The 284251-nt window shown below is 41.2% G+C and overlaps 1 protein-coding gene across 9 annotated transcripts; it reads left to right on the top strand.

Annotated features, from left to right (window-relative positions):
- The first annotated feature begins 53564 nt into the window (after positions 1-53564).
- On the top strand, positions 53565-243321 carry ADAMTS6 (ADAM metallopeptidase with thrombospondin type 1 motif 6). 9 transcript variants are annotated; one of them, XM_074568626.1, is made up of 25 exons: positions 53565-54055; positions 58845-59236; positions 60011-60375; positions 67996-68164; positions 87038-87255; positions 87783-87866; positions 88350-88495; positions 134802-134845; positions 139131-139236; positions 147010-147156; positions 159979-160120; positions 175212-175319; positions 181489-181634; positions 184097-184160; positions 195653-195755; positions 196905-197038; positions 198821-198944; positions 200198-200278; positions 204433-204596; positions 206271-206409; positions 218705-218834; positions 222247-222451; positions 231796-231972; positions 233207-233363; positions 239203-243320. In XM_074568626.1, the coding sequence occupies exons 2-25, from the start codon at positions 59140-59142 to the stop codon at positions 239310-239312; spliced, it is 3360 nt and encodes a 1119-aa protein (XP_074424727.1). In that variant the 5' UTR covers positions 53565-54055; positions 58845-59139; the 3' UTR covers positions 239313-243320. The 9 variants fall into 9 exon arrangements, 8 of the variants coding, with proteins under 8 accessions (XP_074424727.1, XP_074424726.1, XP_074424728.1 ...); XM_074568625.1 differs by having other exon boundaries at positions 54297-59236; XM_074568627.1 differs by having other exon boundaries at positions 53565-59236; positions 87041-87255.
- The last annotated feature ends 40930 nt before the right edge of the window (positions 243322-284251 follow it).

The raw sequence follows: 284251 nt of genomic DNA, 5'->3' as shown, positions 1-284251 counted from the left end.
TAGCCACGTATATACTCACACTGTTTCACATAAACCCCAGAATACAGCCGTATTTTTTCTTCAAATATTTCAACCCCCTTGGTATGTTATTGAAAATGCTATTAACTGTAAGGTAGTAATGTACAAATATGTTTGAAAAGTAGCCAATGGGTTTATTGTAGGTCACATGACTTCAATAGTCATGTTTGTTAGATCTCAACAGTACATTGATGGATGTCCTGGTTTGAGGTAAAACAGAACCAATTTCCTGTTCAGTAACTTTAGTTTTTAGCTAAACCTCTTCTAACTAACTGAATTCTCAGAAATTAACAGCATACTTTGGAGACACTGTTCGCTCTCAGAGTGATAAGACCTGATTATTTGTAATTTATGCTAAGGAACGGTATGCAGAGAGGCTCTTGCTTAGACTTATTGCTATAACAACCAAGGTCAGCTAATTTCATTATTTGCCCCGTTGGAGGGTCGGAAGCGGAAAAGCGTAGAGGGGTCCCACCTGCAGGGAGGAGAGGACAGGACAGGTGACCCAAAACTGACCAACAGGGTATTCCATCCCATCTGCCCCATGCTCAGTATAAAAGCTGAGGGATCAAAGGGTCAGCCCTCTTTCTTCAATGGCTGGTGTCTGAGGAGGATTCTGTCTGTTCATCTGCCTTTGATCCTGATCTGTGCATTCCGGAATCCAGTTCCCATCCGTCACTGAGTCCAGTCTAGGACTTTTCCCATGCCTGCTGGTGATCATCATCCTGGGAGCTTGATGCGGTTTTGTATATATTGTATATATTTCATTATTTTCTCTTTTTTGTATTATTTTATTAATTTATTAATATTTTCATTAAAATAGTTTAATTTCTAAACTCATAAGTCTCTTTATCTCTCCTCCTCCTCTCCTTGGAGCGAGAACTGGGGGAGAGCATCTGTCGTTCACTTCAGTGGCCAGTCCAGCCCAAACCACGACAATGGAAATGTTTTTCTGTTTAATTTACTTGTTTGTTTGAAATAGGTATTTGATAACCTATTGTGTATGCAATATGCCATTTTAACAGTCCTGCAGCCTGAAGTTCTGCTCAGCCACAAAACAGTGCCCAAAGCTGACAGCAGGGTGGATTTGCACGTGCTGCTCACCTTATGCTCCTTAATCGTGTTCTGCAGAGACCTCGTCTAAGGACAGAGGTAGTTTTGTTTTCATGCCCGTTTAATCCCTGGCTTCTCTACTGGAACTCCACCAACTAAACCAGGATCATGTTTTATTGTGATAATCTGTTTACTGAGCAATGGACAAAATGATAAAAAATGCCATTTTACATGAGCCACTGAACGGCAACAGAAAATGGTATGTCAGGTTAGTAATGACCTGCCCCTGATTTTAGCATACAGCTAGAAGTGAAAAGTCCTTTAAACCCTCACCAGTCCCTGAAAGTAACTCCAATTGATATCTCCTGTTCAGGATCATTAGTTGCTTTGTTCAGTTTCTTATGGGGCTTTGGATTAAGATAGTTTAATCTTTAGGAACAAAATATAAAGTTCATCACATTTATAAAAGTCCACTATGCTTAACAATACTGTTATTTATTTAAAAATTCTTGTCTGTGTATGGGCATTGTATGTTTGAGTATCCAATTTGTATCCAGAAATAGAAAATAAGCATGCATTTCTACTAGGGTAATAATATTCATTTATTGTTTCTTTACTTTTCTATGAATCCTCTCTCCATCTTTATAGAGCATACAGTCCTCTGGGGATTACATCTGTAAGAAAGGCAGGTATTGTTTTTGCAATGGAGAAAAGCCATTTTTCCATCAGAGGTGACACGATAAGGGAATGACTAAGACAAAGAGGCTCCAGCAAAGGCTTGTAGAACATCTCTTATCCCACAGACAAAAGGACAAACTGATTCCTACTGGATTAGTGTCTAGAAGGGGAGTCAAACGTTTAACCAGGGCTAATGACATTGAGCAATTTTTTTTACCAAAAAGGAAAGAAAGAAACTAGTCAGATAATCCCTTTAGGTGTAGCATAAGGAGAAGTAAACAGAGGCAGGACATCCGGGAAGGATTTTAGGCGCCTCGGACAGACTGTGAACCAATGGGAAACAGGGGAGGGAAAATTCAGCCGGGGATTAGGAAATAAAAAGGTGTGTTTCAAGAACCGAAAGTGTGCCTACTTGCTAGGTCACCCGCTCTTGCAAGAATGTTCAAATAAAATGTACTTCGTATCGTTCACTGCCTGAGCCGTTGTTATTGGATAAGGAGCGTTTCTCACAATTTGGGGGCTCGTCCGGGATGCGAAGTCATCCCCTCTGGGGTTCCTTGTCGCCGAAGGACGGGAAGACGCGTCCCGTTGATTTCAATGGTCTCGTGTATTGTTGCCTGGGGCTCCGAAGGGAATCGACTAGGATCCCGAGACTTCGTTAAGTGGCAGACCATATGAACCACAAAGGGAGAAAAATGAACTTAATGCAGTAGGCACAGAGATTACGACCAGGCAACTCCGTGCACAGACCAAGGTAAGAAAGTTGGATTGTCTGAGTATTACCTTGGTGGTCGGGGACATTCTAAGGGACTTGGTGTGTGTGAGTGACTGAGACGTACTGCGGTACAAAGCGAGTGTGGAGTCTGAATCCGCGGTTCTGTAGTCCCGCGAGGGGCGCAGCCGGAGAAGGACGAAGCGAAAGGAAGGGGTGTAAAAAGTCTCTATTTAGAATGGGAAATAAGGATTCTAGGCCTAGGGATGAGAAAGGGGATAATAAGAAAGACCCCGGGAACATTTCCCCAGACAGTCCTTTAGGGGAGAATGTTGAGGTTTCAGAATGATTCTTCTTGTACAAGGGATAAAGATAAAAAGAAAATGATTTGTTTTGTTCGGACCGCGTCCCGGAGGGGCTGGGGGTGGGGGCCCGTGGACATCCTGGGGGGGGGTCTCAGGGGTGTCCTAGGGGGTCCTGTGTCTGTCTTAGAGGATCCCAGGGGTGTCTGGGGGGGGCATCCTGGGGACATCCCTGGGGGTCCCGTGTCCGTCACGGGAGATCTTTGGGGTGTCCCAGGGGGGACATGTTTGCATTTGCATTTGTTTGGACCAAAGAACCCATAAGACCTCCTAGTGTATTTTGGCCCAAATTTGGATCTGATGAAGACCGGGTCTGTCAGACTTTAAACATGTCTGTGAATAATAAGGAATAATAAGGAATTAGAAGAAGGTGAATGAATATGCTTTTTGCTGGGTCAAGAGGAATAGATTCAGGATTCGGGGACGCCCAAATCCATTTTATATGTTCCCAGCCCAGACTGTCGGTGATGTTTCAATCGACAAAGAAATTGAATCCCCGAAGTGGGACCCCTTAGACTGTTACTTGGGGGCGAGGAAGAGGGGTGAATAACAGGGGACGAGGACGGGGAAGAGGACTGCCCCGACCACTCCTACCAGCAGCTCAAGGTTCACCGGTAGGGTGTTATCATTGTGGGATTTACAGAATCCCCTAATTTGTTTGGGCAAGCGTTAGAACAAGTGCTTGAACAATTCAGCCCTCCATTGGGAGTAGCCCTGCTTCAGTATGTGGATGATTATTGGTATCTGGGGAGGAAGAAGGCAGGGTCAAAGAAGCCACGAATGAGTTACTGAACTTTTTGGGACAGCAAGGTTTGAGGGTCTCAAAAAAAAAAACCAACAAAAAAAGCCCCATAAAATTGCAATATGTGGAAACAGAAGTGAAGTGCTTGGGACATCTAGTCAGTGAAGGGAGTAGAAAAATAAATCCTATAAATCCTGAGAGGATCAAAGGAATAGCAGACTTACCTCTGCCAAGGACCAAGAGGGAACTGAGAAAATTTTGGGGGCTGACTGGGGACTGTAGACTGTGGATAGAGGGGTATGCTCAGAAGACTAAAGGACTATATTCCAAACTGTTAGCTGAAGAACCAAATGTATTGGTTTGGACAGAAGAAGAGGAGGATTTAGTGGAAGATTTAAAACAGCGCCTAATCAGAGCTCCAGTTTTAGCCTTACCTTCTTTGGAGAAACCTTTTCAACTATTTGTAACTGTAGACAAAGGGGCTGCATTAGGAACTCAAGAGTGGGGGGGATAAGCGGCAGCCAGTGGCCTATTATCTAAACTCTTAGATCTGGTCTCCCGAGGGTGGCCAGGGGAATGATAGAAGTTAGCACCCCTCACCAAGTAAAAACCATTTTAGCCCAAACCATGGGAAAACGGCTAACCAATTCAAGAATACTGAAGTATGAAGGAATTTTAATTGAAAAGGATGATTTGATTTTAACTACCAGCTCTTGCCTTAACCCAGCGAGCTTTTTGTGGAAAAATGGAGGCAAAGGACAAAGAACTTACTTACACACGAATGCTTAGATGTAATTGAATACCAGACTAAGATATGACGTGACTTAAGGGAAGGGAAAATTCAGCCGGGGATTAGGAAATAAAAAGGTGCGTTTCAAGAACCAAAAGGGTGCTGTCCTGGTTCCGGCGGGGACAGGGTTAATTCTCCCCAGGACACAGGTATTCCATGCCATGGGAGCCATGCCCACCCTGAGCTGCTGGGGGAGGGGGGCAGGAAGTCACCCGATTGGAGCCTTGGAGCCGGCTGGGGCGTCTCTGGGTCCGTGAGCGGCGGTTCCGGTTCTGTAATTGTGTTTGTATATTCCTCTGTCCGTGTTACTGTTGTTGTTCCCTTGTTCCCTTTGCTGTTCTATTAAACTGCCTTTGTCTCAACCCAAGAGTTTTGCCTCCTCCTTCTGATTCTTCCTGTATTGGGAAGGCCCAAGCGAGCGGCAGGTGGTCCTTTGTTGCCGTCTGAGGCCAAACCACGACAGTCCTTTTTGGCGCCCAACGTGGGGCACGGAGGGTTGAGATAACGACAGAATCCAACTAGAGCTGGGAAAAAAGAATTTGTTGTATGCATTTATTTCATTAGGTAAATAGTCGCTGGTCACCATGTTGCTTGGTTTGTTCTCATGGCTGTGTTATGTAAATTCCTATATGGCTTATGTACTCCCTGCAATGCTGTTTGTTACTTCTGGGAGAGGGACGAGGATTATCATTCTGCTGTCCTGTGCGATATCGGTTTATGATATGATAACATCACTGTTCAGACAGTTACTTTGGGGCGTTTATGTGGTATTGCTGTCCTGCCCGTACCTTGGGCACCGTCTCTCAGAATTTATTAATAATTACACCCAGTCTGTGGGGGAAACAGGGGGGGACACTTTCCCCAGCTCTTTTGCCTCCCTTTTCTCCTTCGGGTCAGGTATGACAGCTTTTGAGAATTTTGAATATCCTTGGGATGTTCAACTCAGCCTGGTCCTATTGTTATGTCTCCTGAATGTGTTCCAGGTCCTGTTTAGGGTTAAGCAGCTATTTAAGACTACCACCCGGAGATCTGCTCCGAGGCTGGATAGTCAGGGGTGGCAGGGCATGTGGGAGAACATGGGCAGGTACCTAGAGAGCTTCTCACCTCCAATGGTCTGGAAAGGTGAAGAGGGACCAACGGTGGATGAGGTGGCTGGCCGGCTCCGGAGATATGAAGAAAGTCTCTCTTCCCCCCTTGTCTCAGCTGTGGAGAAACTGTCCCGGAAGGTCCAGCAACTCGAAGAGAATATGTCCTACTCCCCACCTGTACGGGCCAGCGTCTCAGCTATTAGGAGCAGGCATTTCCCCACTCGAGAGAGAGAGTACAGAGGGTACACACCACGAGGCACCCTGTGGTTCTACCTGCGTGACCACAGGGAGGACATGAGGAAGTGGGATGGACAACCTACTTGGATCCTGCGGACACTGGTACACAGGAGTTGCAAGGAAGGACAACCACAAAAGGGGATCCCTCCAGGAAAAGTGCCACCCCAGTTTCCAGTGGGCAGTTCCCCAGACAGAGCAGAAGGCCTGATCTTGCTTCTGATCCTCTTGAAGGGACTTCCAAGTCATTTCTGCAAGAAGTGAGTAACGGATACTCTGACCAGTATTAGAGGGGCCCTGCCTCCGGCCAGGTGGAGGAAAGGGACAACCGGGTTTATTGGACGGTGTGGATTCGATGGCCTGGCACATCAGACCCACAGGAGTATAAGGCTCTAGTGGACACGGGTGCACAGTGTACTGTAATACCATCAAGCTATAGAGGGGCAGAACCCATTTGTATTTCTGGGGTGACAGGGGGGTCCCAAGAGTTGACTGTACTGGAGGCGGAAGTGAGCCTAACTGGGAATGAGTGGCAAAAGCATCCCGTTGTGACTGGCCCAGAGGCTCCATGCATCCTTGGTATAGATTACCTCAGGAGAGGGTATTTTAAGGACCCAAAAGGGTACTGGTGGGCCTTTGGCATAGCTGTCTTGGAGATGGAGGAAGTTAAACAGCTGTCTACTTTGCCTGGTCTCTCGGAAGACCCTTCTGTTGTGGGGTTGTTGAGGGTCGAAGAACAGCAGGTGCCAATTGCTACCACAACGGTGCATCGGCGGCAATATCGCACTAACCGAGACTCTCTGATTCCCATCCATAAGCTGATTCGTCAACTAGAGGTTCAAGGAGTGATCAGCAAGACTCACTCATGTCACAACTGACATTGCTAATGCATTCTTCTCAATCCCTTTGGCAGCAGAGTGCAGGCCACAGTTTGCTTTCACTTGGAGGGGCGTCCAGTACACCTGGAATCGACTGCCCCAGGGGTGGAAACACAGCCCCACCATTTGCCATGGACTGGTCCAGACTGCACTGGAACAGGGTGAAGCTCCAGAACATCTGCAGTACATTCATGACATCATTGTATGGGGAAACACAGCAGAAGAAGTTTTTGAGAAAGGGAGTAAAATAGTCCGAATCCTTCTGAAAGCTGGTTCTGCCATAAAACGAGGTAAGGTCAAGGGACCTGCGCAGGAGATCCAGTTTTTAGGAATAAAATGGCAAGATGGATGCCATCAAATCCCAATGGATGTGATCAACAAAATAGCAGCTATGTCTCCACCAACTAGTAAAAAGGAAACACAAGCTTTCTTAGGCATTGTGGGATTTTGGAGAATGCATATCCCAGATTACAGTCTAGTTGTAAGCCCTCTGTATCAAGTGACCCGGAAGAAGAATGACTTTAAATGGGGTCCTGAGCAACGACAAGCTTTTGAACAAATCAAACAGGAAATAGTCCGTGCAGTGGCCCTGGGGCCAGTCCGGGCAGGACAAGACGTTAAAAACGTGCTCTACACCGCAGCCAGGGAGAACGGCCCTACCTGGAGCCTCTGGCAGAAAGCACCAGGGGAGACTCAAGGTCGACCCCCAGGGTTTTGGAGTCGGGGATACAGAGGAGCCGAAGCCCGCTACACTCCAACAGAAAAAGAGATATTGGCAGCATATGAAGGGGTTCGAGCTGCTTCGGAAGTGGTTGGCACAGAAGCACAGCTCCTCTTAGCACCTCGACTGCCGGTGCTGGGTTGGATGTTCAAAGAAAGGGTCCCCACCACACATCATGCAACTGATGCTACGTGGAGTAAGTGGATTGCACTGATCACACAGCGAACTCGAATGGGAAACCCCAGTCGCCCAGGAATTCTGGAAGTGATCATGGACTGGCCAGAAAGCAAGGATTTCGGAATGTCACCAGAGGAGGAGGTGACACGTGCAGAAGAGGCCCCACCATATAATAAACTGCCAGAAAATGAGAAGAAATATGCCCTGTTCACTGATGGGTCCTGCCGGATTGTGGGAAAGCATCGAAAGTGGAAGGCTGCTGTGTGGAGTCCTACACGACGGGTTGCAGAAGCCAGTGAGGGACTGGGTGAATCGAGCCAGTTTGCAGAGGTGAAGGCTATTCAGCTGGCTTTGGACATTGCCAAGCGAGAAAAATGGCCAGTACTTGACCTCTACACTGACTCATGGATGGTGGCAAATGCTCTGTGGGGGTGGTTACAGCAGTGGAAGCAGGGCAACTGGCAGCGCAGGGGCAAACCCATCTGGGCTGCTGACCTATGGCAAGATATTGCTGCCCGGATAGAGAATCTGGTTGTGAAAGTACGCCATGTAGATGCCCACATACCAAAGAATCGGGCCACGGAGGAACATCAGAACAACCAGCAGGTGGATCGGGCTGCTAGGATTGAAGTGGCTCAGGTGGATCTGGACTGGCAACATAAGGGTGAACTATTCATAGCTCGGTGGGCCCATGACTCCTCAGGCCATCAAGGAAGAGATGCGACATTGTCCTGGTTCCGGTGGGGATAGGGTTAATTTTTCCTGGTATTCCATGCCATGTGAGCCACGCCCACCCTGAGCTGCCAGGGGAGGGGGCAGGAAGTTGCTGCTTAAAAGCGGGCTGGGGCGTCCTGGGTCCGGCCGGTCGGCGAGCGGCGGGGAGCGGCGGTTCCGTAATCGCGTTTGTATATTCCCCTATCCGTGTTGTTGTTGTTGTTGTTTGCCTGTTCCCTTTGCTGTTCTGTTAAACTGCCTTTGTCCCAACCCAAGAGTCTTGCCTTTTCTTACGATCCTTCCTGTATTAGGAAGGCACGTGCGAGCGGCACGTGGTTCTTTGTTGCCATCTGAGGCTAAACCACGACAGACATATAGATGGGCTCGTGACCGAGGGGTGGACTTGACCATGGACACTATTGCACAGGTCATCCATGAATGTGAGACATGCGCTGCGATCAAACAAGCCAAGCAGTTAAAGCCTCTTTGGTATGGAGGGCGATGGCTGAAATATAAACATGGGGAGGCCTGGCAGATTGATTATATCACACTGCCACAAACCCGTCAAGGCAAGCGCTATGTGCTCACAATGGTGGAAGCAACCACTGGATGGCTGGAAACATACCCTGTGCCCCATGCCACCACCCAGAGCGCTATCCTGGGCCTTGAAAAGCAAGTCCTGTGGTGACATGGTACCCCAGAGAGAATTGAGTCGGACAACGGGACTCATTTCCGAAACAGCCTCATAGACACCTGGGCCAAAGATCATGGCATTGAGTGGGTGTATCACATCCCCTATCACGCACCAGCCTCTGGAAAAACAGAAGGATACAATGGACTGTTAAAAACTACACTGAGAGCAACGGGTGGTGGGAGTTTAAAACATTGGGATGCACATCTAGCAAAAGCTACCTGGCTAGTTAACACCAGGGGATCTACCAATCAGGCTGGCCCTGCCCCATCAAAACTTGCACGTACCGTAGAAGGGGATAAAGTCCCCGTAGTGCACATGAAGAATATGTCAGGGAAGACGGTCTGGGTTAGTCCTGCCTCAGGCAAAGGCAAACCCATCCGTGGGATTGCTTTTGCCCAAGGACCTGGGTGCACTTGGTGGGTGATGCGGAAGGATGGGGAGGTCCGATGTGTACCTCATGGGGACCTGATTTTGGGTGAGAATAGCCAATGAATCAAATTGTGTGTTGTTGATTGCTAAGTAGCACTGCCACTGTATGTCCTCGTTACTCTAATTGCTATCAGCTGTACTACAGTAAGAATCACCCAAATTAAGGACAGATGGACTTTGATGAAAAATTGAGTAAAGCACAGGGGTGGTGGGATCAGAACTTACCTCAGCAGCTGGCGCCCAGCAATTTCCTCAAGATCTACATCTTCAGCCCACGGACTGTGTGCATGAGCCACACCGGGTGCACCAGTCACAAGCTCCAAAAATACAGCATGCAACAGGCCAGCACCACCCAGCATCTCACCTGCCCTGAGAGACTGTTCTAACAGATGGAGCCCAAAGCCATGGATTACAAGAACTCAACAGACACTTTGGAGGGATGGCCCATAAACTAAGGGCATTGTATCTGCATGAATATATATGTGTGTGTATAGATAGATGACAGGGGAAAGTGGTGGCAATTCATTGGAACCTGTAAGATCTGGGCATGGCATAGATGGTATGGGACTTTACCCCTGAACAATTACAGGACCCTGATAAAGCGGTAGAATATCTGAAGGGAAAATGCTGTGGCTATTCCAGAGAGGCACAACTCACCGCACTGTGCTGGGCCCTGGCCAGTATCTACCAGGCACTGCTCAGTGTTATGCAGCACCCTCAGGGGGAAGAGATGGAGACCAGACCGGCAGGCACTGCAGCTACTGCAACCCCTGCGACGGGCACTGCGGCTACTGCAACCCCTGCGATGGTGTCGCGGGCGGAGTGAATAACTTCACTTGTAAGAGAGTAGTGAAATGTTTATTAACATAAAACAGTGATTTATCAAAGTTAGTAGTGAATGCGATAGTGTTTTACGAGATTCGATGCCAGGGTACACTTGATTATTTACTGCATAGAGGCCAGGGTCAGACAAGCTCTCAGGGAGACCCTCCCGTTGAGTCACGAGGTTCAGAAAGGACCCCCTGGCTTTCTAAACTCCTTCTCAGAGAGGAGTCGAGGTGCGGCTGGATCCAATCCTAGTCCCAGACTTGGTCAACGGTTTATGTCTAAAGGATTATATATGCGCAATCAATCCTTTATATCACTTAGCTAAGATTTCAGAGTTTAGCATGCTCTCAGTCACTTACCGAGAATCTGTTGCGGCAAGGAATCTCTCAACCTCGAGGAGAAGTACCTTAAGCGAGCGTCCCCACTCAAGGGGAGATCCTGGCATGCAGCCCGCTGCCGTGCAGGAGAGCTCAAAGGGCTCTTGGGCTGTCCACTATTCATGGAGTAAGATAATTGACCTATAGTCATATTCGCATGGGAGCAAGATACCTAGGCCCCCACTCCAGACGGTGTTTTGGTTATGTTGCCAGCCATCTCCCACAGTTCAAGTGCAACTCATCACAACTCCCGCTGATGGCCATGGCTTGAGCAGGAGCCGGGGGGGTGGGAAAAGGGGAGAGCACACCGCCACAGACGGGCACTGCCGCTGAACCAGGGAACCAACCACTGCCAGTATCGGTTGCCCCCATACAGAAGAAGAAGTACATGAAGAAATCAGTTCGCTCAGTAAGAGATGATGATGAACCAGGGCCATCACGAGAGCAGGAGGAAGAGGCAGATCCAGAGATAATTACTCGATCCCTATCCTTGAGTGAGCTGCGGGATATGCGAAAAGATTTTAGCCGACTTTCAGGTGAGCACATTGTCACCTGGCTGCTCCGGTGCTGGGATAATGGGGCCAGTAGCCTGGAATTAGAGGGTAGAGAAGCCAGGCAGCTGGGATCCCTGTCTAGGGAAGGGAGCATTGACAAGGCAATTGGGAAGAAGACCCAAGCCCTCAGCCTCTGGAAACGACTCCTGTTAGGCGTGAGGGAGAGGTACCCCTTCAGTGAGGATGTTGTATGTCACCCAAGTAAGTGGACTACCATGGAAAGAGGTATCCAGTACCTGAGAGAATTAGCCGTGTGGGAGATGATTTATTATGACCTGGACAATGCAGACTTGCCCACAGACCCTGATGAGGTGCAGTGCACAAGGCCCATGTGGCGGAAGTTTGTACGGAGCACACCATCGTCATATGCCAACTCAACGGCAGTAATGGAAGTATTGGGAAGGCCCGAGCGAGCGGCACATGGTTCTTTGTTGCTGTCTGAGGCTAAACCACGACAGGTGCCTACTTGCTAGGTCACCCATTCTTGCAAGAATGTTCAAATAATATGTACTTAGTATCGTTCACTGCCTGAGCCGTTGTTATTGGATAAGGAGCGTTTCTCACACATCTATGCCTAAATTTAAATAATTAAACTAAATTAAATATAACCATCAGAGTTTGTAAAAAGTAAAAGTATATATATTTTTTTTTTCCAAAACATTAAATCACCTCCATTTTTTTCTTTTTCAGATAAACCATTTTCTTCAAATGACTCACCTTTGGACTAAGGCCAAGTCTGAGAACTTCAGCCCCTCAAGTTAAAAGCACTGACAACAGATTTAGAATTTCTCACTATAGTGCACTACACCGGTGCTATAATAAAATTACTAATATTTTATCTCATGAGAACAATTGATTATTCCTGTCTAATATCCAGTAATGTATCTTTATCATAATTAATAGGAATGCCTCTGTGTTATGATGTCCTCCATCATGAACTCTTCAAGGCACCTGTTTTATGCATGAATTATAACTTTTTTAATGTGAAAATGTTTACTGCAAATTGCTCAAGACATTTATTAATGCAGTGAGGAAATAGATGGGTGTGGGAAATTTATAGCAACTGTTGCTCCCGTGGTGAATCTACCATAGTTGTAACGTTAGTTTCAGTGTAAGATAATATTTCACTTATGGTTTTAGACATCCAAAATAAAAGCCTATCAAAAGTCTGCTGAAACTATGGATAGCTAGACCCCAGCTACTACTGTGAACAGTGTCTGAACAATATGCTGTTAATTTCAGAGTTCAGTCAGTTAGAAGAGGCCCAGCTAAAAAGTAAAATTACAAATCAGAAAATTGGTTCTGTTTTACCTCAATCCAGGACATTCCAAAAAATGGGCCACAGGTGCCCGCGGGATTGAACCCCTCACGGGGTGAGACACAACAAGCATGTGAAACACCAAAGTAACCGCTGGGCTATAGCCAGCCCACTACTACATTTTACATAGACAAGATACAAATATTTATACAAATTAAGAAAATACCAGGAGTTATCTCAGGGATGTAAAAGTGCTATAAATATAAAGACAGTATTTAGTTTACAACTTCAACAGAGTCCCCAGCAACATTAATTCCCAGAGTTGGTATCCCAGTTACCATATAATTACAGATTAAGTGCACAAAGTACAAAAAAACATAGTTACCTAATGAGTCTTTCAAGTGAGACTATGCAAGTGATCCCACTGAAAGTTTAAACAAGTTCTTTACTAAAGATTTCAAAGTAGACACCAAGCCCAACCTTCTCTCATTCAAATCTCTGTTTTTACATTTGAACAGCAACATTAGTAAATACTGCAACAACATGCAGCTAAACTAAAAGAACAATTGGTGAGTGAGCCACCTCTATGTTTGTCCCTTTCAAGAGTTCAATAGTCTGAACAATGTATACATAGTTTTTCAGAGTAACAAGGTTTTATTGCTGCTTTTTCCTATTCTTACTACTGCTGTTTGTTATGTTCATGTGTTTCCACTTTTCAAAGAGCTAGATTGAAAGGCCTTGATGCTTCTTCTCATTAAGTGCTGGGGTAGTGACTTGAACAGTGGATTTTAATGTGATTTGGTACTTATGGATGTCATTGCAATATAAATATTAAATAATAATTTCTGGAAGTAGTCCACTGTCGTGGTTTAACCCCAGCCGGCAATTAGAACCATGCAGCTCACCCCCCTCTTCCACCCCTCCAAGAAGGGTGGGGGGAAGAGGGGAAAAAAAAAGGGGGGAAATGGAGGGAAAACCCTCATGGGTTGAGATAAAGACAGTTTAATAGAAACAATAACAGAAAAGGAAAAATAACAATAATAATAACAATAATAATAATAATCCTCGGTACCAGGAAAGATCATGGAGAGGATCATCTTGAGTGAGCTCTCAAGGCAAGTGCAGGGCAGCCAAGGGATCAGGGCCAGCCAGCATGGGTTTAGGAAAGAGAGGTCCTGCTTAACCAACCTGATCTCTTTCTATGACCATGTGACCCGCTTTCTGGATGCGGGGGAGGCTGTGGACGCTGTCTATCTGGACTTCGGTAAGGCCTTTGACACCGTCCCCCACGGCATTCTCCTGGAGAAGCTGGCAAATCATGGCATAGACAAGTGTCCTCTTCACTGGGTTAAAAACTGGCTGGATGGCTGTGCCCAGAGAGTTGGGATTAATGGGGTGAAATCCTCTTGGCGGCCGGTCACCAGTGGTGTCCCTCAGGGCTCAGTTTTGGGGCTGGTTTTGTTGAATATCTTTGTCAATGATCTGGATGAGGGGATTGAGTGCACCCTCAGTAAGTTTGCAGACGACACCAAACTAGGTGGGAGTGTTGATCTGCTTGAGGGCAGGAAGGCTCTACAGAGGGACCTGGACAGGCTGGATCGATGGGCCAAGGCCAACTGTGTGAGGTTTAATAAGGCCAAGTGCCGGGTCCTGCATTTTGGTCACAACAACCCCGGGCAACGCTACAGGCTTGGGGAAGAGTGGCTGGAAAGCTGCCCGGCAGAAAAGGACCTGGGGGTGCTGGTGGACGGCCAGCTTAACATGAGCCAGCAGTGTGCCCAGGGGGCCAAGAAGGCCAACAGCATTCTGGCTTGTATCAGGAATAGCGTGGCCAGCAGGAGTAGGGAAGTGATGGTGCCTCTGTACTTGGCACTGGTGAGGCCTCACCTCGAGTACTGTGTTCAGTTCTGGGCCCCTCTGTACAGGAGGGACATTGAGGTGCTGGAGCGTGTCCAGAGGAGAGCTACCAGGCTGGAGAGGGGTCTGGAGACCAGGTCATATGAGGAGAGGCTGAGGGAGCTGGGCATGTTTAGCCTGGAGAACAGGAGGCTGAGGGGAGACCTCATTGCCCTCTACAACTACCTGAAAGGAGGTTGGAGAGAGGTGGGTGTTGGCCTCTTCTCCCAGGTGAATAATGACAGGACCAGAGGAAATGGTCTGAAGCTGCAGCAGGGGAGGTTTAGATTAGATATTAGGAAGAATTACTTTACTGAAAGAGTGGTCAGGCACTGGAACAGCCTGCCCAGGGAGGTGGTTGAGTCACCATCCCTAGAGGTGTTTAAGAAACGTCTAGATGTGGCACTTCAGGGCATGCTCTAGTGGCAGAGATTGTAGGTTGGTTGGTTGGACTCGGTGATCTTAAGGGTCCTTTCCAACCATGAAGATTCTGTGATAATGATGACATGGGTCATTCTCACCACCCAGTGAATTGGCACCATCCTGAGCAGTGATCGTGGATTCCTGCCCCCTGCCTAACCCCCATTTATATACTGAGCATGATATATATGGCATGGAATTTCCACCCCTTATTCCATACCATTTGCGTCATGCTCAGATCACTAATACTTTATCTATCAAATCTATACATACACCATATATATATATAGAAATAGGTATATGGAGGTTACTCAGTTATGATTTTATCTACAAAAGTCCACTAAGTCCATTTAGTTCATAACTGTAGGATTTCATCTCTCTCAGCAGATTCTCAGGGTAGGAAAGATGAATGAAGTTCTCAGGGATGAATGAAATTCAGTGTGGTTCGTGCCCATAGGTATCATATCCATCTCAAAGAGTTGTGCTGGACGTCACTTGATGAAGCTGGTTCAGGTTTCATCACCACTATGTTATCCTGAAAAACACTTCTAGAACACTGTTAGTATCCGAGAACAATTAATATCATACAACTCAGAATTAAGTCTTCTCACCCAAGGTCAAATTTCCTTTGGGTACACATTGAGTTTCTCCATTCTCCAGCTTCACCCACCAAGTACATCTGGGTCCTTGAGCAAAAACAGTCCCACGAATGGGTTTGCCTTTGCCTGAGGCAGGAAAAACCCACTTTTCCCTAGCATATTCCTTCCATGCACCACAGGGACTTTATCCCCTTCTACAGTATGTAAAAGGCCTGATTGAGCAGGACCAGCTCGATTGATGGATCCCCTGGTGTTAACTAACCAGGTAGCTTGTGCTAAATGCTTGTCCCAATTTTTAAAGGATCCACCACCCATTGCTTTCAGGGTAGTTTTTAACAATCCATTGTATCCCTCAATTTTCCCAGAAGCCGGTGCATGATAGGGGATGTGATATACCCACTCAATGCCATGCTCTTTTGCCCAATTACTTAGAAGACTGTTTTTGAAATGAGTCCCACTGTCTGACTCAATTCTTTCTGGAGTACCATGTTGACACAAGACTTGCTTTTCAAGGCCCAGGATGGTATTCTGGGTAGTAGCATGGAGTACGGCATAGGATTCCAACCATCCGGTGCTTCCTTCCACCACTGTAAGCACGTAATGCTTACCCTGACATGTTTGAGGGAGTGTGATATAGTCAATTTGCCAGGCCTCCCCATACTTATATTTCAGTCATCATCCCCCATACCACAAAGGTTTTAACCTTTTAGCTTGCTTGATTTCTGCGCATGTTTCACAGTCGTGGATAACCTGTGCAATAGCATCCATGGTTAAATCCACCCCTCGCTCACGAGTCCGTTTATATGCTGCATTTTTCCTTGATGACCTAAAGTGTCATGGGCCCACTGAGCTAAAAATAGTTCACCTTTATGTTCCCAGTCCAAATCTGTCTGGAAAATCTTAGCAGCCTGATCCACTTGCTGAGTGTTTCAATGTTCCTCAGTAGCTCGACTCATGGGTATGCGGGCATCTACATGGCGTACTTTCATGACTATTTTTCCTAGATGATCAGCAATATCTCACCATAATTCAGCAGCCCAGATGGGTTTACCTTTGCGCTGCCAGTTGCTCTGCTTCCACTGCTTTAACTACCCCCACAGAGCATTGGCCGCCATCCATGAGTCAGTGTAGAGATACTGGACACTTTTCTCATTCAGCAATGTCTAGGGCCAGCTGGATGGCTTTTACCTCTGCAAATTGACTCAATTCACCTTCTCCTTCACTGGCTTCTGCAATTTGTTGTGTAGGACGCAACACAGCAGCTTTCCACCTTTGATGCTTTCCTACAATCCAACAAGATCCATCAGTGAACAGAGCATACTGTTTCTCATTATCTGAGAGTTCATTATATGGTGGGGCTTCCTCAGCAGGAGTCACCACCTCCTCTGGTGGCATTGTGAAGTCTTTGCCTTCTGGCCAGTTTGTGATCACTTCTACAATTCCTGGACAACTGAGGTTTCCTATTCGAGCTCGCTGAGTCATTAAGGCAACCCACTTAATCCAGGTAGCATTGGTGGCATGATGAGTAGAAGGAACTTTACCCTTGAACATCCAGCCCAGCACTGGTAATCGGGACACCAGGAGGAGCTGTGCTTCAGTACCAATTACCTCTGAAGCAGCTCTGACTCCTTCATATGCTGCCAAGATTTCTTTCTCAGTTGGGGTATAGTTGGCTTCAGATCCTCTGTATCCCTGACTCCAGAATCCTAGGGGTCGACCTCGAGTCTCCCCTAGTGCTCTCTGCCAGAGGCTCCAGGTAGGGCCATTGTCCCCAGCTGAGGTGTAGAACACATTTTTAACATCCCATCCTGTTCTGACTGGTCCAAGGGCTACTGCATGCACAATCTCTTGTTTAATTTTCTCAAAGGCCTGTCGTTGCTCAGGACCCCACATAAAATTATTTTTCTTTTGAGTCACTTCATAAAGAGGTTTCACAATCTGACTATAGCCTGGAATACGCAGTCTCCAGAAACCCACAATGCCTAAACACGCTTGTGTTTCCTTCTTGTTAGTAGGTGGGGATGTAGCTGTTGTTTTGTTAATCCCACCCATTGGGATCTGGTGACGACCATCTTGCCATTTAATTCCCAAGAACTGGATGTCTTGTGCAGGTCCCTTGACCTTACCTGTTTTTACAGCAAAACCTGCTTTCAGAAGAATCTTAATTATTTTCTCACCTTTCTTGAAAACTCCTTCTGCTGTATTACCCCCCACAATGATGTCATCAATGTATTGCAGGTGTTCTGGAGCTCCACCCTTCTGCAGTGCAGTCTGGATCAGTCCATGGCAAATGGTGGGGCTGTGTTTCCACCCCTGGGGCAGTCAATTCCAGGTGTACTGGATGCCTCTCCAGGTGACAGCAAACTGTGGCCTGCACTCTGCTGCTAAAGGAATAGAGAAAAAGGCATGAGCAATGTCAGTTGTGGCATACCACTGGGCTGCCTTTGACTCCAGTTCATGCTGCAGTTCTAGCATGTCTGGCACAGCAGCACTCAGTGGTGGTGTGACTTCATTCAGGCCACCAGAGTCTACTGTTAATGTCCAGTCTCCATCAGACTTTCGCACTGGCCATATAGGACTGTTAATGGGTGAGGGAGTCTTTCTGATCACTCCTTGGGTCTCCAGCTGACGAATCAGGTTCTGGATGGGAACCAGGGGGTCTCAGTTGGTGCGATACTGTCATTGATGCACTGTGGCAGTAGCAATTGGCACCTGCTGTTCTTTAACCTTCAGCAGTCCCACCACAGAAGGGTCATCTGAAAGGCCAGGTAAGGCAGACAGCTGTGTAATGTCCTCAGTCTCTCCAGCTGCTATACCAAAAGCCCACCCATACCCTTTCAGGTCTTTGAAATACCCTCTCTTGAGGTAGTCTATGCCAAGGATGCATGGAGCATCTGGGCCAGTGATAATGAGGTGCTTCTCCCATTTATTCCCAGTAAGGGTCACTTCAGCCTCCAATACAGTCAGTTCTTGAGACCCCCCTGTCACTCCGGAAATAGTAACAGATTCTGTCCCTTTATGATTCGATGGCAATAGGGTACACTGTGCACCGGTGTCCACTAGGGCTCTATACTTCTGTGGCTCTAATGTACCAGGCCATGGAATCCACACAGTCCAATAAACTCGGTTATCCCTCTCCTCCTCCTGGTTGGAGGCAGGGCAACCCTAATGTTGAGAACAACATCTACAATTAGAAGATGAGTTCCTGCAAGTACTGGAGCATCGCTTACCATGGACTGGAGCAGCCCTCCTCCTGCAGAAATTCTCCCATCTGCTTTACCTTGCAACTCAAGCACTCGAACCTGCAGGGCCGGAGTAGGTTTTTATCCCACTTATTCATGTCCTCTCTGTAGTTGCAGAGGCAAAGCCACAGGAAATCTCAGAGTTGATCCTGTTTCCCTTGAGTTGGTTTCGTAGGAGGGCGTTTTTTTATTAATGACTGCAACCTGGCTCTGTTCAGGGGAAGAGTGGGATTCTTTCCCCTTCTTAGACAGTTTTTCAAGCAGTTCATGCAAAATTTTATCATTTTTCTCATTTTGCTCAGCTATTGTCTTAGTCATTTTCTCCACTGTCTCAGCAATGGTCTTAGTTTGCTCGGCCATTTTCTCCATGGCTGCTATATGAAGGGGACGGGAGAGACTGTCTTCATACTGTCATACCGTGTTAGCCACCTCATTTACAGTTGGTGCATCAGTATCAGATCCTCCCCAGACCATTGTTGACAGTGTATGGGAATAATATGATGGTGCACTCTGCACAAACTTCCTCAACAAAGATCATTTGCATGGCATTTCATCGGGGTCTACATTCACTTGCCAGTTGCTATAAATCACCTCTCACACAGCCAGTTCCCTCATGTACTTAATACCTTTCTCCATGCTGGTCCATTTGCTTGGACAGCATTCGATATCATCCTTAAAGGGATACCTGCCCTTCACAGCTGATAGCAGTCGCCTCCAGAGACTGAGAGTGTTTGTCTTCTTCCCAATCACTTTATCAATCCCTCCATCTCTGGCCAGGTTTCCCAACTGCTTAGCTTCTCTGCCATCTAAATCTATGCTGTCAGCGCCATTGTCCCAGCATCAGAGCAACCAGGAGACAAGTGTCTCCCCTTCTTGATGACTACAGTCCTTCCTCATATTTCTCAAATCCTTCATAGAGAAGGATTTAATGATTATCTCTGCATCTGAGTCCTCATCCTGTGTTAATGCTGGCTGAGAAGGACCCTCTCCTGGATCTTCCTCAGAGGAACCCTCTCCTGTGCTGTCTGGCTTGGGCTGGTCTCTGTCGTCAGAGGCAGGGGAACGAGCCGACTTTTTCTGTTTCCTGGTCACCGGGGCAACCTGTGCTGGTTCTGCTGGAGTTTGAGTAGCAGCAGCGCTGGTTGTCGGAGCAGCCGGAGCAGTGACCGTGCTCCTTGTCGGGGCTGGAGCAGCCGGTGCCGCTGCGGGCGGGGCTGGCGATACAGGCGTGGGGGGGAGGGGGGGCAGGCGGCGGAGTGACCGGGGCCGGCATGGGCCGAGGCCGGTGTTGGGGCCAGTGCCGTGGCTTTTGCCGGTGCCGATGGCGGGGGCAGCCGCTGGCGCCGGAGACCTGGCTTTCGCCTGTGCGGGCGGAGGCGTGGCTTTCCCCGGAGCCGGTGGGGGGCAGCCGCTGTGGGCCTGGCCGATGTCGGGTCCTGTGGAGGGGCAGCCGATGTCGCTGGGGCTGCTATCGGGGCCGGTGGCGTTGTTTGTGTCTGTGCTGTGGCTTGGGCAGTGATCTGAGTTGTTTGAGTTCCTGCTGTAGCTTTCAGTGGGGGGGTTGTCTGAATTCCTACTGCAGCTTTCGGTGGGGGGGTTGTCTGAGTTTCTGCTGCAGCTTTCGGTGGCGGGATTGTCTGAATTTCTGCTATCTTTGACTCTGGCCATTGGGTTTGAGTAGCAATACCACATGTCACATAATACTCACTCCTGCACTGATATTTAACAATAAACCACCCCTGCAACACATTCAGGAAACCCAACAACAAAATCACGTAGGAATGAAAGCAGCATTCACTCTCTAAACAGCCCGAAGGTTTTCCATCCCCTAATTCTGTTAGTGTCACTTTGGCATAATCATCCAAGGGCAAAGTAAACTTTCCTCATGTAAGACCAAGAGTGTAATTAGTAAAAGAATCCATCACGTGATGCCCAAGATATGCAGGTAGAACCATTATCCAAGCAATTATTTTATACATCTGAAGGCAAATCCACACCAACATAGCACACAACCCACTGCATCCAAACACAAGAAATAAACCATGCAATATGTTCGACCAGTTAATCCCCACTGCATCAATTAACTTCATACAAAGCTCTCTAAAGGCACGATATAACATTTCACATCAGAACAACATGATGTGAACTGTCCGTTCTCCCTGAGCAAGCTGGAATTCAAACTATTCAGGCAATCTATCAGAGCTCTGTTTGTGCCCCATGTTGGGCACCAATAAATCTGTCGTGGTTTTGGCCAAATTGGCCAATGGCCGGCGACAGATGCTCCCCTCCCAGCCTCTTGTACACGGAGAGGAGGAGGAGAGATAAAGAGAGATTTATGAGTTTAGAAGAAACTAAACTAATGAAATATTAATAGTAAAATAAAAAGGAAACTAATGAAATAGATACAGTATATACAAAACCACATTAAGATCCCAGGATGACGTCACTGGCAGGCACTGGGGAAGTCCCAGACTGGACTCAGCAACAGGTGGGAACTGGATTCCGAATTTGGATTCAGGAGCCTATAGATCGGGATCAAAGGCAGATGAACAGACAGGGTCCTCCTCAGACGTCAGCCATTGAAGGAAGAGCGTTGACCCTTTGCTCCCTCAGCTTTTATACTGAGCATGGGGCAGATGGGATGGAATACCCTGTTGGTCAGTTTTGGGTCACCTGTCCTGTCCATTCCTCCCTGCAGGTGGGACCCCTCTACACTTTTCCGCTTTCTGACCCTCCAATGGGGCAACTAATGAAATTAGCTGACCTTGGTTGTTATAGCAATAAGTATAAGCAAGAGCTTCTCTGCATACCATTCCTTGGCACAAACTGTCTTATCACTCTGAATGAACCATTTTAGACACAACATGCTGTTAATTTCAGAGTTAGAGGAGGCCTAGCTAAGAAGTAAAATTACTGAACAGAAAGTTGGTTCTGTTTTACCTCAAACCAGGATACAGTTGCAGATGGTGTATATCCCATAAAAATGTCATACCAGTGATGTCCAGCAGTTTGTTCAATTTTTGTTGCATTTATGACAATTTGGCAGGTATTGTGTTTGATAGCAATAGTCACTTGTTTTTAGTATGTAATAGCTTTTTCATAGCTGGTGATTAAGGACTCCAGTTCTTCAATTTGAGATTGTACTGTATGTCCTATATTGATCTGGACCAAGTTTAGGCCAGAATTCCACCAGAGCTGATCTGAGGTGTTGGATATGTTGGGCCTCGCTGTTATAGAGGAGGTTACCAGCTTCTTGGTTTGTTTGATTATTGCATAGTACGACATTTATGTAATAGAATGCCAGATGTCCTAATGTGAGGATTAGAACTGTCCAATGCATGAAGGCTATTGTGTTTTTATATGTTGTCAACACCTCACCATAGTGAGTATTAACAAAGTTTCAGGAAACGCTTAGTGTACTTTTAGATACTTTCCATAGTATGCAGGTCAAATGACAGATTTTTCATGTATTTGTCCAGAAGTTCAACAGTTCCTAGGGAGAGAGAAAGATGACCTAGGTCTTAGATCGTATCCAAGCCTCAGTAATGATTAATTTCACTCCAACAGCATCCAGTTTCCCATATTCTTTTCCCTCGAAAGTGCCGCAAAGTGACCCAGTGTTTTCTGAATGATGGGTGTTGAATTCTCACCTGATCTCCTGGGTGCCACACAGAGGTATTCAAAGCATCCTGCTGGTGTTGGTTCAACACGGGAGATTGTTCATAACCTCTATATAGTGGACTTCCAATAGGAGTCTGCTGTGAGTTCAATGCTCATACGGCTTCCCATAAGTTCCTCCCCCAATTAGCATTACCATTTCGCCATTTGAGCTGTTGTTTATGCAACCCATTCCATCTTTCTACTATACCATTACTCTGAGGTTGATAGGGTAAGTGGCAAGTCCACTCAACTCCATGCTTAAGACACCATTCACGTACTGTTTTATTTTTAAAAGATGAACCATTATCTGACTGTATCTCTTGTGGCATTGGGTGCATGGCAAACCATTGGTTTAATCCTGCTACAGTTGCCAACCCAGATGCAATGCATGTAGGGTAAACATCACCCAAACCACTTACTATTTCAACTCCAGTCATAATAAATTTCCATCCTTCAGAGATATGTGTCATGGGTCTAATATAGTCAACTTGCCAATTACCCCAAAGGACTTTCCCTTCTCTAAGGTTTGCCTGTTGTTAACTTTTGACAAGATAATCCCTCATATCATTACAAAATCCGCAAGTGGTCACTAGTTGAAATGCTTGTTGTTTAGAAATTGGACAGCCTTGTTTTGCTGCATACTGATAGGTCATATGCACCAGTGTGTCCCAACCATTCATGTAGCCATTTACCTAACCATTCAATACACAAGGTAGAGGAAAATCCTGCCACATTTATACTGGCTAGGTGGTCAGCCATTGTGTGAGCCAACACAGGCAGGACGCAGGAACAACCACAAAACCACAGATGAAAGGCAAAGAACAAATTTAATCTTGATACCTCGTGGATTGGGGAATCTCCGAAGCAGCACCCAGTCAGAGGCATGCAAGCAGAGGATGCAGGCACCGCAGAGTGAGAGAGTCCTGATTAGAGGGAGAGTGAGAGAGCTAGAGCTCAGACTTGCTGTTCTTGCCTGTATTTCAAGGGTTCAAACAGGCATAGTTTTTCACTGTGCTTTGATCTTCTTCAACAGCAGGGCAGGAATCTCAGGCATGTTAGATAAGGTGTCCCTGAGTCCATCGCCGGCCTATGTTATCTAAGTGCAGATGTTCTATTTGTCAAGCACATAAGACTAAGCAACAATTAGTGTGATATATGTGTTTTATAGCACCCCACATGCGAGTCACTTGAGCATGTTTACAATCCTCCTCGCCGATCTTCCATTACTTTTCCACAGCCATATTGTTCTATTTAGCCACCTGAATAGTATTTTTCTAATGTGTAGCTACATGCCCTATAGCAATAGGACGGGATTTGGCAATTTGGTATATTTGTTCCCAATATTTTCTTCCCCATACATCTCAATTCCCTATCTGACAATTGCGTTTTGCCCAATTTCCTAGCCATTGTGTAGCACCAGCTCATACAACATAGGAATCAGTGTATATGGTCCGTGTGGCATTTCTAAGAGCTAGTCTTATGGCACAGAGCTCTGCTAATTGAACAGAACCTTCTACTCATTCAGTTACTGCAAGTTTATTGGCTACGGATACAGCAGTAGCCATTCCTTGCCATTTACTCTGTATTTTACAAGCACTCCCATCAGTAAACCAGACACCATCTGGCTGATGCAAATTGAATTCAGGAGCATCCTGGATAGGAGAGCATGGAGATTCTGAGTATTCAGTAGGCATTCCTTTATGTTCCACTACTTCAGTAACTTTCTTCTTAGTCAGGCCATCTGCAGTTACATGATGGTGGATATACAGTGCTCACCTTTGTACAGTGATCTTATGTGCTACACCTAAAGGCACTGAGAATAGGTTTAAGAATAGGTATGTAATTTTATGCTTCTTCCCTGAGTCAAAGGTTTGGTTGCTACTAGACCTTCATAAGCTGCTAATAGCACCTTTTCAAAAGTCAAGTAGTTGTGCTGAGCATTCTGCCATAATTTGGAGCCAAAAGTAATAGGGAGTTCCTTGGAACCAGTAGGCCCTTGTTGCCATAGTCCCCACCAATATCCCTTCTCTCCAACCTGGATATGTAGTGAGAGGGGCCACATAGGGTGGATGAGTCCCAATGATTGATACACATTCACATTTTCCTTTAGAAGCTTCAGGGCCTCTTCATGTTGTGGAGTCCATTCCCAGACTGCATTTTTCTTTAGTAAGTTATAGAGTGGTCATGCTATTATACTAAAATCTGGAATATGTGCCCTCCAAAATCCTAAAGTCCCTAGCATACAACTCCTTTTTATTCTCAGAGATGGATAAATGTTGGATTTCTTGTAGGAACTCAGCAGGAACTGTTCTTCCACCTATCCATCTGACTCCCAAAAAGGTTACTTCCTGTCTGGGTCCTTGTTTCTTTTCTTCCAGTACCTCTATCCCAATTGACTGTGTGTTATAATAATGTCCATAGCCTGTTTCACGGGTTTTGTTGAGTGTCCACTGATTAGGACATCATCTATATACTGCACCACAGTAACCTCTAGTGGTAATTTTAATGTTTCTAGCTCTTCAGCCAGAGTAGAATGAGCAATGGTAGGGCTATGTTTAAAACCCTGTGGTAAGCAAGTAAATGTATATTGGAGTCCCTGCCAGGTAAAAGCAAATCTCTCCCTATCTGTCTCTGATATTGGGATCATGAAAAACATATCCTTCACATCCACTGTTGCCATCCATGGAAAGGCTTGCTTGTTAAGAAAATTGATTATATCACTTATACTGGGAACAGCTGCAGTGAGCAGTTCAGTGGCAGCATTCAAGGCTTTGTAATATACTGTTAGTCGCCACTTGCATCAGGTTTCTTTACTGGCCACACAGGACAATTGTAGGAAGAATGAGACTTGACAATGATTCCCCATTCTTCCAGCTTTATCAATTCAGTAACAGGACGAATAGCATCATAAGGCAATTTGTATTGTGGAATATTAACTAGCTTGCTATCGGGTAAAGGAGCAGCTGTTTGCTAGTTGTTATCCCTTTAAATCTTACTGTGTCACCCCCATCTCCTGATATAGGTCACAGAGGGCTATCACAAGAAGTTAATGAGGGAAACCTGGCCAGTTGCCTGTAGGACAGGAGCTGGCAGCCCATTTAACTGACTCAGAGAGAGCCCCTTATCTAAACATCTTCCATAATCTCTTAGGATCAGTAGTAACTGAGGGCGTTTCCCAATTTCCCCTTTTTGCTTTTGTCTTTTGTGTGGAGACAGCTGTCTCTTTTCTATTACATTTACTTTAACTGAGGTTCTCCCCTGGTTTTTATCTTGTGGGGCATATAGTGGTAAATCTGCTAGCATACGTTGAAGGACCTCTTGGAAAGTAATGCCATTTAAGCCTGTCTTAATGGCTAAAGCTAAAGATTTCAACACTTCCTCAACTCCCTTTATTATAGGTCAGAAGTGTACAGGTTCACAAGTCACCTCCCAGGATTCAGTTCTGCAGGAGGGGGTTGTCCGGCACCCAGGGAAACAGGTGCTGGTCCTTCTAATTCAGCTAAAATAGCGGTTTTCAGCAGGGCAGTTTGCAGGCTGGCTGCTGAGTTCCAGGGTCATGCACCTTTTCCCCCACAGTCAGTGGGATGGATAATGCATCCCCAGCACAAAGTGCAAGTCCATAAGGGACTGGTTATATTGGGTTTGCATGGCAGGTAGCAGGGGGGGCTACGGGGTGGTTTCTGTGAGAAGCTGCTATGTCAGATAGCCAATGCCAGCCGGCTCCAAGATGGACTCGCTACTGGCCAAGGAGGAGCCAATCAACGACAGTGGTAGTGCCTCTGTGATAACATATTTAAGAAGGGGGGAGGTCAGTGACAAGTGGTGTCCTCCAGGGGTCAGTACTGGGCCCAGTCCTGTTCAATATACTCATCAATGACCTGGATGAGGGGATAGAGGGCACCCTCAGCAAGTTTGCTGATGACACAAAGCTGGGAGGGGTGGCTGACACACCAGAAGGCTGTGCCGCCATACAGAGAGACCTGGACAGGCTGGAGAGTTGGGCAGAGAGGAACCTTATGAAATTCAACAAGGGCAAGTGTAGGGTGCTGCACCTGGGGAGGAATAACCCCATGCACCAGGACAGGTTGGGGGCTGACCTGCTGGAGCGCAGCTCTGTGGAAAGAGACCTGGGAGTCCTGGTGGACAACAGGATGACCATGAGCCAGCAATGTGCCCTTGTGGCCAAGAAGGCCAATGGCATCCTGGGCTGCATCAAGAAGAGTGTGGCCAGCAGGTGGAGGGAGGTCATCCTCCCCCTCTACTCTGCCCTGGTGAGGCCGCACCTGGAGTACTGTGTCCAGTTCTGGGCTCCCCGGTTCAAGAAGGACAGGGAGCTGCTGGAGAGGGTACAGCAAAGGGCTACCAAGATGATTAGGGGACTGGAACACCTCTCCTATGAAGAAAGGCTGAGGGACTTGGGTCTCTTCAGTCTGGAAAAAAGACGGCTGAGGGGGGATCTTATCAATGCTTATAAATACTTAAAGGGTGGGTGTCAGGAGGATGGGGCCAGGCTGTTTTCAGTGGTGCCCAGTGACAGGACAAGGGGTAATGGGCACAAACTTGGACATAGGGAGTTCCACCTAAACGTGAGGAGGAACTTCTTTACTTTGAGGGTGGCAGAGCACTGGCACAGGCTGCCCAGAGAGGTGGTGGAGTCCCCGACTCTGGAGACATTCAAAACCCGCCTGGATGCATTCCTGTGCAACCTGCTCTAGGTGACCCTGCTCTGGCAGGGGGGTTGGACTAGATGATCTCCAGAGGTCCCTTCCAACCCCTATCATTCTGTGATTCTGTGAAACAAAACCAAAACCTGCACAATACTAGTAGCAGCCAGAAGAGAGAGGAGTGAGATTATGTGAGAGAAACAACTCTGCAGACACCAAGGTCAGTGAAGAAGGAGGGGGAGGTGTTCCAGGCGACAGAGCAGAGATTCCCCTGCAGCCCATGGTGAAGACCATGGTGAGGCAGGTTATCCCCCTGACAGCCCATGGAGGTTAACAGTGTAGCAGATATCCACCTGCACTCTATGGAGGACCCCACTCGGAACAGGGGAAAAGTGTGAGGAGTCCTCCCCCTGAGGAGGAAGGAGGGGTAGAGTCAGTGTGATGAACTAACTACAACCCCAATTCCCCATCCCCCTGCACTGCTTGGGGAGGAGGAGGTAGAGAATTTGGGAGTAAAGTTAAGCCCAGGAAGAAGGGAGGGGTGGGGAGAAGATGTTTTAAGATTTGGTTTTATTTTCTCATTACCCTACTTTTTTGGTTGGTAATAAATCCATCTATCTGGACTTTTGCAAGGCCTTTGACACGGTCCCCCACAACATCCTTCTCTCTAAGTTGGAGAGATATGGATTTGATGGGTGGACTGTTCGGCGGATAAGGAACTGGCTGGATGGTCGCATCCAGAGAGCGGTGGTCAATGGTTCGATGTCCAGATGGAGAAGGGTTACAAGTGGTGTCCCTCAGGGATTCGTACTGGGACCGGTGCTGTTCAATATCTTCATCAATGATATAGACAGTGGGACATGGACCTGTTGGAGTGGGTCCAGAGGAGGGCCACAAAGATGATCAGAGGGCTGAAGCACCTATGCTATGAGGACAGGCTGAGAGAGTTGGGGTTGTTCAGCCTGGAGAAGAGAAGGCTCTGGGGAGACCTTATAGCGGCCTTCCAGTACCTGAAGGGGGCCTGCAAGAAAGCTGGGGAGGGGCTGTTTGCACGGGCATGTAGCGATAGGACAAGGGGCAATGGTTTTAAACTAGGGCAGGGCAGGTTTAGATTAGACATTAGGAAGAAGTTCTTTACAATGAGGGTGGTGAGACACTGGAACAGGTTGCCCAGAGAGGTGGTGGAGGCCCCATCCCTGGAGACATTCAAGGCCAGGCTTGATGAGGCTCTGAGCAACCTGATCTAGTTGAAGATGTCCCTCCTTACTGCAGGGGGAGTTGGACTAGATGACCTTTAAAGGTCCCTTCCAACCCAACACATTCTATGATTCTATGAAATTAAATTACTTTTCTCCAAGTCTAGTGTGTTCTGCCCATGATGGTAATTGCTGAGCGATCTCCCTGTCCTTATCTCAACCCATGAGTCTTTTGCTCTCTTTTCTCTCCCCTTGTCCAGCTGAGGAGGGGAGTGATAGAGTGGCTTAGTGGGAACCTGGCATCCAGCCAGGGTCAACCCACCACACTGGTAATATTTGGTCCAGTGGTATCTAACAATATTCCCGGACCTAATGCCAACGATCCAGCTTCAGCTGGGGCAAGGTGGATCTGGTTGGCTCCGGCTGTCCAGATCTGTGCCAGCCAGTCCACGTGTGTTTCCCCTGGGTTAGCTCTGTATCTCTCCTCCAGATCTCTTAACTCTAGTTGTTGTGGAGGGAGTTGGGCAGCGGGTGTGCTCTGTTATGCAGTCTTGATTACTGGTAGCAAGAGGGCAGGGAATCATTCACATTAACACCTTGCCCTGAGGGGAGGTTATGCGAGTGTTTAAAGAAATGTAGTTTCGATATTTGTCTGTCAGAGTCCCAGGACTTTCACTGATTTGTCTATCAGAGTCCCAGCAAAGGACTTTCACTGAGCCAGATTCACAAATATCTTAATTAGTTATTTTATTGAGAGTGACAGAACAGATTCGAGATTGATGTTGATAAATTCACTAACTACAATAGCGCTACTAATTAAGGTTAATATTGCTAGCAAAAATAATAATAATACAACAACCTGGGGATACCGTTCAGCAGAGGGTGAAAGGCACAGCACTTACCCAGAAAGGCGTCCCTGTCTGGGGTGGAGGAAGAGAATGCAACCCGTCGACTGGTCCGTCAGATATCAAGGTTCTTCTCTCCCAATTTAACAGTCATTCTCTCCATCCTTTTATCCCCAAAATTACAAGGTTTCCCTCCCCTAGGCGACGTGTAGTATGATTTGGGTGGAGTGCTATAGTCATATATGTTTAGCATGATGTCTATAATCTTCATTAGCGTATGCAGAGTGTGTCAATTTTAATATGCATTTCACAGGTAATGAGGCAAAGGTCAGTCATCGGGCATGGTAGCCTTTCCAAGAAACAAAGAACTACACAAGTTCCTGTTATCTCGATTTTACTGTCTTTTCTGATGAAAAGCAGGTCTGTCCTGGCTCCACAGGGCTCCCTCCTTATCTGCATCCTGTGATAGCCAGAGTTTCCACTCCCCCCCCCCCAGGTTGCACAAGAGATCGCAAGGCCAGTCTTAATTGTTCTTTGAGTGCAGAGACTTCACCTCATTATCCAAGTTCCACAGCGGGTCTGCTTGTTTCCAGATATCCCTATCCCAATCATCATCATATATGGCACGATAGACTTTAAACAGGTCTACCGTAGTAGCTTCCAACAAACTCCTGCGATTATCTGGGGCTGAAGTTTTGACTCAGTTTCTTTCATAAAGATTTTTTTTCTGGGTATTGTAGACCCTTCCTCCCCCAAATAAGTTAGAAAACACTCAGGAATAGATACAGATCTTCCCCCTCCCCCCCCCCCCTTTTAGCTATTGATAATGACTGAAATTAGTCTGTTCTAACTGTTTCACATCATTAATCAACAAACATAGCAGATAAATCTTCTGCCCAAAGAGAAGAGACATCCCTGACAAATGCTACAGCCATTGGTCTTGTTCTCTTTCATCCTGCACCTGAATACTCAGATACAGCACTTAAGCTACTCTTATCTGTTACTGTCCTTCAGACAAAATTTAGGAAACTTTAACAGTGTTATGGTTTGAGAAAACCCATCATTTATTGTCATTTAGACAATTATTCAATCACCTGATGACCCCTCCTCACCCAGAAAGGGTAATCGGGGAAAGCAAGGAATCACAAGGGTTGAAATATAAATAGGTTTAATAGGATAAGACTAAATAATTAACAATAGTACTAAAGAGCCAGTATTCATCCTGATACTAATATAAGATATACAAGAATTATACTCAGCCAATTATATCAGTAGGAAGCTGTGCACTCCCAGCAGTGGACAGGAAATGTCGGACACTGCAAGCGCAATGGCTTCGGGAGGAAGGGAAGGCCTCAGGGGTCCCGGACTAAGTTTTCTGGACTGCTGCCATCAAGGGAGGGAGAAACTATGCAGCAAACTTTCTAATTTATATCGAATGTGACGTTCATGGTATGAAATAATCCTGTTGGCCAGCCTGGGTCAAGTGCTCAGGCCTCGCTCCTCCTCATCCCTGCACCTGGCAAGGCTTGTAAACACCGAGACCTTGAATCCCACATAGCCTAGCTGGCTATAAAGTAAATATTTTCATGAATCCAGACACTAGAGTCTTCTAAAAGTGGAGTTTTCCCCAGCATTAGAAGAGAAATTAGTCCTGTGTTGCTCAACCCAGGACAAACAGTTACCCTTACTTCAAAGTAAGACATCTGTAATTCCAAGGCAAAGAAATATAAAAAGCATTGTGACCACTGATACCAACATGTTTATAATTAGATGCACTTTGGAGTCTATGACTTTGACATTAATTTCATCAGCATCAGCTTTGTGACCAGGAGATCACATTTTCAGTTTCATATGCCTAGTGCCATATTGATAAATTAGTACAAATGCATCCAACTTATAAAGAAAAAAGTCAAGCAAAGCCAATTCATTAAAACATTTGTGGAACAAGAACAAAAGGCAGTGATAATAACACTGTTGAAACCCAAGTATACCAGCCTAGACAAGCAAGTTCTTCCTGGTACCAAAATAAGTCTTTGAAAACACTTTGTCCATCTTGACATATCAGATATGGCAGTAGTAATCACAAGCAAAACTAAAATTGGGAAAGCATCCTGTAGTGAGGTCCAACACATGAATGATGGCAAACAGACCACCTGTGTATTGCTGTAACTGTTGTCATCTTTGAGATCCTTTTTTTATGTCCTGAACTGAAGTTCTGTCACACATCTTGGAAAAAAACGTGTCTCCTACCACCTACAGGTGATGTTTATTCAGATAGTTCTTATTGTATTTAGAGGAATCTCTTGATGGAGTGTAGTATGGCCCATGAGAAAATTAATTCCTTCACATATTTTTAGGAAATCTTCCATTTTTCAGATGCATGCATTCTCTTAGTCTGTCAGGTTGTCGATAACCTACAGGTCTTCTAAAAGCATCTCTTGTAAATAATTTGGAGCTTAAAATTAAGGCAACAGTGATCCAAGAGAATGTACCCAGCTCTTTAGTGTTCATATGAATCGTCTGTGTAAAAAGAGTTTTTTAGCATGCTTGAACCATGGCCGCAGGAGTCACAATTCAGACACCTATTTAAAGGTGTCTGGGATTCTAGCTGAGGACAGTATCTCATCTGTCTGTTATTAAAAGAATTGATTGCCTAGTCTGCAGTTTCATGACATGAGCATGAATCACATTAGAACCATCCTGGAGCTGACTTTTGGAAACCCGGTTTCCACTGGACATGGTCAGTTGATACTTGAACAGTAGACGTTGTCAGCAATGGCAAACATATCTCATTTTATGCTCATATGGGAATTTTTGCACCTCACTCTTCAATAATTCTTTTCAAGAAGTTTATCATAAAAAGAAGTGGTTGCTTTGATTTACTTAGTTGTAGGAGAGATTATGCATAAGTGTAAGCAGATATTTTTCTTATTTCCTTATTCTGAAGAAGAGGAAACTTCATAAGCAGATATTTTTCTTATTTCCTTATTCTGAAGAAGAGGAAACTTCATAATATCTCAGATCAGAGGAAACCAAACACTACATATGTTATCATGGCTTCTGAATGGCGATACTTATTTCTATTACTTCAGAGTCGTGGTTTTTACTTAGAGGTTGTTTACGTCATATTGCTATCCATCTGAGCTATGAGAAGTGTACCTGAGATTCGCAGCTGAGCCAATCTTACTAACACACAGAACTGTCCTTGGACTCTGAGATCTTAATTAAAACTTTGTCTGTCAATTCATATTTAGACAACTGGCTGATCATAACAGGACAATCTTGAGAAGTGTCAACCAGGCTTCTTGGTTAGCCACAATGAATCTTTGTGTTCTCTATAGAAACCAATAGCAATCGACATAGATGCCATGATAGCAATGAGCAGTAAGGACAGATTTTTTTTTACTTTGATCCTTACTGAATAAGGTAGTGTTGTACTTGGCTGGGTTTATTTGATTAGGCCCATATCTCTGGAGTATTGATGCTGCTTAAAATCCCTCACAACGCTGACTCTGATTAGCGTCAGATTAAGCGGGAAGCTTCTCCATCTAACCCATATCATAGAATCATAGAATCATAGAATTGTTAGGGTTGGAAGGGACCTTAAAGATCATCTAGTTCCAAGCCCCCTGCCAAGGGCAGGGACACCTCCCACTAGATCAGGTTGCTCAGAGCCCCATCCAGCCTGGCCTTAAAAACTTCCAGGGATGGGGCTTCCACCACCTCTCTGGGCAACCTGTTCCAGTGTCTCACCACCCTCATGGTGAAGAACTTCTTCCTAACGTCCAGTCTGAATCGTCCCATCTCTAGTTTTAATCCATTCCCTCTAGTCCTACCATTACGCGACATCCTAAAAAGTCCCTCCCCAGCTTTCTTGTAGGCCCCCTTTAGGTACTGGTAGGCCACTATAAGGTCTCCTCGGAGCCTTCTTTTCTCCAGACTGAACAACCCCAACTCTCTCACTCTGTCCTCATAGGAGAGGTGCTCCAGCCCTCTGATCATCCTCGTGGCCCTTCTCTGGACACGTTCCAGCACGTCCATATCTTTCTTGTAGTAGGGGCTCCAGAATTGGACGCAGTACTCCAGGTGGGGTCTCACGAGAGCAGAGTAGAGGGGGAGAATCACCTCCCTCGACCTGCTGGCCACGCTTCTCCCAATGCAGCCCAGGATACGATTGGCTTTCTTGGCTGCTAGTGCGCACTGACGGCCCATGTTGAGCCTCTCGTCCACCAGCACCCCCAAGTCCTTTTCTTCAGGGCTGCTCTCAAGCCAGTCACTGCCCAGCCTATATCGGTGCTTGGGATTGCCCCGACCCAGATGGAGGACCTTGCACTTGGTCTTGTTGAACTTCATGAGGTTGGCATGGGCCCACCTCTCCAGCCTGTCAAGGTCCCTCTGCATGGCATCTCTTCCCTCCAGCGTGTCAGCCATCCCACACAGCTTGGTGTCGTTGGCAAACTTGCTGAGGGTGCACTCAATCTCACTGTCCATGTCGCTGACAAAGATGTTAAACAAGACCGTTGTTCTCCCAGTATTGAGCCACTGGCTGCACCTTTAATATGGTCAAGAAAAATATGTCAGTCACAACCCTGTCACCATCCAGGACATAATTCATGGATAAATGATCACCTGCTGAATCATAGGCCAAATCTGGGAGAATGATGCTTTAGGTTGTGACTGATTCAGTAGAAAATCTCAACCTAAGGGAGCACTACTTGCCGTTCAGCTTTTATGTATGTGATCCAAATTGGCACGTACGTGAACAGGAAAAAAATTATGTATTCTACAGTAATGATTCTTCTGGACTGTGCATACAGTGTAGAGCCCCTGACTTCTTACTTTTCAGAATACATAGTTACAGCAAACTTCATGTTGCAAAGAAATTGATTTAGCCACAAGAACACCTTCTTGCACGTAGTATTACAAGATTACAAGGAAGTGCAGACCACATCTGCCCTCACAAACTCAACTCTGCAAAGGATTATGATTGGTACAAACTTACCGTTGTCACTTCCTAGTGAATTAACTAAATTGTTCTGGGTGTTTTTTCAACTTTTGATGGTGACATTAAAATTAACTGTTGTATTTGTCTGCATTTTGCTGCAGGAAAAATAATCGTGATTTTGAAAGACTGGCATGAAAATTTCTGGATATAAAGTTTTGGCAGAAATATAGATGAGCTTTTTGCTTGTGTTTTTGAGAGAGAACATGTAATGCTAATGAAGACTGCTATGGCTAGTTACAGGCATATAACATTAGAAAAATAAGTGCACCTTGAAACCTAGAATAATCTTTAGTATTTTGATACAACAGCACTACATTTTCTGTATCTTATATTGTATTTGAAACTTATAAAAAAAAAAGGAATTGTCAAATAAATGGCATATAAAACTTAGTCTGGGAAGGTATTGCTACCTTGCACCTGTTTAAGTCTCCAATACATCCTTTGTGAGTTAGTTATTCATAAAAGATAGCAAATCCATGTACTTTCTGAGAGAAAGTTTTGTGGGTTTTTTTTCAGTTTTTGGTTTGGTCTACTGAGTTTGGTCTACTATTTTTTTCTTGTTGGATTTTTATTTTATTTGCTTGTTTATTTATTTTGCTTCAAACTAGCAACTTTCTGATCACAATACTTATTCTCAAAGGTGAAATTTTAGTGATTAAACCAGTGAGACTCTTTTTTCATGCATATTCTCAGTGTCCTGGTTCCAGCAGGGATAGGGTTAATTCTCCCCAGACTCTGGCAGGGACACAGGTATTCCATCCCATGTGAGCCGTGCCCACCCTGAGCTGCCGGGGGAGGGGGCAGGAAGTCGGGGCTGGGAGCAGGGCTGGGGGCTCCTGGGTCCAGTTGGTGAGCGGTGGTTCCGTAATCGTGTTTGTATATGCCTCTATCCATGTTATGGTTGTTGTTTGCTTGTTCCCTTTGCTGTTCTGTTAAACTGCCTTTGTCTCAACCCAAGAGTTTTGCCTTTTTCTTCTGATTCTTCCCTGGGGGGGGGGAAGCTCGAGAGAGCGGCACGTGGTTCTTTGTTGTCATCTGAGGCCAAACCGACACTCAGGCAATAACAACACTGTTTTAGTTCAGATAGATTGTTTCCAGGTTAAACAACATGCATTTCAAGGTACATCAGCAGTGCTGAACTACTCATAATTATGATCAGTTATGGTTACAAAACATTCATTGTTCTGCAAGTTTTAAATTCTGTACTTTACAAAATTTATTGTGTCAAATGAAACATAATCTTGCCTTTTCTACTTGGCAACAAATGCTGCTTGCAGGTGCTTCTAAATGAGCTTTTGGGTTATAGTTAGCCAAGAAAAATGTAATTTTGGTGGTATTCCTATTGTAATTGTAATTTAAGTTGCATTTAAATAAGTTGCTGAAGACTGTTTCAGGCAGAAAGACTTAAAATACAAATTAAAATAGATTATTGTTGCAGTTCACTTGATTGTTGTGGTTTAGCTCCATCTGGCACCAAAGAACGATGGGGCCGCTCACTCACACACACACCCCAGCTGTGGGATGGGGAGGGGGGGGAAGAATCATAAGAAAAAGGCTAAACTCATGGTTGAGGTAAAGGCAGTTTAACAGAACAGTGAAGGAAAGAGGAAAACAACAACAATAATACTGATAGAGTAATGTACAAAACACAATTAATGTACCACCGCTCACTGAGGGACGGGGAAGCCCCCAGCCCGCTCCCAAGCAGCGATTTCCTGCTCCCTGCCCTTGCCAGCTCACTTGGCTATGTACTGGGCGTGGCTTCACATGGTATCTAATACCTGTGTCTGTCCCAGCTCCTTGTGAAAATTAACCCTATCCCGGAACCAGGACATTGATAAATAACTATAATAAATCATTTCCCTGACAATCAATTGCTCAAGTTTCCTTAACATTATAAAGTGCTTTTCTTTTGTGTAATAGAACACTGGGGAATTTTGATTGGTGATGAGACAAGTCATTATTCTTGCTGTCATCATCTTCTAGAAACATATTTGCCAGGATACTAAATTATCCACAGTGTATTGGCTTTACGTAGCAAGGTTTTGGTAGCGGGGAGGGGGGAGGGTTCAGGGGTGGCTTCTGTGAGAGGCTGCTAGAAGCTTCCCCCATGTCCAATAGAGCCAATGCCAGGAGGCTCCAAGATGGACCCACTGCTAGCCAAGGCTGAGCCAATCAGCAGTTGCATCTAGTTTTTTATTTGAATGTGCAGCATGCTTTTATTTTAGTGTGATTCATTTTTGGACTTATGTCTATTTCACTATTAGAGGGGTTTGTTTTGTGAAAGTCATTGCATTGAGAGTTGTATTTTGATTAGGTCCAGGAACATGTTGGTTATAGTCCTGCAACACTAAACTGCAACACTGGAAAACTAGGTAACTGCTTTGTTGTATTGTCCTGGTTTGGGGTGGAGCAGAGCCAACCGTCTGTTCAGTGAGAGAGGCTCTTGCTCACACTTGTTGTTGTGGCAACCAGGGTCAGATGACTGGGTTGCTTACCCTGTGGAGGGGTCGCACCTGTGGGGAGGAGTGGACAGGTCAGGTGACCCAAACTGACCAACAGGGTATTCCAGCCCATCTGCCATGCTCAGCATAAAAGCTGAGGGAGCAAAGGCTTTGGGGTTGCTTCTTTAGCGGTTTGGTTTCTTAAATGGCTGTCTTTCATCAGTGATTGACATTTGAGGAGGACCTTGTCAGTTTGTCTGCTTTTGATCCCAGTCTATGCATTCTTGAAAGTAGATCCAGAATCTAGTTCCAATTTGTCACTGAGTCCAGTCTGGAACTTCCCTAGTGCATGCTGGTGATATCTCTCTGGAAGCTTGATATGGTTTCGTATCTTCTTTGGTATTTCCTTTTTATGTTATTATTAATATTTCGTTGAAGTAGTTTAGTTTTTTCTAAACTCATAAGTCTCTCTATTTCTCTTCTTCCTCTCCTTAGAGCAAGAGGTGGGGGAGAGCATCTGTTGTCTTGTCATTGGCCAACCCAGCCCAAACCATGATATGTATTTAAGAGAAGAATCTGAAGGCTGAGGTCAACATGAATGAAGGGAATGGATCTACATTTCATCATAGAAAGGTGAAACTGTTCAACTGAGCTGAATTTTAAGTTAGATAGTCTGTTCAGAACAGTCCTTCTACCTCTTTTGCAAATTAAAAATTCAATTAGACTTTATGAGGTAGTTCCCAGATGGCTCTAACCTTGCAGGGTGACCCCTGCAAACAAGAGCTTAGTTTTGATGCTCTTTGCCCGTGAAGGCTAATGCTGTGCAGTCAATACATTCTTTGACTGAGTGCAAGCTTGATAAAAATAGCGTAACCTGATCAAAGTCTCTTGTATATGACAGGATTCTGGCAACATTGCATGTAGTCTATGATTTGCGAAGATGAAATATTGAAAAGCTTGCAAAGGTATAAAAATAATACCATAACTGCATATGTGAGAGTCAGCAGAATTCTGCTAAGAACAACATACAAATTCCTCCTACAGCTAGGACTGAAGTGGGCAGTAACAACAAAGCTGATTTTAAAAAACATTTGCAAGTCTCTTGACTGCTAACTTTGAGATCATTAACTCAGAAAGAAAGCTCTCACATGGGTTACAATTCAAGAACACTGAAGTTGACCTTGAGAATAACAATTGTCTTGACTGAATTTGTCAAACAGTGACTGTTTTATGTCAAGAAAAGTGTAGCTGCAGCAATGTTAAAATTTTATAATGTAACACAGATACTAATTTTATGAAATACTACACCTCTACATCAACTGTGAATTACCACAAGCAGTGTTACAAAGAAGCATTGTTGTGATTGTTTAACAAAGTTATCTTTGCAACATTGTTGTTTTCAAGCTGCTATCATTCAAAAATGCAATCTGTGAGGTAGTCAGAATGCACTTAATTCTGTGAGGGGTCACAAACCCACTGCCAATTTTAAAAAGCAGTAGTACTTAGAAAAAACGAGAGACTGAAATGATCAAACTGAAGTTGATATGTTTCGCTTTCAAACATTTGATTTGTGATAGCAGTTCAGAACTCAATTTAAGAAGTAATTTATATTGAAGTAATATTACCATGTGGTTTTCCAATAAACATGCATATGTATGGCAGGGATTAGGCTTATGTGAAAAAAACATTATCAGATAGGGGAGTTTAGCAAATTATTAGCAAACTACACAATTGTCCATAAGTGACAAATCAGTCTGAATCAGACCAAATGGAATATTTTTAGTATATTAATTAAAATGTTATATTTTCCCATTGCAATGTTTTATTTCAAAGATTTATGCCTGCTTTTTGGATGGTTAAGGAAATCCTTTGCATAAATTTACTGACAGTAGTAGAGTCATAGAATCGTAGAATAGTTTGGGTTGGAAGGGACCTTTAAAGGTCATCTAGTCCAGCCTCTCCTGCAATGGCTTTAAACTAAAAGAGGGAAGATTCAGACTAGATACAAGGAAGAAATTTTTTTATGGTGAAGGTGCTGAAACACTGGCCCAGGTTGCCCAGAGAGGTGGTAGATGCCCCATCCCTGGAAACATTCAAGGTCAGGTTGGACGAGGCTCTGAGCAACCTGATCTAGTTGAAGATGTCCCTGCACATTACAGGGGGGGTGGACTAGATGACCTTTAAAGGTCCCTTTGAACCCAAACTATTCTATGATTCTATTTCCCAATAACACAAGTGTGAGTTAACCCATTATGTTGTAAAACTGTGAAAAAAATTGCAGAATCTCACTGAATCATGTTAAAAGGAAAAGCCCCTGTATGAAAAATAAAAACAAAAAGTCTGTATCCCTCCCAACGTGTTAGAAGGTATATGGGAAGAGCATCCTCCTCCAGCAGCTCATTATGTCATGTTGTCATGGTTTCAGCTGGGATGGAGTTGACTTTCTTATTGGCAGCAGTTGTAGTGCTATGTTTTGGATCTGGGATGAAAATAGCGTTGGGAAAACATTGATGGTTTTAGTTGTTGTCAAGGCCTTTTCTGCTCCTCATACTGCCCCATCAGTGAGTAGGCTGGGAGTGCACAAAAAGTTGGGAGAAGATACAGCCAAGACAGCTGACCCCAACTGACCAAAGGAATATTCCATGCCACATGACATCATGCTCAGTATATAAAGCTGCGTGAAGAAGGAAGGGGGGATGTTTGGAGTTATGGCATTTGTCTTCCCAAGTAACTGTTATGCGTGATGGAGCCCTGCTTTCCTGAAGATGGCTGAACACCTGCATGCTGATGGGAAGTAGTGAATTCCTTGTTTTGCTTTGCTTGTGTGCGTGGCTTTTGCTCTACCTATTAAACTGTCTTTATCTCAGTCCATGAGTATTTTCTCACTTTTACTCTTCTGATTCTTTCCCCCATCTGAACTGGGGGACTGAGCAAGCAGCTGCATGGTCCTAGCTGCTGGCTGTGGTTAAACCATGACGCATGTCTTAACCAGTGGAAAAAGAGTCAGCCTTGTAACAGACCATCAGCTATTTGGAATCATCTTGGATCTTCATCTGCCTTCTTGTTCTGGTCAGTCAGCCTTCATCTGATCAGGATGCTGCTGCAAAGAACAAGGAGATAAATACATTCAGAGAAGGTTAGATGCATCTCCCTTCCATTTCCAGCTTCCAGGAAATCCAGAGGACCACACAACTACAAAGCCTGTAAAATTTTTGATCTAGATACCATACCAATATTTCCTGGGGAGATAATTCTTTGTCTGCCACTTGTTGCTGACTCCAAAGAAGCAAGTCATCAGCACAAATATCAAACTCTCTGAGGGGTGCGCACCTGAGCTGCTAAAACAACAAAGAAGAGCTGCAGATGGAGGCAAGATGCAGATAGTTCATTTAGCTCTGTGAATCATTCAGTTGTCCCTCTCCTATCTTCAGTGGAATGCTTGTCAGATTAGCATATGAAACCGATAAGCCAGAAGATATTTAATATTGCACAGAAAAACTGCCTCGGGTTCCAATATAAACATGGAAAAAAGATGAGGGACAACTGATCCTGGTAATTGCGTACCTGCACAGAGACTGAAATCTGGACCCTGTAGGGGAAGTCTGAAAGCATCGTGAGTGAACCTGCATGCTAGGTCCATCTGGAAAATGCTAAAATACTACAAAAATGATTCCCACAGATGAAAGCTGTGGACCTCCCTTTTAGGTGCCCTCAGACTCTATTATGCTTTCCTTCCTACTAGCCTACTGCTTGATGACAAGCCACTGATAGTGAAAATATAAAAAAAAAAAAAAAAGAAAAATATTGCGCAACAGGCCATAGGGATCCAGGTCATAGCTTTTGTTGCACCTTCCAGTCCTTTGTTCCTAGAACATAAGAATGTCTTTCCATCAGAAAAGGACATAATTTTCTCAACAGTAAATTTTGGTACGAGGCAAACTCTGCCACACGCAAAACTGGGAAGGTGAAAAAAGGAATTACAATCGCAAAAACAAATAGCAGTTTGTTGGAAGAGGTTCATGAACAGCATTTTAGATGCAAATTATAAATTGGTGCTGCACACTTAGCTCTGTATTTAGTCTCTAGCTTAAGTGACCAGATTTTTAAGCATGTTGAGTGTCTGGAGCTTCCATTACACTTTCTATATCAGGAAAACTGTGGGTCAAAGATCAAGCATGTGCTATGTACTACATTTGTATTTGCTGTTTATTTATTACTGTTACCCATCCTTACTTATTTTTAAGAAAAACAGTTACCTGTTAAGAGTTTGCAAGGGAGCATCTTTTCTTTACAAAGGTTTTGTACTTTGACTGATGATTACTGACATTCTTCAGTCCTGGCAGATCAATTTCTAGGAGCATAGTCCAAATTGTACTCCCTCTCTTAAGCTTTATGAAAAGTAAGAAAAGTGTGGAAAATAACTCTTCAAAAAGTTGAATTTAGAACAAGTTTCTGTAAATGTAGTGATAGAATAGTTGGAATTCTTTCAGTGTAAGGTGTGCCATTTAGTTGACTATTTTTTTCTCTCCTTGTAATAGTTATACGCCATTGTAGGTGGAACCAATAAGTACCTTTTTATTTTTCTTCAGTTTTATGGAAGTTAAAATCTAGGCCATAGACTATGGTTTTTGTATTCTTTTTATGGAAAGGTTTCTCAGCTCTACAAAGGCCAAAACCAAACCAAACCAAACCAAAAAAAAAAGAAAGATCCCCTCCTCCAAACAATCTATTAATAAGGGCTCCCAGATAGGATGGGTAAAACCTTGGCTTTAAGCAAAAATGTGAACCTTGATTTGTGTTACTGAATACCAGGATAACAAACCTATTTACCAGTCAAGCATAAACCTCTCCCTGTTTTTATGTTAAATAAATTCCAGTTACTCTAAATAATATTGACTTATTTGAAGCAGGGTCATGAAACTGGGTCTCTTGCATCTCAGCTAAGTGCTCTGGCTGTACAGTTTAGCAGAAGACTGTATTGTGTCTCATTGTTAAATGAGAAGATGCATGATTTTTTTTTTAATCAGATAAACCACTTACTTTTCAACTTCACCATCACTATTCCTAAACTCTCAAATTCAAAGAAAGGACATGAAAACTGTGACCCATTGTAAGAGACTAATCACTGTTAGATATAAGCCCAAATATATGTTCTCTATTTTTTTCTGTGTTTTTTCTACAAACAAATTCTACAAATTTGAGGGGTCTTTATGGCTCCAAACACAAATGATGTATCAGCAAGGAGTGAAACAGAAGTGGAGGCAGTGCAACCTGAAAAGTATTTGGCTCAGATAAAGACTGTTTTCTGGTAAACCATTATTTTATTCAGGAAATATTGTGAGCAATATTAACTCTGTTGCTTCATTATATTTAGACTTAATATGGGGTAGACATTAGCATATGAATGTCACACAGAAAAAAATACCAAAGTTCTCAGTCTAAAAACACAATGGAAAAATCTCTATTTTTCTATTTAATTTAAGGGATATGCATAAAAATTCTGAACACCTGACAATCATTTTCTTTTTCTGTCAAGTTAGTATACATTCATCTCAATGTTAGTATACATGCTAAGGGTGGCTGTAGGATGTTTTAATGGGTTGTTCCATCTTGCCTCCACATAAAAAGGGTTTGTAGGAATAATGGAAACTGGAGACACAGTCCTGCGCGTTAAAATTAGATTAGTAAAAATAAAGAAACCAATCCTACTTTCATTGAAACCAAACACGATTACCTTGATTTCATTGTTTACAAAATCAGAGAATCATGCTTCTGCTTCTATAATAGTTATATTTTATTATTGATCTCTTAAGCTAGTTCTTCATGTTTATTCATCTCCTATCTAGTATCCATCAGGTTTACAACATACATGGATAGTTTTAACATAATCTAATTTGAGATAAAGATATTAATTCTGCAATTAAGTTTTCTCTAGAATAAATGGACATCAGAGAACTCATAAACATCTGGGTTAAATTAATGTCTGCCGAGTCACACAGCCAACATTTGTTCAGTTTAATGGCACTTATTTTAAACAAACAGAAGAGTGTGATACAATGATTCTTCCATATGATGTTGGACGAATCTCATTAGAAGTCCCACAAACAGTTGAGAATCCTAAGTAAAATTTGTTTTCATTAAGTAAAAGTGACTATTCAGACTATTTTCCTCTTCCATTCCTTTCTAGAAAAACTGCATTCGGTTCAGATTTGCTAGTTAAACACGCATAGTGCTACAGACAACAGTAATTCATGAGAGAAATGAAGCAGTGCAATTGGATGTGGACTGGCACAGGTAATAGAGCCAAAATTATTGTCAATGGCATGTTAGGTTGTCTGTATCTGCCACATTTTCCATCTCCCTGAAACTTCCTTTTAGTACTATGAAGGAAAGGAAAGCAAAGCATCGTTTTCACTACATTTATTGATAGCTAAGATTCCTTTCTGAATCCAAGCTGGCCAAATCATAGGAGTTCATTGTTGAACCAGATAGAAAGCTTAGTATATAGGGGTGGGAGGAATTTAAATTTAGTAGCTGTTGTGTGCCAAGTATATAGACATTTTTCTTCAGGGAATTGGTTGAGTACAGCACATTGGCAATGGGTAAGGGGAAACCTATTCTGCTTCCAGCTGGTCACTCTATAGCTCGGGGGTTTAAAGTATTATGCTGCCTGATGTGGGATGATTGATGATCAAGTGTGAAGTTGGGAAATACAAATTACCTACTCTGACAGAGCTGTAATATTTGTAGGGAGATTATGATCTTTTTACCAGTATTATGTAAAAAAAAAATTAAGTATGTTTAGTTTGGTAAAATAACAGGAAGAAAGATGGATAAGAAGTATATCCAAAATAAACTGTATTTTTAAAGGGGAGTTCCTTTTAATTACTTTTTTTTTCCCAAAGGGTAAAAGGCAGTGTTTGTTAATCATGCAAATTACCCTCTAACTATACAGTTAATTAGTCCAAGTTAAATTTGACTGTGTTTAAAAAAAATGATTTGGGTAATCTAGAGTACTTTTATTCAACCTCAAAAGCAGAACTACTTGTTGCAAGGGCTTGTACACCTGTCTGAAAAACTGAACCTAAAATAGAGTATCAACAACAGGAGAGCCCTTTCTTTCCCCTTAGCTAATTCTCACAACCTAAAGTCTCGAATCTTCACCTGTCATTAAGCTTTATACTCAGCTTGTGAAGAAAAATATAGTCGTGAGTATTAAGAACGTCTTAATTGTAAATCTACAGTGCTTATAAATTCACTATTATCAAACCATCTGAATGTTTCAGAAAACGCTTATTCAAAAACAAAGATGAGAAAAGCTAGGAATTTGAGTTTAAACACAGTACTCCAACCAGAAGACAAGATGAGCTTGTTTTTTTAATAGCAAAGCACTATTTTATGGAAATTATAAAGAATTAATTAAAATAGTAGCCTTGCCTACCCTCCCAATACTAGCATATGCTCATTTTACATTTATACATACATATTGTTTTTATATATATGAAACAAATCTATATTTACATAGACCTGAATAGTTTAATTTTTTTTATATGCATTTAAGTCACTAAGCTTGTGTGACCTTGCCAACTAATATACAGTAATATGTTTCTCATTTAAGAAAAGATGTTCAATAAGCTAAGAGGGAATGACCTGCCGGATTGCATATACTTACCATTAATATTCTTAATGCATCTCAGAGGTTAGGGGGAGAATTCATATTCTCTCTAAATAGGATCAGAGAAGGAGACAGAAATAGGATAGCCCTAATATATTGTTGATTCCACTGCTGATGGTAGTTCATTGTTGATGGACAAAGTACAGCATTCATTATTGTTGATTTCAGCGTCACTGTCTCGCCTGAAAACACTGTAAGATTCAATGAGTGTATATTGCATACTTAAGTGCTTCATAATTGATAAAACACAAAAAGTAGCAGTGGACATCTTTTTCTACAGCTTTTTCATATTGAATCATATAAGATTTATTCCTGTGTTCCATGTAAAATACATACATGAAACAACTGGAAGAACTTCTGAGATGTTTAAAGGCCTAAATGTTAGCAAGGGGCAGAAGACACTTTGGTAGCAACACATCCACCCAGGCAGATTTACTTTGACATAAGTGATGTTTAATAACACAAGCATAATGAGGTTCGTTCTTTGAGAAAAACAATCGTAGTATATAATCATACTCTACACAGTGTGGGCATTTTGTCACACAGAGTTCTGTTCTCAAGATGAAAAAATCCTTTTCTGCACATCATATTTTGTTAAACTCCCCAAGTTATTGAACTAAAAATAATAAAAAGAAAGCACCTAGCCTCTGTCCTTCTTAGAGAGCAGTGATTAAACAAACAAGTGCAAAACTTTTAATCTTCAAAACTACAGTTGGACTTCAAAGGAATTATAGTAACGTATTTTCCACTCCATCTTTGGTAAGAAACCATGTAGTTGGTAAGAGATTTGTGTGTAGTTTTATTGTAGAACAGTGCGTGAGGAATGCTGGGCTGCCCTGCCTATACTGAAAGTTTTGCATCAGGCATTTCAAGCTTCTGAATTTCTTTTTTCCATGGAATCTCAGAAAAAACCTTTGCAGAGATAGTACGCAAAGTGAATTCCCTGGTATTCTTTTGCAGTCAATTTGTTTTGTCCCCCAAAAGAAAGACCTCAATAGAAGAGTATCCATTCATGTGCAAAGCCGAGAATCTGGGGCAAAACTAGAGCAAAAGTTAGCCCTGCATCCTCCCCCAAGCCTATTCAGAGAGAATCCCAATTCTGTTTCGCACCTCTGAAAGTCAGACATTGTATCTGGGGGCAGAGAAAGAGAATGACTCAGGGACAGCTATTCGAAAATGAGAAATAAAAATGCTCTATGTGTAGGCTTAAAATAGAAATGACAGGCTATACCCACAGGTGATGCATAAAATTAACAATACTTTAAAAGATGTATGAGCCTTGGCTAGGGAAATAACCAGTCTTGCAGGGGTGGAAGTAGCTGTAAATGACCTCATTTTTATAATTACTAAAATGTACTTGGGCCTGATCTAAAATTTGTATCAGCTGAACTAAAGGTGTGATGTTGCATAAATTTAATTAAACTATTTGAGATATGCAGATCCTTGAATTGTAAAGTAATTAATGTTTAATTACACCTAGATCCTTTGTAGTCCCATTTGATCTCTTGGCAAACGCCAACCATATCTGATAAAACACAAACCTAAACTTTCAACTTCTGCATTACTCAGGATGATCTTTAACTGGCTTAGGAAATGGGAAAACCTTCCTCTTTAAGTCCTTGTTTTAAAGACAGCAGGAAAAATTCACCCTAGATACACGTTTGCAGGTGGGATATCTCTGTCTGTTTGTACTCCTTATGAGTGTACCTGATTGCCTTTGTAAATACACTGTTAAATAATGATAGCTGCAGGTACTTACCATTAGCCGAACTTTATACAGACTGGCAGTACTGGAAGAGTTGTGTTATGTTTATAACTAAATCTATGCAGAAAACTGTTCATGTAATAATTTATATAAGAGCTTACTCTATTTATTGACAGATAACCTAATCTGTGGATGAAATTGTGTAGTTTATAGATGGCAGGAATTGTGAATGCAATGAACTAAAAATAAATGTCCATAATTTTCTTCAAGTATGTAGATTTCTTTAGCTGTTACTCCATTTGCTTTGAGTACTTTTATTTTGTCTGACAAATCTCTTGGTATACTATTAATTACAAAGTTTACAAAAATAATACATAGAAGTTATTAACACTAATTGAGTTTCAGGCATGGTGGGAATACAGAGAATGTTAAGAAAAAAAAAAGAAAAAGAGAATTTAGGAGAAATGAGTCTTTCAGGAGCTCAGAAGGTTGCTGCTAGAATCAGCTTGAATCCTTATCAGAGTTTTCAGAGATGACCAACCACATGGAGGATGAGGCCTCTTTTGATCTTGGCTCATCATGTAAGTACAAACACAGTGTAAGAAAGGCAGGTATTGCTTTTGCAGAGGAGAAAAGCCGTTTCCATCAGAGGTGACACGATAAGGGAATGACTAAGACAAAGAGGCTCCAGCAGAGGCTTGTAGAACATCTCTTATCCCACAGACAAAAGGACAAACTGATTCCTACTGGATTAGTGTCTAGAAGGGGAGTCAAACATTTAACCAGGGCTAATGACATGGAGCAATTTTTTTACCAAAAAGGAAGGAAATAAACTAGTCAGATAATCCCTTTAGGTGTAGCATAAAGAGAAGTAAACAGAGGCAGGACATCCGGGAAGGATTTTAGGTGCCTCGGGCAGACTGTGAACCCTGGAGTACCCAGCCAATGGGAAACAGGGGAGGGAAAAATTCAGCCGGGATTAGGGAATAAAAAGGTGTGTTTCAAGAACTGGAAGTGTGCCTACTTGCTAGGTCACCCGCTCTTGCAAGAACGTGAATAAAAATGTGCTTCACAGAGGATTCTGCCTGAGCCTATTTCATTTGGACCGGAACTTATTTCTCACAACAGGAAGTTTTTCCCTCCTCCTCTACCCTCAGACATCTGTGAACAGTCACACACCACCATCTTCATATCTCTGGATAGTTTTATGGTCATTTCATGTTATAATGCAAAACTGATAGCATATACTGTACAAGCCTGCTGAACCATAATATTAAGCTTCCTGAAAGTTTTTGATAAAAATTAAATCCTATCCTTTTTCAGTATAACTTGCCTATTGATGCCAATAATCACTTAATGGCTATAGCAGGAACAGAAGTACGCTAAACCCAGTTCATATTTCAGTTCACAGATTGTGCCCACAATATAGGCCTGTATCTAAGAAATGTACTCTTTTGACTCCTTAGAAACAAAAAGTTGTTTGTGATTTTTAAAGCATAGCTGATTTTTTCAGCAAAATGTGAAAAAGACATTTTTGATGCTGGAAAACTTATCTCTGATCTTTTATTGGAAGTCCTTTATTTTAGTTTTATCTTTAGAATATAACAGTATCCTTTTACCAAATAATAACCAAAGATAAGTGCAAGACTGAACTTATTTCAAGAATATTTAGTGGAATATCAGAAGATTCATAGGATTAAGTCCTATCAAAGGATTACATAAATTTCAACCATCATGGTATTTGCTCTTGCTCCCAGGCTTTGTATAAGTGGCAGAGGGCTCCGAGAGGTTCATTTGACAAATAGCTGTGCTCATTACCAGAGGAACAGAAACTGTTCTTTTTTGGGACTTCTTTTTATTCCTTTTCTTTCTTGGGAGATCGCTGCTCTCACAGCAGAGTGCAAAATGCAATATATGGATACTCCTCAGCTGCCTCACTGTGAAATCCAACAGCGTAGTGGACTCTAGTGGGAAGTGCTTTTAAGTTAAGCCACTTACAATTTGTATTGAAGAAGTTGAAGAGTGCTCTTAACATAAAAACAGCTGCTGGGTCATACCAAAAGATTTGTCTGGCCCCGGATCTTGTCTCCAAGAGTGGCTATAAGGGGATAACTGGGCAAAGAACAGAGCAAGCATATATGGCAGTTCCCCTTTCTACTCTCCAGTGCCTAACCAGTTCCAGGTTAGGGACATATATGAAGGTCAGAGTCCTTACTGCCACACAGACCATCTTCACGCAAAACCAGACAATCCTAAATAAGCTGTAAAAGGGAAATGCTGGACTTTTTAAAGGGGCATTGAAAAAAAAACAAACCTCAAGCAGAACACTGTCTTCCCTAAACAAAGAGCTGTTAGTGCTGTGATAATCCTGTAAGAAAATGAACAATGAAGTTACTTGTGAGATAAGAGGAAAGAAATGTATTTACTAACTGCATTCACATAATACCTTTACTGCATTTACAATAAGTCTTTGCATTTTGTGGGGATACCCAAAAGTTACAAGGGGAGAGGTGAGCATTATAAATTTTTTTCCCAATTCTTCTTTGAACCATTGGCTTAACAGCTTTTATTAAAGATAGTTCAATTTATAAACTGTTACAAGACACTGTGGTAGAAAATACCAGAAAAACATTTAAATTAGACAAAGTTGTAATCTGTGTCCAAAGCAGTATGCACTGTATGCTCTAGAGTCTTTAATAAATCTTTTCCAGCTGTACAGTCCAGGAATATGGAAAGGGAAGTACAATTCTTTCCATTCAAAATAAATCCGTGCTCATTTCATGATCCAATTTTACAATCTCTGACATTAATGTATGTGTTCATGCTTTTATATAAAGCATACCAAGAAATGGGGAATCAGCACATATTTCAGCAGATGTACTGTAATTCTCCTTCAATTCAGAAACTAAACAAGTCACTTTTAAGTTCTTAGATGGAGGTGCCTAATTCTGCACTGGGAGTGTCATTCCTAGAGCTGAGCACCAGACTGCAGAATGCTGCAGTGCTCTGCATGGTAATAGCCAAGTCTTCTTGTGAGTTAATTCCAGATTTTTCATTCTAAAATCAAAATAACCGAATTCTTATGTATTTGCTAAGATTTTCTATGTAGCTTATATATGTTTCTGTGTACACTAATCTTTGAGGAATACCATTTGCCAATTTTTTCCATAGAGATTTTCCATATACATTTTCCACAAATTGTACAATTTGTCTCAACTTTGTTCTCCATAACCCTTACAGATTGTTCAGATCTTATGAACAACTTCATCTGGAAATAGGAAAATAACAAAACAAGAATACATAGAAAAACTATAATAAATATAGCTGGGAAATGATCCCTTCAAACAGTTATGCCTACTGAGCTAATCTTCTTTCTGGTATCTACCTCTTGACTTGGAAAGTTGGAACTAAACAAAGCAGGGAAAAAATACTCTGTTTTTTAAATAAAACAACTCCCTCAGATGTTTTCTGCTTAGTACTATTCCTGTTCTTGTGTGGAACTGTATTATTTTTTCTATACTTTCTACTTTAATCTTAATGAGGATAGGGATCAGCTCCATCGATTTGTCTGGAAAATTTGAGGCCAATATCCATTCTGCTATAGGGATTCCCCAATCAGCTTGAGTGGTGTAAGATTCTTCATTTCAGGTTTACTAGAAAGATATTTAATCTTACCCCTACCACATTTTGAGCAAGCTCAGAGTGTTACTCTCACCATATCCATATTCTCTGATCTTCTCTCTGCCCTGCCTCATCTGTGTTCCACCAGGGAGGAAACTGGCTAGGACATGCTGGAGGATGCCAAGCTTACATGACCTGAGTTTTCCAGTTTTATTTCCAAATCTTATACTAAAATAATTGGGTTGGACGGGTTCACAGGGTCTTGCAGAAACAAGGAGGCTCAAGTGACTATAAGGCCCATATCAGCATAACATACACAGCCGATCACAGGGAGCATCTTGGCGATATCCATATTTCTGGGCAGAAGTAGCCTCAAGACCATACTTGAAGACAAATGCATCACTGTGAATTTTGTTTTAGAGGGCCATCAAGGGCAGTTCAACTCAAAAGGGGTGCATTTTTCCAATTGAAAGTACACTTTGATATGCATTCTCTCTCTGAAATACAATGTGCCAGACACAATAGCTCCTACTTCTCTCATTAGCCTTTGAGATGATGGTAAGTGGTTGGTATTAGTGGCCTAGGGTCATTTCTAGGCATGTTTTTATATCACTTCCTGCAAGGGGAGATGAGACAAGGAAATGTCAGTGAAAAAGACTGGATCTCTGTAGTGCCATTACCTTCAAGCACCCCTAGAATCTTTTAGTTCAGGGGACTAAAAATGAAGCCCTTATGCACATCAAGAGCTTTTCTCCCTATAAGCACAGATAAAGCACAGAACCTATAGCACACATAAATGCAAGGTTATCATGTATTATTTTTTTTCCACTATATGGTCAATCAAAATATTTTAGCAAGTATATTTTTGTCATTTATAACATCATTTTATATTTAAAACATTATTATTCTCTCCCCAAACACTGCTGGGATATTTCTAAATATGATAGGCTATTATCCTCAAGTCTTCACTAACCAGATCAAGATATATCTTGGGAAAATAAAACCCCCACACTTTCAAGCATGTCTATCCAAATATGTAGGTAACAAGAATCTCATCTTACAGCAATGCACTGCTCACCAAAGACCTGTAACTATCTTTTCTATATTTATTCCAGTTAATAGCAAGATTCCTGGAATCAATCCCAAATACCTTTGAATATATCTAGCAATGTTAAATTGAAGTTTAATATAAATGTTTATTTAAACAAAAAAGTGTCTTTGACAATCCTATCAGTTGTTGACTGACATACTAAACGATTCAACAGCCTAAAGTCAAGAGAGCTTAATGCTTTAGCTAACTACTTCCATGTTCAGCAAAGACTAACAAACTGGTTAAGACATGGAGTAACATGCTCTGTGCTCAATAAATGTGTGATCCTGTCCAGAGCTTCTGAAACACAGTTGCCCAAATGGGTTATATATATTATCAGAATTCACAGTAGAATTCCTGTCTCTGCTAGAAAGACTTCTACTTGCAGCAAAGAAATATTTATGCTAAGAATCTGCATGCTACTTTCCATGCAAGTTTATTTTCTAAAAAGTTGCAGATCATCAAAAACATATATAGATATTATTTGGACTGATGAAAGAAAAGTCATCAAATAAGTTCACTATTTTTATTTGAATGAGGTTCACTGAAAATTTATTTTATGTAATAAAGCAAAACAGGTAAGTTAAACTGTATTGGGAATTCTGTCAGAAATTCTAATCACAGATGGTCAGGAATTTTTTAACTGGAGCCAAAGCATTTCCTAGTAATATACCAGTTTTGACAAAATTATTATTGGAAACATTTTCTCAGCTTCAGCAGCAGGTGTAGGCAAGAAAATGTAGTTGTCTGGGAGAGGGAATAACTAACTTGTTGGTCTGAGCAAGCAGCTAGGTTTTGCAGGGCCCATATATCTTTGCTTTGCTTGATTTAGAGCAGGGAGTTGAACCCATGTGAGGGCCCTAACCAGACAGTGATAAGCTGCCTTTCTTTTTAGCTTGATGAGTATTTAATCAGTTATACACAGTGGAGCAACTCCAGCCACAGAGAGGCTGGTCTTCTACACCAGAATAGTCCCCAGCCTAGCCATGAGACAGCAATGTGAGCATTCCCAAGTCTGATTCAGGCAGGATCTGATTTGAAGGCAGGTCTTCCAAATCCCATGAGGATACCATGAGCATGAGGCAATTGGCTATGATATGTGTCTGTCTGTTCAAAAGGTTATTTTTGGTCCTGATGCAGAATGGGGAAAAAACTCTCTCTTCACAATCTGTCCTTTCAAAAGGATAGATTCTCCCTGTTCTCCATACTACTGCATTTGCAGAAAAGGTTGAGCAGAACCTGTCACAGTGTCTATCCATGGAGACAGATGATGTGGCTAAGGTACACCTGGCTGCATCTGCTGCAGCTTTCTTAGTGACTGTGGTTTATTCATCTTATAAATGAATTTGCTGCAGAAGCAGGAACTTTGGAATAGTAATAAAAATTACTCATCCATGCTCAACATTACAAATATCTGTTTTAATTAAGTAGACATACCCAGAAATACACACCAAAGCAACAATTACCCACGTGCGTATATGATGAAGAGGAAATGGAGGAACTCGCTCCCTGCGTCACATGGCAGTGAGCAGCGCTGCACCGCCCAGGGCACTCTCCCGCGCTCCTTCCCCGCTTGCCGACGCAGGATGGCGCTCTCGGTACGAGCAATTAAACCGGGGGGGAGGTTGACAATGTATTTTGAGAATAAAGCGTTTCTCTCTCTGAATGCCTATATTCCTAAGGAGCGTTGGTTTTACAGCTCCGGTTTTCAATACGCTGATTATATTCTGCTACTCCCCGAACCACTGTAACGTTCATTTGCCCAAAGACTGTAAAAGGATCTCACAAATATTTATTGTATTTAGTGGGAAGTTTCAGTATGACTGATGACAAATGTGACTCCCTTTTTAAGGGGTTGTGCTTATTTTGTCATAACTACTGTTAAAAGAAATTTCACATACTTAAACGCAGAAATCTAATTCCACTATAGCAGTGCTTCATATTAAAAAATATGTGCAGCATTTATTTGAAATGGTGAATGCCAGCCACAGGTCTGACTTCTCCATCTCACATGGCATGCTGACAGCCCTAAGTGACCATTACTATCAGGACTGTTGACTCTGCAGGCTGATCCTGTTCTTTCAATCCTCGGACAAGTCCCAGAGTAGCTGTACTCTTTGACCTTTCACTGTGAATCATTTCACAGTTCAGCCAACTATTACAGATTCACCAGAAGAAATACATCTACTACCTCCAGCTCAGGAGGAAAACGTGCACATGCACACACACCACTTGGAAAATACTAATAGCAGAAGCTTGAAACCTTAGAACCTAGATTCAGGAAGGATTTTTTTTCCTTTTTTTTTGGCTATTGGAAATTAACTTGGTGGTTACAAGAGCAAGTCTCAGATCCCACCCTTTCCCTCCCTCAGCAGCTTCTATCCCCGCACTACTGTTAGCTTCACTGAACACAAACGACCCCGCAGATCGCCGAGCTACTCTGTACCACTTGCACCTTTCTCCTGCTTCCGACGCGTACGCCAGATTGATCCCGCGACACGACGACCGCATCCGGATCGCCCCGCCCAGTGCCACCAGGTTCCTCGCTGCAAATGAAAGCGAAAGCGCTACGTGTGCGCGGGTAGGGCAGGGGCCCACGCGGGACTCCCGGCCAGGTCTCGGCCCCGCTGCGCTGCAGTCTCGGTCCGGCCGCGCTGCAGTCTCGGTCCGGCCGCGCTGCGGTGGTTACTCAGCTTGCCGCTCGCTGCGCGGGCTTCAGAAACCGCCTCCCCAGCACCAGCCGCTCGCCTCCTCTCAGCTGGAAATTATGGCGTTTTATTATTTTTCTTTTAATAAAGCTCGTTATGGAACGCGAGCTGGGCTGCCGGCGAGGAGGAGGCCGTCTCGACCCGCCGACCGCCGGCAGCGCCTGCCCAGCACCAACCGACTGCACACCAAAGATACAGCAGCTGTAGCACAGCCACCTCAGCACCTCCCTGCGGCGAGACTAGGCTCTTCGCTAGCGACACTGCTCCCGCCTCACCCCGCGACACCGGGCGGGGGTCGCGCCGGGGACACTGCCCCCACCCCCTCCCCCTCAAGGTGCCCGCAACCTCCCCCCCCCGCTGTTTTTCGCTACCCCGACTGTACCCCTGCCCCTCCGCCGCCACGTGACGCGGCGCGCATGCGTGGCCATGCCGCTGTCCCGGGGCACATCTGCAGACTGACGTCAGTGTGCTCTGTGCCTTCGGGCGAGGTTGCAAGGTTCCCTGTTGCTGCTGCGCTCGGCTTGGCCGGGAGCCGGCAGGAAGAGGAGGTCTGGGGCTACTTCGACTAAGCTTTCCTGAGTCCTTCTTGCTCTGTCTGCCCCCTCCTCCTCACTCAGCTGATATTCATATGGTATTTTGCACAGAGGAGGCTGTTCTAGAGGAGGGCACCTACTCCAATATAAGCCTGTTTTTTCTTTCTTCCTCCCTCCCCCTCCCTCCCCCTCCCCCTCTTTTTGTCGGAAAGACGAAATGCGCAGGATGATAGGTTGGGTGAATTGATGGCATCCTTCCTCCTGCCAAGATAGACCGTTTTCTAAAAACCCCTTTTAGGAAGGCTAGAGAATTTTATTCTGTTGGAGAATATAACCCTGGTGGTTGCTTGCACAGAGAGGAAAAGCAGAGAGGAATACGTGAATCGTCCTGTGCAATCTCTATTGTTTGAAACTTACTTTATATCAGAAATTGAAGATGAAAACGGTAAGGAAGATTTCACGCTATTCAATGAAACTTTTGCTTTTCTTGTGTCCCGAATAATGGTGCGTGCAGGGCTTTGGGGAGTAGGGGGAGGTTTATATTGCATTAGGCGAGGTGGATTTGGAGTAATTTCAGAGAAACCTTTGAGGATGGAGGAAGGGGGTGCGAGGATTTTCAACCTAAAAGAGTAGCGATTTATGAAATACGGTCTCAAATAGTGATTTTTTTTTTTTTTTGTTTTTAGATTTCTTTTCATACTTTAATACTAAATCGTTGGTAGAGGAAGGAGAAAAAAAAATAAAGCCAACCCCAACGACAACCCACAGCTAATCCGCATTGTTTTAAGTTAAAAAAAAGCCAGCGTTTTGTCGTGCCGTGTCCGGTGTCCGCTTTAGCGGTCAGACAAGTGTATATTTCGTACCGGAGCTCAGAAGGTCGGCGCGGTCGCGGTCCTACAGCCCGATGCTGGCGGAGATGTCGGGCTCTCGCCGGGCTCATCAGAAAGATGGAAGCGTGTGGTTTTGATTTACCTTGAGCCGCTTGGGATTTGCCAGGCTCTTAACCCCGCGGAGCCGTATTTATCGGTGTGTGCCTGTCTCGGTTGCGGCCTGGGACTTTGGTGGGGGGAGGGTAAGTGAGCTCTACTTTTCTGGCGATGTGTATGCGGATTTTGTCTTCGCTAATTTCTTTCATTGTTGTACAAGAGGGGAGGGAGAGAGACAGACAGATTGACTCTTGTTTTTGTTTGGGCTGCCGGTGCAACGTGTTTGGGCCAAATGCCAAGTGTCTGGGTCACACGCGTTTTATCCAAATAGATTCAGTGCTGCTGTCTGGAAATGGGCTGTTGAAAGTTAACTTTAGGATCAACTCCACCAGAGCAACCAGACTATTCCCTTCAGTCTCTCTAGGGAGGAGGGCGTGGTTTGCTTTTTTTTTTTCTTCTCCCTTCCCTTCTGAATTTTCTTTATAGGATGCGTCTGGTGACCTTCAACTTACTTCAATACTAGTATTTCCTGCTAAGTTTGTGTGTTTGGTTTTTTTTAAAACTTTTTGTGTGCAGACGTGTGTTTTGTGTGTATATAACGTGCATGTGTATACGTGTTGGGCTGTGTGTGTAGACGTTTTTCTAGCCTGTTTTGGGGACTTTATTTTTTTTTTGTTTACTTTCTCGTTCCCCCCCCCCCCCCGAAATACAATGACAGCTGATCCCTCGGCAGGGGCAGAGGGGAGGTGTGGAGAAGGCGGAGGGGAGAGGCTGTTCAGACAACAGCAGCCCCGGCCCCTCCAGGGGCTGGCCAGATGCGCCGTACATCGGGGCACACACAGCAGCACTTCTATTCCTCATGCCTCAGTTTCTGATTAGTACCCGTGGAGGAAACATCCGTCCTTTCCCTTTGAACGTACCCCCCGCTTTCCCCAGCCTCCTCCCCGTCACCCCCCGGGCCCCGTTTCTTTTTACCAAGCCCTTCCAAGCGCGGTCTATGCGTCGCTATTTACGCCTGGGGAGCTCCCAAGGGCACAGCTAATCCCCGGCTTTTAAAGCCCTATAACACTTTTCACGGCCAGCCCTGATACCTGTAATTGAATTTGTGTGATTGATACCCGCATTCCCTATTTCCTTAGCAACCACTCGTAGTGCCGGTGCGGCCGGCCGCGCCTTGAGGCGGCGCTCTCTGCCGTCCGCCCTGATTGGGCCCCCCCTTCCCGCGGGTAGGCGCGGCGTGGTGATCCATCCCCACCCCCCCCCCCCTCCAGGGAGCGGCGGAGTCGTTTCCCGCTCGACGCGTTTGTCGGTTCCGCTCCGAAGCGTGGTCTGTGTGATCCGGAGCTGCTGTTTCGTGTTGTTTCGGTACCTCGGCTGCTACCACGAAACTTCGTCGCCGGCAAGCGCGCGAGAGCCTGGCGGTTCTGTGGTGGACGCTCCTGGGGCGGTAGGGCCGTGGCTGTCCCTAGGAGGGGGAGGCGGCACGTGTTCTGCCCGGCTCTGGGGATAGTGGTCTCTTAGCTGATTCACTGTCCTAAAACTTCAGCTATCTTCAGTTTGAAGGACGCTTTAGTTGCTCAAGGTGCCTTAACTATATCTCTTTGTTTAGATGGAGGCTCCCAAGGTGACTGGTCTGAGCAGTTTGTCTAGCCCCACCCCAAAGTAGTCTTCCTGTGTGTGTTCATGGCCTCTTTTCCTTGTGTAGTTTCGATGGGTAGGAAGCTCATGGTACCAGTGACAGGATTGCCACTCTGTCATCAGTACCTCTGCAGAAATGCCAGCTTTGTCATCAGCATTCTGGATTTTTGAAAAATGTCTTGTACTTTTTCTTTACTTGGCAGAACTTCTATAATTAGTCAGGAACTGTGGTTTTAGGTAAATGTTCAGGAAATGGAACCATACCTGTCTTCCCTTACTGTGGATGAACATGTAGCTCATCCATGAGGCAGAAGAAACGTGTTTGGTTTTTTTTTTTGTAAGCTTAATGTTGACAAAATGTGTTATCTTCACCACAATCAAAAGTGGAATGCTGAATATGTGCTATCTAGGCAGATAAAAAGAAAAAGGGTATAGACAGTGGATACTTTGAGGTTCCTACCTAGCTTCATACTGGAAGTACTATATCTGGAGTTACCGGAGTGCTTTATCCTTCGTGTCCATTACTACTACTTAATTCAGAGCATTAATACAGATATGTGTGGTCTATTTGTATCAGTGCTCAAGATGGATATAGTACTTCCGGAAAGGAGGCTAAAAATGCTTCTGAAACTTTCAGCAAGCTTAATGTGAAAAGGAGATTTTTCTTGTGCAAAGCTTAGAATGAGGGAGGCTGTTTTGCACAGACCCCTGAAAAGATACTTAGACATGGGTCACTTGGATGCTCTTGATCAAGGCTTAACATGGGCCAGTGGTGTCTAAATAATGGACACTGTAGTTTACTTTCAGTATTCTGAGCTACCTAGCACCTTAGGTGCTGTAGTTCACAGAATCACAGGAGTTGCAGGATATCTTAATGTTAGGGTAAGTTATGATCAGCCTAACAGGCTCAACGTGAGCTCCCTGTTATGATTTTTTTGGCTAAATAAAAGCTGTGAGGCAATGTTGTCTTTATATATGGCAATAATAAGCTGTTACTGGACTACAGTGTCCCATTCTGATGTCTGTGCATGAAAAGGGATGCTGACAAATTGGAAAGGGTTCAGAAAAAAGTTGCAGAAATAATTAGACATCTGGAAACTGGATTGTATGGAGTGAGGTAAACCAAATAGGTTGAGCTGCTTATCAGGAAGTGTCAAGAGGTGCTTGTATTGGATTATAACTATCCACACAAGGAGAACAAAGCAGATCATTAGCAGACAGGGGTAAAGCAAGATTCAGTGATTGGAATTTGAAACTGGATGTTCTCAGATTGGAAATAAGGCACATTCTTTAGTATACAAATGTAGCTGAAGAATATGGGATTGATTATGTCTCTTCAAAACTTGTAAAACTCTAAAATCTGTAATTAAATATTAGATAGGAAATAAAGGTTTTACATGGAAGGCCAGACCAGAGATTTTATTAATATCCTTTGAGGCCACACGTGAATGGTATCGCTAAATCCTTACGCTTCTTCAGAGAAAAAAAACCAACAAAGTCCAAGCTATGCTTGCAAAGTATCTTTTATTCCCTCTACAAACCTGATTAAATCCTGTGTGCTGTCTTGAAAGATATTTAAAAAGTAGGTATTGATATGATCAGATTAACCTCACTTACATGGTAATAATTAGATGAATTTCAATTTGGCTAAATTTGTTAGTAAATAGGATTTGCATGATGTTGATTTCTTCTTGAGATGACGTGTTATGATTCTTTAACCTTTACAAATAATTAACTGGCTGCAGGGGTATTATCCATCTGAATGAATGTTGTAAATCACTCACAGAATTTTAGAAAGGCAAATTTATCTGGTGCATGTATAAATGACTATATGCTTTTGGAAATTTGTTTTTAAACAGTTTTCCTTTCTTGGGTGTCTGTTTCTCCATTGTTTGCCTCTGTAGAGTTTGCTCTATGCACAGGTGTGCTGAGAGTGCTTAGGAGGACTGATTAGTACCAGCTGACACAACACATGGTTTGGTATCCCATGATGCTGGCTGTGTAGACCTTCCATTTAATCCCTGGCCACAGCTAAAGCTGCTTTTTAGTATTACTGCAATAGTGTTTTAAATGGGATGTGTGTGTGTGTAACATGTTATTTGCTCAATCTTGTGACCTGCAAAATGAAAATAAAAATATATTCTACTACATCAAATTGTAGTTAATATTCTAAACTTTCAAATGTTTGTCATATACCTGTGTATGATAAATAGTTTCAAATACAAAAATTTGTTCTTTGGTAAATAATAAAATACATGCTGCAGAAAGATCAGATAACTGTACTCTGGATTTTTTCACAGGTTCTTCCTACCAGTGTATTGGGTCTAGTTATTCACTGTTAAAATCAATGAGTGTATAGCATTGATTATAGCTGGAATAAGTCTGAACACAGTATTTGAGTAACAAGAAACCTTAATTTTATGAATTCTTATGCCTATTTAATGTAAAGCAGATATGTGCGTCTCAAGTTGTATGGAACTAGTAGTTCAAGGTTAATGGTAATTTATGCATTTTGTAAGGTTGTGAGCTTGGACCATGGAAGTGATAAGGGTTGAATATTATTTCAAAATGTTATATTGCATAGTTCACTAAGATGGCTTAGTGTTTTGCAGTATAGATCTGTTTTAATAGAAAGAATTTGCCTTGACTCATTTTTCTTTTGTTTTTCAGGAAAAGAAATGGAGCAAGTTCAGTTAACTATCCAGTCTAATGTCTTACTGATATCTTAAGGAGTCTTACAGATACTTATTTTGAATTGAGAAAATGACTGCAGATATAGAAGAAAATACAGGTTGTTGGAAAAGAATACCTGTCAAAAAGTGAAACATCCAATAGTTAATTTGGAAGTAGTATAAAATACATATACTTATTATGGTGCAATTTTGGAGTGGAGTTAACTCTATAGCACATAGGTAGCCCTCCAAGGAGGGGGGGGGGGGGGAACAGCTTTCTATTTTTCTAAATTATGGATTTTTTTTGGAAGATGTGGACATGGATTTTGAGCCTTGTCATGGTTTCATCGGAATTTCACAGTGACAACAGGCTTTCATATAGTTCTCAAGGTAGGGGTCAGACCTCAGTAGCTGACAAGAAGCATCAATTTTTACATTGCATTTGGGTAATATTTTGTAAACCACATTTATGTAATTCATGAGATTGTATGGGCTCTGCTCTTATTTCTATCATGATTCATTGTTATAGAAGTTTAAATACAGCAAATCTGATTAAATTGTTTTAATTTGTTTTTATCTACTTTTAACTGTAGGAAAGCCTTGCAAATTAAACCTAGTAAAATGTTGTACTTGATAATAGTTTAGAGACTTGCCATAACATGGCATGTTTTTAAACTAGGAAGTAAGGATCTAATCTTACTTTGATCCATTAACATTTATAGGTTTTTGATGAAATGAAGAGCAGTTTACATATTTTTACAATATAATACTTTTCATTACTATTATTTTTATTCTTGCAGGTGGATCTAATAGCTTTTATCTTTGAATGGTATCACTGGGAAGAATATGTCCTTCTTAGGTAGAATTTAGCCCCAAATGTTTACATGTTTTGGGTAAATAGGAAAAAGATATGTAATGAAAAACTTTTGTATTTCCAGTGACATCAGGTTAATAGGAAACTGAATGTGTTTTCTTGACTTAAAAAGAAAACATTTTACTTAGTAAAACTCTTCATCTTGCCTTTACCTGAAAATGACTTACTCATGAGGGCGATGAGATTTAGCCAAATATGGTTTATGTTTATACTACTACTTGCTGTTTCCTGTTATATTTTCTTCTCTTCTATGCCCGCTCCCTGGATTGTCTTACCTTGTGATTACAAAGAGGAATTCCTGTCTTACCTTGAACACTACCAACTAACAATCCCAATAAGGGTTGATCAAGATGGAGCCTTCCTCAGCTTTACTGTGAAAAATGCTAAACCCTCAAGAAGGAGGAGGAGTACAGACCCTTATAACAAAGAACTGGCAGCATCTAAATTATTTTTTAAACTTTCTGCCTATGGCAAGCACTTTCATTTAAACCTGACTCTCAACACAGATTTGGTGTCAAGACATTTCACAGTAGAATATTGGGGGAAAGATGGACCTCAATGGAAGCACAATTTTTTAGACCACTGTCATTACACAGGATATTTGCAAGACCAACACAGTACAACTAAAGTGGCCTTAAGCAACTGCAATGGTCTGGTAAGTGCACATTACATGTTTTAGTATAACAGTGTACTTGTCCCTTTTAAATTACAGAAGAACTACTTAATTGGCACATCTTTCAGTCTTTTGAGTCCCTGCGAGAAGCAAGCAGACAGGAAGGTGCAAAAACCCCCTAAAACATGGGCTGGGTCCTGGGGAAAAGTTTTTTTCAAGATTATTGTAAGTACTAGGACCTAATTCTGTAGTCCTTTAGCAGGCAACATTTTCAGTGTTTACAGTGTCCGCACTAAGGCTGCTAGATTAGGTCTGTGTGGAGATCATTACAGATTATAAAAATGTTACGAACTCAAGGAGGGACAGGAAAACAGTGGGTCCTTTATGATGCTGAATCTCTCCAGTGAGACATTGATTGAACTGAACACCCACTTGTCAGTTTTGAGAATCTGGGTTTAGAAACTGAGTAAATAACAGAAGAGGAATTGCTTCATGTAGAAGTTGTCATTGCCATAAATTCAAAGAGTGAAGAGGAGAGTAGATCCTTTGCAAGTACCAGCATCAGAAAGTAATTATTTACCTTATTTTAGAAATATCTTGTTTACAAATCATGAACAGTTGCATTTAAAAGTAGGATTAGAAATTCTTATCTCTTATTTTACTGTTGATCTGTTGATCACATGACAGTAGTACTTCCATGGGGAAAAAACTGCTTTTATTCTCAACAGAAATTAGAGAACAAATAAATAAAACCCCCAAAATGTAAAACCCAAACTATTGAGTAACAAAATACTAAAATAGAAGGGCATGACTAGAAAATACTAAATCAAGAGCCTAGTAACTTATCTAGTAAAAATATAGGTATATATCATGGTTATTCGTTCTGGTTTTAATTATAGTAGAATGCTTTTCAGTTGTCTTGTTAGGAGTAGACAGATCTAACTAATTGCTAAAGGGGGGAGAAAAAATTACACAGACTTGCTAAACTAATTCCTATTTATCCTTGGAAGTGCTATTGAATAATGCATCTTGGGATATTATTTACAAACAAGAGCTTGCTGCTTCAGACCTAGATAGGATGCATTATACCCAGCTATTTGAGGTGTCCCTGATACAGTCTAGGTTAATGTTTTGGAGTACTCTTGAGGAAAAAGAATTTAATAGGGATTTCCAGGGCTAAGTGACATTGAAGAAATGTAGTTAAAATGGTGTTCCATTGAGTGTGGTATCACAGTTTGGTTAATGCAGACGTGCAGCTGATAGGTCTGATATTTTGGTTTTGCGCTTCCTATGTAATAACATTTTTGTTACAGTTATTTAAGTTCTTTAATATACTAGATCATTTTGCTTTAGAGTTCTCTTCAGCTAAAAATACTATGGAGAGCAAATCCCCACTTTTAGGACTCACCTCTTTAAAAGAGACTGTGTACCTCTATATCTCCAGAGTTTCTGCCAGTTGAGGCACAGACCTTTTGGCCCCCTTGGAGCTTGCAGTCCATGCCACAGTGCTCCTGTTCTGGTTCTTCTCTGACCTTGGCCAGGGAGCGAGCCAAGAACAGCTGCTCTTGCCTTATCCGACTCTTGTTTTCCTTTCATGTTAGGAAAACAAGAGTGGGATGAAGCAGGAAAAAGTCCATGACTTCCTGTCGGCTTTCCCCATCTCTCACTCCTCATGGCGCTTGTTTTCTTCAAAGAATTTAGCAACGTGGTAGGTGTCACTTCTAAATGAAGCCGCCTTGAGGTGAAGCAGAATCTTTTTTTTTGATGTGTATGGGTTTTTGCTTCTGTGCCTCAGGCTCCGAGGTGACTTTTAGCACTCCTATTGCTGTGTGTTTTCCCTCTGCTTCACTGTTTTGCTGGAGTGAAGCTGTCTGGTGTTCTGTGCTTCAAGGCGTCAGTACATTAACTTAGTCTGTAAGTTAACTTTAGTGTGGAATGCTTCCCAGTTAAATAGTCATCTTTGGTGCTTTTAGCTGTTGTCAGCTCTTCGGTATTTCTTCCAGGTATTCCTGGTCTGGATTAAGGCAGCCTCAGTTCTCTAGGCACACCATGACTGGCACTCTCAAGTTTTTCTTGGTCATGCCTCTTATTTGGGACTACAAGTGTCAGGTGTCTGCTGCATCTCCTAGAAAGGCCAAGTCACAAGTATGTGAGGCTTCTGTCATGCTCCGAAAGCAGCAGCAGGGGTGACACAAGGCACTCTCTCAGGCAGGGATTCTGTGAAGGAGTGCAGTGGTAGACTGTACTCAATATCATCCTCTACTGTACAGAAATTCCTCTGTTATGCAGTGTTGGCAGGGTCTTCCAGAGCACTGAGTATAGAAGTTACCACTCCATTCAGATAGGTCCATCACAGAGTTATTTTTAAATGATGATTCCTGCTGACAAATGTTTTGTTATATAGCTGCTGGTTAGAGAACATGTTTAATAAAGCAATTGGCAGTGAATATTGAAGACACTATTATTGTTTTAGAAATAGTGATAGTTCAGTATGTCATGCTCGAGACATTTCTATTTTCCAGTCTGATTGTTGGTCTATAAGAGACTGCCAGTCGTATTCTGCATAGTCCTTGATTAACATCTGTCTCAGAGCCAGTCATTTTAAGTTGTCAGTAACTCTAAAACAAGTAGTAGCCTTTAGCATGAGTGTTGCTCACAAGCAAAATTCTAAGTATTCCATTTATACCAGTTGTCCTATTAGACTTTACTATTGCCAAATTTCTTCCCCTTAGTGAATATTTCGAGTTATTCTGTTTAGTTTATTCAGGGTGGGCAGGTGAGACCATGGTTTAATTAACATAAGTTAATTAAAGATTTTACATAATCTTTAACATAAGACTTTAAAGAACACTCGTAGTGTAGAGTTCTAGTGCAAGAAGAGCTTTCTCTCAGTTTCATTATAAGTGACCAGCAGTCAGTTCATTTCCCTGTCACTATTTCCTGTTTCAGCCTCTCCCTCTATATTTCTCATTACCAAGTGCCCCAGAATTACAGGCTGCTACTTACTGAAGCTTCATTCCAGCGGTTTCCATATGCTGGGCCCTGATTATGCTATATAAATTGTCTGAAGTTATGAAGTCTATAATCCAGTGACCAGTCACGTGAGGAAATTGAAGGTCTTGTCCAGCAGGCTTCCAAACTCATATTTACCTTAGCGGATGTTAAATCTGTGGATGGATTGCAGGTTTTGCCATCTCATAAAAGAGCCTTCATAAGAACAGTATTTTGGGGCCTTTGAATGTTGGATGTAAGGCGCAACAAAGCTGAAGCAGAAGTAGCTGAGGCATTGTCTCAGCTGAGCATGTCATACTGAAGGAAGGAAGAAAAGAAACAGTTGTAGACTGTCTGAAGAAATTAATTCACCTCAAAGGAAAGAAGCTTGTTTAATTCTGAGGGGAGCAAGTCTTAAAGAAGAAAAGTTTTGGGGCTCATAGTAGTGGAATTGAGCAGAAACCAAACTTTTTGCGTTTAGACCCACCTCTGTCATCTGCCAGGTATCCAAGCTCTTAACTGAGTGCTCAAACAAGTTTTCCACGGTAGCAGATTTTCTCATCTTGAGCTGAAAAGCCCAGTAATGGGAAACACTTTAAAACGTGTAGAAAGTGATTATTATTAGGAAAGTGAATCAGAGGTTAAATTGTATTTTGGGGCTACTATGGTTCCGAGGCAATGTTTAATGTAAAATGCCAAGTATTTCCATGTCGTGTGAAGTTCCATGCACTGAATAACATTTGTGCTGGGTAGCACAGGTGTTTCCATCCAAACAGAAATGATAAAGAAAGCCAGAGAAGTACACTTTGGATAAAAGCATTACCGTACTTGGTTAAAGGAAGAATTATTTTGCTGGAAGACTTCATGTTTGTTTCATGTATTTCTAAATTCATATGTGTATAAATTATTCATTTGAAAGCTGATTCTACCATAAAGACTGTATCTACTTCTGTAGGTCATAAATTGCATGTAGTATGGTATTTCTGAATCATATGAAAAATAATGTAGAATTTATAAAATAACTTATAAAGATTAGAAACTATATTGAAAGAGATTTAGTATTCTAGATCGGTGCTTTTGGCGTTCTTTGTTACTAATATGTATTTGCAGTATAGACTTAGTATTCATAAAATTACATATAAAGCTGTCCCTGTTCTAGTTTTAAGATGTCTTGTCAGATTCCATGATGTACTGTCCCATGCCAGATCATTATTTTTTTTTTTAATCTTTGAGAACACTAAGCTAATTCAGTCTGTTTCCTCGGTCATAAAACCACACTGAAGTGTAGAGCCAGCTGTAGACATACTGAACAAGACTGACATGTTTTCAGAAGTTTCCAGTACTACTACTTTATATTAAAAATGGATAAAGTGTAAAGTCTAGAAAGGTTCAAGGCAGGGAGAAATTGGAAAACAGTAGTACTGTGTGGAAAAGGCACCTACTTGTCCTCCATAATTCAACTTGCTTCTGTGACTGACTGACATCCCCTATCTGAAGTAGGGTAAGGCCCCAGCTAGACAGCCTGACACAAAAAGATTCCCTTTCACAAATTCAGGGGAACTCCATGTGGATTCACAGATTTGTCTGAGCATGTCAAACTGCTGGATCCAGGACCTTATATGTGTTAGCAGGAGTTGACAGACTGTAGTGGGGTTGGATAACACAGGACCTCAAACAATCTGTTTTAGGCAACAATCTCGTGAATGTTGCTTGTAATAACCTACTTGGGGCATTAAGCTTGTTTCTTAAATTCATGGTATTTTGTCAAAATCTTTTGCTGGTCACTCTTATGTCTTAATGATATTTCTTATACTTTGGAGCAGAAGTTTAATGTTCAAACTGTTTAAGTTCAAATACAATGGCAAAACTTAAAAATATTCATTTTAATGCTTCAAAAAGGCATTATTTCAGTCTCCTTTTGCAACTGAAACTGTGTTGTGCTCAAATAATAGATAAGTCAAAAGTGTGTTTTAGAAAGTCAGTTTGGATATAGTAGCATAATTCCCACTATTAATCAGGCATTGATGAATGCACATACAATGGAAGCATCTCTAGCCACATTAATTTTCTACAAGAAGGGCCAGAAGAAGGATCCAGGGAACTACAGGCCTGTCAGTCTGACCTCGGTGCCTGGGAAGGTCATGGAACAGATCATCCTGAGTGCCATTATGTGGCACATGAAGAACAACCAGGTGATCAGGCCCAGTCAGCATGGGTTCATGAAAGGCAGGTCCTGCTTGACAAACCTGATCTCCTTCTATGACAGGGTGACCTGCTTGGTGGATGAGGGAAAGGCTGTGGATGTTGTCTACATAGACTTCAGTAAAGCCTTTGCCACCATTTCCACAGCACCCTCCTGGAGAAACTGGCTGCTCATGGCTTGGATGGGAGTACTCTTCGCTGGGTAAAAAAACTGCCCTGGAGTAATCACCTTTAGGTTAAGGACCCTCTGTTGCAGAGACAGGGCCACGGTTTGGATGATACTTCTGTCTCCTCAGGCTTGGCACGAAGCAGACAGCCTGATGGTGTTGGCCAGAACCACACTGCAGGATGCTCTTCCTGTGGGAATATAATAGAGTTTATAATGGTTTAGGATTTGCTTGAACCCAGATGTCTGATACCCATACTGTCAGGGTTCTTTCTGTGTATCTGGCAAACCTGGTTACAATTTGGTTTATATTTTCAAGACTGTTTAAGCAGCAGTGTATCAGTAAATGATTTATTTTCTAGTAAAGTCTTAGATTACAAGTAACAAGAAGGTACCAGCATCTTCCATGTGAATATAGACCCTGATGTTACCTTCTTGAGTAAATAGAGTTCATAATTAAAAATACCACTGGAGAGAAGACTTACTGTTATAGTCCCTATGTAAGGAAAGTGTAATTGAAAGCTGAAGTGTATTCATACATATATTTTCAAAATATATAATAGGGTTATATTTGGAAAAGTACTGTTCTTTCTGAAATGTTATACAGGCTTTTTTATTTTATAAGTTGTATGTTGTTACTATTGATTCTATGTCACACCCAAGTAACAAGTGATAGGATAAGAGGAAAAAGGCCTCAAGCTGTGCCGGGGAGGTTTAGATTGCATATTAGGAAAAATTCCTTCACCAAAAGGGTTGTCAAGCATTGGAACTGGCTCCCCAGGGAAGCGGTTGAGTCACCATCCCTGGAGGTATTTAAAAGACATGTAGGCGTGGTGTTTAGGGACATGGTTTAGTGGTGGACTTGGCAGTATTAGGTTTATGGTTGGACTTGATGATCTTAAGGGTCTTTTCCAACCTAGACGATTCTACAGTTCTACTGAAATTTGGTTATTTCGGGAGTGAAGAATAGCAGACAGTTGATGTACAAAACAGCAGCAGGAGGAGGGCTTTGACCAAGAGTACAATGGCAAGCCCTGATCTCAGAAACAGCTTTGGGATATTTAGAGCAAATGTGGAGCAAGTGGTCTTATGGCTAATCGTAGAGGTCTTATTGGAGTAGTAAAAAACAAAATAAAACCCAAACCAAACAGAAACATTTAAAAAAAAAAAAAAAAAGCTTGTGCATAGTACTTGCTTTACAGATCAAAGGTGTGGTAGAAATTTATGATTCATCAAATTACAATACGAATGCAGAAGTTCCTGCTTCCAGTCTTTTACCTGATCAGTAGCTCTTTTTCCTGGTACAGAAAACTTATATAGTCAGAGTTTTCTAGATACAGATACTAGAATTTTTTATTTAGTAAATATAGGTGTTGGTGAATAAACCCAGACAAACTCCAATATTTCTATATCTGAAAGGATCCCAAAACTGGATTATTTGCTAAAGTTCAGTTTCAATTACTGAATGTTCAGGAGACTGTATAGTTAGCCTGAAATGTCTCCTTTCTTCTGTAAACTACTTCCTGATTGGAAGAAGCTGAGTTCACAAATGTGAAACTTATGAGAATAGAATATCTACTACTCTGCACTGCAGTATGGGGGGGGGGGGGAAATATGTTCATCTGTTATGGAGGATGAAGTCTAGTCCACAGTCTGCAACAACTTGGATTTGCTGAAGATTTGTGGTGAGACCTTTTAAGGAATAAATGCTTTGTAGATAGTGTAGCCTAAGTTAATATCAATAATTTGATTTTAATAACTAGCTCAGTTTTGGAATTAAGCATCTGGATGTAAAATGCTGAATGGTATCCCTGAATATATTTTCTAGAATTAATCCTTCATGTGGTTTTTCTTTGATGCAGTATGTGGTATTAAGCATCTACTGGTATGGCATCACAGAGGGATATAGGGCTCACCCTTTGAGCAAGGCCATTTTGGCTTGGTGTCACTTTTAATGGATAGGAATCGCATAGTTTTGGAACATCTCTGTGAACAGATTGTCACATACCAAGAATATATCTTGCTTTCTTACCACATCTACCAAAGATGATAGGAAAGAACTCCAGAAATAGGGCAACGATATTTTAATTCTTTTCTCATTGTGTTGCTTATAGACATTACTCCTGCTCCCACTAAAGTCAGTGGAGGAGAGCTGGCTCATGCACTGTTTTCTGTGTTGGTTTATTGTTGTGGATTTCTTCACAGAAATAAATGATAATCAAATATTGTTTAAAATTAAGCTTTTTAATAGGAGTTTTATATTGTCTTTTGCAAGTTTTTATTTTCTTATCTTCTCCTTTAAGCATGGAGTCATTGCTACAGAAGATGAAGAGTATTTTATTGAGCCTTTAAGGAATATAACAAAAAATTCCAGTAACTTTAATTATGAGAGTGGTCATCCTCATGTTATATACAAAAAGTCCACCATGCAGCAGCAACATCTCTATGATCATGGTCACTGTGGAGTCTCAGGTGAGTATGAGTGTCATTACTTTAAAAAAAAAAACAACCAAACAAGACTTACTTTAAAGTATCTTGCTTGGTTCACATGTAAGGGACAGTGGAGAATGTAGCAGTAGGAATCCTCCTTTTGGGTGATGCAGTGACTACTGTAAAAAAAAAAAAAGTAGTTTTTGCTTTGTTTTTTTTCAGATTCAGATCAAGAGTGTAGTGTCTTTCAAAAACTAAGATACTGGGAGTAAGTCTTGTTTTATTCCTGTTGTGTACAGTGGTAATGATGAGCACAGGCTTCCTCAAAATGTGCTATAAATGTACTTCATTCTCTGACTGGAAGGTGTGATTGAGTGACTAAGTATTACAGCTCAATGTTTAGGAAGTGTTCCATCTCATTTGAGGAACCTTGATGTGTATTAAATGTGTGTTAGTAGTATGATTAGTAATACGTTTGTGACTGGAGTCCACATTTTTCTCATTTATGGAGGTTTATGGTGTTTTGATACTGGCTTTTGGTTCAGTGGGTTAATGTTATTCCATGATAGTTGAATATGTGATTTACAGGTGCCTTACAGGAAGGATTATATAGTTTTGATTGAGACATTTTCCTCGTAAAGGAGTTCTAACTTCCACAAAAACATTTTTCAAGTACTCTGACATGATTTTTACTTGCTTAAACCAAAGCTGAAAACCAATTTCTTGAAAGCAGCTTGGAGTAAATCTGACATTATTTTAGAGTACTAAAATATAATGGTTTTTTACATAATAGAAAAATGTTCTAACCTTGTTTGTTTATATCTCAGAAATAGCTTGTTCTTAAAAGCTCAGTCGTGGATAGTTGTATTCCATAAGATTCAGTGCACAGGACAGGCTGACAAATACTAATCTTAAAATAAAACAGTATCATTGTTCATTGATGTAACTTATTTCAGCTTCTTTTGGAGGTTGTAACTTTTACTGGCACCAGCTGACTAAACTTACAGTGCAGATTGTCTATGCTTGGGAGACAGTTTTCCCCAGGTGGTTCAGTTAACTGTGTTTAGATTCTACTTGTAGTGAATGTCAAACTTTATGTATGTAAGTTTGTAAGTGTTGTTCCATCTGTGTGCTTTTAATGATTGCAAAACAAGTCTCCTAACTACTACTGCCTGCTAACTGGTTGTAAAATAAGAATACTAATGTATGTGGATGCTCCAATTCATGCATTTTATAACAGACATAGGCGAAGCGTTCATCTCTCTCGTAGGGAATGCTGTCACTTAAGCCTCTTAAAACTAGTGGAAGGGTCATGAAATGCAGGCCAATGCTACTTTTACCATAATAATACTACTAGAAAAAGTATTGGTCTATGTCAGATGTTGTTTTTTAGATTAATGCTAAGGAAGTCACTCTCATCCAAGTGAGGATGAAGAAGTGGCAGCTAGTTTGATCATATCACACACAACTGTTCTGGTTGTATGTGTCGTATGGATCATAGGTAGATTCGAGCTATGCATCTTGTGTACATTTTTTGTGAAATGTGCAGTAATCTTAGCAGTTATTTCTTTGTATATTTGATGCTGCCTTTATCCTTGGAAGCTCCTGTGCATTTCCTGAGCTTTCACACCTGTCATATCCTGAAGTCCTAAATTACCGAAATACAAAAGCACTATTTCTTACAAGCCTGAGGCTGCTCTTGCATTTAGTCATGTCAGTTTCTCCTTTTTCTGTTGTTTTGTGTACTAATTCCACTCTATGAAAATTTCTGAAAAACTTTGCTCTCTCCCAAAAGTTCAAGGTCTTACTTTGCCAGATGATGTGCTATTTTAATGCTCTCCTCCTGGGTACCAAAACCTTTTAAATGTGTCTTCTGAGTGCTGTTTCATCTATATCCCTGTTGTGGTTTGGGACAGGTTGGCCAATGACAAGATGACAGATGCTCTCCCCTACCTCTTGCTCCAAAGAGCGTTGCTCAGGATACCATGTAAACTCATTTTTCTTTTGAGTCACTTCTTCATAGAGAGGTTTCACAATCTGACTATAACCTGGAATATGCATTCTCCAGAAACCCACAACACCTAAGAAGGCTTGTGGTTCCTTTCTGTTTGTAGGTGGGGACATAAATGTTGTTATTGTTAATCATATCCATTGGAATCTAGCAACAACCATCTTGCCACTTAATTCCCAAGAACTGGATGTCTCGTGCAGGTCCCTTGATCTTACCTCTTTTTACAGCAAAATGTGCTTCCAAAACAATCTTGATTATTTCCTTACCTTTCTTGAAAACTTCCTGTGCTGTATTACCCCACACAATGATGTCATCAGTGTATTGCAGGTGTTCTGGAGCTCCACCCTTCTGCAGTGCAGTCTGGATCAGTCCATGGCAAATGGTGGGGCTGTGCTTCCACCCCTGGGGCAGTCGATTCCAGGTGTACTGGATGCCTCTCCAGGTGACAGCAAACTGTGGCCTGCACTCTGCTGCCAAAGGGATTGAGAAGAATGCATTAGTCGAATCATAGGGTTGGAAGGGACCTCTGGAGATCATCTAGTCCAACCCCCCTGCCAGAGCAGGGTCACCTAGAGCAGGCTGGACAGGAACGCGTCCAGGCGGGTTTTGAATGTCTCCAGAAACGGAGACTCCACAACCTCTCTGGGCAGCCTGTTCCAGTGCTCTGCCACCCTCAAAGTAAAGAAGTTCCTCCTCATGTTTAGGTGGAACTCCCTATGTTCAAGTTTGTGCCCATTATCTCTTGTCCTGTCCCCGGGCACCACTGAAAAGAGCCTGGCCCCATCCTCCTGACACCCACCCTTTAGATATTTATAAGCATTGATAAGGTCCCCCCTCAGCCGTCTTTTTTCCAGACTGAAGAGACCCAAATCCCTCAGCCTTTCTTCATAAGAGAGGTGTTCCAGTCCCCTCATCATCTTGGTAGCCCTTTGCTGCAGCCTCTCCAGCAGTTCCCTGTCCTTCTTGAACCGGGGAGCCCAGAACTGGACACAGTACTCTAGATGCGGCCTCACCAGGGCAGAGTAGAGGGGGAGGATGACCTCCCTCGACCTGCTGGCCACACTCTTCTTGATGCACCCCAGGATGCCATTGGCCTTCTTGGCCACAAGGGCACATTGCTGGCTCATGGTCATCCTGTTGTCCACCAGGACTCCCAGGTCTCTTTCCACAGAGCTGCTCTCCAGCAGGTCAGCCCCCAACCTGTCCTGGTGCAGGGGGTTATTCCTCCCCAGGTGCAGCACCCTACACTTGCCCTTGTTGAACTTCATAAGGTTCCTCTCTGGCCAACTCTCCAGCCTGTCCAGGTCTCTCTGTATGGCGGCACAGCCTTCTGGTGTGTCAGCCACCCCTCCCAGCTTTGTGTCATCAGCAAACTTGCTGAGGGTGCCCTCTATCCCCTCATCCAGGTCATTGATGAATATATTGAAGAGGACTGGACCCAGTACTGACCCCTGGGGAACACCACTTGTCACTGACCTCCAACTAGACTCTGTGCCCCTAATCACGACCCTCTGAGCTCTGTCTTTCAACCAGTTATCTATCCACCTTACTGTCCGTTCATCTAGCCCACTCTTCCTAAGCTTCCCTATGAGGATGCTGTGGGAGACCGTGTCAAAAGCCTTGCTGAAGTCAAGGTAGACCACATCTACCGCCCTCCCCTCATCTCTCCATCCAGTCATGCCATCATAGAAGGCTATCAGATTAGTCAGTCATGATTTCCCTTTGGTGAATCCATGTTGAGTACTCCTGATAGTTTTCTTTTCCTCCACATGCCTTGAGATGATGCCCAGAACGAGATGTTCCATCATCTTTCCAGGGATGGAGGTGAGGCTGACTGGCCTGTAGTTCCCTGGGTCCTCCTTCTTGCCCTTTTTGAAGACTGGAGTGACATTGGCTTTCCTCCAGTCCTCAGGCACCTCGCCTGTTCTCCAGGACCTTTCAAAGATGATGGAGAGCAGCCCAGCAATGACTTCTGCCAGCTCCCTCTGCACTCTCATGTGCTTTAGTCTAATTTAGTCTAATTCTTCCTACCATTGTTTATTTTCTGTTCTCTTCTGTTGCTGACACGTTGACTTATTATCAGGTGAAACTATAGCACATGGGAATATTCCAAACGGGAACATACTCAGCAAATGTAAAAACCTCTTCTTTTTTTGTGCTTTTTCTTTTACTTTTTTCTTCTGTTCTTCATCTTTCTGTATCTTCATGATTCTTCCCATACCTCTCTCTTCTCTTTCTATTGATTCACTTGCTATAGCCTAGATAATGTACATTCAGCCTGAGCCTCTGTAATACTAAGGCTGTTTTGCACTGCTCTGATATTGGTGAAATCCAGAGGTCATATTAAATTGAATTGATATAAATTGAAGCTTTTGGAGGCGGGAGTTATACATTCTTAAGGAACAGGAATTTAAAGAAAACTGTGCAATTAAAATCAGAAATTAGACAGTTTTCTGGGGGTAATATTTTAGTCTTCAGGTGCAGTTTTATGTGCTAAATATTTTGACATGCTCAGAAGTGAGGGGGTTAATTGCCTGAGGGAATCTTAATTGCTTTGGTTGGATAGCTGAGTGTCTTTAGATCTTGTTGCTCAATGTCTGAAGTTCCATATGTGCTTTGAAAACTTTTTTTTTTTTTAAATCTTGTAGTAGAAATTCTGTGACTACTTCTGAGAAATTCTATAATGCTACTTTTGTTCTGAAGAAAATATGGAACTAAAACAGTAGCCTTAAAAAAAGCCTTAGCTTTTTCTTACAATTTTCATATTGTATTTAATTGATTTGGTTGTCTCTTATTGCTGATGTTTAACTGATCTTAGGTTGTCATTAAGCAGAGCTGCTTAAGGGGGAAAAGAGCTGTGATAGAGCTGGGAAGGAAGCTGAAGATAAATTGCTGCGCTGCAAAAGCCTGTTAGGGCTGTCAGCATTGAAGTTGAAGAGGTGGGCAAAAATAGGGAGTGATATGATACCTAGAAAATTGGAGGAAGAATGATGTGTAAATCAGAGTAGTTGGATAACTGCTCCAAAACGTGGGGTTCCAGACTTAACTAGTCTGATTTAAACCTAAGCAACCAACAGAAACAACTTTGTCCGCCCCACAAGCAACATCCTGAAGTCTGTACTGCGGATGCCAAGATGCCAAAGCAGATTGTCCACCCCAGCCTAAAGCAGATGGATCTATGAGGGGGTCACACAAGTTGGCTGTCTACGTGTCTGTTTAAGGTGAGACAGAGGTTAGCTGCACATGCAAGGCACTGTACCTTATGCAGTAACTTCAAAGACCTTTCAAAGATGATGGAGAGTGGCCCAGCAATGTCTTCTGCCAGCTCCCTCAGCACTCTCGGGTGCATCCCATCGGGGCCCATGGACTTGTGAATATCTAACTGATCCCTCACTTCATCCTCCTTAACCAAGGGGAAGTCGTCGTCTTTCCCCATTACTTTCTCCAAAGTCTGGGACTCCTGAGGGCTGGCCTGAGCAGTAAAGACCAAAGCAAAGAAGGCATTCAGTAGCTCCACCTTCTCCGCATCCTCCGTCACCATGGCTCCTGTCTCATTCAACAGTGGGCCCACAACTTCTCTGGTCTTCCTTTTGCCTCCAATATACTTGTAGAAGCCCTTCCTGTTGAGCTTGACATCCCTAGCCAGGTTTAATTCCAAGGAGGCCTTGGCTTTCCTCGTTTCATCCCTGCACGCTCTGGTGGCATTCTTGTACTCCTCCCAAGGGGTCAGTCCCTTCTTCCACTTATTGTAAACTTCCTTCTTCCACTTGAGCTTTTTCAGAAGCTCCCTGCTCAACCACGTAGGTCTCCTGCGTCCCTTGGCTGATTTCTTTCTCTTAGGGATGCACCGATCCTGAGCTTGGAGGAAGTGGTCTTTGAATACCAACCAGCTCCCTTGAGCCCCCTTGCCTTCCAGAGCCCTAGCCCACGGGATCTCTCCAAGCAGTAGTAATGTCAGTTGTGGCATACCACTTGGTTGCCTTTGACTCCAGTTCATGCTGCAGTTCTAGCATGTCTGGCACAGCAGCACTCAGTGGTGGTGTGACTTCATTCAGGCCACAACTGTCTACTGTCAGCCACCACTCTCCATCAGACTTTCGCACTGGCCATATCAGGCTGTTAAAGGGCGAGGGAGTCTTGCTGATCACTCCTTGGGTCTCTAGCCAACAAATCAGGTTCTGGATGGGAATCAGGGAGTCTTGTTTGGTGCAATACTGTTGTCGATGCACTGTGGCAGTAGCAATTGGCACCTGCTGTTCTTAAACCTTCAGCAGTCCCACCACAGAAGGGTCATCTGAAAGGCCCAGTAAGGTAGACAGCTGTGTAATGTCCTACAGGTCTCTCCAGCTGCTATACCGAAAGCCCACTGATACCCTTTCGGGTCTTTGAAATACCCTCTCTTGAGGTAGTCTATGCCAAGGATGCATGGAGCATCTGGGCCAGTCACAATGGGGTGCTTCTCCCATTTATTCCCATTCAGGCTCACTTCGGCCTCCAGTACAGTCAGTTCTTGAGACCCCCCTGTCACTCCGGAAATAGTAACAGATTCTGTCCCTTTATGATTTGATGGCAATAGGGTACACTGTGCACCGGTGTCCACTAGGGCTGTATGTTTTTGCGGCTCTAATGTACCAGGCCATGGAATCCACACAGTCCAATAAACTCTGTTGTCCCTCTCCTCCTCCTGGCTGGAGGCAGGGCACCTCTAATGTTGAGAACAACATCTATGATTAGCAGATGAGTTCCTATCCAGACTGGATAACCGCTTACTGTAGACTGGAGCAGCCACCCTCCTACAAGAATTCTTTTTGCCATCTGCTTTATCTTGCAACTCAAGCACTTGTGCTTGTAGGACCAGAGTAGGTTTTTTTTTCCCCGCTTATTCATGTCCTCTCTATAGTTGCAGAGGCAAAGCCATAGGAAATCTCAGTGGATCTTGTTTCCCTTGAGTTGATTTCGCAAGAGGGTGTTTTTTATTAATGACTGAGACTTGGGTTCCTTCAGGGGAAGAGTGGGATTCTTTCTCCAGTCCGGGACAGTTTTTCAAACCGTTTATCATTTTGCTTAGAGGAAATGACCAAGATAATAGCTATTTTCTTAGTCATCTTTTCCACGGCTGCCACAGTGAAGGGGATGAGAGAGACTGTCTTCATACTGTCGTACCCTGTTAGCCACCTCATTTACAGTTGGTGCATTAGCATTGGATCCTCCCCAAACCATTGTTGGCAATATGTTGGAATACACTGATGGTGCACTCTGCACAAACTTCCTCAGCCAAGATTGTTTGCATGGCATTTCATCAGGGTCTACATTCACTTGCCAGTCACCGTAAATCACCTCTCGCACAGCCAGTTCCCTCAGGTACTTAATACCTTTCTCCATGCTGGTCCATTTGCTTGGACAGCATTCGATATCATCCTTAAAGGGATACCTGCCCTTCACAGCTGATAGCAGTCGCCTCCAGAGACTGAGAGTGTTTGTCTTCTTCCCAATCACTTTATCAATCCCTCCATCTCTGGCCAGGTTTCCCAACTGCCTAGCTTCTCTGCCTTCTAAGTCTATGGTATCAGCTCCATTGTCCCAGCATCAGAGCAACCAGATGAGTGTCTCCCCTTCACGACTACTAAAGTCCTTCCTCATATTTTACAAATCCTTCATAGAGAAGGATTTAACGATTATCTCTGCATCTGAGTCCTCATCCTGTGTTAATGCTGCCTGAGAAGGACCCTCTCCTTTATCTGATTTAGAAGGACCCTTTCCTTTTTCTGCTTCCTGGTCACCAGGGCAACTTGTACCGGTTCTATGGGAGTTTGTGTAGCAGCATTTCTTGTTGTTGAGGCTGGAGCAACTGGTGTCGGTGCAGGTGGTAGAGTAACTTTTACTACACACTGCTGTGTGACTGGTGTCAGGATGTGCTGGAGCATGGCCTGAGTTGGTGGGGGGGTAGCTGGCATGGCTGATGCCGCTGGGGCTGATGCTGTGGCTTTCCCTGGTACAGGCAGGGGCAGAGGCGTGGCCTGTGTTGATGGGGGGGGAACTGGGGGAGTGGTTTGTGTCTGTGCCAGCTGTGAATTGGCCTGTGGGATATGAGTAGCAGCAACACATCACACAATATCCACTCCTGTACCATTTTTTAAACACAAAACCACCCCTGCAGCATGTTCAGAACCAGTAAGAAAATCACAATCCTTTGAAAGTAATGTTCATTTTCTAAGCAGCCCAAAAGGTTTCCATCCCCTAGCTCTTTAACATAAGCATTAAAGGGCAAGATAAACCTTTCCCAGGTGAAACCAAAAGTGTAATTAGTAATAAAATCCATCATGTGATACCCGAAATATGCAAGCATAGCCATTATCCAACTAACAATATTATACATTTGGGACATCCTGGGACAAGAATTAGCAGGGCTCATTCATAGGGCTCTAAACTAGGTTTGAAGGGGGATGGGGATGAAACCAGGACTGCAAAAGTGGTGCCCGGGAGCAGCATACCAGTGCTTCTGGGTAAAAGTGTTAGCATTAGGGCTTGTCCCCAAGGAAGTAGCAGGACAGTTAGCCCAGCTGAAGTGCATCTACACTAATGCACGCAGCATGGGGAATAAACAGGAGGAGCTGGAGGCCATTGTTCAGCAAGGAAACTATGATATAGTTGCCATCACAGAAACGTGGTGGGAAGACACACACAAGTGGAGTGCGGTAATCGATGGCTACCAACTTTTCAGAAGGGATAGGCAAGGAAGGAGAGGTGGCGGGGTGGCCCTCTATGTTAGGGGCAGTTTTGAATGTCTGGAACTTAACGGTGTGAATGACAGTGTTGAGTGTGTATGGATAAGAATCAAGGGGAAGGCCAACAAGGCAGACATCGTGATGGGAGTTTGTTATAGACCCCCTAATCAGGATGTAGAATCTGATGAAGTATTCTATAAGCGGCTGGCAGAGGTCTCACGATCATTTGCCCTTGTTCTTGTGGGGGGCTTCAACTTCCCAGACGTCTGCTGGAAATATAATACAGCAGAGAGGGAACAGTCCCGGAGGTTCCTGGAGTGTGTGGAAGACAACTTCCTAACACAGCTGGTGAAGGAACCAACTAGGGGAAGTGCCCTACTGGACCTACTGTTTGTTAACAGAGAAGGTCTTGTGGGTGATGTAAAGGTTGGAGGTCGTCTTGGGCACAGTGACCATGAAATGGTAGAATTTTCAATTCTTGTTGAGGCAAGGCAGGGAGCCAGCAGAACTGCCACCTTGGATTTCTGAAGGGCAGACTTTAGCCTGCTTAGGAGCATGGTCGAGAGTGTCCCTTGGGAGGCAGTGTTGAAGAGCAAAGGTGCCCAGGAAGGCTGGTCATACTTCAAGCAGGTGCTCTTAGAAGCACAGGAGAAGGCCATCCCCATGTCTCGAAAAACGGGCCGACGGGGAAGAAGGCCAGCCTGGCTAAATAGAGAGCTTTGGCTGGACCTCAGGAAAAAAAGGAAAGCTTACATTCTCTGGAAAAAGGGATTGGCAACTTATGAGGATTATCAAGATATAACAAAGCTATGTAGGGGGAAAATTAGAAGGGCCGAAGCTCAATCAGAACTCAGCTTGGCCACTGCAGTTAAAGACAATAAGAAGAGACTCTTTCAGTATATCAATAGAAAAAGGAAGACTAGGGAAAATGTAGGCCCACTGATGAATGAGACGGGTGCCCTAGTGGTGGAAGACGCAGAGAAGGCAGAGTTACTGAATGCCTTCTTTTCTTTGGTCTTCACTGCTAAAGCTGCCTCTCGCGAATCCCATACCCTGGAGGCAAGGGGGAAGGTCTGGAGAGAGGAAGATTTTCCCTTAGTTGAGGAGGACCGGGTCAGAGACCACTTGGCCAATCTGGACATTCATAAGTCCATGGGCCCTGACGGGATGCACCCGCGAGTGCTGAGAGAGCTGGCAGATGTTATTGCTAGACCACTCTCCATCGTCTTTGAAAGGTCATGGGGAACAGGAGAGGTGCCTGAGGACTGGAGGAAGGCTGACATCACTCCAATCTTTAAAAAAGGCAAGAAGGAGGACCCAGGGAACTACAGGCCGGTTAGTCTCACCTCTGTCCCTGGGAAGGTAATGGAGCGACTCATTCTGGATGTCATCTCCAAACACGTAGAGGAACAGGAAGTCATTGGAAGTGGTCAACATGGATTTACCAAGGGTAAATCATGCTTGACCAATCTGATGATAGCTTTCTATGATGTTATAACTGGTTGGCTGGATGAGGGGAGAGCCGTAGGTGTCATCTACCTTGACCTTAGCAAGGCTTTTGACACTGTCTCCCATAACATCCTCATTAGGAAGCTGAGGAAGTATGGGCTAGATGAGGTGACAGTGAGGTGGATCGAGAGCTGGCTGTGTGACAGAACTCAGAGGGTTGTGATCAGCGGCGCAGAGTCCAGTTGGAGGCCTGTAACCAGTGGTGTCCCCCAGGGGTCAATACTCGGTCCAATTTTGTTCCGTATATTCATTAATGACCTGGACGATGGGACAGAGTGTATCCTCAGCAAGTTTGCTGATGATACCAAACTGGGAGGGGTGGCTGACACTCCGGAGGGCCATGCTGCCATCCAGCGTGACCTGGACAGGCTGGAGAGCTGGGCAGAGAAGACCCTAATGAGGTTCAACAAAAGCAAGTGCAAGGTCCTCCACCTGGGGAGGAAGAATGTCAGGCACCGGTATAGGTTAGGGGTGGACCTGCTGGGAAGTAGTTCTGAGGAGAAGGATCTGGGGGTTCTGGTAGACAGTAAATTATCCATGAGCCAGCAGTGTGCCCTTGTCGCCAAGAAGGCCAATGGAATCCTGGGTTGCATAGGGAAGAGTGTGGCCAGTAGGTCAAGGGAGGTCATTCTCCCCCTCTACTCTGCACTGGTGAGGCCACAACTGGAATACTGCATCCAGTTTTGGGCTCCCCAGTTCAAGAGGGACAGGGAACTGCTGGAGAGAGTCCAGCGTAGGGCAACTACAATGACTGAGGGATTGGAGCATCTCCCTTATGAGGAAAGGCTGAGAGAGCTGGGACTCTTTGGCCTGGAGAAGTGAAGGCTGAGGGGAGACCTTATTATGGCATACAAGTACCTAAAGGGTGGGTTGAAGGAGGATGGTGCCAGACTCTTTTCATTGGTTCCCAGTGACAGGATGAGGGGCAACGGGCACAAGCTAGAACATAGGAAGTTCCGTTCAAATACATGGAAAAACTTCTTTACGGTGAGGGTGACTGCACTGGAACAGGCTGCCCAGGGAGGGTGTGGAGTCCCCTTCTCTGGAGACTTTCAAGACCCGCCTGGATGCAGCCCTGAGGGATGTGCTTTAGGCAATCCTGCTTTAGCAGGGGAGTTGGACTAGATGATCTCTAGAGGTCCCTTCCAACTCTGAAGTTTCTGTGATTCTGTGAATGCCATACCATACAAAAATAGGACATTAACCACTGCATACAAATACAAAGAGTAAACTGTGGAACATATACAGTGAGTTCAACATCTATCTATCTATTGTTGTTTGGGCAGATACTCTTCCCCCACCTCTCACTCCAAGGAGAAGAAAGAGAGTTGAGGAGATTTATGAGTTTAGAAAAAAAACTAAACTACTTTAATGAAATACTAATAATAAAATAAAAAGAAATTAATGAAATAGTTTTGTATCTGTTGTATCTATATCAGGCTCCCAGGGAGATGTCACTGGCAGGCACTGGGGAAGTTCTAGATTGGACTCAGTGACAGCAGCTGTAATAAAACTGTAACTGCATGTTTGCCAGTATATAATTTATTTTGTCTGAGAGACCGATTTTTTTTTTTTTTTTTTTTTTTTTTGTGCTCTACCTTCAGAACACTTTTGCTAGTACAACATGCTGGGAGGAATCTGCTTGTGTAACTGTGCTACTATTCACACATTCTGGCAACTTTCCCCTACTGTAATCTAGACCTCAATTTATCATGTACCTGTTCTGTACCAGGGAAGTGGTCAGGATTTTTAAGTGTTGATAGAGATAAGGGGAGTGTTATTTCTGACCTTTCTGAGAAAAATGGCAATAATTGACAGGAAGTGGTGTAGGGCGTTTGGAAAAAGGATGATCAGAATTGGTTGGTATGAGCAAGTGATGGACTACTTCATAGTAATAGTAGAATTACAGTGGCAAATACAAGAGAAGAATTGGAGAGGCAGAGATAAAAATATTTCTCTATTTGCCGGATAGTGTAGATTCAGATAAGAATGTGGGATAGAATTGTGGCTGGTTTTCATAACCTAAATTAGATTTTTAAGCAGTTAGACATAAGAATACTTTAAAAATAAAATATGTTAAAATTAATAGTTCATGTATATATTGTCATCAAGCTTACTATGTTTTGTGAAATATAGTTGAAATCATTAAGGCCTTACTAAGAAGTTGAGCACCTTCAAATTCCTTCAATGGGATTTGATGCCCCTGGGTTATCTTGCAGAATGCTTTGTAGGATCAGCCTCTAGAAGAGTTAGATTTTATTCATTTATATTCTGTGAAAAATTGTAGCAACATCTAGGTGGTTTTACAGAGAAAGGATGTCTCTAAGCCATGGAGTAGGCAGGTAAAACTGAGATGCCAAATGGAATTTGGTTTATCGCTTATAACTTTAATATTAAATATTTAGAGATGGCATGTTAAAATCCTCCATTTTGCATCAAAAATTTTATATTAGTAGATGAAATATTCTACAAGCAGCTGGGAGAAATCTCAAGATCACTGGCCCTTGTCCTGGTGGGAGACTTCAACCTACCAGATATCAGCTGGGAACACAATAGAGCTGAGAGAGAACAGTCTAGGAGGTTCCTGAAGTGTGTTGGGGATAACTTCCTGACACAGCTGATGAGGGAGCCGACTAGGGAAGGAGCCCTGCTGGACCTGCTGTTTGTGAACAGAGAAGGACTTGTGGGGGATGTGACAGCTGGAGGCTGTCTTGGGCACAGCGATCATGAAATGATAGAGTTCTTGATTCTCAGGGAAGCAAGGAGGGAGGTCAGCAGAACAGCCACCATGGACTTCCGGAGGGCAGACTTTGGTCTTTTCAAGAGCCTGCTTGACAGAGTCCCTTGGGAGGCAGTCCTGAAGGGTGAAGGAGTCCAGGAAGGCTGGACATTTTTCAAGAAGGAAGTCTTAAAGGTGTAGGAGCAGGCTGTCCCCATGTGCAGTAAAATGAGCCATTGGGGGAAAAGACTGGCTTGGTTGAACAGAGAGCTATGGGTACAACTCAGGGGGGAAAAAAGGAGAGTTTATGGCCTTTGGAAGAAGGGGCAGGCCACTCAGGAAGGCTACAAAGATGTTGTAAGGCTATGTAGGGAGAAAATTAGAAAGGCCAAAGCCCAACTAGAAGTTAACCTGGCTTTGGATGTTAAGAACAATAAAAAGGGTTTCTATAAACACATTAGTAACAAAAGGGGGACTCAGGAGAATCTCCATCCTTTATTAGATGAAGGAGGTAACATCATGACAAAGGATGAGGAGAAGGCTGAGGTACTTAATGCCTTCTTTGCCCCAGTCTTTAGTAGTAGAGTCGGTTGTTCCCTGAGTACCCAGACCCCGGAGCTAGTAGATAGGGGCGGGGAGCAGAACGAAGCCCCCGTAATCCAAAGGGAGATGGTGAGGGACCTGCTCCAACACCTGGACATGCACAAGTCTATGGGGCCAGATGGGATCCACCCGAGGGTACTGAGGGAGCTGGTGGAAGTGCTCACCAAGCCACTTTCCATCGTTTACCAGCAGTCCTGGCTAACCATGGAAGTCCCAGTTGACTGGTGTCTAGCAAATGTGACGCCCATCCACAAGAAGGGCCGGAAGGAGGATCCAGGGAACTACAGGCCTGTCAGTCTGACTTTGGTGCCTGGGAAGGTCATGGAACAGATCATCCTGAGTGCCATTATGTGGCACATGAAGGACAACCAGGTGATCAGGCCCGGTCAGCATGGGTTCGTGAAAGGCAGGTCCCGCTTGACAAACCTGATCTCCTGTGACGAGGTGACCTGCTTGGTGGATGAGGGGAAAGGCTGTGGATGTTGTTTACCTGGACTTCAGTAAGGCCTTTGATGCGGTTTCCCACAGCATTCTCCTGGAGAAACTGGCTGCTCATGGCTTGGATGGGAGTGCTCTTGGCTGGGTTAAAAACTGGCTGGAGGGCGGGGCCCAGAGAGTGGTGGTGAATGGAGTTAAATCCAGTTGGCAGCCGATCACAAGTGGTGTTCCCCAGGGCTCGGTATTGGGGCCCAGTTTTGTTGAATATCTTTATCAATGATCTGGATGAGGGGATAGAGTGCACCCTCAGTAAGTTTACAGATGACACCAAACTAGGTGGGAGTGTTGACCTGCTTGAGGGTAGAAAGGATCTGAAAGAGGGAACTGGACAAGGCTGGATCGATGGGCCGAGGCCAGTGGTATGAGGTTCAACAAGGCCAAGTGCCAGGTCCTGCACTTGGGTCACAACAACCCCATGCAGCGCTACAGGCTTGGGGAAGAGTGGCTCGAAAGCTGCCTGGCAGAAAAGGACCTGGGGGTGCTGGTCGACTGCTGGCTGAATATGAGCCAGCAGTGTGCCCAGGTGGCCAAGAAGGCCAACAGCATCCTGGCCTGTGTAAGGAACAGTGTGGTGAGTAGGACTAGGGAAGTGATCATCCCCCTGTACTCGGTACTGGTGAGGCCCCACCTTGAATACTGTGTCCAGTTTTGGACCCCTCACCACAAATAAGACACTGAGGTGCTGGAGGGGGTCCAGAGAAGGGCAACAAAGCTGGTGAGGGGTCTGGAGCACAAGTCTTATGAGGAGCGGCTGAGGGAACTGGGCTTGTTTAGCCTGGAGAAAAGGAGGCTGAGGGGAGACCCTATCACTCTCTACAACTACCTGAGAGGAGGTTGTAGAGAGGTGGGGGTCAGTCTCTTCTCCCAAGTAACAGGTGATAGGACAAGAGGAAATGGCCTCAAGCTGCTCCAGGGGAGGTTTAGACTGGATATTAGGAAAAATTTTTACACTGAAAGGGTTATTAAGCATTGGCACAGGCTGCCCAGGGAAGCGGTTGAGGCACCATCCCTGGAGGTAATTAAAAGATGGGTGGATATAGTGCTTAGAGATATAGTTTAGATTAGTGATGGTTTTTGTCAGAGTTAGGTTGATGGTTGGACTCAATGATCTTAAAGGTCCCTTCCAACCTAGGCAGTTCTATGATTCCGTGATTATGGACTGCTTTTACTGATTATGAAACGCTTATTTGCCTGATGCCTAATAGCATGCACTACATTAAGGTTGCAAAATAATTTTTATGATCCATTATTTTTGCCTTTACACTGTTTAAAGAAATATGCTGTTCTTCTGAAAAGCTGTATGCTTCTATTTGTGTCTAAAGTTGAAATTCTGTTTTGTTGGAAGTATGAATAAAATTTCTTTACTTTCTTTGGAGTTGCAAGAATTTAAAAAACCACCCTCTCAAAACAAAGCACCCATACCTTCTTAGAAATATACAGACTGTGTTTGGATAGGATTGAGAAACAACAAAATTTGACATATGAAAAGCTGCAAAGTGGCCGATTTAGGGTTGGCTCTACTACATGCTGCCTCACGTAGTGGTTTTACTTGTGCCAGACTTCACAGTCGGTGTATTCTAATATGAAAAAAATGCTTGTATATACATTAAATGGTGTCTTTAATAGTAAGAAAAAGCACCACATAGTCCTTCACTCTAAAAATATTCTCACAGTTGCATCTTACATAACTACTTTTCTGTTGGGTTTTGAGATCTCTTTTTGTTTGTGTGCTCTCTTCTCTCTCCACCTTCCATCCCCACCTGGGATCTTGAGAGGACTGACTTAGGAAAACTTGGGTACCATAGTTGTGAACTCCATGTCTATACACATTTGGATTTCTTTTCAGATGCAATTTAAAACCTAATTTCCTGCTTTTGTAAGTGTTACTTTGGGGTTAATTACAGTGTTTGTCTGACTTTTCTTCATTGTTGCTTTCTTTTACTTTCTGATAGCTATATTCAATGTTAATGCAAGTTTAAGGGTTTTTTAAATCTAGGAATATGGTGGAAAAATTATATAACTTGCCACAGAACTATATTTGTTAAATATATTGTAAACTTTTATTGACATTTTTTAGTTTTTTTTTTTAAAAAAATTGTCATCATCATTTAGTGTTTTTGAAGTAAAACAGCATAAGCATTGATAGATCCTGGAATGTGAGCCTATGTACTCAGGATTGTTTTCAACTCATTAGTGACAAGCTGAAGCTTCTCATCTGATAAGAAAAGGAGAAATGTTTGTTTTTGTGAAGTCTTTTGAGACCTTTATTTGAAAGACGCTATCAAGATGAGTCCAACAGAGTCTTGTCTTATCTTTTTTCCTGAAAGTTTTCTGCATGAGCTCATCAGTTTTCAAAGGTTTAGAGTAGTTTTGCATATTTTAGTGAAAAATTATGAATGAGTGTTGAAGCAGTGATGCGTTTCTAAAGTACTCTTGGCACTCTAAGAGCATGAGAAACCCTCAGACGACATCATTTGCCATTTGGCAATGAACACCAGACTTGTAAAAAAATTTTACTATAGAAGTTGTCAGAAGTTGCGCACTTGCCGAGACAAACAGCTCCGGTGCTGGCACGTCGGCAGCGGAGCCGAGCGATCGCGGCGAAAAGGGGCTTTCCCTGAGCTTTTCTGAGGCCGGGACAAGCCCGGGCAGCCGCAGGGAGCTCGCGCGAGAGCGGCTGACGAGGCAGTGGCGGAGCCAGCAGCAGCCAGCTCCCATCCCCTTAAAAGGCGGCCCCAGGGAGCGGCACGGCAGCTCGCGCGGAAGGGCGCGCGAGAAGCTCAGTCATGATCTCTCCCTCAAGGATGCAGCTTCCTGCGTCTTCTGCACTTGCCGGAGCAGACGTGGCCATACAAACTGAGTTTCCGTGGAAGCACGTAGCCACCCAGGTCTCTGACTGCAGGGAGTGCCTTAACCTGTCACAGCTAGTGGATGGTAGAAGAGGTGACAGCTACGTGAGATTTGACCAGGTAGATGATCTTCTCAGCCTGGTAGCAGAGCTAAAAGAGGAAGTAGAAAGGCTGAGGAGCATCAGGGAGAGTGAGAAAGAAATAGACTGGTGGAATCAGGCTCTGACCTCCCTGAGGAAAAAAAAAAAAAGAGCCACCAAAAAAACCCTGAGCTGAAGGAGATCTGGTACCTTCCCCCTGCCAGACTGAAGGCAGTGGCCAAAAGGAGGCTAGTGAGCGGAGGCTAGTCCGCACTAGGGGAGGCAAGCAAACTCCCTCCTTGCCCACATCCCCTAACCAGGTGCCTCTGTACAATAGGTATGAGGCTCTCAAGGAGGTAGGCCAGCCCATGGATGGCATGGAAGATGGTTTGGCTACACCAAAATTCCAGATATTCCTAAATCACTAATTGTGAGATGAAAATCTTTGAGCAATTAAAGCAACTTTGAATTTCCTAGAATAGAGATGAAAAACAGGAAAAAGCTTGGTATTGATTATAGAATCTTCAACAGGCTTTATTACTTGGTACTGTTTTTTTAGAATGAGTGTAATCTTATACCCTTTGCAGAATGAGGATTATTTCGTTACTGACATTTTGTCAACTACCAAGTTTATTTTCTAAAATATTTACCTTTTAAAGCCAACACTGTGGACTCAACAATTATGAAACGCTGCAACAGTGGGAATGCAGAAGCTTTGTATTCCTGGTTTTGACCTGAACATACGTTCTTTGTGGTGTAGTTATTGCCCTTTGAAAACAGTGTGCTTAGTTGAATTGTATAAAGCATTGTTTTTTCATAGAAGGTACTGGTCCTATCTCAACTCATCCTTAGCTGAACCCATTTTAGTAGAGGTAAGGATGCATCTCAGGAATTGCTCACTTGAGCAGTCCTATTCAGTCAATTACAAATGTATCTAAATGTTAATGTTCTTATGTTCATTCATAACTAGCAAGAATACCTTAAAATTTTTGAAAGCCTACTTAGGTAAAGCAAGCCTAATTATATACAACAATAAATTTAAGATTGAGATTGTGTGAGTCTTTGTGGAGAAGGGATACTTAATACACACAAAAATGTCAGTTTTGCAGGGAAGGGTGGGTTCAATTTTGCCCCAAGGACAGGAATTAAAATTCAAAATAGGTTTGTAGTGTTTGTTTTGCAGATAATTACAGCTGTTTGAATTTTAAATAATCAATCTGTTGCATGCAAAAAATATTTTTTCTATATGTTTCATGAAACAAGTACAAGAATTAACATATTTGAATTAAAATTAGTGTTAAAAATAACTATAGAAATTATTCCATGTCAGGCCATTTTAAACTTCCCATTACAGTTAATTCACGAGGTAGATAAAATATATAATCCGATAGCTTTCTGAAGAGAAAAGTAATTTATTTGGCCCCAAAACTATTAGGCATGTAAGCATAATTGCTTAATAATTACAGAGTTTCACAGGAGGGGGAAAAGCTTTTTTTGGTGCCTTTATCAGCATGTTTCTTAGTATATTTTGATACCTTTTATCTTAATTTTGATTTTTTTGTTTCCAGTTTGTTTATTTCCAAATATTATAGCTGTCTTGTTCTTATCCTTAAAATTCTAAAATGTGCTTGTAGTTAACTAATCTTTAGTATTAATGTAGATATGCAGATTCAGATCTGTTAAGAGAAGATGATAATTTATTATCCTAAGTCAAGTTAAGGAGAGTTGAGAATATTAGAACTCAAAGTTGTTTTTCCATTATATAAGGTATTTTAAAATAAAATTTAGACAAATTTAATTTTCCTTTGCCTCAAGAAAGACTTTTTAGAAGCTTAAAGATTATAATCTCGACATAAACAGCTGCATTTGTATGAGTTTTACTAGTGACCCCTCTGAAATGTTTCATTATTTTGGTTCCTAGAAGACCTCACAAGAAGTGGTAAACCTTGGTGGATGAGTGATGCATCTGCTTTTCCAACTTCACTTCCAGTCAATGACACATTAAGTAGTCATAGTCGACAGAAGAGATCAGTAAGCCTTGAACGGTTTGTGGAAACACTGGTAGTAGCAGACAAAATGATGGTGGGATACCATGGTCGCAAAGACATTGAGCACTATGTTTTGAGTGTAATGAATATTGTAAGTTTCATCCCTCTCTGTGTTCATATCAATATGCATGTTCTGAAACAATAAAGCAACTGTAAAGTATTTCTTTATTGGCATGAATAATGCCTTAATTCCTGTGAGCTGATACACATCTTAATAGTTGAAACATGGCAAATGTTAGCATCGTGGGAAAAATGCAGTACTGTTTCTGTCAAGAAATACACTGTGATCACTTTTAAATTGTTTGTCTTTGATTTTATGTTCATATCATTACATTTAGAATATACAGTTTTATTCTAAGTTGATCGTCCAAATGCTCCTTATGCTGGATGGATTATGAAACAAGGTATAAACGGTTTTGACTGAAACGTATGACTTGGAGAAGTTTAATTTTTACTGAATGGTCATTTGTTGGTCCAAAAATAACTCTTACTCATGTGATAATGATGATTAACATTATGAAAATACATTGATCAGGAAAATAGGTTAATTTTTAACCATTTAGGAAACAAGTAGTGTTTCTTGTCTGACTTTGTCTTTTCTTATTTTCTGGAGGTCAGGTTGCCAAACTTTATCGTGATTCCAGTCTTGGAAACGTTGTGAATATTATAGTGACGCGTTTAATTGTCCTCACTGAAGATCAGGTAAGAGCTGTTGCACTTAAGTTTTATATCCCTAAAATACAAGTTATGCTACTGTGTAACATAGGTTTAATTTAATTGTTGCTTGAAATGGCTGCATCTGAGTACAAAACCTATCTTGTAATCTCTCACTACTTTAATCAAGATGAAACAGTTCAAATGAATATTCCTTATTATATCATCTCAAAGATATGTGTTTGTTACTTCAGATGGATATTAAATACACCTTTGGGGATGTCAGTTTTATTTTTAGATCTATATTTTGATATTCTGATTTATTTTTTTTTGTATTGACGTAATCGTTATTAAAGTTGGAGCAGAAAGAATGCCTGTTCAGCTGAACTTGGGGTCAGATAAAACTTGACAAGAGTTTATTCCTAGAAACCACAGCTTCTAATTATAGTCCCATTTTTAGTCTTCAAAAGGCTTAACAACTGACCTTAGTAACTTGTTTGGAACACTTCTGGTATGCATGTTGTATTGCAGCCAAACTTGGAGATAAACCACCATGCAGACAAGTCCCTCGATAGCTTCTGTAAGTGGCAGAAATCCATTCTCTCTCACCAAAGTGATGGAAACACCATTCCAGAAAATGGGATTGCCCACCATGATAATGCAGTTCTTATTACTAGGTATGGTCATGAAAACTATTGTGTTTATTTCTGTAGCTTTCTTGTTCTTACTATGCGTATATATATGCATGCTAATTTTAAAGTAATATAATTGGTAGGTAATCTTAAGAGGAGGAAAAATAATAGATGGCTTGTCTTAAACTATTAAACTATAGATTAAGATTTTTGAAAAGTAAGATCTACAAATTACTTGCTTCTGCTGTTATTTTCACTTCATAATTGCCAATGCGAAGTATTCCAGTAGAACAGATGGATCCTGTTGAACATTTTATACTTTTATAATTGAAAAGAATTCATAAGATTATGGAGAATAAAAGTGTGGGAAACATTTTGTTAACTACATATAATGCTTTTATAAGAATTACAAGCCAGAACCTCAACTACTGTAACGGTATTTTCCTGCCGAACCAACAGGTTCATGCAGATTCAGGCAATGTGAGAATCTTTCTAGCTGTTTTGACTTATTATGCTTAGTTAAGATGAGAACTGTCAGTTTTAATAGATAATTTCAAAGCCTGCATATGTGCACATTTGTTTGCTTCTATTACACCCTTACTGTGATACAGCACAAGCTTTGTTTAATCTAATCTTGCAATCCTGGTAAACCTATTTGTTTGTCCTCTGCAGTTATGGGTAGGCAACTGTACTTTATTAAGAGATCGCTTTCCCTGTTGTTTAAGGACAGTATTTATTCTTTTCTATTTTGTTTAAATAGCAGCAGGTGCAGCAGCACTAATTTGGATTAGGATCTTTGTATTATAACTTCTGCTTTCCAGGACAAATTCTGTACTGCTCTGTATGTGACCTATTTGTGGAATCATTGTGTTCACTGCAGAAATTTTGAAGATAGTGATTATAATAATTGATCTTTCCTGGAATTTTGCATAAAAAGTGTAATAGTAATGACCACCCATGTATTTTTTGCATTCATGTTTAAAATATAATTGTTTTGGGTGGTCATTAATACTACATAATAACAATTTGAATGATCAAATGCCAAAGTGATTTAGAGAGCAGTTATGGTCTAGGAAGTTTTATAAAAAAAGAAAAAAGCTTCTAATATTCAAACCCAAAAATTAGATGAAATTCAAAATAGAAGTTACATTCTAAGATCCTGATTTATTTTTTTTTTTCTTCTTCCAACAAAGGCCTTCATTTATGCTCAATTTCTTGCATACAAGTAGTTCCTTCGCTAGGGCTGCTCACATGTGAAATTAAATCTTTACAGCTATGCTACACATCAAGCTTTTACTAGCATAAATTAGGCAGTGAGTGAAAAAGTATAATCCATAGGTGGAATGGATGTGTCAGTCAAAGCTCCCCAGTATGTATGTATAAGCTGCATTGGCAACACTACTTTTTTTTTTTTTTAACTGTTATGTCTGAATAACTTGATATTTTGTCAGTGTTATTCTGGCTCTGTTCCATGTCAAACCAGGACAACTGTTGTGCTTTAATACATTTTATTACTGAATATTCTGTACCAGCTTCCCTGTTCTGGTAGGATGTTCCCAGCATAGTTATGAACAGTTCTGTGTTCCAGATGAAGGCTTAAGCCAATGCTAACTTGCAGGCCTTTAACTGCAAAAGGAGCAAGTTTCCAAAGAACATGAATAATACCTGTTGAAAATTAAGACTTTCAGCAAGAAGTAGTAAATATTAAGGACTTATTTTTTTCTTCATTATGGGGGCTTAGTAATTATATAAGTATGCTGCAGAGTTTCTTTAGGACTTGTGTATGCTGTCTTTTAAAAAGGACATAAGAGTTATAAAAATAACTTCCAAGTTTACTTTTAAGAAGTTTACACTTCTAAGTATATACCTATATTTTAAATTAACAAAGTGCCTCAATGTAGTATCAACAGGCTAGTAATATCTACCTTTAAAGCATTGCTGAACTTTTAAGTTCAGTTATATATGCTTTCATGATAGAATATTTGTATTCATTTATTTACTATAATAATATAAATTTCTAAAAATAATCACAAATGCTACACTAATGAATTTGAATGGATCAATCAGGCTTTTACTGAAACTGCTAGCTATCCTGGCTCTTACTAATAAGATGTATCAGCATATGTGAAAATTTTTCTTTTTTTGGGGTGGGGTCGGAATGAGTAAAGATAAATTTATATTAATATAAACATGTAAATACATTAATTCTAAATAATTCTAAATTACTTACTGAAATGGTAACATGCTTGTTTTCATTCTGTTCTGGATATCTTGCATGATGAACCGGGTTAATGCATTACATGTAAAAGAGAAGGGTGTAGCTACTGTGCTTTAGACTTCTAAAGTGTTGGAGAGCTCTTTAGTAACCTCTTCTACCTGAAGGAATTTGAACCTGTACTACCAAACTTGAGGTAATTTTTTTTAGCTCCTGTAATAGTGTTTTGAAAGCAGTTTCCTGAATCTCTCCCACTGATGCTGCTCTGCTTTGTATGGGATAATTACATTGTCATTTGATTTGACACTGGAACCATTTTTGGTCATTGTGTGTATTACTATTTTATGGAAAGTAGGAAAGCTTTAGTTCACCATTTTGAATAGTTCTGCATTGATCAAAACCTGATTTTTCAGTAATTATATAAAGAAAATATATCAGTATAATATAAAGAAAATATTACCTAGTCCTAGCTGAGTACTTTTTTTTTCTTCTTAGAAACAGATAGCTTTCCTCCATGATACTTTCAAAGACAGCATGCTCTTATCTGGAAGAAAAACAAACCAGTATTATGGGTGCTGATTCCCTAGGGGTGTCTGCTTGACCAACATAGACAGATTTTTGTACTCTAAACTAGCTGTGTGCTAAAACCAGGTAGCCTCACTGGCATGGAGGTGTGCCCAGGCTAACCTACTGAGTCCCATGGAGATGATGTTACTGTGCCTGCTAAGCCATTGGTCTTTGGACAAGAGTCTACCTATGTTCAGTGTGCCTGTTTTAGCAACAATCTATTTGGCAGCCTCACTGAACTGATGTACTCTGTTGTTGGAGGAATCTTTATTTGCTTGAATAAAGAATCAGGGCCATAAGATGTTTTTATTGACTAAGCCAAATATACGTTGATTTGTAGGTTAGACCAGCATCAAAAAAAATATTCAATACCACAGATGGTATAACTTTTCAATTTCTATAGGTTTTAAATGAGCTTGTACATGTTAATTTTTGAGACAGTGAATGAGTACTCTCAATACAGACTCTTGCATTTTTGCTGGCTACCACTGTACTTGTAATTCAGTAAGTGTATTGCTAAGCAGTGTGGTATGGCTGCTGTTAGCATTAACCCCTATGCAAATGGTATTAATATGCAACATGTGTCTAGCAGCACTGTTGAAGCCCATTGGGAGGCATTAGCATTATTACACAATTGGTGATTTTTTCAAATCTTTAAAGGAGAAAAAATTTACAGAACTGGTTTATGTTTATTGTATATGTACAAAACTAACTTCATGATGCTTCAGTTAGTCATTCCTTTATTTGCATGCCCTCATGGGCAAGCTATACTCTCTCACTTATCTGAGAGAGATGCATCCCCATGGCAGTACTGGCCTGCACGTTTTTCTAAGGGGGCAGAAGGTATATGTATGTGGCAGCAATCCTAAACTCTTGTAAATCTTATGGCTCATAATCTAAAAAACTGCAATGTTTCTGGCATTGTTGTAGATTCTTGAGAGGGGCAAAAGGTTTCTTCTTTCATTTTGCATACCTGTGTAGAGTTGACCACAGTCATGCTTTTAATTTTTTTAAATTTTTTTTTTTTAAATAGCATTAAGGGGTTTTAGGCAGCTGGGGATGATTTGGAAGCTGCATTGTCCCAATAGCAGTCCTAAAAGGAAATGTATTTTATGGGCCCTTTTGCATGTCAGTTGCTTATAGGTTAGTAATATATTTTTATTCTGAAAGAACAAGTAACACTTCCCTATCAGATTCTGTACTAGTTAAGACATTTGGTAGTGGTGTAGGGCTAGCCAGGACTCTGCACGTTCCTTTCCTCCTGCAGGTCCAAGATTGTTATGCTGCTTTTCTGAGGCACTTTTCCACTTTTTTCCGCACTTAATTTGTTGCTAAGATTTCTTTTCTATACAAAGCAGTTTCGCGTTGATATCTCAGGACAATTTCCTAGCCTTGTCCAATAAATCTGAACACCAAAAGTGTTTCTGTTCCCATGAAGCCCTGTCTCTGATACTCATCCTGCAGTTTCTTTCTCCATTAATGAGAAAGGCTCTGATTTCAAGAATTCCGATGTCAGCTGTATCTGTTTGCTTCTTTCTTCCTTGATTCTTAATCCATTAAGTGGTTTTCACCCTGGTTTGTTATGCAGCCTTTCAGATTGTTCTACTGGAGTTCCTTACAGTGAATTTAAGCCCCTGACAGGAGGCTGTTTTTCCTTAGTTATTTTTTGTGCAAAAATCATAAGATAGTCCATTGACTTGGTGTTCTGGAGATCGTGTGTGTAAGACTACTCCTCAGAGACTTGAAAAGCTGAGATGTATCTGTGGCTCTTAATTTCTACCTCTGCAGATATTTAAAATGTGAGGAACCCACTTTCCAAATAATAACACTAAATTCCCCATGCCTCTCAGTTCTCAGGGAATTGCAGGAGAATAAGTGAAAATGTATCTGCATATTTAAAATTATATATTTGGGGAAAACCCACCCCAAAACAACAAACTAAGTTGAAATGTACTACGGCTCTGCTACAGCAGATTGAAGAAAGTAAGGTATTTGATCTTGTTTGCATGGTACTTTGACTAATAGGAATATTTGTACCAGGGTTTCTGTACATGACTTGTTCCTTATACTCCTTTTTAGATACCTGCTACTGACAGAGTCAGTATGTTGAACTAGCGTCCTGGTTTGAGGTAAAACAGAACCAAGTTTCTGTTCAGTAATTTTATTTCTTAGCTAGGCCTCTTCTAACTCTCTGAAATTAACAGTATGTTGTGCTGAAAACAGTTTGTTCTCAGAGTGATAAGACCTGGTAATGCCAAGGAATGGTATGCAGAGAGGCTCTTGCTTATACTTATTGCTATAACAACCAAGGTCAGCTAATTTCATTATTTGCCCTGTTGGAGGGTCGGAAATGGAAAAGCCAGAGGGGTTCCACCTGCAGGGAGGAGCGGACAGGACAGGTGACCCAAAACTGACCAACGGGATATTCCATCCCATCTGCCCCATGCTCAGTATAAAAGCTAAGGGAGCAAAGGGTCAGCCTCTTTTTTTTTTTTTTTTCTTCAATGGCCGGTGTCCGAGGAGGACCCTGTCTGTTCATTTGCCTTTGATCCCAATCTGTGGGCTCCTGACTCCAGCTCCGGAATCCAGTTCCTGTCCCTTGCTGAGTCCAGTCTGGGACTTCCCCAGTGCCTGCTGGTGACGTCATCCTGGGAGCCTGATACAGTTTTGTATATACTGTATCTATTTCATTGTTTTCTTTTTTATTTTATTATTAATATTTCATTAAAGTAGTTTAATTCCTTCTAAACTCATAAATCTCTTTCTCTCTCTCTCACTCCTCTCCTTGGAGTGAGAGGTGGGGGGGAGCATCTGTTGTCTCATCATTGGCCAATCCAGCCCAAACCACAATAGATTTATTGGCACCCAACGTGGGGTCTGAGTGGGGCTTGACCAGAGCTCTGATAGATTGCCTGAATAGTTTGAATTCCAGCTTGCTCAGGGAGAACGGACAGTTCACATCATGTTGTTCTCATGTGAAATGTTATATTGTGCCTTTAGAGAGCTTTGTTTGAAGTTAATTGATGCAATGCTGCTTAACCTGCCGAATATATTGCATGGTTTATGTGCTCTTTGTGTTTGTATGCGGTGGTTTAAGTGTGCTATTTTGGTGTGGATTGGCATTCAGATGTATAAAATCATTACTTGGTTAATGGTTCTAGTTGGATTCTTCTACTAAGTACACTTTTGGTTTTACCTGGGGAAGTTTTACTTCACCCTTTAATGTTTATGCCAAAGTGACACCATCAGAGCTAGGGGATGGAAACCCTTTTGGGCTGCTTAGAAAAGGAATGTTACTTTCATAAAATCGTGATTTTGTTGTTGGTTTTCCTGAATTTGTTGCAGGGGTGGTTATTTGTTAAACATCGGTGCAGGAGGGGGTATTGTGTGTGACTTGCTGCTGCTACTGCACAGCCCGTATAGGCATAAGCCACTCCCCAAGGTACTCCACTGTCCGTATCTGCACTGGCCACGCCTCCACCCGTACCGGTGAAAGCCCCCACCCAGCAATGGCAATATAGAAAAATGTGAGATAGTTGGAAATTAATAAAATCAGTTGGCATATTACATAATTTCCCTTTATGTGATAGTTATACACTTCTTGGGTGGGGTTTTTGTTCCCCCACCCCAAATTAACAGAATAAGGCCTGAAGTGTAATTCAGGTTTCCATTCTTGGGTGTGAATTTCTTTGGATTTTGGAAGGGAGGAGGTTAGTGTAAATTGCATCTTTAAAATTTATGCCTAGATTTTGTAGCTGAATGGAATCATAGACTCTGTGAGGCTGACCGGCCTGTAGTTCCCTGGGTCCTCCTTCTTGCCCTTTTTGAAGACTGGAGTGACATTGGCTTTCCTCCAGTCCTCAGGCACCTCGCCTGTTCTCCAGGACCTTTCAAAGATGATGGAGAGCAGCCCAGCAATGACTTCTGCCAGCTCCCTCTGCACTCTCATGTGCTTTAGTCTAATTTAGTCTAATTCTTCCTACCATTGTTTATTTTCTGTTCTCTTCTGTTGCTGACACGTTGACTTATTATCAGGTGAAACTATAGCACATGGGAATATTCCAAACGGGAACATACTCAGCAAATGTAAAAACCTCTTCTTTTTTTGTGCTTTTTCTTTTACTTTTTTCTTCTGTTCTTCATCTTTCTGTATCTTCATGATTCTTCCCATACCTCTCTCTTCTCTTTCTATTGATTCACTTGCTATAGCCTAGATAATGTACATTCAGCCTGAGCCTCTGTAATACTAAGGCTGTTTTGCACTGCTCTGATATTGGTGAAATCCAGAGGTCATATTAAATTGAATTGATATAAATTGAAGCTTTTGGAGGCGGGAGTTATACATTCTTAAGGAACAGGAATTTAAAGAAAACTGTGCAATTAAAATCAGAAATTAGACAGTTTTCTGGGGGTAATATTTTAGTCTTCAGGTGCAGTTTTATGTGCTAAATATTTTGACATGCTCAGAAGTGAGGGGGTTAATTGCCTGAGGGAATCTTAATTGCTTTGGTTGGATAGCTGAGTGTCTTTAGATCTTGTTGCTCAATGTCTGAAGTTCCATATGTGCTTTGAAAACTTTTTTTTTTTTTAAATCTTGTAGTAGAAATTCTGTGACTACTTCTGAGAAATTCTATAATGCTACTTTTGTTCTGAAGAAAATATGGAACTAAAACAGTAGCCTTAAAAAAAGCCTTAGCTTTTTCTTACAATTTTCATATTGTATTTAATTGATTTGGTTGTCTCTTATTGCTGATGTTTAACTGATCTTAGGTTGTCATTAAGCAGAGCTGCTTAAGGGGGAAAAGAGCTGTGATAGAGCTGGGAAGGAAGCTGAAGATAAATTGCTGCGCTGCAAAAGCCTGTTAGGGCTGTCAGCATTGAAGTTGAAGAGGTGGGCAAAAATAGGGAGTGATATGATACCTAGAAAATTGGAGGAAGAATGATGTGTAAATCAGAGTAGTTGGATAACTGCTCCAAAACGTGGGGTTCCAGACTTAACTAGTCTGATTTAAACCTAAGCAACCAACAGAAACAACTTTGTCCGCCCCACAAGCAACATCCTGAAGTCTGTACTGCGGATGCCAAGATGCCAAAGCAGATTGTCCACCCCAGCCTAAAGCAGATGGATCTATGAGGGGGTCACACAAGTTGGCTGTCTACGTGTCTGTTTAAGGTGAGACAGAGGTTAGCTGCACATGCAAGGCACTGTACCTTATGCAGTAACTTCAAAGACCTTTCAAAGATGATGGAGAGTGGCCCAGCAATGTCTTCTGCCAGCTCCCTCAGCACTCTCGGGTGCATCCCATCGGGGCCCATGGACTTGTGAATATCTAACTGATCCCTCACTTCATCCTCCTTAACCAAGGGGAAGTCGTCGTCTTTCCCCATTACTTTCTCCAAAGTCTGGGACTCCTGAGGGCTGGCCTGAGCAGTAAAGACCAAAGCAAAGAAGGCATTCAGTAGCTCCACCTTCTCCGCATCCTCCGTCACCATGGCTCCTGTCTCATTCAACAGTGGGCCCACAACTTCTCTGGTCTTCCTTTTGCCTCCAATATACTTGTAGAAGCCCTTCCTGTTGAGCTTGACATCCCTAGCCAGGTTTAATTCCAAGGAGGCCTTGGCTTTCCTCGTTTCATCCCTGCACGCTCTGGTGGCATTCTTGTACTCCTCCCAAGGGGTCAGTCCCTTCTTCCACTTATTGTAAACTTCCTTCTTCCACTTGAGCTTTTTCAGAAGCTCCCTGCTCAACCACGTAGGTCTCCTGCGTCCCTTGGCTGATTTCTTTCTCTTAGGGATGCACCGATCCTGAGCTTGGAGGAAGTGGTCTTTGAATACCAACCAGCTCTCTTGAGCCCCCTTGCCTTCCAGAGCCCTAGCCCACGGGATCTCTCCAAGCAGTAGTAATGTCAGTTGTGGCATACCACTTGGTTGCCTTTGACTCCAGTTCATGCTGCAGTTCTAGCATGTCTGGCACAGCAGCACTCAGTGGTGGTGTGACTTCATTCAGGCCACAACTGTCTACTGTCAGCCACCACTCTCCATCAGACTTTCGCACTGGCCATATCAGGCTGTTAAAGGGCGAGGGAGTCTTGCTGATCACTCCTTGGGTCTCTAGCCAACAAATCAGGTTCTGGATGGGAATCAGGGAGTCTTGTTTGGTGCAATACTGTTGTCGATGCACTGTGGCAGTAGCAATTGGCACCTGCTGTTCTTAAACCTTCAGCAGTCCCACCACAGAAGGGTCATCTGAAAGGCCCAGTAAGGTAGACAGCTGTGTAATGTCCTACAGGTCTCTCCAGCTGCTATACCGAAAGCCCACTGATACCCTTTCGGGTCTTTGAAATACCCTCTCTTGAGGTAGTCTATGCCAAGGATGCATGGAGCATCTGGGCCAGTCACAATGGGGTGCTTCTCCCATTTATTCCCATTCAGGCTCACTTCGGCCTCCAGTACAGTCAGTTCTTGAGACCCCCCTGTCACTCCGGAAATAGTAACAGATTCTGTCCCTTTATGATTTGATGGCAATAGGGTACACTGTGCACCGGTGTCCACTAGGGCTGTATGTTTTTGCGGCTCTAATGTACCAGGCCATGGAATCCACACAGTCCAATAAACTCTGTTGTCCCTCTCCTCCTCCTGGCTGGAGGCAGGGCACCTCTAATGTTGAGAACAACATCTATGATTAGCAGATGAGTTCCTATCCAGACTGGATAACCGCTTACTGTAGACTGGAGCAGCCACCCTCCTACAAGAATTCTTTTTGCCATCTGCTTTATCTTGCAACTCAAGCACTTGTGCTTGTAGGACCAGAGTAGGTTTTTTTTTCCCCGCTTATTCATGTCCTCTCTATAGTTGCAGAGGCAAAGCCATAGGAAATCTCAGTGGATCTTGTTTCCCTTGAGTTGATTTCGCAAGAGGGTGTTTTTTATTAATGACTGAGACTTGGGTTCCTTCAGGGGAAGAGTGGGATTCTTTCTCCAGTCCGGGACAGTTTTTCAAACCGTTTATCATTTTGCTTAGAGGAAATGACCAAGATAATAGCTATTTTCTTAGTCATCTTTTCCACGGCTGCCACAGTGAAGGGGATGAGAGAGACTGTCTTCATACTGTCGTACCCTGTTAGCCACCTCATTTACAGTTGGTGCATTAGCATTGGATCCTCCCCAAACCATTGTTGGCAATATGTTGGAATACACTGATGGTGCACTCTGCACAAACTTCCTCAGCCAAGATTGTTTGCATGGCATTTCATCAGGGTCTACATTCACTTGCCAGTCACCGTAAATCACCTCTCGCACAGCCAGTTCCCTCAGGTACTTAATACCTTTCTCCATGCTGGTCCATTTGCTTGGACAGCATTCGATATCATCCTTAAAGGGATACCTGCCCTTCACAGCTGATAGCAGTCGCCTCCAGAGACTGAGAGTGTTTGTCTTCTTCCCAATCACTTTATCAATCCCTCCATCTCTGGCCAGGTTTCCCAACTGCCTAGCTTCTCTGCCTTCTAAGTCTATGGTATCAGCTCCATTGTCCCAGCATCAGAGCAACCAGATGAGTGTCTCCCCTTCACGACTACTAAAGTCCTTCCTCATATTTTACAAATCCTTCATAGAGAAGGATTTAACGATTATCTCTGCATCTGAGTCCTCATCCTGTGTTAATGCTGCCTGAGAAGGACCCTCTCCTTTATCTGATTTAGAAGGACCCTTTCCTTTTTCTGCTTCCTGGTCACCAGGGCAACTTGTACCGGTTCTATGGGAGTTTGTGTAGCAGCATTTCTTGTTGTTGAGGCTGGAGCAACTGGTGTCGGTGCAGGTGGTAGAGTAACTTTTACTACACACTGCTGTGTGACTGGTGTCAGGATGTGCTGGAGCATGGCCTGAGTTGGTGGGGGGGTAGCTGGCATGGCTGATGCCGCTGGGGCTGATGCTGTGGCTTTCCCTGGTACAGGCAGGGGCAGAGGCGTGGCCTGTGTTGATGGGGGGGGAACTGGGGGAGTGGTTTGTGTCTGTGCCAGCTGTGAATTGGCCTGTGGGATATGAGTAGCAGCAACACATCACACAATATCCACTCCTGTACCATTTTTTAAACACAAAACCACCCCTGCAGCATGTTCAGAACCAGTAAGAAAATCACAATCCTTTGAAAGTAATGTTCATTTTCTAAGCAGCCCAAAAGGTTTCCATCCCCTAGCTCTTTAACATAAGCATTAAAGGGCAAGATAAACCTTTCCCAGGTGAAACCAAAAGTGTAATTAGTAATAAAATCCATCATGTGATACCCGAAATATGCAAGCATAGCCATTATCCAACTAACAATATTATACATTTGGGACATCCTGGGACAAGAATTAGCAGGGCTCATTCATAGGGCTCTAAACTAGGTTTGAAGGGGGATGGGGATGAAACCAGGACTGCAAAAGTGGTGCCCGGGAGCAGCATACCAGTGCTTCTGGGTAAAAGTGTTAGCATTAGGGCTTGTCCCCAAGGAAGTAGCAGGACAGTTAGCCCAGCTGAAGTGCATCTACACTAATGCACGCAGCATGGGGAATAAACAGGAGGAGCTGGAGGCCATTGTTCAGCAAGGAAACTATGATATAGTTGCCATCACAGAAACGTGGTGGGAAGACACACACAAGTGGAGTGCGGTAATCGATGGCTACCAACTTTTCAGAAGGGATAGGCAAGGAAGGAGAGGTGGCGGGGTGGCCCTCTATGTTAGGGGCAGTTTTGAATGTCTGGAACTTAACGGTGTGAATGACAGTGTTGAGTGTGTATGGATAAGAATCAAGGGGAAGGCCAACAAGGCAGACATCGTGATGGGAGTTTGTTATAGACCCCCTAATCAGGATGTAGAATCTGATGAAGTATTCTATAAGCGGCTGGCAGAGGTCTCACGATCATTTGCCCTTGTTCTTGTGGGGGGCTTCAACTTCCCAGACGTCTGCTGGAAATATAACACAGCAGAGAGGGAACAGTCCCGGAGGTTCCTGGAGTGTGTGGAAGACAACTTCCTAACACAGCTGGTGAAGGAACCAACTAGGGGAAGTGCCCTACTGGACCTACTGTTTGTTAACAGAGAAGGTCTTGTGGGTGATGTAAAGGTTGGAGGTCGTCTTGGGCACAGTGACCATGAAATGGTAGAATTTTCAATTCTTGTTGAGGCAAGGCAGGGAGCCAGCAGAACTGCCACCTTGGATTTCTGAAGGGCAGACTTTAGCCTGCTTAGGAGCATGGTCGAGAGTGTCCCTTGGGAGGCAGTGTTGAAGAGCAAAGGTGCCCAGGAAGGCTGGTCATACTTCAAGCAGGTGCTCTTAGAAGCACAGGAGAAGGCCATCCCCATGTCTCGAAAAACGGGCCGACGGGGAAGAAGGCCAGCCTGGCTAAATAGAGAGCTTTGGCTGGACCTCAGGAAAAAAAGGAAAGCTTACATTCTCTGGAAAAAGGGATTGGCAACTTATGAGGATTATCAAGATATAACAAAGCTATGTAGGGGGAAAATTAGAAGGGCCGAAGCTCAATCAGAACTCAGCTTGGCCACTGCAGTTAAAGACAATAAGAAGAGACTCTTTCAGTATATCAATAGAAAAAGGAAGACTAGGGAAAATGTAGGCCCACTGATGAATGAGACGGGTGCCCTAGTGGTGGAAGACGCAGAGAAGGCAGAGTTACTGAATGCCTTCTTTTCTTTGGTCTTCACTGCTAAAGCTGCCTCTCGCGAATCCCATACCCTGGAGGCAAGGGGGAAGGTCTGGAGAGAGGAAGATTTTCCCTTAGTTGAGGAGGACCGGGTCAGAGACCACTTGGCCAATCTGGACATTCATAAGTCCATGGGCCCTGACGGGATGCACCCGCGAGTGCTGAGAGAGCTGGCAGATGTTATTGCTAGACCACTCTCCATCGTCTTTGAAAGGTCATGGGGAACAGGAGAGGTGCCTGAGGACTGGAGGAAGGCTGACATCACTCCAATCTTTAAAAAAGGCAAGAAGGAGGACCCAGGGAACTACAGGCCGGTTAGTCTCACCTCTGTCCCTGGGAAGGTAATGGAGCGACTCATTCTGGATGTCATCTCCAAACACGTAGAGGAACAGGAAGTCATTGGAAGTGGTCAACATGGATTTACCAAGGGTAAATCATGCTTGACCAATCTGATGATAGCTTTCTATGATGTTATAACTGGTTGGCTGGATGAGGGGAGAGCCGTAGGTGTCATCTACCTTGACCTTAGCAAGGCTTTTGACACTGTCTCCCATAACATCCTCATTAGGAAGCTGAGGAAGTATGGGCTAGATGAGGTGACAGTGAGGTGGATCGAGAGCTGGCTGTGTGACAGAACTCAGAGGGTTGTGATCAGCGGCGCAGAGTCCAGTTGGAGGCCTGTAACCAGTGGTGTCCCCCAGGGGTCAATACTCGGTCCAATTTTGTTCAATATATTCATTAATGACCTGGACGATGGGACAGAGTGTATCCTCAGCAAGTTTGCTGATGATACCAAACTGGGAGGGGTGGCCGACACTCCGGAGGGCCATGCTGCCATCCAGCGTGACCTGGACAGGCTGGAGAGCTGGGCAGAGAAGACCCTAATGAGGTTCAACAAAAGCAAGTGCAAGGTCCTCCACCTGGGGAGGAAGAATGTCAGGCACCGGTATAGGTTAGGGGTGGACCTGCTGGGAAGTAGTTCTGAGGAGAAGGATCTGGGGGTCCTGGTAGACAGTAAATTATCCATGAGCCAGCAATGGCAAGGGGCAAGGAGTTTCTCTGGACTGCCACCATCAAGGGAGAGAGAGACTACGCAGCAAACTTTCTAATTGATATTGAATGTGACGTTCATGGTATGAAATAATCCTCAATGTATTTGCCCGCCTTAAGATCTTGATTTCCTTTAATACTCGTTATACCACAGTATGAAATGTTTTTCGTGGTAGCACAATGCAGTGAAATATGCTGTATTCTAATTGCAGGAAAGTCACTATTTGTTACATGTAGCAGTTTTATTTCCATAAATTGGATACGTTTGTTCATGTGTAATGAAGGAATTACAATTGTTCTGACCATTAGAAAAATCCAGAATATAATCCAAAACCACTTAGCTGTTAAATATCAGATGTATTATACAATGTGGCTTCTTTGGCTGTAAAAGACTTTGATCTTCCTCAGCCAAAAGACCTTTTTGTCATCAGAATAACATAATTTTATCTTCCTTTGCCTATGATCTCCATACATTTAACTTCTCTTCAGATGGTTCTGTTTAGTGAGTTATCGGGAAGAGTATTTACCATGGCTGCAGTTCTGCATTTTGATCTGTAAATCAAACTCTCATGCTTATGCCAAGTGCTTTAAATGTTAACTTGGCTCTGCACAATTATTAAAAAAAAAAAAAAAAAAAAACCCCACCAAACCCCCAAAAACAAAAACCAAAAGCAAACAACCCCCCCAAAACCCCCAAACCCTGCACCGAGTATATCATATTGAAGGTTTTAGGCCATATAGAGGGCAGAGTACTTTCTTATTCTCGTTCACTGGTGATAACATCTAGATTTAGCATGTGGGAGGGAGGGGAAGGAACACATGGACATTTTGTGTGCACGTGTGTGGGGGGAACAACACCTAAAGCCTCTTTCCACACTTTAAAACAAAATAAACAAACCCCTATGGATTCCTTAGCCTGAAACACCAGTGTCACTTTTAAAAAACAGTAGTACTTAGGACTTCTTTTACATTGTAATAGTGTTATTTTTAAAAGGCATTTGTTCTGACTTTAGTTGCTTGCTTTTCCTGTCATGCTTATGTATGTATGTTATGTAAAGTTAAAGTAATATGACTTTTGTAGAACTAAGAAGGAAAATAAAAATGGTAACTGTATTTTCTTTAAGCCTGCAAAACTATTTTTATTACTGCAGTAAACCAACTCCAAGCTATGCCTTCTGGTAAAGGTCACTGTCACTGATCTACTTATATGTTTCAAATGATGCGTGCCATAAGCTTTTCTGTTATTCTTGAGGTTCAGGTGCATCCTTTGCTCCCCTGCTGCATGCTAAAGAGATTCTTCTTCGACACAGATCTTGTATCGCTTGTTCCCCAAGTGTCTGGTGTAGCTGTACGGAAGTATTTTCTGTAAGGTGGTCTGGAGCAATGTTTTGTGGTACTGGTGATACAGATGTATTTTAGTGTCTTATTTCTAAAATTTACCTCATCTGTAGAAATAGAATGCTCTATTGTTAAACAGTTATTTGGAATCACAGACCCATAGCAGCATAAAATAAATGTGTACTTTAGAAATACTTGTATTTTTTTAAACTGTAAGAGAATAGATATATAATAAGTAGTACTTCATGTATGTCAGTCTGACTAGAGCTGAAAGGTCCATCAAGGTCATTTGTCTGAGAGCTTAATTCCTGTGCTATTCTTTCTTGTGGAAGATTTTGCAATGGGGACCCATGCTCTGTTGTAAAGGATTTTTCTCATTTGAAATTCTTTCTGTCCCCATAGGGTATTTTATTAAGGAATTTCAACCTTTCTGCTTCTAGACCACTATCTTCACCTTTGGAAATGCTGATTTCCCTTGACTGGATGTAATTAGAAAGTGTGCTGTCTGTAAAGCATGTTCAAAGGCTCAGAGGGAAAACATTTTCATATTTAGTAAGACAATATACAGTCCTCAGTGTGAACCTTCTTCATATAAGTATGTGAATTTTCTATTTTGTACACAGTTGTAAATTTATTTGATGCTTGTAAATGGCAAGCATGTGATGGAATTTATCTTTGTGTGTTTTCAGAGACAAGACACTTCGATATGATAATAAGTTTGAGATGAGCTGTTCCCCAAGTTGTCTTTTAGCATTACTGTGTCAGCGTGTAGTTTCTTCTAGCTTACAACAAATTACTTAATTTCTGGAATTAGTGTTTCCATTCTGTAAAATACTGTGATTTTTGTAGATAAAGTACTTCATAAGATGCTAGATTAAAAACTAAATATAAATTAAGGAACAAAGTATAATAAAAATAATTTATTTTGTATCTGATATCACAATATCAAAGATACTTGTATATGTGAAGTGATGGTTTAGTGTAATACTTGGAGGGGAGTGGGTTATAAAGACATAACGGAGCAAAGGCTGTGATTACATCATACATTGAAGGCTGGTGCAACTCTGCAAAATCAGGAGGGAAATGGGATTGAAACCTTGACTTTAGTAGAAATCCTTACATAAGCATCTGATCTTGTAAGCCATAATTTTATTTGTGGGTGTTTTTTGGCTGTTAAGCACATAAGCTTGAACTAAGTGGAGAGAGAAGAGAATGCTTCTTCCTAAATCACTCATCTGGGATACATTCACTTCTGCTTTTCTGTTGAACATTATACTAATACAATATTTTAAAATATTTGTTTCTTGCAGGTCTGTTTTTTTGGGGCAGTGCTGTTCTAGTTTCATGCTGATTTTTTTTTCTTTTTTATGCTGTGACCACAGAAAACTCCAAGTCATATTGATCCAAGTCTTTTTCCAATCTTAAGGAAAATTATTTTAGATCAGAAGATGGAGAATGACTTTTATTTTTTTTTAGCTTGCATTTCTCTAAATGCAGCTTAAGGAACTATATGTAATGTAAAAAGATTGCAATGCTTCTGTGAACCTTTCAAATGTAATCTGCCTCTTTCTAATTTAATTATTATCAAATAGGAGTGCTCAATCTGTTATGATCAGCTCACAGTAATATAAATTGAAAGCGACAGGCCTAGCGAATTATTCTTGCCTATGCATGTTTACATAACATGTAGATATTTTAAGCACTCCAGTTCTAGACTTTTTGCCTTGTGCATATCTGTATTGTATGTCTGTGACCTCCCCATTCATAAAGAAACCAGTTGACGTAGACCATTTTCTTCTTGCAGTAGGTCAAACCTCCCTTCTCCTAGCTTGCTAGCTATTTTGCTATAATCTCTTCCACTTAGTGTAAAGAGATTGACTTGCATATGACTAAACTTCTTATTAAAAACAAAAAAAACCTTCTCACTGCTACTTGCCTCTATAGCTGAAAGATCTGAAGTAGCAGCAGTTTAGTAAAAATTACCAAATGGATAACGGTATATTAAGGAAGTCCTTGCCTTAATCTTCAGAGCCCATTCTACCATACTTGCTGTGGTAGCTTTGTTGAAAAATATTTCTAGACCTGACCTCTTTAAGGCAGGCATCAGAGTTCACTGCAAGCACTGGATAATTGCTTGGGATTGATTGGGATGAATGCTGCACTGGATAGAGGTACACAGTCGCTGTTGCCCTGGATCCCAGGAACAGTCTCCAGCAATTTAGTGCTACATTGAAGTCTTCTATAATAAAGATGATGTGAATTGATGTCACTAGAAGAAAGAAGTACAATTACTACTGGTGTCTGCTGTGTGTCAGAATTTATTATCTTGATATACCATGTGGAGGGGGGGAAATCATACTATGGTCAGCGCAGACTGAGAGAGTAAGGGTTGTCTATCAATACTATGGCAAAAAAAGTCCATGATCATATTGGTTAATGTTTTTTATGTAAATGTGTATTTGGACAATGTATCTTGAAGAACTGAATCTGATAACTTTTTTTTATTCATGCGATCCACCAAAATATCTTGGGGTTTTTTAATGTTACTTTTGCCCTTAAGGCTGTCACTGCATGTATTGTTCTTGGGAATTATTTCAGTTTTATATGCTGAAACTAAGCTTGAGAAACTCTCATTTTTCAATAGTATAGATTCCCTGAATACTATGAGACGTAATTCTATAGTTGCTCTCAAAACAAAATCTTTATGGTCTCCTGTTCCACGCATCTATATCTTTTTCCCAAATAGTTACCAAGTAATTTCCTGTTACATGTGGTGAAGTCAAATCCAAGACTGCCAGCTCATGATTGCTTCATATTTTCAAATACAGCTTTTTGGAGGAAATCTTAGAAACGAGATCAGATGTCTCTGAAGTTTTGCTTTCCACAGATGAAATCTATCTTTTTTTTTTTTTTTTAAATAGCCATCATAAAACTGCCATTGATTATACTTGTGCAAACTGTCAGCTGTATGTATTTGAATGTTTTTTCCCACTAAGTTAGTAAAGCACAAGTGAGGCTGAGCTATTTGGTTGAAAAATATAATGGGAGAGCTGAAGGACTGGAAAGGGAATGCTATACAAGTACTGTAATAGTCTTTGCACAGTTAAGTTCTGCATGGGTTCCAGTAAGGCAGTTTTCTATTGTTTTTACTACACTATCTTTGTAGTAAATGTATGAAAGTTTCTTAGCCAAGCTTTTAAAAACAAAGGATCTCTATACCATACTGTTTTGTAAAATTTTTTTAGCATTTTCACCTCTGCTGAACTTAAAGAAAACCTCTTAGGGCTAAGCACTTCTGAAACATCTTTCTGCTTTTTAAATTGACAATGTGGAAAGTTTTGTTGTTTTGTTTTTTTTTTTTTTTAAATTTTATTTATTTTGAGTTCCTTATTCTCAGAAACAATATTGGGAAATAGGCAAGTAAGATTGTGATTCTGTCAAATATGCAGTAATTAAAATTTTCAAATCCAAAAGGAGCTTTTCATGAGCAATTAGGGCACGTCAGAGGTACTAATGTGGGACTATATCTAAGCTCCATATCCAGATGATTGGTCAGATCCTTCAATTACTGTAACATGAGTACTTTGTGGAAGGCAGACTGTCTACAAGGAAGGACAGTCCATATGAAATAGCTGGGTTTTAATGTCTAGAAGCTTGCAGAATCCAAATTATGACTGAGTTTCTACTCCCCCTCCCTTTCTTTTTTTCTTCCCTGTATTGCTTGTTCACTGCTGAGCGTTGTGTGGAAATAAAGGTTTGATTTTGTGCAATATAGCAGCTTGAGACAGTTGACAAAATCATTTTATGTGTATCCTCTTAAATGTTTCAGAATAGGGAACTGTTATATCAGTTCACTCCCTGTAAATATTGCATTTACAAACATCATGGAGAAAGAAATGTTTTCTTCTTAGAGCTTGTATGATAGGATGATTTTCTGTTTTTAATTAATCTCTTTACTGAAATAGCCTTTGTGTATTGATGAATATTTTTTTAGAGGAGGTAATTTCTGAGAGTAAATATAAAACAAAATTCAAGATATATATATGCCTTTCAAAGAGACATTGGCAGTGCAGGTTATGCTCCATTTCTAGTAATTTTCATTGATTAGATTTCAGATGTGTATTGTACACTGTGCAAATGTATAAAGGGCACAGCAGGAATTGGTTCACAAACATCCAGAACTAATCATTTGCGTTCTGCAATTAAGGTAAAGAATTTTGAATCTATAGATAAATAATATTGTTCTGTATTTGGCAAAGAGACCCATAACCACTTAAGGGTTTTGTGCTTTCCCTTTGACCACTGTACATACTTCTAGAAGGAGTTATTTTTTTCTGCAAAGGTATGCTTTCATATCTTGCAGGGTTGATTATCAACAAGTTTGTTAACCCAAAGGTCAAGTAAAATAAGAACATTTTCAGTAACTGACTCTTCATGTTTTTCTTTTTTAGTATTTTGTCCTCCAATATAGTTGAACCCATATTCCAGAATCTTTTAAAAAGAAAAGGAGTAAAGGCCTACTTTCCCAAACATAATTTGATGTGTAATTTTGAGCATCTTCATGTTTCTGTGCCCAACTGTGAGGGATTTTAAAGAGACAGAATATTCAGAAATTGACATCTTCCCTTTGTAAACTAAAGCTCTTTCAATTATTTAGAAATAGAGGCATCAGAAGCCTTTCAGAAATATTTGAAGTGTAAGTATTAATTTGGCTAAAACACTAGCTCACTTTTATAGAAACATAGAATCACTATCATATAAATTGCAGTAACATTTCAAAATAAAAAAGCTTTAGATTTTTCAATAGGGACTAGAAAACTCTTTAAATACCACTTAAAACTTCCTTTTCTGTTTCATCACAAATATGTGATTTGTTGGTTTTAATTATAGTTAAGTTGTTGACTCAGTAGGTGGCACTCTTCCCTCTGAGTCACCAAGCTGCCTAGGTCATCTGTATTTCAGGTTCCCTTTTCAAAATACAGTATAGAATAGATCCTTACTCCTCCTGCTCATTAGAATAAGAACATCAGTTATGATATTCTGACAAAATTTCTGTTTAAACATTATATTCTTGCTTGTCTGAATCTTGGTTATTACTGTTGCTGGATAACAATTTTTTTTCCTCTGAACTGTTGCGTGTGTGTTAGTGTTAAAATGGTTTGGCTTGTAACACACCCTCATACACACATTCCTCCACCCCACACTCCTCAATTTCCACCTAACATTTGGCAGTTGCAAACCATACTGAAAGCTACAAATGATCTCAGGGCCTGACTGTCAAATACTCACATAATTAAGTCTTATGACTTCAGCGGGGTTATTTTCATATTAAGATGATAATTCCCTGTCTAAAACTTATACATCAGTTAACTTTCAGTAAATTTTATGTGAGACGTTGAAGCATGCGGTTGTGCTGATATTCCATGCTTGTACTATCAAAACAGGATCTCCTGCTGCGGCTTCTTATCTGCTTAAAGGTCTGATTCTGCTGCTATGGACATAAATGCAAATCACTAGTAGACTACTTTAACTTTAAAATACAGTCTTTAAATACATGCTCTTCACGTGTATGTTATTGCAGTTCATTTGAAAAATTGAATCTTACTGCCAAGGTGATTGGGTCATATAAGGTTACAATCTTAAAATTTTGTTTGTCAGTACCTTTGGCCATGCCGTGCTGTGGTTGTCTATGTCCCCTGAACCCATGGCAACAAGGGAAATTGGGCTTCAGTATCTGTTTCATTATTCTTACTACTTATGCTAGCAGCACAGAACTTCTATATGATCCATAGATTTGCACTATGTGCTTTTTATTTTAGCCTTTTATATAGCAGATTTGGGTAGTCTAGCTTTTTATGGTTTTATGCAGCGTGGTCGCTGAGAAACAAAACCACACAATCTTCATACCTCTTCTCAAGTTTCTACGGTAAGAGGATTTAGCAAGTTTGGATGGAAATAAGTTCCAGGGTTTGAAATCCACCTTTCTTGTAACACGGTTCATTCTGTTTAATGATATGGATTTGAAATGGCATTTTTGGACACATACTAAATATTATTTTGCTTTTTTTAAGACAGAAAAAAATAGAAGTCAATCTTAGGCTTTTTATACTATTCAGTGAGAGCTTCCTTAAAGCAGAAAATAATACTAGCTTATGCTGAACAGGCATCTTCTGCTATTTCTCCTACAGTTGGTTTGTTCTTTAAAGAAGGAACTTTATTCACAGAGTGTGAGGCTTTTCTTTTTCCTCGGGATCTGGTAAAATTAAAAGATAAATCCTACTCAGCTTCCCAGATAGAATGCAGTTTAAAATTTGGATGTGTCCCTCTGATGGTTTGTGGCAATTCGGTTGTGATACAGTCTCAACCAGCGACCCATAGCTGGTTTAGTAAAAGCCATCAATTATCAGTGCCCTCAGGGCTGGTGATGCCTGATCTGTGGTATGGTGATGAGCACTGAGGAGTAGATCCTCTCAGAATCAGGTTTCTTTCTGTGGTGACTTTGGAAGCAGAATCATTGGTTTGTGTCCTCTGCTGTTGTAATGCCCTTTTAATGCACTACTAGTCCCAACATTTGATCTCCAGATTGGATAGTAGAAAACCCATCTTTCTCTAGATATTTTTTTAAGTTCTATTTCTAGATTTTTATATTTTTAGATTATTTTTTCCTCTAGAAGAAAACTGCTTGTTTTCTTTATTTCTTCTAAGCTTCTTAAAAGAATCTTTATGTGACTTGAAATAAATAATAGTTAATTACTTGCTCTTTTGCAAAAGCCTTACTCATCTAACAGATTATTCTGAAAATGCCCCCGCAGCTTAAGCCCATAATCATTTTGAATGGATGCCTACAGGAGTACTTGAAGTTTTGACAGTTTACTGCTACTCTGAGTATTTGTCCATGTGGTATGTATCTTGCTAGGAAGGTACAGTGTGTTCTAGAAACATGTGCACTCATCACTCTTTTTTTTTTTTTTTAAAAATCTATGAGCAATCATTATGACATTTTTTTTGGAATTGAAAGTTTTTGTATTTTCTCTCAGAACATAGTTACCATTCAGGACAATTCTCTGTGGCTTGCTTGAACTTTATCATTAGTGTCTTTCCAGGTAGAGGAAGATATATATGTCTGTATTACAAAAGTTGTCAGAGTGACTGGCGTTGTTTTTAGCAAACAGACTGCACAAACATATTAATGATCCTGAGTCTTGTATCAGTTCTGGAAGGCTTCATCCAGACCCATGGCAAATCTCTCATTTATTACTCTTGGCAGCTTGAAAAAGGGGGAGTGCTACGTGATTGGATAAATGGGGAAAAAGAGGTACAAGCAGTTCTTTAGCTTGCACATTAATTTAGTTGTAATGAAAGTTATTTGCTTATATTGTAATTTTAGGATACTTAATTGTTCTTCAAAACTGAAGCAAATTCATTCTTGAAATTCTTTCACAAGAAATGTCAACCCTATGACCTCTCTCAACCACCTGCCAAAGTGGAGTGAGATATATTAAGCAATCCTGAAAAATATGTTTGGAAACACTAAAGAACAAGAAATTGTACTCCAAACACTAGCAAAACCAAGGAATTCTTCCAATGTGTGAAATCACAGAATGCTAGGGGCTGGAAGGGACCTTTGGAGATCATCTAGTCCGACCAACTTGGACAAGAAGTTGACCATGAGGCAGCAATGTGCCCTTGTGGCCAAGAAGGCTAATGGTATCCTGGGGTGCATTAAAAAGAGCATGGCCAGCAGGTTGAGGGAGGTCATCATCCCCCTCTACTCTGCCTTGGTGAGGCCGCATTTGGAGTACTGTGTCCAGTTCTGCCCCCCCCCAGTTCAAGAAGGACAGGGAGAGAGTCCAGCGGAGGGCTACAAAGATGATCAAGGGACTGGAGCACCTCTCTTATGAGGAAAGGCTGAGACCTGGGTCTGTTTAGCCTGGAGAGAAGACTGAGAGGGGATCTTATTAATGCTTATAAATATCTAAAGGGCAGGCGTCAAGAAGATGGGGTCAGACTCTTCTCAGTGGTGCCTGGTGACAGGACAAGGGGCAACGGACACAAGCTAGAACACAGGAAATTCCATCTCAACATGAGGAGGAACTTCTTTACTTTGAGGGTGGCAGAGCACTGGCACAGGCTGCCCAGAGAGGTGGTGGAGTCTCCATCTCTGGAGATATTCAAAACCCACCTGGATGCATTCCTGTCCAGCCTGCTCCAGGTGACCCTGCTCTGGCAGGGGGGTTGGACTAGATGATCTCCGAAGGTCCCTTCCAGCCCCTAGCATTCTGTAAGGTATGCCTTGCATTACTTAGCAACAGATATACAACAAATTGTGGCAAGCAGTACTTAACAAAAGATATACAATCAATTATGGCGAGTGGTAAGGTATGCCTTGTGTTACTTACTTAACAATTTTAAAAGAAAAGAGAAAAGAAAGAGAAACAGAGGGATAGAGAAGGAGAGAGAGCGAGAGAGAGAGATAGCCCCAGCATTGGTCCTGCCAATGGGGGGGTAAAATTGGTCTTCTGTGTATCCCCCCCCCAGTGGCACTTATTTTCCCCTTTTATGTTCGCTGTATCAGTATGACCTGCCCCACTGCTATGGGGCAGTTTTGTGTCAGGTTTCTCCCCCCTCCCCCCCAGGTGGTGTGTAGCATGATTTCAGTGGAGAGACGAGAGCTATAGTCATATGTTTAGCGTGATCTCAATAGCCTTCATTAGTATATACTGGGGTGTCAACTTTAATATGCATTTTGTGGATAATGAGGCAAAGGCCATTCATCAGGCACAGTAGCCTTTTGAAGAAACAAAGAACTACACGGATTCCTGTTATCTTGTCTTTGCTGCCGAAAAGCAGGGCTGTCCTGTCTCCATAGGACTTCCTCCTCTAGATGCCCTCAGATGAGTTTTCTCTTGCATGAATCGCACAAGAGATAAGCAGGTGTTAGCCTCATCAGTTCTTTGACCAGAAGGCCTGCATTATCCATAAGGTACTTGCGAGTGTTTGAGACATTCCTCAGAAAGGCTCGGAGGGCCTCATCCCCCTCCCTTTCATCTCTCACCATTTGTCTCAGGGAATTTACAAGTTGTCTCTTACAACTGCTAGTTACAGGCCTCCAACTAGACCCTGTGCCGCTGATCACAACCCTCTGAGCTCTGCCATTTAGCCAGTTCTCAATCCATCTCACTGTCCACTCATCTAACCCACGCTTTCTAAGCTTACCTATGAGGATGTTATGTCAAAAGTGTAAAAAAACCTTGCTGAAATCAAGGTAGACAACATCCACTGCTCTCCCCTTATCTACCCAGCCAGTCATTCCATCATAGAAAGTTATCAGAGTAGTCAAGCATGATTTCCCCTTGGTGAATCCATGCTGACCACTCCCAATGACCTTCTTTTCTTCTAGATGCTTAGAGATGACATCCAGGATGAGCTGTTCCATCACCTTTCCAGGGATGGAGGTGAGGCTGACTGGCCTGTAGTTCCCTGGGTCTTCCTTCTTGCCCTTTTTGAAGACTGGCTTTCCTCCAGTCCTCTGGCACCTCTCCTGTTCTCCATGACCTTTTAAAGATGATGGAAAGTGGCTTCGCAATAACATCTGCCAGCTCCCTCAGCATTTGTGGGTGCATCCCATCAGGGCCCATGGATTTGTGGGTGTCAAGTTTGCCCAAATGATCTCTAACCCATTCCTCCTCAACCAAGGGAAAGTCTTCCTTTCTCCAGTCTCTCTCTCTTGCCTCCAGGGTCTGGGATTCCTGAGGGCTGGCCTTAGGAGTAAAGACTGAAGCAAAGGTGGCATTCAGTAACTCCGCCTTCTCTGCATCCTCCATCACCAGGGCACCCACCTCATTCAGCAGTGGGCCCACATTTTCCCTAGTCTTCCTTTTACTGCTGGTGTACGTGAAGAAGCCTTGTTCTTATTGGCCTTGACATCCCTTGCCAGGTTTAATTCCGAGTGGGCTCTAGCCTTCCTTGTTGCATTCCTGAATACTCTGACAATGCTCCTATACTTCTCACAAGTGGCCAGTCCCTTTTTCCACATTCTGTAAACTTCCTTTTTCCGTCTGAGTTTTTCCAGAAGCTCCTTGCTCATCCATGCAGGTTTCTTGCCTCCTTTGCCTGGTTTCTTGCTCCTAGGGATGCACCAATCTTGAGCTTGGAGGAAATGGTGCTTAAACATTAACCGGCTCTCTTGCACCCCCCTTTCTTCTAGGGCCTTAGCCCATGGGATTCCTCCAAGTAGGTCTTTGAAGAGGCCAGAGTCAGCTCTCCTGAAGTCCAGGGTTGTAATTCTACTTTTTGCCCTGCTTCTTCCACACAGGATCCTGAATTCCACCGTCTCGTGGTTACTGCAGCCAAGGCTACCCATGATCTTCACACCCCCAACCAGTCCTCCTTTGTTCGTCAGCACAAGGTCCAGCAGCGCACCTCTCCTCCTTGGTTCCTCCACTGCCTCTGTCAAGATGTTAACGTCAATGCTCTGCAGAAACCTCCTGGACTGTGTGTGCCTGGCTGTGTTGTCTTTCCAGCAGATGTCAGGGCAGTTGAAGTCCCCCATGAGGATCAGGGCCTGTGATCGTGAGGCTATTTCCAGCTGTCTGTAGAAGGCCTCATCGACTTCCTTTTCCTGATCCGGTGGTCTGTAGTAAACACCCACAACAGTGTCTCCCATATTAGCCTGCCCCTTAATTCTTATCCATAAGCTCTCAACACATTCTTCATCCACTGCTTGGCAGAGCTCCCTGCATTCCAGTTGTTCTCTCACATAGAGAACAACTCCACCACCATGCCCTGCTGGCCTGTCTTTCCTAAAAAGTACGTAGCCATCCATGACAGCATTCCGGTCATGCGAGCTATCCCACCATGTCTCTGTAATTGCAATGAAATCATGGCCCTGTGGTTGCACACAGGTCTCTAGTTCCTCCTGCTTATTCCCTATGCCGTGTGCGTTGGTGTACAGGCAATTCAGAGAGGCAGTCGAGCACAAGGGTTTCCCTGTAGGGGAGCAAGAGGATCCACCACAGCCATTCACACCCTTGAGGTGGTTGGCCTTCTGGATCTCATCTTGGGAGTCAGCTAAGGAACATTCGCCACTGCTCTGGTTGGCCTGGCTTATGCCCCAGTTGGCTAAGTTGGCGTGAGCATTGCCACCCTGGATCCCACCCCCCCAAGTCCTTCAGTTTAAGGCCCGCTTCCCCAAGTTGGCCAGCCTGCTGCCAAAGATTCCCTTGCCCCTTCTAGACAGGTGGATCCCATCCCTCTCGAAAAGGCCGTAATCATCAAAGAATGTCCCATTGTCATAAAAGCCAAAACCCTCACGATGGCACCAGCCACATAGCCAGGAGTTGATATGCATTATCCGCCCATTTCTGGCTGCTCCCTTTCCTCTGACTGGTAAAATGGAGAAAAAGATGACTTGGGCACCAATGTTTTTCACTTGCACCCCTGGGGCTTTATAGTCTTCCTTGATTCTGCCCAGGTTCCGGCTTGCAGTGTCCTTCATGCCCACATGAAAGAGTAGCAGTGGTTAGTAGTCTGTGCTCTTGACAAGTTGTGACACACTCTCAGCAACATCTCAAACCTTAGCTCCTGGGAGGCAGCATACCTCACGTGATTCCTTGTCGGGATGGCAGATGGGCGCCTTGGTGCCCTTTAACAGGGAGTCGCCCACTACTAGCATTCGTCGTTGTTTTTTTCCATGTCTACTGTGTGCTGCCGGTGCAGGTCCTTCTGGCAGACCTTGCTGTTAAAGCTTCATATCTGTTTTTTGTTTTGATGCCAGAGGGTGGGGGCTGAAGCATAGTCCTGCTTTTGCGGGTCACCAGGGCCCAAGGTGCCGCATTCTCAGTAGTATCCAGTGCAGGAACGTGGTTCTGAAACCACCTATGTATCTCTGTCTCAGCTCCTCTGATACTACGCAACCTTTTAATCGTTTCTTGCAACTCAGCCACCTGATGTAACAGATCATTGACCTGTGCACACCGTGTGCAAGTACTTACCTTTCTGCCAGGAGAAGTAGAAGGGTCTGGGCACTCACTGCAACCTACCACCTGTACTGAAGTCTCCCTCCTTACCAGTTCCATCTGGGTGGATGCATCACACACCCAAGGGGCCTTCTCTGCAGGAGCACTGGTTTTAGCTCTGAGGCGAGTGGCAACCATTTTGTCAGAGACCTTGAGCACTTCCCTGGGCTGTGGGCTAACAAGCAGGGTGCAAGGTCCTTCCTGGGTGAACTGCCATGCCACACCCTGGTCGCTAGTGCTCCCTAGGGCCATTTAAATCTCCCGCGGTTGCTTCTGGCAACACCCCCTCTTCCACATCAACCTCTCTTGGAAGAGCTGCCGGCTTCTGGTGGGGTTGTCTGCTCTTCCTTGGGTTTCCCTTGCTGCGGCAACCCCACCCTTTATAAGCTCTTCCAAGCAAAAGCAGGAATTTGATTAAAATATTTACATTTCTAAATTATTTTTATTTATTGAATAAAACCACACTTCACATTAATAGAAACACCAAATTAACTAAAACTGAAAGAATTAAGAACCAGACTATTTTGCACAACAGAAATTAAAGTTAATACATTGAGGGGGGGGGGAAAAATCAAATACCAGTATCTTCTTCATGTTATCCAACCTCTTTCTAAGCATCCTTACTTTATTAAACTTCTATATTGAGTCTATATTGAGTCTTATTTCTGTATGATTTGGGTGGAAGTTAAAGTGTTTTGATTCACTAACTCTGGTCTATGTTAAGTAATAAGATAATTTTGTGATTTAGGAACAATAAAATTCTTTGTCTTTTTCAGCCACAATGGAGAGTAGAAATGTTTTATTGGACATTAACATTTCTTGTTTGCAGATCTTATGGTAGTTCATTAATTGCCCAAACTTACCGAGCTGGAAAAAGTAAGGCATATTTATTTCTTCTTTCAACTTGAAGAACTTCTTGGATTTCTTACAGTTAGTATTTTAGGCAGTTGTGATAGCATTGCAGAAGAGAATGCTTTTTACAGGAAAATGTCAGGCACTTTAAATCTTAATAGTCAATGAATTGGGGGATGTGGTCCAAGAGGTTTCATGTGGAGTTGTTAGTAAGATGTACAACTGTTCCAACTCAGTGTGATGGGTCAGGGAGACTCTTTTTTCCTGTTTTCTATATAGATAAAATATGTAGACTACGATAACTATGGCTGTAATGAAGCTTCTATTTTGGGTATACGTTTTACTTTTCAACGAATATTCTGAACAGTTGTATTAACAGCTCTTCAATGAGTATTGAAGAATGAATATTTCAAAGAGTTGTATTGCCAACACAGCATGGGCAGCAAACAAGAGGAGTTGGAAGCCACCATGCTGCTAGAAAGCTACGACCTAGTTACCATTACTGAAACCTGGTGGGACAAATCCCGTGACTGGAGCGTGGCTATCAATGGCTACAGGCTGTTCAGAAGGGACAGGCAAGGAAGGAGGGACAGAGGCTCCTCTACATCAAGAAATGGATAGATTGTGAAGAGCTGTCTCTGAAGAATAGCTATGAGCAGGCTGAAAGCTTATGGGTAAGAATTAGAGACTGAGCCAACAAAAGGAACCTTGTGGTTAGTGTCTACTACAGGCCACCTGATAAAGGGGAGCCTATTGACAAAACCTTCTTACGCCAGCTACAGGAGGCATTGCACTCACAGGCTCTCATCCTGCTGGGGGACTTCAACCATCCTGACATGTGCTGGAAAAGTAGCACAGCGAGCTGTAGGCAACCCAGGAGACTCCTGGAGTGCACTGAGGATAACTTAAGCCAGATAATGGACAGCCCCACTAGATGGGATGTGATACCAGACCTGATGGTCACCAATGCAAGCAAGCTCATTGGCAACATCAAGATTGGAGGCAGCCTGGTCTGCAGTGATGATGCATTGGTGAAGTTTGCAGTCCTGAGGGACCCTGAATTTTAGGAAAGCAAACTTCCAGCTCTTCAAGGGGTTAGTCAACGGGACCCCCTGGGAAACTGCCCTCAGGGACAAGGGGGCAGAACAGAGCTGGCAGATCTTTAAGGATGCTTTCCTTAGAGAGCAAGAGCTCTCAGTCCCCAGGTGTAAGAAATCAGGAAAAGGGGGCAAGAGACCAGTATGGCTGAGTCGAGACCTGCTGGTCAAACTAAAGGGCAAGAAGGAAATGCCCAGGCAGTGGGAGCAGGGACAGGTATCCTGGGAAGGGTATAGGGATGCTGCCCGGGTATGTAGGGATGGGGTTAGGAAGGCCAAGGCGTGGCTGGAGCTGAACTTGGCAAGGGATGTAAAGAATAATAAGAAGGGCTTCTTCAGGTATGTCATCCAGAAGAGGACAGTCAAAGAAAGCGTCACCCCCCTGATGAACACAACTGGCAAACTGGTAACAAGGGGCAAGGAGGAGGCTGAGGTACTCAACAACTATTTTGCTTCAGTCTTCACTGGCAACCTTTCTCCCCACACTTCTCGAGTGGATGGACCTCAAGGCAGGGAATGGGGGAGCAAAGTCCCTCCCACTGTAAGAGATCAGGTTCATGACCACCTGAGGAACCTGAACACACAGAAGTCTATGGGACCTGATGAGATGCATGCCAGAGTCCTGAGGGAATTGGCTGATGTAGTTGCCAAGCCACTCTCCATGATACCTGAAAAGTCATGGCAGTCAGGTGAAGTCCCTGGTGACTGGAAGAAGGGAAACATTGCACCCATTTTTAAAAAGGGTAGAAAGGAGGACCCTGGGAACTACCGCCCTGTCAGCCTCACCTCTGTGCCTGGGAAGATCATGGAACAGATCCTCCTAGAAGCTATGCTAAGGCACATGGAGGACAGGGAGGCGATTCGAGACAGCCAGCATGGCTTCACCAGGGGCAAGTCCTGCCTGACCAACCTAGTGGCTTTCTGCAATGGAGTGACTGCATCAGTGGACAAGGGCAGAGCTATTGATGTCGCCTCTCTGGACTTCTGCAAGGCCTTTGACACGGTCCCCCTCAACATCCTTCTCTCTAAGTTGGAGAGATATGGATTTGATGGGAGGACTGTTCGGTGGATAAGGAACTGGCTGGATGGTCGCATCCAGAGTGTAGTGGTCAACGGCTCAATGTCCAGATGGAGAGGGGTGACGAGTGGTGTCCCTCAGGGATCCGTATTGTGACCAGTACTGTTCAATATCTTCATCAACCATATAGTGGGATCAAGTGCACCCTCAGCAAGTTTGCAGATGACACCAAGCTGCGTGATGCAGTTGACACGCCTGAGGGACGGGATGTCATCCAGAGGGATCTGGACAGGCTTGAGAAGTGGACTCATGTGAACCTCATGAGTTGGGGTTATTCAGTCTGGAGAAGAGAAGGTTCTGGGGAGACCTTATTGTATCCTTTAAAGATACAATTGTACAATCCCTTAAAGAGGGCTTATAAGTAAGATACGGACAGACTTTTTAGCAGGGCCTGTTGTGATAGGACAAGGGGTAATGGCTTTAAACTAAAAGAGGGAAGATTTAGACTACATATAAGGAAGAAAGTTTTTACAGTGAAAGTGGTGAAACACTGGAACATTTTGCCCAGAGAGGTGGTAGATGTGCCGTCCCTGGAAACATTCAAGGTCAGGTTGGATGGGCTCTGAGCAACCTGATCTAGTTGAAGATGTCCCTGCTCATTGCAGGGGTGGTCGGACTAGATAATCTTTAAAGGTCCCTTCCAACACACACTATCCTATGATTTTATGATTAAAATAATAATTGAAGAAAAAGCGAGCCAGAGCAGCCTTGCCCCTTTGATCCCTTAGCTTTTATACTGAGCGTGATGCAGATGGGATGGAATACCCCTGTTGGTCAGTTTTTGGTCACCTGTCCCGTCTGCTCCTCCCTGCAGGTGGGACCCCTCTACGCTTCTCCGCTTCCGACCCTCTAACAGGGCAAATAATAGCGAAGTGAGCTGACCTTGGTTGTTATAGCAATAAGTCTAAGCAAGAGCCTCTGTGCATACCATTCCTTGGTATAATCAGGTCTTATCCCTCTGAGAGTGAACAGTGTCTGAACAATATGCTGTTAATTTCAGACTTCAGTCAGTTAGAAGAGGCCCAGCTAAAAAGTAAAATTACAAAACAGAAAATTGGTTCTGTTTTACCTCAAACGAAGACACTCTTGTAGACTTATTCTCTGTTCACATCTTTTAAGCTTATCTTTGTTACAACAGTCATTTCTTCTGCCTCTGTTTCATTCTGTCACTGTGCATTTCTCTTCCTCTCAGTTCGCAGGCAGTCGACAAAATTAGTTAGCTTCAAAATTTGTTAGCTGTTGAACACAGCAGCCTGTTTAATAGAGTTTATGCAGGTCATCTGGAGTACTACTACAGATGTCCAGCACTTGCTTGGCTTTTTATTGTCCTTTAAGCACTGACAATCAAATTAGTTGCTGTTATTTCTTGAAGAGGAGAAATCTTTTATTTTAATTTATTGTAATACATGCTTATAGAAACAACCGCTGAACTTGTAAAATAGATTGTTTTGAGTTTACTGTTAAAGCAAGAATTCCTTTTGATACTAGTCAGGGTTAAAATCATTTGAATGGAGTGATGATTGTCTTTCCTTTCTACCTTAAAAAGAAGTCAGCGAATAGATTTTATTCCATTGACTGAAGAAGTTTTTAAATACCGTGTTAAGCTACTTAAGTTTAGCTCTCTATGTAAATACAACTTTCTTATAAGACTACATGATTAAGAGTTTCAGTCCTTTTTCCAGGATTTTTTGTAAAAATATCAACCAGAAGTAACAGGAAAAATAAAATCACTGCTTTTCTTTTCTCTTTTAATTCTTTGTCTTGGTTTCAGCTGGGAAAGAGTTAATTTTCTTTCTAGTGATTGCTGTGAAAGGAATGCCAATAATGCATATTGTTTTAGTTGTTGCTAAGTGATGTTTATACTTTTCAAGGACTCTTTTCAGCTTCCCATAGAAGCTGAGGAGCATAGACAGAACAATGGAATGGCCAATGGAATGTTCCATACTATAGATGTCATGTTCAGTATATAAATGGGGGTTGGCCCAGAGGGTGGGAATCCATGATCACTGCTCGAGAAGGTACCAGTTCACCAGGCGGTGAGAGTGACTTGTGTCATTATTATTGTTATTTTCATTTTCTGTTATTGTTCTGTTAAATTGTCTTTATCTCAACCCATAAGGTTTTTTCTTTCCCTTTCCCCTCCTTTTCTTCCTCTTCTCCCTGCCTCTCTGAGGGGAAGGTGGAGAACTTCACAAGTGGTTACGTGGTCCTAGCTGCCGGCTGGGGTTAAACCATGACATCCTTTCTGCATTAGCACTAACACGAAGCTCCTACAAAAATCCAAAATAATATTATGATTTTACTGAAAAGATTTGGGCTATATCTAAAACATGTTGTTAATCCAGAAAATTAAACATCAACAATTATTGGGAAAAGAATAAAGAACCTTATGCCAGTGAGTAAACTAGGCATGATATGCCTACAGTTTGAATAGTTTGTGTCATTCTGACCCTCTTATCTGAAAAGGTTTTAGGAGAATGGGAAAAGATTTGGAAAAGAGAAGCAAGGAGGATCAAAAAAATACAGGACCGTCTTCACAAGGAATGACTAAGTTGAGGACTCTCTTACTTGGAGGAGTCAAGTTTTGGAAAAGTGTTATGGTTTGAGAAAACCCATAACAATTTATTGTTATTCAGACAATTATTCTATCACCCGATGACCCCTTCCCACCCAGAAAGGGTAATCGGGGAAAGCAAGGAATCACAAGGGTTGAAATATAAATAGGTTTAATAGGATAAGACTAAATAATTAACAATAGTACTAAAGAGCCAGTATTCATCTTGATACTAATATAAGATATACAAGAATTATACTCAGCCAATTATATCAGTAGGAAGCTGTGCACTCCCAGCAGTGGACAGGAAATGTCGGACACTGCGAGCGCAATGGCTTCGGGAGGAAGGGAAGGCCTCAGGGGTCTGGCACCAGGGCAAGAAGTTCTCTGGACTGCTGCCATCAAGGGAGGGAGAAACTATGCAGCAAACTTTCTAATTTATATCGAATGTGATGTTCATGGTATGAAATAATCCTGTTGGCCAGCCTGGGTCAAGTGCTCAGGCCTCACTCCTCCTCATCCCTGCACCTGGCAAGGCTCGAAAACACCTTGAATCCCATATAGCCTAGCTGGCTATAAAGTAAATATCTTAACGAATTCAGACACTAGAGTCTTCTAAAAGTGGAGTTTTCCCCAGCATTAGAAGAGAAATTAGTCCTGTGTTGCTCAACCCAGGACAAAAAGTCAAATTTGGGAGAATATTCTAGTGGTCTACAAAGTTACAGATGGTATGGAGGACGTGAATAAGGAACAGTTGTTCATTGTCTCTTTCAGTACAAGAACTAGGGACTGCCCAATAAACTTAACAGAAGAGAGGCTCAAAACAAGGAGAAAGGAGCCAGCAACTTATGCATGAGTTAGTTGATATTGAAACTCCTTGGCAGGTCACTTCATAAAGCTTGACATTTGCATAGGTTGAAAGGTTGGCTGGGCAAGTTCACAGAAGAAAAATTAATTGAGAGTTACTAAATACCCAGAAGCACATCAGTCTCAAAAAAAAAAAATCTGAGCTCAAAATAGTTGAAGTGTAGGAGAGTATTGGGGTAATTGCCACTTTATGCTTGCACTAGCATTATTCTTTCTCGGGCATTCTCTTAGACTGTTGTGAAGGCAGGGTACTGGAATAGCGGAACCTTTGGTCCAGCCCATGTTGCACTTCTTATGGTCTTCCTTTTGTACCAGGTGTGGTCTGTCATACTAATGAACTGCTGTGCTTTGTTCTTTACAAATTACCTTTAGTACTAAGCCTTTTATCTGCCCTTACTCATGCTGTATATGGGATAAAACGCATGTGATCTTCTCAGACTTGTAAAATAATAATTTAAAATATACAGAAATTTAGAAAAGAAAGAAAGACTATATCCACAACAAAACTTATAAATGTATTTGCAATCTGTTATTGCTATAATTTATCTCACCTATTTCTGTACAACAGAACTAAAACTTGGTTAGTAATTGTAGCTGCTAGCTGTGTTTTCCTCCTGCCAAGGGTCTAGACTAGTGGCTTCCTATAAATGGTTTAGCATAATATATTTTCTGTTGTGTGGCAGGATGCCCCCAACCATGCCTATGTAATTAGTTTTGCTTAGGCTTCCTTTTTTCCCTAGACTCTCTTGCATTAGAACATTCCAAAACGCATTACCCTACAAGCTGCTCGAGCTGCTCTGAGTGGATGTCCTTTGAACAAAGGCTTTATGTATTAGTTGCCAGACTTTTCCTGAATGCACTTGATACAAAAATTATTGGCAGTGTACTTGGAGTAGATATGCAGAAATTTCTGTTCTGGTCTCTAGGCCAGCTTTAGCTAATCACATCCATGTACCTCCATCTAAATTTTGGCTAGGTACTGAGAATGCAATAAAACTACGGAACCCCTTTTGAGGAACAGAATACAGCAAGTTAAGTATTACCTACATCCTGGTGACAATGCAAATCCTCAATTTTCTCTGGTTATGAAGTCATGATTGTCACTCAGGTGGGTAGCTCTACATTTCTAATGCGCTAGTATAAATAATTTTACTGTGGATCAGGAGATGTCCCATGGAAAGAAAATTAGATATGCCACAGAAAAGCTTTGAAACACTCTTTGTAGTTCATCTAGATTTAAACTCTGATTATTTTTATGGGTTCACAGTCTCCAGCTTGCAAGTCTTGTGCCTTACTATCGTAATTTTCAAAATTCTACAATTTTGACTTCCACATAGGGTTTATTCTGAGAAAGGATTTTTTAATGATTTTGGTGAAAGATGCCTGGTTGAGGAGTCTCAGTGTTGAAGGGGACCTAAAACCTAGCTTGAAATAGAATTAACATCATCTGAAGAAGAAGGATGGATTCATCTAAGATTGGGCTAAAACTGCTAGAAGGCCTGGAGCTCCTTCTGTATGATGTCTCATGCTATCTGTACTGCTATCAGTAAAGTGATTTCAATATACTGACGACATACTCAAACCTCTACCTAGCTTGGGTGCTGACACTAAATGCAGGAGCACAGAACTTGGTGCAGGGTGTAAAAATGGAAAGAAGCAAGATGGGTCTTTGGGTAGCTAGTCTAGGCTGAACCTGTTGATGCTGCTATGACTGCTGTGTTGATATCCCTCAAAATTATTTTTATAGTAGGATAGGCCTATTTGTAGAAGCTAGTTGATGATAGCTTGAGCCATCAATCAATCTCTGGTAATTTTAAAGCTATGGAGAGAGAACTCTGCTGGAATTTCACAAAATCCACAAAAGAAAATACGTGGAGGGGAGGAATGAGTTAAAGCAGCAAGCCTGTACATTTTGGATACAGAATAGAAAAAAGGAAGAAATAACTTCTAATGACAGAGAAATCAAGGCAGAACAGAGCGTTAAGTGACACTGCTAGTCTGAAGCCTGCAAGAGAACTACAAGTGCCTGGCTGTTTCTTTAGTGCTAGAGTTTGCTTATAAAGCTGTCTCTAGAGTAATTGTATAGTCTACATTGTCAACTAGAATAGTCTAATGAGTTTGTAGAATGTTTGTTTGCCTTCGTGATATTGTGGTTGAGCTGATTCTTTCTTTGTAGTCATGTATGGTCTGCAGAAAGGTTCTGATTAGAAGAAGAGCACAGGGAAGGGAAGTATTCTGTCTTTTCCAGAGTTTCAAATGATGTTAATGATATGTCAGCAGACAGCAAGGAATTGTCTATATTTTTACGCTACCTAATTTTAATTCATGAAATACTATTTTTAAAGGAATGAAGGCAGCTCAGTGATGTCGTATCTGAACCAGTCAGCAGTATTGGTGTTGTTAGAGTATTTTTTTATATACTAGCAGAACACTGATGTTATCCTGTTAAGCTTCTGAAGGTGTCTGTCCTGGATACTTAACTAGATCGCAGTCTAACAGTTTGTAGCACTTGTTATCCTGTACTTTCCATTCTTTTATTATCTTCGCATTATATTTGCTGTAGCTGGTAAGGACATGTCGCTATATCATGGCTTACATTGGAAAAGGAAGCTTTTAGTCTGGATGACTCTAGAGTAAATCTTGAAAAGTGCCAAAAATTTACATAAATACAGATAGTCTTAGAAAGCAGAAAATGATTAAAAAATCTAAATGTATTCCTTAAAATCACAAGACTTTAAAGCTAGTCCTCGATTTTTGGAATGATTATTTTTTAACAGTGATTTGAAATGGTGTATCATGGGCTAGGGTGCATCTCAAGCTGTCTCAGGTTCTTCATCTTGTCTTTAGAACTATTTTTCTTTATAAACTCATTTAGCTCTATAACTCATATAGCTCTACTATATGCTCACATGACACATCAAGATAGTGTTGAAGAAAAACCTCTGTTGATATATTTTTCATTAACTTAGGTAAAATTTTTTTTAGATACTGTAGGGGTGGAATTTGTGTTGAGACAATATTTTATGAAATCAAAATCTCAAAATCAGCTTTGTACATATGTCCTAGATGCACCGATAATACTACTGATTATGGTAAACTTGCAACTGCTATTCTAATGTTACATTGTCAAAATTGATGAGGATAAATGACAGGATTAAAAAAAATTTGTTTCAGAACAGAATTTATTTTTAGTGTTCTGACTTCATTTGCAGTTTAGAGAGTAGTATTGAAATGTTTCATCTACAGTACAATTATTTAAAATATTTCTTTTCATATAAATTGGGAGAATTAGAACTAGAATTAGAGAGAATTAGAATTAGTAATAGTTTTTCTAGCTATAACTCAATTTCATTTATCCTCCACCCAAGTTAAGTATCAGAAGAAAGTCCAATAGAGCCAGACTTTGGTTGTCTGTGGCAGTTTTAATTACATGGAAAACTAATAATAAAAAAAGCTATTTCTGTTGAGTGATGTGTAACATGTATATTACACTTTTCCTTCCTTGGTTTAAATAGTTCTTTTTGGTTTGAAGTTTTTGAGGAAGCAACCAAATAAGATGTGTACTTTATTTTAAGGCAAATTGCTGTTGTGGTGTACCGCTTTCTGTAAGGCTAAGAATATGCTGTAAAGCTTTTAGAAAGACATCAAAAAGTATTGTTATAAAGAGTACTGTGCAAATCTAATGAATGACCAAATAATCTTAAAAGTGGTGAACTGTTGAAGAATCATGATAAAAAGTTTTTTATAAAAATAGACCAAAAGTCAGTATTTGTTTTATAACTATTTTTTTCCACACAGTTTTCTATCATTAGTGACATTGTCTGCACTTGCAAAATAACCACTTTTTTTATCATAGCCAAGTATATATATTCAATATGGTGAAACTACAAGCTACTGACTGTTTTTTTCATTTTTATTTTCCACAATTTAGAAATAGAAGTTGGAATTGTCAGATAGTTTGAGGTTTTTTATTCTTTTAAGGGAAGTCTGAAATTTGTTTGATTTAGCAGTAGTTCAGTTTATAGTTCTAGGTGTTAGAACTAGGTTAACTTAATTTTTTAAAATAGTTTTTTTCTGACTGGCCTTTTAACACTTATTCAAATATAAGATATATATGGTTGGGTGCCTATGTAAATCATGTTGCATAGCATGAAGAATTAAAAAAAAAGTAAAAAAAAGATCAAATTCTGATGAACCAGTTATGTTTATCTTTGAGCAAGGGTGTATGAAAGGGACAGTCCTCATTTGAATAGCTTACTGTCAAAGCATATGATAATAAAAAGCAAGTGTCAAAAAGTAAGATTTAGTTTCAAACAAGTGAAAAATAAAATCTTCCTTTCAGGGATAATATATTTGTAAATGTTTTCTAAAAATGAACTCCTAATAATTTGTAGTAGTTAGCTCTGTTTCCTCTTGGTCAGGACAGAACCAGTTCTTAGTCTTTATTTTGTTTTCTAACAACCTTTTAAAGTAGGTTTATTGGTAAATCCTGTAGTATTTTATATATTTATATATATATATATGAAGTATGTGTTCAACCATCTCAAAGTTATGAAGAGCTTTATGTCCAGTTGTAGCTATTTATTGGTTTTGTCTAGCCTGAATTTTCTTACATTCATGTACTTTTTACGTTTATATTCCATCCACCTTGGTAGGTTTTTCCACATCAATTTGCTGTGATTATGTATTTTTTTTTTTGTTTCCTAAAAATTAAAAAATATTCCTTCAAAAGCTTTGGTAATTTCTGTCTACATCTATCTGAAATTTTACTCAGGCATATTGGAGAGGTAGCTTTCAGATGATTTTTATAGTAGGTTTATGTGTTTATAAGTAGCTTGTGTTTCATACTGGTTTTGAATAGTTTGCATTTCTAAAGAGTTTTTATGCTTTCTTCATTTCACAGAATCACAGAATGATAGGGGTTGGAATGGACCTCTGGAGATCATCTAGTCTAACCCCCCTGCCAGAGCAGGGTCACCTAGAGCAGGTTGCACAGGAAAATCATACTTGATTATCATACTTGAATAATCCACACCATATATTTTATTTCTGTTGATTAGTTAAATTCATTAAAGTGTATCCAATGCTAGTATTTGTGTATGTTTCCAATCCTGTTACAGGTATATTGCTATCTCAGTGTTAATTCGATGCAGATAGTCCTCCTTTCTGGCACAGTGGACATTTCCAGTCACACATAGCTAGTAATAACAATGCTTTATAGAGACTCTTTTCCTTTAATGGGTAATTTCACATAATCAAACTGGTGAAAAGGGCAACGTTATCCTTGAATGTATAAATACAAATTATCATGTTAGAAGAGGTCATTCATTTTGCTGTTGTATCTCCTATTGTTAATTCCACTATTAGAACAACTTTTTGAATTGTAATACTTCAGAAATGCTTCAGAAAGTTTTAAAAGGCCTAGAGCTCAAAGGAAAGTGGCAGAAAGGCCACATTGTAGTGGTGTGACACTGAAAAAGTTCAGTTTATTCATCTGATTTAAGAGAAAATAAAAAAATTACTTCAGCATGAAAGAGATCTCTACTGGGACAGAGGGACTCTGCTGATAAAGCATAACAACATCTCCCAGATGGACACTGAAATTAATTTATTTTAGATTGAAGAGGAATTAACTAAGTGCTGAAAACATTAGAAGAAAAATCAATGAAATACTAAGATGCAAACTCTGCCTCTGAAGTTCCCTAAGCCACAGAGCTGGGAGGTTGTATCAGGGAAGGTATCGGTCTGCTGTCCTGCGGTGTCCTGCAGCACTCACAAATGACTGCTGTTGTGGGGAAAGGCAGATGAACCAGATAACCTAGTACAGATGTTCTCAAATTCTTATGTTGAGAACAACTCTTAATGTGAGATTAAATAGCTTTTAAGGAACAGCTTTTTATCCTATGTAGTTTCTAGAATAAATTACTTACCTTTTTATGCTAGGAGTGGGTAGAGGCATGATTGAATCATTGTGATGCTGTTGCGTTAAAAGGACTGTAGTTTCGATATTTGTCTGTCAGAGTCCCAGGACTTTCACTGATTTACTATCAGAGTCCCACCAAAGGACTTTCACTGAGTCAGATTCACAAATAATCGAAATTAGTTTATTGAGAGCAACAGAAACAGATTTGAGATTGCTGTTGATAAATTTACTGATTACAATAGCACTAATTACTTAAGGTTAATATTGCTAGCAAAAATAACGATAGTACAACAACCGGGGGCAACATTCCCCAGAGGGTGAAAGGCGCAGCGCTTACCCAGAAAGGCGTCCCTGCCTGGGGTGGAGGAAGAGAACACAGCCTGTCGACTGGTCCGTCAGGTATCAAGTTTCTTCTCTCCCAATTTAACAGTCATTTTCTCCATCCTTTTATCCCCAAAATTATGAGGTTTCCCTCCCCTAGGTGACGTGTAGTATGATTTGGGTGGAGAGACGAGTGCTATAGTCATATATGTTTAGCATGATCTCTAAAATCTTCATTAGCATGTACAGGGGTGTCAACTTTAATATGCATTTCACAGGTAATGAGGCAAAGGTCAATTACCAGACATGGCAGCCTCTCAAGGGAACAAAGAGCTACACAAAGTCTCTGTTATCTTGATTTTACTGTCTCTGCTGAGGAAAAGCAGGGCTGTCCTGGCTCCCCAAGACTACCCCGTCATTTATGTATCCTGCGATAGCCAGACAAGTCTTCACTCCCCTGGGTTGCACAAGAGATAGCAAAGCCAGTCTTAATTGCTCTTTGAGCACAGAGCCTTCACCTCGTTATCCAAATTCCACAGGTGCTTTCTAGCCTTCAAATCTGTGAATTTGCGTGTCTTTATTTTTTTATTTTTTAATAGAGGGAACACACTTTCTTACATAGAACTTTGTGTGAACTTCATAGTTGCACAACTACATGCATTAGACCCGTAAACTGACAGATTGCAGAGATCAGGAATAATCCTCCCTCCCTTCCCTAAATCTTCAGCTAGATGGGAGAGAAACATCTGTCTTCTCTTAAGGCATCTGGGACTGGCTGTAGCTGCAAATAAGTTATCTGACAAGATAGAACAGCACTTACAGTATTTACAGAGAACCCATCTTTCTTATATATTTGACTTAAGTCTCCTACTCAAGTGATCGGGATCATACTACTCATCAGATTTGCGAAGGAAAGGGATTTTTCCGCAAGTCAGATTTGAAGATAACTGAGGCTTCTTCAAGAGATAGTTTGTAACTTACATCTATGCTAATAAATTAAACAAACATGTCTGTGACTGTTTTAATGCACTGAGGACCACTGGCACAGAACTTCTTGTATCCATGTTAATAAGCTGACTTCTCCAGAACAGAGTAGCTGCATATGTTTTGCCTGTTGATAATTGTGGTGGCCACCTTCTGAACTTTTCCTGGAAATTCTTTGAGATTAGTTGTTGTCATGGGCCAAATCTGTGCAAGGGACCTTTTTTGTTTTAACAATTTGATGGAGTTTTAAAACAGCTTAATAATACAGATAATAGAATTTCAGTGTCCATGAGTGGTCCCTTTCACTGTTTAATTTAGTGGTATAGAATCATAGAATGGTTTGGGTTGGAAGGGACCTTAAAGATCATCTAGTTCCAACCCCCCTGCCATGGGTGGGGACACCTCCCACTAGACCAGGCTGCTCAAAGCCCCATCCAGCCTGGCCTTGAACACTTCCAGGGATGGGGCATCCACAGCTTCCCTGGGCAACCTGTTCCGGTGACTCACCACCCTCACAGTAAAGAATTTCTTCCTAATATCTAATCTAAATCTCCCCTCTTTCAGTTTAAAACCGTTACCCCTTGTCCTATCGCTCCACTCCTTGATAAAGATTCCCTCCCCATCCTTCCTGTAGGCCCCCTTTAGGTACTGAAAGGCTGCTATAGATATACCTACATGTATATTTTAGCATGGGGCATGTTCATATCCTGTCAAAAAAGACTAGAAGTTTTTCCTTTGGCAGAGCCCTTGGAGGGGCACACTAACAGTTCCTTTTTGATTCATGGCACGACAGGAGGCTATTACCACTCCAATTCTTGACCATCCTGTTGACTTTGTAATAGTCTATCTCTACAGTTTTCCTTCTGGCTGATGTTTCAGTTGGAGTTGTCAGTGACATCTGTACATCCATCATGCATTTCCCACCTGTCTGATGTGACTCTTCAGCAGCCCTGCAAGTATGTCCAGAAGTCTAAAACCTCTTCCCCATCTGCCTCATCAAATGACTTCTGATCCATTCAGGGTGTGAATGGACATGTAATCAACAATCTTGCCTCTCTCCACATTTCACTTCCCTAGCCTGGTCACCCACTTTATCAGGAGACATATGATTTTCTCTTTCAACTTGGGCAAAGGATTTACTTTGCTGTCTCAAAATGAACAGGCTGCCATCTCATCCTGAAGTTTTTTGCAACCTGCATATTTGTATTTTTACATTCAAATTTTGTGTGGTGGTCTTACACATTCTGTCAGTGAATAAAAAAGAAAATATATTCACATCTTGCAAACTGCATTTTTGCAGAACTCTTGTGACTGTTATCTTTTTTTAATGGTTGGTTGAGATCATTGTTGACTTGAGAACTTAACTTTTTGTTGTCTGTGGTTCCTGAAGTATTTACTAAGGTCCTGGTGACAACTATGACCCATCTTCACCTTTGGTTTGGTTTGTTTTTTTGGTGGTGGTGGTTGTTTTTTTGTGTTTGTTGTTTTTTGGGGTTTTTTTTGTTGTGTTTTTTTTTTTTTTTAAATAGCAATTAGTCCTATCTAATCTAATGGGTAATCTGGATAATTTGTCATTTCAGGGGTTTCTTGGCTTGAAGCTACTATCTGGCAAGTATTGACTCTGTAGTCTCCTGCCTTTTGGAACCCAGCATCTGTGGGTTAAATGGATTCCTTGGAAATCCAAAATAAAGTTAGAGGAAGTAGTGTCAAAATCAAAAAAGACAAGTTAGGCTGACTTGATTAAATCATAGAGAGAAGCAAATGATGGAATTGAACAGTTCAGTATACAAAAATTATACGAGCTTTCAAACAAATCACAAGCAGAAACCATCCATATGAAAGGGGAAAAAAAAAGAAAAAAAGAAGAGCTTGAAGATGATGTAAGTAAAGTCAATCATTCGACATTGAAAACTTAGAGGTTTTCCCTATTAAACCGAGGAATAATAGAATGTATGAATGCTCCTTACAGGAAATTATTGCCTATAAAATTTGAATGCTTAATGAAGCCATAATTAGAATACCATTACTATCTGTGTATGTTCTTGCAAAAATAGTTACTGTATTGGAAAATAAAATTATGTTTTCCCTAGATTTATTATCTAATTTAAGTTTAATTATCATCACATTTTCTTACAAATACTAGCCTATGCATAATGAAGAATACTCGCTACCCAGAAGGATACCATGGTCTTTGTTTTGCAAAAGTGTAGCAGAAAAAAGGGATTTAATTCATATCACTTTCTCCTATCACAGTTCCTTGTGAAACTGAACCGAATGTGAGGAGTAATTTCAGATTCATACCTGTATGAGAGTAAGCAGATTCAGGCTATAAGGCCAAATTTTCAACTCCACTGAAATCAGTGACAGCATTTTACTTGAGTTTAGTGGAACTGGCTTTCTTCTTAAACATCCATTTTATCTAAGGATGTGTGACTTTATTGGTTTTTTCCTATTAGTATTGTATATTAAGAAAAATTAGAAGACCTGTGTATTGCACAGACTTCCTTGTGTTGAGCTCTAAACTACATTTTAAAGCAATTCAGGCTAATTTGGATTTTCTCACTAAATAGGCCTGAGCCCTGTCTGCTTGCTTTGAGGAATACTTTTGCAGGAACTTCAATAGGGTTAGGTTCAGACTCTGTCCTAAATGCAGAAATAAGACGTTTGTTTCCTTAAATATGTAAAAAAGGCATCGAAATGTTCAGTAAAAAAAATATCTTTCTCTCTGTATCTGTGTTGTCTTATAGCTTTGTGACATACAAAACCTAACTATATTCCAACACATTTTTTATAAGAATGCTGATTTGATTACCTCTCCCTCTCCAAATAGCAAATGGGAAATCAGTGAGAGCTTTATGTGCGTATAGAATGGCAGCGTTTGAGCCACCTCAGTGAGATCAATGCATATGAACATTTGAGTTCAAAATTAGAGCTTAATCCTGCAAACTGCTCCACGCCCAGTACCTTTAAAAATCAGAGGAATTCCATATGGTCACAGCAGTCTACGAGCAGAGAGTTTACTGAATTTGTTCCAAATTTTAGGCTTTGTTATTTTGTCTATGGATTTGGCTTACAGACAGACCTTAACTCTGTTAGTACTGAAAGGTATATATCTCCTGATCAGATCCTTATCACAGAATGATAGGTGTTGGAAGGGACCTCTGGAGATCATCTAGTCCAACCCCCCTGCCAGAGCAGGGTCACCTAGAGCAGGCTGGACAGGAACGCGTCCAGGCAGGCTTTGAATGTCTCCAGAGACGGAGACTCCACCACCTCTCTGGGCAGCCTGTTCCAGTGCTCTGCCACCCTCAAAGTAAAGAAGTTCCTCCTCATGTTTAGGTGGAACTTCCTATGCTCAAGTTTGTGCCCATTATCTCTTGTCCTGTCCCTGGGCACCACTGAAAAGAGCCTGGCCCCATCCTCCTGACACCCAGCCTTTAAGTATTTATAAGCATTGATAAGATCCCCCCCTCAGCTGTCTTTTTTCCAGACTGAAGAGACCCAAATCCCTCAGCCTTTCTTCATAAAGGAGATGTTCCAGTCCCCTGATCATCTTGGTAGCCCTTTGCTGCAGCCTCTCCAGCAGTTCCCTGTCCTTCTTGAACCGGGGAGCCCAGAACTGGACACAGTACTCCAGATGTGGCCTCACCAGGGCAGAGTAGAGGGGGAGGATGACCTCCCTTGACCTGCTGGCCACACTCTTGATGCACCCCAGGATGCCATTGGCCTTCTTGGCCTCAAGGGCACATTGCTGGCTCCTGGTCATCCTGTTGTCCACCAGGACTCCCAGGTCTCTTTCCACAGAGCTGCTCTCCAGCAGGTCAGCCCCCAACCTGTCCTGGTGCAGGGGGTTATTCCTCCCCAGGTGCAGCACCCTACACTTGCCCTTGTTGAATTTCATAAGGTTCCTCTCTGCCCAGATCTCCAACCTGTCCAGGTCTCTCTGTATGGCGGCACAGCCTTCTGGTGTGTCAGCCACCCCTCCCAGCTTTGTGTCATCAGCAAACTTGCTGAGGGTGCCCTCTATCCCTTCATCCAGGTCATTGGTGAATATATTGAACAGGACTGGGCCCAGTACTGACCCCTGGGGAACACCACTCCTCACTGACCTCCAACTAGACTCTGTGCCCCTAATCACGACCCTCTGAGCTCTGTCTTTCAACCAGTTTTCAGTCCACCCCACTGTCCATTCATCTAGCCCACTCTTCCTAAGCTTCCCTATGAGGATGCTGTGGGAGACTGTGTCAAAAGCCTTGCTGAAGTCAAGGTAGACCACATCCACCGCCCTCCCCTCATCTCTCCATCCAGTCATGCCATCATAGAAGGCTATCAGATTAGTCAGACATGATTTCCCCTTGGTGAATCCTTGTTGACTACTTCTGATAGCTTTCTTTTCCTCCACATGCCTTGAGATGATGCCCAGAACGAGCTGTTCCATCATCTTCCCAGGAATGGAGGTGAGGCTGACTGGCCTGTAGTTCCCCGGCTCCTCCTTCTTGCCCTTTTTGAAGACTGGAGTGACATTGGCTTTCCTCCAGTCCTCAGGCACCTCGCCTGTTCTCCAGGACCTTTCAAAGATGATGGAGAGTGGCCCAGCAATGACTTCTGCCAGCTCCCTCAGCACTCTCAGGTGCATCCCATCGGCACCCATGGACTTGTGGATGTCTAATTGACTTAATTGATCTCTCGCTTGATCCTCCTCAACCAAGGGGAAGTCTTCCTTCATCCAGACTTTCCCTGTTACCTCCAAAGTCTGTGATAACCCATTTGAAAATGATCCTTATATGTTATTTTTAACAAAAATGTCTGGTGGCCTCAAATTAGTAAATATTTGGGTTAAACATTAAACATAAAGATGGTATCTTTTCACTCTACCATTCAGAATAATGGAAATTATTCTGAAACATACTGCAAGGAAATCATTATAAATCCTCTAAAATCAAAGGCATTGTAAGAGTGTTCTCATATCACTAGCCATATCATAGGGTTGCATATTGAAAATATGAAGGTGTAATAAATGAATTGACAGCTGTGCACCACTGCTGCTATTATTAGCTATGCTGCAGAAAACATTTTAATTCCATTTTCAGCTCCAGATACTTACATGTTAACTGCAAAAAAAACCTCATTGAGCTTTTGTGTTTGAAGGATCGTATCTAAAATGAAGAAAATTCTCCTTTAAAGACATTATTTAGCTTTTGGCAAAAATATGTTTTTTGTTTTAGTTTGTTACAGTGTACTCTTAAGACTCATGTAATCACTAGAAGATAACGAGACGGTAACTATAATTGCAATTCATAAGATTTTTAAAAAATAATTTTTGGTCTAATAATTGAGAGTTATAGTTTTTAATTAGAATTGAAGTTTAAATAGTAGGAGTTACAATTAATATTGTTTAATTGATAAGTATGAGACTGTAAGAGGATTCCAATATGTCAAAAAGTAAAAGTGTTTTGAATCAGTAGCAGTCTACAGACATGCTGCTATAACTTCGTAACAGCATGTTAGACTGCTTTATGGAGCCAGTGATTACAAAGATCCACATTAACCATTTTATTTTTTTTCTTTGCTGGCAGGTGTCCCACTGGCCTGAGGCCAGCAGCTGTGAGTGTACTGCAGCTTGTGGTTTACACCAGAGTGTAGAAAATGCTGACACCAGCTGGCTGCACATAATTAATCTGATTGCGGTCTGACAATTTGAACTATGATACAGATATGTGATAAATATACAAAATATCTTACAAATTTGATTCTCTGACATATTTTATGTACTTTTTTTCTCCTTAACAGATATGATATCTGCACTTATAAAAACAAGCCTTGTGGAACACTGGGTAAGATTATAAAAAGAAATTTCAGCTTTTATTTGCTGTCTGTTTCCCTGCTTTATACTTGGCTATTAATTTATTGGCTGATTAGATCTTTTTAAGTTTATGTTTTCAAAATTTTTCAGTTTTATAAACATGAATAATAAAGGGTAACCTAGATGGTTTTATGCTTTGATAGATTGATAGAAGTTTAAATTGAGCGAGCTGCTGATGGGCCTTTCTTCTTTGGCAGTTGTAATGCTGATAAAACCCAGCAGATGACTCAAACTTACCGAGCAATAATTAGAGGAGAGGACTTACTGTTTATTTCTATTTAACCCGTCTCCATGATGAATTTAAAAAAAATACAAATGAAAAACCTTATGAAAGTTTAAACAACAAAAACACAACAACAACAAACACACCCATAAAGAATAACAACCCCCCAAAAACCCACCCTACAGAAGAAACAGGCTTTGAGATTTACACTGTTGGTCTGTTGTACACAAGGAGTACAGCTTCAGACTGTTGCTTTCACAGACTTAGAGAAAAATAACAGTGGTATAAATTACAGTAATATTGAACTCTTTAAAACAGTGCTTTGACAATGGAGAAACACAAGCAGCCTTGAGTGCACGATGGAGAACTATCGTTCTCTCCATACCTAAATTTGTCACCACAAGTTATTTACTATACTATAGTTGTTACATTTACTAGTGTTTTAATATATGAAAGAAACATTATTCAAAGAGTGTATATATATTTTTTTTCCAATTTGGATCCTTTCATATAAGCCTCTTTCTCAGAATTAAAGCTATAATTCTAATTCAGTTAGTCCAGGTTATTAATACTTTTCTCATAATCAGAGCTCATAATTTTATTTGCTTTGTCTTTCCTTGTATTACTGCATGCTTTGCTAGCCTTAACTCATGGTGATTTTTCTACAAGTCTTGCTCAAGTCAGCATGATCTTTGTGGCATGGGGAAGTAGTTTACATGGGGAAAAGTACCAGAATTTTGCCTGCTGTAAATATAAACAAAATCCACAACATGTTTTAGTAAAAGGTAAGTGATGATGAATTCCTAAATGTAATTGATTTTCGTTTGACATCTGTGGGAAGAGACAAAACTGAAGAGACTGTCTATATTATAGAATCATAGAATTGCCTATGTTGGAAGGGACCTTTCAGATCATCTAGTCCAACCATCAACCTAACTCTGACAAAAAACATTGCATATCTCTAAGCACTATGTCTACCCGTCTATACCTCCAGGGATGGTGCCTCAACCGCTTCCCTGGGCAGCCTGTGCCAATGCTTAATAACCCTTTCAGTGTAAAAATTTTTCCTAATATCCAGTCTAAACCTCCCCTGGAGCAGCTTGAGGCCATTTCCTCTTGTCCTATCACCTGTTACTTGGGAGAAGAGACTGACCCCCACCTCTCTACAACCTCCTCTCAGGTAGTTGTAGAGAGTGATAGGGTCTCCCCTCAGCCTCCTTTTCTCCAGGCTAAACAAGCCCAGTTCCCTCAGCCGCTCCTCATAAGACTTGTGCTCCAGACCCCTCACCAGCTTTGTTGCCCTTCTCTGGACCCCCTCCAGCACCTCAATGTCTTATTTGTGGTGAGGGGTCCAAAACTGGACACAGTATTCAAGGTGGGGCCTCACCAGTACCGAGTACAGGGGGACGATCACTTCCCTAGTCCTACTCACCACACTGTTCCTTACACAGGCCAGGATGCTGTTGGCCTTCTTGGCCACCTGGGCACACTGCTGGCTCATATTCAGCCAGCAGTCGACCAGCACCCCCAGGTCCTTTTCTGCCAGGCAGCTTTCGAGCCACTCTTCCCCAAGCCTGTAGCGCTGCATGGGGTTGTTGTGACCCAAGTGCAGGACCCGGCACTTGGCCTTGTTGAACCTCATACCACTGGCCTCGGCCCATCGATACAGCCTTGTCCAGATCCCTCTTTCAGATCCTTTCTACCCTCAAGCAGGTCAACACTCCCACCTAGTTTGGTGTCATCTGTAAACTTACTGAGGGTGCACTCTATCCCCTCATCCAGATCATTGATAAAGATATTCAACAAAACTGGGCCCCAATACCGAGCCCTGGGGAACACCACTTGTGATCGGCTGCCAACTGGATTTAACTCCATTCACCACCACTCTTTGGGTCCGGCCCTCCAGCCAGTTTTTTACCCAGCGAAGAAGCCGTGGGCAGCTATTTTCTCCAGGAGGATGCTGTGGGATGTCATATAATTGATGTCATATAATTGTCTTTGTAATTGTAGTCTTAAAAGAAGAAAGGTTTAAAGGGCGTACATTCACCGATCAACTATTTGATATTTATATGTGATATTTTTAACACAGATCATTAGCGAACTGTTTGTTACTGTATCGGACTTTGGTATAAAGGCAAATACTGCTTCACTTGAATCCAGTATAACAGGGGATAGACTTTGGGAAATGCTTGATTTTTTTTTTTAAACCTTTTTTGTAAAAAAATCACATATGCTATCATTTCCAACTCACTGTTATGGGACCCGTGGCAAGAGAACCATGACACTTTATTTGCATTATAGGCATTCAGTGGGAGAAGAGACAAGGCTCTGTGGCCCTCTTGCAAGGCATTTAATATGCTTAAGTCCCACTGACCTCCAGTAACTAAAGTTAAGCATATATTTAAGGTGTCTGAACAAAAGTCTCAGGTCTCAAAAGGTCAGAAGAAACCTAAATCATTGGTGTTCTAGGAAGAAAGAGAAGGATTTACTGTGGCATAGATGTCTCTCTCCTATCCCAGTTTCCTAAAATAGGGAATCTTGCATGGAAACTCTTAGAAAAGATAGACCTCAGATGTCTTTGCAGCACCTCTGTGGCTCCAGTGAAGAACTCCTTTTTAAAATCTTAGCCATAGACTGGGTTCTGGACTTGATCTCTGCCACTTTCTGCAAGCATGGTATGGGATTATAAATCATTAATCTGGTCCTGTGATTTGATTTAGATCACTGGTGATTTGATTTAGATCAGTAGTACTGTTTTGATGCAAATTCTGCAGACACATTTTTGCCTTTTGCCCATATCAAATTGGTTGTCAGAGTAGTTCTGGTATGTGCAAACTAGATTTTTTTTGGAGAAAATTAAGTCAGAACACATACTCCCCCAATGTTCCATATGTGCCTACGGGAGACGTTAAGGTCTAAATCACTACATGGGATGTATTCTTATGACATCCTGTAATATTTTTTCCTTTTGAAAGCTTTGAACCACATATGTAGTGAATATGTTTGGCCTAAGGGATTAAACTAGTCCAAAGTAGAATGTCCAACCCACATACAAAGATATGTGAGGAGCCTCAATCAGTGCTTCACTCTGCTGACCAACTCCTGTGGCTCCAAATTACTTGCTAATGTGGACACATCCAGGAAGCACTTGTCATCTTATTACTTGCTTCTGTTAGTCCAAACAGAATAATTTGAAGTAGCACTTTTTACAGTAATTGTTTTTTTATAGTGTAGTTAACTGAGCAGGTAATTTCCTTAAAGAAAGGATTACTGCTTTTTTTTAGATAAGAAACCCTAGGGAGGAACACATTAAATAAATCTGATGTTTAGAGCTTTCTCTGGTGGCAGCAAAATATGTCTGCAGTATGTTGTGTGATACTCTGTTGCCGAAGAATGTATAAGATAAGGAAGAGCTTTCTCTATCTAAAGAAAGTTTTTAAAAGCACTTGTAATACAGTAAGGTTTTAATTCCAGAAGATGATGGGTGATAAATGGAAAAGACTTCAATGGTTAAGTGAATGCTTGTTATTAACATGTCTCCTCTCTCTTCATTGACACATTCATTTTTGCTTTTATAATTTTTTTTAAAGTACCATGTGGGGCTTTTCATAGCTAAAAAAGTTGCTTGTATGTTTTTATGAACCCACTACACTTGAACATTTCTTTAGAAAAATAATGTGGATACATTTTGCTTTCTTCAGGCTCAAGAATGTTAAAATAGAAATGTTTTCTTGAATTCTCTCTCCTGGCTCAAGTTACTAGGTGGTCCCAAGTTACCAGAAGTAAAATTTATAAATCTAACCCCTAGTCTAGACATTTTCTAGCACTGATTGCAGTTCAAAAAATATTAATGTCTAGGTGGCAAAGTGAAATTCCTCCCAGTGATTTTTTGGAAATGACTAGAAAGTTAACCTTTTGCCAACTGCTCCTTCTGTGCATAGAGGTTATTAAAAAGAATCCAGGCATTTCTAACAAGGGCTTTTAAGACTGAAACACCTTGGCATGACCTTTGTGTCTCCTTCTGTTTATTCAGGCTTGGCTTCTGTGGCTGGAATGTGTGAGCCCGAAAGGAGCTGCAGCATTAACGAAGACATTGGCCTAGGTTCAGCTTTTACCATTGCGCATGAGATTGGTCACAAGTGAGTGAGTTTAAAAAAAGAATACATTTTAATGTATCACCTTTTTAATATTAGTTTAATAATAGATATTATTTTTCCTGCATGGCTGTACCATCTCTATTCTGGTGCTCCATGTTTCTGTCTATAGTATTCATGAGTGGCAGTACATTTTATTTAGTATATATTTCCAAGGGCTTTAACTTTAGTACTGAAGACTCGTTGTTTACCCTTTGATTTCAGATTCCAGTTTAATCTGTGCTTTTGAGATTTGGCTCACCACCTTCCTACTCTGTTTCATATTTTAAAATATTTGGCTTTGAAAATTTTCTCTTCTCCCCCCCCCCTTATGAAACAAAAGTGGTTAAAAGGTAATTTTTAAAAAAATTTGTTATTTTGTCTTACATATAATTCAAACTATTTTCATTAAAACATTGATTCTGTTGTCAATATTCATACACTTATAGTCATCTTTCACTCAAGCATGAAATATATAAAACAGTCATAGCATTGCTTGTTACATTTTAAGCACCAACATATCATTTTAAAGAGCATGATGTTATGAGACTGATAAAATCCGAGTAGAGTTTTGTCTGGAAATATTTCAGGTCTTCCTTCAAAAGACAGCATCAGTAGTATGTTGTGATGACTCTAAAAATACTAGGCACCTTCTATTATCAAGGAGTTTCCTTCTTTGCTTACATGGGTTGACCAACACTGAGTTATGGATGACATGTTTTTCCAGTCATTAGCTGATGCAACTGCTAAAAGTTCCAATGCAGACTGAAATGGAAGTTATCAATCTGCTGATAAAAAGCAGGAGTTGGAAGTAAACACTTATTTCCAGCCCACCTATCATGCGAGATAATCACTGGGCAAGTATGATCTCATTTATATTGTGTATGAAAAAAACACTGTAGTTGCACTGAAGTAGATGAATTCTAGAATCCTTTACTTGCATGAGTTAAAAAACATAAGGTAAAGGAAAATATATTTCTACTGTTGAGGAAAGAGCTCTCCCCAAATTCTGCAGTTCTTGTTAATAACATCTCTTATAGTAATATGCGACCTTGCTGTGAATTTAAGTCACACATTTAACAACAAAAAAACCCCTACAATACCACATCTTCGTTCTAATTTGTATGTATGTCATGCAACTACATCTTTTATGCAGGTTATTCCACAGATACATGAAAATAACTTAAATATATGCAGCTATTTTATCATGTAAAGCTGGCATGATGACAACAATTGATTTGAAGAGCTTAGACTTTGATTAGAATCAGAGAAAAACAATATAGCCATTGTATATATCCTGTAATCACAGGATTTTTTTTAACATCTGTGTTTCCTTCAATCCCTATCTTTTGGCTTCTTATATATAAGGTCTTTTGAAATTCTGAAATCTCAGCCTCTTTGAGGCTTTCACTGCCTCCTGGAGCTTGCATGGCAAGTCAAATGCTGATGGTTTCATCATTGTTTTATCTATGATGATGAGGTCTTCCATCTTCAACTATAGCAGGGCTGACAGTCTCAAATCTACATTAAATGAGCACCTCAACACTTTTTTATTCTTTTTTTCTTTTCTTTATAATGTCATTTAAGGGTGAGTTGCCATTTGTGTACAATTATGAAGCTATAACCAATACTTTTATAACATTGGCTAGAAATATATGGAGGTCTTCCATGCAGAGGAGGAGGGGAGAGCTTTCTCTTATGACATGGTATGGGGGATACAGTAAAGAAAAAGTGCTGACCTTCTATTGCTATAAAAACATGAAGATTGTATTTTCTTCAAAAATTTACCATAACATCATATCAATTCATAAATATTACACTGCTAGTAGGGATTAAAATAATTTAAAAAATCATCATCTATGTCCACACAGAAATTGCTGTGTGGGTTATATGTAGTTCATAGCTCTGATATTGTAGGAGAAAAATATTTTATTCTTTAATAGCAGATTTTGTGCAAATTCACATTCTTTTTGTTGAACATGATAATGATGAAACATGCTAGTTTTCCCTTTCTTACCTCCTTGCGTATGTTCTAATGTCACTAAGAAAGGGCAATTTAAAGGTATAGTAACATTTACAGATACAGTGAAGGTGTCTCTTAATTTTCTTATTTTTTCAATGTAGGCTGCAAATAGACATTCTAAGCTATATGTAATACATATTAGCTTTAAATGACATTTTAAAAATAATTGTGGGAATAAGTACAACACTAAAAAAATACAAAGTTTATGAAAAAGTTGATATATCTTATCTAAGCAAATAAGCTGGCAGTTTTTACAAGCAAATTATAATTTGCCCTTTAGGTCTTATATCTAATACAAGAATACTTGTTCAAGCACGCCTTCCATCTTCTACTATAGTAGAGATTTACTGTTCGAAATTTTTAAAGTATTCTTCACTGGCACACTTCATGACCCTTCCCTACCCCTTACTTCATTTTCCATAAATGTTGTGAGAGCAGTGTATCTAAGTAACATGCTGAGGCAGTGAAGGAAAATCTAGCAACGTACCTGGATTAAGATACTTAGCTTGAAAATGACCCATTTTACTCTTAGTCTATATGTTTATTTTGTCTTTCCTAGTGCAAATAATTAGTATAATAAAAATTCTTAAGGTTAAAATTTCTTTTCTTTCTTAAAAAGAAATGTTTATTTTTCCCCGAAGAGTTACATGCAGCTGTAAATCAGCTCTGATAGTGGACAAGAAGATAAAGAGCTTGATTTTACAATCTCTCTCTTGCTTTTATTCCTGTAATTTTGTTGCCTCACCTGACTCAAGATTCTCAGTATCTAGTACTTTCTTCCTTATGCTATTAAACATGTGGCGGAGCAAAGTAAGAGGCACTGCTTTAAAAGAATTATTCCAAATTCTCCCTATAACTCATGAATCTGTAAGTGACTAAAAAATGAACGTACCCTGTTGTATTTAGAGAAAAAAAAAGAAGTGTTCTCTGCAGTTCTGAATGCTCCAAACTCTAAGAAAGCTAGGAAATGGCTTGATATGTAGATCATTAGTACTACAATCGGAAAGCAGAGATAATTGATTGCTAACAAGTGAGAAAAAAACAGTTCACCTGAGTAGCATATTTCAGATAACTTCAGCACTATAAAAGTTCACAGTATACAAAATAAACCCCTGAGCAGTACTGAGGAGCATTCAGATTGGTTTGGATCTGTCTTCTCCGATTCTTAAATGTTTGGATAATAAATCAAAATGGAAGCATTCTGGCTGTCTCACAAAAATAACTGCTGTCATTTCAGATACATCAACAATAAGTGTTTTGGCAACTATAGCCATCATAATTTAGAACCACCCAACAAATCATCAATCTCATCTTAAATACAAACGAAATTGTAGGAACCTGCAGTATTGTTCCTTCACAAGATAAAAGAAGGTAGACCAGAAGTTTACATTCCCATCCTTCCCTCTGTTTATACTCCAGGGTCTCTGGTTATCTATTGCTGTTTTATTCAGTGCAGCTGAGACCAATTGTCTCCCCTGTGATTTTTGAGGTCTGACCTTAAATTGGATGTGTATTACAAATAATTCCCTCAGATATTTTTTTCAGATATAAGGAAAAAGATTGCCAAGAAAAAACATAATCTATTCCATTGCAGATGTTAGTAAATGAATCACGGAATCACGGAATCTTCAGAGTTAGAAGGGACCTCTAGAGATCATCTAGTCCAACTCCCCTGCTAGAGCAGGATTGCCTAAAGCACATCCCTCAGGGCTGCATCCAGGCGGGTCTTGAAAATCTCCAGAGAAGGGGACTCCACACCCTCCCTGGGCAGCCTGTTCCGGTGCTCTGTCACCCTCACCGTAAAGAAGTTTTTCCGTGTATTTGATCGGAACTTCCTATGTTCTAGCTTGTGCCCATTGCCCCTTGTCCTGTCGCTGGGAACCATTGAAAAGAGCCTGGCTCCGTCCTCCTTAAACCCACCCTTTAGATACTTGTAAACATTAATCAGGTCCCCCCTCAACCTTCTCTTCTCCAGGCTAAAGAGTCCCAGCTCTTTCAGCCTTTCCTCATAAGGGAGGTGCTCCAGTCCCATAATCATCTTGGTTGCCCTTCGCTGGACTCGCTCCAGTAGTTCCCTGTCCCTCTTGAACTGGGGAGCCCAAAACTGGACGCAGTACTCCAGTTGTGGCCTCACCAGTGCAGAGTAGAGGGGGAGAATGACCTCCCTCGACCTACTGGCCACACTCTTCCCTATGCACCCCAGGATGCCATTGGCCTTCTTGGCGACAAGGGCACACTGCTGGCTCATGGATAATTTGCTGTCTACCAGGACCCCCAGATCCTTCTCCTCAGAGCTGCTTCCCAGCATGTCCGCCCCTAACCTATACTGGTGTTTGGCATTCTTCCTTCCCAGGTGCAGGACCCTACACTTGCTTTTGTTGAACCTCATTTGGTTCTTCTCTGCCCAGCTCTCCAGCCTGTCCAGGTCACGCTGGATGGCAGCACGGCCCTCCGGAGTGTCGGCCACCCCTCAAACAGTCACAGAGCACTAGTCAGACCTGCTGCTGCCTTAGCATTTTTTAAGTAGTATACAAACTATACAGAAATTGCAGGAGAGTTTCAATTATTATTTTAAAGTTCTTGGTGCTACTGCTTCACACAGTTCTTAAATGTAATGTAGGCTCTCTCTTGGGAAAAGAGGAGCCATAATGCTTGGAAAAAAAGTGATTCAGAGCTGCTGGGCTAAACATCTTTCCTTGAGATGGTAGGCAGAAAGGTAATTTCATAGAAAAACTCCTCTGTCAGCTGAGAAGAGTTCTCACTCTCTCCTTGCTCATCTGCCTGTCTTTTTAAAGCCAGAATTATACTGGTAGTTTTAGACAGGCTCTTTAAGCCAATGAAAGAAATACAGTCTGCATGTGTTTAGACAATTTGAAAAAGGTAAGTAAATTATAACGGTGGCTCCATGAAGAGTATTTTATGCTCCTTCCTTTCTTCCCTGCCTTTCTATCCCAATCTAATTGCAAACATGCTTTTGTAAAAAATGTAGCCTTAATGATGGAAATAAAACAGATACTTTGGACAGAAACGTGTCCATAGGAGTCTAAATTACTGGGCTGTAATGGCATGCTGCCACTACCATCTTTAAAAAAAGATGACAGTAATTGCAAAACCCCTTTCCAAGCATCAGAAAAAATTACTTGCACCTAATGATAAGTTTCCTCCTAAATTCAGAAGCAGGGGCAAGTAGAAGAGCCTTCTTGGAAGGGAATAGATGATTTAGGTGAATGAATAGTTATGAAAAATGAGAATACCATCATCTCATGAAAAGGCATTGAGTTCCTGTGTGCATCAGGAATAGCAACTTCATAGACATGCTTTTTATCAAACATACCACTGCCACCATCAGCAACATCTTTTTCATAAGGAGAGCAGGTAGAAGAAGGAAAGCTATTAAACTACAAACTTTGTTTTTTTTTTTTGATAGGACCAAAAGATATTAATTTCCCAGACAATTGAAGTCTATGTCATTTCTTTGACAAAAAAAACCCAACTAACTAGGGATAAGCTTGGATATCAGAATTAGTCAACATGATCCAATTCAACTCTTTTCCACGTACCCAAATGCCCATTTCTATAAAGGGAGTCATTCATAGAGATTATTAAAAACTAAGGTTTTCTATTTTAAGAAACTGTACAGAGGTAATTCAAAAGGAAATGTTTCTAATTTTAGGAAATTATGACAGTTGAGAACTAGGCCAATAAAGTACTATTTTCATTGTAAAATTCTGATTCAGTTTGTTGCATTGGACATCTAACTCTTTCCTTCCCAAAATATACATCAATATTGAAGACTCATAATAATTAACACTGGTCTGAAAGTTTCATTATAGCCCATAAGCTGCTCAGATGAGTATTTTTAAAGCTGTATTTTTTTATATGCTGAGGATATTCTTCATTTGATGATATAATAATCTAAGGTGTCAGTCAGACCTTTCCCATGTATAATATAGCACATGACTTTATGCATTTATGAGACATCACATACTAAACTAGATACATGCAGACATTGCTACACAGTAGGTATTCCACAGGGAGACATTCTGTAGGCATGGAAGTGATGCTTTTTTGATGATGAAGTCTTTCCCCAGCACGATGGAACATCCATCATTCACTGATGTTCCTTTTCTTATATCCATGCAATTAATGTGTTTTGGGAGTAGTTGTTAGCAATACCTTGTGCTTTTAGTTTGTTATGATCAGCTGAAGAAGTGAAACAGTACCCAGTGTATTGAAGCTCAGAGTCACATGAATGTCTTTTATTTTTATACCACATTCTGGAGCAATACGTTCAGATTAATGCAACAACACTGACACTGTTTTCAGTAAAGAAAGTGGTATAAAATACTTTTGTCAATAGATAAATGGCCAACCTCTAATCTACCACCATATCTTCTGGCAGTCAGTCCTAAAAGTTTCTAGAAAATCAAAATGGAGTGCCTCAACACATTTGTATTCCTGAATGATGAGTAAGAAATCAGGGAGTCAGACTTTTTAGCATTTGTAATAGAGAATTCCCCAAGGACTGACCTCTTACATGACATGTAAAGAAGTGACAATTTTGCTGCTTTGGGTATGCAGAAGCTCAGTTATGGCATTCCCTTTGACTACTTCTCTGTCCCATGGAAGGCTCCTATGTATCTTACTACCTGTCTCTCTGATTTCACAAGCCTTGTGCCATGTTTGTGAAGGAGGAACTAACTTGGCCAAAGATTAATATTTAAAGAAATACGTTTCCTCCCCCCAAGTGATTGAGAGGAAATTAATGAAAGGCAGAGTAAGAAAATGGAGTTTTAAAAAAGTGTATGCTATTAAGAAAGGTCATTGTTGTACATATTCTCTTCAAGTGCTTCATTTATGTCAGGCCAGTCAGGTATATGTTGTTGACTGTTTAGGAATAACAGTAATAATTTAATTAAAGATAGTTTTATGCATGTAATGAAAGTCTTTTCAAATACATTTTCTGTGAGTTAACTTCTAGTTTTAATTTGATGATTATGTTGGCCATCAATAGCTCCAAAGGTGTCTTTCAGTAGCACAGGATTTCTAGGGCACAAGGATTCTTTTGCCATATTTCTTTTTCCAGAGTCATATCATCTTTGCTGAAAGGTACTTCATTTGTTGTATGGAAATCTCTGTTGGCCAGGTGCCAGCTAGAGGTTTCTTACTGTGTTTTCTGCTGCATTATAGTCTTCATTCTGAAGTTCCATGACAAAGGAGAGTGCTAATAGAAGGGCTCCAAGTCACCCTGTGAGTGGATACGTAGAGGGAGCATGCATACAGCATGGTCCTGGGAATTGCAAAACCCATGTTCTTCTTGAACTCTCATTGGCTACTGTGTGCCTATACTGTACTGTTACAGCAACATCACCTACTCCCTGTTTGTTCCTGTTTACTAATCCAAGCATCAGTGCCACAATGTTTATTCCTTATCTAGGTACAATACCCATATAAGGACTGAGTGCTCTGTATTTATCTTGCAAGAATATTGTTGCATTTTCTTTAAAAGCTTTAGAAAATAAGTAAGATGCTTTTGACAGCCTGTGAAAATAAATGTTATGTAGTTGTGCAGTATTCTGAGATCTGAATAAACTAAACATAACTTAACTGATCCTGATTCTCCACTTAAACTTCTCTGTACTAAGTATGTTCTTTTAGGTCTGAGCATGATTTCTGTAAAAATCACATTAAGTTTTAAGAGATGTCCGATGCTGCAGAAAAATAATGAGCAGTTTCTCTCCTCCTCTTTTGGGCAGTTTTGGTATGAATCATGATGGAATTGGAAATTCCTGTGGGACCAAAGGTCATGAAGCAGCAAAGCTAATGGCAGCTCATATTACAGCAAACACCAACCCTTTCTCTTGGTCAGCCTGCAGTCGGGATTACATCACCAGTTTTTTAGAGTAAGTAATCTCCCAAGAAAAATCATTATTTGTTACAAAAATGCACACCTTTTAGAATAAACAGTAGAGACACAGTGACCTGTTCTGATGGTTTACATTTTTAGAATGAACAGATAGAAGTATAGCAAGTTACTTAAGGATTTTATATCGTAGAGTCCTTTTCCTATGTAATGGTAAAAGCTTCTTCTGCTCCATTCCCCACCTTACAGTTCTCATTTTTAATCTATTCAAAACATTTTAAAGTGCTGATCATAATTTTATTACTAAATTAATCTGAGGGTGAGAAATAGAGAAGGGCTGACTGTTTATGAATGATGGGAAGTATTTTTTTTTAAATACACACATAATGTGAGGGAATCGAATGAAAGGAACAACGTTCTAGCCCTGTTCCTTGTACATTTCATTTTCCTGATTTTTTAACGCAGTCTTGTGGGTTTTTTTCTATCATTGTTCTTTGGTACTTTTAGCAAGAATAGGAGATCATAGGAGAGTTTGGCATAGATCTTTATATTAATACCTTAAAATTGTGCTAACCTATACTTCTGTGGTGATTTCTATCCAGAAATAGATTGCTACCTGAAATTTTACTTCTGTATGAAAAAATTAAAAGTCAAAATATGTTAGTCTCAAAAATGTGCTCATATCCATATACATTGGTATACATCATGCATAATGAAGCCTTTGTATGTGTTTTAAGTTGTGGAAGACACACAGAACTGTTAGTTCACTGAGACCATGTTAATAACAGGATTTTTAAAAATGTGCGTAAGACGGGCTTCATGGGAGCAAATGGCAGTTGGTTGGTAGGTTCAGTGTCATCAGTGCAATCATTCCTTTTAGAAATAAAGGTTGTTCAATAATTCAGACACTGTTTTAGGAAATGGACTTAAACCAGTCAAGTGGTCTAACCACTAGACTACTAAGAACAAAATGGGCTTCTCCTCCTCTTTCAGGAATCTAACCTCAGAGTAAAGTGTTGTATTCTGAATCTTACCTAAAGGGACCCATCCAGACCAATACATTTTCTTTAGATTGGTTCAAATGTAGCTCCCCACACAATGTACAGGAGCACTGAATTGTTCTGAAGAGGTGTTTGAGCTTCCTAGAGAGTCAGTGGGCAGAGACAGACGTTTCATGTTGTTGTTAGATGCTGTTCAGAGGAAAATACTTCTCCTCAGTTTCTGTATCAGGTTATGGCATTTTGTATCACCCCAGTGAACTATGCACCCACCCAATTTTATGTACTGGAGTGTTTAAGATGAGTGTCTAAACTAAAGCACACTGAATAAGTCATCCTACATGTATGCGTGATACTGGTTTCTCACAATATAAGTTGCTTTTCTTGTGAGATATATATATGTATTCATTGTTTCATCATTGCCGATAATTTCTGTTAATTCAACACTGTTCCCATTAGTAGTCTTTCTAGTATGTCATGCAGCCTGGTATTAACTATGACAAAGAATAGGGTTTTCGCATCTCTTCTGAAAGATTATTTCGCAGCTTGGTAGTTCTGACTGTCAGCTTACAGTTCAGGTATTTTCTTGTAGCACTTGGGGGTTTGTTTCTTACTGTTTCAGTTCTGCTCTTCTCTGTCTCATCTTCTATTTGTTGCTCTCTTCTGAACTCCATTTTGAACTCATAATTGTCCTGAAAATAATTTCTCTATTGATGAAGATGTAATTCCACAGGTAGCTAAGCAGTCATTTCTTATTTATGGCTTTTGAGAAAGAAACGTGGTAAAATTCTGTGGCTTGTATTATGCTGTTTGCAAATGTAATAGAGCTAAATATTTGTTCCTAAAGTTCCCGCACAGTTTAAATTTCAGTCTGAACAAACTTTCTTGTTTCATTACTTGATATGTATGCTGTGATCTTTCGATTTTTTACTGTCAGTTAAAAAACATTTAGTTTGTGCCTCCTCTACTTTATGTTTAAATTTTTTTATTTATTTTATTTTTTACTTTTAGCATCTCCATTATTCTTTTTCATTCCCCAGGTTTAATTCGCTATTAAGTTTTATTTTTAAGTCTGGGGAATGCCACTGAAATTGTAGTTATACTAGCATAAAGCCAGAATAGTACTCTGGTGAATCTATTCCCGTAGTTCTAATCTCTTGAGGTTTTTTGAGATACTTCTCTATCATTGCCAGTGTTTGCAACTCTACTTTAATTACTACCATATGTGAATTTCATAAAAAATCATTACTGGAGATACTAAGTAGTATTTGAGCTAGAGTAAAAAATCCCCTAGAAATAGCATCTCAAATAATAAATTATCTTTTATAATATTTTAGCTATATTTTTGTAACCTAGAATGTAGATGTTATTTTTTTCAAAGGCACCTTGGATAAACATTCTTCTATGTGTTGCAATTATGAATAGATTTTCCAATTGTATAGGATACTGTGTTAAATAACATACTAAGAGACGAAGATAACTTCTCCATTTACTAATTTTGCAATCTGTCTTTAAAAATGTCAGATTTCTCAAACATGATCTGTTCATTATAAATCCGTGCTTCTTATTGTTTGTGGTTCTAATTTAATCTATAAATGATTTGATACTTTTTTCTTAAAATAATTTTTATTATTTCACAAAGTATAGTCTGTAAAACTGTAGTTTTTTTCTCATTTCTAGTCTTCTCCCCAGCTTTTCATGCCATCTCCTCAATGACAGCAGGAAGCTGTTAAGATAGAGTTACACAGGTACCTGAATGACAGCTGTCAGAAGCCTAGATCACTTCTTTTTTACCCATTCACACCTTTCCTTAAGGCAGAACAGCTTTAAGAGCAGAGGCTTTTCTGTTGCAGGTAATGATCAGTGAACAAGAAGCAAAGAAATATTCAGTTTCCTGTGGTAGCAATTCTCTGACTGCTCCTATAAATAGCAGAACAGTCTGCATCCAGACAGGAAAAATTATTCCTTTTTTTTTTTCTAATACTTCTTCACAACTTAGCAACAGATGACGAAGATGCTGATTTAGAGCTTTAGAGGCAATCCCTCAAGATGTTGTTATCTCCATCTGCAGATGTTTATTCCAGATAGATTAGACTCTGCCCCCTTTCTCACCATTTTTCCTCAATATTGGGAAAACAGCTGGGACAGGACCCACTAGACCACAAACAAGGAAGACAAGTGTTTTTTTCTGTGCTTAGTGAGTATGGCTTTGGGCAGGGCTGTCATGGCACCAAGATAATGCAGCAGGAATGCATTCAGCTAGAAGCTCATTAAATGTTCACAGTATTATATGGTAAGGTAGGTTCATGTAGATTTAACAGTTTACCCACTTGGGTCACCATTTGCTACAGGAGTTTTGCACTGTGCGCCATTTTGTAGTGTAGATACCACACTGTCCTTTCTCATCAGGCAGAAGAATTTTGAAACAGAAGTCATCCTGGTGATGTTCAAAGTCGAGCCTCAGCTTCACCTTCCTCTTTTTCAAGACTTTCTAAAAAGTACACCCAGAAACAAATTTTCCAGACTGATGGTACTGAGGAACAGACATTAAATATCACTTGGAAGGTATCAATTCAGTCAGACACTAGTTGGGAAAACAATTTATTTTGCAGGATGGCAGGATAGAGGATGAATATGGCTTTAAGGATGGGAATAAAGACAAAGCAAAGCTATGTATTACTAATAGATCATTCAGAACTCCCAAGAAGGATGACCAGTCAGCATAGGCTTTGAAATGGCCAAGGAAACCCATTTTTTTCCTGGGGAAAACTTTCCTTCTAGCACATAATAGTTGTTCTGTGTCAAGCTTTATGTTAGAGTGAAAGATAGACTGAATTATGATTAAAATCCTGTCATTAGAGCAAAACGGGCATATTTTTGTATTGGCTACAAGGATTTTGACTTACATTTGTGCAATTATACGTCTTGTAGAGTAGGTATAGACTTTAATTTACAGGTTCAGTGCATTTAAAGATTTAGATCTGATTATGTAATCCAATCTGTTCAGGGGTCCATATGCCTATGGAGAGAGTCATCAAAGGTAATAAGAGTTTTTAAATGCTATGCTGTATGTTTACAGGATCACAGTTTACAGATCAACCTGTACACTATTGGAATCTATGGAAATATTCCCATTATATGCAGTATGAGCTCAAGCTGTTGTCAAATGCTAAACTTCCCACTGCTTGTTTAAGCAAAGTTTCTGTCTGCAGTTTGGTCCAAACAATACAGAAAGATCAGATTGTATTTGAGTTATTTCCATATTGGAATTATTAAAGTGTACTCCTCATACACGCAAAATACAACACTGAAATATTTAGATTCAGAAAGAATGTAGGATAGTTTCCCAGCTTCTGCTATTAGAAAATTTATACGCTTGCAATAAATAAAACTGGAATAAAGAGGCAAGTACATTTTTTTTTTTGTATGCCATAACCACACGTGTGATATTTTAAAGGTAGATTTCAACTGAGTTGTGGGGTGGTGGTGGTATGTGCAGGTGAATCACATTAAATTCATTTGTATTAGTAACTGAATATCATATTTTTTTCTGTATTTACCTGCTTATTGCCTTAGTTGCTGTTTGCATTCTTCTGAAATGGTTGGCAGTTGTTTGTTTCTTTCTTTTTCCAAAGGGTTTGAAATGAATAAAATAGGGTTAAAATGAGAACATAAAATGTATGGTTAAAGGGAGCTTTTTGCTCTTTTTTATTTGCAGATAAAAAGTATAGAAAATTGGAGATCTCCAAGAAACAGTGTAGAATATTCACTTCTGAAATTATGTTCCTTTGGCAATGTGCATGGAAAAGATTTCAAAAAAAAGCATAAGTGCTGGCAAAATTTGTAGGAATGACGGAAAAAAATTTAAAGTGTTGGCATAAGAATTCTTTAAAAATCCTCACTTATTCACATGTGAAATTAAAGTAAAAAAACCATCTGTCCTCTTTTATATGCACACTGACTAAATAAAACTGAATAATTATATTCAGCAAATTACAAAGTTTTCTAAAGAGAAGTATGTCTGCCTTTGTGTCGTGGTTTTGGCCGGATTGGCCAATCAGAACGACAGATGGCCCTTCCCCCCCCTCCTCAGAAAGGAAAGGAAGAGATAAGGAGATTTACGAGTTTAGAAAAAGAACTAAACTACTTCAATGAAAATAATAAATAAGAAAATAGTAAATAATAAGAGAATAATAAAAATTAAAGAAAAAAAAAGTATACAATATATACAAAACCATATCCAGCTCCCAGGATGACGATCGCGGCACCAGCAGACACAGGGAAAGTCCCAGACTGGAGTCAGCGACAGACAGGAGCTGAATTCCGGAACTAGAGTCAGGAATGCTCGGATCGGGATCAAAGGCAGACGAACAGACAGGGTCCTCCTCAGACGTCGGCCATTGAAGAAAAAACGAGCCAGAGCCCCTTTTGCCTCTTTGATCCCTCAGCTTTTATACTGAGCGTGATGCAGATGGGATGGAATACCCTGTTGGTCAGTTTTGGGTCACCTGTCCTGTCCGCTCTTCCCTGCAGGTGGGACCCCTCTATGCTTCTCCACTTCTGACCCTCTAACGGGGCAAAACGGCGAAGTGAGCTGACCTTGGTTGTTATAGCAATAAGTCTAAGCAAGAGCCTCTGTGCATACCATTCCTTGGTATAATCAGGTCTTATCCCTCTGAGAGTGAACAGTGTCTGAACAACATGGTGTTAATTTCAGACTTTAGTCAGTTAGAAGAGGCCCAGCTAAAAAGTAAAATTACAAATCAGAAAACTGGTTCTGTTTTACCTCAAACCAGGACATTCCACCCCTTATTCCATACCATTTGTGTCATGCTCAGATTACTGTCACTTCTTTTCCATCAAATATATACATATATATAGATACGTAGATCTCTCACTTATGATTTTATCTTTATACACCAAAGTTCATTAAGTTCATTTAGTTCATAATTGCAGGTTTTCATCTATCATAGCAGACTCTCAGGGCAGAAAAGGTGATGTAAAGTTCATTGTGTTCCATGTCTACAGGTAGCGTGTCCATCTTGAAGAGTTTGCGGGACACCACTTGATGAAGCTAGCTCAGGTCTCATCACCACTATGTTATCCTGAAAAACACTTACAGAATACTGCATTATATAAGAATTAACATCATACACCTCAGAGTTGAGTATTTTCACCAAGGGTCAAATTTCCTTGAGGTACACACTGAATTTCTCCATTCTCCAGCATCACCCACCAAGTACATCCAGGTCCTTGAGCAAAAACAGTCCCACGAATGGGTTTGCCTTTGCCTGAGGCAGGAAAAACCCAAACAGCTTTCCCCAGCATATTCCTTCCATGCACCACAGGGACTTTATCCCCTTCTACTGTATGTAAAAGGCCTGATTGAGCAGGACCAGCTCGATTGATGGATCCCCTGGTGTTAACTAACCAGGTAGCTTGTGCTAAAGGCTGGTCCCAATTTATAAAGGTACCACCACCCATTGCTTTCAGGGTGGTTTTTAACAATCCATTGTATCCCTCAACTTTCCCAGAAGCTGGTGCATGATAGGGGATGTGATATACCCACTCAATACCATATTCTTTTGCCCAATTACTTAGAAGATTGTTTTTGAAATGAGTCCCCTTGTCTGACTCAGTTCCTTCTGGAGTACCATGTTGACACAAGCCTTGCCTTTCAAGGCCCAGGATGGTATTCCGGGCAGTGGCATGGGGCACAGCATAGGTTTCCAACCATTCAGTGCTTCCTTCCACCACTGTAAGCACGTAACGCTTACCCTGACGTGTTTGAGGGAGTGTGATATAGTCAATTTGCCAGGCCTCCCCATACTTATATTTCAACCATTGTCCCCCATACCACAAAGGTTTTAACCTTTTAGCTTGCTTGATTTCGGCACATGTTTCACAGTCGTGGATAACCTGTGCAATAGCATCCATGGTTAAATCCACCCCTCGCTCACAAGCCCATTTGTATGTTGCATCCCTTCCTTGATGACCTGAAGCGTCATGGGCCCACCGAGCTAAAAACAGCTCACCTTTATGTTCCCAGTCCAAATCTGTCTGGAAAATCTTAGCAGCCTGATCCACTTGCTGAGTGTTTTGATGTTCCTCAGTGGCTCGACTCATGGGTACCTGGGCATCTACATGACGTACCTTCACGACTAGTTTCCCTAGCCAGTCAGCAATATCTTGCCATAATTCAGCAGCCCAGATGGGTTTACCTTTGCGCTGCCAGTTGCTCTGCTTCCACTGCTTTCACCACCCCCACAGAGCATTTGCCGCCATCCATGAGTCAGTACAGAGATAGAGCATTGGCCACTTTTCTCGTTCAGCAATGTCTAAGGCCAGCTGGATGGCTTTTACCTCTGCAAATTGACTCCATTCACCTTCTCCTTCAGGAGCTTCTGCAACTCGTCGTGTAGGACTCCACACAGCAGCTTTCCACCTTCGATGCTTTCCTACAATCCAACAAGATCCATCAGTGAACAGAGCATACTGTTTCTCATTATCTGAGAGTTCATTATATGGTGGGGCTTCCTCAGCAGTAGTCACCACCTCCTCAGGTGGCATTGTGAAGTCTTTGCCTTCAGGCGTTTGTGATCACTTCTACGATTTCTGGACTATTTGGGTTTCCTATTCGAGCTCGCTGAGTGATTAAGGCAACCCACTTAATCCAGGTAGCATTGGTGGCATGATGAGTAGAAGGAACTTTACCCTTGAACATCCAGCCCAGCACTGGTAATCGGGGCACCAGGAGGAGCTGTGCTTCAGTACCAATTACCTCTGAAGCAGCTCTGACTCCTTCATATGCTGCCAAGATTTCTTTCTCAGTTGGGGTATAGTTGGCTTCAGATCCTCTGTATCCCTGACTCCAGAATCCTAGGGGTCGACCTCGAGTCTCCCCTGGTGCTCTCTGCCAGAGGCTCCAGGTAGGAACATTGTCCCCGGCTGTGGTGTAGAACACATTTTCAATGTCCCATCCTGTTCGGACTGGTCCAAGGGCTACTGCATGCACAATCTCTTGTTTAATTTTCTCAAAGGCCTGTCGTTGCTCTGGACCCCACGAAAACTCATTTTTCTTTTGAGTCACTTCATAGAGAGGTTTCACAATCTGACTATAACCTGGAATATGTATTCTCCAGAAACCCACACCACCTAAGAAGGCTTGTGTTTCCTTTCTGTTTGTAGGTTGGGACATAGCTGTTGTTTTGTTAATCCCATCCATTGGGATCTGGTGACGACCATCTTGCTATTTAATTCCCAAGAACTGGATATCTCATGCAGGTCCCTTGTCCTTACCTCTTTTTACAGCAAAACCTGCTTTCAGAAGAATTTTAAGTATCTTCTTACCTTTCTTGAAAACTCCTTCTGCTGTATTACCCCACACAATGGTGGCATCAATGTACTGCAGGTGTTCTGGAGCTCCACCCTTCTCCAGTGCAGTCTGGATCAGCCCATGGCAAATGGTGGGGCTGTGCTTCCACCCCTGGGGCAGTCGATTCCAGGTGTACTGGACACCCCTCCAAGTGAAAGCAAACTGTGGCCTGCACTCTGCTGCTAAAGGAATAGAGAAAAAGGCATTAGCCATGTCAATGGTAGCATACCACTGGGCTGCCTTGGACTCCAGTTCATGCTGCAGTTCTAGCATGTCTGGCACAGCAGCACTCAGTGGTGGTGTGACTTCATTCAGGCCACCAGAGTCTACTGTTAGCCACCACTCTCCATTAGATTTTCGCACTGGCCATATAGGACTGTTAATGGGTGAGGGAGTCTTTCTGATCACTCCTTGGGTCTCCAGCTGACGAATCAGGTTCTGGATGGGAACCAGGGGGTCTCAGTTGGTGCGATACTGTCATTGATGCACTGTGGCAGTAGCAATTGGCACCTGCTGTTCTTTAACCTTCAGCAGTCCCACCACAGAAGGGTCATCTGAAAGGCCAGGTAAGGCAGACAGCTGTGTAGTGTCCTCAGTCTCTACAGCTGCTATACCAAAAGCCCACCCATACCCTTTCAGGTCTTTGAAATACCCTCTCTTGAGGTAGTCTATGCCAAGGATGCAAGGAGCATCTGGGCCAGTCACAATGGGGTGCTTCTCCCATTTGTTCCCAGTTAGGCTCACTTCAGCTTCCAGTACAGTCAGTTCTTGAGACCCCCCTGTCACTCCGGAAATAGTAGCAGATTCTGTCCCTTTATGATTTGATGGCAATAGGGTACACTGTGCACCGGTGTCCACTAGGGCTGTATGTTTTTGTGGCTCTAATGTGCCAGGCCATCGAATCCACACAGTCCAATAAACTCTGTTGTCTCTCTCCTCCTCCTGGCTGGAGGCAGGGCACCTCTAATGTCTGTAATTAGTAGATGAGTTTCTACCTGGACTAGAAAACCTCCCCCTGCGGACTGGAGCAGCAGTCCTCCTGGAATAATTTGTTCTTCTATCTGCGTTACCCTGCAACTCACTCACTCGTGCCTGTAGGGCTGAGGTAGGTTTTTTATCCCACTTACTCATGTCCTCTCCATAGTCACAGAGGGAAAACCACAGGATATTTCGAAGTGTGTTCTGTTTCCTCTGAGTTGGTCTCGTAGGAGGGGGTCTTCTCCTAATGGCTGCAACACGGGTCCGCGCAGGGGAAGAATAAGATCTCTCCTCCATCCTAGATAGTTTATCAAACAGTTTCTCATTTTTCTCAATCATTTTCTCAGTTTTATCAGTCAATCTTTCCACAGCTGCTACAGTGAGGGGACGAGAAAGACTGTCTTCATACTGTCGCATTCTGCTAGCCACTTCATTTACAGTTAGTGAATCATCATCAACTCCTCCCCAAATCAGCATTGACAAGGTATGGGAATACATTGGTGGTGCACTCTGTACAAACTTTTGCAACATAGGTCGTCTACATGGCATTTCATCAGGATCTACATTCACTTCCCAGTCACCATAAATCACCTCTTTCACAGCCATTTCTCTCAGGTACTTAATACCTTTCTCTATGCTGGTCCGTTTAATGGGGCGGCATTCAATATCATCCTTAAAAGGATATCTGCCTTTTACGGCTGATATGAGTCGCCTCCAGAGACTGAGAGTCTGTGACTTTTTCCCAAGAGCTTTATCTATACCACCCTGTCTGGACAGGTTTCCTAACTGCCTAGCTTCGCTACCATCTAACTCCATGCTATCAGCCCCATTATCCCAGCATCGGAGCAACCAGGAGACAAGTGTCTCACCATCATTCCGGGTAAAATCCTTTCTCATATTTCGCAGATCCTTCATAGAGAAGGATTTAATGATCACCTCTGCATCTGATTCCTCCTCCTGGGCTGACGCAGGAGCCTCTCCCCTATCATCTTTAGAAGAACTCTTTCCTCGATCTTCATCAGAAGAGTCCTCCCCCCTGCTATCTGGCCTTACTTGGTCTTTGTCACAAGGGACAGAGGAACTTACTGACCTCTTCTTTTTCCTTCTGGTCACCGGGGCAACTTGTACCGGTGCCGATGGAGTTCGAGTAGTGTCAGTGCGTATCGTACAACACCTACTCCTGCACCAAGATTTAAAGAGAAACCACCCCTGCACCCCATGCAGGAAAATCGACACCAAAAGCATGAGTTTAGGAAAGCAACTGTCATTCACGGTACCCAAAGGAGATCCCTCTCCTGGCTCTGATAGTGACAATTTGGCATGAGTAGTAAAGGGCGAAGTAAACATATCCATGGTAAAATTCAAAGTATAATTAGTGTAAGTAGTAACAGAATCCATTACGTAATGCCCAAGGTACGCAGGTAAAGAAGCTATACATTCAATCACAGCCTGGATCAGAATTAAACACAGCAGCCAAATAGCACGTTTGAACTACCACATACAGACAGAAAGAGCAAGCAAGCAAGCAAGCAATACAGCACATAAGGCCAGCTAAGAGTTGTCGTATCAATTAACTTTAAAGAGATCCCTACAAAGAGACAATACAATAATCTGTTTAGCAACGGCATGATGTGAACTGTCTGTATCAATCTCTGAGTAAACTGGAATTCAAACTATTCAGACCACCTATCAGAACTCTGGTAGTGCCACAGTGGGGCCACAATTGAGCCCCACGTTGGGCGCCAATAAATCTGTCGTGGTTTTGGCCGGATTGGCCAATCAGAACGACAGATGGCCCTTCCCCCCCCTCTCTCCTCAGAGAGGAGAGGAAGAGATAAGGAGATTTATGAGTTTAGAAAAAGAACTAAACTACTTTAATGAAAATAATAATAAATAAGAAAAATAGTAAATAATAATAGAATAATAAAAATTAAAGAAAAAAAAGTATAGAATATATATGAAACTGTATCCAGCTCCCAGGATGACGATGGCGTCACCAGCAGGCACAGGGAAAGTCCCAGACTGGAGTCAGCGATAGACAGGAGCTGAATTCCGGAACTAGAGTCAGGAATGCTCAGATTGGGATCAAAGGCAGACAAACAGACAGGGTCCTCCTCAGACGTCGGCCACTGAAGAAAAAGCGAGCCAGAGCCCCCTTTGATCCCTCAGCTTTTATACTGAGCATGGGGCAGATGGGATGGAATACCCCTGTTGGTCAGTTTTGGGTCACCTGTCCTGTCCACTCCTCCCTGCAGGTGGGACCTCTCTACGCTTCTCCACTTCTGACCCTCCAATGGGGCAAACAGTGAAGTGAGCTGACCTTGGTTGTTATAGCAATAAGTCTAAGCAAGAGCCTCTGTGCATACCATTCCTTGGTATAATCAGGTCTTATCCCTCTGAGAGTGAACAGTGTCTGAACAATATGCTGTTAATTTCAGACTTCAGTCAGTTAGAAGAGGCCCAGCTAAAAAGTAAAATTACAAATCAGAAAATTGGTTCTGTTTTACCTCAAACCAGGACACTTTGGCTTTCTTTGTTATTTGTTCCACTACACTAAAATATTGTGGTTGAATATGGGCATATTTTGAAAAAAAACAAACAAAAAACCCACCAAACAAAACAGTGAAAAGAAGACAATATTAAAGTTTTCAAAGATGATGATCTTAGTTCCAACATGAATTTTTGAAGACTAAATATTATTAATACAACAGAAAAGATCCTTGGATCCATACAAATTTTGTCGCTCACCCAAGTATAGGTAAATTTGAAGATCCAGGAGAATTTTTACCACCATAACTATTTTGTTAATGCAAATGGAAGTAAAGCATGCATGTTAAGGTCCTAATCCTATAAACATTTAATCATGTTTAAATTTAAATGTGTTTTACTTTTATATAAGCCAGTTGAGCTGCTCATATCTACAAGATTGTACTTAGCTTTTTGAGGGATCAGAAGGGTCATTAAGAATTGTAAATTTAATTTCTTTTATTTGCTTAATTTGTTTATTTTTTATTCTATGACCGAATGTATCTATTCTTCAGTGAAAACAAATAGGAATCTTAAAACAAAAATGAAAATCAGTCTTTTGTGGCTTAGAAATTATTCTACTTCTTAAAAGGTTAATATATGAAGTGTATTTCACAATCTAAAATAAGCATTTTTTTAATATCATTGAATCATAGAATACCAGGTTGGAAGGGACCTCAAGGATCATCTGGTCCAACCTTTTTTGGCAAAAGCACAGTCTAGAAAAGATGGCCCAGCACCCTGTCCAGCTGAATCTTAAGTGTCCAATGTTAGAAAAAATAATGATGAAAATTATTTTAATCTCTTAATTCCCTCTAATTATTTTTTAACTTTGCTATGGGTGTACCATCTTACCGTTTTTTTATTTCAATCATATTTGTTTCACACCCAGTGCTATTAAAAGTAAGAACTAGATATGTGATATCGTTACTGTGATTTACAGTCAGTAGAATTCCTAATTCCTTTGGTCCTTTATGTTGAACAGTTCGGGCCGTGGTACTTGCCTTCATAATGAGCCTCCCAAGCGTGAATTTCTTTATCCAGCTGTGGCCCCAGGTCAGGTGTATGATGCTGATGAACAGTGTCGCTTCCAGTATGGAGCAACATCTCGCCAATGTAAATATGGGGTAAGAAGTCTTAATCCTTATGCTGAGTGTTCTGCTTAGTCATTTGTATATATTCCTTTATAACATAAATCTTTAGTTAGATGCAGTAGTGGGTTACAGATTTCTGATAGCATACTGTCTGGTGCCATCATATGTAAGCAAAGGGTACATTTTAATCCTTATGCTGCATCTTTTGCTTGAGTCATTTGTGTGTACTATACACAAAAATGTGTGGGTGTACTATACACAAAAATGAGCTGGAGAAGCATTCTTTAATTCTAGGGGAAAAAAAGGAGCCCAGAACACTTGATCCTGCTCCTTGTAAAGTGTACTACAGAATTTTCCCTGATTTCAGTTAAATGAGATCAGGTTCATGTTGTATTAATCTCGAAACATGAAATCTGTTGTGTTGGCTTTACCTTTTTGATTTAAAGCTACATTTTGAGGTTACTTTTGTACTTGTATTGATTTGTCAGGTCTGTTAGGTTTTATTTTAATTTTTTTTTGCTGGCATTGAGTTTATTGTTTCTCACATTGTTCAGATCTCTTCTTGAAAAGAAGAATAATTGGTTATGGGAACAGAGGAACATGAAGCTAGATAGCTAAATAGAGTACTGAATAGCTAAGTACTAGCAAAGCTTTGGCTGCAATACCAGTGTGCAATATTTAAGGCAAAGAAATTTACAGTATAAATAAAAACCTGCACACTTAGGCCATTATGCAGTAAATGTATAAATATTTCTTAAAATCTTGCAGCCCAAAGTATGTAGTAAAAGAATGCATTCTGCTGTGGTTGTCATCAAATAATCATCTGAGACTAAATTAAATAAACCTTGAAAACATATTAGTGGTCTAAAAATATATAGTTTTAATAATATTTTAATTATTAGATTATTCAAATAAAACAATGTAATCATTGAATTTACTCTATTTGCTTCTCTAAAGGCTAGCTACAAAGAAAGTCCATTTTTAATATTCTTGAGGTGATAAATACATTCTTGGGGTGCCTCTTTGGCAGATTGCATTGTGCAAAGGATTTAAAAGCTGTATGTAGTTGGCTGACTAGCTCTAGCTCACTGGATCTTCTATTCCTGATCCGTCACCAAACCTCTTTTGGCCTTTATTGTTCCTCTTTAAGTTTTCACTTCCCACCACTGTTCTTTAAGGGCCCTGTTTCCTGTCACTACATCCAAGACATACCCCCCTTTTTTTTTTCTTTTTTCTTACAAATTCTCACCACACATACTTTTATTTTCAGACTAAGGAAATCTGCAGGTATTTAATTCATGATTTATAGCACAGCCTTTAGAGATATACTGCATTTTAAATTAAACTGGAAAGTTAATAATGTGCAAAACCTGGCTTTTCCACGTGTATATAGGGTTTTTTGTTTGTTTTTTTTCCCTCTTCAAACTCTATTAAACTATGTAATAGTTGTGATGATCATGCTGCACAGTACACTTCTTAAACCAGTTTATAAAATGCAGACAATTGCAAGTAATTAAGATGTAGATAATCTTGGCTTTATGTGTTCTGCTTTCTTTTTGTTTAAAGTTTTTTTTGGGATTCCCTTATAGTTACAAAAAAGAGGTTGACACTTAATTGAAGCAATAGTTAAAAGAACTTAAGTCTTCATGTGACATTACCAGTCCTCTGAAATGATACAGTGTATTGTATTCCATCAGTGTGCCATCAGTGTGAGCATGACTTTTAAGTGTTTCTGAAAAAAAACCCCTATTTTTAATAATAGGATTCAGACTGTATATATTTATATAACAGATTATTGTATAACTCTGTTAATATTCACTCTAAGAAATTATATGTATTTAAAATAATGTCTACATTTAAATATATTATCTCCCATGGCCATAATGCTCTGAAAATGCCATCATGATGATTGTGATCATATAGATTTCAAGTGATAATTTTGAAAGGAAAAAAATAATCTTTGCAAGCTGATAGTGCAGATGGAAAATATCCACACAAGAAAGACCTATTCATATATGAAAGGGTTTTTAGAACTGAGTAGTAGAACTAGAGCTAAATGCCAGGAAAAGTTAAGTCGAATACTCTGTTCTACACTTTCAATATCAGAAGTAAACAGTCAGTGCTTTGGATGTTCCTTTTCGATGTACTGTTCACATGAAGATGCCATTAGTAGTTCATTGATCTTATTCTAACAGACACATGTGCAACTATGAATGGAAAAACATAGTAAAAATCCCTAATCGACAGGGGACCTAATTCGTATACTAACTCCTTTCTAACACTTCTTTCAGCACTTTTTATTTGAAGTGCCTGGTAAAAAAGGGATAGAGCAGGTTTTCCAATGTGGGATTTAGTGACCTAGAAGTAAATAAATTCTAAACCAAAGGGAAATCTCAGAGAAAATTGCTTGCCTTTTTCTCTTGCTCATGTTCTTTACTGATTTGTGATGGCACGACATAGAATCATAGAATCATTTAGGTTGGAAAAGACCCTTGGGATCATCAAGTCCAACCATCATCTCCACTCTACAAAGTTCTCCCTTACACCATATCCCCTAACACCACATCTAAATGAGTCTTAAACACATCCAGGGATGGTGACTCCACCACCTCCCTGGGCAGCCTATTCCAGTGTCTGACCACTCTTTCTGTGAAGAATTTTTTCCTAATGTCCAGCCTAAACCTGCCCTGCTGCAGCTTGAACCCATTCCCTCTTGTTCTATCGCTAATTACCTGTGAGAAGAGACCAGCACCAGCCTCTCTACAATGTCCTTTCAAGTAGTTGTAGAGAGTGATGAGGTCTCCCCTCAGCCTCCTCTTCCTCAAACTAAACAGTCCCAGCTCCTTCAATCGCTCCTCATAAGATTTATTCTGCAGGCCCTTCACCAGCTTTGTTGCCCTCCTCTGCACTCGCTCCAGCACCTCGATATCTCTCTCATATTGAGGTGCCCAGAACTGGACACAATACTCAAGGGGTGGCCTCACCAGTGCTGAGTACAGGGGGACAATCACCTCCCTCCTTCTGCTGGTCACACTATTTCTAATACAAGCCAGGATGGCATTGGCCCTCTTGGCCACCTTTGCACACTGCTGGCTCATGTTCAGCTGCTTGTCAATTAGAACCCCCAGGTCCTCTTCTGCCAGGCAGCTCTCCAGCCACACTGCCCCAAGCCGGTAGCGATACATAGGGTTGTTGTGGCCCAAGTGCAGGACCCGGCACTTGGCCTTGTTGAAGCTCATCCCATTAGCATTGGCCCATCGGTCCAATCTATCCAAGTCTCTCTGTAGAGCCTCCCTACCCTCATGCAGATCAACACTCCCGCTTAGCTTCGTGTCATCTGCAAACTTGCTGATGATACACTCTATGTCCTTATCAAGGTCATCAATAAAGATGTTAAACAGAAATGGTCCCAACACCGAGCCCTGAGGGACACCACTTGTGACCGGCCGCCAGCTGGATTTAACTCCATTGACCACCACTCTTTGGGACCGCCCATCCAGCCAGTGCTTGATCCAGCAGATCGTATGCTCATCCAGGCCACGAGCAGCCAGTTTTTCCATGAGAATTCTATGGGGGACAGTGTCAAATGCTTTTCAAAAGTCTAGGTAGACAATGTCCACAGCCTTTCCCACATCCAATAATCGGGTCATCTTGTCATAGAAGGAGATCAGGTTCGTCAGGCAGGACCTGCCTTTCCTAAACCCATGCTGACTAGGCCTGATCCCCTGCTTGTCCATTATATGGCTTGTAATGGCACTCAAGGTGATCTGCTCCATGACCTTCCCTGCTACCGAGGTCAGACTGACAGGCCTGTAGTTTCCTGGATCCTCCTTTCTGCCTTTTTTGTAGATGAGTGCTACATTTGCTACCCTCCAGTCCATTGGGACCTCCCCAGTTAGCCTCCATTCTCCATTAGATTATCACACCGGCCATATGGGACTGTTAAAGGGTGAGCGAGTCTTGCTGATCACTCCTTGAACCTCTAGTTGACGAATCAGCTTATGGATGGGAATCAGAGAGTCTCGGTTAGTGCGATATTGCCACCGATGCACCGTTGTGGTAGCAATCGGCACCTGTTGTTCTTTGACCATCAACAACCCCACAACAGAAGGGTCCTCCAAGAGACCAGGCAAGACAAGAGAAACAATCGAATTCAAATCAAAGGCAAAAAAATACATGTCTCCTTTGGGCTCTAATATAGCTGTCAAGATAGTTGGTGTTTGTAAAGTAACTTTGAAAATCTTCATGTTCTTTCTGCTTTGGAATTCTGTCCTAATGTCTTATTAACCTCTAGAAAAAATACCTCTTTCAACCATCTAGCTTTGATGTTCATCTGTATTCATTGCCTTTTCTCCCATATTTCCTCATCCATTTCCTCTGTATGTATATTTTAAACTGTTTGTTGCTTTTGATCATAAATTAGGTCCTAATCCTGCAAAGAATTTTTCACATTTAAGTACATGAATGAAGCCTTTCTCACTTATGAACTTGAAGTTAAATACCTGGAGTGGTGTTTGAATGATTAAGGCATCAGAACTAAAGTACTAAAGGGACTGCAAGGATCTGCCTTTCTGTGTGTGTTTACTGACAAGGAGTCAATTTGACCTTGAAAGGAGCTCTTTCATAGTTGTACTGATACTGTTGTGAGTACTAGACCTAATTAAACTTTTTAGTCACTTATGAACAAAACTGTTTCAGCAAAAGCAAAATCATTGTGGCTGTTGGTCAGATTTCCCTATATCATTCAGCACATTAAGTTGGACAAGAATTCAGAGAGATGCTTTAGGTCTTTGAGCTAAAAAACTAAGACTACATGTTTGCAAGAAGATAGTGATCCTTCTAATGTCACATGTGCATTGTTCTTTATACTATACTTTCCACCATCTCTGATACAGGGGCAATTTTAAAGAATTTAAGTGAAGAAATAGATACATTTAATAAGGAATTGAGAGGCAATGTCTCAATATACTTAAAATATTTCATTTTTAGGGTACACTTTTAGATTCAGGAGAATGTTAAATTTATGACTTCCAGTGAGCCAAATTGTAATGGTGGAAATATCACCATATAATACTGATGCATAGCTTTTTCTTAAGGGCAATTGTTGCGTGAAAGGGGCAAAGCAGTTTTGGCAGAAGATAAACCCCCTTGCGTTCTAACACTCCTCACCGAGGTGGGAGGCCAGGTGCGGCTAGGTTTAAATTCTGAGTGATGCCCAATTCAGCACTATCAGTCCAATCGCGTTTAATATGTATTAAACTGTTACGATTTGGATACACTAATAGTGGACTGCACCTTCAGTCTAGTCGTGCTCATGAACTAGCACGGCCACTCTCGAGTCTTTGGTCGCGTTCAGTGAGAAACCAAAACGACTAGCTACTTAAACAGTGCAGTTTATTTAAGCAACAGGTATATAGGTTCTTAGGATTGCCGGTGATAAATACACTGTCTGCAAAGCACGTGCAAATGAAAGTATTGTTACATATACAAAACGCGCGACAAAGTTATAAACGATACAGCCTGGCTATAAATGTAGGAAAGAGATTCTCTAGAGAGATTTCTAAGTTTCCCAAGGAAGCCCTCGGTATAGTCTGAGTCTTACTCACAGGCGTCCCTGTGCGGGGGAAGAAAGGCTCAACCCATCGACTGGTCCTGGAAGTCAAAGGCAGTCTGTGATGGAGTCCTCCTTGACTTGTTCACAATGGTGTCTTCCCTGGGTATCCCCCCTCTCTTGGGCTATTTTTATACTATTTGTTATCTTCAAGGTGGAGTTTGAGTGACTTTAGTCATACATACTTTTATTATGGTTGGTGTAAAATTCTCTCGCCTCACATTTAAAGGTATAGTTTACGAGAAATTCAGGGCGCAGACTCAAGGAGGAGTGGTCGCACCTTGGAGGTGGGTAGCCTTTGGGATGGAGGTGTGGTTTGGTATCATAATGACATTATAATGAGCAAAGTTCACACAAAGGACAGCATTTCATCAAAATTTGACAGACTGTTGGCTCAGGGTAGCAAGTATGCAGCTTATCAGTTCCATAGTACCATCTCGTTCCCATATCTGCTGTATTATCACAGGGAGAGACCGCGGACTCTTCATTCCACTTCACCCCCCGTGTTGCTTTGCAAGCAGTACTGTACAGGGAATCGCAGATGATGTGGTGGATTCTTCGCATACCAGCTGCGGCTGTATTCTACCCTAGAAACTTTTTGATTTTATACCTTTCCTTAATGTGTGAACAATGCTGTATTTTTTGTCATTTTAGTACTTATTCCGCAGCAATACATGCTTTCAAGTATCTTACTGGTTTCATTGCAGTGGGAGATTTTGAGGTTATTAGGGACAGTGTTAGTTCCTGTTCTTTTATGTAGCTACTAGATATGCTACATCTTCTAGGGTGATGCAGTGTGAATTCTCTGCTGATTGTCAGATGTGGCTCAGTTCTTCTCTGCTCTGTTTGTGTGTCAGTTCCCCTGAAAGTTCAGAAACGTTTTATTTAGGTAAGGAGAACTTTTTTCATTGATTCCTTACTTCCTTTCAGCATCTGCCTAATAACAGTTGGCTGTTGGCTATCTCTGGGTTAACTTAGGAAAGAATTCCAGTCTTGACTTTGAATTTCTCTGGTTCATGAGTTTAAATAATACCTGGAATATGCTTGACTAACTTACAGATTTTGTGGTTCAAAATAATGCTTTGCTGTAGAGCTGGTCCCCACATTTTTAGGACAGAGGCTAAAATCTCAGACATTTTAATAGCAGTTAATACTTTATGCATATGATTGATATCGCTGTGGTGTATTTTACAATCTGTGAAGCTGTTGGCAGCTAGCATGGATTTCAATTCTTTGGTATATTTTTTTACATTAAAATGCAAACTCATTATTGGTGTCAGTAAATACTTCGAGTAGAGGGATAAGGGGGCAAAGTTTCCTTTCCTTTTCATACATGGCTTCACTGAAATCAGCAGAGCTATTCATATTTCACACTAGTTTAACACATCAGGTAATGTATTTTAGCTGATGACAGGTAGCTCTCTTCTTTGTCATGGTCTTATGTTTGCAATTAAGTTCTCCAGTTAATTTCCCAACAAAAATAGCTTAAAATTCAAATACTAGTTTTTATTCACAATTTGTTAGTGTGTTTTGGAAGACAGATAGAGTTCAAGCTATAAATTTACTGCTTGTGAACAGGCAGAATGAAGATATATTCTCAGGATAAGGAGTCCTCCTGCTGCCTTCAGTAGCTCCCTTGCACTATTTGTCTCTAGGAAGCTTTTAATGAATTATGAGGAGTGGCCATAAAGTTAATTACCATTAATAGAAAGTTGCTGGGAAAGCATCAACTACAGAAATACAGGACATGCAGTTGTCATACCTTTACTGCTTCCTATTTTCCCACATGCCAGTTCAGAGACAGAATAGTGTAACTGAATTAGAAATGAGCAAAACAAAACAGCATCTGGTCAGGTAACTTTTAAATTTAGGAGAATAAACAAATTGCTATACACAACAGTTCTATAATATTTCTTAAGTAGCCTGAATTACAATTGACCCTTGTAATCAGGTGATGCAAATTTTAATGTTAGTGAATTAAACTGTCGTCGTTTTCATGAAACACTGATGTGATTTGCTCCAGTTAAATAGAGGTATTTAGCTTGATGTTGGGCTTTTATAGGAAGGTGGAAGCAGATTCTGGAAGCTGTTTTTTCAAAAAGGAAAGGCAGAGAAGCCACTGGTGTATATCTTTGCACCAGAACTACCTGTTCCCTTCTGTTCCCTCACCCTTTGATGCTATGACTAGGATTGTGCATTCAATTGAATCTGTACATAGTACTTAGTAACTCACTGAAAAGTGACTTCTTTTCCCTGGCTTCATACTTCATACCATGATTAAGTCACTTTATACTTGGTGTTTGTTAGCAGACCATAAGTAGTTCGATCAGATTGATTTATATTACATTGCTCACAAACTGATGTTAAGAGTATGTGTAGGCAAAGAGAGGAAGTGAAGATCCTGGTATTATACTCTCATTTTTATCAACTTTTCCATTATTTTTTATTTCATAAGGTCTTGCCTGTCAAGTGCAAAAACTCTCATCACTATTGTGCAGGCCTTTTGCATTTAGAATGATTAAAGTTTCAAGCTTTTCTTGTGTAACGACTTACAGGATCGTGTTGTAATTAAGAATGTTTGAAACACTTTCAGCTTTATTCTTAAGGTGCATTTTGTTTCCTTTTTTTGTAAGGTTAGGAGGTGTACAGCCAAGGGAAATCCCAGAAGTTTTCATCTTTCTAAATCCTAAAGTGGTTTTAAATCCTTTTTGAATCTTTTTTTAACAATTTCCCATAATCCCCTTTCTTCTTTCCTAGGACTGTCTTGTCTCCAAACCCCCTTTCCCTTTATCTCTTTCTCGCTCTCTCTTTTTTTCTCTCTCTCACAAGAGACATAGACATAACACGAATGTACCTGGATCTCATGACAGTTGTTTAAAAAGTGCAAGGGGAAGACAGTGATCAAAGCAGGAGTGCATTAGATGACTGTAGAAGCAATAATAAGATTCCAGATACTGGAATGTGGTTGGAATAAAGATGGGATAGGTTGCATGGGTTTGAAAGGGAAGATGCTGCTTGGAGGTGATTGACCTTGTGGGGCTTCTGTAGTTTGCATAAGGTTCACATAAGCACCCAATATTTAGGAAAGAACGTTGGTAACATAATACGAATGTACGACCTAAGCTTCAGATTCTATTTTACATTCTTTCAGCATGTTTTGATTCAGAACATGCTGCACCACTTAATGAGCATTTGGTAGTAGAGCACTAAAATGGTTACTTTTGGGTGCTTATCTGAACTAAACTTTGAACCTGCTGAAGTTCACCCATAATTATAATTAGCCTTCTAGTTTAAATCATGTTGCCATCAGGATTTCAGCAATGAGGCTGAAAATACTCTAGGTTGATGCTTTTCAGATAGGAATTGTAAGTTACAATTCAAGCTAGTTATTTTTATGCTCTATTTTAGCAAATGCTCATCAAGAGGTTCAGCATATTATAGCTGAAACATGCTGAAGTAACATAAAATCCTAATTAACATTTTAAAAATTTTATGAAATTTTCCTGCCAAATTATCATGTTTTAATATGCATTATGAATGTATTTCCCATAATTATTTTTTTTAATTATGGGCCAAACTGCTGACTTTTGTTGGAGGCTTTCGTTAGTGTTGAAAACATTAAGAACAGCACAACAATTTGATCTTTGCTCATATTGCCAGCCGAGTTTTCATTGTGCTGTATTGTTACCATTTATGATGATTATGATATAGGATGGTTAGACGTTACATAATTTGAAATGTCTATGTGTAATTCTGCATGACAAAACAGAAAGAGGCTCCATCATTGATAACACTTAGGCAAAAGGAAGATAATTTGATTTGCTGTTTTTTTTCTCTAGATGGGTTCAGCTTTGTTTAATTTACTGCAAATACAAGCATCCGAATTCCAAACTGAAGTCACGGAGCCCTAAGATACACCGTTACAGGTTGTCATCTATCTTGTCTTGATCTTGTGAAAGGCCTCAGCTTCAGTTTATGTTTCCTGGATTTTTAAAACACTTTCCCTTGTCTGCTTTACAAATTAATAATTATTAAATCCACACACTTGGAGGCGGACTTTGAGGTCATTTATTAATTTTCAGATTATGCTTCTTTCTTTTAGTTTCAGTAAATTATTCACACAAATTTAATACTGGCAAAAGATATGTTAGCATCATCCTATGTCCACCAATGAGGAAAAGGCTACGATAATGGGTCACCTTATGTTTGTGGGTGGGGGTGGGTGGGTGTGCATGCATGCGTGCATGTTAGTGTGTGACAAAAAGCAGTATACTTTCTACTAGTGATTTTGGGCCTCATCTTTCCAGGGCAGTTCCTCATATGTTTTTAAGGCTGGCTTATTAAAAACAGCTGCTTAGAGATGTTACTGATAGGATGGTGGTAATAAGGAAATATCTCAAATCAATAACTATGAAACTAAGGTAGTACCAGGTATAGTATTGAGCTGGAGAATAGAAAGCTTTATGCACCTTAGAAGAATTTCTCTGTTAACTTTCCAAAATGAGCTGAAAATAAGGAAGACATAGCCATAGTAGTACCTGGTATAATTCCATTTTCATTTAATGAAATAAGAGCAGAGATGGATTTTCCACTTCTTTTTAGATATCTTATTTGTTTTCAAATTACTATTAATGTTATTTTTCATTTCATGTACAGGCTGATGGAGAATGTACTTCAAATTCTACTCTTTTAAATGCAAAGCAGCAGGGGAATATAAACAACTTTTTAAATAAGCGTGGCTATGTTTAAAGTAAATTACAAAAATACATTCACTTTTTGTTTTTAATATAAATTATTTCTACAAATTGATACATTGTGTTATTTTAGTTAATTAGTTCTCTGTGTTTTGCATAGTTTTCCATAAGGAAATATTCTGTTGATTTTGGGATATTGTATGTCTGTCTCAGACAGAACTCCTTTCTGATTTAAGCAGAGGTTTTTTCTCAAATATTAATAGTACGATACAGCCCATAGTAATTTTACATTCCTTTAGTTTTGTCTTTATGGATTTACTGAGGCAAACTCCTGCTGAAATTAAAGTCTGAATAAGGACTACCAGACTATGTCAGTAATAATAGCTAATTTTGATGTAGTGCTTTTCATTCTGTCTCCCAAAGCAATTTAGGAAGAAGGAAACTATTTTTCTCATTTTATGGAGTAGGGAGGTGAGCTGATGTGCTTAAAATCATCCTGCAAACAGATGAATGACTAAAATAGTTTTGGAGTGCTGTATCCATTAATTCACACGGTTCAGCTGATTATTTGATTGGAATTACGATGTCTGGGAGATGTTAGTTCAGTGAATTTGGAGGAGTCTAGTGCCACAAAGAAGCTTGGGTATACAGAAACAATGCATTTCCTATTGGAAGGAAATTGTTAAATACTCTAATTTGTGGATATGTTAGCCTGGCAATGAAATACATGTTTTAATTATTACTTCCCCTTTTATGTTTATAGATGATGTACTTGTGTAGACATATCAAAAATGAAATTTTGCAAGTAAACCCCGGAGCACAAACCAGAACTCTGGATTCAAATTACCCTGAAATATAGATGTTTTCAAATTCCAGACTGCTATCCAGATCTGATTTTTTGCTTCTGTCTATACTGGAATGGTTGAAATCTTTGTTTCTTACTGCAGATGAATTTTTGGCTTTTCAGAACATTGAACCAAACTTCACAAAGTCAGTATAACTATTAATTTAAACATTTGAACTTGATCAGATGCAAAATAAGCAGAGAGTCAGAAATAGAATCATCACAATCTGACACTTTTCATAGAATAGTTTGGGTTGGAAGGGACCTTTAAAGATCATCTAGCCCGACGCCCCCTACAATGAGCTGGGACATCTTCAACTAGATCAGGGTGCTCATAGCCCCGTCCAGCCTGACCTTGAAAGTTTCCAGGGATGGGGCATCTCCCACCTCTCTGGGCAACCTGTTCCAGTGTTTCACCACCCTCATCGTAAAAAATTTCTTCCTTATATCTAGTCTGAATCTACCCTCTTTTAGTTTAAAACCATTACCCCTTGTCCTATTGCAACAGGCCCTGCTAAAAAGTCTGTCCCCATCTTTCCTGTAGGCCCCCTTTTAAGTACTGAAAGGCTGCAATAAGGTCTCTCTGGAGCCTTCTCTTCTCCAGGCTGAACAACCCCAACTCTCTCAGCCTGTCCTCATAGGAGAGGTACTCCAGCCCTCTGATCATCTTCGTGGCCCTCCTCTGGACCCTCTCCAACAGGTCCGTGTCCTTCTTGTGCTGAGGGCTCTGGAGCTGGACACAGTACTCCAGGTGGGGTCTCACGACAGCGGAGTAGAGGGGGAGAATCACCTCCCTCCACTTGCTGGCCATGCTTCTTTTGTTGCGGCCCAGGATACAGTTGGCCTTCTGGGCTGTGAGCGCACATTGTTGGCTCATGTCCAGCTTTTCATCCACCAGTACCAAGTCCTTCTCGGCAGGGCTGCTCTCAATCCCTTCATGTCCCAGCCTGTATTGATACTGGGGGTCGCCCCGACCCAGGTGCAGGACCTTGCTCTTGACCTGGTTGAACCTCATGAGGTTCATATGGACCCACTTCTCAAGCCTGTGCAGATCCCTCTGGATGGCATCCCGTCCCTCAGGCATGTCAACTGCATCACGCAGCTTGGTGTCATCTGCAAATTTGCTGAGGGTGCACTTGATCCCACTGTCTATGTCGTCGATGAAGATATTGAACAGTACTGGTCACAATACGGATCCCTGAGGGACACCACTCGTCACCGATCTCCATCTGGACATTGAGCTGTTGACCGCTACACTCTGGATGCGACCATCCAGCCAGTTCCTTATCCACCGAACAGTCCTCCCATCAAATCCATATCTCTCCAACTTAGAGAGAAGGATGTTGTGGGGGACCGTGTCAAAGGCCTTGCAGAAGTCCAGAGAGGCGACATCAATAGCTCTGCCCTTGTCCACTGATGCAGTCACTCCATTGCAGAAAGCCACTAGGTTGGTCAGGCAGGACTTGCCCCTGGTGAAGCCATGCTGGCTGTCTCGAATCGCCTCCCTGTCCTCCATGTGCCTTAGCATAGCTTCTAGGAGGATCTGTTCCATGATCTTCCCAGGCACAGAGGTGAGGCTGACAGGGCGGTAGTTCCCAGGGTCCTCCTTTCTACCCTTTTTAAAAATGGGTGCAATGTTTCCCTTCTTCCAGTCACCAGGGACTTCACCTGACTGCCATGACTTTTCAGGTATCATGGAGAGTGGCTTGGCAACTACATCAGCCAATTCCCTCAGGACTCTGGCATGCATCTCATCAGGTCCCATAGACTTCTGTGTGTTCAGGTTCCTCAGGTGGTCATGAACCTGATCTCTTACAGTGGGAGGGACTTTGCTCCCCCATTCCCTGCCTTGAGGTCCATCCACTCGAGAAGTGTGGGGAGAAAGGTTGCCAGTGAAGACTGAAGCAAAATAGTTGTTGAGTACCTCAGCCTCCTCCTTGCCCCTTGTTACCAGTTTGCCAGTTGTGTTCATCAGGGGGGTGACGCTTTCTTTGACTGTCCTCTTCTGGATGACATACCTGAAGAAGCCCTTCTTATTATTCTTTACATCCCTTGCCAAGTTCAGCTCCAGCCACGCCTTGGCCTTCCTGACCCCATCCCTACATACCCGGGCAGCATCCCTATACCCTTCCCAGGATACCTGTCCCTGCTCCCACTGCCTGGGCATTTCCTTCTTGCCCTTTAGTTTGACCAGCAGGTCTCGACTCAGCCATACTGGTCTCTTGCCCCCTTTTCCTGATTTCTTACACCTGGGGACTGAGAGCTCTTGCTCTCTAAGGAAAGCATCCTTAAAGATCTGCCAGCTCTGTTCTGCCCCCTTGTCCCTGAGGGCAGTTTCCCAGGGGGTCCCGTTGACTAACCCCTTGAAGAGCTGGAAGTTTGCTTTCCTAAAATTCAGGGTCCTGACTTTACTCTTCCCCTGACCCATGTCCCTCAGGACTGCAAACTCCACCAGTGCATGATCACTGCAGCCCAGGTTGCCTCCAATCTTGACATCAATCTTTTAATTACAATTTCACAATATCAGCCACACATGAAACATAAGCAAATAAATTAGGCTAATTTTGCTCAACAAAATGAGCAAGCAAATTAGATGAAAAAGTATATTAGGCAGGGTTATGATCTGAAAGGAACCAATTTTAGCTTTTCGCTTTAAAAACAGTAGTGGATTGAAGTTTGGATTCATGGTTGATTTTGATGTGAATTTGATTTAGTGTTGAATTTTAACAACTTAATGTTTGTGAAATTTGTAATCTAGTTAAAGAGATTTTTCAAGAATCTTTCTGATGTATGTTCTGTGCTTTCCCTGTTCTGTTTGATATTTTAAACCATATGTTTGTGAATGTGTATCTTAATCTGAAAATGTTATAAGTTGAGTGGCAAAAGCAAGTGTTTTATTCAGAGATTTAAGTAAGTAAATATTTATACTGTTTGCATTGCTTCAACGAAAAATTCTAATTTGAAAAGTAAGATAGTCTACATTGGCTGCAGGTATGCTTTTACAAGTGGCAATATTTCTCCTCAAGAATGACAATTTATTTCACTACTCGATCAAGTTTTCATAGAGCCACCCACCAAATGGGAGTTGATGCATAACAATATAATGAAATAGCTTAGGCCTAATTGTCAAAAATTGTATGGAAACTCCAGAAATCATCAGTACTCGTGCCTCATCATTTCAGACCATTCTTATATGGTATGTTTTTAATGGACTTTTAAAAAGATACTTTGCTTCTACCAATCGTGAAACTAAATTCACTGTAAATACCAATCCTGCAAGAGTGGTACCAGCTGATATTAAACTTGGAAAATAATTTTGCGTTAATCAAGAAAAGTTTGTACTGTTGAACTGTTACTGCAGCTGCTAGTGAATAATGTATAAATAAATTCTTTTCTATATCCAGTACAATGCAAGAAACGTTAATCTTAGGGTAAAACTTAACAGTTTTTCCTGTTAAGATGTATAGAAAAGATAGTCTAGGTGCCAGATACTCATTTAGTTCCTCAGAGAAATAATGAATTTTTTTGGTGGGGGAACCTAATAACTTTTATTTACTCACACTGTCTTTTCCTTTTTGCTCTTTGTACCAAGGTTCAGCCATAGAATCTGTGCAAGAATTATTTGTAGGTTATGATTTCAAGCAGCTGTTAAATAAAATGCAATAGTAATGACTATCATAAGATCATTTTAAAAATCTGAGTATCTTTTCAATTTTCAAAAATACTTAAAAATAGAAAATATTCTTGTCATTGACAATTTGATGCTTCCAAATTTTTTTGGCAGAATATTCTTAGGTAATATATGGTGCCTTTGAAATTGCTCCAGAGTATTTCACAACCATCTATAGATTTATCTCTCCAGCCCAATTCTTATAGTCTGCGTTCAAAACAAATTTGTGTATACATGTGTGTATGAAGACCAGAAGCAATTTTAAGCCATTATTCTGATCAACTTATTTCTGCCTTCTTTCCTAGGAAGTGTGTAGAGAGCTCTGGTGCCTCAGCAAAAGTAACCGCTGTGTTACCAACAGCATTCCAGCAGCTGAAGGTACTCTTTGCCAAACAGGGAGCATTGAAAAGGGGGTGAGTACAAATAATTTATTGTTTGAAGACTACAGGAAGAAAGAACTAGAAAATTAAAGGCCTTATGAGCAACTATAAGAGTTCAAAAATAGAGTTATTAGTTCAGAATATATTTGTATCCTAATGGAAGTGTCCTACAGAATTTATTTAACAATTATTTTATATATGTAATTTATTAAAACATTTATCCTTGCTATAAAATTCTATAGCCTAGATAAAAAAAAAATCCTGTTACTTACTCTCTGTATATTTTTTGAGTAATTTCTGTAAAAACTCTATTAGTTTTATCTTTATTAAATTTTATAGCCCTCTTCCATAAAGGACAGTTAAACTCTAGGTCTGTTATGGACTCTGAAAATGTGTAACATAGATCTAGAGCCTGAACTCTGTTATTTTGTATAGAAGATAAAACTTAATTCCTTCATATATAAGCTGAATCATACAAGCATATAGAAAAATAAGTTACCTTAATAAATGGCTTTTCTAAAAGCCCATATTTCCCAGTGATCAGTCTATTCTGACTTTGAATTATTCCTTTAATATTCAGTTATACTGTTTAGCTTGAAAGGATTTTGCTATGCAGTCTGATAAACTTTCCTACTGTACAGAACAGTACAGAAAGTCAGTGTTGCAATAGATAAGCCTAGTGCTACTGTATCTGTCTGAACATTTGAATTTTGATTTTAAAACATTGACTGTATATATCAGTAGTTTCAGACAAAGTTCTGAAAATGAGGTTTAGATTAAGAAGAATAGTAAAAGAGTGTTTCTCAATTGCAAGGCAAAATTTATACAGATCTTAAAGAGGAGAGAAATTTTTTTATTAATTTACAGAATATGTACTGGGGAAAAAAGTGAATTCCATATACCTTTTTTCAAGATAATAAATTTTATGCAGGTTTTTACAAAGTGAAGAGAATTTATTATATTAAACAATCTTCAGTATCTCTCCAAGAGTAGCTGCATCTGTCCTTAAGATTTACTGCTCCAGATTGTTTTGGTTTTTTTTTTCCTAACAATGACTACTGTTATCTGTTGTCTGTTCTGACTGTTCCCATGCTAGCTGGGCTAGTTTCAACAAAGATTACACTGCATTTTGACTTGCAATCTGATGTTTAAATAAAAAGAATGAAAGCTTTTGGGCAGTTGTCACAGTTTATTAATCCATGCTGACTGCTTCATTCAGGACTCATGATTCAGAGTCATTCTGATGGCTTTTCCATGCTGAGTTTGGAAATATTGGTAAACCATGTTAAATAAATTAATTGAATAGATTACTTAAAAAAAATAGAGTTCTTAGTTTTAGCCAATGAAAATAGAGAGATGTCGTGGTTTAACCCCAGCCAGCAACTAGAACCATGTAACTGTTCGCTCACACCCCCCCTTTTTGCCCCCCAAGAAGGGTGGGGGGGAAGAGGGAAGAAAGGAGGGGAAAGGGAGGAAAAAACCTCTCATGGGTTGAGGTAAAAACAGTTTAATAGAAACAATAACAGAAAAGGAAAAATAACAATAATAATAATGACATGGGTCACTCTCACTGCCTGGTGAATTGGCACCGTCCAGAGCAGTGATCGCGGATTCCTGCCCCCTGGCTAACCCCCCTGAGCATGACATCTATGGTATCGAATATTTCATTGACCATTCCATCATTCTGTCTGTACTTCTATGGGAAGCTGAAAAAAGTCCTTGAATAGTGTAAATATCACTTAGCAACAACTAAAAACAATAGGTATTATCAACATTCCATTCACAGCAATTACTAGAAAGAACAATTAACTCTTTCCCAGCTGAAACCAGAACAAGAGACCTTCACATTCTACCAAAACTGTTACCTTTTATTATAGTAATAGAAAATGCTAGGAGCCCTACTCTTAATTCAACAGTCTAGGTTTATTTTAGAACCACCACTTGTCATTGACAAGGAGCAATTTACCTCAATTTATATTTTTTAAACCATGAGACTACAGTGAACAAGTTGAGATGCTTTAAGATGCTATTGTCATGTCCATTTGCCAGAGGCTTTAATCAGTTTGCTCTCTACAAAACATCTTTTCCAGTCATCAGTATCTTGTTCTATCATTTGATTTTAGAGGGAAATGAGAGAATTGGTATTGTTTTACAAAGATAAACTGTTCGTGCCTTTAAACAGCAGAGAGTTGTTATCTATAAACTGCAGCTTCAAAGGTTCCTGTGAATTAATAGTTCCTGATAGCAAAAAAAAAAAACCGGAAAACACAAGTTCTTTCCAAATATGTATTTCTCTTCACCACATGCTAAGGAGAAAGTAATAGGTTACAATTCTGTAATACTTTATTATTATTATAACAACATTTATATTGCAGACACGCCTAAAGGACACAACTAAATTAGGCCCTATTTTTCTGGGCTCTGTCCAAATATATAATAAATGACGTTCCCTGCTCTAAATGCCCAACAAGATCCCAGAACACTTTATCATATTTGGAGGGTCAATTTCTGCTTTTAGTTACACTGATGTAAATTCAGTGTAACTATTAACTCAAAGCAAAATTTGATGCAGTATGCATCAATGTCTTATTGGCAGACTTGGGAGGGATTTCTACAATTAAAATTGCCTAACACTGTATTATAAAACCTTCTTTCAGTTGCTTATATAAGCATGCCAAACTTTAATTCTTTGGGTTGAAATTTTCCACAGTAGATGTCTGTCTATGCCTGAAGGTTTTTAGAGTTTTTTCCATAAGGGTTACTCAGCTGTTTTCTGCATACAGGGAAAGAGAATAGAGTGGGGTTTTGCTACTGACAGAACTTGTACATCTATTCAGTTTTGAACCTTTAACATGTTCATGCTTCGGTGAAGGGTTTTACATATCATCTGGGTTCAAAAAAGTGCACTTTTTCCTAATCTTATAATAATCATTTTAAATATACATGAAGCATCTCTCTGGTCATGTATATCCAGAGATGTGTTTGTGAAGGTAAACTAACTGATAGATTTAAAAATACTGTGATGAGGAAATAGTGCATATAAAACAAAAAGACAAAACCGATAGAAATGTTTATTTTTGTCTTTGAATTTAATAAAAAAGTAATCTTTTCTAACATCATTGCATAGACCCATGCTAGGGATTTAAACAAGGGAAAAATTTGCAGAAAGTGAAAACACAGTGTGCTGAAAGTACAGTTTAAATAGCTGGATTGTGGGGTGATCTAAATTCAAGTTATTACTGGACATTAAGTTTCCTTGCAAAATAATTGTAGAAGCACTGATTGAAAAACCATTTTAAAAGATGAGATGGCAACCTTAATTGAATTAATCTTCTTCTTTTCCCTATGAAAAATGAAATTGATTTTCCTCGCTATCATCACAGTACTTGCTGTATGAGTATTCTAAATGCATACTGTTGTAAATCTTAGTTCTGTTAAACAGCTAAAATTCATATCAAAAGTGATCTCAAATGTGCCACAATGTCATATTTTATTTTATCGTTAATGATCTGTAGAAGAAAAATCCCAGACTGCTCACACTAATTCACAGGGTAAAAATTTTGTGCCCATTTTATATGTATTCAAATGTATCACCACTGTCCTTCTAATTGAACTAATTGAAAGCTGCTTCTTCAGTGGGAGAGAAGAATTAACATTTCAGTTCTAAATCTTTCATGCAGGGTTTTTCTTTTAAAATAGCTGTCACTTCCTCTTGTTCATATACTGGTTACACAGTAGTCCTTACCTCATTATAGCACATAGGGTTGCTGTAATTCATGTAGGAAGCATATTTCTGTAGTCCCATGAGCAGTAAGTCCTCAGATTTAACTTCAGTAGAGAAGAAAAATCAGCATTTAAGGAGTTTTTACAAGGGAATATGGGAATGTGGAAGAAAGAAATGGTTGGATGACAGAGGAAATTACAGAGCACAGGGATTTTATACAGCTTTGGAAAAATAAGGCAGGTGAAATGCACCTGCCTATTGTATACAGTCATAATAATATAGAGTTTGGGGGTTAAAGTTTAAACTCTGAGTGTCTTTCATTTACTAACTTTGATTTTGACATGTTTGTAATATTTATAATGTATTTTAAATTAAATTATTAGCATACATTTTTACTCTTATAAGCATTTGAATTTCTAGCTTTTGACTTTAGCATTAAATACCTGATCATGTACTCTTGTGGCCTCTTTAATAGAATGCTGCAAGGGGATTATTGTCTTCAGTTGATAAAATCATTATCCCTTAATTTATCACTATAATGAGAACAAAAAAAAATCTTTCATATGTAATTCACACAAATACTTCATTCTCCATCATAATTGCACCATTAGAGGCATTGCAAAACACTGTGTCATGTGGTTATATCTATACTAGCTAAAAATATTTTTCACTATACAGCCTTCATTATGTGTTATGCAGGTATTCAGTGATAGTCTGGATTTAAGAGAAGCTTCATATGAAGGGTATGTTCCTCTGACAGATGCCTACTAATTGGCATAAACCTCTGAGTTGTAAATTTAAAACTGCAAGAAGGATAAACCTTAATTTCCACAGTACAACTCCATGAAATCTTATGTCCTTGTTTTTTTTCTGAAGAAGGGTGTGGTGAGTTGACCCCAGCTGGTAGCTAAGCCTCCACTCAGTCACTCGCTCATTTCTCCCCCCCAAAGATAGAAGAGAGAATCAGAACAGCAAAAGTGAGAAAAACTTGTGGGTTGAGATAGAGACAGTTTAGTAAGTGAAAGGAAAAGAAAGAAAAAACAAACAGATGCAAAGGCAATCACTCACCACCTCCTACCAACAGACTGATGCCCAGCCAGACTCTGAGCCATGGCTACTTTGGAAACACCCCCAGTTTTATTGCTGAGGATGATGTTATAGGGTATGGGATATCCCTTTGGTCAGTTGAGGTCAGCTGTCCCTGCTGTGTCCCCTCCCAACCTCTTGTCCACCCCCAGCCTACTCGCTGGGGTAGCAGAATAAGAAACAGAGAAAGCCTTGATGCTGTGCAAGCACTGTTCAGCAACAGCTAAAAACATCTGTGTGTTATCCGCACTGGTCACAAACCTAAAATGCAGCACCATACTGGCTGCTATGAGGAAAACTCTGTCCCAACCAGACCTGGTAGAAAAGGCAATGCATTTTGATCTTGAGATTTAAAATAGTCTGCTTTATATGTTTTCTATAGACACATGAATGCTAGTTTTTTGTTTCTCTAACTGATAGAGGATGGGGTTTATATACAGAAATGTGCTGGATTGTAACAGCTGTTTTAAAAGAGGTACAGCACATACAGAGAAAAAAGAGGAGGATAAAAATGGTTTGAGAGAAGAAACAAGTATGAATGTGGCTAGAAAAATAATGCTACAAGTTTCACATATTAATGTTAAATGGTAGCATGTGTTCATATTCAAAACTACTTTGTATCTAGGTGCATTTGCTCATTATAAGCTACATGTTTTATTATTCATTGTTTTAATGTATGTTCTTGAGAGCTTTGCACTTAGACTCTGACATGTTTGACAGTCTAGAAGTACCTTTTTATTCAAAATGAAATTTCTAATGAAAAATTAAGGATTTTTATTAATTTTCTTTGACTAACACTCTATACATATCAAACTCCTATAAACTCTTTTTTTTTTAAATTCTATTTTCAGTTTCTTTCATAAAAATCCAGAGTAATTCAGGTCATTGTGAGTGGCTGCATTTACTTGTTTACATATAGAATCATAGAACTGCCTAGGTTGGAGGGAACCTTTCAGATCATCTAGTCCAACCATCAACCTAACTCTGAGAAAAACCATCACTAAACCATATCTCTAAGCACTGTGTCTACCCGCCTTTTAAATACCTCCAGGGATGGTGCCTCAACCACTTCCCTGGGCAGCCTGTTGTCCCACATTGCCGGGACTGAGGCTTTAGGTGAGCCTTAGGACTCAGGAAAAGAAAAAACTTGGCTTTGCTGTATTGATTAGTATAAAGTCAACACTGAGTCTTCCAGTAGTGCTTATGGGACACTTATGTGCTTATGCACACCCTCACCAATGTCTAAACATGGCTAGAAAAAGTAAAATATTAGTCTTGTTATCTATACAGAGAATACTAATGCCTATAATTGTCATTGCCTGACCTTTCTATGTTTCTGTCCTGATAACTCTGTCAGCCTAATTTTGTGGGTTTTTTTGTGAAATCTTTCAGTGGTGTTATCAGGGAGAGTGCATACCTTTTGGCACTTGGCCCCAGAGCATAGATGGGGGCTGGGGTTCGTGGTCAATATGGGGAGAGTGCAGCAGGACCTGCGGGGGAGGAGTCTCCTCATCTATAAGACACTGTGACAGTCCAGCGTAAGTAGCTAAAGTAAGCCGGAGCCAACAAAAAGACACACTTGGAAATTATTCAAAACTGTGGTTTCACATGTTATCTGTAAAAATGTTTTGCTGGTTTTCCAACATTTGTCTTCAAAATAGCTGACAGAAATGGTTTAACAGGAGCAGCTCACTAGACATACTTTTAACATTTTTTAATGTATCTGTTATGTATGTACTATAAAGATAGCTAGATTTATATTTAGTAGTAGCCAGAACAGTTTTCTTTCTGCAACTTACTGTTCATGCAAACTATATTTAAACTATGCCCTAGATTTCTTTCTTCTTAAGACATTATCTCTGATGCTTGTCTAGGATATAAAGTAACTATTGCCAGTTACTTATTAAAAAAGCAACACAGTATTTCCAGGGTTTTGCATGCAACTGCTTACATATAAACCATAATTAGCATTATTATGTTGCATACAATACATTTATATGCTATCACATCCAACACTTAGTTGTGACTTCCCACTGACTCTTAAAACAATTCAGCAACTTTTCTCCCTGCCACTACTTCCTATTAGTCCATCTGCTCTCTCTCAAGAGGGGCCAGCTTCTCCACTACAGCTTGGTCTGTTGTGTTTATCTGTACTGGTCCTTTTACCTGTCTACTTACCAATGTCCTGAGCACTGTTACAGAGAAGGTCTGTCAGGTAAGTGCTGCTCTCTCTGTCACTAGTGCTTCTCAGATGAGGAATGCTTACTTATTTCCATTGCTGTTCTTTGCTGAATGAATCACTGCTTTTTTTCTGTTGCTGCTTGCCCTGTTCTAGTCACCTCATCATAGCTATAGGTCTTAGCGGAAGGATGGTTTTATTACTCAATACTTTGTTCTTATCATGTCCCATAATCTCTATTTCCACCACCATTATTGGTTTTTAAGACCACTTTTTCTTGAAAACATAAAGCTTTTGTGCTTATTTCATAAAAATCTATTCTGTAACTTTTTTCACTCCTTTCTTATCTTCTCTCTGCACACTTTGGTTCTTTGTTGCTTGTACCCGTGTTTTTCAAGCTAGGTTGTACTTCAGCTTTCCACGGCACTCTGCAACGCAGACGCCATAATGTCACATTACTGCTGTTTAAGGTGGTCTGTTCACCTCCTATCATTAGCAATAACTATCAATCAAATCTAGCAAATATCACTACTTATTGAATGAAGCAAAAATTATCCATATGCATTGATAACAATTCAGACTATGTTACCGAGAGAATAATAAATTAAAGACATTGATTTTTTCACAGATGTAAAAATGCTAGTGAAATGTTTGTTTGGAGCATGAGTAATTTCCTAAGATTTTTTTAACTAATCCTGTCACCATGCATATCAGTTGGTATGCTGAAAGATGATTAAAATTTAAATGTTTATCAGTGCAGCAAGCAAATGCAATATTTGTTTAATTTTTCTTTTGTGTGTATCTGCATTAGTAAAAAAATCCCTTTGGTTCATTAATTAACTTGAGTTTCTCGGATAGTATTGCCTGGTTAAATATGCGTAATATGAAAAATAGTATTGATTGTCTTTTTAGTTAATTGCAAATTCCTTTAATTTCTTTATTATAAAACAAACACTGAGTTTTTTTCCATTCTGCTTTTAAGATACAAGCCAAAGATCTGATGTCTGATTAATCTTCCATTTAAGTCAATGTTAATTCAGTATTTGACCTCTGTGGAAGACAGATAAAGTTCTTGAACAATTTGAGAATTTAAGAGCCAATGTCTTAATCACACTAATAGAAACCTGCTTACTCTGGAGTTTCCTCAAATTTAATACTGTTTAATTCAAATCAGATTCTTGAGCTAGAAAATGCATTCTTTGCTGCTGGCTCCAGTATTTAGCAGACAGTGTTTCTTCATTTTGATATATTTTCAAGTGTAATATGAGAAGATTAAAAAAAAAAAGTATCATGTAAGTTGTGTATGCATTTCTCATTCTAGTTTTACAAAGCAAGCAAATATTAAAAGCAATGCCTTTTCTGTATGATCAAAATACAGTTAAACTGTGTTGCTTGGGATCTATGCAAACTAGATGAATACTGTATGAGTGAAGATTTTCAAGTACCCAGTATTGTTTTGTATCTGCTTCAATTCAAGTCAGTGCTACAAATCTTATTAAATAAAATATTTTAAAATCATAGAATCATAGAATGGTTCAGGTTAGAAGGGACCTTAAAGATCATCTTGTTCCAACCCCCCTGCCATGGGCAGGGACACCTCCCACTAGACCAGGCTGCTCAAAGCGCCATCCAACCTGGTCTTGAACACTTCCAGGGATGGGGCATCTTACCTTAAAACGTCTATGTACTTTTAAAATTTATTTATATATTATATAATATATATCTCTTGGACTTGTATTTATATTAATAATACATAAATATATATCATGAACTTGTGTTTATCCTAATACATATACCAACACATAAAACATGTTTTTCCAGGCCTTCAGGTGGAGGTAAATATTGTCTTGGAGAAAGGAAGCAGTATCACTCCTGTAATACTAATGTAAGTAAATTTTGTTCCACTGTAAAAGTACAATCTCAACTCGTCTGGTTTTTGTTTCAGCAGCAATGGATGCATTTTTTTCCAGTTCAGAAAAGCCGTGAATTCTGTTTAAGGTGAATAAGGAGCATTCTACATCAGACCAAAGGTCTGTCTAGCCCAGCGTCTTGTCTTCCAGCAGTGGCAAATAACAGGTGCTTAGGGAAAAATGATAAAATTTTGGCGGCCAAGGCATGACTCTTCCATGGATATACTGTATGAGTTTCCAGAAGCTGGGTGTTAAAAGATTTCTTGAGCTCCACATCATATCTGTACCATGTTGCTTAACTGCCACAAATGGAAGTATCCTCCATGAATCTACTTTTAAACCCTCTTACCCTTGTTATAGCTTTATAACTTTCAGTGCTAATGTGTTATGCAATCCTCTTATACATTCTGTGAAAAATGTATTTCTTCTGGTGTGTTTTAAACCTGCTGCTTTGCCATCAGGTATCCACTGGTTCTTGTGTTACCAGAATGATCACACAGTTTCATTTTAGAGCTGAGCCCCATCAAATAATGAAGTACCACTGAGGGGTGGGACAGTGTATAAATGTATAAAATCAAATTATGAACCAAAATTAGAAAGTCAAGTAAGTTAAAAATTGTACCACAAAAAAGTACACACCAGTAAAGAATTTCATTAGTAAGTTTCCAAGTCAGTAACAGTACAAACATAAATAGGCTTCCATATTATTTTAGCTTCAAATTTGTCTTAATTTTCTTCTTAAATGAAGACAGTTCAAAACAGCGGGAGAGTCTGTGTACTTAATGGTGTTGTTTCACCTGTTCATCTTTTGATATTTTTCAGAAAAAAAATACAATAGTTAATATGCTGGTTCCTTGATAAAACCTTGTTTTTATGATTGTTATTAATTATCATAAGTATTAGTTCTTCAAAATTCTCTGTGGAGGTTATCCTCATTGTTAAGGAAGTATTACAAATGTCCAAATACAAAATTACTTTCCTACTGCTAATCACAGCTTTTCTGTTAGTACAGACAAGAAGTGTGTTAGGCCTTTGGGCAGTGTTGTGAGAGAAACTGAAGCTGAACTGCTTGTCCAGTATGAGCTGTAAAACTTCTCCAGTCATACAACCTTCCAAATTACAGTGTACCATTCTGAAACTTTGACCATCTTATTTTTTCCATAGATGTGTATCTTTGTGCAATTTTCATTTGAATGAATCCAGCTTACCACATGATACGCTGTAATTAATTTACTTTCGTTTTAATTTTTGCTCAGATGGTCTTTTTGTAATTGGAAAACTTCATAAGCAAGAATTTTGTTTATACTTCCAATTCACAAATGAAAACGTTGAGTAATATTGAACATATTTTTTGGTGTTACAGTTGATAGGAAATTCACCTCTGAATTCACCAACTAAGTGATAATTCCTTATTGAAATGTCAGTAAATATTTAATAAATTTATTGTGTGCTTTACTGAACTAGTACAGATTTGTTTCTAGTTTTTTAGTCTGGATGTTGTGCACTACTAAGTGCCTTATAAAAATCTAAGCATATTCCATTATCCTTTTAATTTTACCAGGAAGTGTAAAAAGTTTAAGTTGATAAAAACTATTCTTATACAAAATACTGATTTGTATTATTATTTATATTTCTTTTAAACCTGTATCAGTCAAGTCTCTACCAACTCTTCTGTTTATTTAGGACTGACGTCAGGCAAACTGTAACCTAGAATATTCTATTTGTCCTTCTCAAATAATGAACTTTTTACATTAGCACTGTTTCAGTTTGTAAGTACAGTCTAAGATTTGTTTAAAAATTCACATTTGCAGACTGGAGCCCTCTTCCCTTAACTCTTTGAGGACTCTTGCAAGGTATTCTTAATGAAAATGTTTATTGCCAACAGATATTATTTAGCATCTGCTACAGTAACTAGTACACAAGAAAGTTTACATAATATGTAAACCTGCTCCCTCACAAATATACAACAATTTTTAAAAGCTTTTTGTTATTAACAATCGTACCATAGCTACCTAGTAATATAATTGAAATGTTGCTAGGTTTTCTTTTATTCTTATCATATTTTATTTCTTATTGTTAGACACTTTTCAGACAGTTTTATTCTTAGTCAATTTTGCTTCCCTTATTCTCTCTATACTTGTTTTTTACTGAGAGGAAGCTTATAGGGTCACAGAAGGAACATCTAAAAGGTATCTGAGGAAGACATTCAGGCTATTCCCTGGCTCAAAGGCAAAATCAACTGCCATTAAACCATTTTCAACTGATAGTTAGGCAGCTGACCTGTTAGTCTGATCTGTTTTGAAATACCTTCAGTCAGGGAGATATCAGTAGGATTCTTTAATATCCTTACTGTTAGGACAATTTTCCTAATGTATAGTATATGTTTTCCCACCCTTTAAAACCCTTATTTACTCTGTCTCCAGTTAGAAGGAAGACAGCTGATCATATTCTCTCTGTGGCAGCCTTTCCTGTGTTTGCAGACTGCTATCATGTCTCTTCTTGGTTGTCTTTACACTAGACAATCTCTATGTTAATAGACTTTGGGATCGCAGTAGTGCACATCTTGAAGCGTGGTGCCCAAACCTCTGCACAGGGTTGTAGCTGAGGCCTGTCAGAGCTAAGTACAAGTCATCTTAGTACTTTGTCATCTTAGTGATGAGATTCCGTTTATTCATTTCAGTATATGTTTGCTTTTCTTAGAGCAGTGACAATATTTATTCAGTCTGTGTTGATCCGTAATGCCCAAATCCCTTTCTAAAGAGTTGCTATTTAGGAAGTCATTCCTCAGTTTGTGCTTGCACAGTTGATTGTTCCTACCCAAGTGTAGTAATTTGCATCCATTGCTTTATTTCAAACCACAGCTCCAATTTATAAAAATATTTTAATTGTAGTACTCTATTCCAAAATATGTGTTCCCTACTTATCCTCAGATTTCAATCAATAATTTAAACAAGAAATTGGAAAGCAAACTTTGCATTTCATTGTCTAGGTCTTAAAAACAAATCTTGAACAATAGCAGACTGAGGCCAGGCAATTTGGAAATACTGTTCTTACAGTTTGACTGTGAATCATTTTTAGCATATTTTTTGGGTATGGTTTTGCAGTGCATAAACATATTGTGACTTACAGAAGTTTAAATTTCCTGCCTTAATGGTTTTGACAATGCTAGTCCATTACTTCTATAGTAATATTTAGGGTTCTAAATAACTAAGTATGCTGAGACTAGTAGATTTTTTTTCAAGATTTATTGTCCTGGTTTGAGGTAAAACAGAACCAATTTTATGATTTGTAATTTTACTTAGTCCTTAGTGCTTGACTTTTTAATGGAATGGCATGTTTGATTAATATAACCATCAAGAGTATGCAAATCTGTCATTGTTTTTATGAAAATTGGGTTGTTAGTACATCTTTTCTGTTGGATTTTTTTTTTTTGCAGTGTCAACATTCATTGCCCATCTGTAATTTTAAACGTAGCACTCCCTAAAGCTCCTACTATTTATAAACAACAACAAAAAATCATTTTTACTTCATTTTTCTTTCACAGATGAGTTAGTTCTCTTGCCCTTTCTTTTGACCATTTTTATTCTTTGGAAACAGTGCACACACTCCTACTAGGTATAGTCCTCATCAAAGACTTCCAAAGCCATATATGACTTCTTAATTCAAAAGGCATCTGCTAATGGAAACATTGAGATCAGCAGAAAAGAACGTTAGCTAATGAGTTCTGGAAACAAAAGGGTGGTAGAAAGAACACGCTCATCAGAAACTTAGTTTCTTCCACCAACCACACTATACCTTACAAAAAATTATGTATCTTTCCAACCGAGGCATTTTTAATTTATAAAAATGCAAACAAACAAAACCAAAACCAAAATGCTAATAGAATTGCAAGGCACATAGTTACTCAAAGTAACTCATTAAAATATGTATAGGATATGAAGCTTAATTTCATATACATCTAAATCTAATAGCTTCCTAATTTTAAAAATAGGATAAGAAACATGTTTTGCTTGCAGGTTCTGTGAATGCTTTATTTATAAAGAAGTATGTATGTATACATACCTTTAAAAGATTCTTGTTCTTCAGTTTTTTCTCTTAACAGAATGTAGGCAAGTGATTTTTGTTGGTTCCTTTCTTTATGCATACATTCACAGATATTGTTCATTGCTTTCATAATTTTCAAGCCTATTTTTCCTAAATGCATTCATGTGAGAGGCTACCTCTTGGAATGGTACCTGAGTTTCAGCTGTCACCCTTCTGGCTGTGTTTCTCATCTTCTGTGAGGTGTAGTATAGCTCTTTGTTAATAGGAAACCCAATGACTTCAACTACTGAAGTCTACCTGACTTGAAGCTCCAAGCTAAACATATTTCTGTGAGATAAGGTGTTTGATGTCATGTCAACACTGATTCAATGATTTGTCAACACTCTTTAGATTATTTATTTTTGCTTCAGTCTTAAAAATTTTGATGTTCTTCTTAAAGTCAGTACTTTTTTGACTCAAAATTTTAATTGTTTCATCATCATCCTCTCAGGACATTCTTCAGACCTGATTATAAGTTCTTATACATTTGTTAGATTCCTACCTCATGATTTGCAGTCTCCTAAAAGAGCATTTGGAAACACAAGCAGCCTGTTGGTTGACAAGAGTTATCTGTGTACATACTGTAACTCCATGAAAAAAAGTGAACTGTTTTCCCCAATAAAGAGAAGCAATTATTGCACATTTATTTTGGGAGAAGAGTGCGTACGCAGAGAGATAGTGCCAAAGAGCAGACGTTTTGTAAATGCATACTGTAGCTTACCTTGCAGTAACCTTTTTGCATTTCTGTACCTGTGATTTTGAATTCATTTCTTGAGGACATTGCCTTTAGTTTTACTTCCTCTCAGGTATTAGTGAGATATTAAAAAAGATAGGAAAAATATGGAACAAAAATAAATTTAAGTTGCATTTTATGCTTATACAGAATGTTTCAGGTTTCAGGCTATCATTTGGTAACTAGTCTTCAAAAGGACTGCTTGAAAACTTTACTGAATCCACCTGAAACTGGATTCAAACTAATCATACAGAGAGTTCAAATTAATGATTTGGATGAAGAGCAAGATCCTTAGATAAGGGCTAGCACTTGTCATTATTTACTGAGAGGACGTAGCCACTAAAACGGAAACTTATTTTATTGCAGAGGTCACCAAATCTGTCTACAGATTGATGGATTTGCATTTTTAGAGACAAAGACACTGGGTTACATACTCAGTGAATGTAGGGGATGGAGGTCCATGCAGCAGCAGACATGTGAGGGTCATTGATGGGTTAGAAATTATGGTTGTGCCTGGGAATGGTCAGGTAGGAATTAGGGCTTCTCCCAACAAAAAGGTGGTGGGACCATTAGCCCAGCTGAAGTGCTTCTACACTAATGCATGCAGCATGGGCAACAAACAGGAGGAGCTGGAAGCCACTGTGCAGCAGGAAAACTATGGTGTAGTTGCCATCACAGAAACGTGGTGGGATGACTCGCACGACTGGAGTGCTGCAATGGATGGCTATAAACTCTTCAGAAGGGATAGGCAAGGAAGGAGAAGTGGTGGGGTGGCTCTATATGTTAAGGAGTGTTATGAATGTCAAGAGATTAATGATGGTGACAATAGGGTTGAGTGTTTATGGGCGAGAATCAGGGGGAGGGCCAACAAGGCTGATATCATGGTGGGAGTCTGTTATAGACCACCAAACCAGGATGGAGAGACAGATAATATATTCTATAAGCAGCTGGGCAAAGGAGTCCAGGAAGGGTGGATGTTTTTTCAAGAAGGAAGTCTTAAACGTGCAGGAGCAGGGGAGCAGGCTGTTCCCATGTGCCATAAAACAAGCTGTTGGGGAAAAAGACCGGCCTGGCTGAACAGAGAGCTATGGTTGCAACTCAGGGAAGAAAAGGAGAGTTTATGGCCTTTGGAATAAAGGGCAGGCCACTCAGGAAGACTACAAAGATGTTGTGTGGCTATGTAGGGAGAAAATTAGAAAGGCCAAAGCCCAACTAGAACTTAATCTGGCTCCTGCTATTAAGGACAATAAAAAACATTTCTATAAATACATTAGTAATAAAAGGAGGACTAAGGATAATCTCCATCCTTTATTAGATGGGGACGGAAACACAGTGACAAAGGATGAGGAAAAGGCTGAGGTACTTAATGCCGCCTTTGCCTCAGTCTTTAGTAGTAGAGTCAGTTGTTCCCTGAGTACCCAGCCCCCTGAGCTAGTAGATAGGGGCGGGGAGCAGAATGAAGCCCCCGTAATCCAAGGGGAAATGCTGAAATGGTGAGTGACCTGCTACAGCACTTAGACATACACAAGTCTATGAGGTACTGAGGGAGCTGGCAGAAGTGCTCACCAAGCCACTCTCCATCATTTACCAGCAGTCCTGACAAACCAGGGGGGTCCCAGTTGACTAGAGGTTAGCAAATGTGGCACCCCCCCCCCCAAGAAGGGATGGAAGTAGGATCCGGGAAACTATAGGCCTGTCAGTCTGACTTTGGTGCCTGGGAAGGTCATGGAACAGATCATCCTGAGTGCCATTATGTGGCACATGAAGGACAACCAGGTGATCAGGCCCGGTCAGCATGAGTCCATGAAAGGTAGGTCCTGCTTGACAAACCTGATCTCCTTCTACGACAAGGTGACCTGCTTGGTGGATGAGGGAAAGGCTGTGAATGTTGTTTACCTGGACTTTAGTAAAGCCTTTGACACCGTTTCCCACAGCATTCTCCTGGAGAAACTGGCTGCTCATGGCTTGGATGGGTGTACTCTTCGCTGGGTAAAAAACTGTCTGGAGGGCCAGGCCCAGAGAGTGGTGGTGAATGGAGTTAAATCCAGTTGTCGGCCGGTCACAAGTGGTGTTCCCCAGGGCTCGGTATTGGGGCCCAGTTTTGTTGAATATCTTTGTCAATGATCTGGATGAGGGGATAGAGTGCACCCTCAGTAAGTTTGCAGACGACACCAAACTAGGTGGGAGTGTTGATCTGCTTGAGGGTAGAAAGGCTTTGCAAGAGGGATCTGGACAAGGCTGTATCGATGGGCCGAGGCCAGTGGTATGAGGTTCAACAAGGCCAAGTGCCAGGTCCTGCACTTGGGTCACAACAACCCCATGCAGCCTTACAAGCTTAGGGAAGAGTGGCTCGAAAGCTGCCTGGCAGAAAAGGACCTGGGGGTGTTGGTCGACTGCTGGCTGAATATGAGCCAGTAGTGTGCCCAGGTGGCCAAGGCGGCCAACAGCATCCTGGCCTGTGTAAGGAATAGTGTGGCCAGCAGGACTAGGGAGGTGGTTGTCCCCCTGTACTCGGCACTGGTGAGGCTGCACCTTGAGTACTGTGTTCAGTTTTGGACCCTCTCTACCAGACAGACACTGAGGTGCTGGAGTGTGTCCAGAGAAGGGCAACGAAGCTGGTGAGGGGTCTAGGAGTGGCTGAGGGAACTGGGGTTGTTTAGCCTGGAGAAAAGGAGGCTGAGAGGAGACCTTATCGTTCTCTACAATTACCTGAAAGGAGGTTGCAGAGAGGTGAGTGTTGGTCTCTTTTCCCAAGTACCAAGTGATAGGACAAGAGGAAACAGCCCCAAGTTGTGCCAGGGAAGGTTTAGGTTGGATATTAGGAAAAATTTCTTCACGGAAAAGGTTATCAAACATTGGACCAGGCTGCCCAGGGAAATGGCTGAGTCACCATCCCTGGAGGTATTTAAAATACATGTAGATGTGGTGCTTAGGCACCTGGAGTACTGCGTCCAATTCTGGAGCCCCTACTACAAGAAAGATATGGATGTGCTGGAACATGTCCAGAGAAGGGCCACGAGGATGATCCGAGGACTGGAGCACCTCTCCTATGAGGACAGACTGAGAGAGTTGGGGTTGTTCAGTCTGGAGAAAAGAAGGCTCCGAGGAGACCTTATAGTGGCCTACCAGTATCTTAAGGGGGCCTACAAGAAAGCTGGGGAGGGACTTTTTAGGATGTTGCGTAATGGTAGGACTAGAGGGAATGGATTAAAACGAGAGATGGGACGATTCAGACTGGACGTTAGGAAGAAGTTCTTCACCATGAGGGTGGTGAGACACTGGAACAGGTTGCCCAGAGAGGTGGTGGAAGCCCCATCCCTGGAAGTTTTTAAGGCCAGGCTGGATGGGGCTCTGAGCAACCTGATCTAGTGGGAGGTGTCCCTGCCCATGGCAGGGGGGTTGGAACTAGATGATCTTTAAGGTTCCTTCCAACCCTAACAATTCTATGATTCTATGGTTTAATGGTGGTTTTGGCAGTGTTAGGTTGGACTCGATCTTGAAGGTCTCTTCCAACCTAGATGATTCTATGTAAAAGCTTTGATGTCTTTGGTATTTTATTTTATGAAATTAATTTAACAGTACTTGCAGTATAGGAAACCAGAATTTAATCTGCAGGACTGCCAAAACCCAGATAAAATATCAAGAAAGCACAGAGATTGTATGAATGACTTTGTTCCCACAGTCCCTTTAACTGCTCCCAGGTATTCCCAGCTGTTCATGTCAGCAGTGAGATTCCAGGCTAAGCATGCTTGTGTGTAGCTGTGTTTGAGGAGAAACGAGGATACAAACAGTGATTTTAGCAGTTTAAATTGTGGCAAAAACCGAATCAGTATTTAATAGGGTAAAAGAAAGACTTAGCTTTGCTTACAGAATCACAGAATGACTGAGGTTGGAAGGGACCTCTTGACTTTGTCTTGTCCAATCCCATTGCTCAAACCTCGAACAGGTTGCCCAGGACCATGTTCAGATGGCTTTTGAATATCTCCAAGGAGGGAGATTCCACCGCTTCTCTGGGCAACCTGTGCAATTGTTTGGTCACCCTCACAGTAAAAAAGTATTTCCTGATGTTCAGGAAGAACTTTCTGTGTTTCCGTTTGTGCCCACTGCCTCTGGTCCAGTCGCTGGGCACCACTGGAAAGAGCCTGGCTCCATCCTCTTTCCACCCTCCCTTTAGGTATTTCTACACACTGATGAGATCCCCCTGAGCCTTCTCTTCTCTAGGCTGAACAGTCCCAGCTCTCTCAGCCTCTCCTCATATGAGAGATGCTCCAGGCCCTTTGTGGCCATTTGTTGGACTCTCTCCAGTATGGCCATGTCTCTCTTGTACTGGGAAGCCCAGAAATAGACACAGTACTGTAGGTGTGACCTCACCAGTGCTGAGTAGAGGGGAAGGATCACCTCCCTGGACTTACTGTTGACGCTCCTCCTAATGCAGCACAGGATACCATTAGCCACCTTTGCCACAAGAGCACATTGCTGGCTGATGTTCAACATGGTGTCCACGAGGCCCTCCAGGTCCTTTTCTGCAAAGCTCCTTTCCAGCTGGTCAGCCCCCAGCATGTGTACTGGTGCATGGGGTTGTTCCTCCCCAGGTGCAGGACTTTGCACTTCTTGTTGATCTTCATGAGGTTCCTGAGGGTCCATTTCTCCAGCATGTCAAGGTCCCTCTGGACGGCAGCATGGTCAGACACTGGAATAGGCTGCCCAGGGAGGTGGTTGAGTCACCATCCCTGAATGTGTTTAAGACTCGTTTAGATGTGGTGTTGGGGGATATGGTGTAGGGGAGAACTTTGTAGAGTGAGGTTGATGGTTGGACTCAGTGATCCCAAGGGTCTTTTCCAACCTGAATGATTCTATGACCCTCTGATGTATCAATCAGTCCTCCCAGTTTGTTGAGGGTATGGTCTTCCCCATCGTTCAGATCATTTATGAAGATGATATTGTTACCTCAAAATTCATCCAAGATCACTATCAAACAAGAGAAGTAAGACTGCATCTCAAAGATCAGATTGTAAGATATTTTTTTTTAAGAATATAAATGTGGAAGTTGTGTTCCTTTATACTAATCTTCCTATTTTATTGTTTTGTCCTAGTGTAACTATTTAGAAAAATAATTTAATTTGAGGGTGGTGGTGGTGTGTAATTTAATTAACTTGTAAGGGTAACTTGATGCAGTTAAAATATCAGCTGTGTAAGCATGTGGGACTGAATAGGGTGTAGTGACCATTATCAGAGATATTTGGACTCAAGCTTTGTGGTAGGTCAAGACTGGTCCTTCTACTGCTTGGAGAATATGATGCAAAGAGGCAAATTTAATTTGTGTTCCTAATTATTATATTTTTTTAAATTCTTATTATATTTACATACAGTTATTTTTATTCTCACTATTATGATCTGAAGGATTATTGAATTAAAGTAGCAACAGTATCTATTTTATTACCAGTAAGCATATTGTATTCAAAAATGTATTTTAAATTAGGAGATAATAGTGATATATAGAGAAAAATTAAAATTTCAGTACTGTCTAATGTCCAGTATTTTCATTTATAACAGCTTCAAAATTGGAGAAAAATTCTGTAGTTTCTGAATTATATCGCAATGGGCTTGCTAGATTAATGTATACTGAGAATTATAATTATATTAATATTTGCATTGTGCAGTAAATTTTTATCATGCATGTTTATACAGACCCTTTCTCTTGAATGCATTTCAGATTCCTGAACAATGCTAAGATATGTAGGAAAACTAGTAAAACTGACATAAAATGGACTTTTCTCTTGCTCATAAAATAGTAATATCTTTTAACACCTCTAATTTCTGTCAAACAAATTCTTTTCTCTTTCAGTCTAAAAATTATTTTAATCTGTATTTCAAATACCTCATCTGATGAAGCTTGCAATTTCAGCAGGTACTTAAACATTGATAACAATGTTTAATGTACTATCTAAATTCTGTGTGTATTCAAGATTAGTTGTCATTATTATTTTGAACTTGCTGATGAAAAATGTGAGAAATAGCAAAGCATTCAGTTTCTCCTACAATTCTTTCCTGAGACTGATTTCACTTATACCTATTCCAAGTAAAAAAAGCTATTTTTCAGTTTTGTAATTGGTAATACGAAGTAATGAAAATTTAAATCAAAGTAGTTTTTATTTCTTCACGCTTGGAGACTACAAGTAAGCAAAGCTGATACATCTCTCTAGAAAATATTTTAATTTTTTTCTCAATGTCTTAAAAACATATCTCAGTACAGCTGCTTAGTACAGTACAACCAAGTCTAGAGCTCTTACCAAAATGATTTTGTTTTAATTTTTTTCAGCTGTTTTTTGTGTGTGTTTATAAGGAGATAGTTGATGGATTGATTATGAAGCATAGTTTGACGTGGTTTTGATTTTCCAGTTTTATGGAAACTGTTATATAATTTACCTTTGTTTAAATTACTTCAGTTACTTCATGCCAGCCTAAGATTGCAAAATAGATACTTCAACTGTAAAGCAGTATAGCAAGTGTCAGAATCAGATAAAGCAAGATAAAGCAGGGAACCACCTCCTAGTCTCTTGCATGATTATGTTTGTAATATAAGCATAAAAGTATTTCCTTTTATGTTGATATTCAGAAGAAATTAACCTTTTTTCGTCTTTATTATTTTAGCCATGTCCTCCAGGGGACCGTGATTTTCGAGAAAAACAATGTGCGGACTTTGACAATATGCCTTTCCGGGGAAAGTATTATAACTGGAAACCCTACACTGGAGGTATGGTGTAGCTTTGCAAAAATGTTATCATATGTGACATCTTCAAAATTATATAAATGTTATGTATAAATTAATGTTTGTAAATTGAATGTTTCGATTAAGATACAATGAGTGAAGTTTGCTAAGCTTGTACTTTTGTCAACTGCTGAAAATATTACAGAAGATCCATCTCTGTTCTGGTAGAGTTTTGGTTTACTGTGAAGGGGAGTGAGCATCATTGGAAGGACTCCACTTCAAAACATGGAGCCCTTCTCCACCTGCAGTTGCAATAGAATTAGAGATTACATAAGTGATCTGTAAGTGCCTTTGATGCTATGGTGACGAGTTCAGTATAAAAAAACTCAATATAAGTTTTCCTTCCTTAAGGTCAGAAGAGTAGGAAAAGGAGAAAGAGGAAAAAGCATTTATGAGAGTCTCTAAAGACTCCTTTGATAATTGAATTATAAATAATCGCACTGTGCAAAAAAAGGGTATTTTGGCGCTGGGAAGAGGGTTGTAATTTCTTTTTCTCTTTGGGACAGTTTAATCAAGCTTAGTTATGTTTCTGTCATTGTTCAAAGTTCGTAGGTTGCCCTTTGATTATTTTATCTTTTCCTACTCTAAACCCTGAGTGAATAAGTCCATGTTCCCCTTTGTCCTTTTATATTTTATTGGATTGAATGGTTTTATTCTTAGTTTTTAAGATCAAAATACTAAAAAGGACCATTGTGATCAGGTAGTCTGAGCTGTAGTGTAATTCAAGTAATAGGACTAAATTCCTAATTGAAATATTTTAATCTTGTTTTTGAAATTTACCTTGACATACTTCTAGCACTACATTCTTTTGTTATTCATGTTTTTCAAATGATGAAGTGGTATCCTTATTGTTTTAAATTGTTCAATAGTCATTAGGGTCATATTAATATAATGAAAACATTTTGGAGCCAGCCATCCTTGCCATATCTTACTATGAGAAATAATCTTTTTTGCAAGAAAGAAGAGTCAAGTAGAGAAATCAATAAAGGGAAGTAAAACAAAGTGTATACATTATACATGTCAGGTATGAGATAAGATTATACATTTCAGATCTGTTTATGCATATATATTTTTAAATAATTCAAGTTTTCAAGAATTCCTTTTTTTTTAATTTTCTTTGTTTTTGTTGTCCAGGTGGGGTTAAACCATGTGCATTAAACTGCTTGGCTGAAGGTTATAATTTTTACACTGAACGTGCTCCTGCAGTAATAGATGGGACTCAGTGCAATGCTGATTCACTGGATATCTGTATCAATGGAGAATGCAAGGTTACAAATGTTTTATATAATACTTCTGGTTTACTTTGTTGTTTCTGCTCTCTCCTACATTTAATTATGGGACTTGTTTGTTACTTATACGAAATGGGAGTGTTTAAAAATCAAGTTGTTAATGAAAGAGTAAGGTTGAGACAAAAAGAAAAAAAAGTATTGCATAAATAAGACAAATAATTTGAATTTCAGTAGCTTCTCACAGACATTCATAGAATTCTTCGTTTCATCTTCTTTTTTATTGCTTTGTGGTTTCTGTTGAAGAATTGGTGGAAAGGGCAACAGGAGATGAACAGATTCCTTGCCCTGTTCCAAAGCCTGTTCCATCATTCCGATTAGAACACCACTCTTGTTGAAAAACAGTAAATGTGAACATACTAATCTGTTTCTCTAACTAGTTCATCCTGTTGCAAAAAATTCTGCTTTTAATGTAATTGAAACAGAAAGTTGTCACTATTGCTTGGTAGTTCGATGAAAAAGTATATAATGATGCAAGTATTTGTCATTTACTAAGAATCGGATTATCTTGTAACATTCCTATAGAACTGCGTTGCATGAATTTTCAGAGAATTGGAGGTCTGTGCCATACTTTTGGTTATATTCATCCCACTGCTGCTTCAGTTTAGCAAAATGTTTAATTATGTACTTAAGTCTAAACATCTGAACAGTGTTGGTGACTCTAAACATTATTTGATTTCACTGAGACCACTAACATAACTAAAGGTTAACCCGATGCTAATGCGCTTTGCTAAATTGAGTGCTGAAGATGTATGTTTATTGAATAATATGATGAGATCAAAATCATTTGCCATGTATTAGTAAACTAACAAAAAAAAGCACATGAAAATAATGGTTAGAATAATACTATTCTATTTTGTAAATTATTTAAAGTATTTTAACTTCTCTTATGACCTATGTATTACCTGTTTACAAGATGGTAGATAATATTGCTAGACAGTAAACCAAGTTATGTAGCTGCCTTCATTTTTGTATAAATCCCAGAAAAAATTGGCAAGTTGCAGTGTTTGTTCTGTTTACAATCTACTTGTAATAGGGATGAATCAATCAGTTATAGGAAGTTAATCGTTCACCATATATAGATTTCTCATAATCAGAAATGTAATGTACTTTTAATAATCAGTTATAGACACCTCTCTTTTTTCCAAAGGCTTTTGAATCCTATCTAATACAGCATGTAATTCAGTCTTTTGCTAAATTTCATTCTACATTCATTCTTACAGTGAAGTAATGTACACTTTATGTTCAACATTATAAAAATAATTGCAAGTTTTGCCTGGAGAATGTGGAAAGATGGTCTATGAAGCTATAAATACCTTTGGGAATAATAATACTATTTATGCTGCATAAATGTTTAAGGAACACACAGCAAATGTTTCCCTTAACAAAGCAATATAGATGAAACACAATTAGCTGTTGTGATATTAAATAAAAAGTCACTAATCATTTATTGATAACTGTAATAATTACATTGTTTGTAAAATGCTGTGAAATCCCTTCCTGAAAGTCGCAGTAGAAATACAAAGTATTTATTAATCAATAATCAATAATTTGGTAACAACCCAAAATTTGGATTGTTCTACTTTTTTATTTTCTTCCTCTGGTAAGCGAAAACCCGCTTACGGTAATAGCTTTCAAAAACAGAGTAGATAAAAAGAACAACTGAATATCTCAAACTTGAGGGAAACACTTCAAAAAAACTATGAAGATAATGGTGCAAGAAACCATCATTCTGTTAAAATATTTGTTCTTATCTGTTCTCAGCATGTAGGTTGTGATAATATTTTGGGGTCTGATGCTAAGGAAGATAGATGCCGTGTTTGTGGAGGAGATGGGAGTACATGTGAAGCCATTGAAGGTTTCTTTAACGATTCATTGCCCAGAGGAGGTATGCACATATACATCTATTCTGTTGCACAATGCATTTAGATGATTGTTTAGCAAATAACAGTGCTGCATTGATTTCCAGCATGGCATTGCTGCTGGTCATTTCACTTTGACTCCTTTTGCCTCGTTGTTTCCTTTTTCTGTATTAGTTTGGATTTGTGTCAAATACAATATGTTTCATTACTGAATACTTAGTTCTCATAGTCTTTAATGCACTTTAAAAAGAAGTGGGTGGGGTTTTTTTAATTCATTAGTTATGATTGTATGGTAAAAGTAATTTTGTGTATGATTTTAATGCGTATGGTAGAATATGATATTTAGTCATACATGAAATTTTAGAATAGAAAGAATCCAGAAATGTCTCTTAAGTTCATGTTATTAAGAACTCAGTGTGTATGGGCAATTAGTTGAAAGCTTAGCTCAAAAAAAAAAAGACAATATTAGTGTTGCAATCTTAGTGTTATCAGTTTTGGGTCTCCGAATACAGGAAAAGGATTGATTCACTGGAGTGAGATCAGTTCAGTGAGGATCCACTAAGATTATGGGGACTGGTGCACTTGCCCCTCTGTGAGGAGAGGCACGGGGAATTGGGCTTATTTAGCCTGGAGAAGAGAAGGTGTGTGGGGACCTAGTATCAACCCTCTAATACCTATGATGAGGAGGTTATGGAGAAGATAGAGCCAGACTGCTCACAGTGGTGGGTACACGGTGGGAGGAGAGACAATGGCTATAAATTGAAACAAGACAGATGCTGACCAAATGGAAGGAAAAACTTTTTCCCCAGGAGGACAGTCTAGCAGTAGATTAGGTTGCCAAGACAGGTATTACAGTTTCCATCTTTGGAGGTTTTCATGACTCAGCTGGATAAAGCGCTGAGTAACTTGATCTGATCTCTAGCTGACCCTGCTTGTAGCAGGAAGTTAGACTAAATGACTGTCTGAGGTCCTTTCCAGCCTGAATTTTCCTATGATCATTTTATACATTAATTACTTGTGATACACTGTTGAAAAGACTTTATTACCATTTAAAAAAAGGAATTCCTGACTACATGGTAAATTCTTGCTATCACTTTCAAATTTGTGACTGAAATTTAAAGAGTTTTCCATTATATCACATAAAAGAAAATGTTGAAGTACATTTGAATCCCATATCTCTTACTAATTTTTAATAGTAAGTAATTTATTAATGGTTACTTTTATGACTAATATTGTTTAAGATAAACAACAAGAAATAAAATTTATCTTTATCTTCTAGGCTACATGGAAGTGATTCAAATTCCAAGAGGTTCTGTGCACATTGAAATAAAAGAAGTGGCAATGTCAAAGAACTACATTGGTAAGAGCATGGTTTAAATAGCAGACTGTTATTAAGTTAGAGTTTATGATGTGATTTGAAGGTATATTTTCTGGTTTGACCAAATCATACACATAGTAGAAGCAGCAGAGGGAATGGTAGCTGTTAATATTAGGTTGTGGTCAGACAGTTGCAGCAGTTGGTTAGGATGTATTCTCCTGAGTGGAGCTAATGAAATACATCATGTGATTCCTTCTCGTCCACTCAGTGCAAAATCAGGTCAACTTCACTATAGTTCTAATATCTTGAGCTGAAGTGAATGAGGAACACTCAAATGATATACTGTCCCACTCTGAGGTAGCGTCTTCCACCTGGGGAAGTCTCTGATCTTGGGGGTTTGTACTGTTTTAAAACACCATTTTATTCTTGGAATGATTATTCATCAACACCCATGATTACTTAAATGCTAACAATACTGTCTCCTTATCTTAAGGCAATTTAATATATTCTCTGTATTTCACAGTGTTTCTGTGTTGCTGTGTTGTAGGGACTTAATGCCATCCCTGTTTTATAGATACGGAAAATGAGGTGCAGAAAAATTAAGTGCTTAATTGAGATCATTCAGGGAGCTTGTGTTAAAGCACAGAATTAAATTCAAATTCCCAGATTATCATTCTTTTCTTTAAAGACTGTGTTAAATTTGCTTTCTGGTTTTTTTTAATACTGATGCATACAAGTCTGGCTTCGTCGAACTCAAGACAACATGCATTTCTGAAAGTCTGTGTACCCTAATTTGCATATGATGCCTGTAAGCGTGAGTTTGAAGGGCAATTATTCTCCTAGGTACATTAATTCCTAAATTGATTATATTGATAATAATGGTACCTTTTACTGTTGGATGCCTACTTTCTGCCTGCCCCCACCCTCTTGTAATTCATCAGATTATCAATATCCCTCCATTCTGCAGAAATAATAACGCCACTACTCCAGCAATAAAGTGGTTATTATTCTTTCAGCAGCATCACACTGCCCTGGCCCCTCCCCTATGTCAAAATATACTGCGGGTAAGGTTGCTCATATATCCTATATTAACATTTCAAACAGAGGTGGTGGGAAAGGCATACAATGCATCCTGTCATGGTCGTTTTCTGCTAAGAACCATATTGTCAAAAGAGCATTTTGTAATGTTGAAATCTACACCAATATTAGTGTCATTATATTTAATACACAGATTCATATTGTATTTCTGATTCCATGGGTAGCTGAAAACCAGAATAAATAAGATATTCTTAGCTACTACAATTAAGTTTGTTATTCCTTTAATTTATAAGCAGAGGAAAATGATCTGTAAAAGCATTTAGATCAGCACCATCTGTATAAAATGAATGAAAAATGTCAAATTTTTGGCTTAAATAAAAGATATAGGCAACTTCTTTGGTATTTAATCTGGCCACAGATCTAAAAATGTAAAGCAGTACATAAATACTCTTTTAATGTGTGTGTCACAATTTCAAGGGGGTTCCTGAATTTCAGGCTCTCTCCTCACTGCCTTGCTTCATGCCACAGAAGCCCTGGTTAACAGAAATGGGGGATTCCTCTCCTTCACTAGTTCCTTGTGTTTCCAACTTTCAAAGCTGCCGTTATATCCTAATGAAAGATAATTTTAATAAGCCACAGGGGCCATTTCATTTTGTGTTGGGATGTTTTGTACTGTGAGTGTGAACTAGATCACTATTTTAGGATCACCAGTTTCTGGGGAAAGAAAGGCTTCTTGTTTGCTCCCTAAAAAGAACTGTACAAGCATGATGGTAATTAAAAATGAGTTTATTACATTAAAATACATACCTCGATGGTATTGTTTTATATTGTTTTATTTCTTTAGTGGCAGTGTCAACTTCACAGCTCCTTCCCTGTCTTTATGGAGTTCCCTCTGTTTCAGGACAGCTGTTTGTGTGGCCACACCGTGACAACTGATTCAGCTGAAAATAACCATTTACACATATTTTGGTTTATGTGCACTGCTGCCAAATATGCGACCGTAGTCTAAAAAAATCATTTTTTCCATTTGGAAATATACAAAAAAGGAAAAAATAAAACCCACTTCCTCTGTAGCCCCTCACACTGGCTTCAAGATTTCTTCTTTGTTCCTTTCAGTTAGAAGGCTTTCAAACTAACTTAAACCAAACATCCCACAGTTCCTTAAACTAAGATCCAGTTCTTCTGCAAGCCATGGCCTCAAATTTAGGCTGCAGTTAGACATTTGGCAACTTCAGTTAGCTCAATCAGCTAACTTCATCATTGTCATGTAATTATATTATTGAGCTTCCTCGTTGTCATGTAATTATATTATTGGAATGCTATTCATAGCTGTGTGGCCTTCACCTATGCATAACAACTGACATTAAGCAAATCTATTTACAGAATGCAAATGCATTTTTCTTTGGAGGTCAGACAAGTAAAAAATGAACTGCTTTACTTCTGGGTATTACATTAGTTTAAGTGTATATAGCATACATACAATTGATAGCATATAATTTCAGAATGATTAATTATGTAAACAATGTATGAGAATGTTTGTTCTCCTGCGCTCATTTATATGTCTCATTTGTTGTTGTTCATATGTCTCAAATAATATAAGTAAAGAATTCACTTCATTATTTGCTCTTAGACATACTGATGAGAAAATGTTTGGGACTGAGAGGGTACAGTAAGAAACTTTAATGTCTTGGTGGCTTTGGGAGACCCTGTGACCCTCTTTTAATTAAGCTAGATTTTATGAAAGCAAGATGGATAGAAATTTTTTGCTATGTGGAAATAAGACCACTAATAAAAAAAAATACTGATGTTCAACTGTAACATAGTTATTTCATATACCCGCTTAAAATACATAAATAGTGGAAGTACTATTCCTTTCTTTTAGTACAGTACTGCTTGCAATTTTTCTTCTCCTATACTCACTTTTTTTACTGTCTCCTTGTACTACAAAACCTATATAGACAATAAGGAATTTGAATTACTTTGAGAAGTGAATGTGTCGGAGCTAGTTTCTTCACTCAAAGTGCATGTGTGTTTCCAGAGTAAATCCAGGGAAGTCAATGGAATAAGATTTATGCTATGGAAAGACATTCCTTTACAGACCTTATGGGTCTGATGGAAATGTTTACTAATCCCTGCTGAATATGGCTGTCACCAACAGAATGTTACTGCCTCCCAACTATCTCCTGTTGATATGAATGCTCTCTCATCTCTTTTAGAAAATTTGAGCATCATTCAGACATTTTCCCTAACTGTTTAAGGTATCCATCTGTCTGCACAGATGTAGCTGACAATAAAACTTGATCCTAAGTTGTCTTACTCTTTATGATTGTGACGTGAGTTTGTGAATTCCCAATCTAGTAAAGTCAGTGATTTGTCTCAACAAAAAATGACATGTCTGATCATGTATTTCCAACCATCATTTTGCCTTTAAGAACGTTTTATTTAAAGTTAACATGAATGCTGAATAACTCGGTAATCTTCACCTTAAGTCAAGAAGTCAATGTTGAATTAATGTAATATTCACCTTAAGATACAAAGTCAGTTTCTTATTTAGAAATTTAATTGAATATTATTGATAAAAAAAACCCAAATATAAGTCCCTGAATAATATCTGCTTGTCCGGGCTAATTGGTCAGTTAGCTAAGAAATTTATGTTTTGTCTACAGTACTTTTATGGTTAAGGCTGTAAATTAGGTATAATAAAATATCTTGGCAGATTAAATAGCTAGCATTTGTGTTTGCAGTAGAAATATCTTGGATTTATGTTTTAATAAGGGAAAAAAACCCAGTGGACAAAGACAACAAAGCAAGAGCTGATTGGGACCATATGTCAGACTCAGTGTTCCTTCTCTTTTTTTTTTTTTTCCTCTGCACATTATCTGAGATACCTATCCCATGCCCCAACATCTTAATCTAAAGATTAGATTGATAATTGATTATACATTTGAGACCTACATATATCTTAAGTAGAACAGCATACATTGCACACGGGCTCATATTTTGACCAGGGCTAAAGAAAAGGTTTTATATTGCTTGAAAAAACAGTGATGTTGCACTGAAGTTCACGTACTTCTAACAGATTAGTAGTTTAATTTGCAATGGCTTCTCCATTATAAATGCTGCTTCCAATTTTTAGGTGGCTTGTATTTTTTTTTAAGCTTTAAAATCTGAAGAGGATGACTACTATATTAATGGTGCCTGGACTATTGACTGGCCAAGAAAGTTTGATGTTGCTGGAACAGCTTTCTATTACAAGAGGCCAACAGATGAACCAGAGTCTTTGGAAGCACTAGGCCCTACTTCAGAAAATCTCATAGTCATGGTAAAGTTATAATTAATATATTTCTGAAATGTGAAATATATATTTATGTTCTTAGGAAAGGCAAGGCCATTAATGAAATCAAAATAGATTGTGTTTACAAAGAGTGTACAGCTTGCCTAGTTGGGACTAGCTGGGACACAACTTCTTAACACAGCTTGCTTATCTTTCAAAACTGACAGGCAAACATTGTGATGAAAAAGGGATAAAGTCAGAAGAACCCCAGGAAATCTCACAGAAGATGCCCCATCTGTGTTAAATGTGCTTCGGAATAATGGTAGCAGAAATTGTAAACAGGGCGTATAATGTATCTCTGCATACTGCTGATACATGGAAGTTTTAAGATATAGCATGACAGTTCCTGACAGTTCTGTAGATGTCAGTGGTTTTAAGTCTGGCCTGAGTGTGAAGCATACTTTTACCATAGCAAGAGTATCATGATTTTACCTGTATTAAAGTATGTTGCTGTGACATACATTGCTCTGAATAGATTGTACAAATTCTGCAAATGTATCAGAAGATGTGATCAGGGTCCTGGTACCCTGTCTCTGACGGTAGGCAATAGTGAGCCTACTGTTGCTCTACTGTGTTGAGGAGTATAAGAACAGGGTGATACTTGCCCAGTATATTCTATCAACTGCCAGATTTGCAGTTCAGGGATTGCTTGAGCCAGACAGGATATTTTTGTGTATAGAATAATATTCACATTTTAGGTGACATTTTCAAACACACAAATCCTGTTTTTTCTGCTATAGCTGTGAATAAGCTAGAGTCCATATAGAATGAGTTACACAATGATTAATAGTGCCTTTTCTCATTCAGTCAGTGCCACTGATTTTCTTACTGAAAGTTCTCTGCTCTTTTGTCCAATGGAGATATGCAGATATGCCTCCGCAAAATATCACAGAACGTAGAAGGGGATGAGAAATAGCTCTAAGATGTGTCAGATTACTTCATCTTAACATGATATATATTAGCATTGGACAGGTGGTATGTGGAAGTGCAATTCAACAGTGAGGATAGACAAAAATCTCATAGTGATTGTTGCACTTCCATCTGTATCACTTGCAGTGGTATATCTGCAGCGAGAGTTTTGATATTCCTTTAAAGGAACCACAAGTGAGATTCCACCAAGCTAATGCTGTTGGCTATTGCATTAGGGGAAAACAATGACCTCGGCAATAGTCTGTTGCTGTTACTATTATTATTATTATTATAGTCACTAGAAGTGTAAGCAAGGGCAGAGCTAGGTTCATAATTGCTATGTGAGTAGCTCCTCACAAGATTGCAGTGAGGACTGATGCATGTATGCACAGTAATATCCTTAACCAACTTTGACCTCATGTAATTATTCAGCTACCAAATTAACATCTATTAAGACATTACTTTTATGAAAACTGGCTTTTTAGAACAATTATGTCAAGCATAAAGAACTTACAGAAGTTATAAAGTTGTGTCAAGGGAAAAAAAGACAAAGCTCACCTTAGACAATATTACTTTTATATATATTTTAAAAGTTAGTCTAGATTCTTTTGGGAATACCTAAAAGAACTGCTATGGCTTCCTTTATTACTTTTTTCCATTCCACAGAACATAACACATATCTAGATTAAATGTCACTGTAGTTGCTCTCTGCTTGCCTGTTTTAATGGTATAACCAGTTGTTTTCAACTACAGATTCTGCTACAGGAACAAAATTTGGGTATAAGGTATAAATTCAGTGTTCCCATCTCTCACACTGGCAGTGGAGACAATGAAGTTGGCTTTGCATGGAATCATCTGCCTTGGTCAGAATGTTCTGCTACTTGTATTGGAGGTAAGACACCAGGCAGTCAAGCTTCAGGGTAAACTGAATTGCAAGATACTGGTTACTACACAATTATGTAGGTAACTAATTGAAAATATTTCTTTCAGACATGCCTCAAACCTTGTAGTGAAAGAACATTTATTTTATCACAATGGATTTTGTTGTTTTCAAGTACATTTAATATGTTCAGATCTTTTTGTTAAATACAGTGTATCTTGGCACAGTGTGTCTCTGTCTGCTGATGCTTCTGAGATTCTATTGAAGCTGGGATGTTTGCTTTTCACAGGAGCTTTCTTGGTAAAGGACATCAGAAGTTTCAAGTAAGGAGATTAAAAACCAGAAGGCAAATAAGTCAACTGTAAATAAAGGGATGTGTCTCTGTGTGTTTGTAGGTATGCTTCACAAGATCCTAGTCAGCCCTCCTATCCTCCAGCCACCAAAGTTTAGGATACATACTAGCAGCTCCTCTGTAGCAGATATAACAACTCAATTATACTTCCAGCCCATAGCAGTATTTGAGAATTGTTGCCTATTGGCAGCAGTGGGGGATTTGTAGGTTGTCCCATATGATTCATCATGGGTGCCTTTTGCCCACAATTTACTATATTCCTAATCCTCCCTCTAGTGGCCACCAATGCAATTCTTTACCTCTGGCTGGGAGAGCAGGACAGTTGGCTTCCTTCAAAGCCAACACCATTGCTGCTGCATGGACTGGTGAGTAGAAGTGCTGTGTGAACAGTATCTTTCTTCTCTCTGGAGACTGAATGCATCATCTCCCCAACATACCTCAGTTTCAGAAGATATGGGAGAGAGCTTTAAATCTGCCTCAGAATTTCAGTTTTCTACTGCACTGCACACTGCCCATAGCAAGAAGACGACACTATATTTTTTTAAAGAACCTTTGCACCAAATATTTGTCCTTTTCCTTTTTTTATGGCTACTGGATCAGCATGACTCTTCTTTCTGCTCGATCCTGCTGTGGCTGTTACTAGTTGTTTGCTGTTTAAATACAGCAGTTTGCTTATCCATATCCAAGATACAAATGAAAGCACAAATTCTATTCTGTGCAGCTAAATAAAGTCTTGAAACAAAATAGAGGAAGGTGCCAAACTTTTCCAATATTTTTATTGTTCATTTGTTGGATTCTTGTTATCAAATGAGTGACAGATTGCTTTTTTAACTACTATTTTAACATGGAAAAGGAATGTTTTAAATGATTTTAAAAAAATCTCATAGCAAAAGACAGTTCCAAGTATCAGAACCTTACAAGGACTGCCAAATCCTATTTTTATGATGGCAATGAGTTAATGATCTTTTTAAAGTCATGGTAAAACTCCTGTTGATTTAGGTAGAGACAAGATTTTAGCCATGGATCTTCTGTCATGCAGGTCATTGGCACTTCACAGATCCGAAAGTATACAACAGAAAAAACAATTGGCTCTGAAGGAGTAGGCACTTGTCTAAATAAGAACATTTTGACATAATTAACTTTTAAGGGGAGATTTGTGAATCTGTGATAACTGCATACATTTATTATTCATTTGAACTTTGCAGGGTGAGGGAAAGATTTTCTTCAGTAGCTTATGGTGGCTAAACCAGGTACTTTTCTCTCCTTTCAGCTTAGTATGAGGATATACTACAGTCACTTATTTTCATTGAGCTCTGTGCTCAGGGAATAAATGTTTCATTTAGCTATGATTCATGTTAAAAACTGTATCTGCTTTCTACATATGAGTACCTGCTATTCCCCCTAGTTTATGAAGCACCTTTTGCCATATGCCAAAAGAAAACACAATTCTAAATCCACTATGATCCACTAAATCTACAGTGATCATCTAGTCCAACTGCCTGACCAATTCAGGGCTGAACAAAAGTTAAAGCATGTTGTTAAGGGCATTGTCCAAATGCCTCTTAAACACTGACAGGCTTGGGGCATCGACTACCTCTCTAGGAAGCCTATTCCAATGTTTGACCACCTCTCGGTAAAGAAATTCTTCCTAACGTCCAGTCTAAACCTCCCCGGCACAGCTTTGAACCATTCCCATGCGTCCTATCACTGGATCCCAGGGAGAAGAGATCAGCACCTCCCTCTCCACTTGCCCTCCTCAGGAAGCTGCAGAGAGCAATGAGGTTGCCCCTCAGCCTCCTTCTCTCCAAACTAGACAACCCCAGAGTCCTCAGCTGCTTCTCATAGGACATGCCTTCCAGCCCTTTCACCAGCTTTGTTGCCCTCCTCTGGATGCATTCAAGGACCTGAACATCCTTCTTAAATTGTGAGGCCCAGAACTGCACACAAGACTCAAGGTGAGGCCGCACCAATGCTGAATACGGTGGGATAATCATCTCTTTTGACCAGCTGGTTATGCTGTGTTTGATGCACCCCAGGATGCAGTGTGCCCTCTTGGCTGCCAGGGCCCACTGCTGACTCCTATTGAGCCTGCTGTCAACCTGCTCCCCCAGATCCCTTTCCGCAGGGCTGCTCTCCAGCCACTCCTCTCCCAATTTATTCTTGTGCCTGGCATTACTCCTTCCCAGGTGCAGAATCCAGCATTTGTTCTTGTTAAGTTTCATGCCACTGATGATTTCCCAGTGCTCCAATCTACCTAGATCCCTCTGCAAGGCCTCTTGTCTCTCAAGAGGGTCAACAGCATCTCCCAGTTTGGTATCATCAGCAAACTTGCTAATGGTGCATTCAACTCCTTGTGTATTTAATAGTGTAGATTGTGTATTTAGTAGTGTCCTTCATGTTAAAGGAGAAAAGAACAAAATGTTCCATAGTTGCTCTGCAAGTGAGCATCATATCCTGTAGAATGAATTAAGCAGAAATCATGTCTCCAAAAGCTGAGTTTTATTTTGGTCTTTTCTTGCTTTTTTCTAAAAATAGGTTCTTCAGATTTACAAGGTAGTTAAAAGAGCTTGCCTGGTAACAGGCAACTCTGTTCTTTTCCTGGAGTCATGTACTCATATATAGGATGAGAATATAATTTCATTCATTTTTAATATCTGTCTCGTATCTGTTCTTAGGCTTGGAAATCCAGAATTGCAGCTTTTCTTTTTGTATACTAGAACCAATATTTTCTATATTGAAAAACTTTTCTTTAAAATACAGATTTATACTATCTGAGCCAGTCTTTCCTCTCAGGGAACGTTATGTAAAACTGAGCTACATGTATTTTCCATATTAATTCCCTTTCCTGAAAGTTCACTGATAAGTGTTCTACTCTGAGTCAAGAGTTTTCGGAAGGAAAGTTTTTTACTATCTTGTATAGGTCTTTATAGCTGGTGTCAGACTTGGGCAAGACTACAGCAAACCAATGCCAGAGAATACCAGAATGTACGGTGCAAGTTTATCTAGACAGAGAAGAGTGGAAGAGCAAAGAACACAGGGAATTTAGAAGGGATGGATGGATGAACAGTTTGCTGGAATTCAGAAAAAACTGATGACAACAACAGAAGACTTTTTAAGGACCTGATAAATTAATTATTTAATGAGAAAAATCTAAGAAAGGGGAAACTAGAATACATGAAAAAAATACATAGATACATAAAAAAATATACATAGATAAAAAATACATAGATAAAACAATAAAATGAAGGCTGGAAAGAGAAGGAGAAAGTGCTAAAATAGAAAAGGGTGATATATATCAGTTACAGATCACAGATTTGCAGTTTATTTACTCTCATGCCTGTCTTTAGTTATATGATATCTTTTAGGTTTCCAAGGGCAAGTATATGACTTCAGCCAGATCCATAAGTAATAAGAAAGTGAACTGCTGGTGGTATTGTATAAAAAAAATCCAATAAAGGAAAAAAATCCTTCTGTGTATTTTTACTTTTGTATACATTAAAAATAAACTCCAATAAGTGCATACCCCTGGTATTTTTTTATTTTCTTCCACACTTAATAGAATTCTAGCAATAAATGGCAACAAATTACAGCATTTATTATCTGGAATTTACCAGGTACCCTAAGCGTTGGGTTTGATTTCATTCATTCTATTAGAGTTCATCTCCAGATGAGTCAAATATCTTACATATTCATGTCTTCTTATGAAATATTCAGTCATTATATTATTATAAATAAATTGATTGCTGTCCAGTTTCCTTTGCTGCTCATCACTCTTGTAGAGCAGTGCCTACTATGTTTTTCTTTCATGCACTCAGATGAATTATGAAACTGTCTTTAGACAAATAAAATATACTTGTCCTCATCAAAGTAAATGTAAGTTTGTCTCTGTGATGCACATAGAATAGCTTGGGTTGGAAGGGACCTTTAAAGGTCATCAAGTCCAACCTCCCCTGCAATGAGCTGGGACATCTTCAACTAGATCAGGGTGCTCATAGCCCCGTCCAGCCTGACCTTGACTGTTTCCAGGGATGAGGCATCTACCAACTCTCTGGGCAACCTGTTCCAGTGTTACACCACCCTCATTGTAAAAAAATCTCTTCCTTATATCTAGTCTGAATGTACCCTCTTTTAGTTTAAAGCCATTACCCCTTGTTGTATTGCAACAGGCCCTGCTAAAAAGTCTGTCCCCATCTTTCCTGTAGGCCCCCTTTTAAGTACTGAAAGGCTGCAATAAGGTCTCCCTGGAGCCTTCTCTTCTCCAGGCTGAACAACCCCAACTCTCTCAGCCTGTCCTCATAGGAGAGGTACTCCAGCCCTCTGATCATCTTCATGGCCCTCCTCTGGACCCTCTCCAACAGGTCCGTGTCCTTCTTGTGCTGAGGGCTCTGGAGCTGGACACAGTACTCCAGGTGGGGTCTCACGACAGCAGAGTAGAGGGGAAGAATCACCTCCCTCGACCTGCTGGCCAGGCTTGCAGGTCAGCCTTTGATGCAGCCCAGGATGCGGTTGGCTTTCTGGGCTGCGAGTGCGCATTGCCTGCTCATGTTGAGCTTCTCGTCCACCAGCACCCCCAAGTCCTTTTCCTCAGGGCTGCTCTCAAGCCATCCTCTGCCCAACCTGTATTTGTGCCTGGGATTGACATGACCCAGGGGCAGGACCTTGCACTTGGCCTGGTTAACTTCATGAGGTTCACACAGGCCCACCTCTCCAGCCTGTCCAGGTCCCTCTGGATGGTGTCCCTTCCCTCCAGTGTGTCAACCACTCCACACAGCTTGGTGTCGTTTTCAAACTTGCTGAGGGTGCACTCGATCTCACTGTCCATGTCTCCGACAAAGATGTTAAACACCACTGGTCCCAGTACTGACCCCTGAGGAATGCCACTCATCACTGGTTTCCACATGGACGTTGAGCCATTGACCACAACCCTTTGGGTGCAGCCATCTAGCCAGTTCTTTATCCACCAAGTGGTCCATCCATCAAATCCATGCCTTTCCAATTTAGAGACCAGGATGTCATGCAGGACAGTGTCAAATACTTTGCATAAGTCCAGGTAAAGGACATCTGTTGCTCTCCCCTTATCTACCAATGCTGTAATGTTGTCTGTCACCGATCACCTCCTTATTTTCCATGTGCCTTAGCAGTTTCCAGGAGGATCTGCTCCATGATCTTGCCAGGCGCAGAGGTGAGACTGACCACTCTGTAGTTTCCTGGGTCTTCCTTTTTTCCCTTTTTAAAAATGGGGGCTATATTTTGCTTTTTGCAGTCAGTGGGAACTTCACCAGACTGCCTCAACTTCTCAAATATGATGGCTTGTGGCTTAGCACCTTCATCCGCCGGTTCCCTCAGGACCCATGGATGGATTTCATCAGATCCCATGGACCTGTGTACCTTCAGGTTCCTCAGATGGTCTCGAACATGATCTTCTCCTACAGTTGTCAGTTCTTCATTCTCACAGCCCCTGTCTTTGCCTTCTGCAACTTGGGTGGTGTGGTCAGAGCCCTTACCGGTGAAGGCCAAGGCGAAAAAGTCATTCAGCACCTCAGCCTTCTCCATATCCTGGGTGACCAGGTCTCCTGTCTCCTTCTGGAGAGGGCCCACATCTTCCCTAGTCTTGCCTTTATCCCTGATGTATTTCTAGAAGTTTTTCTTGTTGTCCTTGAGTTCCCTGGACAGATTTAATTCTATCTGGGCTTTAGCTTGCCTAACCTGATCCCTGGCTGCTCTGACAGTTTCTCTGTATTCCTCCCAGGCTACCTGTCCTTGCTTCCACCCTCTGTAGGCCTCCTTCTTGTTTTTGAGCTTGTCCAGGAGCTCCTTTTTCATCCATGCAGGTCTCCTGGCATTTTTGCCTGACTTCTTCATTCTTGGGATGCACCGCTCCTGAGCTTGGAGGAGGTGATCCTTGAATACTAACCAGCTCTCTTGGGCCCCTCTTCCCTCCAGTGCTTATTCCCATGTTACCTTGCCAAGCAGGTCCCTCAAGAGGCCAAAGTCTGCTCTCCTGAAGTCCAGGGTAGTGAGCTTGCTGTGCACCTTCCTTGCTGCTCTAAGGATCTTGAATTCTACCATTTCATGATCACTGCAGCCGAGGCTACCCTTGAGCTTGACACTCAGCACCAGCCCCTCCTTGTTGGTAAGGACAAGGTCCAGCATAGTTCCTGACCTCGTTGGCTCCTCTACCATTTGAAGAAGAAAGTTGTCATTGACACATTCCAAGAACTTCCTGGATTTCTTGTGCCCTGCTCTGTGCTGCCCTTCCAACAGATATCAGGGTGGTTGAAGTCCCCCATGAGGACCAGGGTCTGTGAACGCGATGCTGCTCCTATCTGTCTATGGAGGGCCTCATCCACTCTGTTGTCCTGGTCAGGTGGCCTGTAGCAGACCCCTACTGTAATGTCACCTGCCCCTGCGTTCCCTTTAATCTTGACCCATAAGCTCTCTGTGGAGTCTCCATCCATGCCCAGGTGGAGCTCCATGGACTCCAGCTGTTCATTGACATAGAGGACAACACCCCCTCCTTGTCTCCCCTGCCTGTCCTTTCTGAAGAGTCTGTATCCCTCCATTCCAATGCTCCAGTCATAGGAGCCATCCCACCATGTCTCCGTGATGCCAATGAGATCATAGCTCTGGAGGCGTGCGCGCGTCTCTAACTCCTCTTGCTTGTTTCCCATGCTACATGCATTTGCCTAAAGGCACTTCAGCTGGGCGCCCAATGAAGCTGAGTCACTGGCTGGAGTGGCTGCATTTCCTTCCTGCTGCTCTTCAGGTGGCCTTCCTTTGAGGTGTTTTATCTGTGACTCCCCAGTTTCTATTGCTTCAGGAGCCCCTGACTCTTCTCCATAAGACTTGGAGTGTGCTGCGGCCTACCCAGCACATCTCGGAGCAACAGGTTGAGGGCCTTCACTGTCCTCATAGGAGAGGTGTTCTATCCCTCTGATCATCTTTAAGGCCCTCCTCTGGACCTGCTCCAACAGGTCCATGTCTTTCCTGTGCTGAGGACTCCAGAGCTGGACACAGTACTCCAGGTGGGGTCTCACCAGAGCAGAGTAGATCTTGTGATGTGATGAGTGAGCTCACAAAGTATGTCTGGATTAACCAGCATGCACTAGTTTTAGTGATGAAAGATTTACTATGTATTGGTACTGGCATCTTTATAATTAACTGTTGCAATCTCAAACCATGGTTTTTGGGGACTGCTTTTAAAAACAGATATAGCATTTACATGCCTGCGATTTTAATTTAAGAATAAAATGTGCTCCATGTAATTTAAAATTTTGCTATTGAAAGTCATGCAGACTGTTTGTGAATTGAAATCTGCAAAACATCTCAGTTCTCTGTAGAATATGGTCACTAAACCACTGGTGTTTTGTTTTCTATTAGAATTGCATTGACCAGTCATGAGGGCATTTTATGTCTTTTTATTATAAACTATAGATCTGTAGATTTGAAAGCAGAGTTTTTCTGTCTAACTGCTTGTAATTATTCCCCCAAGAGTTTAAATGAACTTGTTTAGCTGTGCTTTTTAGATTATTTTAAGAGAGACCATATACTCAGAGAAGAGTTGATAATTTAAAAAGGTTTTTTTCAAGGCTCACAGGGCATAACCATGTTGTAGCTGCAACAAGTGGGTAAAAACTGTACTTCCAGACTTTTCCATTTCTTTTTCTTGACTTAAAGTTAGAATCTGAATTTTGTTCCTGAGATGTTATTTTAAATAATACTGTAATTAGACAGCAATGATGTAAAGTTTCCTTAATCCATACCTATGTTTCTTGTATCACAAAGCACATACTGTGTGGCAAGATGCTGCAGAACATTTTAAAACTGGATTAACGTATCTGCCGGGCATGGATTAAAGATTCTTCACTGTGTTAGTGAATAGTGGTAAATGCTGTTTTAGGGGTGATATGCTACCTGACCAGCATTCAATAAATAACATAGCTGGTTTAAATTTTTTTAAAATCTGAGCACAATGTTACTTTGTGTTCATAGTACTTCAGAATACTTTCTTATTACATAGCTCCTCAGAAACTCAGAAATGAATTTACTGTAGCTGCCAATTTTTAGCCAAAGCCTGGAAGGAAATGTGTCTGATGGCAGTAGGAAATATAGTGAAAACATAGCATCAATATCTATGTTATCCCATAAATATATTTGAGAGAATAGTATGCATCCTTAAAATGCTTATAAAGTGTGTATAAATTATTAATTTTTTAAGCAATTTGCAGCTTGTGATAGACAGGATAAGTGATTATTCATCAGAGATGAACTAGCAGCACTATATTACTAGCATTGCTGTTTAGCTAGTCCTTTTAAATATTATTTCTCCTCATGGTGAAGTTTGAGCAGAAAATTGCATAAGAAATACTCCTACTCAGGCTGTCAGATCTGATTTTAATTATTCTCATCTGTTGGCAGTGCTTACGTAGATTATAGAATTTAAAGTGAATCTTGCCACAGCTTCTCAAATATTTAGATCTCCCACTTATTTGTCAAGAAAGAAAGGAAGAGATTATAAAGGAAAGCCTAATCTGGTAAACATTTTTCTCTCTTTTTCATGCTGCAATTGATATGTCTTTCCTCTACTAAAATAGTACTGAAGGAGTAAAGAACTGAAGAAAATCATCTCTTACGCTGTGTGTGTGTATATATATATAAAAATATATATAACAACAACATTGAAGTGCTAACTGATTTGAAATTTTGAAGATAACTAAAGATCTAGAAAGAAAATGACAAATGAGGTAAAGTGTAACAAGATAGGTCGTGCTTGACTAGCTAGATGTATTTTAATATATAACTAATTTTCTAGACCAAGGAAATGTAGTAGGTTAATTCTAGACTTTCCTAAGACTTTTGTTGTCACCTACATTTAATAAAGAATTAGAAATTATTAGTAGACAAGAAGCATGCTTAAAATGTAAATTACTGGGCCAAAAGGCAGTGAGCCTAGAGGGCTTCTTAAAGACCTTTCACATGATTCATCAGAGTTCAGTTTTTCTTGTTCTAATGGTAACATAAAAAGTAGAAAGCTCTGATGAAATTTGCTGACAGTGCAGCGCTAGGAGACAAGGGGAAGACTGGGATATGTTGTAGTCGTGATAAAGGCAGATTTGATTTTAGGATGTATTTCTTTAAAAGTATTAATGACTGTGGATAAGGCACTAGTAAAATCCCTCTGGAGTACTGGGCACAGTTTGTACTGTGTCTGAAATAAACTCAGTGTGAACAGATGCACAGAAGGATTGTGCTAAATGATTTTTTTTCCAACATGTAAAGCACATAAATTGAAATACAGCAAAAAAAAATGGAGGTTGAATAATGTTCAAAAATGATACTTTCTTTTTAGCTTGTTCATGTAGATTTGTGTATGTAGGATATACTTGGAAAACAGTCTGGCAGCCTTCTGTGCTGCTTAGTGGTACCTACTGTTGTCTAATGTTGTGGCATCCAAATACATGTAGAAAGAAGAGCAAATGGAAGAAGCTGATTGGCTTACCTGTCTCACGTGTAAGGCATATCTCATATTAATCGATATCTTTTTCATAAATAAAGCTTACTTTAAAATGATTGTGATGTTTATGGATAACCTGAGATGTCAGATGTGTGAAATGATTTACAGCCTGATTTAAAGTGTCTACTTTGGGAAGGTTATGTATAGCTGCAATCAAAAAAGGCATATCCCAGCAGCAAAGCTGGGGCTCTGGATTTAGGTACTGCAGTAGAGTGAAGACTTCAGTATTAGGCATCTTTGATCTCAACATAGTTAATGATTTTGAGGTAAGGTGAGGAGACAGGTGATTTTGAGGGTTGATACAAAGTTCTCATTTCTAAACAGGCAGCCTGTAAGAAGCAGTATGTTGAGTGATGAATCTAACTCATCCTGCTTGTCAGGAGCATGCACATTTGAGTTGAGGCCACATATGGAACATTTTTATGTGCTTAGGATCCAGACTGCTGGGTTTTCCTGAAAGTATTAACAAGGCTATACTTTTACGTAAGGGATAACACCCATATTTTGTAGGATGCCATGGCAGTTATTAAATAGCAATTCCCTATATCAGACTGAAGAAATTTCAACTGGGAGTGCATCTCCAGAAGAGTACTCTAACTGTGTGCCATAGAGTAGTTTAGGAGTATAAGAGGGGTAGGGAAAGGGAAGATCTTTTAATAAGCATTCTGGGCCACAGTACAACCAGGGATGCAAGATTCATGGGGCCAATGGCAGGAAGACAAGAAAGGGGCTTAATCTCTTACCAGCAAATAAAACATTCATCTAGCACAGGCTGGTATGGATTTTCATCCCTGCTCTCAAGATGGCTTAGACATTTTACATCAGACTGCAACTGAATAAAAACTAGAAATAATCTACAGACTAGAAACCATAGTCTTGCCACCTTAGCTAAAATAATTACTAAGTCGCAGAAGTTAGTATATGCTCATGGGAAGTAGGAATCCCCTCAGTGTTGAGAAGGGATCATACCTACTACTTCTGAATCTGCAGCCTCATGAGGGACTGCATGCTATCCTCAAGACTCGTGAAAAAGGAGGTTACCATTTTCCTCAGGTCCTTTGTGCACAGAGACATTTCACATGCCTCTGTGCTTAGGCTGGGAGACTTCTGTTCATAGCCAAGCAGGATGCTTTGTGGACCAAACTCAAGGCATCTCAAGGCTAGGCTTGACTCACTATTGAAATTAAATACCTAAATTCCATATAGGTCTCATTTTAGGAACCAAAGTAGGAGATTTGATTCTCGTCCATAACGAATAACAAGCAAAACAATTGCAAGGTAAGTTGTTTAGCTAGATAAAAATGAGCAAAAGAACGACAAATGTTTGGCGAAAGAAAATCCCATGTTTTTAGTGGGTGTTCAATGTCTGAAAAACATATTTATACAATTAATTTTATTACTGCACATTGTCTTAAAATGAAGAGAGGGCTGTAAAGTTGGCAGATATTTGAAGCCAGGATGTTTGAATCACTATTTATTTGTATTCATTTCACAATTTGAAAAAAGTTAAATAATTGCTTCTGTTTTTAAGAAAAGTTCAGTGCTTTTTTATCATACAAATAATCCTATTATTTCAGTATTATGACTACTCATGTTCAATAAGAAGTGCATATGAATTGCAGATCCACAGTCTTTTTATGCTAGCAAACATCATACAGCTTGTTCTAAAAAGAGAGAAGGAGGACATGTGTACCACTGTTTACAACAATAATCTGAGCTGCACTGTTGTCATATCAATGGTTCTTTAATACCTTTCTTTAGATCCTGTTTTTTTAAATTTTGGAAAATCTGCTTAATGTGTTACCTCATGTTGCCTTGGCAGTTATACGTCATGTTTTGGGAATAATAATCAATTCTGAACTGTCCCGTTGATTGTTAACAGTAAAAGAGGAGCTGTGAGTGACAGACAAAATGAGAGTTCACAAACTGCATCTTTCAGAATGAATAATACTTCCATTATTTTAATGAAGAAAATGTTTATAGGATGACATATAAAAATGCAACACTGAATCCCAGTATTGCTGTTTTATTTTAAACCAGAGCACATAAACAATAATTCTGCATTGAAGTGTGACCACGTTCTATTTGGTGATGTTTTGTCGTGAAATTGAAGTGTCTTTTACTAGGAGAGGATGGTAGACAGGAAATTGATTTTGTGCAGCATACAAATAAAAAAAAATCTGTTAGTAAATCTATAAGTATATTCCCTTTGATTTAGAAAACAACAGCAATTTAAAATCCTCTCTCAGTGGGGTGGCCTAAAATTGAAGGAAAATGATTTTGTGTGGTCAGGGGGCATTCACACAATTGGAATTCACACACCTGGAGCATTCAGCCAATTAAAGTGGGGATAGTAGAATTAATAATCAATAGGTGAAGTACACTTTAACTCAACAAGTAGAAGAGCAAGAATGATTAATTGTGTTTCATTTCATCCCAAGGTGTGCAGAAACAAGAAGTGGTGTGTAAAAGGCTGGATGACAACTCCATTGTACAAAACAATTACTGTGACCCTGACAGTAAGCCTCCAGAAAACCAAAGAGCCTGCAACGCTGAGCCTTGCCCACCTGAGTAAGTCATTAATCACTAAGATGGACATCTGTTTTGCATAGAAGGAAAAGTCTTTGTAATATATAATAAATCTGTTTGACTAAAGGTGGTATAAAATTCTGATCTAGCATTAGGGTCGTGTCTTATCAGTCAGGATATTTGGGTTTGTTTTTTGTTTATGGTTTATTGTTCCTCTGGAATCAGTTGTGGAAAATACATACTTTGACCTAGAGGAGGCCTGATTCAACTGGGGAACAGTGGTGTTTAAACTACACAAAGCAACTTACATTTACTTACATTGTAAGTAAAAAGATACTAGTAAAGCAGTTTCCACCTGATGGAAGCATCAGGTGTGGTGAATAGTGCTCAGAAAAGAAAAGAACTGGGGGACATTCTTAAGGCAATAATGACAGAAGAATCTTGAGGTGAGGGGAGACTAATTTTCCTATAGATATTTACATTGCATACTAAATGTTTGCCATATTTTTAAGTATAGTATATTAAAATTTGGGTTAAAGTGTTTGGATGAGAAATGGTAAACATAGAAACTGCTTAGTAGACCAAACCTTTTACTGATAATAGTTTTGTCAAACAACCTTTCTTTCCAGGATTCTCAGTGTTGTACAGTAATGCTGTGTGCCTTTAGGATTAGGTGCATACTTGGTTAAGTCTATTTAGTTTTATTTTTAAAGTAACTGTATGCTACATATTGAAAAGATAATTAAAAACACATTTGTTCAAAAATGAAATTTCATAAGGACCTATAGCATAGCTTAATCTTTCTACAAAAACTGTTTAGAAACAGCTGTGATATTTTGCACTAGAAAATAATTTCAGCATATGCACAACAGCTCCTTCTTACGTTTTGAGACAAATAATACAACAGTTTATTGATTCACGAGCTCGTGATAACCTGTAGCTAATTCTAATTGGGCATGAAAATCATTAATACTTATTAAGTGTAGATATTGCACAGTAAAGAAATACTGTGGTCTCTTTTAAATGTCTCTTAGAAACTGTAAAACTCCAGGAGGAATGAGACAATACTATAATGCATTAAAATCCAACACGTCTTCATGAAGCCAGTTTCTTCCTAGAGTACTAACTGCTTGGTGACACGTTGCAGGATGGCAGAGCATTGTCTTCTACACTTATTCCCCCTGTACCATGTACCATATTCATTTAACATAAAGTAAACAGAAGTGAAGCCATTATGCTGCTCTCACCTTGAGTGTGTTTGAAGGTGGATGTACTGTTTCACAAACAAACATGTCTAAATTATTGTCCCTATAGTATCTGTGTAAATATAAAATATATGCTTATCCTGCAAGGATATGCACTTGATTTCTGTTTGTATAACACTGTTTAGCATGGCTATAAGTGCACTAACTAAACTCTCACACCATGTAACTGAGAGCAGAACTTGGGAAGTGGTCATGTTTGGTCAGTTCCTTTTTACCAAACGCATCCCTATCCCTTCCTTTGTGTGGCTTAACTATTAACAAATTAGCACTTTAAAAAGTAGTGTTAACATAGTTATTCTAACATAGTTAATTTTTATTTGTTGCACTGACATTATTTAAAAAACAAAAACAAAAAAAAACCACCACAGAGTGGGACACTTCTGGATTCTCCATCCAGAACAGCAGGGACATTGATGAACATGGTGAAACTCAAGTCATCAAAATTCAGAAAGCAGGTAGTGTGTATTAATCAGCATCTGCTTGAATATGTCAGAGCAGTTCATCCCACATCTGCCTCCATTACGATGCTCACCACAGGGTGAATACAAAGTGCCAAACTCCTAAGGAAGGGTTCTTGATTCCTGATCCTGTAAGTAATCTAGAAGGCTGTTCAAATACCATCTTTTAAGATAGTTCCCCAAAGAAGTTTGACTCTTTTGGCTAGAAGATTTATCACCCAGTAAGGCTTACTCTTTAAACAGAGTGGCCAAATATTTCCTTTTCTTAATTAGCACAGTTCCACTTGTGGTGAAAATGTTACTCCTCCTAACTGAATGTCAGTTATACTTGAGGCTCCTGAACAGCAGCAAAGACTGTGTTTGTTCACAGTATTTTGTTTGCTATTACAATAAGTAACTCCTAAAGTTCCAGATTTCAAGAAAAGATATAGGTAATTCTCTCTGGATCCTATGAACAGTACTGTCATGTGAGATACAGTATAACCATAAAAGGTACCTGAGAATGCACTTGAGCAAATCTTAGTACCAACTAAAAATTAACACTTCAGCCTCCTCAAAGCTGTGAAGAGCTTCTAATTCTCCCTAATGTGGTAAAAGCATAAGTCTGGTGGTGAATAATCACAAATTAATTCTCTTTCATTGGGAAAATAATGACAGAATATGGCATATTTGTTTGCATCTCTGCATTGATCTAGGTTCATATTAGAATATATTACATATTCTGTAATACAAGACAGGACAGCACCACATCTTTTTGGCAGAGGCTTCAGAAAATGACAAATCTTATGGGGCAGCTCCAAGCATACCTCCAGGAACATCCACAATGACTGACATGCCTGACATTTTTGGCATGTTGGCAGCATGTGATAGCATATTAGACTTCACCTTCATCCTTTGCAAAGATGAGCAAAGGATGGGGAAGACCCAATGTGCTCTACAATGTGAAGAGATATCCAGTGAATTGAGCTGCATTAACCATTCATCAGTAGAAAAACTTTACAGCCAAATTAACAGCTGCTTTAACCTCTGTGGCATCATAAAGTAATCTAAATATACTGTATAGCCCTCAACTTTTACTATGTGCACACAAACACTCAGAAGGTCCCTCTAGCAGCTATCATGCAGTGCTTTACATTTTTTAAATATTTGTTGAGGTCATTTTTTTTATGTGATGAATTATGTTTCACTAGTGTTTGCTTTACTTACTCTAATAAATAAGAATATTTTGCATTTCATTATAGCCTTCTATGAAAAAGTTTAGAAATGTTTCATAATTAGATGAGAATTAAATCTCAGAAAGCCCAATTTTGAGATCAAATTATTTTATTGCAATGATACTAGAGAGGCAAGCATCTTGGATTTTAACTTGTGCTTTAATCTACAGCAGTGATTCACAAACATGTCCAGTTGCAAACCACTTTCAGAGGAATAATTTCATACAAGTCTAGTACAAATCTACTTAAATAGCTGCAGTTTTGTCAGGCTCAACACTCCTTTCTGACTACTATAGCCTAGGCTGGAAATTGCTGCTCTAGAAAAATACAAAGTATTATTATTATTGGAAGATATGATTGCAGTGAGGCATAAATTAAAATGCTCAGTGAAGAGACCTATGTATTGTTAACAATGATTTAGGTTTAGTAATTTAAACTATTTGGATTCTGGGTTTGCGTAATTATCTACTCTGTTTCTGAAATGCATTAACTGAGCCTCCTAACTTTTTCTATACAGATGGTTTATAGGAGATTGGTCAGAATGCAGTAAGACCTGTGATGGAGGAATGCGTTCACGAACAGTTCTCTGCATCAGAAAGATTGGACCTTCTGAGGAGGAGACACTGGACAATACCAACTGTTTAACGCACCGGCCTATTGAAAAAGAGTCCTGTAACAATCAGTCCTGTCCCCCACAGTGGGTCGCTTTGGACTGGTCAGAAGTAAGGAAATGTTGCTGTGTTAGTTTATTGGCAATAGTGAAGACGAGCTCTGACCACTGAATATTAGTACATTTCCTATTGCTGCTTGCTAAGTAAAGGATTAATAAGAAAGGATTAATAAGAAATTCAACACCTGACAGATTGAACCTGATAGAGTAATGAAGGAGGGTTTTTTCATTAATATTTCTTTTTTTTCTTCTATGTTGTCAGTTCTGTTGTTTTGTCAAATGATTATGACCTGTTGTTATTAATCATAATAGAGAAATAGTAAAATAAAAAATAGAATAGTAAAGTAGTAATAAAAAAAAAAACAACAACAAAAAGCACCCAACAAATCCCCCCCACACACACCCCTTCACAAATAGCCATTTGGTATGAGATAATTGTCTTAAAGAAAAAAGCAATTTCCATTTCCATTGCTTCCTGAAAAGGCAAATAGCTGGAGAGTTGAGATGATGGGTTTACAATATCAAAAGCCAGAATAATCTGCTAGGTTTTTTCTGAAGCAACCATGATGATGTAAAGCATCACCTTTCATAGCAACAGACCTGAAAATTGGTATTCTCTTTAATAAAGAAAGAACATCTTTTGTTAAATATGGTGATATCTCTTATAGTATAAGCCAAATTGTGACCTTATCCTGATTCAAGTATTAAATTTGAAGGATGTGAGCCAGTGCAGATGAAAGAAGATAGATTGATCTGTGATACATTTGGATGGGACTGCATCACATGCAAATCAGAGTGCAAAAATGTCTGTTTTAAAATTAGTTCATTTGGGGTTTTGTCCTACTGCTTCTTGGAAAACTATTCCTGAACTTTAGCCTTTGAATTGCAAGAAGTGTTCTAACATTCTAGTTCCGTGCCAGTTTATACATTTTTGCTTTTGTTATCTGAAACAGCTCCTCTTCCTTTCCAGTTATTATTTCATCATAGAATCATAGAATGGTTAGAGTTGGAAGGGACCTTAAAGATCATCTTGTTCCAACCCTCTTGACATGGGCAGGGACACCTACTGCTAGACCAGGTTGCTCAAAGCCCCATCCAACCTGGCCTTAAAAACTTCCAGGGATGGGGCATTCACAAATTCTCTGGGCAACCTGTTCCAGTGCCTCACCACCCTCACAGTAAAGAATTTCATCCTAATATCTAATATAAACCTCCCCTCTTTCAGTTTAAAACCATTACCCCTTGTCCTATCACTACACTCCCTGATAAAGAGTCCCTCTCCACCTTTTTTGTAGGCCCCCTTTAGGTACTGGAAGGCTGCTACAAGATCTCCCCGGAGCCTTCTCTTCTCCAGAATGAACAACCCCAACTCTCTCAGCCTGTCATCATAGCGTAGGTACTCCAGCCCTCTGATCATCTTCGTGGCCCTCCTCTGGACCTGTTCCAACAGGTCCATGTCCTTCTTGTGCTGAGGGGTCCAAACCTAGACACAGTACCACAGGTGGGGTCTCACCAGAGCAGAGTAGAAGGGCAGAATCACCTTCCTCACCCTGCTGGCCACACTTCTTTTGATGCAGCCCAGGATGCGGTTGGCTTTCTGGGCTGCAAGTGCGCATTGCCTGCTCATGTTGAGCTTCTCATCCATCAGCACCCCCAAGTCCTTCTCAGGGCTGCTCTCAAGCCGTTCTCTGCCCAACCTGTATTTGTGCCTGGGATTGCCATGACCCAGGGGCAGGACCTTGCACTTGGCCTGGTTGAACTTCATGAGGTTCACACAGGCCCACCTCTCCAGCCTGTCCAGGTCCCTCTGGATGGCATCCCTTCCCTCCAGCCTGTTGACCGTGCCACACAGCTTGGTGTCATCAGCAAACTTGCTGAGGGTGCAGTCAATCCCCCTGTCCATGTTGCCAACAAAGATGTTAAACACCACTGGTCCCAGTACTGACCCCTGAGGAATGCCACTCGTCACTGGTTTCCACTTGGACATTGAGCCATTGATCACAACTCTTTGAGTGTGGCCATCCAGCTAGTTCCTTATCCACCGAGTCCATCCATCCGTCAAATCCATGTCTCCAATTTAGAGACAACGATGTCATGTGGGACAGTATCAAATGCAGGTAGATGATGTAAGTTGCTCTTCCTTTATCCATCAATGCTGTAATGCCGTTGTAGAAGGCCACCAAATTTGTCAGACGTGATTTGTCTTTAGTGAAGCCATGTTGGCTGTCACCGATCACCTCCTTATTTTCCATGTGCCTTAGCAGAGTTTCCAGGAGGATCTGCTCCATGATCTTGCCAGGCACAGTGGTGAGATTGACCGTCCTGTAGTTCCCCGGGTCTTCCTTTTTTCCCTTTTTAAAAATGGGGGTTATGTTTCCCCTTTTCCAGTCAGTGGGAACTTCACCAGACTGCCTCAACTTCTCAAATATGGTGGCTAGTGGCTTAGCAACTTCATCTGCCCGTTCCCTCAGGACCCGCGGATGTATCTCATGAGGTCCCATGGACTCAGGCACCTTCAGGTTCCTCAGATGGTCTCGAACCTGGTCCTCCCACAGAGAGTGGTTCCTCATTCTCCCAGTTCTTGCCTTTGCCTTCTGCAACTCGGGCAGTGTGGCTAGAGCCCTTGCTGGTGAAGACTGACGCAAAAAAGTCATTGAGTACCTCAGCCTTGTCCATGTCCCTGGTGACCAGGTCTCCTGTCTCCTTCCTGAGAGTGCCCACATATCTGTAGAAGTTTTTTTTTTTGTCTGAAAGGAATTAATCTTGAACACATTCTGCTTTCACATTTCAGTTTGAAGTCATGTTTTTGGGAATGGATTACTAGAGTTAAATGTAAATAATATCCTAGAGGAGGTTTCACATGTGCCTTGTCCTTTTGTTTCCTGCCTCTCTTGAACATACCCATAACCTAAAGTGTATCAGTATACCCTAAATAACCTCCTCCTGTTCCTCAGCTATCACATGTTGATTACTTAGTCATCTTATGCTCTGTTAATATATCCAGACCTTTATCCTCCTTTTTTCATTTCAGTTAGTGATCTCCCAGTTTAAATAGAGGCTCTTGTTATGTTTTTTTTGGAAATGCACATCATACTGCCAAATTTCACTTTATTTCAGTTATTCATGTCTTCACAGTTGTCCAGTTCTTTCTGTAGAACATACCTCTGTTGCATCAAGGTCAGTTACTTACCTGTGCTAGCCACTAATTTCAGTAATGATGAACAACTGAAACTGCTTTTGTGTGAACATCATTAAGTAGAATATAAAGAAATATTAATCAGATCAGTCCCGTGACTGATCCTAGAAGGTCTTTGCAGGTTGAATCTCTCAAATCCTAAACTTTACCCAGTTGTAATCCCCCTTTCAAATACTTTACTGAAGCCCAGGTAAGTTAGAACTGTTCTACTTTGTCTAAAAAAAAGAAAAGAGACTATTAAACTGGAATGATCTGCCAATGTTATACCCATGATTCATTGTATCCCATTTTCTGTGTATTTTCTTGCCTTTAAACAGTCTTTCATTAAAAATAAATTATAAATCACTGCATACTATAAAGAAGATTAATGTGCCTTAGTTGCACAGATCTCTTCTATGCACAGATACTTTTAGCTCCAAAAATTGTTACAGCCTCTTGAAATTCATAGTATAAAGAAGGAGGCCTACTAGCATCACTGTGAGCACCCATAGAAGTGGTACAGAACAGCTCTTACCATAATTTGTTGCAGGTAACATAGTTCACAGAATTGCAGAATGACTGAGGTTGGAAGGAACCTCTGGAGGTCATCTTGTCCAGCTTCCCCTGCTCAAGCAGGGACACCTAGAGCTGACTGCCCAGGACCACATCCAGATGGGTTTTGAATATCACCAAGGATGGAGACACCATCCATTATTAGTTAATAATAGTCTACGCAGTACTTAAAAGTAGTAATATCTGCATGTTAAATCACAGTTCTGTGAGCTACCATGGAAGCTGTTGTTGAATTTCATGCTTTTATAATCTCCATCTGTTCTTCTTAGCTGAAGAAACTAGTTGTGTAGACAAATTGTGGTGGGTTGACCTTGGCTGGATGCCCATCAACCCACTCTATCACTCCCCCTCCTCAGATGGACAGGGAGAGAAAATATAATGAAAGGCTTGTGGGTCGAGATAAGGACAGGGAGATCACTCAGCAATTACTGTCACAGACAAAACAGACTCAACTTGGGGAAATTAATTTAATTTATTACCAATCAAATCAGAGTAGGGTAATGAGAAATAAAGCCAAATCGTAAACCACCTCCATGCCTGGTAAGATTATGGAGCAGATCCTCCTGGAGGCACTGCTGAGGCAGAAGAATAACAGAGAGGTGATTGGGTACAATCAACACAGCTTCACCAAGGACAAATCATGCCTGACAAACCTGGTGCTGACAAACCTGGTGGCCTTCTATGAGAAGAAGGTTACAGCTTCAACACACAAGGGGAGAGCAACTGATGTCATTTACCTGGACCTGAGGAAAGCCTTTGACATTGTCCCGCATGACATCCTGGTCTCCAAGCTGATAAAATATGTGTTTGATAGACTGACAATTCAGTGGATAAAGAACTGGCTTGATGGCCGCACCCAAAGAGTGGCTGTCAATGGGTCCATGTCCAAGTGGAGGCCAGTGACAAGTGGAGTCCCTCAAGGATCAGTACTGGGACCGGTCTTGTTTAACATCTTCGTCAGCGACATGGACAGTGAGATTGAGTGCACCCTCAGCAAGTTTGCTGATGACACCAAGCTGTGTGGGGCGGCTGGGATGCTGGAGGGAAGGGATGCCATCCAGAGGGACCTTGACAGGCTGGAGAGGTGGGCCCATGCCAACCTCATGAAGTTCAACAAGACCAAGTGCAAGGTCCTCCATCTGGGTCGGGGCAATCCCAAGCACCGATATAGGCTGGGCAGTGACTGGCTTGAGAGCAGCCCTGAAGAAAAGGACTTGGGGGTGCTGGTGGACGAGAGGCTCAACATGGGCCGTCAGTGCACACTAGCAGCCCAGAAAGCCAATCGTATCCTGGGCTGCATCAGGAGAAGCGTGGCCAGCAGGTCGAGGGAGGTGATTCTCCCCCTCTACTCTGCTCTCGTGAGACCCCACCTGGAGTACTGCGTCCAATTCTGGAGCCCCTACTACAAGAAAGATATGGACGTGCTGGAACGCGTCCAGAGAAGGGCCACGAGGATGATCAGAGGGCTGGAGCACCTCTCCTATGAGGACAGAGTGAGAGAGTTGGGGTTGTTCAGTCTGGAGAAAAGAAGGCTCCGAGGAGACCTTATAGTGGCCTACCAGTACCTAAAGGGGGCCTACAAGAAAGCTGGGGAGGGACTTTTTAGGATGTTGCGTAATGGTAGGACTAGAGGGAATGGATTAAAACGAGAGATGGGACGATTCAGACTGGACGTTAGGAAGAAGTTCTTCACCATGAGGGTGGTGAGACACTGGAACAGGTTGCCCAGAGAGGTGGTGGAAGCCCCATCCCTGGAAGTTTTTAAGGCCAGGCTGGATGGGGCTCTGAGCAACCTGATCTAGTGGGAGGTGTCCCTGCCCATGGCAGGGGGGTTGGAACTAGATGATCTTTAAGGTCCCTTCCAACCCTAACAATTCTATGATTCCCCCCACTCCTCCCTTCTTCCTGGGCTCAACTTAACTCTCAAATTCTCTACCTCCTCCTCCCCCGAGCAGCACAGGGGGAGAGGACAGTTGCAGTCAGTTCACACGTTGTCTCTGCCTCTCCTTCCTCCTCACACTCTTCCCCTGCTCCAGTGTGGGGTCCCTCCCACAGGAGACAGTCCTTCACAAACTTCTCCAACCAGGAGCCTGCTCTAGCACGGGCTCTCCATATGGTCACAGCTGAATCTTGAAGTGTGTCTTGGTCTACATGCAGAACATTTTTTTTTACCCCACTGTTAGCCAGCATTTCACACAAGAAGTAAGGTACCATAATCAAGGCAGAAAAAGTTTAAAATGGTCCTTGTCCCTACCTGAAAAGGTACAGTGTATTCCAGCCCTTTGAAAATGACTCTCACTTGGAAAGAGTAGAAAGGAAAGGAGTGAGATGGAAAGAATGGATGAGTAGAAAGGGTAGTTCAGTTGAAGACTCTTTCAAAGCACATCCGTGGCATTGATAGTTTGTAAGATCTTTGTGTGCGTTACCATGATACTTTATTTCTGATTGGAATATCCGGGCATCATCTCAGTACTAACAAATAATAGTATCCGTATGACAAGTTAAAGAGCCATAAATATATGTTGACTATATACTATTCCTCTTTAGCTACCTCCTCTAGACTTCGCTCACTAATACATCATCCTTAGATCCATCAACATTGCCAGCCTTGTAAGAAGCTTGAACAGCTTTTAAACGCCTTCACAACCAGGCTTTTATACAACAGGAATGTGTTATAATTTTGATAAAAAATGTTCTAATCTAAAGATTAAAGCTCTGATAAGCTTCTGGTTGTGGTGGTATTTCGTCAGGATTGTGAAAAAGTTCTGACTTCTTTCTGATATGAATTTTGCCTGGTGCAACTTGGCAGACTGGTGATACCATTTTAATACAATGAGAAAAATGGCTTTTTTTTTTTGTTCAGTGTTCCCAGAAATATAGTGTATTTAAATCCCTATAGTAATATGCATATAAACTTTTTTATTCTGACGGAAGCATGAAAATGAAAACAAGAGTGAACTCAAAAAGTGGAAGAGTTGAATACTGCTTCTATTGAAGCCAATGGCAAATCTTGCTACTTTTCTCTGGAATGCAAGTTCTAAAGCTTTGTTTTTATAGTCAAAACAAGCAATACGTGATACAAATTAAGCAGTTTTAGAACTTTTATATGCTAATGCACTTGAGCATCAATATAGTTATACATTTTTTTTAGTCTTCAGTGATAATTATCAGGAAATTCTGTATCTTTTTGGTCAGAGAAACAAAAACATTTTGTAAACATAGAGATTAAATAATGTTTTAGGAGAATGTAAAAGTGGTTATATCAAATAGTAATTAAAGCTAACAGTGGCTTGCCTAGCAGAATGTAGTCATTCTCAGGTAACATCAGTTTTGCCATAAAATTTTTTATGCTTTGCAGTAGTTAAGCTTTGACTGAATTATTCTGCCCACTGTAAATTACTTCTTTTATATTTTTACAGATAATAAAATATAAACCAGAAAAAAAAAATCTAAGGATTTCTTGGGAAGAGCCTTATCAGACAAGCACATTTACTTTGCATTCATATTACTGTTAGTCAGGACTTCCACAGAGTGAGTCAAAAATTCTAGAAGCATGTGGTAATGGGAGACACTTCCCTGGGTTTTTTGTGTCTGTGTATTCTGTCTTTCATTTGCTGTGGAGACATACATTTTTTGTCAAATTCTACTGATGCTTTTTATTTTTGGTGATTCAGTATTATTGTAGGCAACCTATTTCCTTACTTCACTTTTATTTCTGGGGACAGGGTGTAGCCCATCGTATTTAGTGGAATTTTGACTGATTCCAAAAAAGTGGGTTTTTTAAAGGATGTTGTTTTCTTCTGGTATCAGTAACTGAAAGATTTTTCTCAAATGGCAGCTTAGACATAGATAAAAGAATGTGTCTTCAAGCCGGACTAGAAAATGGATGCACCTGAACTCAAATTTTGATCATCAGACTCCTGCTTATTTGCTACCACATTCTAGAGATTATGAAACTCCATAGGCACACTGGATTTTGACATTTATTCACTGATTATCAGAAGTTCTACTTGCCTGTCTTGACACATAAGAGAAGCTGAGTGCCAACCTCTTTCCAAAGCCACACAGTGATTCACACACTAGACATTTGTCCACATATCCTCTCCAAAGGCCTCAATTTAGAAGGCATTCTTAGAGCATGTCTAATGAACTGAGTTCCACATGAGGTACAGCAATAGCTGTCTATTTTAACAGTGGGTTGGTGATATCTTGCTTTCTTGCATTTTTATAATATTTCTGGTTTTAGAATGCAACACTCAGAGTGCAGAACACAGCTCTGTGCAACTCTGAGGGGTTTCAAGCCTCTCTGTCTCCTGCTGTTCTACAAAGTGAACTGATCACTAATCCGTAGACTACTCTTATGATGGCAGGCGGGTCCTTCCAACATTATCTCTTTTCTGTTCTTTTTTGGTTAGGTAGAGATGCTTCAGAATTAGGCATACAACAGTAAAGTTTGGATCACTCAAGTCATTTTCTGAAAACAAATCTTAGGGTTTTTTCTTTTTCCCCCAGTTATATAATGACCTGTTTTGATGGGTGGAAGGTCTTTGGCATGCCACCTCTTGAATTTTGCCTCAGTTCCACATAGTAGTATTTACCAGATAACGTTTTGTCTCTGCAGCTCCTTTCATATGAAATGCCGTTCCACTCTTGACAGGTTTAGCATAATCTTTGTGTAGGATTTATGGCATCAGAAAGTGATTCTGATTCAAATACTACAGATACGCTTACAGGATAAAGGTTAACATGCCTATAGGGAATTCTAAAACTGTCCTTGCAAAAACTCCTGCTCAATTGTTAAAGAGGGACTGATTTGGGGAAGGTCTTAATTTTGTTAGCACTTGCCTCTTTTCCATTCTGCAGTTATGCTAATGTAAATGTCAGTTAATAGTCAGTAGGAAAAAGGAAGGAGAAGGCAGGGGGAACCAATATGAAGAAAGAGGAGGAAAAGCAGAGGTCTTTAGACCTGCTCCTTTTCTAATTACTGTTTTATCTGCTTGCTGTTAGAACGAGCAGAGGAGCAATAAAAGGGGAAAAACAAGAACTCTGAGAAAACAGAATTAAAATTTAAATAGGAAAGAAAAGCATGCATTGTAGGGGAGAGGGTACAGTATTTCTCTGAACCAATAATCTGGTTTCTGTGGAGTCCAGTAAAACATTTATCTTCCCATATGTTTATTGGGGAAGATGTGTTCATTGTAGCTCAGTGGTCTGTAAATGAGGTGGAGAAAGACTGTACTAAGTTCTACTTTTAATTTCTGAAATGCACACTCAAGTTTGTTTCATAATAATGTTACATGTGGTAGACCTTTCTACTTTGCAGCAGTGCTTTTCTTAAACCTAACCTAAAGGCTTTTTATATATAAAAGTAAATAGTAATACAATAGCCTAAATATAAATAGCAAAGAAAATCTGCTTTTATCAAATTAAAACTTATAAAAACTTTAACTTAATAAAGCAATCGTCAGTCAGCTTGCTTGTGTTTCTAAACATTTTAAAATTATCATTATCATATCTGGAAAATTGTGATTATAGTTTAATTATAAGAACATAAATATATTCTTCTATTTTCCATAATAGAATTTCTGACATGTTTATTGACTTTTTACTGAGATTTTCATTATTCATTTATATAAATATTTTTTCAGTGCACACCAAAGTGTGGCCCAGGATTCAAACACCGAATTGTTCTGTGCAAAAGCAGCGATCTTTTAAAAACTTTCCCAGTCACACAATGCCAGGAGGAAAGTAAACCTCCAGTCCGCATCCGCTGTAGTTTAGGCCGATGTCCTCCTCCTCGCTGGGTTACTGGAGACTGGGGACAGGTAAGATAATTCATATAAGTATTTATTGCTGTTAGTCTCCTACACATTAGTACCTTTAAGGATAAGATGTTGCTGGAAATGGATGAGATGGTTCCCATGACTGAAGAAAAGCTTCTCCCCTGTTTGTCTCAGATTGAAATGTTATTATGAATGATAGTTGTCTGCTGAACTATAAAGTATTTGCTGACAGTAATATAGTTTCTACTGGATGAGTTTCCATATGCATTTCTTAAAAAATTAAATAGTCCTTTTTACAGCTTTTTAGAAGGGGATTTTGGGATACAGCAATGTTGCAAGGTTTAGTATTTTTAAAACACATTTAACTTAGTTGAGAAACATGATGGAAATACAAAGCCAATTAAAATTTTACTAAGATACATAGCCACCCAAAAAAACCTTCCAGGATCTATATAATTTTACATAAAATACACTTAATTACCAGACAGGGATCTAAATTGTTACAGCACAGGCTGAATGGTGCTGCCGTTATGCAGTGATTCTAAATAGGATATACTGAATTTCCTTCTTTCATTGTGTTTTTGCATCTCAATTATGATCAATGGCCTGTTATTAAACGATAACTTGATATTTCAGTTTCTAAGTTTGCTGACTAATTTCCCACTAATGAAAATAAAACACCTTAGCTTAACTAACCATGGGAAAATAATTTGTGGTATTACAGTCTAATTGACTTTTTTTTTATGCTAGTTGTCCAGATGTGCATTTATCTTAAGTTGATATGTCTTAAAAACACCGTTTAGTTATTGAAATTCAAAAATATTTTAAAACAGCAAAGTATTTTTGTTTAAAAGATACTTTCCTTTTTCTATGAAAAAGTGCTCTAGCAGATTTGAATTCTTGTTCTCCTTGTTTTTTCTTCTTTGTTCTAAAGTAAATGATTTCTCTCTTGAAAACATGAACTTAAATTCAGACATGATATATGAAATAGTGTAAATTATATTCTCATACCTCAAATCCAAGCTGTTCAGGAAGCTAACATTGCATTGTGTTTTATTTTCTTTGAAAGACAAGTGGTTGCATATACTGTCAAAAAAACCCCAAAAATCTAAGCTATTTTATGAAAATTATTTTATGTATTAACCAAATCTCTTCAGTTGCTTGTCTTTTTTTTTAATTTGTCTATGTGTACTGTTCCTGATTGCTTTCCTGTTATCTTGTTTTACATTTAAAAATTGGATCCAAGTTGTTTTACTTTTTTATCTCTTATTTTTAGTGTTCTGCACAGTGTGGTCTTGGGCAACAGATGCGAACAGTACAGTGCCTCTCATACACTGGACAAGCATCCAGTGAGTGTCCAGAACCACTTAGACCTCCATCAATGCAGCAGTGTGAAAGTAAATGTGACAGTACTCCCATTTCCAACACAGAAGGTAAGTTTGCCATCTTAATATAATTTATTCTGGAAAGAGTAAAGCGACGTGATCAGTATCACTGCATTAATTTATTAGTAAAAGTCTGCATTACATCATCTCTCAGACTGTGAATGAATTTTTTACAATTATTTTCTAATTAGTCATTGTAGTTCAAAGGTGAAGCCAATAAAAACCTAAATACAGGTTATTCGTTTAAAAAAACACCCTTAAAAGCCTAAGTCATAGACAAAATACTATAATTTTTTGTCATTAATTTTCCAGTCTCTTTATTGGTTCAATGGAAATGTCCATCATAGCAGGGGGAGCATGATATACTTCTCATCCGCTGAACTGTTACCTGCTCCATCAGTGGTTAACATGATAATGTAGTGGCAAAAATAGTTGATTGCATGTTCGTTGAAAGACTGGGACCACAGATTTAATGCTGCATGGTGCTACAAGCCTGTTCTTATACTTTGACTTACTTTTCGGCTTCTTCTAATTAACTTTGAATTTCTTGGATTTATAATGCTTGTTTAAAATAATTACAGTATTTTTTACATGATACAACCTAATTTAATCAGACTATTAACTAACTTCATCATAACATATTTTTGCTAGAGGATATATTAGATAATAATGTCAAAATAAGATTATTAATGTGTATGAAAGGCTCCAGATCTGGACTCACAAATTGTCCAAGCCAACCTATTAGGAAATTCTGTCGTCAAAGTACAATTTGAGTGCTAGGCTGTAAAAAAAAGTTTCCTTACTGATTGTAAAAATTAAGAATAGTTGCTCACCAGATGAGTACATTCCATTTTGTGTGGAAGGGGAAAAGGAATCAAAAATTACCAAAACACACATGTCCAAAAATAAAGATTGCACAGCAATAATAGTTCTCTTAAAACAGGTATTCCCTAAATTTTGAGTGCTTGACTTCGCAATGTCACTAAAGCTGCTCCTTTTAATGTAACTAATCTCTGTACAGTATATAATGGAGTACCTTTTACACAGGTTCTCCAACTACACTGAAGTTTAATATCCTATTTATATGGAACAAATATTCTGATTTTAAATCAAAAAAGGCAAATTTATGCTACAATCTTCCCTGATTTGGTGTTCATTTAATACCTTCTGTATCCATTCAGGTTCACGCCATAGATTCAAAGTTGTCATAAAAGTATGTCAAATTGAGATGTCTGTAATGAAATGGAGCATACTAAAATCTTCCCAGAAATACACTGATTATTCACTATGAGCACTGTAATTTACTGCTTGGAAGTTTTAATTTTAAATAGAGGCTTATCATCCCATGTTGTCATTTGAAAAGCATCTTCATAATAGAATTTTACTTGGTTACTTTAATTCCCATTTTTATGTTTCATACTCTTAAGTAATCTTTAGGTGATGATTATCAATCTAGGAAAGATTCTGCCCTTTAAAGCTCAAAGGCTAACAGATATTTTATTTCCAAACACAGATGCCTTTCTCCAAAGTAAGGAAGTAATAAAGTACTTCTAAGTGCATGATTAGTCTCAATCTCCTCTTAATTTCAAGGTGAAAAAATCATGTTCTTATTTATAGTCCTTATGTTATTAATTCTTTAATATTATCAGGAAAATACACTGATCTCATAGATGAATACAATCAGGGATTTTCTGTGTGTGATCTATGGACACTGGGTGGCCACGGACTTCTTTAAAGTAGAACTGTGCAGGGAAACTATGAAAAGCAATCCTGTTGGCAATAGAGTTTTCCAGGGACCTGCATCTTCACTGGAAAATTTTTGGGAACTGCAAATTAAAAATTTTGAAAACCACTTACTTAGTATTCCAGATGGACTTCAGCTCTTTGGCCTGCATTCTGAGTTGGCCAGGCATAAGCCAGCTCCTTACTGACAGCGTGCAGCCTCATTAGCACAGTACTTTGCTTGAGCTAATAAGTCCTAGGAAGAATTGAGGGGAAAAAGATATAGCACAATCTCTTCCAGTAGATACAGTTCCCAATACATCGCCACTTAGCACCCCATGTTTACTTTTGTCCCATATTGAAGGTATTTACTGGAAACCACTGATTATTTGTAAGCGGTTAAGTGGCTCAAATGGCTCAAAAGTAAATGTAACCTCAAAGTTCATTTAACAATTTAAAATACCTACATCCTTTCAGAAGAACCTAGTTGCAATCCATAAAATACTAAGGGTCCCCTATCCCCAAATTAGACAAAAAATTTGTCTTAAAAGTATTTTTTTCAATATTTTGGCAAGCATTTCTTAAATATATATCCTAATTTATAAACATTTCAGAGCTACTATTAAATGCTGAATTTAAGAAGCACAGAGTGTTTGCAGAATAATGTGCACGTATTGCACATTTTTTGCTTACGCTTGGCTTAAAAAAAGTCCTCTTAGGCACAAGAGGAGCTGACATCTCTTGTGTTAGTAAAGTGTTACCCTTTAAACAGGGAGGCATATTTTTTTCAGCATACTAGAGATGATGGAAAGCTTTTAAGATTTCAAGAACTAATTAATCCTAAAGAGCACAACAACTATTTTTGGAAAGATAATACTTTCTAAGCAAGAAGTATTTCAGTGCTGGTATTTCCTTGTGGATGTATTTGTGAAAGGAGTATTCTGTGCCTGTATGCCTGCATCTGTCTCTCTCCAGGTACAGTGGTATGCGAACTGTGTATCTGTATTTGGGTTTCAGGGAAGGAGTCAGGCCTCTCAGAGGGAGGGTTCTGCCCCTTGAGAGTCCATGTGCATAGCAGAGCATATCTGCTCGCATGCAGAGACTTTGTCCACATGCCAACTAATAGTACTGCCTTGTGCTTTGGGCCCCGCTGTGGGGGTTTTGCAGCAGGGTCAGACTAGCTATGGGGATTCCCTTCCTATTTCAAACCCCAGAGAATCTCCTGATTCCCTTCGCTCCCCAAACACTGGTGCTCACAGCCTATGGGACCCATGTATCAATTTCCGGACAATTTAATTTTGGTAACCCGAGATAAGTACATACATGATTTTGAGAAAGCTTGAGCCACTCCACAGTGTAATGATCATGTTAGTAAAGTTTAAAAGCACTTTCTCGGGGAAAGTAAAGGTTGTTTACATTAAATAAGAGTCAAAATTTTGGGGATATAGAAATAGTAAAAGTTACAATATATCTTGTCACATTTCACATCTGCTTTAGCTCTTTGTTTTCTTTAAACTCTTCGCTGGAGATTTAGAATATTATAGACAAGGTTTTGACAGACTGCCACTGATGAGGGTAACATTACATTTGCTGTTGGAAGTGAACTACACGCAGCATGTACCACACAATTTGAAATGTATTCAGAATGATTTTATTCTCTTAAGTGTATGTGTGTGTGTATATATATATCTGATGAATCTAGACTGCTAATGGCCATCTGAAACTTTACCTGAAAAACCGTTTTATCTATTTTTATGTCATTTCAGTTTTCCTTGTATTTCTTGTGGTATGTCTTTGCAGTCTCTTTAGCTGAAGGCACAGTGACATTTTGTGTTTTTATTACTGTAATGTGATACTTAATATCATAATATTGTCTGATCTGGCCACAAAGTTCAGAAAAGAAGAGATTAAAGCATGTAGATTATTTAAAGTTATTAACAGTAGTTACTAGGAACAAAAAGGGCTCTACTAAACCTCTTCCTTTCAACCACAGCCCTATGAATAATAGGCTACTTCATCGGCCACTATATATATTTCAAAACTGATTTTTAAAACAGAAGTTGTGGACAACTTCCAGAATATTGTCTCACTGCTGTCCAAATGGCATTGGCTGAACAGGGTCCAGGTTTGGTCAAGAGGAAGAATAACGTAAGGAAATATGAAATGGGATAATTTCAAATCCTACTTTTAGCAAAAATGAAGTTAGTGTCTTTACCTGTATTTAATATACATATACATATACAATGTATATGAGGGTTATTTTTGGGATTGAGTGAACTTTTTACATTTCGCCAAGATCAAGTGAACCTTTTTTTTCCTTACTTCAATTATAATTCACCATCTGTCTCTCCTATATTCCCAGTCTCCACAAACACAAGTACCTGAAATATTTCTGGAAGATATTTGACCTCTTTTGGGAAGAGTTTTTGAAATAAAATAGTGACCATGTACAGTTGCTGATAGAGAAACATGTCTGTTTCAACCAACTACCCCCAATGTCTTTTCTGCTGACATCCAACTCTGTTTCTAAGCACGTAACTTGCTACTACAGTATGCTTGCAGCATGAACGCACTGTCCATAACTACCTGTTCTGGAGCAAAAATATTGTATTAGGAGGTCGTATGTAGAAGGAAGACAAGTAGGAGTAGCTGAAGGATTGTACATGATGATTGTGTTTGTTTCACTATTACTTTTTTCTTTTCCTACCTGTTTGGTGTGTCTGTCTGTTGTCTCTTTTATATTTGGCTTACAGACATCTTGGAGTCAAGGACTGTTGTTCTGTCAGGCCTTGGAGCAACAGCATTATGGCCTCCAGTCTTCACTTCTAGATATCAAATCAATACAAAATATGACAATAGTCAAAGTACTGCTAGTTTCTCTCCTTTGTATTCATATTTTCTTTATAGCTGTTGTGTTTTGAGAAAGATTGTAGGAGGAAGCCAGTATTGAATGTAACCTTAAAACAGTAAAAATTTACAGCATTCTTTTGAGACAAATTATTTTCCGAGAAATTAATCTAATTTCATTCTTCCCACCACTTCATTTTTGCAATTCAAACTTGTGGGTTTTGCTTTTTCGAAGTATGCATCTTCCATCTTTGGCAAGGCTCCTTGCCAAAGTCCTATTTTAATATCAGTCTGGAAGAAACTGTGCAAATGCTTTTAACTAAAACCCTATCAGGCATCTATCACAATATTGACTCCAGTGCAAAGCAAATCTGCAGGAGCAACATCTGAGCTGTAGAACCTGAGTGTACCACTGAGCTCTCAGATACAGCCATATCTCCAGCTATAATCAGAATAAGACCTGGGCATGGACCAAACTATTCCATTCCCGATTCCCACCTTCTTTCTACAGAAAGGAAACTGATCCAGAAGAGAACCACAGCTCCTGCAATGTACACCCACAAGTCACTTTAGATACAACCTGTGTGGGATAGAAAAGAAGTAATTCTTCCTCTGTGTGGTTGAGCTCTTGTTCTCCCTTCCTGGAAGAGTTGCCTGCCAGTATGACAATGGCTGCTGAGGCAGTAAGTTCAGCATGTAGGGAAAACACAAGTATGAAAAAAAGCTCTTACATGTCTATTACAGGCATAAAAATGGCTTTTCCTCCTGCATAAAAGACAGCATGGATGTATGGAACCAAGCCTAAAGTATAATCCACCATTCAGTCCAGTCACTGAACTCACACTGTTAGTTCCTTTATTTATAACACTCGTTGCTTTCTCCATCCCCATTAGCTGCAATGCATATTCTATTTCAAGGATTCTTACAAATGCACAGGCATGGTACCAAATAGTGTGAATCATGTTAGATTTTGGATAACCTCTCACAGATTAATAAAATAACTCCTCAGAAAGAAAATATAAAAGTATTGTAAGAAAAATGACTTGTATTTCCTAGCTGTCTAAAGTGATCATTTATCCCAATAAATGTTAATTCTTTCAAGACAAAGTGGGCACACTTCTAAATGTCTGGGAGAGAAGCCCTGCAAACATTTTTATGGCTTTTAAAATATATTGTGTGCACTAGGCTGGACTAGAAAGAGTAATTACAAAGAGGGCAAGGTGGATGGATAGAGAAGCAGCATGTTAAATGTCAAATTTTCTTTGTACTTTAATTTTTATTTCTGATTTTTTTTCTCTTTAATGCCCTTAATTATTAGAGTGCAAAGATGTGAACAAAGTGGCATATTGCCCACTGGTGTTGAAGTTCAAGTTCTGCAGTCGAGCATACTTCAGACAGATGTGCTGCAAGACCTGCCAAGGACACTGACACACAGAAAGCATGAGAATTTGCCTTGTTATTATTGTGGAAAAGTGTCCATCAAATGGAGCCACAGAGCGGAATGAGATTGACGTCCTTGCAAATGCATTACCCTGTGGAAGACATAACCACTGGTCAGCCCCAGCTGACAGGATTTCAATATTATTTTAACTTCTGTGAAGTGGGATTTATTCATCCAAAGTGCTGGACACAGTATAAGGAGGGCATGACAAATTGGAAAGATCCACACAGCACATATAGAATAGCTTACTGTGGAACATTTGTGTTCTCTTGACTAAATCCAATAGTCTGTTTACCTCCTTGGACCATTAAAATAATTTTTATTATGGACTTAGCGATGACACTGAATCCATTTGTATTTAAAACTTTTTAAAATGTAGTGTTATGACTTGATCTAATATGGAAGTAAAGAAGAATAAAAAAAAATGTTGTCATGGCTTAAAAATGTTAACTATTTTATCTCACAACACAGCACCACAATTTAAATTATAAAATGAGCTTGGAAATGTTATTTAAGGAGCAGAAATTAAAACAATATGTATTTTTCCTTCATTCCACCTAACTCCCTTTGGAGTAATCCATATTTCCTGAATGCTGCTGTGAGCCATATATAAAGCTATACTAAATAGAACAACCATGAAGTGACTTAGTTTTAAGAGGCGCAACAGTTACTGCAGTGGTGCATGAAATACAAGTGTGCTATGAAATGAAATTAAATCTGTGTTGTGGATTTATAGCCATCTTACCATTGTAAAAGTGAAGCTGAGATTTCCACTGAAAGGGAACATATTTCAATATCATGGAAGAGGCAGACTCCAATAGCGGTGAAGACCGTATTGCCAGCTCCTTCACTACTACCATACAGGTTGCTTAGAACTTCCACTTTGACTCCAGCTCACTTTTGTTTACAGCACCAGCCACAAAGAAGATACAACTTTGTGGGCATCTAGATCTGGTTTACATGTTACTTTTGATTTTCCAACACCAAGGCGTTCCAGTGCAAAAGATAAGCCTACTGTGTAATAGCAACAATCCTTTGCAAAGCTGAAAGTTAAAATGGATTCCAGATGTTCCCTTCTTTGATACCATAGCAGAAGGGCATTTGTTTATGAGAAAGAATATGTGAATGTGCAGTTCAGGAGACCACATCTGAGTGGGCAAGGATTACAACCAAAGAATAAAAGACTCATGGAGATATCTAGGTTCTGTTCAAATGAGAAGTCAAAAGTGTGCTTAAGCCAAGAGGCCTGTTGGGCTATCAGGAGAAAGGCACACTGGAAAAGAGGTGGCTAGAATGAAGTCTGGCCACCTTCATCTACATATTTAAAACTGGACCATATTTAAAGCTAGGGGCAGCTTTCAGTGTGAGACTGGAACAAACTCATGCCTCTAGATTAGTAGCTAGATGATTTACCTATTCTGCTGCCATACTCCACTTATTTCATATTACTGTATTTTTAATATTCACTTTGCATTTTAAAATATGAAACCAAACTATTTAGGCAAGTCACATTCAAGAATCTATCATAAAAAAGTTTAATGTCATGCTCATCTTCCCCTTCACTTTTCAGTAACAGACTCAACAAGGAGACAAGGAAAGTGGATACTTGTTTCTATTAATATATTGTACTTGAACACTTGTAGTTTGCAGCAGGTACTTGATAAATGTGCTTTTGTGTCCAACTATGCCTCCTTTGTTGTAGTGCAATTAAAATTATGTGAACAATAACATTTTACAAATTCTAACTCAAACAGCACTTTTTAAAAAAGTACTCTTTTTAGTGAAAAATAATTTCATAATATCATGCAATTGAAGTGTATCAGTGTATTTTACCAATAACAAGCCAAATGTGTTGCACACTATTTACTAATGTGAATTAACATGGAACAATAGATATTGTTAACAGGACTCATACTATGAAATCCCCCTAACATATTGACAATCTATCTATCTGTGGGGTTTTGTGTAGCCCACATATTCATGACCATCAAATTCCTGTCATCTGCTACCTCTTGCCAGTATTTCCACTTACATATGCCTATGATCAGTGGAATTAATTTTCAGTTGGCTTGCATGTATTCACAAATGCTTATCTGCTGCTCTCATGACCATGGAAACAGCTCCTGTTAAAACTGACACCAGTAGATAAAAAACCCCAATCTTTAGGATTTGCACATACGGATTAAGGGCAGTATGTAGTCCTCCTCTGTTAAGTGAATCGACTTTCTATATCCTTTTGACAAAACACCTTGGTGCTAGCATACTCTGGTTAGGTCAAAAAAAAACAATAAAAGGAAAAGGGGTTGCTATGGCATCCTCTAAGCAAGAGGCCTCTTTTTATCAGGGTTCGGTTTTCTCCAGGGCATGATTTTGTTTATCAGCTAATGTGTCTTTTCAGATAACAAGAAAAGGGTTTTTTATGTATTCATAAGAAACGTTTTTTTTTACCTCACTTAGGACATTAAAATTGTAAGGAGTGTTTCCACAGACACATTTTGCTCTCTTACTGGTGCTAGAATACTAGGGAGTCCAATGTTTACTCTGCAATATAACACCACCAAGACTGGAATTTAAAGAACTCCCTGGAGCAACGTTGAATTGTATTGTTAAAGGGAACAAAACACAGAATGTATGTGGATTTACAAACTAAGCAATGCCTCAGATTAAGACTGAAAAATGAAACCTAATTCAAAGAAAAAGAGTTTGTTCCCACAACACAGTTCATTGCTGCTGCTACACTGTAGCCATCTATATAGTCTAAGCTAAATAGTGTTATATTCCTAAATAGTGACAATAGGACTATTTGTATAGGCTATAAATATGACAAGCCTAGAATCAAATAGTAGAATACTCAATGCAGAAATCAATCTGGTGCCAGTACTTCCACTGAGCAATACTATCAGCTGAAAAAGATCAAAACAGAAAGAAAAATCTACAGATTAACCCCTCAAGATGTATACACACAAAATTAGTCCATTTTGTTAGGAACTTTGTAATGGAGTGAATGTCACATAGATATCCTTAATAATACAGACTGAAATTACCTTTGTATTATTGTGATTAGTTGCTTATTATTTTATACTTTGTATTAATGTGGTACACTGTTACTTTATTATTATTATTTTTTGCTTTTGTAAATTATATTCTAATTTATTGTCATGTTTCTTAACACTTGTTCTACATGCATTCTCCTGCTTGTAATGAAAACAAAAATATTGTAACACTTGATGCAGTGAAATTCCGCAGTAGACACAGATTTGTTTTTAACATAGATAATTTAGTAAAATAAAACTGCAGCTTTTAAGGATGATACCCATGGTACAGTTGTCTGTTCCCTGACTTACAGTTGCTAGAATTCTGTATGCTTAACATTTCCTTCGTCAGATACATAAACAAATATATAAGATGTTTTCTTTCAAGTAACATCTATATGTTATGCCAGAATTCTGTCTTGTCAGCAGCAATGTTTGTCATATATAAGCAAAACAAAAAGGAAAAGTTAAGAATGTGATAATGTACATTATTAGATAATATTTTAGCTTAAGCAATAAATGTAGATCAAGAATGAAATTAATGGCAGCAAAATATCCTGTACTTCTTGGAATGATTTCATTAACAGCCAGTCAATAATAACAATAACAAAAAAATGTCTTTCTTGCATTGAGCTTTTAAGGTTTTATCTGGGAGGAATGGACAGGACAGGTGACCCAAAACTGACCAATGGGGTATTCCATCCCATCTGCCCCATGCTCAGTATAAAAGCTGAGGGATCAAAGGGTCAGCTCTCTTTCTTCAATGGCCGATGTCTGAGGAGGACCCTGTCTGTTCATCTGCCTTTGATCCCGATCCGTGTGTTCCTGACTCCAACTCTGGAACCAGTTCCCACCCGTCGCTGAGTCCAGCCTGGGACTTCCCCAGTGCCTGCTGGTGACATCATCCTGAGAGCTCAGTACGGTTTTGTATATATACTGTATCTATTTCATTATTTCCTTCTTATTTTGTTATTAATATTTCATTAAAGTAGTTTAGTTTCTTCTAAACTTGTAAATTCCTTTATCTCTCCTCCTCCTCTCCTTGTGCGAGAGGTGAGGGGAGAGCATCTGTCGCCGGCCATTGGCCAATTTGGCCAAAACCACGACAGATTTATTGGTGCCCAACATGGGGCACAAACAGAGCTCTGATAGATTGCCTGAATAGTTTGAATTCCAGCTTGCTCAGGGAGAACGGACAGTTCACATCATGTTGTTCTGATGTGAAATGTTATATCGTGCCTTTAGAGAGCTTTGTATGAAGTTAATTGATGCAGTGGGGATTAACTGGTCGAACATATTGCATGGTTTATTTCTTGTGTTTGGATGCAGTGGGTTGTGTGCTATGTTGGTGTGGATTTGCCTTCAGATGTATAAAATAATTGCTTGGATAATGGTTCTACTTGCATATCTCAGGCATCACGTGATGGATTCTTTTACAAATTACACTTTTGATTTTACCTGGGGAAAGTTTACTTTGCCCTTGGATGATTATGCCAAAGTGACACTAACAGAATTAGGGGATGGAAAACCTTCGGGCTGTTTAGAGAGTGAATGCTGCTTTCATTCCTACGTGATTTTGTTGTTGGGTTTCCTGAATGTGTTGCAGGGGTGGTTTATTGTTAAATATCAGTGCAGGAGTGAGTATTATGTGACATGTGATATTGCTACTCAAACCCCACAGCCAAAATCAAAGATAGCAGAAATACAAACAACCCCCCCACCGAAAGCCACAGCAGAAACCAAACAACTCAGACTACTGCCCAAGCCACAACACAGACACAAACAACCCCCCCCACCGAAAGCTACAGCACAGACACAAACAACGCCATCGGCTCCGACACCAGCCCGAGCGGCGTCGGTTGCCGTCCCACAGGCCCCGACATTGGCCAGGCCCACAGCGGCCGCCCCCCACCGGCCCCGGCTCCGGAGAAAGCCACGCCTCCGCCTGTACCGGCAAAAGCCGCGGCTCCAGCTCCGGCCCCAGCAAAAGCCACGCCACCAGCCATACAGACACCGGCGAAACCCCCGGCCCAAGCCACGGCCCGGCCCATGCCGGCAGCAGTCACTCCGCAGCCTGCAGTCAAAGTTACCCCGCCGCCTGCCCCTCCCCCCCCACGCCTGTATCGCCGGCCCCTCCCCGCCCGCAGCGGCACCGGCTGCTCCAGCCCCGACAAGGAGCACGGTCACTGCTCCGGCTGCTCCGACAACCAGCGCTGCTGCTACTCAAACTCCAGCAGAACCAGCACAGGTTGCCCCGGTGACCAGGAAACAGAAAAAGTCGGCTCGTTCCCCTGCCTCTGACGACAGAGACCAGCCCAAGCCAGACAGCACAGGAGAGGGTTCCTCTGAGGAAGATCCAGGAGAGGGTCCTTCTCAGCCAGCATTAACACAGGATGAGGACTCAGATGCAGAGATAATCATTAAATCCTTCTCTATGAAGGATTTGAGAAATATGAGGAAGGACTGTAGTCATCAAGAAGGGGAGACACTTGTCTCCTGGTTGCTCTGATGCTGGGACAATGGCGCTGACAGCATAGATTTAGATGGCAGAGAAGCTAAGCAGTTGGGAAACCTGGCCAGAGATGGAGGGATTGATAAAGTGATTGGGAAGAAGACAAACACTCTCAGTCTCTGGAGGCGACTGCTATCAGCTGTGAAGGGCAGGTATCCCTTTAAGGATGATATCGAATGCTGTCCAAGCAAATGGACCAGCATGGAGAAAGGTATTAAGTACATGAGGGAACTGGCTGTGTGAGAGGTGATTTATGGCGACTGGTAAGTGATTATAGACCCTAATGAAATGCCATGCAAATGATCTTTGTCAAGAAAGTTTGTGCAGAGTGCACCATCAAATTATTCCCACACTTTGTCAGCAATGGTCTGGGGAGGATCTGATGCACCAACTGTAAATGAGGTGGCTAACAAAGTGCAACAGTATTGTAATAAATAGAATCATGTTTGTTAATCAAATCAGGCTTTCTTAAAGGCTGGTGAAAACTTACACTGTTTCGACTCTTCACATACTTGAATCGTAGGCATCCGGTGTGCTATCTGGTGCACTTTGACACCTCAAGGCCTAAATCACAGGCATCTGGTGTGTTTTAACACTTCAAAGGGAAGAGCTAAGTTGTGAGATAAGCTGAAAAGAGTCTCCCCAAGGACACTGATAAAGATGAGGAGCCTTCAGCCCCACGACCATCAGGAGGCGGGACAAGACCGACCCCCTAGCAACACGTCGCTCAGACACGGAATATACCAGGATTGACACATATACGGGAACCAGAAGAGTATATAATCAACTACTTTCGGGAAGTGGGTGTGCGCCGTTGGCGGAGCAAAGACTCCCCGGCTGCCCAGCGCTGTTTTGCTTGTTGCCGCTTGCTTAATAAACTAATTTGATTAATTGGACTGGTTCCTGTCAATTATTGGGCCTCAATCTATAACAGTATGAAGACAGTCTCTCTCATCCCCTCACTGTGGCAGCCATAGAGAAAATGGCTGAGCAAACCAAGACAATGGCTGAGACAATGGAAAAAAAATGTCTGAGACAATGGAAAAAAATGACTAAGACAATAGCTGAGCAAAATAAGAAAAATTATAAACTTTTTCAGAAATTGCTTGAAAACCTGTCTGAGATGGGGAAAGAATCTCACTCTTCCCCTGAAGGGACCCAAGTCTCAGTCATTAAGAAAAAACACCCTCCTATGAGATCAACTCAAGGGAAACAGGACCTGCTCCAAGATTTCCTGTGGCTTTGCCTCTGCAACTACAGAGAGGACATGAATAAGTGGGATAAGAAACGTACTTCAGTCCTACAGGCACGAGTGCTTGAGTTGCAAGGTAAAGCAGATAGAAGAAAGAATTCCTGCAGGAGGGTGGCTGCTCCAGTCCATGCTAAGTGATTCTTTGGTCCGTGTAGGAACTCATCTTCTAATTGTAGATTTTGTTCTCAACATTAGGGTTGCCCTGTCTCCAGCCAGGAGGAGGAGAGGGACAGCTGAGTTTATTGGACTGTGTGGATTCGATGGCCTGTGTCGCATTAAAAGGACTGTAGTTTTGATATTTGTCTGTCAGAGTCCCAGGACTTTCACTGATTTACTATCAGAGTCCCAGCAAAGGACTTCCACTGAATCAGATTCACAAATAATCGAAATTAGTTATTTTATTGAGAGCGACAGTCGCAGATTCAAGATTGCCGTTGATAAATTCACTAACTACAATAGCGCTAATTACTTAAGGTTAGTATTGCTAGCAAAAATAACGATAGTACAACAACCGGGGGCAACATTCACCAGAGGGTGACAGGCGCAGCGCTTACCCAGAAAGGCGTCCCTGCCTGGGGTGGAGGAAGAGAACACAGCCCATGGACTGGTCCGTCAGGTATCAAGTTTCTTCTCTCCCAATTTAACAGTCATTCTCTCCATCCTTTTATCCCCAAAATTACGAGGTTTCCCTCCCCTAGGTGACGTGTAGTATGATTGGGGTGGAGAGACGAGTGCTATAGTCATATATGTTTAGCATGATCTCTAAAATCTTCATTAGCATGTACAGGGGTGTCAACTTTAATATGCATTTCACAGGTAATGAGGCAAAGGTCAATTACCAGACATGGCAGCCTCTCAAGGGAACAAAGAGCTACACAAGGTCTCTGTTATCTTGATTTTACTGTCTCTGCTGAGGAAAAGCAGGGCTGTCCTGGCTCCCCAAGACTACCCCGTCATTTATGTATCCTGCGATAGCCAGACAAGCCTTCACTCCCCTGGGCTGCACAAGAGATAGCAAGGCCAGTCTTAATTGCTCTTTGAGCACAGAGCCTTCACCTCGTTATCCAAATTCCACAGCCTGGCACACATACTTTCCCCCCTCTGTATACTGAGGAAAGCTAGAAAGTTACTTTTTTAAGGGCAAGAGAAAAGGTAGGAAACTCAACAGGATTCATATCATTGCAGAAGTCTTTATGTAGAAAACACAAATATTCTCAGATGTTATAAAATTACAAGGACTGGCAGGATAAATATCCCATTCTGATTGAGAATGGAATGCTCACCACACTTTTAAAGAAGTGTCAATTATCTTTCTCAGTGAAGGCAACTGTTTTATAAAATTTTAAGCTTTGCTCACCATTTTATAAAAATAATGACCTTAGTGAAATGCTACTTCTTTCTGGGTGGTTTCAAGGGATTACCTTCAAGCTGGAAACTGCCAAAGCCCAGAGGTGTTCTGCCCACACTCCCCTTGTCTCTAACATTTGTGATCTACTAGGAAAGAGAAGGATGCAATGCCAGCTCTATACTAATTAGTAAACCCTCAACAACAATCTAGCAGCATCCTGTCTTACTTATATTACTTCTTTCATGAAGGCGCCCAGCCAACCTAAACTTGTGATCTGCTGAAGGACTCCTTGGAGAGTATTAAGGTAATGTTGTCTTCATCCTACAACAGTCTTGCTCTGCCAGAGAACGTAAGTTTGGCACAAAGAAAACTGATAATTCATAACCAGCTTTGTCTTGGTACCATGGTGTATCAGAATATAGTACATCAAAATATAACAATCCTCCTCACAAACAGACTCATTCTTAGTTAAGGTCTCAGTTAAATACATTGTAGACATTTGCCCAGTTGATACTATAGGTACACCTGCTATAAATGCTTGCAGAGCAGCATGAAGCTGACATAGCATTATTCCCAATTAATTTTTAATCTGAAAAATGTACTTTTTCTTAAAAGATTGAGAAATGGTGAATTCTTGGACATCATTAAATGTAATGAGAAAAGTATGTATAACTAATCATAGTAGAGTATTTATTACAATGCAACTGCTAAAAATCTTGAGAAACTAAAAAAAAAATTCACAAAGACACAATTTAAAATAATTTCTAGTAAATAAGCTTGGAAAAAGCCCCTCTAACTAAAACATCTTTTGCTATTTACAGGCAGATAACCCATTCTTAGTCCAGTGCAAAAATTTGATTTACAGTGCATTTCAAAATATTTATCTTTTTTTTTTTAAGGTTTCCATCACTGCCTAAGCCAATAACCTGCTGTGTTTGAAAAGTCTCAGCAGTAAGTGTCATTGGTTGCAAAGCTATTTTGGAAAATAGTGAGCTTCATGGCATTTTGTAGAATTAAGGAATGCAATTACCAGCATTGTATACATAAGTGATCTTCGGGCTTCAGAAGCTCTAACCCACTGAAAAAAAGTTTAACAACAGCAAAATGTTTGTTTAATTTTTCTTCTGTAGTTGGTCAGGCATCGGTGGCTTATGTTATAGCCAGTTGAGAAAAGAAGGTTTGGGGGAGACCTTATCACCATGTTCTAGTATTTAAAGGGTGGCTACAAAGAAGATGGAGACTCCCTTTTTACAAGGAGTCACACGGAAAAGATGAGGGCTAATGGGTACAAGTTACTCCTGGGGAGATTCCGATTGGACACAAGAGAAAAATTTTTCACAATGAGAAGAATCGGCCATTGGAACAATCTCCTCAGGGAAGTGGTGGTTTCCCCATCACTAGACACTTTTAAGATTCGTCTGGACAGGGTGCTGGGCCACCTTGCTTAGACCGTGCTTTTGCCAAGAACGGTTTGGCCAGATGATCCTTGAGGTCCCTTCCAACCTGTATTCTATGAGTCTATGATTCAGTTTGGCAAAAATATGATTAGTTTAACAATGTTGAAATAAACATACAAGGAAGAGTATAATTTCTTTGGGTGAATAGTCTGACACATTTTCATATGTATTTGATGAAGGATTATGCTGATATGATGGTAGCTGGGTGCTCCTGTGATTAATCTAAAATGATTAACAAATAGTTGTAAAGCTTATTTACTTTTATAGTTTTCTGAAAATGTAACAAAAAGGAATAGATTGAACTCTTTATCCTATATGTGCATGTGTTAGATAAAGGACTGAGTTTCCTTCAGTGTTGTAATTTCCAAACTGACAGAGATCTTTCCCAAATTAAGTATTTTGTTTCCTTTTTCTTCTGCTTCTTTTGCAACCTACCATGCAGTTACAGAGTGAATATACTTTTCTGATAGGGAGCTGTTGAAGAAGCGATGGGGTAAGGAGACGTCAAGGTTTAGGCTGGGCTGACTACTAAACAAAGGACAGTCTGTCCCTCAGAAGGGAGAGGGAGAGAAAGAACAAAGGAGAGAGACTTATGGGTTGGAAAAAACCCCAAAACAGCTTTAATGAAATATTAACAATAAAAAGAAAAGATAATAATATGAATAAGAAAATAATGAAATATATACAAATATATACAAAACCAATATCGAGCTCCTAGGATCACGATTATGTCACCATCCAGCACTGTAACTGGACACAGCAGCAGACGGGAACTGAATTCAAAAACTTGATTCAGGAACACACGGATCAGGATCAAAGGCAGAAGAATGGACAGGGTCCTCCTCAGATGCTGGCCATTAAAGAAGAGGGTTAACCCCTTTGATCCCTCAGCTTTATACTGAGCATGATGCACATGGGATGGAATACCCCATTGGTCAGTTTTGGGTCACCTGTCCTGTCTGCTCCTCCCTGCAGGTGGGACCCCTCTGTGGAATAATTACTAAATTGGCCAAGAATACAAAAGTACAGCATTGTTCACACATTAAGGAAAAGTATAAAATCAAGAGGCTTCTGAGGTAGAAAATAGCCACAGCTGACATGAAGAATACAACACCTGTGGTTCCCTGATAAGGATGCTTGTGAAGCTACATTAGGTACAGGACGGGATGCAATTATTCCACGGCTTTACCTTATGATGTATAGCGGATACAGGAATGGGATGATACCATGAAACAGATAAGCTGCCAATTAGCTGCCTGCTCGATACTCAGAGCCAACATTTTGTCAAATTTTGATGAAATGCTGTCCTTTGTGCGAACTTTGCTCATTATAATGTCATTATAATACCAAAACACAACTCCATTCTGAAGGCTACCCACCTCCAAGGTGCGACCACTCCTTCTTGAGGCTGCGCCCTGAATTTCTCATAAACTAGACCTTTAATTGTGAAGCGAGAGAAATTTACACCAATGTCGTGGTTTAGCCTCAGATGGCAACAAAGAACCACGTGCCGCTAGCACGTGCCTTCCTAATACAGGAAGGATCGTAAGAAAAGGCAAGACTCTTGGGTTGGGACAAAGGCAGTTTAACAGAACAGCAAAGGGAACAGGCAAACAACAACAACAACAACAACAACACGGATAGGGGAATATACAAACGCGATTACGGGACCGCCACTCGCCGACCGGCCGGACCCGGGACGCCCCAGCCCGCTTTTAAGCAGCAACTTCCTGCCCCCTCCCCCGGCAGCTCAGGGTGGGCGTGGCTCACATGGCATGGAATACCAGGAAAAGTTAACCCTATCCCCACCGGAACCAGGACAACCAATCATGATAAAAGTATGTATGACTAAAGTCACTCAAACTCCACCTTGAAGATAACAAATAGTATAAAAATAGCCCGAGAGAGGGGGGATACCCAGGGAAGACACCATCTCAAAGAATTCCATCACTGACTTCTGGGATCAGTCGACGGGCTGAGCCTCTCTTCCCCTGCATAGGGACACCTTTGGGTAAGACTTAGACTATACCGAGTGCTTCCTCGGGAAACTTAGAAATTTCTCTAGAGACTCTCTTTCCTACACTTATAGCCAGGCTGTATTGTTTATAACTTTGTCGCGTGTTTTGTATATGTAACAATACTTTCATTTGCACGTGCTTTGCAGACAGTGTATTTATCACCAGCAATCCTAAGAACCTGTATATCTGTTGTTTAAATAAACTGCACTTTTTTAAGTAGCTAGCCGTTTTGGTTTCTCACTGAACGTGACCAAAGACTCGAGAGTGGCCGTGCTAGTTCAGGAGCACGACTAGACTGAAGGTGCAGTCCACTATTAGTGTATCCAAATCGTAACAGTTTAATACATATTAAACGCGACTGGACTGATAGTGCTGAATTGGGCATCCCTCAGAATTTAAACCTAGCCGCACCTAGCCTCCCACCTCAGTGAGGAGTGTTAGAATGCAAGGGGTTTATTTTCTGCCAAAACCGCTTTGCCCCTTTCACGCAACACCCTCTACGCTTTTCCGCTTCTGACCATCCAACAGGGTACACAACAAAGTTAGCTGTCCTTGGTTGTTACGGGAATAAGTATAAGCAAGAGCCTCTCTGCATACCATTCCTTGGTATTAACTATAAACATCAGACCGTATCACTGCTAGAAGCCGACACTGTCTTAAAAACATACTGTTAATTTCAGAGAGTACAGTGAGTTAGAAGAGACTTAACTGAAGTAAAATTACTGAAAGGAAAATCGCTTTTGTTCTATCTCAAAGCAGGACATTTCACCCCTTATTCCATAATATTTATGTCATGCTCAGGTCACTACTGCTTATTGTCTTCAAATATATATGGATATATATAGAGAGAGATCACAAATTTATGATTTGTCTTTCTACAATAAAGTTCATTAAAGTTCATTTAGTTCATGATTGCAGGTTTCCATCTATCATAGCAGTCTCTCAGGGCAGGAGAGATGGTATGAAATTCATCATGGTTCATGCCCATGGGTAGCATGTTCATCTCAAAGAGGTTGCTGGACACCACTTGAAGCTAGCTCAGGGTTCATCACTACTATGTTATCCTGAAAAACACTTATTGAACACTGTTTGTATTACGTAGCAATTAACATAATTCAGCTCAGAATTAAGTATTCTCACCCAAGGTCAAATTACCTTGAGGCACACATTGAGCTTCTCCATTCTCCAGCATCACCCACCAAGTACATCCACATACAGGCCCATGAATGGGTTTGCCTTTGCCTGAAGCAGGGAAAAACCCAAACGTTTTCCCCCGCATATTCCTTTGATGCATCACAGGGACGTTATCCCCTTCTACTGTATGTAAAAGGACTGATTGAAGAGAACCAGCTCAATTGATGGATCCCCTGGTGTTAACTAACCAGGTAGCTTGTGCTAAATGCTGGTCCCAATTTATAAAGGTTCCACCACCCATTGCCTTCAGGGTAGTTTTTAACAGTCCATTGTATCCCTCAACTTTCCCAGAAGCTGGTGCATGATAGGGGATGTGATATACCCACTCAATGCCATGTGCTTTTGCCCAAGCACTTATAAGACTGTTTTTGAAATGAGTCCCATTGTCTGACTCAGTTCTTTTTGCAGTACCATGTCGCCACAAGACTTTCTTCTGGAGGCCCAGCATGGCAGTGTTATGGGGCACAGTATAGGTTTCCAACCATCCAGTGCTTCCTTCCACCACTGTAAGCACATAATGCTTACCCTTGAGGGTTTGAGGGAGTGTGATGTAGTCAATTGTCCAGGCCTCCCCATACTTATATTTTAACCATCGTCCCCCATACCACAAAGGTTTTAACCATTTAGCTTGCTTGATTTCAGCGCGTGTTTCACAATAGTGGATAACCTGCGCAATAGCATCCATAGTTAAGTCCACCCCTTGGTCACGAGCCCATTTCTACATTTCATCCCTTCCTTGATGACCTGAAGTGTCATGGGCCCACCAAGCTAAAAACAGTTCACCTTTATGTTCCCAGTCCAAATCTGTCTGGAAAATCTTAGCAGCCTGATCCACTTGCTGAGTGTTTTGATGTTTTTGTTGTTCCTCAGTGGCCCGACTCATGGGTACGTGGGCATCTACATGACGTACCTTTACGACTAGTTTCCCTAGCCAGTCAGCAATATCTTGCCATAATTCAGCAGCCCAGATGGGTTTGCCTCTGCGCTGCCAGTTGCTCTGCTTCCACTGCTTTAACCTCCCCCACAGAGCATTTGCCACCATCCATGAATCAGTATAAAGATAGAGTATTGGCCACTTTTCTCCTTCAGCAATGTCTAAGGCCAGCTGGATGGCTTTTACCTCTGCAAATTGACTCGGTTCTCCTTCTCCTTCAGTTGCTTCTGCAACTCATTGTGCAGGACTCCACACAGCAGCTTTCCACCTTCGATGTTTTCCTACAATCCAACAAGATCCATCAGTGAACAGAGCATACTGTTTCTCATTATCTGAGAGTTCATTATATGGTGGGGCTTCCTCAGCAGTAGTCACCACCTCCTCAGGTGCCATTCCAAAGTCTTTGCCTTCAGGCCAGTTTGTGATCACTTCCATGATTCCTGGACTATTTGGGTTTCCTTTTCAAGCCTACTGTCTGATTAATGGAACCCACTTACTCCAGGTAGCATCGCTGTCATGATGAGGAGAAGGAGCTTTACCCTTGAACATCCAGCCCAGCACTGGTAATCGGGGCACCAGGAGGAGCTGTGCTTCAGTACCAATTACCTCTGAAGCAGCTCTGACTCCTTCATATGCTGCCAAGATTTCTTTCTCAGTTGGGGTATAGTTGGCTTCAGATCCTCTGTATCCCTGACTCCAGAATCCTAGGGGTCGACCTCGAGTCTCCCCTGGTGCTCTCTGCCAGAGGCTCCAGGTAGGAACATTGTCCCCGGCTGTGGTGTAGAACACATTTTCAATGTCCCGTCCTGTTCGGACTGGTCCAAGGGCTACTGCATGCACAATCTCTTGTTTAATTTTCTCAAAGGCCTGTCGTTGCTCTGGACCCCACGAAAACTTATTTTTCTTTTGAGTCACTTCATAGAGAGGTTTCACAATCTGACTATCACCTGGAATATGCATTCTCCAGAAACCCACACCACCTAAGAAGGCTTGTGTTTCCTTTTTGTCAGTAGGTGGGGACATAGATGTAATAACATCTATGTTATTATTGTTAATCACATCCATTGGGATCTGGTGACGTCCATCTTGCCATTTCATTCCCAAGAACTGGATATCTCATGCAGGTCCCTTGTCCTTACCTCTTTTTACAGCAAAACCTGCTTTCAGAAGAATTTTAAGTATCTTCTTACCTTTCTTGAAAACTCTTTCTGCTGTATTACCCCACACAATGGTGGCATCAATGTACTGCAGGTGTTCTGGAGCTCCACCCTTCTCCAGGGCAGTCTGGATCAGTCCATGGCAAATGGTGGGGCTGTGTTTCCACCCCTGGGGCAGTCGATTCCAGGTGTACTGGATGCCTCTCCAGGTGACAGCAAACTGTGGCCTGCACTCTGCTGCTACAGGAAAAGAGAAAAAGGCATGAGCAATGTCAATGGTAGCATACCACTGGGCTGCCTTGGACTCCAGTTCATACTGCAGTTCTAGCATGTCTCGCACAGCAGCACTCAGTGGTGGTGTGACTTCATTCAGGCCACCGGAGTCTACTGTTAGTCTCCAGTCTCCATCAGACTTTAGCACTGGCCATCTAGGGCTGTTAAAGGGTGAGCAAGTCTTGCTAATCACTCCTTGGGTCTCCAGCTGATGAATCAGGTTCTGGATGGGAATCAGGGAGTCTTGGTTGGTGAAATTTTGTCATCGATGCACTGTGGCAGTAGCAATTGGCACCTGCTGTTCTTTAACCTTCAGCAGTCCCACCACAGAAGGGTCATCTGAAAGGCCAGGTAAGGCAGACAGCTGTGTAATGTCCTCAGTCTCTACAGCTGCTATACCAAAAGCCTACCTATACCCTTTTGGGTCTTTGAAATACCTTCTCTTGAGGTAGTTAGTCTATACCAAGGATGCAAGGAGCATCTGGGCCAGTCACAATGGGGTGCTTTTCCCATTTATTCCCAGTTACACTCACTTCAGCTACCAATACAGTCAGACCCTCCTGTCACTCCAGAAATAGTGACGGATTAACTCCATTCACCACAACTCTTCAGGCCCAGCCATCCAGCCAGTAGTACACCCATCCAAGCCATGAGCAGCCAGTTTCTCCAGGAGAATGCTGTGGGAAATGGTGTCAAAGGCTTTACTAAAGTCTGGGTAAACAACATCCACAGCCTTTCCCTCATCCACCAAGCAGGTCACCTTGTCATAGAAGGAGATCAGGTTAGTCAAGCAGGACCTGGCTTTCATAAACCCATGCTGACTGGGCCCATTTGCCTGGTTGTCCTTCATGTGCCATGTGATGGCACTCAGGATGATCTGCTCCATAACCTTCCCAGGCACCGAGGTCAGACTGACAGGCCTGTAGTTCCCTGGATCCTCCTTCCGGCCCTTCTTGTAGATGGGCGTCACATTTGATGAACTCCAGTCAACTGGGACTTCCATGGTTAGCCAGGACTGCTGGTAAATGATGGAAAGTGGCTTGGTGAGCGCTTCCACCAGCTCCCTCAGTACCCTTGGGTGAATAGTGCTGTTTGTACTTGCAGTTCCTTTTTCAGCCTTTGTACTCTGTGCAATTGATTGCTCAGAGGCCCCTGAGGCTGTCCAGGATTATATGGTCTGACCTGGTAAGATGAAAAGTCAAAATAACAGGTAAAAAACAAAAAAGCAAAGAAAAATTGTATGTGCAGAGAAAGTGTGTCAGAAGTTGAATTAGCAGCTGGCTATTCTGTGTTGATTGAAAAAACATCACAACTTTTATTTGGTTTTGATCTTATTATAACTAGGAAGTGTGCTCCTGACTGTTGTGTTGCGCTTTTAATGACAGCTGTGTTAATTTCTTTGTCCAATTGATGCTTTGAAAGACAGCAAGAAAATGGTATGTATAAAGAGTGGAGAGCTAGTCCTTAGATTCTTAGCTTCTAGTAAGGTTAACTGTGTAGTTGTGAATACACTGATATTAAATGCCAGATGATGATTATTCAGAATGGCGCTACAAAGAGCTGCCCCTATAAAATATTGGAGACGTTAATATGACTGGTTTTTTGTTGCTTTTCTCACAGTCTTTACATTTAAAATTAGTTATTTTGAACTTCTGGCATTCCTCTTACCCATGTGTCTCAACTTTCCTAATTTGGTGCATTTAATCCTTTTTCCAATGCTGATTTTGCTATCCTATATTCCAAGAATTATTTTCTGTAAATGTAGTTCTGCTGATTTTTTGTGTTAATTGTTAATTGTGTTAATTTTTGTGTTAACCTTATTATGAAATCTCTTGCTGTCATCTTGGTACGTGGATTTAGTACACAAATACTTTAGGCACTTTTTAGAAGACAAATAAAACATGATGTCGGACTCCATTGTGGTACCAGGTTCTAATTCATTGGTACTCATATGAGCATTTTGTGCTGCATGATAAATCTTTCTTCGTTTTTGGATTTTCTTTTCCTCAGTGAATCCAGCCCTTTCTTGTTCCTATTTTTACTCTGGAGATGATGTATATGTGAGAAGCTTATTTTAGTTTTCTGATGATCGGAAATGTTGGCCATAAGAAGAGGTAGACATGGTGATTAGAACATATAGCAGTGCCACTTAATAAACTAAACATCTCACTGAAACTAAAAATAGTAGCATTTCTTTAAATTGTTTCACGCCAATGAAGTGTGCCAATCTTTTAACAGTGCTTCCCACAGAAAGCCCTTCCCCCCCTTGTGGAATTTGGATAATGAGGTGAAGGCTCTGTGCTCAAAGAGCAATTAAGACTGGCCTTGCTATCTCTTGTGCAACCCAGGGGAGTGAAGGCTTGTCTGGCTATCACAGGATACATAAATGACAGGGTAGTCTTGGGGAGCTAGGACAGCCCTGCTTTTCCTCAGCAGAGACAGTAAAATCAAGATAACAGAGACTTTGTGTAGCTCTTTGTTCCCTTGAGAGGCTGCCATGTCTGGTAATTGACCTTTGCCTCATTACCTGTGAAATGCATATTAAAGTTGACACCCCTGTACATGCTAATGAAGATTTTAGAGATCATGCTAAACATATATGACTATAGCACTCGTCTCTCCACCCCAATCATACTACACGTCACCTAGGGGAGGGAAACCTCGTAATTTTGGGGATAAAAGGATGGAGAGATGTTGCGTGAAAAGGGGCAAAGCGGTTTTGGCAGAAAATAAACCCCCTTGCGTTCTAACACTCCTCACCGAGGTGGGAGGCCTGGTGCGGCTAGGTGTAAATTCTGAGTAATGCCCAATTCAGCACTATCAGTCCAGTTGCGTTTAATATGTATTAAACTGTTACGATTTGGATACACTAATAGTGGACTGCACCTTCAGTCTAGTCGTGCTCATGAACTAGCACGGCCACTCTCCAGTCTTTGGTCACGTTCAGTGAGAAACTGAAATGACTAGCTACTTAAAAAAAGGTGCAGTTTATTTAAGCAACAGGTATATAGGTTCTTAGGATTGCCGGTGATAAATACACTGTCTGCAAAGCACGTGCAAATGAAAGTATTGTTACATATACAAAACGCGCAACAAAGTTATAAACGATACAGCCTGGCTCTAAAAGTAGAAAAGAGAGTCTCTCGAGAAATTTCTAAGTTTCCCGAGGAAGCACTCGGTATAGTCTAAGTCTTACCCAAAGGCGTCCCTATGGGGGGGAAGAGAGGCTCAGCCCGTCGACTGATCCCAGAAGTCAGTGATGGAATTCTTTGAGATGGTGTCTTCCCTGGGTATCCCCCCTCTCTCGGGCTATTTTTATACTATTTGTTATCTTCAAGGTGGAGTTTGAGTGACTTTAGTCATACATACTTTTATCATGATTGGTGTAAAATTCTCTCGCTTCACAATTAAAGGTATAGTTGACGAGAAATTCAGGGCGCAGACTCAAGAAGGAGTGGTCGCACCTTGGAGGTGGGTAGCCTTTGGGATGGAGGTGTGGTTTGGTATCATAATGACATTATAATGAGCAAAGTTCGCACAGAGGACAGCATTTCATCAAAATTTGACAAAATGTTGTCTCTGAGCATTGAGCGAGCAGCTAATTGGCAGCTTATCTGTTTCATGGTATCATCCCATTCCCGTATCTGCTATACATCATAAGGTAAAGCCGCGGAATAATTGCATCCCGTCCCGTACCTCATGTAGCTTATCAGGGAACCACAGGTGTTGTATTCTTCATGCCAGCTGTGGCTATTTTCTACCTCAGAAGCATCTTGATTTTATACTTTTCCTTAATGTGTGAACAATGCTGTACTTTTGTATTTTTAGCCAATTTAGTATTTATTCCACATAATCCACCCCGTGACTACAGTCACTCAAGCTCCATGATACTCAATACTGATAGGAAAGATCACATGTGTTCTTGTGGTGAGGGATATCAAGTGCAAATACATCTCGTGGAGTGATCAAATGAGTTAAACTTTTCATCATAATCCAAAGTCTAACATACAAAACAATTGTCAAAGTGAAGCACAATACAATGAGTATTAGTAAAACAACAACAGGATGGAGCATCTTGTTATAAAGTCCTGTAACTGTCGGTGACCATCCAAAAAGAGTATCTCCCCATCCATGTCCTCCGTCTCTCTTGACTCTTTCCAGCACTTGGTGTATTTCTTCAACATCATGATGGACGGTAATCAAAGTTCTTTGTCCATTTTCTTGGGCCTCTTTCAACAGGGTATGTTTCCAGCCATCCAGTGGTTGCTTCCACCATTGTGAGCACATAGCGCTTGCCTTGACGGGTTTGTGGCAGTGTGATATAATCAATCTGCCAGGCCTCCCCAGATTTATATTTCAGCCATCGTCCTCCATACCAAAGAGGCTTCAAATGCTTGGCTTGCTTGATTGCAGCGCATGTCTCACATTCATGGATGACCTGTGCAATAGTGTCCATGGTCAGGTCCACCCCTCGGTCACGAGCCCATCTATATGTTGCATCTCTTCCTCGATGGCCTGAGGAGTCATGGGCCCACCGAGCTATGAATAGTTCACCCTTATGTTGCCAGTCCAGATCCACCTGAGCCACTTCAATCCTAGCAGCCCGATCCACCTGCTGGTTGTTCTGATGTTCCTCCGTGGCCCGATTCTTCGGTACATGGGCATCTACGTGGCGTACTTTCACAACCAGATTCTCTATCCGGGCAGCAATATCTTGCCATAGGTCAGCAGCCCAGATGGGTTTGCCTCTGCGCTGCCAGTTGCCCTGCTTCCACTGCTGTAACCACCCCCACAGAGCATTTGCCACCCTCCATGAGTCAGTGTAGAGATCAAGTACTGGCCATTTTTCTCGCTTGGCAATGTCCAAAGCCAGCTGAATGGCTTTCACCTCTGCAAACTGGCTCGATTCACCCTGTCCTTCACTGGCTTCTGCAACCCGTCGTGTAGGACTCCACACAGCAGCCTTCCACTTTCGATGCTTTCCCACAATCCGGCAGGACCCATCAGTGAACAGGGCATATTTCTTCTCATTTTCTGGCAGTTTATTATATGGTGGGGCCTCTTCTGCACGCGTCACCTCCTCCTCTGGTGACATTCCGAAATCCTTGCCTTCTGGCCAGTCCATGATCACTTCCAGAATTCCTGGGCGACTGGGGTTTCCCATTCGAGTTCGCTGTGTGATCAGTGCAATCCACTTACTCCATGTAGCATCGGTTGCATGATGTGTGGTGGGGACCCTTTCTTTGAACATCCAGCCCAGCACCGGCAGTCGAGGTGCCAAGAGGAGCTGTGCTTCTGTGCCAACCACTTCCGAAGCAGCTCGAACCCCTTCATATGCTGCCAATATCTCTTTTTCTGTTGGAGTGTAGCAGGCTTCGGCTCCTCTGTATCCCCGACTCCAAAACCCTAGGGGTCTCCCTCGAGTCTCCCCTGGTGCTTTCTGCCAGAGGCTCCAGGTAGGGCCGTTCTCCCCGGCTGCGGTGTAGAGCACGTTTTTAACATCTTGTCCTGCCCGGACTGGCCCCAGGGCCACTGCACGGACTATTTCCTGTTTGATTTGTTCAAAAGCTTGTCGTTGCTCAGGAACCCATTTAAAGTCATTCTTCTTCCGGGTTACTTGATACAGAGGGCTTACAATTTGACTGTAATCTGGGATATGCACCCTCCAAAAACCCACAATGCCTAAGAAAGCTTGTGTTTCCTTTTTACTAGTTGGTGGAGACATACCTGCTATTTTGTTGATCACATCCATTGGAATCTGACGGCATCCATCCTGCCATTTTATTCGTAAAAACTGGATCTCCTGCGCAGGTCCCTTGACCTTACCTCGTTTTATGGCAGAACCAGCTTTCAGAAGGATTTGGACTATTTTACTCCCTTTCTCAAAAACTTCTTCTGCTGTGTTTCCCCATACAATGATGTCATCAATGTACTGCAGATGTTCTGGAGCTTCACCCTGTTCCAGTGCAGTCTGGACCAGTCCATGGCAAATGGTGGGGCTGTGTTTCCACCCCTGGGGCAGTCGATTCCAGGTGTACTGGACGCCCCTCCAAGTGAAAGCAAACTGTGGCCTGCACTCTGCTGCCAAAGGGATTGAGAAGAATGCATTCGCTATATCAGTTGTGGCATACCACTTGGCTGCCTTGGACTCCAGTTCGTATTGGAGTTCTAGCATGTCCGGCACGGCAGCACTCAGCGGTGGTGTGACTTCTTTCAGACCACGATAGTCTACAGTTAGCCTCCACTCTCCATTAGATTTTCGCACCGGCCATATGGGACTGTTAAAGGGTGAGCGAGTCTTGCTGATCACTCCTTGAACCTCTAGTTGACGAATCAGCTTATGGATGGGAATCAGAGAGTCTCGGTTAGTGCGATATTGCCGCCGATGCACCGTTGTGGTAGCAATCGGCACCTGTTGTTCTTCGACCCTCAACAACCCCACAACAGAAGAATCCTCCGAGAGACCAGGCAAGGTAGACAACTGTTTAACTTCCTCCGTCTCCAAGGCAGCTATGCCAAAGGCCCACCAGTACCCTTTTGGGTCCTTAAAATACCCTCTCCTGAGGTAATCTATACCAAGGATGCATGGAGCCTCTGGGCCAGTCACAATGGGATGCTTTTGCCACTCATTCCCAGTTAGGCTCACTTCCACCTCCAGTACAGTCAACTCTTGGGATCCCCCTGTCACCCCAGAAATACAAATGGGTTCTGCCCCTCTATAGCTTGATGGTATTACAGTACACTGTGCACCCGTGTCCACTAGAGCCTTATACTCCTGTGGGTCTGATGTGCCAGGCCATCGAATCCACACCGTCCAATAAACCCGGTTGTCCCTTTCCTCCACCTGGCCGGAGGCAGGGCCCCTCTAATACTGGTCAGAGTATCCGTTACTCACTTCTTGCATAAATGACTTGGAAGTTCCTTCAAGAGGATCAGAAGCAAGATCAGGCCTTCTGCTCTGTCTGGGGAACTGCCCACTGGAAACTGGGCCAGCACTTTTCCTGGAGGGATCCCCTTTTGTGGTTGTCCTTCCTTGCAACTCCTGTACCCGTGTCCGCAGGATCCAAGTAGGTTGTCCATCCCACTTCCTCATGTCCTCCCCATGGCCACGCAGGTAGAACCACAGGGTGCCTCGTGGTATGTACCCTCTGTACTCCCTCTCTTGAGTGGGGAAATGCCTGCTCCTAATAGCTGAGACGCTGGCCCGTGCAGGTGGGGAGTAGGAGATATTCTCTTCAAGTTGCTGGACCTTCCGCGACAGTTTCTCCACAGCTGAGACAAGGGGGGAAGAGAAACTTTCTTCATATCGCCGGAGCCGGCCAGCCACCTCATCCACCGTTGGTCCCTCTTCACCTTTCCATTCCATTACTGCCAGTGCGTTGGCATATGATGATGGTGCGCTCCGTACAAACTTCCGCCACATGGGCCTTGTGCATTGCACCTCATCAGGGTCTGTGGGTAAGTCTGCATTGTCCAAGTCATAATAAATCATCTCCCGCACGGCTAATTCTCTCAGGTACTGGATACCTCTTTCCATGGTAGTCCACTTGCTTGGCTGACATACATCATCCTCACTGAAGGGGTACCTCTCCTCACGCCTGACAGGAGTCGTTTCCAGAGGCTGAGGGGTTGGGTCTTCTTCCCAATTGCCTTGTCACTGCCCCCTTCCCTAGACAGGGATCCCAGCTGCCTGGCCTCCCTACCCTCTAATTCCAGGCTACTGGCCCCGTTATCCCAGCACCGGAGCAGCCAGGTGACAATGTGCTCGCCTAAAAGTCGGCTGAAATCTTTTCGCATATCCCGCAGCTCACTCAAGGATAGGGATCAAGTAATTATCTCTGGTTCTGCCTCTTCCTCCTGCTCTCGTGATGGCCCTGGTTCATCATCATCTCTTACTGAGCGAACTGATTTCTTCGTGTACTTCTTCTTCTGTATGGGGGAACTGATACCGGCACGGGTTGGTTCCCTGGTTTAGTGGCAGTGGCTGCTATGGGGGTTGGAGTAACTGCAGTGGCTGTTGCGGGGGTCAGAGTAGCTGCAGTGGCTGCTACAGGGGTTGCAGTAGCCGCAGTGTCCGCCACAGGGGTCGCAGTAGCCACAGTGTCCGTCGCAGGGGTTGCAGCAGCCGCAGTGGCTGCTGGTCTGGTCTCCATCTCTTCCCCCTGAGGGTGCTGCATAATTCTGAGCAGTGCCTGGTAGATACTGGCCAGGGCCCAGCACAGCGCGGTGAGTTGTGCCTCTCTGGAATAGCCACAGCATTTTCCCTTCAGATATTCTACCACTTTATCAGGGTCCTGTAATTGTTCAGGGGTGAAGTCCCAGACCATTGGAGGTGAGAAGCTCTCTAGGTACCTGCCCATGTTCTCCCACATGCCCTGCCACCCCTGACTATCCAGCCTCGGAGCAGATCTCCGGGTGGTAGTCTTAAATAGTCGCTTAACCCTAAACAAGACCTGGAACACATTCAGCAGACATAACAATAGGACCAGGCTGGTTTGAGTATCCCAAGGATATTCAAAATTCTCAAAAGCTGTCATACCTGACCCGAAGGAGAAAAGGGAGGCAAAAGAGCTGGGGAAAGTTTCCCCCCCCATTTCCCCCACAGACTGGGTGTAATTATTAATAAATTCTGAGAGATGGTGCCCAATGTACGGACAGGACAGCAAAACCACATAAACACCCCAAAATGTCCCTGCCCACAGAACACAGAGGGAGCAACCAGAGCTGGTGTGTGTACCGGCCGGGCCCAGTGCCTCTACTGGCATACATGGTAAGGTCAGTTGCTCCTGGGGACTCAGCTATGGTTGCTACCAGATTGAAGGCTATGTTTAGGAAAGCTGTGGGCACCCAGACCGAGGCCCCACGTGAACATATGGGCGTGCAGGCCTCTGGGTGCAGAGAGTGCCGGAGCCTGGCGCTGGCAATGGAGGGTAGCGGAGACAACACCTGTATAAGATGTGAACAGGTGAATGATCTGCTCAACCTGGTGGCCCAGCTGAAGGATGAAGTGGAGAGGCTGAGGAGCATCAGGGAGTGTGAAAGAGAAATTGACTGATGGGCCCACTCCCTGAGAGTAGGGGAACAGGTTGAGGCCCCGTGTAAATCAGAGGACCCTCTCCCCTCTTCTCACCAAGCAATAGGAGAGGATCTCAGAGAAGAGGGGGAACGGAAACAGGTCCCTGCTCGAGGAAGCAGGCGAGTCCCCTCCCAACCTCTCCCAGCTTCCCAGTTACCCCTGCAGAAGAGGTATGGAGTCCTGCAGGAGGAACTGGCCGATGGAGAGGAGGATGACACACCAAGACTAGAGAAGACAGAAAGTACACGTCACAGCGGACCCAACTTCACTACTAGCTCCAAAAGGAAAAGGAGAAAGGTCATAGTTGTGGGTGACTCTCTGCTGAGAGGGGGCAGAGGGACCAATATGCCGCCCTGACCCGCTACACAGGGAAGTCTCTTGCCTCCCTGGGGCACGGGTCAGGGATGTGACGAACAAACTCCCAGACCTAGTAAACCCCACTGATTACTACCCCCTGTTAGTATTTCAGGTGGGTAGTGATGAAATGGGTAGGAGGAGGCCGAAATCAATTAAAAGAGATTTTAGAGCCTTAGGGCAGCAGCTCAAGGGGTCAGGAACACAAGTTGTCTTCTCTTCTATCCCACCAGTGGCAACTGTGAATAAAGAAATTGATAGGAAGAGGCAACAGATCAACTTGTGGCTCCGGGACTGGTGTTACAGGCAGGGCTTTGGGTTTTTCGAACATTGGTGGCTATATGAGACACCTGGCATGCCATTGTCAGGTGGGACACAGCTGTCCCAGAGGGGGAAAAGAATTTTGGGGCAGGAGTTAGCAGGGCTCATTGACTGGTCTTTAAACTAGATATGAGGGGGGAAGGGGAGATAACTGGGCCTGTCAAGATTAAACCTGAGGAAAGCATGCCACGGTTTGAAGGAGACCACATTAGTGAGGACTCCCACTCTGACATTTCATCAGAGAAAGGTGATAGACGTTTAGAAATTACTGCTAGAGAACAATGGGAAAACCCTTTCCTAGAAGGGGAAAAGGGTACTAGGCTAAGAGTTAACAAAGCTCATGGACAGAGCTTTAAGCCAAAAGTTAAGGGGGAAGGGGATAAAACCAGGCCCGCTGGTAATGAACCTGAGTGTCAAGGGCCAAAGATGGGGGTGAAATCAGTAGCCCAGGTCAAGCGCATCTACGCTAATGCACGTAGCATGGGCAACAAACAGGATGAGCTAGAAGCCATTGCGCGGCAGGACAACTACGACATAGTCGCCATCACGGAAATGTGGTGGGATGATGATGGTCATGACTGGAATGCTGCAATGAGTGGCTATAAGCTCTTCAGAAGGAATAGGCAAGGAAGGAGGGGGGGGGTGTGGCTCTGTACATTAGGGAGCTGTTTGACTCTATAGAGATAGACTCCAGTGATGAAGAAGTTGAGTGTTTATGGGTAAGGGTGAAAGGGAAGGCTAACAGAGGTGATTTTGTGCTGGGAGTCTGCTATAGACCACCCAACCAGGAAGAGCAGGTTGATGAGGTATTCTATAAGCGGCTGGCTGCAGTCTCGCAAACGCCAGCCCTTGTTCTAGTTGGGGACTTCAACTTACCAGACATCTGCTGGAAATATAACACAGCAGAGAGCAGGCAGGCTAGGAGGTTCCTCGAGCGTATGGAGGATAACTTCCTGACACAAATGGTAGGTGAGCCTACCAGGGGAGGTGCCTTGCTAGACCTACTGTTCACAAACAAAGAAGGGCTAGTGGGGGACGTGGAGGTCGGAGGCCGTCTTGGGCTTAGTGACCATGAAATGGTTAAGTTTTCCATCCATAGTGAGGTAAGGAAGGGGGTTAACAAAACCTCCATCTTGGACTTCCGGTGGGCAGACTTTAGCCTGTTCAGAACCCTGGTTGGGAGAGTCCCATGGGAGGTAGTCCTGAGAGACAAAGGAGCCCAGGAAGGCTGGACGCTCTTCAAGAGGGAAATCCTAAAGGCCCAGGAGCAGGCTGTCCCCATGAGGCGCAAAATTAAAGGGCGGGGAAAATGGCCGGCCTGGATGAACAAAGAGCTCTTGATGGGACTTAAGGAAAAAAGGAAGGTTTACCACCTTTGGAAGAGGGGACAGGCAACTCAGGAGGAGTACAGAGATCGTGTTAGGTCATACAGAGAAAAAATCAGGAAGGCAAAAGCCCAGCTGGAACTCAACCTGGCAATTAACATAAGGGACAACAAAAAAAGTTTCTATAAATACATCAACAAAAAGAGAGTGACAGAGAATGTCCATCCCTTACTGGATGCGGGGGGAAACCTTGCAACCAAGGACGAGGAGAAGGCTGAGATACTTAATGCCTTCTTTGCCTCTGTCTTTAATAGTCAGACCAGCTACCCCCAGGGTGTTCAGCTTCTTGGGCTGGAAGATAAGAATGGAGAACAGGACAACTCCCCTGTAATCCAGGGGGAAGTAGTTAATGATTTGCTTATGCACCTGGACACGCATAAGTCTATGGGGCCGGACGGGATTCACCCAAAAGTTCTCAGGGAGCTGGCAGGAGAGCTCACCAAGCCTCTCTCCATTATCTATCAACAATCCTGGTCAACAGGAGAGGTGCCGGATGACTGGAGGGTGGCCAATGTGACGCCCATCTACAAGAAGGGTCGGAAGGAGGATCCCGGAAACTACAGGCCTGTCAGCCTGACCTCGGTACCGGGAAAGATCATGGAGAGGATCATCCTGAGTGAGCTCTCACGGCAAGTGCAGGGCAGCCAAGGGATCAGGGCCAGCCAGCATGGGTTTATGAAAGGGAGGTCCTGCCTGACCAACTTGATCTCTTTCTATGACCATGTGACCCGCTTTCTCGATGAGGGGAAGGCTGTGGATGTTGTCTACCTGGACTTTGGTAAGGCCTTCGACACCATCCCCCACGGCATTCTCCTGGAGAAACTGGAGAATTATGGCATAGACAAGTGTACCCTCCGCTGGATAAAAAACTGGCTGGATGGCCGTGCCCAGCGAGTTGTGATTAATGGAGCAAAATCTGGTTGGCGGCCGGTCACCAGTGGTGTCCCTCAGGGCTCAGTTTTGGGGCCAGTCTTGTTCAATATCTTTATTGATGATCTAGACAAGGGGATTGAATGCACCCTCAGTAAGTTTGCGGATGACACCAAACTAGGTGGGAGTGTTGATCTGCTTGAGGGTCGGAAGGCCCTACAGAGGGACCTGGACAGGTTGGATCAATGGGCCAAGGCCAATGGGATGAGGTTTAATAAGGCCAAGTGCCGGGTCCTGCATTTTGGTCACAACAACCCCGGGCAACGCTACAGGCTTGGGGAAGAGTGGCTGGAAAGCTGCCCGGCAGAAAAGGACCTGGGAGTGTTAGTGGACAGCCAGCTTAACATGAGCCAGCAGTGTGCCCAGGGGGCCAAGGCGGCCAACAGCATTCTGGCTTGTATCAGGAATAGCGTGGCCAGCAGGAGTAGGGAAGTCATCGTGCCTCTGTCCTCGGCACTGGTGAGGCCTCACCTCGAGTACTGTGTTCAGTTTTGGGCCCCTCACTACAGGAAAGATATTGAAGTGCTGGAGCGTGTCCAGAGGAGAGCCACCAAGCTGGTGAGGGGTCTGGAGACCAAGTCCTATGAGGAGAGGCTGAGGGAGCTGGGCATGTTTAGTTTGTAGAAGAGGAGGCTGAGGGGAGACCTCATTGCCCTCTACAACTACCTGAAAGGAAACTGTAGAGAGGCAGGGGTTGGCCTCTTCTCCCAAGGGAATAACGACAGGACCAGAGGAAATGGTATGAAGCTGCGGCAAGGGAGATATAGATTAGATATTAGGAAGAATTACTTTACTGAAAGAGTGGTCAGGCACTGGAACAGCCTGCCCAGGGAGGTGGTGGAGTCACCATCCCTGGAGGTATTTAAGAAACGTGTAGACATGGCTCTTCAGGGCATGCTCTAGTGCCCAAGATTATTGTTTGTGGTGGGGTGTTGTGTGTGGGGTTGTGGGTGTGGAGTTTAGTTGGTGGGTGCTTTTTTTTTGTGTGTGTGGTTTTTTTTTTTTTTTTTTTATGTGGTTGGACTCGATGATCTCAAAGGTCCCTTCCAACCACTAAGATTCTGTGATTCTGTGAAATAGCTGTCTGAACAGTGATATTATCATATCATAAACAGATATCGCACAGGACAGCAGAATGATAATCCTCACCCCTCTTCCAGACATGGTAAACAGCATCGCAGGGAGTACATAAGCCATATAGGATTTTACATAACACAGCCATGAGAACAAACCAAGCAACATGGTGACCAGTGACTATTTACCTAATAAAATAAATGCATACAAAAAAAATTCGTTTTTCCAAGCTCTAGTTGGATTCTGTCGTTATCTCAACCCTTCGAGCCCCATGTTGGGCGCCAAAAAAGGACTGTCGTGGTTTAGCCTCAGATGGCAACAAAGAACCACCTGCCGCTCGCTCGGGCCTTCCCAATACGGGAAGAATCGGAAGAAAAAGGCAAGACTCTTGGGTTGAGACAAAGGCAGTTTAACAGAATAGCAAAGGGAACAAGAAAACAGCAACAATAACACGGATAGAGGAATATACAAACACGATTACGGAACCGCCGCTCCCCGCCGGGACCCGGGAGGCCCCAGCCCGCTCCAAGAGGCGACTTCCTGCCCCCTCCCCCGGCAGCTCAGGGTGGGCATGGCTCACATGGCATGGAATACCAGGAAAAATTAACCTATCCCCGCCGGAACCAGGACACGTTATCACTTTGGATTCCCTTGGGAAGGGGAAGTGTGCTGAACCACCCTTTTAGGCCTTTCACTGTGTTGTCCCCAGTAGCTGATTTGAAACTGCTGGCCATACTGAGGCTGGAGATAATCTTCACTCCTACCAGGACATATCTTTTCCCACCTGATGATCTCAAGGGCCCAATATAATCAATCTGCCATGAATGCCACAACGTTTTCTTGTCCCGAATGTGTAAGGGAGGTGCCTTACTCGGATGATCTTTGCTGAGTCGTAGGCGACATTGTGAACAGGCAGTTACTACTTGTTCGCACAGCTTAACCGACACAGGCCACCCCCGGGCTAGACCTTCCTGATACAGGTTAGCACGGCCTGTGTGGCCACGTTTAACATGTAACCATTCGAGTAAGCGTTCCCATTCCCGACCATCATCTACAATGTCAATTTGCTGCAGCCGCGTGAGGCTATCTACCTGTTGGTTGAATTGAGCAGTGATCGAGTTTGAACGATCATGGCCTTTTACCCAACCAGTGTGCAATGTTCTCTGTCCTCCTATTTCTAACAGTTGCTTCCAACTATCTGTCTCCCAAATCGGGACTCTATTCACCTGCCAATCATTGGCTGCCCAGTGTCCTATCCATTCAGTGGCTCCTTTAAAAACAGCATATGAGTCAGTGTAAATGGAGGTGGCCCCATGTTGTGCAGCTAGTAGGACAGCTCTGAGTTCCCCTACTTGTGCACTACCCTCCCCTGTTTCAATCGCTCTTTCTCCCGTTGCTACTTCCAGTGCTACGGCCTTGTATTTCCACTTATTGTTTTCACGGTGAGATGATGCATCAGTAAACCACACTCCTGTAAGATCACTGCCTTCTTTCAGAGGAGGTGCTTCTTGGATTGGAGATGGTCTATTTGGTGGGGATTGGAACAATAGGGCACCATCTATATCCTTTTGCAGCTTGGATGCTTTAACACCGCCTTCAGAGACTGGCATGATTTCATTAATGCCTTCTAAATAAGCATACCACTTTCGAACTGTAGGTTTCTGGGCAATGCCAGCTGGTGGTGTTGTCCCTTTACGGACCACATCTAGGAGGCGGAAAGGTCCCCAAATGATCACACTCTGTTCTCTTCTTATCTGCTCTGTTCGTTGCAACGCTCGCACTAGGGACGGTAAACCCTTCTCAAGGTCTGAATATCTGCTCTCAGTATCATTGAAGGAGTGAGAGCTAAATTCTAATGGTCTCTCCGGTCCTGCTGGTCCCTTCTGCCATAAATTGCAATGGGAACCATGTTCACTGAACCCCCATTCTACATGGACAGGGTCAGTTGGATGTATAGGACCAAGCTGTTGGAATAACCTTAGCTCCTTTATTAGTAATTGCAGAGCATTAGCATGTTGTTCAGTCCACTCCCAGGATTTACCCTTCTTGAGCAAACTATAAAGGGGGCGAGCAATGATGGAAAAGCCAGGGATGTGTTTACGCCAATAACTTAAAGTTCCCAGACCTTGCTGTAACTCCTTCACGCTGGAAGGATTCTGTCCATGTTCTATTTTTTCCAGGGTATCCTGAGGGACAGAAGCAGCTCCCTTAATCCACCAGACCCCCAGGAATTTAACTTCCTGTGCAGGTCCCTGACACTTTGAGTCTGGAATTTCCAATCCCAAATCTGATAATGTTTTTCGGATGTTTTCCATCATGTCTTTTACACTTTCTTGGTTCTCTCCCCCTATTAGGATGTCATCAATATATTGGTATACCATACATCCCTGTGAAACAGGAATCTCTGACAGCACTTTAGCTAAAGCATTATGAGCAATAGTGGGGGAATGTTTGTATCCTTGTGGAAGTCGGTTAAAGGTATATTGGACTCCTTTCCATGTGAATGCAAACTGCGCTTTGTCCTGCTCAAGGAGGGGAATCATAAAAAACATGTCTTTAACATCTAAGGCAGCCATCCAAGGATGGGCAGCTCCTTGTATCATTGTCACAATTTCCGCGATATTTGGAACTGCGGTGGTCAGGGGTGCAGTGTTGACATTCAACTTTCGGTAATCTACTGTGAAACGCCATTGCCCGTTTGGTTTCTTTACCGGCCACACTGGTGAATTATAAGGCGAGTGAGTCCTCTTGATGATGTCTCTTTTTTCTAAATCTGATACCACCCCGTCTGCTCCTGCAAGTGCAGCTGCAGGCAGTGGGTACTGCCGGACGTTAGTGATTTTAGAGGGAGGTAAAGGTATGGAAGTTTCCAAGAGACTCAATTTCACTGTGTCTATTACTTTTTCACATCCTGCAAAACTCCACACAGTTCCATCTGGGAATTTCCACATTCGCCCACGCAGCACGTCAAATCCTAGGAGGTTAGAATGCGAGGCACCCACTAACACTTCCGCCCTGGTCATCCGCTGCTCTCCCGGCAACCAGAGGTTAATTTTTGCAACGGGGCATGTTTTTACCACACCATCAATTCCTGCGAAGTTGACTCTGCGTCTGGTGGGATTTATACCTAGAAGTTGTGCCATTTCGTTAGTGATTGCAGACATTTGGGCTCTGGTATCAATAATAAAGTTTACCGACATCCTCTGGGGTCTGACAGGAATGGCGATAATAGGTTCGGAATCTTTATGAGAGAGCCATTGATGAGAGCTAGTACCCGCCGGACAGGGTGGCTCACTGCCCTCCCTGGGGATAGGAGTTTTTTGACTGGGATTCTGACAAATCAATCAAATTACGCTCTGGTGCAGAAGGCACAATTTTCTCACAGCTTGGGGATTCTCTGGTTAGACTTTTCTCCCCAGCCAAATTATTCTTTCTAGTTAGAGATTGGACCAGTGTACGGAGATCTCCCGTAGGGACACCGTGCAAGAATTGTTGGGGCACCCCTAATTGTAGGGCTTTACGCCACAACTCGTTCCGGTCCTTATCAGGCTTAAACCTTTCCACCGGTTTGGGGTTTTGAGTGTGAGTTCGGACTTGGCGAACCTTTCGGGGGTGTTCGGAGGATTTTTCACTAGTTAGGCTGGCCCAGCCCATTCGGCGCCCGCATTGGTCTATTTCCTGTACATATTCATTCCAGGTGGGCATGTAGCAATGCCGGCCCCGCCCATGAGCATCCCGAGCCTCTCGTATGCGATCTTGAGTGCGAACAACAAATGATTTCAGGCAATCGGGAAGACCACGGATGAGAGGGGCTAATCGATCGGGGTCGATAGGGGCTGACATTGGGGATTTCCGAAATTCCTCTCTGTCATACATGGCTTGCAGACAAGCTGCTTTCCATACAGCCGCAAACAGATCACAGTAGCCTGTAGCTCTAATCTCTAATGGCTCCCCCCTCTCTCGCAGATCCACACCACCTGCCCAAAAGGCTGCTCGAGCGGTTAGGGAATAATTATGATCCCCGTCCATTGTAGTTAAAAACACTCCTGGTCCCCAGGAGTCTCCTGCTTCTTCCTCACTCAACATAATTCTATCTCCTCCTTCAGAAGAAACTCGCCACACATACTCAACAGCTGATTCTTCTGGCCGCCTCGAATATTTTTCCCTTATTTTCGCTAACTCTGTTGGTGTCCACGGAATAGTACGCACAGTGTTGCGGACTTCCTCATCATCCTCATCAACTGTGGTTTCAGTTTTAATCAGAGGTCGTAAAGGAAAGACTCGAGATTTCACAGTAAAAGTCCTTCCCTCCTCATCTTCTTCCTCATCTTCACTATTAGACCAAAAATCTCCAGTCTGGGTTCCGGAATTTGGATAACACATTAACTTATGAATTTGTTGGACTTGGGTCGAGGCCTGCATTTTATCTAAGAGCCCAGTCACCCTTTCCAATAACATTTTAAGTTGGTGATTTTCACCTTTAAGTTTGAGATTTTCACTCCCAAGTTGAGCATTACGGTTTCCTAAACATTCATTCTCACTCACAAGCTTATCAACTTGAGTTCTTAATTTTTCTCCTGTCTCCTTTTGAAAGGCTAGTGATGACTTCAACACCTCATTCTCCGATTTCAGGGTTGCATATTCTACAGCTGAAATCAGATTAGGAGCAGGGGTTTCCCTAGCTTCTTGTTGTGCACAAGATAAACAGGCGCCTAACACTGCACAGATCACACCTTTGCCTTTCCCGGCTCTGAGCTTATGTGAAGCCCGACACTCTTCAATACGTGCCACCACTTTCTCTTCATCCTTCCAGAATTTATGGGCCCACTCCTTCCCAGCCTGGGAAGGGGCACAATCATATTTTTGCAGCAGTTTATCCATGGCAATCCTGCCAACTACGCCAAAAATTCTGTTGTGTGAAAAGGGGCAAAGTGGTTTTGGCAGAAAATAAACCCCCTTGCGTTCTAACACTCCTCACCGAGGTGGGAGGCTAGGTGCGGCTAGGTTTAAATTCTGAGTGATGCCCAATTCAGCACTATCAGTCCAGTTGCGTTTAATATGTATTAAACTATTACGATTTGGATACACTAATAGTGGACTGCACCTTCAGTCTAGTCGTGCTCATGAACTAGCACGGCCACTCTCCAGTCTTTGGTCACGTTCAGTGAGAAACCAAAACGACTAGCTACTTAAAAAAAGGTGCAGTTTATTTAAGCAACAGGTATATAGGTTCTTAGGATTGCCGGTGATAAATACACTGTCTGCAAAGCACGTGCAAATGAAAGTATTGTTACATATACAAAACGCGCGACAAAGTTATAAACGATACAGCCTGGCTCTAAAAGTAGAAAAGAGAGTCTCTCGAGAAATTTCTAAGTTTCCCGAGGAAGCACTCGGTATAGTCTAAGTCTTACCCAAAGGCGTCCCTATGCAGGGGAAGAGAGGCTCAGCCCGTCGACTGATCCCAGAAGTCAGTGATGGAATTCTTTGAGATGGTGTCTTCCCTGGGTATCCCCCCTCTCTCGGGCTATTTTTATACTATTTGTTATCTTCAAGGTGGAGTTTGAGTGACTTTAGTCATACATACTTTTATCATGATTGGTGTAAAATTCTCTCGCTTCACAATTAAAGGTATAGTTGACGAGAAATTCAGGGCGCAGACTCAAGAAGGAGTGGTCGCACCTTGGAGGTGGGTAGCCTTTGGGATGGAGGTGTGGTTTGGTATCATAATGACATTATAATGAGCAAAGTTCGCACAGAGGACAGCATTTCATCAAAATTTGACAAAATGTTGTCTCTGAGCATTGAGCGAGCAGCTAATTGGCAGCTTATCTGTTTCATGGTATCATCCCATTCCCGTATCTGCTATACATCATAAGGTAAAGCCGCGGAATAATTGCATCCCGTCCCGTACCTCATGTAGCTTATCAGGGAACCACAGGTGTTGTATTCTTCATGCCAGCTGTGGCTATTTTCTACCTCAGAAGCCTCTTGATTTTATACTTTTCCTTAATGTGTGAACAATGCTGTACTTTTGTATTTTTAGCCAATTTAGTATTTATTCCACAAGAGAATGACTGTTAAATTGGGAGAGAAGGAACTTGGTACCTGACGGACCAGTCAACGGGCTGTGTTCTCTTCCTCCACCCCAGGCAGGGACACCTTTCTGGGTAAGCGCTGTGCCTTCACCCTCTGGTGAATGTTACCCCGGGTTGTTGTACTATCGTTATTTTTGCTAGCAATATTAACCTTAAGTAATTAGCGCTATTGTAGTTAGTGAATTTATCAATGGCAATCTCGAATCTGCAACTGTCGCTCTCAATAAAATAACTGATTTCGATTATTTGTGAATCTGACTCAGTGAAAGTCCTCTGGTGAAACTCTGACAGATAAATATCAAAACTACAGTCCTTTTAACGCGACAGAAAATAATGGCGTAGTTGGCAGGATTTGCCATAGATAAACTGCTACAAAAATATAAGTGTGCACCGTCCCCAGCAGGACTAGTGGGCCCAGGAATTCTGGAAAGATGAAGATAAAATAATTGAGCAAATTGAACAGTGCAGGAGTGAGCAGAAGGTTAAAGGTAATAAGGGTCAAGGAATTGTCTGTACGATTTTAGGAGCTTGTTTATCATGCGCGCAGCAGGAGGCTAAGGAATCCCCACCTCCTGAACGAATTGCAGATATGGAATATGCTACTTTAAAGTCATACAATGAAGTGTTACAGAAATCTCTAAGTTTTGAGTGGGAACAGTTAGGAACGCGAGTAGATACTCTCCTAATTGAAATTGCAAATTTAAAGAAGGAAAATGAGCTGCTCTAAGATGTTATTGTTGGCTGTTGGTGAAAAGTCCATAGAAAGTCCATTTTGGGAAAAGTTGCACTCTGTGCTGGAATCAATGCCGACCGCTAGTGATTCTACAGCACAGATCTGCAGAATAGTTCGGTGTACTAATCCTGAAACGTGGGAAGGAGATACCTGGTATGATGATGATGACTCTGATGAACCGGAGGAGGGTTCCAATTATGATTATACCCCAGAGCCTGTATCCGTATGGGTGCTCATCAAAACTGAGGCCACAAATGAGGCGGGGAGCGATCGTACCACTATGCGGACTGTCCCATGGTCTCCTACTGATTTAGCCAAGCTGCGGGAAAAATACTCATGGCGCCCAGGGGAGTCCAAGACTGAGTATGTGTGGCGTGTATCCCTCACAGGAGGAGATAACATTTTGTTAAGTGAAGAAGAAGCAGGTTATTGGAGTCCTGGAGTATTTTTAACCACCATGCTGGGTGATCATAATTATTCATTGACCACACGGGCTGCTTACTGGGCTGGTGGTATTGATCCACAAGATAGGAGAGACCCTTGTGTGATAAAGACTTCAGGGTCCACTGACTTGACTGCATCTGTGCAAAAGGCAGCCTGTATACAGGCAATGTATGAGCAGAACTTGTTAAGGAAATCCCCAATGTCAGCCCCTATTGATCCAGCTAGATTAATCCCCCTTATCCATGGACTCCCAGATAGTCTAAAGACGTATGTGGCAAATGTGCAAGATCGCATACAAGCCACCCAAAATGTAGTGCAACAGGGTGGTACGTGACGGAGAGACCAGGCAGAACAGGCTCGTGTAACTACTTGGGGTGATTTTGTACAGGAATTGGTAGATTATGAACGTAGGATGGGCTGGGTTGGCTCGACCGCTGAGAGGCCCCACGACCCCCCCCCCCCCCCCCCACGGAGTCCATCAAGTCTATACTCCTAAGCCAAAACCTGAGGTCAAACCTAAATTTGATAAGGAGTGCACTGACCTCTGGTGACAGGCTGTGGCAATGGGAGTGTCTCGACGGTTGTTACACGGCTCATCCACTGCTGATCTCCAAGCTCTGGTAAAATTGCTGAGCAGGAGAACTGATTCGCTAAAGAGAGATCAGTCACCAGGAAGGCATATAGCCCCTGACAAACCCCCACCCTCAGCGCCACAGAGATTTGATTGACAGGAAAGATACGCTGCAAAAAAACGTATGCCCCCGGGGAGGACAGTGAGCCACCCTGCCCGGAGGGTGTTAGCTATGCAGTGGCTCTCTAATAAACATCATGAACCAATTATTATTATACCAGTGGGACCCCAGAGAGTTTTTGTAAATTTTCTTATTGATACTGGTGCCCAAATATCAGTAATTACTAAGAAGACCACAGAACGCCTAAATGTTAAACCTGGTCGCTGCAAGCTAAAATTCACAGGAATTGATGGGATCATAAAGGAATGCCCCATGGCAAAGATCACTTTATGGCTCCCAGGGGAAGATAAATTGACTCGAACTGAAGTGTTGGTGGATGCAGGCAATACTAACATATTGGGATTTGATTTATTATTTGGCAGAACACGGAAACTCCCTGATGGCTCAGTTTGGAGCTTTGCTGGGCGAGTTAATGCAGGAGGGGATGAGACAAAAAGTATAAATTTATTAGAGATGTCTATACCCTTGCCCCCATCAAAACTTACCAATGTGAGACAATACCTGCTGCCAGCGATCATGCAGTCGGGCATTGACGGGGTGGTAGCAGACTTGGAAAAAAGAGATATTATCACTTGCACTCACTCCCCATATAATTCTCCTGTCTGGCCGGTAAAAAAAACGAATGGACAGTGGCGGCTTATGATTGATTACAGGCGACTGAATGCCAACACTGCACCTTTAACTGTCGCCACACCAAATACTGCAGAGTTAGTGACCCTAATCCAGGGAGTGTCTCACACATGGATGGCAACTCTAGATATAAAGGATATGTTTCTTATGATTCCACTGCAGGAATGTGATAAGGCTAAATTTGCCTTTACTTGGAAAGGGGTACAGTATACCTTTAACAGGCTGCCCCAGGGTTATAAGCGCTCCCCTACCATCTCCCATAATGCCTTGGCAAAGGTTTTAGCAGAAATTTCTAGCCCACCAGGCGTTACCATCTATCAATATATTGATGACATACTGATAGGGGGAGACAATTTAGAGGATGTCAAGTGCACTCTGGAAGGTGCGTGAGAAAAATTAATAACTCTAGGACTAGACATTCCTCTGTCTAAATGTCAGGGGCCTGCACAGGAGGTTAAGTTTTTAGGGGTCTGGTGGATAAAAGGAGCTGCTTCTATTCTCCCAGACACACTGGAGAAGATAGAGCAGGGGCAGGAACCATCTAACAGAAAAGAGCTACAGCAGCTGTTGGGGACTCTGGGTTATTGGCGCAAACATGTTCCTGGTTTTTCTATTATTGCATGCCCATTGTAGAACCTATTGAGAAAGGGAAAAAAATGGGAACTGACTGAACAGCAGGCGAAGGCCCTGAAGACCTTGATCAGAGAATTAAGGTTGTTCCAGCAATTAGGCCCGATACATCCATCTGATCCCATTTTCGTGGAATGGGGATTCAGTGAGCATGGTTCTCATTGTAATTTGTGGCAGAAAGGACCAGATGGGCCTGAGAGGCCATTGGAATTCAGCTCTCACTCTTTTAATGATACTGAGATGTGATATTTGGATCTCAAAAAGGGCCTACTATCCTTAGTACCAGCCGTAGAACGGGCTGACCACATTAGGAGAGGTCAGAATGTGATCATCAGGGGTCCTTTCCACCTTTTAGACCTAGTTCATAAGGGTACAGCGCCACCCGCAGGCATTGCCCAGAAACCTACCGTCTGTAAGCAGTATGCCTATTTGGAAGGTATCAATGAGATAATGCCTATCACGGAAGGCAGTGTTAAATTATCTAAGTTACAGAAAGACATAGATAGCACTTTACTATTCCCCACCGAGTAAGTAGTCTCCAATACAAGAGGCGCCACCCCTGGAAGAAGGTAGCGACCTAAAAGGAGTGTGGTTCACGGCTGCAACATCCTATAGACAGAACAATGAGTGGAATGATAAGGCTGTGGCATTGGAGGTGGCCACGGGGAAAGGCTGAGTGAGGAAGGTAAGGGAAGTGCACAAGTGGGGGAACTTAGAGCAGTCCTGCTAGCTGCACAACATGGTGCTAGCCAGATCTATACCGACTCATATGCCATTTTCAAAGGGGTCACAGAGTGGATAGGTCATTGGGCAACCAATGATTGGCAAGTAAATAGAGTTCCAGTCTGGCAAACTGACAGTTGGAAGCAATTGCTAGAGATAGGGGAGCAAAGAATGCTGTGTGTTGGATGGGTAAAAGGACATGATCGATCAGCTTCTATTGCTGCCCAGTTTAACCGACAAGTTGATAGTCTCACACGACTGCGAGAAATTGATATCATAAGTGATAACCAGGAATGGGAACGCTTGCTCAAATGGTTGCATGTTAAATGAGGCCACACTGGACAAGCTGATCTTTATCGGGAAGGCATACTTCGTGGATGGCCTGTATCGGTAAAGCTGTGTGAACAAGTGGTGACAGCCTGTTCACAATGTCGTTTAGGACTTAACAAAGACCATCCAAGTAAAGCACCTCCCCTGCATATCTGAGATAAGAAGACACTGTGGCACACTTGGCAGATTGATTACATAGGCCCAGTCCCACCTTCAGGAAGTAAGAAATACATACTAGTGGGGGTGGAAGTTGTTTCAGGAATAACCATGGCTATAGCAGTTGCAGCTGCCTCTGGGGAAAACACTGTACCATGTTTGAAAGAGTGGTTTAGCACACTTCCCCTTCCTGAGGAGATTCAAAGTGATAACAGGTCACACTTTTCAGCTACAGTAGTCCAAGACTGGGCAAAGGAAGAAGGGATTCGATGGGTATTCCATACGCCGTACTATCCCCAAGCTAACGGTATTGTTGAGTGAACAAATGGGTTGGTCAAACAGTTCTCTAAAACCTATGAACATGGGTGGCACCTGCGATTGTCTGATACCAGTTAAATAATCAGTGGAGTGGAGATGGATGCCCGAGGATGAAAGCTTTTTGTGTATCAGCCTCCACCATTGTCCCTAAGGTACACACTAAACCAGGGGAATATCCTACAGGATTTTATGCGGGCCAACCAGTAATGGTCAAAATGCTCCAGATTGGAACAGTGGCAATGGTGTTAACAACTCCAAAGAATCTCTATGCTTGGGAAGCAAAGGACAGTTCTGGGAAAATACACCAAATTAGTACCAGATGAGTGGTACCTACCTTTTAACTTTACTCTGCCGGTCAGAATACAACTGAGCATTCTCTTTTGTTTTACTTTGCAGAAACACTGACGACAACATATTGCACCTGGGACCACGGCCTATCCTACACAGAGTTGGAGTGTCCTCAAGGCTCGCTAATAGCTCTAACAATCTGACTGGCTTTCATAGTGTCGATAATAGTTTGGCAACCGAAATTTTAACCATGATGCTGGTAAAATATAGTTTGGGTATTCTCTTGTTGTCTACCTGTGGATGGGGTTTTTCCACAAACCTTGTATTGCAATTGATCCGTGCTTTTGGGCACATACATAATGTCAGTCAAATAACAGCATGTTTGCCTCTACCCAAGTCCGCTGCTTCACCTTTGGACTGGGGAATTTTAACCCTTGATCTAAATCAAACCTTTACGGCCATGACAAAAACTAGCATAGGCAGGATGAAGTTTGGAAACACTACAATATATTCTCTTGGCTGGTCACACATTGGCCAGAAAGAGACCTGCTGGGAAGGTAAATATTCCCATGCAAAAATCAAAACCACATGTGACAAATTTCCCTGGGGAATGCACTTACCCAAAATATGGGAAGAACCCAAAATGGGTGACTGGCATTACATGCAGACCACTGACTGGTGCATTGATTGGGATGGGACCATTGGACCATCAAAGACCCTTGTTGATGTATATACCGATTTTAAGGTTTCTCGTTCCATTAAACCAAAAAGCTATAATTGGAATTGTACCAAAGTTTACAATTGCACTAGCAATGAGAGTGAAATTCAGAAATTGGGCCCGATAGCTCGAGCTCTTCGCCTGGGTTGTATTTGCCGTAAATATACCACTCCTATCAATGACACCTGGTCACGTTTGACAGTTAAGGATACCCATGTAAATTGTAAAAAGCTACCATTGCCTTCTATGGGACGTACTGTTTGGGTTAGTAGTGATGGAACATGGACTACCGATTTGCCAGTGGAAGGCCCATGACACCAACACACATTGGGATTGCTGACACTCTGTCCTCTCTGGCAAAAACCCCTTGTGCCACCCCTATGGGGCCGGATCAAACGGGAAGCAGGAGACCCTTGGCAGCATCCGACCACAGGAAATGTAGTTGGATGGACTTTGGAATCCATCTTTACACCCCAGATAATGGCTTTCCAGAATCGCATGATGCTGTATAACCTTACGGGACAAATTGAAGCATTGGCTAATGTGCCTCAGGTTGGACTGGAAAAATTAAATGAACAGCTGCAGGCAACATCAAAAATGACATTGCAAAATAGACTGGCATTAGATCTGCTATTGCTGCATGAAAATGGAGTGTGTGGATATTTGAACTTAGTAAATGATACCTGTTGTGTTCATATATCAAATGTGACTACAGATCTTGACGAACAACTAGATCACACAAAGCGTGTGGCAAAGGCCAGCCGTGAATTGAGAAAAGGGATGGACACAACAGGGTTGAATAAGCTGTTACACAGATTGGGATTTTCACTATCAGGATGGCTTGCTTCTTTATTGCAATCTGTGATCATTGTAGTCATAGAATCATAGAATCATTAGGGTTGGAAGGGACCTTAAAGATCATCATTGTAGTCATTGCTTTTTGTATGATATTGGCTTGTGTCAAATCTATGTTGACCTGGGTGTTAATTCATCAGGTGCGGATGATCTCTGGCTGGACAGAATTGAAGGTGAGTCCTGGAGTGGAGGATGAGAAGTCTAATGTAAGGGATAACCCCAAAATCGATTTTATGAGAGTGTGATTTGGATTTAGATTGGAGTGACTATAGTCATGGGGTGGATAATGTGGAACTTGGATAATGAGGTGAAGGCTCTGTGCTCAAAGAGCAATTAAGACTGGCCTTGCTATCTCTTGTGCTACCCAGGGTCTGTCTATCATGGGATGCAGATAAGGAGGGAGCCCTGTGGAGCCAGGACAGCCCTGCTTTTCCTCAGCAGAGACAGTAAAATCAAGATAACAGAGACCTTGTGTAGCTCTTTGTTTCTTCAAAAGGCTGCCATGCCCAGTAATTGACCTTTGCCTCATTACCTGTGAAATGCATATTAAAGTTGACACCGCTGTATATGCTAATGAAGATTTTAGAGATCATGCTAAACATATATGACTATAGCACTCATCTCTCCACCCCAATCATACTACACGTCACCTAGGGGAGGGAAACCTTGTAATTTTGGGGATAAAAGGATGGAGAAAATGACTGTTAAATTGGGAGGGAAGAAACTTGATACGTGACGGACCAGTCGACAGGTCGCATTCTCTTCCTCCACCCCAGGCAGGGACGCCTTTCTGGGTAAGCATTGCACCTTTCACCCTCTGGTGAATGGTATCCCCAGGTTGTTGTATTATTATTTTTGCTAGCAATATTAACCTTAAATAATTAGCGCTATTGTAGTTAGTGAATTTATCAACGTCAATCTCTAATCTGTTCTGTCACTCTCAATAAATAACTGATTTCAATTTTTGTGAATCTGGCTCAGTGAAAGTCCTTTGCTGGGACTCGGATAGACAAATCAGTGAAAGTCCTGGGACTCTGACAGACAAATATCGAAACTACAGTCCTTTTAATGCGACAGGTCCTTGGCACCTAACTCCCCTTAGAATAGAAGTATCTGTTATGTATAATGATACATGTGCTTATCACAGATCATGACATATCATCACTTTTTCTATAGTTTAGTGGCCAGAGTGCTTCCAGGAAAAGGCTTTTTCTCCCAGTCAGCATATGACTATTGTGAATCCCATTCTCCTGCATCTAATCTTCTCTCTTCTAGATAGAGGGAATCTAAGTCCTATTTTGAATTACAGTTTCCTTGGTAAGTGCCTAACTTGAAGATCTGAGTATGTCGATAACTTGAGCCCTTTGGAATCATGATCCTTCATGAATCCAGCTCCTAGAAAGCAACTGTTTGTACTTCTGAAAAAAATCCCATTTCAGTGTTCTAAAAGCAGACACAGCTTGATGAGGCTATATTCAATACATTCTGGGATGCTCTGTAAAAATGAAATAGAGTTAAATGCAATTAAAACTGCTGTCTATTTAAAAACTTTTTAATATTTAATGAATGCAATATGAATGTGCTGGATTTTTTAATATTTTACAATATATAGGGAGAAGGTATAATTATAGTACTAAGCATATTAAAACCATAGCATATCAAAGTAAATACCTGGAGATACTTCTCTTTCCCATTAAATAGTCATAAGGAAAAATATTTGAAGAAATGTTTTCCCTTTCTATGTCAATTTATACCAGTTGTCTAAGAATCTTCCTGCAATCATTATTATAACCTAGGTAAGCATAGTTATGATTTTACTAGGTATTTTTATATAGGAAACCAGCAGGTTTCTCATTTATTTTTATATTGGTAAATAGATTTCTAATTTAATATTATAAACAAAGAGATTTATTGCAAGCTAGCACTTTCAAGTAGTGGACATCAAAATTAATTGAAATTTACTGCAATAATATATCAACAAGAATAGGAAAATAATATTTTCATAAAGCCACCAACAGAAGTCAATTACTAAAATCACCCTACCAGCTCAAGAGGTCTCTGCCAGGATGGTGGCCACTCACCTCAGAGCTAAAAACAGTGTTTTTCTACAGAGAAAGCCCCTGTGATGTCTAACGCTTCTACCCAGACAAAACTGGTAAGAAAGGAGACTTGAGTACAGATGGTAGGTTGCAATGAGTGCCCAGACTCTTCTCCTGGAGAAAAGGAAAGTACCTGCAAAAGCTGTGCACAGGCTGATGATCTGTTGCATCAGGTGGCTGAGCTGCAGGAAACAGTTAAAAGGCTGTGCAGTATTAGAGGGGCTGAGACGGAGATAGATAAGTGGTTTCAGAACCATGTTCCTGTAGCAGATGTCACAGATAATGAGGCACCTTGGACCCTGGTGACCCACAAAAGCAGGACTATGTTTCAGCCCCCACCCTCCAGTATTACAACCATAAACAGAGATGAAGCTTTAACAGCTGTAGACGCCCACAAGCACGATGAGTGCTAGTAGTGGGCGACTCCCTGTTAAAGGGCACCAAGGCGCCCATCTGCTGTCCTGACAGGGAGTCACATGAGGTATGCTGCCTCCTGGGAGCTAAGGTTCCAGATGTTGCCGAGAGCGTGTCGCAACTTGTCAAGAGCACAGACTACTAACCACTGCTACTCTTTCATGTGGGCATGAAGGACACTGCAAGCTGGAACCTGGGCAGAATCAAGGAAGACTATAAAGCCCCAGGGGTGCAAGTGAAAAACATTGGTGCCCAAGTCATCTTTTTCTCCATTTTACCAGTCAGAGGAAAGGGAGCAGCTAGAAATGGGCGGATAATCATAGAATCATAGAATCATAGAATCATAGGGTTGGAAGGGACCTCTGGAGATCATCTAGTCCAACCCCCCTGCCAGAGCAGGGTCACCTAGAGCAGGTTACACAGGAACATGTCCAGGTGGGTTTTGAATGTCTCCAGAGTTGGAGACTCCACCACCTCTCTGGGCAGCCTGTTCCAGTGCTCTGCCACCCTCAGAGTAAAGAAGTTCCTCCTCATGTTTAGGTGGAACTTCCTATGCTCAAGTTTGTGCCCATTGCCTCTTGTCCTGTCCCCGGGCACCACTGAGAAGAGCCTGGCCCCATCCTCCTGACACCCACCCTTTAAGTATTTATAAGTGTTGATAAGGTCACCCCTCAGACGTCTTTTTTCCAGACTGAAGAGACCCAAATCCCTCAGCCTTTCCTCATAAGAGAGGTGTTCCAGTCCCCTAATCATCTTTGTAGCCCTCTGCTGCACCCTTTCCAGCAGTTCCCTGTCCCTCTTGAACTGGGGAGCCCAGAACTGGACACAGTACTCCAGGTGCGGCCTCACCAAGGCAGAGTAGAGGGGGAGGATGACCTCCCTTGACCTGCTGGCCACGCTCTTCTTGATGCACCCCAGGATGCCATTGGCCTTCTTGGCCACAAGGGCACATTGCTGACTCATGGTCATCCTGTTGTCCACCAGGACTCCCAGGTCTCTTTCCACAGAGCTGCTCTCCAGCAGGTCAGCCCCCAACCTGTACTGGTGCATGGGGTTGTTCCTCCCCAGGTGCAGCACCCTACACTTGCCCTTGTTGAACTTCATAAGGTTCCTCTCTGCCCAGATCTCCAACCTGTCCAGGTCTCTCTGTATGGCGGCACAGCCTTCCGGTGTGTCAGCCACCCCACCCAGCTTGGTGTCATCAGCAAACTTGCTGAGGGTGCCCTCTATCCCCTCATCCAGGTCATTGATGAATATATTGAAGAGGACTGGGCCCAGTACTGACCCCTGGGGAACACCACTCGTCACTGGTCTCCAACTAGACTCTGTGCCCCTAATCACAACCCTCTGAGCTCTATCTTTCAACCAGTTTTCTATCCACCCCACTGTCCATTCATCTAACCCACACTTCCTAAGCTTCC

The sequence above is a fragment of the Larus michahellis genome, chromosome W, assembly GCF_964199755.1.
Source record: "Larus michahellis chromosome W, bLarMic1.1, whole genome shotgun sequence".
NCBI classification, from domain to species: domain Eukaryota; kingdom Metazoa; phylum Chordata; class Aves; order Charadriiformes; family Laridae; genus Larus; species Larus michahellis.
This window is presented reverse-complemented; position numbering and strand designations above follow the sequence as displayed.

Bases quoted from the DNA above. Each gene is read 5' to 3' on its own strand.
- ADAMTS6 (XM_074568621.1), top strand. From the start codon at position 59,890: ATGAGGGCGATGAGATTTAGCCAAATATGGTTTATGTTTATACTACTA. The intron at 184,161-195,652 runs GTAAGTAAATTT...TTATTATTTTAG, and splicing joins ATCACTCCTGTAATACTAAT to CCATGTCCTCCAGGGGACCG. The intron at 197,039-198,820 runs GTTACAAATGTT...ATCTGTTCTCAG, and splicing joins GTATCAATGGAGAATGCAAG to CATGTAGGTTGTGATAATAT.